Source organism: Anser brachyrhynchus (genome assembly GCF_964034855.1).
Source record: "Anser brachyrhynchus genome assembly, chromosome: 5".
In the NCBI taxonomy this organism is placed as follows: domain Eukaryota; kingdom Metazoa; phylum Chordata; class Aves; order Anseriformes; family Anatidae; genus Anser; species Anser brachyrhynchus.
Window position 1 is genome coordinate 44,925,054 of NC_137699.1, and position 281,642 is coordinate 45,206,695.

Genomic DNA, 281,642 nt, shown 5'->3' on the forward strand with positions numbered 1-281,642 from the left:
GGCTAAATTTGTTGATTAATCGAAAAAAAAAATCCCAAGTCTTTATTTCACTCTTTACTGAATGATTTCCTCAGTTTGAACACTTCCTCACACAGATATTACAAGATTTAACTGTTGACATCTTGTAATCCCGTGGGGAATTTATGTAGAACAGCAATTAGAACTAATTGCTTGTTTGGAAGAACCTGTTGTGGTTTATCTGATTTGCATGTTAAACATATAATCAGTGCAAAGATACCCAAGATACTGTATCAGATCTGGCAGCAAAGAGTAATGTTATTTTTTTTTAAATTACCTCCAAAAACAAAAGGAATTCTGAGCCTTACAGTGCTTGGGATAAGTACACGATGAGTGACCATGGCTGTCACTAGAGGGAGTGTCTGTAACAGTGGAAAAATATACTTGTCAACTTTTGCCATGGTTAACATAATAGGTACTGGGGGGGGTGGAAGGTAAGCACCAGGAAAACGATTGCAATCTGCAGTTTTACAGCTGATTTCTGTATTATTTGTTCATTAGGACTGGAGCATAAGCAATATCCATTGCTTAAAACCACATCATTTTGTTCTACTCAAGGCATACGGGATTTTGAATGTCTGTTCTTAGGATGTATACATAGCTGTGTATGTACAAATGTGGGTGATACTTTTAATATGCTATGATCTTTAAGCATAAAAGAAAGGAACATTTATTAATAATCTACATGGTATGGCAAGTTGCCAGTCAATCTGAGCTGTTAAATGTCACTTTTCAGAAATGAAAACTACTGATCATTGTTCTTTTCTACCTTCTAAAATATTTGAAGTATTGCCTATGCTAAACGAAACTCTTCCATAATTCCTTCAATGCAGGTTATGTTCGTAATCCTATTTTCCTTATTTACTACCCTCTGAATAATCCTCAGTATTTTTACATTTGCCTCGGCAATTAGTGCACAAACCCAGATAAAGTATTCCAAATAACTATAAATTCAAAGTAAAGTGGAATAATTGAATGATATTCCCACTTTTCTGCCAGGCAGGAGGAGTCTTCTTGCATGTAGTTACTTGCACTTTTCTCTTCTGGATTAGAACCTGTTAAGCTACCAAAGTCATTCTAAAATCTGATCTAGACTTCACACACCTCACTAGCCTGGGGTTATAGGTAGCTTTACAACTGTACTTTTTGCTCTGCCATTCACCAGCCTGTTAAGCAAAATGTTGAACAGAAGAGACAGGAGGCGTCATGGGGAAGCTAAAGCATGGCTGCCAAGGTGTGCAGGGCAAGGACCAACAGGTAGGGCCCATACCATCGTGCCAGCCAGGAGCAGGGCAGCTGAGAGCAGCCCCAGCCCCAGGCACTAGGCACCTCCCTGGGGATGAGGGCTGGCAGAGGCCAAGCTGGGACATCAGTCCGCTATCAGGCCAGGCTCATTGAGGCCCGAGGCTAGGATGTTGGGGTCTGGAGACTGGCCTGGTGTGGCATTGCTGGACTGATGTTCCATCCAGCAGAAAGGACCAGAGAGAAGATCAGAGACAATGCGACCTTCTGTATAGGTCCCAAGCACACCCAGGGAAAACAGCCAGCAGCAAGAGCTGCAGGAGTCAGGCCTGGTTCAACCTTTATATAGTTCCTGCCAAGTTCAGGTGTCCAGGCCTAGGCTGGCATGGAGCCCTGGGTCCTGTGCAGAGGGTGTCTGGCAATGGGGTGGGGAGGTTGGCCAGGGGAGAGCCCTGAGAGAATGAAATAAATTCTGGTTGCAGACTCCTAGCTGGCAAGGTCTTTATACATTTCAACCTATGTGAGAAACCGCAATGTAAACAGTGTCATCTTGCTCAGAACATAACTTTTCTGAGAGCTAAGCAAGTGCCCATGGAAACACAATGCAGTTAGCAACAGCCCTTTTTCTCCCCAAACTCTTACAGTGGTCCCGGTTCTGAACATGCAAGCCAGGTCTCAAAGCCCAGGAGGAAACACACCCAGACTTGGAGCTCTCCCAAGGATGAAGTTTTGTCCTGTTTCCTTCAAGGTTATCAGGCCTTGAATTAGAGGAATCCAGTGCTTCTGTCATTCAGGTTCAAGTCCAGAAAACACATTATGGTTCTTACTCCTTTTGAAATCTACTTAGAACATCTACAACTTCAGTGTCAGCTTTGCCATTTCTTTGGTCCGCAGCCTTTAATAGTTGCCATTTTGGATCTGTTAGTAATAGCTAGGAAGATATTTATTCCTTCCATTAACACTTTCTGGACTTCTGTGGCTGCCACAGAGCAGCTGACATAACAAAGTTTCTAATACCAATATCTGTGTACATGTTTTTCTTCCCACTAAATAAAATGTAATTCAAATTACTTTGCCCTCAGTGAAAGAGAATGAAACAATTTAGCCATCTTCTAGTTAAAGAGCCTGAAGCACTATTACTATGGAGTAGCTAATAGAGTACCTTGTTAGTAAAGACAAGTAGCATAAGGATATCTTTAGTACATCAAATGAATGAGTGTGGTTGGGTTTATGAAAACCTACTGAAATGACTCAGATCTTGGGACCACTTATCTGTCCCCCAATAAAACTATTATTCTTCTGCTTAGTTCACAAAAAGTACATAAAAAGTAATGCTGAAATCAGAATATAAGTGAGGAAGAGGAGTTTGCAAGAGTGCACTCAAGAGGTTGCAACAAATCACCCCAGCAGTGCTGTCATTAAAGAGGGGATGCACCTCCCCACTCTCTTCCTGCTAACCAGGTCTTGCTCGCTGTGAAAGGCAAGGACTCTTCTGTTGTGCTCCAAGTAGCATTGGGTCTTCAAGATCAGTTATGAGAGGACAGAGATTAAGCTGGAAGAGGAGTTTAATGCTGGTGCTCAAGTTGACAAGCTGCCTCTGGCAGTGTCAGGCAATGTTATTTGCTGTGTGAAACAGCTATGGCTTTTACCCACTGCCTGGAAATCAAGTGTAAAATAGACTCATGGCAGCTAAGAGCATTGATCCAAGAGAAGACAGATTCCTCTGGTGATCCATTTGTTTTGCTAGATGTACTCCTCTGTGTCAGCCTGTGTCATCCAAACTATTTCTTTGCCCAAGCCAAAACGAATGAGATTTTCATGTCCAATTGCTAATATGGAATACAGTGTCCCCAGGACAAGCTGGCTACTTTGGCAGTAAGAACAAGAAAACCAGCAGAGTTTGATATCCTAGGAACATCCTGTAGGCTGCTGAAGCACTGTCTGAATTTTATAACCCATAGGGCATTAGATGAAACTAAGTGGTTGATTACTGTCTTTGGGTAGAGGGCCCAAGCCAAGCCTAGCTCTACTTCGCTAAACTTTTCTTCTTGTTTGGTCTTTGATGTATCTGCATTTCATTTTTTAAAATTATGGCTATGTGGCTACCGCAGTATAAATCATGGAAACCATGACAGCATGGAAGGGATAAGGAGGCAAGCCCGGAAGATCCTGGCACAGTGCCTCTTTGGAGGGTGGGTGAGAGACAGCAAGCCAGAACACATTTGTAACAATCTCCAGCAACATGATCTGCCTTTCACCATTCTCAGTCTCCCTCTCTCAGCACTGGCCAAAGTGGAGAACTGGTACAGAGCTTCATGTCTGACTTTGTGAAACTGAATCACACCCTCTCCTTGGCTTGTGCCTCACTGGAGTGCCCAGCACACTTGTTCGTCTGCCTTGAAGTTCAGTGAGCTGTGTCTCACCTAATTTTTATCTAGATCAGTACATACACCATGAAGTGGTGGCGGATGCTGGCTTTTGGGGCTGCAGAGTGAGTTATAGACACGAGCAGTCTGCCAGAAGGACATGCCACTAGGGCACAATGCATTTGGGACAGCCAGCATTCCCAAAGGAATCACAGTCAATGCAGTGTAAGTTGCCTAGGGCACTCCAGCTGTGGAGGATGCTTCAGCTTCCCTTACCCTCACTGGGCTGTCCCAAAGAATACCCTTAACTAAAAAGGATAAATATATCTGATGGGATGCCTCACTTAAACACGGTCTAGGTGCTAACAGGTCTGCAGGATTGGGATTTATATTTTGTTTCTTCATGGGCATGGTATTATTTCCTCACCTTAAAAATATATGCTAAGGGTATTAATTATATTTGTGGATGAACTGACTTAAAATACTGGTAAGGAGTTACACTGAAATAACATCTGCCATTTTGTACTCATACCTTTCTGATACTGCTGATCAGGCTGCAGGGGAACTATCTACCCAAAAACATCATTTAATTTTTTACTGTGAGGAGGTTGCCTTTTTCAGTTTCCTCCTCCCTCAAGAGTTACAAACATTTTTGTTGACTTTCTGTTGGCATTTTTCTTGTGTACCTACATATGCACAAAATCTGCATGAAGGAGAAAACACTGGAATTTAGATGAAAAAAAAGTAAAATGAATTGAGGCAAATATTAGAGCTTTCTTTGTTCCTCATTGAATTCAACGATCTCTCTTTTTTTTTTTTTTTTTTTCCCTTGTCTTTCTCTACTTTTAAATACCTCTTTTTAGGAGGAGCATCTCTTGTTTATGAAGAAACCCAGAATTAAATGAACATTACCAGTTTTTTCAGCTTTCACTGTGTCTGTCGGACCCAGGTACAACTCCTGCAGTGTGGGAACCTCTGTATCATGCCCATTGCATACTGGTGTCCTTACCAGTGACCACAGGAGATTGCTGCTGGAAGGGGCAATGGTCCCACCCTGTTTCTCTCAAGGGTAGATATTCCCCCTCTCTCTTTTGGCGTAAGGATGTTATCTTTTCAGATCATTCGGGAGAAGTTATTCTTTCCGCTTTGCTCTCTTTTATCGTGTGGCTTTCAAAACCGCTCGCGGCAATTTCTAACACTGTTTTAAACTTTTGCACTTAGTCCACGGCTACCTGGCAGCTAGCGGGCTCCCACCTGGTGAGAAGCACAGCCCGGCAGAACGGCTGTGCCTGGAGGGGCCCCTCACGGACCACCGGGACCACCCCTCCCGGGCCGCCCGTAGCGGAGCCAGCCCGGCGGTGGGCAGCCCGGCTCTCGGCCCGGCTCCCCCTCGGCAGGTGGCCCCGGGGCCCCGGGGCGGGCCGGGCGCTGGGGATGGGGCGAGGCAGAGGGACGGTGCCCCGAGGGGAGGGCGCGGGCTGCGGCCAGACCTTCCCCGACCCCGCGGAGGGCGGAGGCGGCGCTGCCCAGCCCCGCGGTGCCGCCTTTGCCGGGCGGCGCCCCCCGGCCGGGCAGCGCCGGGCGCCCCGCGGCTCGCCCGTCTCCTGGCGGCCCCTCGGAGGAGCGAGGGGCAGAGCCGGGGAGGGAGCGGGCAGCGAAGATGCTGTGCCTGCCGGTCGCCTTCCAGCTGGTGCTGGTGCTGGTGCTGGTGCTGTGCAGCCAGGGCACGGAGCGGTGCCCGTCAGCCTTCTGCGAGTGTTCCGACTGGGACGACTACAAAATCACCTGCAGGGACATCCACTTCATCCCCAGCCTGCCGGAGCACACTCAGACCCTGTGAGTTCATTGCGGTGGTTTAAGCCTGTCGTATTTGTACTTTGCAAGCAGGAGATGCTCTGAGCTAATGCCCTGGGAGAGGAGAGAGGGAAGTGGCAAGGGGGGAAGTGCTGTAACTTACCTGGGCAGCACAACATACGGGGAACGGCAGCGCACACAATCTGTGTGCGTCTAGCATACCTAGGGAAATTGTCCCTCAAACCGTACAGGGATGTGAAGAGATGCTTGACTTTAAAAGGTCAGGGTAGGATATGGGAAAATTAGTCACTGGACTGCTTGTGAGCAAGCTGAATGGAAGGCTGGATTTTGTATGTCCCGTGCGTGGAGGGGACACACAAAAACAGTTTTACAATATAAAAAGAATAGGAATTGGATGTACCACGTCGCAAATAGTTTTAAAAGCTTCTGTACACTTTCAGCTGCTTTGCCAAAGCCTGACAAAAAGAATCCATGGGAACTGGGAATCCCAACATGCCATCTGGAAGACAAAGTACTTCAGGAAAACAAACGTGCACAGTATGTGATCAGCAAATTTGGGGCTTGCCAAAGTGATAGACATTTCAGAGCCATTCAGGTACCTAAACCATAGCGTTTAGTACCATTACAGGCACTTTAGGCTATGTTGTCTGGATTCTCACTGCCAGTCCAAAAGAGTGCTACATGTCGTTCCTATCTGTCAGCTCCATACAGGTGTATGAGACAGATACTGTGGGGAAACCGAAATGGCACCAGTCAGCTTTAGCTAAGCAGCTGAATCACTCCTTGCCTTTTACTTCGTCTCCTAAGTTACAAAAAGTTTCTAGTCTCCAAGGGGAAGTTCATTTGTAGTAAATTACTTCCTGATGAAATAAACAAACTCAAAATCATTTGACTTAACTGCAAGATAAAAACATTACGGGTTGATAGTTTTATATCTTGATAATGATTCTCAGGACTCTATTTTAAAATAAGAACCATGAAGTTTTTTGAAGTTATTTGAATGGGTTTCTCAAGATGCACTTTAACACTTAAAAGTAAAGGCTTAGCAAACTAACCAGTTACCTGAAAAGACAGAAAACTCATATGTTATTTCCATTACTTATGCATGTCTTTAGGGTTTTTTGGACAGTTAGACTGCAGATATGCAAGTGTTTCAATTGATAAGTATGATCTTAAATTAAACATTTTCTATTTTACTTTAGACTTTTGTATATAATGTTTATTAAGCTTGAAACTGCAGTAAGGTTACCATATGTAGTATATAGTACATTCTTTGAAATCTGCTACGATAAGCTAGAAAATAAAGCAGTTTCAGTTAATAGGAGAACTCCATCTCTGTACAGGCATTTAAAATAGTTAATAGAAATAATGAGATCACATAATGGAATCGGATGGTTTCTATGAAAAATGCTGGTATGATGACCGAGAAGTACCTCTCCATATACGGCTTCACAGGTAAAGCCCTGGGCTGTTGCACTTCTAATGTTTTATTCAACAATTTAAACACTAAGGGACACTAAGATCATAAGCCACTGATTAAAAATAATAATAATAATAATAATAATAATAATAATAATAATAACCTAGTGAATATCTTCTTTCCATGAAAAAGTACTTGATTCTTTTATAATTATTTGGCATTTTAATCATCTGAACCAATTGGAATTATCCTTGCAAACTGAAGAAGTATACTCCCTAACATAGCCATTACAAGACAAGAAAAAAATCAGCTAATGACAATTGTTATTTATAGTATGTACTAGAAAAGGTAGAACATGCACTGTACAGTCTGTTTGATTTGAAAATTAACAGGAAAATTCTCTAACAAAATAAGGAAAAACACATCTCTTTTCACAAAAAAAAAATAATTTTTTCACTTCAGTGTATAGTTTTCTCTCTGAAGAAAGTGTGTACATTCTCTTGTGTACATTCTCTGTGTTATTATCTGAACTACTGAAGTCCAGTGGACTGTGTCAAATACTGTAGTCCCTTCCTCTTAGCAAATGACTTTCTTTCCCTCCATATATTAAATGGAAGTTATAACAGTTATTTTCATCTGTTATCCATTCAGTATTTTCAGACACCTTGGAATGATTTTCACATAAAGGATAAAATACAAACCATTTTTGTGAGGAATTGTAAGATGTATGCTGCTGCTTCTGTCGTGTTTTGCATCCTTCTGCCTTACAACTGACAACAGCTCTGAATTAGAGACAAAAGATTCTAAAATAAAGTTTCTGTTAACTGAAGCCTTCTTTTGAAGTGAAGTGCATATTTGCCCATTATATGTTGAAAATATCTAAAAATTTCCCCAAATTCAGCAGCCTTGTTAAGTCAGGTAAAGTAACTTCGCTTCTTGGTTGTTGTGTGTGAATCTCGAGATTACTGATTTTAAAACTGTCTTATGTGGCTATTCAGTTTTGTAGAATTTGTAAAGCTCAGCAGCGGTGGTGAATCTAGGAACACTTTGCCAGCTTTTGGAGACGATGAGCTCTTTTCAATGCATGGGATCTTGAAACTCCAATTAAAGTTTCATTCCAATTATTCAGTCGGGACTGTTCTCATTTCTCTGCCCTACTTTAAAAGAGCTGTGTGGGCCTTTTTTTTAACAAGCTGTGCTTATAAGAATTTGCGAAAATGTTTAATTCCAAACTCATCTAGTGGAAAAGTGTCACGAACTTCAGCCAGGAATGAGTGTTTGATTTAAAGTGTTTTTAATGTATTTGTCCAAATATAGTTAATGCAGGTGCTTATCCAGAATGGCTAAGTGCATAGATAATTGCTTTTGGTGTTGCCTTTTTTCAGTACAAGATTTCTATTTATTTATTGATTTTCACCTTGTTGAGTAAACTAAGTAGAGAGAAAAAGGTTTTGTGTATTATGGGCAGAGCTTGCCTTGTTGCCTGATGTTAAGGATTACATCCCCATACCATACTATGGTAGGAGAGCAGGTCTAAATGGCGTTGAAATACAATACTAAACAATATGAAATTAGGTGTTGATAATTTTGTGATAGCTATAATATTTTTGTTCCTCTCTGCACAGCTGGCAGCCTGGCCTGGGCTGGCCCCATTTTGCCCCTTCCTGGCCCTCCTTTGCTTCTGCCTCTGCCTGTCCTGCCTCTTCCTTCAGGCAGTGGCAGTACACGCACAGCAATGATGGAACCCCTGTCCCAGCCCCACAGATGGCAGTGCTCTTCACTTTCACCAGCACAGTGCTGGAGCAGAGCAGTGGCTGGTGTTCTAACCTCTTCCCTGTTTGGTGGAACATGCCATGGGAGATCCTGGCCTTTCAAAGCCAGCAGATCTACTAGGACATGGGGGTTAATGACTGCTAAGAATGACTTTAATTTACAGATCACCAAACCACCACTGAACCTTTGTCCAAATATATGCTTGCATCATAATGCTTGGAGTGTTTTTCAAGTAATATCTTGAAAGCAATATCTTTCTTGGCATCATTATGATGAAATTCTCGGATGGTGTCTGAGTATCCCAGCATCATCTCAACAGAGTTCTGAATGCTTTTCATTTTATGAGTCTATTGTTTCTTGCTGCTAGTTTTTTTCTTTGGCAATAAAACAAATAAAGTTTTTCTTGTTTGTTTGTGCTCTAGATCACCTGCATTCACTTACTAAAATAAATTCAGCTCCTCTTCCCAGCCCCAATATTCTCAGTATCCTGGCTGGTGCACGACCATGTTTTCCTGCACTTCAGCCATACTAAATCAGTCCAATGGCCCTCATCTGATGCAATATCTCATCTCCAGGGTTTCTCTTCTCTTAATTTTCCTCAGGTGTCTGGATATAGAAAAGATAAGTGGTACTTTCTTGAATAGTGTCACAACTTTCCATTATTTTTTCCCCATGGGAACTTTCTAAAGTTAGTGTAGTTTTGACCATTGCCCTTCTGTGTACTTATTCAGTTGTCTCTTGAGCCCATTTCAACATCCATAATATCCTTTGGCAATGTGTTCCATAAGGATAACTAAACTTGCAAGAACTTACTTCTTTTTGTTTTGTTGCTGAAAATGTCACATTGTCCTCACTTCAGCGGCTTGCATGCACATCTTCAGGCACACATTATGTCCCTTTAGCTTGCTGACAATATCTCAGCTCCTCCCCATGCCTTCTATAGCAAGTCAACAGTAATGTCCTGTATTTGCTCCCATAAATGTTTCTAAAAGCAGTCTCACCTGCCTCCTAAAACCAGTATGAATGTGACTGGACAAAAGGCAGCATCTCCTGAGGCTAGACCAGATCTGTGTGAGTGCTGAATGATTGTTCCCCACAGAATGGATAAGGGCTGGAGCCCTCCCTGCTTCCCCACCCCCCCTTTTTTAACAAAAGAGATAAATAGGTTTCTATCCTCTACCCAGATGCTATTTTCACATTACCACGATCAAATTTGGTAGAAATTGGACAAAATATAGCTAGGGGAGAGAATGGAGCTGCCAGATAAATAGACACAAAGACAGTACATTCTTTAGGAATATGCTTTGTACATGGGGCATTAAGCTACCATTCTGCATCTGCTCCAGGATATCGGCCATATGCATGATACTGCTCTTTGATAAATGCAAGGTAGCTCACCCTTCAGGGACAAGGAGCCCAGATGTACCTGGTGTTTGTTATGTTGGTAAGGGTGAGCACGTGGACACCAGCATAACAAAGTGTAGTGAGTCAGTTCGTCTGTGTAGTTACTGTCAGCTTCTGATAAAAGAGATATGATAACTGTGTAACGTATTTTACACATTTACGATCTTATGTATAGAACTATTATGCCAAGTGTTCATAAATACATATTGATAAAATGCTTTTTTGAACTGCAGAACAAAATGCGTAGGGACTTAACAGTTTTACCTGTGATAACTGCATCACTGGTACCTGCATTTTTAATAAGCTTAATGAGTAGTTCAGAACAATCTGAGCTCACAGAAGCTGCAAGTAAAATTGAAGAAGATGGTGTCTTTATTTTATATTAAAAACTGATTTAAAATATATTTTTCCCAAGTCTTTGTCTTAGGAACTGTCTGAAACTCAGAGATATTGTGATTTCAGGTAATTCTATCATGATCTTTTTGTACACTTCATTACTTCAGAATTGAGTATGGAGTCTCATAAATGCAGCTTCATAAATAACCTCGCAACTTAAGCACATAATTATTACCTCTATTTTAATGATGAAGTACTGAAATTCTGAAAGAACAGGAAACACAGTGACATGGTGAAATAGCTGACTGGAGGAAGCTATTAGGGCATCCTTCGGAAAACGGAAGTCCAAATAAGGGAATCTGTGGGAAATGAAAGTAATATAATACAAAAAGGGTTTTGAGGAGAAACATGTCAGATCTTAAAAACTCAATATATTTGTTCAAACACAAAAGAGAATGTCTGGAAAAACTTCTATCAAGCTTGAACTATCAGAATAAAGCTTGTTTGAAACAAACTGGGAAAAAAAAAATTAAATTCCCTGAGCCAGATAGTACTAAAGTAAGAATTCCAGAAACATTAAAATACAAAATTGCTGAATTATGTACAGTAGTATGGAGTTTAGTGTTAAAGTCAGCTATGGCACCAGAACAATGGAAGGTCACAAGTGTAGCATAATTCTTTAAAAAGGAACTGTTTAAGTGAAACTGCCTGTGAACAGTCGCATGATAAAATATACTATGATAAAATAGTAGGTGCTTCTTTGTTAATTTCATTTGTTTTCCTTTCTTAGTAAGTTCTAGATACATAGATTTTAATGCCAGGAGGGTTCATGGGATCATCTAGTCTGACATTCTGTATGATAAAAGCATAAAACATCTCAATTGTTACAGTTACTTAGAGGTCTTTCTCTCTCTCTCTCTTTTTTTTGTTGTTGTTAGAAAAATCTTACATTGTTGGTTTTGAAGTAATATTAACAATAGTCACATACAGTTCTTGACAATTTGTTCCAATGGTCAAACATCCTTGCTTCTTTCTGTGTTTGTGGTTATTGCTGTGTGGTACAAAGTGGAAAAGTGTATTTAGGCATTGAATTTATTCACTTTTAATTGCCACTCTGGAGGCACCAATCACTCTGCACTGACTCCAAGAAATTCAGGCTTCTTATTTTGATGCACTGAACTGCACATAAGGACAGTGCCAGAACTACCCTGGAGCAACTAGCTGGGATAAATCCTTTCTCCCAGAAGATGGAATCTGTGCAACTGTATCTTTACACCACTAGATTTTGTGGGATCTTTACCTGTCAGATGAAAGCGTCCTGCATTCTCACAGTTACCGTTGTGATCCAATCACTCCTTTTTGTTTTGATAAATTGGGAAAGTTAAGATCTGGTATCTTACACTCTAAGGCATGTTTTTTCAATAATTTGTTTAACCCTGTGATCCTTTTACATACTGTCTGCCATATTTCTATCTCCTTTTTCAGCTATGAATATTACAATTGAACTACCCATATGTTCTATGAAACATTTTTGGGCATAGAGTGCCAATCAGTCATCAGTTGAGCATATCCCTTAAGTTTTTTTCGTAGTCTTTGTTATTGAGAGTAGTGTCTGCTAAACGTGTACAAAGAATTTGCAGTTCACTGTTCTTACATTTTTTTCTGCTCATCTATTTTTAGTGTATATGGTCTGCATGTGTTCAGTTTACCAAATTTACTGTTTATCCAACCACTGTTTATCAGTGTCTTGTCTTCATAATTTACAATTCACACAAAATTTGTTATCTGCTTGAGTTACATAATTCAACACCAATTCAGCACATCAGAGCATCTGTTTTCCTTTATTCTTGTATCTGACAATAGCTGCTTTTACTGTAGGGATTGCACACAATATCCTCCCCTCATCTTCTTTCTCTTTCAAACTGTTTTACTCTATTCAGCTTCTCAGATGAAAATTTTCACTTACCAACTTAATAAAAACAAGATGGTGCTTAATAAAAACAAGATGGTGCTTAATAAAAACAAGATGGTGCTAGTATTTAAGAATCATTTGTTGACTAGAAACACTAGAGTCTAAATCTGAATATTCCTTAACAATAAAAAATATTTTAAAATCACAATCTAAAAATCTAATAATAAATGTTTACTGAAACTTTCAAATCTTCTTATCTTTGAGATAAGTTTTTCTTCTGACAAAGATAACCATTCCCTTCAACACAAAAACAGAAGATCAGTATAACAACATTGTCACTGAAAGACACTTTCACTAAGAGTTGATCACATGTCCTTTTTTCTGTCTCCTCAAATTTTCAGGTTTCCTGTCCACCTTCCTCTTGTAACTGAATTATTTGAAAAGTAGCCTATGACGTCATTAACCCATGGAAAAAATACTGTTTAAAAATACCTCAAAAGGAAATCCTTTTAAAAACAGAGGAATGGTTGTACTTGGTTGGGCCAAAAGTCCACTGTCCTGCTCCTGGTAGGGTCCATAAGTAGGTGCTAAGAAGAGTTTAAAAAAAGAGAAGTGAATATTATACTTTTCCTCTAATACTCTCTTTATCTCTAACAATAAGGGGATTCATGAGCCAGGTGTTTTTCTTGTCCCTATGCAGAATCATGTATCTTCATGTTATTTCCAGAAGATATTTTGTTCTTAAAAACATTCAGAGATGAAGTCTTTACAGGTTCCCCTCAGCAATCTTCTCCATTACTTCACTGTCTTCCTAATGCTTTTCTTTGGATTCTTTCCAAGTAATCGACAATTCTCCTGACATATGATGTTCCAACATGTATCAGTATCTGTACTGTTTAGGTACTATGAGTAGAATTGATATTGCTAGGTGTAAAATGACACATGTAGGGAGGTCAGGAAGACATATATTTTTCCTGGAAAAATAAAACAAACAAACAAACAAACAACAACAAAAACATTTAACTATTTCTAGCTGCTATGGGATGGAATTAGCAAAAATTCCATTACTTACCTAAATAGATGTTTTTGAGTTATAGGAGTGAAGTTAGTCTTCATCCAAACCAGAAACACTGATTTATTAGGTTACAGCTATGACAGTAAGAACATAAGAATAACCCTGCTGATTGAAACCAAGGACCCATTTCACCAACTATCCTCTACTTGAGAGGGACCACAGATAGACCAGAAAGATACAAACAGGTCAAGCACATGTTAATACTTTCCCAGATTCTGAACTATTTCAACTGAGGGCATTTTCTGAGCCTGTTCATTCACAGAACCATAGAATGGTTTGGATTGGAAGGGATCTTAAAGACTATCTAATTCCAACCCCCCTGCAATGAGCAAGGACAACTCCCTCCAGACCAGGTTGCTCAAAGCCCCATCCAGCCTGGCTGTGAACACTTCCAGGGATGGGGTATCCACAGCTTCTCTGGGGAACCTGTTCCAGTTCCTCACCACCCTCACAGTGAGGAATTTCTTCCTTATATCTAATCTAAATCTACCCTTTTTCAGTTTAAAACCATTACTCCTTGTCCTATCACTACACTCCCTGAAAAAGAGTCCCTCCCAAGCTTTCCTGTAGGCCCCATTCAGGTACTGGAAAGCCACTGTATGGTCTCCCCAGTCTCCTCTAGACTAAACAACCCCAATTCCCTCATCCTGTCCATAGGAGAGGTGCTCCAGCCCTTTGATCATCCTCATTGCCCTCCTCTGGACTCATTCAAATAGGTCCATGTCCCTTTTGTGCTGGGGGCCCACAGCTGAAGGCAGTATTGCAGGTGGGAACACATGAGAGCAGAGTAAAGGGGGAGGATCAGGCCATGCTGCTTTTGATGCAGCCCAGGATATGGTTGGCTTTCTAGGCTGCAAGCACACATTGTCAGCTCATGTTGAGCTTCTCATCAACCAACACCCCCAGGTCCTTCTCCTCACAGCTGCTCTCAATCCATTCTCTGCCCAGCCTGCATCTGTGCTTGGATTGCCCTGACCCAGATGCAGAACTCTGCACTTGGCCTTGTTGAACTTCATGAGGTTCACACAGGCCCACCTCTCAAGCCTGTCAAGCGATGGCATCCCTTACGTCCACCACTACACCGCCTCAACTGCACCGCCATTTTTTGCCTATTCATTGATTCTCAGTAGATCTCTCTTTCAACTGCATGTCCAATTTCACCTGGTGCCCATAATGTCTTTTGACAAGGAATTTCACAGGTCTACTTCCTATTGTATGATGAAAGATTTCTCTTTGGTTTTGTTGTTGTTTTTGTTTGTTTGTTTTTCCTAACTTTCTCAACTTGGTTTTCTTTGGCTTCATACATATGGCATTTTGTTCTTGTTTCTGAAGGTATTCAAAGTGCAGGCAAACCCTGCATTTCTACAGTGGCATAAGTATTTTCTCTATCCCTTTCCCAGTATTTCCTAATATTTGATTTGGTATTTCTGACTGTTCCTAAGCACTGAATCCATGTTTTCGTGGATCTAGCATAATGCCAAAACCTGTTCTGGAGTGAAAATGGTGAGCTCTGAACGTGTCATTTTTTATATATGCAACAGAAGAATTAAATTTCTCCAGTTACATCTACTGGCACCAAGTTTCATTTACCCTTTTATTTTCCGACCACTCAGTCCTATAAAAGCCTTCTGAAATTCCTCACAGTCAGCTCTTAGCATTACTACCATAACTTTCTAGCATGAGTAAACATAGTTACCTTGCTGTTTGCTCCCTTTTCTAGGTCATTTATGAATGTATCAAACAGCATAAGCCTTTATGCAAGATCCTTGTGGAACTTCATTCACTCTTATCCTTTGTTTTCTATTTTAACTAATAAGTTATTTGCAGCATGTTTATCCAAACTGTCACAATCTTGGAAATGAACTAGATTTTTTTTCTCCAAGGGGAGAACTAACTTTTCATTGTATACTAAAGTGTCTCCCTCATGAGGAGATAAATACATAAACTTGTTTTTGATATGTAAAATCCTGACATAAACATTTATGCATGATAAGAGTAACAGTTAAAGCTATTTCTTAAGGAAGATCTAAGTGAAAATAACAAAAATATATATATTTCTTTAGGAATTACTGAATATTCTCTCTTTGATTTGCCTCAAACCCTGAATCTGTTTAGCTGTATAGTATCAGCCTTATCACATAATTGCAATACCATGTTTGCCATCTTTGGCTCTTCATCTAAGATTTTAATTTTGTGGATCAAACCCCTGTAACTGTAGGCATTGTACAAGGACAGGACGTAGATGGTTCCTGGCTTTGAAAATAATGGAGGACTACAGACAGATATAGACAAACATTGGGGTGAGGAGGTATGGCATCTGTAAGACAGTAGAAAGCTGTATATTTACATATATAATATATGCAGATTTCTAGAAAAGTTTTTTTTTCCTTTCCCTAAGGTAAGGCTCTGGCACTACTGTAATTTATAAATGGAAGTCCTATACACTAAGGTAATATGAAGCCAAAATTACTATTTGTGTTTGTTTTCAGCAGAAATTCAAGCAGTTCTGAAGTAACTTCCTGTGTAATTTTATTTCTAAAAGACCTCTGGTGAATCTTAACAGTATCATAACGAAAGTTTCTTTACATTTTCACATGGGCTTTTAATGTTTGTCATATGTATGAAAGAGTGGATTTGAGAGATCTTTCTGAATTTTGAAGTATTTCTGGCTGTTTATAAAGGCCTCTAAGATTTTTAAAGCCTGTTTCCTTTCTATACATATGATCTCAGCACAGAGTGGCTTTCTTTGTCTCACAAAGCCACATGTTACTTCTTTTGTTCATATGGAATTGCAGGAAGTTTCTTTACATTTGAAATTTAAAGAAAATTATTAACTAAAGCATGCTGTTCTATAATCCCTGTTCAACTGGTCAGATTCCAATCAAATTTGCTCCTTATTCCCAAATAAACCTGCAAAGATTTCTTTAAAGCTGGTCTTTGTTGGAAATACAACCCACCGTAGCATTGTCACAGTCTAGGGGGATGGCTTCTGTACTGTAACTACTTTTTAATCCATATGTCTGACTCATAGGGAAATCAAGAAAATGAACATGAAAATGAACATTTAACGAAATGAAAGCTGAAAAAATCTGTAGTATATAAAAGTGGTGAGAACGAAGGGCTAAGTAGGAAAAGAATACTTAATTCTGGTGGAGAAGATGAACATTTTCTTGTGGATCTGTAGTAAAAAACTAATGCTGTGGCACAGAGTTATGATTTTGCACTCCATATAGACACATATGTTCAAAATTATACTGGGAACAAACGTTTTGTTGTGAGCTACACAAATTTCAGAGTTGTCATCAGGATTGTCTCAGCCTTGGTTGCATCTATGGATTCACGTTCAGGTATGATAAAATATTGTAATGGAGATAGCCTTTGAAGACATCCTTGAATGATGTTTTCTTTGTAACTGAATTTACCAATAAAGGAATAAAAACATTTCTTCATAGCTGTGTTAAGCTTTAGGCTTTCATTTTTTAGCCTTTGTTCACTCTCTTTTTGACAGACACTTCCCCTTTTCCCACTTTGCATCTTGCCCTTGTCAAGGAAGGGAGAGGAATTTCGCCATTGCAGAGAAGTTCGGCAAGAAAAATTTATTTTGTATAGTTCTAGTTCGTATTACCGTTCGTGGAAACTCTGTAATTAGATGGCTAAAGACAAAACTGCATTTTTTAACACAGTCTTTTTCACTGTTTTGGTGGGCATTTCCTTTCTGACAAAGGGGTCTGAGTTGAAAGCAGCTTACGTCATTACCTCCTGTGGGACAAGTGTGTGTACTGAGTCTTTGGAGTGTCCTGGAGCAGAGAAATTTAAGAATTATTGTACTGGGGAGCTTTTTGATGTCATTGTGAGGCCACTCTTTATTACCTTTGAAAGCTCATCGTGAACATGGAAGATTCGTGATGGCCGAAAAAGGCAAACATCACACACACCTTCCGTTAAGGCAAAACGGAGGATCTGGGGAAACACAGAGTTGGTGGCTCCTATGGAGTAATTTTTGTATGGAAGCCATTCTGTACTTTGGAACATCCTTTTTCAAGTGCTATATATGCTGCCTTTCCAGTTAGGATCCATACAGTGGCAAAACAATTTTATCTGTTTTGTTCTTTATTTCTGCTGTGGTAATTCCTAACATTCAGATTGCCTTTTTGACCTCTGCGGAGCAGCTGGCAGCAATTACAGGCACTTAGTGGTCCTCTGATTAGAAACAATAGTAGCCAGCAATTACAGCCTGTTCTTGCTCTCTTTCCTCTAGGAAGTGAACCTCTTCTGGCTGCTGTTTTCTGAAATTTCACAATCCCATTTGAACTTTCTTTGTAGCCATTAATAGACTCTTAGCTTGATAATTTAGAAATGCATTCAGAGTGTGCGCTCCATCCTGCACAGGTGGAGCAAGGCAATGGGCCCTTTGAGCAGTGGCCAGCAGAGGGGTCCGTATTGCCAGGTAGAGCCTCTCCAGCTTCAGTTGGCCTCAACAGGTCACCCTGGTCTTTAAAGAACGCTTGGGTGCGAGCTGAGGCTGTGAAGAGCTTTACAGCAGATCATAGTGAGCATATGCCAGTATTTTTATGAAACTGTTATTCTTATTAGTAGTTGTCAGAAATAAATCTAAGAACGAAATATTCTTCCACCTATGGGACTCTGTCTTAGATATCAGGGATAAGAGGTAACACCAGGGGAGAAATCTGCACTATTTCTGTAGTAGAAGATTGAGGTCTTCAATAGTCTTAAAACCATCATTTTTTATTCTTTTTTTTGCCATTACGCTGAAGACATTAGTAAAGAAATCTAGGGATTTTCATTAAATTAACGATTTTCATTAAGTGGCGATAGTAATTGCTGTATATATTGCCACATTAGTTTTTATTTCAAAACAAACTCAGAAGAATTCCTTAAAAATAATCTATGATGCTTTCTGTAGATCCAGGCAGATCACATGCTTCCTTGAAATCAAGAGAGAACTGGTCTGATTTTAGCATGTGTCAACAGCTCATTATCATATAGAGATTTAAATTGCAACAAATTCACTATAGGTGCTTTCACTGGGTTTACTTCAGTTAGGAGCACTGGATTTTGTGGAATCCTGATTATCATTGCTTCTCATTAGCTTGGGTAGGGTACTGGGGCCCTGGCTGGATTACAGAATCTTCAGTAGAATAAAATCTCTTGACAAAAGATGGGCTTTTTGCAGATATGACCACTTTTTATTTCTCAAGTAAAACAAGGTATTTTTTGTACTCTAAAATTTTGGTTACCAATTAAGATGCATATAAGTGTGGCTGATAGGCTGCTATGCTATTTGCAGCTTTACAACTTAATTTGTTAGATTTTTTTTGTGACTCTTTAACGTTTATCCTGTCAACATGAGGATGTGCAAGGGCTGACTCCAGCAGAACACAAAAGCACATGTTTAAAGTTAAGATTTTGAGGAACTGAGATTGTGCTACATACTTCTCATCCCTATTTTGGTAAATCAGCATTTGACAGTAGTCTATCTGTAGTACATGTGAAATTTTTCCATAATAGTTGTTGATGAAGGCAGGTCATTTATATTTCCCTAAACCACTTCCTGACAATGTCCAGTTTTCAAAATATAATCGCCTTTTTTAGACTATTTTGAGGTTCTGTAAACCCTTGTTATGGAAAATAACAAACATCTCTTGATTTTGCAGATATATAAAACATCTGCACAAATCAGATTTGTGAAAAGTTGCTTTCTTAACTGATACCAACAGAAAATATATATACTATTCTTAGCTTTTTACAAAATGCTTCGTAAACAGCTCCTTAACAGTTACAGCATTTGGTAATCTTCAAGCTTTTTCTTTCCTTTTACAGTTATATCAATAAACTCTGTTTCTCAGTTCAGAAGAAGGCTGTTGTGTGTTTCTGAAGTGGAATGGGTTGGAAATTTAAAGTCAAAAGAAAACAACATAATGAAAACTGACTGCAGCAGCAATTCAAGATTCAGTGAACTGTAACACTTATTAAATGACTCTTGAAATACTCTCCTAAGATAGAGTTTTTAAATTGTAGTGAAAAAAAATTCTTTGCTACTGAGATGATCACAAGTAATTATCTTCATAGACACTGAAAAGACAAACATAAGTTTCTACTGCAATATCACCATTGGCTGACCTCATTGTCCATGAGGTCAGTTCCCTTCTTACCGTTCTTACCATAGATTTCTTAAAGCCTGAGTGCAGGAGTAGTCCATGAGACGACACAGTGCAACCATAGGGGTGGAGGGAGTAGATTCAAAGTTCAGGAGACAGTAAAAGGGAAGAAAGAACCATCAGACCTTGTACTCGTCCTAGGGAAAAAAATAATATTCAGGACTTGTATGTAAGGTGGAGTTCTTCAGTAGTCTGTTGTGAATGGAAATGATCAAGCGTAAATAAAAAGTGAGAGACTCTGGGGTAAAATCTAGTGTATGTAATAAACAATACTTTAAACTAGGTGCTACATATTTTGCACAGTTTTCTTCCCAGGGCAGATCTGGGAAATCTAGTGCAGTACAAATGTTGAATTAATCTAATAAATATCAGAATTAATTAAGTGAACAGTTTAATATTTGTAGTTAGTCAAATATTTCTATTTGCATTACAACGTGTATTTTCTAATGGGGCAGTATTTGGTGAATTTTCATGCTTGAGTAGATGAAGGTGCTTGAAAAACAAGTTTTGTTTGGTTTGAGGGTTTCAGACATGCAAAATTTTAAAATACTAAAAACTAATTCTGGGTTGTTTTATCATGCAGACCAATCATTCAAGTTACCTGTAAGAATAATGGGAAGGAGAGAGTGTACATCCCTAAGGTTATCTGATCAATGACTTGTCAATTGGGATGCTAAGGCAAAGGGAAGTGATAAACAAAACATACAGAGATGCAGACCTGACAGGAATGACAAGAACAACAAAATAATGACAAGAAACCAGGCTGGGCAGTCACACTAATTGATGAGCTATCAAGAAACTGCAGGCATCACTTCAAAGAGGGGCCAACCTGGACTTGATAACTGATAAGCATGCAAACCCGGGGGTCCTGCATATTGAGGGTGGGAATTGGTGGAACCATGCAAACAGATCGGGCAATGTGCAAGGGAAGGGGGTTGGGTGGAACAAAGGAGGAAAAGACAAAAAGGGGTGTACGGTTAAGGTGTAAAATGGGGCTGGTCAGTATGTTTGCCTGACCAAGCCTAGTGCCTGATCACTGCAATTTGCCCTATCTACTTAGTAAATCCGCATGATATTATCTATTAAGTTCTATTTGATTTTGCTGAAAAATAACAACTATGTAGAATATGAAGGTCATATTTATATATGGTACAGACATTAACGACAAGTCAGTATGGATAAAATGACAAGAGGGGAAGGAAGACAGCAAATAAAAGGTTTACTTACCATGCTTAGTTTTGCCTCTATCAGGGTGCTGGAAAGCCAAAAGGGGAGAAAGAAGAAAACTCTCACAAGCAATCATTACCTTGTGTCTGTTTTGAAATATTCAACATCTACCACCTGTACATTTCATAGGATTAAGGAAGCCTGTGCTGGGATGAGGGTTCTTTAGCATTGAACTGTGCAAGAGCTCCCCATGCCCAGTGGCTTGCACACATAAGCACAGAGGATTGGCTGTGCAGGATCAGGCCATCTCCATCTCTCCACCTTCTGCCTGCAGCTGTGACCAGTAAAGTACACCCCATGAAGAGTGTATGATACAAACATGCAGTGACACTGTCACAGAGTACTGTCCCAGCCTATAATAATTTGTGGTTCATGCACTTACTGAACCCAAGGTTTTGTATTCTCTACACCCAGATGTATTTTTCTTCCATTAATATGTTCAGTCAGTTTAGAATCTGGTATTTTTTACCATTTCTTCTGGTACTTTGTCATCTCATAAAAGGCTGAATGGAACATGTTTCATTTTTTCTATCACCCAGGTCCCTGGCCAGTGACTTAAGTGCATATTCATATGCTGGGCCTTACGAAGAACAGCTAAGAAGTGAACACCCAAATTCTCCATCTAGTTTTACCATTATATTGTAGAGGAACACGTTTTGACTACCTTAGTTAGATCTACTTGCTAATGTGCACCAGACTCCTCTTGCAGTTTCTCCCATCTATTATTCTGCACTTAAGAGTCTAGGTTCCTCATTTACCACAGTTTTCTGTATTTTTTCTTCTGGTCTGTAAACTCAGGTGATGGACATGGCTATTCATCCTGATCTGTGCTTGGTGTAGGGTACTGGAGAATGAGGGCAAGAAGTCATGGTACATGTTGTTCAAAGGAAGCATGCTCTCCTGTGTCATCTATCACCACCAGGTGATATCTATCACCAACAGGTGGTAGATATGAAGGACTCCCTTCTTCTGCCCTGTATGAACAGTCTCCTGCTTGGGAAACAAACAAACCAAAAAGACAGAAAGTGAGATACTCTTGAGAAGCTTGTGGTTAAGTACCATTGTAAACATCTTCTAAAACGAGCACTGTTTTTTTATAGATGGCTTTAGTGTAAGGCAATAGATATCTTACATATGCCTTTAAGCTATTGAGGGAACTTCAGCGCTGAGGGAGGATTCATCGGATTCATCAGCAATGAGAAGTAAAGCTTTCAAGTGATTCACCAAATAAGGCAGAGAGCATTAGAAATGTTTTCTGCTTAGATTTTCCTGTATTCTATCAGACGTAAGTCTGTAAGTCCTTCACACTCTGCCAGTATTTTGGCTACATAATGCTGTTAGTGCTACTTACCAGATGAAGAGGTGTTGTTAGAGTGATGTATACATTCTCCCCTGTTTTTTTTTTCTCTCTAACACAAGAGATTAATAAAATTGATACAGTCAAACACAAGTAGGCAGAGGCTGCAGCAGTACAAAGTTACACCCAGATTGCCTGTACCTCTCAAATGGAAAATGGCTTGATGTTTTTCCTCTGGTCCTGCTTGCTAGGTGTATCTGATATTCGCTAATCTCAATGTTTGAAAATGACCACCTGTGAGAAACAAAATACATTTCTATCAGCATTTTGAGTTTAACCTCCTTATATGCTAAACACTGACTTCTGTAAGTCATGGGCCAGTTTCTATTCTTGTGCGTGTATGCATTCAAAAGAAAACTGAGATCATCACTTGAGTTTTGCTGTAACTCCTTGGTACTAGTCTTTCTGTAACTGTATTTAGTATTTAGTGAAAAAAATCAGCTGTGCTGAAATTTTGACTTAAATGCACAAATGGAAGTGAAGAACTTCTGGCTTCTGAAATGAAACTATAGCTTTACTTAACGTTAAAGTAGAGGACTCCTAAATGGATAATCAAAAACTATAATCTGAATAGTTAGTAGTGTTTCATATATGAGCAAAGCTTTTCTCCTACTTTTTTTTATTCTTGATTTATTAGTGGAATATTTTTGTGAAATTATTTCTTATATTTATTATTATTATTGCCTTGTTTTAAGCCATCTGTAAATTGCATATTTTAATGGTTCCTATTTAAATATTTTGAAAGGTGCAGCGTAAAAAAAAAAGAAAAAATGAATGTGATACAACCAAATATACTGAGGACAATTAACATTAATTACATTGCAAGTAACACCACTTACTTAGTTGACAGATTCATTGTCTCATGCATACCTAAGGCTGCCTACTCTTATGGGTCTTAAATGATGGGACTAATTAATACTGAAATCAACAAAATATTTATTCTTAGGTAGCTCCTACCTGATGGGAGTATAGGCACCAACAACAGGAAGAATAGAGTTCCTTGGTGCATTATCAGGCAGGACACTAGATTAACTGTCATAGAAGAGCAAAACAGAAATAATAAATCAGTGCTTAGTAGTACTCCGAATGTAGTGCTTTAAAGAGATATGATATTATATACTAGATGTGTGGGTAATGCTCTGTGCATTGGTACTGTAAAGTCATTAAAATGAAGCAAATATGCTTAATTTTGAATAATTCACAGTCCTTGTACCTGTATTTCTATCAGTCAGAAACAGGGTTGTTCCTATGCAGATATAAAATATTCTAAAGTCTATCCATATGGTCTTACATTAAAAAACAAACAAAAAACAACAAACAACATTAATACTAACACTAATTCTTTTGCTTACCAGTTGTTCAGGTAGAAAGAGTCTTTCGGGACATAGATTCTTTCAGGAACATGCAGGGTAAACTTTTGGTGTAAATATCAAAGCAGAAAGAAAATTTTAAAACTTCAACTGACGGTCTGACCTGTGAAACTAGGAAATGCAAACTAATGTCAACCTACAAAATTTAAAATGTTTTATTCAAACATTTTCTTGCCATTTTTAAAACAACTTATTTACTAAAAATGTGGTTTGTATGCTTCTGCATCTTTGCAAATCTGGATGGCAAGTTTATAATGAAAATGACCTCAGACTTTGGGTTCTTCTTTTTGAAAGATTTTATGGAATACAGTCTGAAGATTTTTTCCAGATTTAGTATTTATTGAAGCTTTCAATCTGAAGGAGAACATAAAAGTAGAAATAAATGGAAGTACTCAGGAGCAATTTTTCATTAAATGAGATTGAACATTCTCGTGTGTGTTGTCTTTGCCTTAATATAGAAAGGAAATTAAACGAGCTATTAAATGTGAGCACTTATAGTTACTTTTTTTTCTTTCTCGCATGGAAAAATAATGTATATTTTGCCAGTAAAGTTTTTTCCTTCATTCGGAAAAAACTTACTTTCTTAATGAAGACCCTGTGGATGTCTAGATACTGGACTCACTTGCCAATTTGCAAATTGGAACGTTCAGGTTTAAAAACAATTTCTAATACACGCAAGACAGGAAGAATCACAGACAATTAACATAACGAATTCCCAACTATTTATCACATGCTCACACTGTATGTTAAGGTTGGTACCAGAAACTGGCAGGTTGTCTGTCTGGAAGCCCTGACCTGTCTTCTGTTTTTTTTTTGCTGAGTTTTAAGTTGCTTATAACTAGCTTTGGTGTATCAGTCCGCAGGTTCTTCAGCAAGAACTGGAGCTTTGCAGATGATTGTACAAAAAGGCTAGCCTAAAAGTTTGCCCCTAGCTCCAGGCCTATTGCATTGACTCTATTTCATGGTCTGCATAAACATTGACTCTGAACTCAGTCAGCAATCTGTTTACACAGCAAGTAGTTGAAGAATGGCAGCTAGCATACACCAAATACTTTGTCACTATATGCTATATATGCTATTACTTAGTGTATTGTTTATGTAGTAGGTGTATTACATGAACTTGGATTCTTTTATCTTTGTTGATCTAATACTGTTTCATCTCACAACTAAGTTCTTGTCATGAAATGTGCCATTTTTGATCTTCTGCCTAAGATTTCTCTCTGTCTTTATACTTCATTGTCTTTTTACTTCACTGTCTCTATTTCCTTTATGATTCATTCTGCATCACCTATGGTTTATCGTTATATTTGCAGAATGTTGGTATATCTTTAAACGTTAGCAAATAAATAGGAAGAAATATGTTGCTACCACTTTCAACCTATAAAATAAATTTATGAGCTGTTCAATCAAAATATAGTATTCAAAGCTAATGGTCTTCATTGTGCTGTACTTGAGATATTAGAAGCCTTATCTAGGAAGCTGTAAATGCAGAGCCATTTCAGAGTACAGCAACTTTTATAGCAATTAATTCATATATTATCCAGAATTTCCACGTTTACTGATGGGATATGTAAATTTCAGGTATGTCAATAAAAGATTAACATGAATTCTCTTAGCCCATGATGGGTCTGACTCAGTTCATTCTGTGGCAAAGATGGAGAGGGCTGAATGTTTGGCATAAAAGCAAGAGGTCAAGAGGAGACTTACAATGGTGTTTAAATTCATGCATTCCTGGAACGTGGAATTATAGGTTAAGTGCAACTGCTGGTGGGAGGCAACTATGGTGTCGTGAGCCAGCATTTTGTAGGTGAACAGAAGACCAGAGGGATATGAGACAGGTTAAAAGTGAGCTTGGATAGCTGGAAGTGGCTTAACCTATGTTTTCCCTGACTTCTGGGTTCTAACTAACAGTCTTAGGGAGAAGCTTTAGGTCTCCTTCGTAATGCAGCCCAGGGTACTGTTAGCCCTATTTATGGGAAGAACACACTGCTGGCTCGTGCTCAACTTGGTGTCCATCAGGGTCCCCAGGTGCTTTTCTGCAATGCTGCTTTCCAGCTGGGTGGCCTCGAGTTTGTACTGCAGCCTGGGGTTGTTCCTCCAGGGGCAAGATTTTGTGCTACCCTTGCTGAAATGTATGAGGTTTCTGTCAGCCTATTTCTCCAGCCTGCTAAGATCCCTCCACTCTGTTCTACTTCAAGACTTGTTAAAATCTGTTTGGAACCAGAAATTTCTCAGTCATCATTTTCAGCGTCCTAAAGGGGCTCGAAATACAGGCAGATGTTGGATCACAACAGCAAGATCAGCAGGCTGTAGTTGTTTACAAACATCTTGTTCAGGACTGTGATAATAGGAGGAAGCAGTATTATGAAATAGAGGAGGGAGTGGTATGGGTGTCAAGGTGCTATGGGTGCAGGGGAATAGGCTAGTACACCCATAGACCAACCGATGTTCCTCTGGTTGTGGGCTCGGTGGAAGCTGGGTGCACTGAAGTCAGGAAAAACATCAACCCCTTGTTAAATAAACCTGTCTTTAGATTCTTCCTACTCGTTCATGTAACAACTCTATGGAGTAGGGGATGTATACTTAGGAATAGGCAGAGCCTTCACCTGTGATGGTAGAAGAGTATGTTTTCTTACTTTGTATTTTTACTCAAGATGGAAGTTTTAAAAATCGCTACAGATATTTTTATTTCTTGCATACAAGTTCCAGAAACTTGATAAATCTTAAAATAATATTTTATCTGTGTAAATTAAATATAATTGTTATAATCTTATGCTTCATGTTACAAAACAGAAAACATTAATGCTTGTTCATTTATGTTCTACTGAACTGTTCAAACAGCAGCTATGGGAAACATTTATCATTTGTTCTTGGTTACTCTTCAAACTGTTCATTGACTATGTATTTTGTAAGTGTATTCCCAGATGTACTGGAAAACCAAAAATGCCCTTATCCAGCAATGACATGTTGTAACTTTAAATCTAACAGACATTATATTCTCATTTTCTAAAGCACTTCCTCCTTTTTTTGTTGTTTTTGTTTGTTTTTTGTTTTGAGCAGTCAGTCTGCTAGGAATTCATTCTGTTAAGAACCTGGCTGTTGATAAGTGTCTCCCTTAAATATTGTCTGGTTTTCTGAAACCTCTGAAGATGGGTATGATACATATCTCTATTCTCACCTGAAGTGCAACTTTAACTGGGCTTGTTAAAAAATGGCAATGCACTCTGCCATCCCCACATCAGATGTTTATGGAAGAACAGTGTATTTACTACAAAGCATATAGAGAATTTTATGGAGGTAGCATCCAATTGCTCTAATCGAATTTCGGCTGGTGTAACTGAATTTCCTGCTCGGAAGCAGGGATGGGTCATCTCTGAAGAGCCTAAAATGGTTAAAAGAACACTTATACTCTTAGTATTTCATTTACTTCAATAGACAGATACGTTTGCTAGTCATGCTTTGGGTTTTTGGAAGGTCCATCATTACCACTGAATGCTGAATTCCTGGGTGAGATGATGCAGAAGGTTCTAATTTAGATTGAGAGAGGACACCAAGCAAACCACAATGCATGAAACAGGAATAACATGAAGGTGGAAACACTGAGAAAAGGGAAGATAAAAACAGAAATACTGGAGCAGAGCTGGAGTTGTGTACGACTTTTTAATGTTAAAATGTACTTAACAGGGGATATTAACCCAAATTTTTATTTCTATAGGAGGTTTATGGAGACTCATCTAAGAACAATTCCAAGTGAAGCTTTTTCCAATCTCCCCAACATCTCTAGGATGTAAGTTCTGTTTCTGATATTATTCTATTAGCTCTTCTATTAAAAATCATGTTTCTTCCCCTCCTGTAGTACTCTTGCACATTTGCTACCTCACCACTCACATTTTAGAGCTGCAGGTAATTATCCAGTTTTTTATAACCTGAACTGGCCATAGCAAGGCATGCTAGGCATTAGTGGATGAGAACTTATCTTTATTGAAATAGATGTGATAGATAAGTCTTTTTTTTTTTTTCATTCAAAAAATATGAGAAATGGTTTCATTCACAACAAATTGCATATTCTACTGCTGGTCCAGACTAAACTATTTTTTTTAGCTCCCAGCATGATTTTTAACTCATTCTATTGGAGAATCTATGGCTTTTCTAGAATAGGAATGAATTTTCAAAAAAACATTAGTATTTTTGTGATGCAATAAGGACTTCTGTTGTGTCACTTCCTTTATATGTAAACATGCAGGGATACAATCCATAAGTGGAGGCCAACAGCCTCTACACACTTGCCTCAGATCAGCTTTTGTTACAAGTTGGTACCTGCTTTTGCACAGCCCCGTTCATTGATGTCAGCAGTCTTGAGGCAAAGGTGTCCCAGGTTTATTAATTCTCGCTTGTAATCCTGTGTATGGCCAGTTGATGCACAAACTTCTCTGCCCTCTCCCAGTTCACTCCCTAGAATCATGTAATTTGGAAAGGACCTGAAGATGCCTCTTGTCCAACCACCTGCTCAAAGTTGGGCCAATTATGAGGTCCAACCGTGTTGCTCAGAGCTTTATCCAGCCTGGTGCTCAACATTATTTGTGTCCAATGTTAACTAAATAAACCACCACCGCCAGCAAGAAGCCCACATTTTTCTTATTTCAGCCTTTTATTACTAATGTAGTAATATGAGCCCTTCTTGTTATCCATGACATTCCTTGCAAGTCTCATCTCCAGCTCAGCATTGGCTGAATGGCTGAGATGGATTACTAATTAAGAATTTATGAAAATGGGGAGACCTGGAGGTTTGCCTATTTATGTTTTATAATTTTACCCAACTGTATTGAAGTAATTACTTTCTGAAATCCTTAAAAATAATTGTTCTTGAATATCTGCAGCCTAATTCGCCGTCTCAGTTTTATCAGATAGATGGTGTATTGTTTTGGTTTTGTTGGGGGATATGTTTCTCATATGACTATATGACAGTGCCATATGTAAATGTGATAAACTTTGTTCAAAACATGCTTTTATTAAATGTAAAAGGATGTCATCTCTGCTTTGGCTTTGAATAACACATAATCCATTGCTTAGAGGCCTTTCAGATTACAAAATTCTCAGATTGTAATAGTTAAAAATTTGTAAAAGTATAGGTGTTCATTTAAAGAATTAATTGAACTCTTCTCTAAAGATGCCCAATCAATGACAACCTTTGCCTATAGTGTTTGGTAGTAATATGGTAGCAGATAACCAGCAGATAATTTAGTGAAAAGGAAAGTCACATTTGCAAAGTCCTTATGGCCTTGAATGAGATAATAGGTGCTTTTCACACACCTTGAAATAATCTGTTGACATCCATGTCAGTTTATTTGGTCGGTGATTTCAAGGCTAGCTGGGAAAACTAATGTCAGTATCTTCTTCAGAATTAGTCTTCAGGGATATTAACTGAATATAGAGTTTTACCTTCCCCCTGTCCCACATTTATGTGTAGGAAAATAACTTATCATACAATCATACATACAAATAGCATGCATACAGTTGATATAGCAATAACCTACCTAAAATTATGACCTGACATGGTAGTGTTACATTCTCTCTCCTACCTTTAGATGAAACATGCCTGTTCTCGGTCTTCCTCTTGGTGCCAGGTGCTTCATGGTAGGAAGGAACCGAAAAACAAAGATGCTCCTCCAGAAGGCAGCAGGGCTGGGCTTCTGCTGTGGAATTCTTTCTGAATTACATCATCTTCTGTTGTTAATTTGTAAAAGACTGTGAAGAATAGATAGAGATTTAAATTTAACATCAATGTCCTTCTGGATTTTTCTTATAGCATGACTACTACTACAAATCATGAACTCTCACCTCCTTGTTAAAAATTTTGGGTTAAGGAATTAGTACCTATATTTTAACTACAATTCTTGCGTGTGTTTTTCTTGGCCTCTAATATACCACACACCTCATTTGGCTCTCCCAGCCCATAACTGCCATTAGTAATGAAAATTACCAGATCATTCCTTGCTTTGTAAACTCATCGAGAAAATGTTCTGAAGTTTCAATAAGATGATATAGACCATGTTTACTGTTCCAAATATACTTTGTTTTGCTATATGGTTTCTACCATACAGTTTCCACAAATAAACTTTTTTTTTTCTGAGCTGAATAAAAAATTTAGTTGGCCTCTTTATGAACCTCGTTTAAACAAGAATTTTAAAGCTACTATTCTCTTAAATTGATGTGTCTATGTACTCTTGATAGCCAGAAGTAGAGATTGTTTCCCTTTGCCACAGGAATGAAAAAGAAAACATTTCAGTGAAATGCTCAAGTGCAAAGCTAATTCCTATCAGGAATGCATCAGTGCACTCAGGTACATATGCTTCATTCTGACAATAACAACACTGAAAAGAATGTTTTATAAGGTATTCAGATGCAATAGAAATTTCTCTTTTTTTTTTCATCTTGAAGTTGAAAAATCTTGGTAGAAAGGCTTTGCCTGGTATTTCCATCCCCTTCTGACTTAGGACAGGTGGAACATACTGTACTTTTAAGGTCAAAGATAAAGAACTTTTTTCCTGGGCTCAGAGGGGCTGAAGAGGACATGGATGATACTTGGGGGTTACATTTGTGAGTATCTTATAGACACCTGCTGCATAGCTCCCCAAGCAGTTTTCTCCACAGCTTCTCCAAACAAGGCAGCAGCCCTGCACTGCACAGCTCCCTTTGTCAGTAGCCCCACATAGAGCATAACATTTCTTCTGTGCACTGTGATTCTCCATGCAATTCCTTTTTCTTTCCAAATCTCCAGTGCCTTTTCACACCCCATACGCACTGCTCCCACACTACACAGCACCTCCCCTGCTTCCCAGTGCCAGCCCCTATGCTCCTGAGACACCCCACACATCATTGAGCTGCCCTCCAGCAGCACCAGATGGGAGCTGGAGCAAGTGGCAGGCAGCAACACAGCACAGGACAGGGAGTGCTGAGGCTGGAGAAAAACAAAGGAAGGTGGAGAGACGGAGAAAGAAGAACAGTGAGGGCAGGAAGAGGCCCTCGTGGCTTCTGCCACATGCTTGTTTAAAATCCTGTGCGCTCAGGCTTTTTCTCAATGGTGATTAAAGTTATTTAACTGCAAAGAGACTTTTGCCAAAAGAGAACTTGTGCACATAGTGTTTAGGCTGTGACTGTACTCATGATGGGTGTCAGAGGCATTTTGGAATCCTGCAAGTTAAACACAGCTGGTACAGAGAGACAGTGCTGAATTACCAAATGTCTTCAAACTGGGAATTTCAGCACACTTTCCCTCTCTTTCCTGTGTAACTCCTTCTGGTTCTGATTGCTGGGATTTTTATTTCTTGCATTTAAATGTGTTTTATTATGTGTTCATTAGCCAAGGCACTGGTTAGTTCAGAAGCACTCTGAACACTTGGAAGTAAATATTTACGTACAATTAATACTTTTCAGTTTGATATTTCTTTCTCAGAGGAGATTGTATATTTGTGCATGTTTATCAAGTGTTGATCTAGGTGACACTAAAGCAAATAAAACTACGCATGTCATCACTGATACCGTCATTTAATTAATATACACAATTTTACTTGTTTACAAAGCAGGAGAGCGGAGGTCAACACGCAAAGAAAATAAGCCATTTCCTTCCCACTTTCATCCCACAGCTGTAAGATGTAAAACTGTAACTCAGCCAGCTCCAAGCCAGCCAGTGCAGTAAAAATGTGACACGCAGAGCGCTGGGAAGTCGCAGCTGCAGGCGTGAGGGAGGGGAGGAGGAAACACCACCACCACCACCCCTGCTGCTTTTCTGCCTCCTCTCATATGTGAGAAAAAGGCACTCACCTGCCTGGGGTGAGCTGACCCATTCTGACCATGGGGCACATAAAAAGTGCTCTATAATTCCCAGCCCCAGCTGATTGGCATGAGGTGATGTCTGCTCATTCTCTGGTTTTCATTTCATTTTCTGTCAAGCTGACTTATATACAGCTGTTTGCAACATAGAACAGCTTTTTATCATCATTATTTGTCATTGGTATCACCTATCTTTTGGTATGTTAAAATGTAGGCTCTGCTAAAATGGAATAATTATTTTTTCTGCTAAGACTGGAACTTCAATTTCTTGGGCAGTAGACATTTACTGCTTACAAGAAAACAAAATTAAAGCATCTCACATAAGCATCTAATTCTGCAATAATCATAGAGATACAGGCTGGAAATACATTATTGTATTCCTCTTTTTTTTTCCTTCCTTTTAGAGGATCTGAGTAGCTTTTTAAAAGTAGTATTACCATGGAAAGAGAATCCATTGGTCATGAAATCTCTACTAGTAACTCTTCCGATATCTTTTCAAACATTGCTGACTACATCTCCAAAATAAGCAATAAAAAGTAGATCTCATGTTAGAAACGTTAAAAACAGCTCAGGTAATATGTCTTTAGCTCCAGCATAGGCAGGACAAATTCCCTTGAAACAGTGAGTGGTATTCCCTAACAACCAGCAGATTACTAATAAGCTGCTCACAAAGTATTGCTTCCAATTTTTAAAAGCATTTCAAGTATTTTTGAAATATCCATTGAAAGAAGTTAAATTTCAACTTTCACAAAAGTTCAACAAAAGAATAAAAATCTGATCCATTCTGTCTTGTATTCTGTCAAATCTGTCTTGCATTTAAAAGCCCTCCTGAGTTAAAAGATCATATTTATATTTCTATTTAACGTTGTTGGATTTTTTGCTTTGTTTTTTTTACAAAACACAACACAACCCATTTAGAATAAATGCAAAATTCCAGTTAGATAGTTAAGATCTGACTCCGGGTCTTTGCAGGCCTACTAAAGAGGAGGAAACATATATAATACTCTTATTATATTTTATTCAATGTTGACATTTAAAATTAACTTCTAAGTCTCTTCTGGTCAATTTAATTTAAATTTAATATTTAAAATAATGGCAAAGTTGCTCAGGGGATGCGTAAACATGCAAAATATTAAAAACTGAGTCAGTAACTTCAATTGGAACCAGGATTATTTTTTTAAAATCTTTTAACATTACTTTTGTACACACATGATCATGTGACGTTCAATTTGAGAAAGTCACATTTTTAAAAACTTAAGTAATTTATTTTCTTTTTACTTTCTTTTAGTTAAGTAGCAAATTAAGTAAAGATAGCAGTTAAATATTTTAATATAATAAATATAATGAATATGCAAGGAATTCCAATTATTTTTAAGAATCTATAGATTAGAAATATATGAAATGTGATTAGAAAAGTAAATAAAATACAAGAATACATCATTTAAATGCTATTCCAGTATTGATCAATTTTAAAACATTTTTAAAATAAGAGATTTTTAACTGCATAATCCGAGTAGTAATGCCGACGTTACTCTGAAAATTTGCACTTGTTAGCTGTATTGCAGCTTTATTCACACTTCAAAGCCTTTAACAGAGTAGTTCCAGTATTACCATATTCCTAGTGGTGATGGAGAAACTCTGAAAGACTATTTTCTCACCACATTCAGTAGATCACCAGCAGGATAATTGCTACTCAGTCTAAACTGTTTTGTAAATTAATATTTCTTAAGCTTGTTGTTTTGTTTTGGAGCCACATTACACCTTATACCCTTTATGACATTCACTGCATGGCTAGAGCTTCTTTCTAAATTCATGTTACAGCATATTTTTTTCCTCAGCAATTAGTAAATCATTTGCCCTGATGATAGAGAAATTGTGACAGCTGTTGCAGTGATGGCCCAAGGACCATCTTCATCTTTCCTTTTTTTATTCATGGATGTAGAAAAATATGCCAATTTACCTGAGAACTAGGTCTCCTTAGAAAACACTAAGGTGATCTTGGTTCCTTAGAGAACACCAAGGTGAATACCAAGTGGGAAAACGGAAGAAATATGATTCTAAAATGTGAAATCTGAACATTTAGTGCCTATCACATTGCTGTTTTGTTTTTTAATGGTAGTATAGTATACATCTAGAACAACATCAGCTCAAATCAAAGTCCTGTTAAAAGTTCCTCTGTCAGGCAACATCAGCGCCACCTCCCATGAGGTGGATGAGAAGAGAAAGGAAAAATAAAGGGACTTGTTGGGCACTAGCCATTGCTTGCCAAGGTCAGTGACTTGTTTCTTTTTCTGTTTGCTGGTGTTTAGCTACATCTCCATAGATGAAACCCTTCAGAGTCTGGAGGCCCATTCCTTCAACAGTTTAAGTAAAGTCACTCATATGTAAGTACTGCAATTAATTAAACGTAAATAAATGAATGCAGTGGTTCAAATAAATTTGAAGGTGTGTGGAGTAACATACATGTTGATTTATGAGTTGTCATTCTCTTCTCTGTAGCTAAATATTCCTTTTCTCATTTTCTTTCTCCATATTGTGGAGTCGGTCTGTTTTTTCCCTTGTGCTTTCTTTAGTTCCCTTGCTTTTCCATATCCTCCTAAGTGTAAGAAATTTAGTGAAAAATACGTGGGACTGCACTGCGAGCTCTGGCTTGATGGCAAGTTTATTTAAACTGGCAGCTAAGAATTGATTCTGTCAAGTTACTAAACATAAGTGTAAAACAGTAACATAAGCATAAGAAGTAAGGCCATAGCACAGAGCAAAATGGCACTAGCAAGAGACATGAAGAGTAACAAGTAATCATTCTGGAAGCGCACTAACAATATAACAGGGTATTTGTCTGTTTATTAAATGGAATGGGGAATGTTATGGGTAAAGGTTTCTGACAAGTTTTTATACTTTTTGTTCTTATCAGTCCTCACCAAAAAAAATCTACCATAACTGCAACTAATATCAAGGACAAAGGGAAGAGATACCAACTTAATGTTCTTTAACCTCTTCTTTCCTTATTCTTACTTATTATTTTCAGATTGTGGCAAACAAACCTAACATTAGGATGTTTAAAGTCCTGTATGAAACAAAGTCAGCTGTCTTTGAGAACTTGCAGAGGATGAGTGAGATACCAGAAAAGAAAGGCAAAACCTGGGTCTGTCTTTTAAAAGAAGCTGTGATGAAAGCAGATTAACTTCAATTCCTGAAAAAAATCTGGAACCAGTAATCAAACTAATTGTGTATAAACACAAAGGATACTATAAAATGAAATTACAGCTACATGGATTTAAGGACAAATCAGATCAGGCTATCTAATTTCCTTCTGCAACAGGAAGAAGGTGTCAAAATTACAGTACTATGGCTTTTGGCACTATATCGTATGACTCTACACTATAAAAAGGCTTGCAGAACAAGGCCTAACTGAAATAGTACTGGGGCAGATATAAAAGTAGCAGGATACCTGCACCCAGAGAATTCTTGTCATACAGCATTACCTGTCAAAATGAGAAGTTAATTTACTGAATAGGGCTTCACAGGATCCATCCTGCACCTGGTTCTCTGATCCAAGTGAGGGCAATGCAAAGTGCGTCAGTATCAAAAAGCTCAGATATGCTGCAGTTTGGCACATTTTAGAGATTTTCGTGTGCAGAGACTCCACGGGAGAGCAATGCCAGCCATTAAGGGTCCAGAAAACTTTATCTGAAAGAGTTTCATGTCCAAAACTAAAATATGACAGAGGCAGATACATCTTTTAAGCATATAAAAGGTTGCTGCAAGGGATGAAACTACTATCCGTTTTTCACACTGACAAAGCAAAACTAATAATAAAATTAGATTAAGGGGCAATCTAGGAAAAGCTTTCTTATGGTTGGCATAAATAAATACAATTGTTTTCCTAGGGAATTTGTTTTTGTCACTGGAGGCCTTAAGTCTGTAATCAGAAACTCCATAGGTCTATTTAACCTTCACTCAGAGAAAAAGATTGAACTAGGTGATCTCTCAACACTTCTCTATTTTCTATACTTCTTTTCCTTTTAATTTATACAGTATGAAACAGAAGGGTTAATAAAAATAAAGGAGATAATATAATTACTCTTACTGTAGATAAAGAGCAACTAACGCTGGAAAATGGAAGTGCCTACCCTACAAATCCCTGGCAGATTAAGTTAGGAGTAGAGTCCAGGATCCTGAGACTTAGTTTAGTCCAATAACATGTTCCTTTAATATTCCTGAATTGGTGTCACAGAAAGCTTTGGTGTTATAACAGTACTTATCTTTGGTTTGAATTTAGCCAGTCTCTTCTTCCGTAGATGGTTTTTCCAGGCCCATGTTACTCATATTCTCCCTTCCTGTTTCACAGTTGTTGTGTCTTTAGGATTTCTTGTTTAACAAAAAAGAACATTTAATGAAACACTTACTGGCATCCCATTTTATAAGTAATAAAGTATTTGGCACTACACACCTTGTGGTTCACCTTATGAGAAATTAAAGACAATAAAATACTCTTGGGCCATCTCATTTCATTGAAGAGTTCTTCCATGCAATACCCAGGGTTGTATCATATTTAAATTATATGAATATAAAGTTTTCTTAAGGATGGCTTGAGGAAAAAAGGAACTAGCTGGTTAGACAGCTACTATTATTTCCGTATTAGATTCAAAGTGAATAATGGATTAGAAATGTCTACCTCAGGATGTTAATTCATAACACAAAAAGGATTTCTTCCAAAGGGTAATGCAAGCCTTTGCATGTAAAGGACACTTCCATAAAAATGTGCATCTTGAAATGTGACTACTTTAAAGGAGTGGTAGATGGAGCTATAGTGTTTTCAGTGCCGCCTCTGGCGGATGAAGGCTCCTCTAGAAACCATCCATTGTTTACAGAACGCTTCAGCACAGAGCACCCAGCTGGCTGGCTGTAAGGCACTACATCCACACCCACTCTACGGGCCTTCTCCCCCAGAAGCCAGGTCAGAGCACAACAACAAGGTTTGAAGCCACCACATTATCGCACCCATGTCAGATCCATGGCCTGCACATGCCGTCCGTGATGCTGCAGCCTGTGCAGGAGTCAGTGGAGCTCAAGGGCACCTACACCTTCTGCACCTGTGGTACAGGCTCTGGGGAGGGCATGGCGGGGAGGAGTTTTCCTCATTTGTTATAGAGGGTAATGTAAGACCCCCTATATTTCTCACAAGGCACTACCAAAAAAAGAAAATATACATAGACAAACTATATACATATAATTATGAAAGAACCATAAATACTTCTCAAGACAAGACACCAGAACCAGAAGCTTACTCGCAAAGGCAAAACCCCAACCTCTGCAGCTAGCCCATGAAGAAGGGCTAACTGTACTACTCAAAAGCATTTATACACTTTTAAAATCTGTTTGGAGGTAAAGCATACACATTATTTAATCAGAGAATACACAAACATCTGGCAAATTAGGCAGTTGCATATAAACTGGAAAAGAAAGCCATTTATAAATTTGACTGTTTTTCTGAATTGCTTCCATAAATCCTCTGATTTGTTAACACTTATTGTTGGGTTTGATTTACTTTCCAAATAACAAGATTATTCAGGGATAAATGTATGTTGTGCTATGCATTTGTTTAATGTTCTCCACTTACATAGTTATTTTCAAAGAATTATTGCTAAAATAATACTGGATAAAGAGTAGCACAGGATATATTAAAGGAAGTTGAAGTTACTCTAACAGTTTTGAAAAGAAGTCATTTCAGAGAGGTTAGCTTTCATAGGTTCAGTTATTCATGGACTTTTCATAGAGTACAGTTTTATGTAAATAATCTTTTTACCCTAATTTAAACTTATATACACAGTTTAATTTTTAAAATATTTATTTTTCTACAGAGCTTCTTATGAGAAAAATTAGTGTTTATGGAAAGGAAGAACTAATTGCTCGGCTTGAGTCAAGTGTCATGTGAATAGGCATCCTGTGTTCGTCACCACTTCATGCCAAGCCTGCTAGCGTGCCTCACTTTTGATCTTCAGCACTCCATTTTCCTGGTCCTTGTTCCGTTCTGCTTCTGTGCCTCCATCTTGACATTGTTCCCTCCAGACCTTAGCTGCATGTATGCAGCTAGTCCGTCTTCCCCTATGAGCAATCTCTGAGCATATATCATATTTATATGAACCTAATCTGTTTGAGTGCTGAGTAACTTCTGCAAAATGAGGTACTGATCAACTGCTGTGTTTTAATGAGATGGATCTCATTTCAGTTGTAATTAATTGCAAAATTCCCACTCTTTTAAGATTAAAATCAGGGCCAAGACTTTGTATTAATTTTTCCCCAGTGATGATAAGTTGGTCTAACAATATTTTCTTATTCCTTATTTTTGTCATTACTGTTTCTAAGTATGTCTGCGAGACAAATTTAACACATTTACAAATTCAGGACTGTCTTTCCCATACCGTGACAAAACTGTATTGTAGATACAAATGTGAAAGTGTCAGATTAGCAATGTCTGTGTGTAGATATCTTACTAGTGTGCTGCAGCTTGGTAGCATCAGACTTGAGAGCTTTTCGAGCTAGGTCTTTTTTCTCAAGAAAATATTTTCACGTAAGGAACTCCAGAAAAACTCTCTTTTTCCCCTTCCCTGTGTCTCTGCTCACTCTCCTCATCTCTCCCTCACTTCTCCCCAACTCCTCCCTACTTCAAATGCTCTCTCCTCTTGAACAACCACATGAAAAGCCCTTTGAGCATATGGGAGTAGTGCCAAAGGTTATGGTTCAAGTGGCTTGCCCTTGTATATGCAGCGTCATTTAGAGAACTTGCATGGACTGCTCTCCATCTCTGCACTGGGCAAGCGCTGGGGCAGCTCCCCCAGGCCAACGCTGCACTTCTTGCAGCCAGCTCAGGGAGCCAGGTCATGGGATATCAGGCTGCAGAAAAGAAAGATGATTTTATCGAAGGGTCAGAGGCAACTGGAGAGGAAGGCTGAAGAGGGAAGAACTGGCCCTAATAGGAATCTGAATGAAGGGGACTGCTGTAAACCTGCAGCGAATTTCAGGGCACTGAAACTAGTGCTGTGTAGAAAAATCTTGTTAAAAGCTTATGTCTGGAGGTGGGGAATAGACAGGCTGAGGCAATTTTTTGGAGCTAGCGATGTGAAAGTTTGACAGGTGTGTGCAGGTGGAATGCCATGGATAGCTGCATTTGGGGGGACGGCAGCTAGGCTGCATAGGGAGAGGGAAACATGGAAGTCTATGTACAAGTCAAAGAGGCCAGGGAAGCTATAGACAAAGTAAATCTAAGTGGAGAAGGGTCTAGTTATTACAAGAAAAATAAAACAGATGATTTAAAACATTTCAGAACTGCTGACCTAGATATCCTTATCATTCATACATGTTTCAGCACAGTAGCATTATATTGAGACTGTGCTCTGATTTGCAATATCTGAGCTCTGGTCTTGAACAAACTCTGGGGTACATCAATATTGCAAAGCAAGTTTGAAAGATACGTCTGGTAAATGAATTTTAGAAGCCACATAAATATGTGAATGTTTTTGCTTTTTTAAATCCATGTAAGATGTGAAGTACCTTATTAATCTTTCTGGGATTTATTTTGCAAACTTGCAGCTCATTAAACCAAGTAATTCATCAGACTAATATTCAAGTAATGATTATTAGTTTCAGTTTTAGATTAATTTTGATTTGGAACTAAATACTTGTGTCTGTTCGTGAGCATAAGTATGTTATTTATAGGTATTTGTAAGTATTATCACAGGACCTTAAGTATGCCACTAAGTAATTTTCTTTGCACATCTGTTCCTAACACTTAAAGGTTTTTAAAGTAATTTCTTTAAAAAGCAAAACTTAAGTGCTATTCATGGACAATAAGATTTTGGTTTGATTGTGAACCTAGCACATTTTTAATTACTAGTCTGAGGGCCAGAAGTGAAGTTTAAAACTTTGTCTTTAAATCACACATAAGCCAAGTCTACATGGTTTCACATACTTTTAAGAAGTAAAACAGAAGCTGAATATTTTGTATTGTAACTTTCAGTAATTTTATAAGTGGTCCACAAATAATTCTGTTATCTTAAGGGTAGATAGCATCAGCCTTCTTTCTTATTAGCATTTCTAAGTAATTTTAGTTAGGATTGTGAAGTGAAAGATTTGTTCAGGACACCTTTCACCTCTCTGCATAAATGCTCAGCAAGGATACCTATTAAATATCTTAGTTTTTTTTTTTTTTTTATATATCTTTAAGCACTTTGTTCCCAGAAATACTCAGAATTGTTACATTGCTGCTGGGCACAGAATTTAAGCCCTGTATGCTAAGATTAAATTGTATTTATATTGTGTATCAAAGTTCAATTTCAAAAGTCGCCTAAAGTCAGCTCTCATAGGCACTTATATACCATGGAATTAGCCTACCAGACATTTTTAAGTATATACTTTGGCTGTATCTGCATTTTAGGCAGCTAAAACTACTGCTATTTTTTTCAGAGCTACTTTTAAAAGGAACCTTAAGTTTCTAAATCCGTGTGTTTCAATCTTTTCAATTCACTGATTCAGAAAAGATTACTGATAGAAGTGCAAACCCTGTCTAATGAATCTACTGATACTCAACAATCTTTTCTTAATTTTTGGAACCTTTAGAAGTAATCCTTAAACCATGAGTCTTTTGATTACAATTTGAAAATTGCTATCATATAGCATTTAGGCAACTTTGAATGTGTACTATTCATGATTGATTCACGTAGAATAAATTATGAAATCTATCTTGTGTTATCACTATCCTATTAACTGATGTGATCAGAACTATTTAATATCTTTCATCCTTTCAGAATTACTTCATAGGCTGCAATACTGATGGAGCTACAGATATCCTTTAAATCTGAGATTTTAGAGAAGATTCGTTCCAGTATTGTGATATTAATGATGTTTGAGTATGCAAAACAAGGACAGTTTCATGAATAGAACTAAATTTGAAGATCTTTCTCTTTTTCATGCATATGAAATGAGAGGCCACATATTCAGCCAGTCAAGTTCAAGAAACACATTTGACTGGATTAGAAGCAGAGAAAAATGAATTTTTTCTCCTGATTTTTTTGTAAGCTTAATATTCGCTTGGGTCAAATCACCTTTTCCCTTTTTATACCTCTCTAACCCACTTTCTCATCCATTTTGAGAAGAGACTTCTAGGCAACTGTTTGTCTAAAGTGCCCACAACAGGCCCTTTTCATCCTTTCAGACGATAAGAAACCTCTATAATACAACATGTAGGATGAAATGCAATTATAAAAATACATTATATTTCAAAGTATACTTCTTCCCTAATCCCAGCATCACCAATTCAAGGAAATGGAACAGCAAGGGCATAAACATTTCCCCATTGTTCAGTGTATATATTGATTTCCTCACTAACAGTCTTTAAGCTTTTCTCCTATTACTGTGCCAAATGTCTCATCTGGCAATTTTAAATCTTTTATTCACAGATTAACTAGTATTTCATTTTGCTCTGTTAAACAGCACTTGCCCTCTTTTGGCCTAGTTACTTAATAAAATCTGCTTGAATCTCATTGCATTATTCTGTCCTTCCAATTTTAGTACCATCTGCAGATTTTGAATTCTTACTTTCAATACCCTCCTCCAAACTGCAGAGTACTGTGAATAGCAACAAGCCAAAAACTCGCTGACTCTATGGTACTCCAACGTATTATGCATTTCCAGACTGAGTGTTGATCTGAAAACTCTTTCCCTGGAATACATTTGGTCCATAACAAAGGAATATGCAGCCAAGAAGCTCCTGACTCCAACTTTTCAAATGTAGCCAGTGATGGAAAAAACATGTCAGTTCAAGTTTATGGAGCAAATTCCACTGTTGGGAGTATGATTGCTACATAACTAATAAAATAATTTGAGAGAAGCAAGAAACTGACACTGAAGATTTCTCTTAATAACAGAAACAGTACCGTTCAAAGAAACTAACAGACATGAAGAACATTTGAATACAGTGCTATAGTAGTAGTATTATAGCTGTTAACTACATCAGTTTAACATACAAGTAGAAACTAAACCCTTGTCTCCCTACAATGTAAACACAGTAGAAAATGAAGGCTTGGAAGATGGAGAACTGTTTTCTCAGTAAAGCAGCATACATAGAAGATGAAGTCTTGGTACCTGTCTCCACATACTGATTTATCTATTGTCTTATCTTTTCCTACTTTCATTTCTCAGATAACTTGGTTATAAAGATTTTATTATGTAAGAATGATTCCAGTGGCAGAGGTGTTCTTAAAATCCAGCTTCCTGATACCCTATGTTGTCAGGACTGATCACTGCTTTGGGTTACTTGGCAGTGCTAAGGCATGCTAATTTAAATACTACTGGTTTGCACCATGTCTATGCCCACTTTTTGGACTGACCTAAGACCAGAACATCACCCACAAAACCCACACCATCATGCCACCCATTTTAACTTTCATTTTAACATTGCTGGTTTCTGTCACAATAAAGAAAGAAATGATTAATCATTAATTATCAATATAGTAATGTTCCCCCTTTCTTTACAGTGAAATTCGAAATCTTAGAAACTTGGATTACATAGATCCAGATGCCTTTAAGAACCTCCCACTGTTGAAATATCTGTAAGTACTTAGCATCTGCAAGTAGTTGGCACTTAAGCCTTACAGATAACTTTTTTTTTTTTTAACACAACAGTTTATTTGCATTTCATTTTGGAGCTAGTTGCAATGCTTTTCCATACTTATTTTAATGACAGACCACCAGCTATAATAAGGGGTTGGAACTTTACTTTTGCAAGAAAGGAAAAGGTTCACAAATTCATCAGTAATTTCGCTATTCTTGTGATCCATTAAATGTCTTCAATACACAAATTTTTGCTTGACAAAATTCCACAGCTAGTATTCTGCTAATGATAGTGCTGTCATACTACATTTGTCTAGGGAATAGTGGGAAGAGGGATACAATAGAAATTATACATCTTTTCTATTTGCTGAATATTTATATGTAGTTTTAAAGAATATCCATCAGCTACATGTGACAAGTAAGTCTATACCTGATTTCATATGACTCCTATGGTAGAAAGAAGTCTTGAGGGATTCTCTATATCGTAGTGAAGAGCAGCACAGAGTAACCAAACCACAGAATTATAAAATTATTGCACAGGAAAGAGAAAAAGATAAAGAGAATATCTTCTGTAATTTTTAGTAGTGTTCAGAAGACTCTGGAAAGGGTTGCGTGCGTGTGGTAGGGATAGCAGCAAGGAAGAAAGATTTTCCAGATTTTTGCTATATATCTGAATGCGATTAAGAAAAAGGGGGAACGTAATCAAAACTATTAAATTTCAAAGTAGTTTTAAAATTTGAGAACTATATTTTCTGAACCCTACAGAATTTCAGAAATAAGGGGAATTAACTGTATTCATGTTAGAAGACTGTTTGGAAGACAAGATTTTTTCCTTTTTAGAGGTATTTCAACAGCTCTGAGCCTCAATGAAAGACAGAGGATTTGGGGCCCAGACAATAGTCTGAAGCAGCCTTAATCTCACAAATGAGTGCGAAGTTGTATTTTTTTTTTCACCCTACTCGCTTCACAGACGACTTCCCTCTGCAGACCTACTTATCTTTTATTCTGTGTTGCCATCTTTTAGATTCTGTCATTTACCATAAATTTGGTATTCTGATTTTATTTATTTATTACTTCTTCCATCCTTGTATTTTGGACAGTTGATTATATGTGAATTGATTGACAATAAAGAAATACTGATCCTGCACTGTTGAAGGATTTAAATACACTGTATGTCTTTATTTGGTGATCCACTACATGTAATTCTTTCTCCTCTGCTTCAGTGGTATTTTTAATACTGGACTCAAAGTATTTCCTGACCTCACCAAAATCTACTCATCTGATGTGAACTTTTTACTGTAAGTATCTGTCTTCACCGTTAGAATTCTGCCATCCTCAGATCCCAAGAAAACCTACAGTAAAGGCTTACATTTTAGAGAAAAATACCAAATAAGTCTGTCAAAGTACTTTTCCTCAAGCTGTAGTTCAATGATCATTAGTATCAAATCTGGGAAATGCCAGGTCACCTAGCACTAAAAATTTGACCTGGATGAGACACACACAATTTCTCTTAAGTTACAGAAAGTACATGATATGCAGTTTCTATAGGTCTTTTGCTCTTATTTTGTTTTTACACTGACTGTGCAATATCTGAATTAGCCTGACATCAGAATAGCATGGGATCTGGTCTAACATTCAGCCTGCTAGCACGTAGTCAGCCTGTCAACATCCTTTAACAAATTTGTGCTGGCATGGTGAGCTTGCGGTACACATTTTTGGATACTAGCATCCACTAATGTCCCACATTATTGAATCATAACCTCAGCTGGCTATCTGTCTTCTTTCTTTTGAGCACAGACAGCTCAAGAGCAGGAGAACTGGAAAATCTTTAAGGCAATTGTTTATTGTTACATTTCTAAAAAAGCTCAGAGTTGGCCTGAACCTTAAGGAAGGTTTCACAAGAAAAAAAGTTTTAAGGAAACCTTCACATTTTCATGAAGGTTTATTTTACTCCAAATATGTTGCTTCATACAATTCATGTTTTAATACAGAAAACCCCAAAACAGAAAAGGAGTTTAAAAAAGCAAATTACCGAAGCTTGGAAATAGAGTTTCTAAGTCCATAACTCAGGAGCACCTTGGTTTCATGACAATGAGGTCAGCTCAGGCTGGCACCCGTCTGCATCCATGCGTGCAGCCCTAAGAGTACTTCTGAACATCCTAAATGTCTGTGCTACAGCAAATACCAAAAAGCCTTGGAAAATCTGGGAGGCCACAGCACAGCATGCTGTACCTTAGCTAATTTGCACTGCTTCCTCAGCTTGAGCCCATCACAGGCCTCCTTTAAGAGACTGAGTTCACCACAGGCTGTCTGAATTCACACTGCTCTTACTACACCAGTATAGTCACAGGCAAACACCCGTAAGTCTGGGGGGGGGGAGGGAAGATCTGTGCTGTACGAAACTAGTAGCAACTAACATCAGGCACAGCCACTCTTTATCCTAAGAACCTACTTGCACTGCTGAATTTTAATTATTGTATCTCAGTGCTTTTGGACATACATTACCAGGCCTCGGACTGTGGTTGATTGTTAATAAGCTGCTAACACTAGTAAGAGCCCTGGGGCTCTGCGGGAAGAGCTAGCAGTACCTCTAGCATGACAGCAATCCTACATGTAAATTCATATCCTCAGCTGATGGACTCCATTAGTCCTGACTGTAATATCCTTATTTCATAACTGCAACAAGCACACTTCTCCCTTCCCTAACATCACAGGACTCCTTCAGGGTCCATCACTTTTGCCCTGTGTGTATATGCCTATAGCACACTGAGGGGAATTGACGATGGATATCCATCACAAGCGGATGCAGCAACCTCCAGCATAGCCTCTTGTGTCCATAGACATTGATGTAATGCTGGTAGCACCAACGCACTTCACTAGCTCAGATATTCTGAACTCCTTTCTTTCTCTACTACTTCCAGTCACTTCCCTTCCCCTTACTTTTCATACTTCTGCCCATACTGTGATGGATAGCAAGTCTTCTTTCTGTTACCAAAATATCAGACAGCAGCCTGCCAGTACCAATTCAGCCAAGGCAGAAAAGCCTTTCACCCAGAAACCTCCTGCGAGCAAAGAGCCACATCTTTCCTGGAAACTATTTGGCTTCACTGTGAGAAGACACCCTTAAGAAAGGGTGCCTACCTCCTTTCTATCACTCACCTGGTTTCACAGTAGTCGGATGAGGTACAGGTCTTCTTTTAGAGTCACAGCATAAGCCTATATGAATAGATACCTTGCCTAAATGCTCTTGCCTAACCTTACTTGTACAGTCATATTTCAAGCACAACTCTGTTATCCCACTGAACAAGCAAAACAGGAAGAGTGATAATTAACTACTTTTAAGCAAGACTTCCTAGGTGGAGCCCTCTCTACTTATCTACAGTCCTCAGCTGGAAAGAATTGTCCTATTAGCAAGCTTCACCAATTTACTTGGGTTTGCTCACATAAAGCACTCCTACATCACACTAAAACACCTTAAAAACCATTTACTTTAGCTGAATTAAAGACCTCTTCTTCTGCCCACCTTTCACCCCTCTTCCTTCCTCTTCCCTGATGGCTTGAAGCAAATTGCAGAATGGCTTCTTGGAAAAAGGGAGTGCAAACCTGGCAGAGGTGGTGTATCTCCCACTGTAATCCTTAAAGGTATTTCAGAAACAAAGAGTACTGCTCTTAAAAGAACAGGCGTTCCTTTCCATTTAGAAAGCAAACCCTATTTCTTTCTCTGTGCCCTAACCTGCAATTTGAGCCCAAATTCAGGGTTGCAATCAAGCCAAGGAGGAAGAGCAGCTCAGATGAAGACTTGCAGGCTGGTAAAAGTATCTCAGTCACTACTTAGGTGTTGCAGTCTGTATATGGCAGCAGCATTCAGATGGAAGAGGCTTGACAGCTAGATGGACTAAGTAAGAAGCTATTAAAAATCAGAAGTATTATACTAGAAGGTAACTTGCAGAGACCTGATTGGTGGAATACCTCAGGTGTTGTTTCAATGCTGCTAAGTGGTGTTCCTAGTCAAGTTGGAAAGAGCCCCATGTAGGGCCACCAAGGTGATGAAGGGTCTGAAGCATTTCTCTTATGAGGAAAGGCTGAGAGAACTGGGACTGTTCAGCCCGAAGAGAAGGCTCAGGGTGTATCTTATCAATGTCTATAAGTACCTGAAGGGAGGGTGCAAGAAGACTGATCCAGGCTCTTTCTAGAGGTGCACAGTGCCAGCACAAGAGGCAGCAGGCACAAACTGGAACACAAGAGGTTCCGACTGATCAACAGAAAACATTATTGCTATGCAGGTGGCTAAGTACTGACACAGGTTGCCCTGAGAGGCTGTGGAGTCTCCCTCCTTGGAGCTCTTCAAAAGCCACCTGGACGTGGTCCTGGGCAACCTGTTTTAGGTGTCCCTGCTTGAGCAGGGGAAGGGTTGGACCAGATACCTCCAGAGGTCCCTGCCAACCTCAACCAGTCCATGATTCTGTGAATGGTCGTTGTCCCTGCTGTATTCATGGTCTGCCATTGGCAAGGTAACCCTCAGAACTGGAAATGCTGGCTGTTTTGCTGAAGAGTCTAGACCTGCAGTAAGCAAGATTTTACTTCCCAAGGATCTTCTGAGACTAGAGGTAAACCTTGTGCTACCTCCTGCTCCATAATCTGAAGCTGCTATGTTTGCCTTAGCTGTAGGCCTCTAGGATGGAAATCTGAGTTAGCTAGAGCTCTGAGTGAGATATATTTAATCTGAAGAGCTACTAGGGAGATCCTCAAATATCAAATGGGCTTCAGCTTAAGCATTATTGTATTGTGAATTAAACCCTATCCTTACTATATAGAGAGAAACAAGTAAACAAGTTCTATGAAACAGAAGTAAAAGTTCATGCAACCATTGCGTCTGTGCTTCCAACTGAGTAATTTGGCCTCATGGACACTGACAGAAGTGTCCCAACAGTGCAACTTAGAAGAGCTCAGCCCTCCCAGTGACAGCAGGGTTTAACTGAAGTGTCCTGATTGCAGATGCTTTTAGCCAAGATAGAGATTATTACTTCTTGGAATGACTCTTACACTAAGTGAAAGCAGAACTGGATATCATCACTGTTTAGAAATGCCTATCTTGAAATTGCAGGTGAATGCTTCAATGAAAAATAATCTTTTCACTTCTATCATCAAGAAAAAGAACCAACTCCTGAAGAATAGTAGGTTTCGAAGTGATATATAAGGTATAGCTGGGGAAAAAGCATTTGTTATATCAGTATTCACCTTTGTGGATCTCCTGGTTTCAGCTGGGATAATTTTCTTCCTAGTAGCCAGTATAGTGCTATGTTTTGGATTTAGGATGGAAATAATGTTGATAACACACTGATGTTTTAGTTACTGCTGACCAGTACTTGCATAGCCAAGGACATTTCTGCTTCTCACACTGCCCTGCCAGCGAGGAGGCTGGGGGTGCCCCAGCAGCTGGGAGGGGACACAGCCGATACAGCTAGCCCAGATTGACCAAAGGGAAGTCCCATATCAGATGGCATTGTGCTGAACAGTAATAAGGGGGGAGTTGGCCAGGGCAGGGGGCTGCCATTCCTCAGGGACTGGCTGGGTGTTAACTGGCTGGTAGTCAGCAATTGTGTTGTACATCACTTTCTTTTTTTTTTCTTTTTTTTTTCTTTTTTTTTTCTTTTTTTCTTTCTTTTTTTCTCTTTTTTTCTCTTTTTTTTTTTCTTTTTCTTTTTTCTTTTTCTTATTAAACCATCCTTATCTCAACAATGACATCTTGCATTTTACCTGTTTTGATTCTCTCCCCCATCCCACTGCAGGGGAGTGAGCAAACGGCTGTGTAGTGCTTAGCTGCCTGCCAGGTTAAACCACAACAGTGGCCTATAAGCAACTTAAAAGTAAACACTTGTTTAGAAAAATAAAGCAATCTGAAAAATGCCAAACCAGAATAATTTGTGATGGAAAACAGGTACTGGTGAAAACTACATGGAATGAAGATGGTTGTAGTACAATTCAGTGTTAACATATAATACGCACAGGAAAGGAACAAAATTGTTCTCATCACATGAACTATTGTTAGGACTTCTCGGCTGATGTACATTATAATCTGGCCTTAATAGATCATGTCTCATCCACAAGAATGTCATCTGACAAAAATAAAAATGTGCAGAATATTTCATTTTCCAGACTGTAATATGATTCAGGAAAAAGCAGGAAAGGGACAATCAGACACTTCTGTTTCTGCCAGCTTTTTCCTCCTCTCCATTTTAGTCATAGGTTTTGTTTTTTCTTTGTCTCTTTATCACAACAAAGTTTTGCTCTGAGGATACAATTTTCTGAAGTATTTCTTTTATTAAGGTTATTTCTTTATTAAAGTATTTCTTAAGTATTTCTTAAGAGTGGGAATTAAGTATTTAAGAAATGACAGACGGTGAAACACTCATTTGGACAAGAGTTGAGAAAATTCATTAGGTTACATCACACAGTAAATTTTTATTTCACTTGTGTTAGATGCAGTTCTGTAAAGTGAAATGCCTGTCCTGAACAACGTATTATCTGATGGCTCAGCCGAGCATGGCTAAACAGCAGGATCTCAACTCTAAAGTCATTTGGGTTGACCCAATTGACATTGCAGCATTATTTACTTTGCTAATTCTTTGGCTTTTGGGAAAGTGGATCTGTCTATGCTGTTAACCATGGGAATCACACAGGCTGGCACACCTCACTAGGACTTTAAAACCCATCTACTTCACAAGCTCACTTCCTGACTACTGGAACGCGCTTGATTCTTAATCATCCCACTTGTCACTTCTGGCCGTAGGTGTAACTAAACAATTATTCTACACCTTTATCTATTATCAAGGGAGAGAAGAATTAATAATTAGACTGTTCTGGAGAAGCTCTATTAGGCAGATGTTTGACTATGATGTTTTGTCTCCTTTTCCAGTGAAATTGCAGATAATCCTTTCATGACTTCAGTGCCTGCAAATGCTTTCCATGGGCTCTGTAATGAATCTCTAACCCTGTAAGTCCTTCCAGTTTAAGACACAAGGCAATTATTTTGTCTTGGTCTCTCAAGCATATGGTAATGTTAAAAAAATAACTTGGTTCTGCTCTCTAAGTAGTTACAGAGAACAGTAGTAACAGAGAAGAATCATACGTAGTATCCATAATCTAGTTTGCATAAATCCTCTACCGTGACAGTAATTTGAATCAAGCTGCTTTTCTTTAAACTAGCTTACTAAAGCATTCTTGCTTTTGTATGACAATGGCAAGAAATGGTTATACTGGAGAAAATCAAAGGCAAAAGCTTGTAGTTTTCCTTCTCTAAAGCTACAGCATGGTTAGAATTGTATTTAACTTTTTTGCAACCTAAGTGGCACGTACTATGAGAACTAATGGGTGGCAAGTGCCAGAAGTCCTATTTAAGAGAAAAAATGTTCAGAATTATATTTAAGAATAATAATATAAGAATTATATCTAATTCAGTTATGCAAGTCATACTCAGTGTGAGCCACAAAAAAAGGACTGAGGAGAGGGGAGAGAAAATGACTGTAATGAGTTAGGATCTCAACTAGGGAGGATAGCACTAAAAGGCAAAAGAATGAATTCTAAAGAAATTTGAAATATTCAGGCAGGTCTTATAGTAAAACAGTACAGTATATTGTATGTATTATTTCCTTAATCAGTCCTTGCAGAATTCTGTTTCCTTGTTTTTAGCTTGGGAGTGGGAAAGCTATGCCAAACCATTTTGGTCTAGTTCTGTCTTTGCTGTAAAAAGAAGTAAAAAGATAGCACACCTGCCACACGGTATTCTTAATTCAGCAAGAATGCTGCTGGGCATATGCTTGACCTTGCACTATAATTGCTACTTCTTCAAGATATTAAAATTAACTCATCCATAAATGTACTGTTGCCAAGGAAAATGATACATAAGATGACAGGTATTCAGTTATTGAACCATCCCAAAATACACTAATTTATTTTTTTTTTTGCTTGCAGCAAACTCTACAATAATGGTTTTACCAGCATCCACGGTCATGCTTTTAATGGGACAAATCTAGATGCTATGTAAGTAGCAGATCATTTTCTTCTTTCAGGGAAAAAATAAAACAACAAACAAACCACAATTAATACTGTATTCTTGCTGGAGGCTCTCAAATGCATATCTTATTCTAATTGTTTTTAAGGAGCAAAAAAAAGAATATTAATTTCAGCCAGCAATAAAAATATGGGCATTTTAATGTCTCTTGCAGTGTGCTTTGATTTGAGGTATATATATATTAATAGCTCAGAAATAAAATCACGGCAGGTAATTCCACTGTGAATTTTGTTTAACTTTCTGGCTTGAAGCTATAATAAAATAAATTATGATCAGTAAGATTTCTAAGAGTATTTCAAAGACAATTATGCTGTTTTACCTACAAGGCAGTTTATTTTAATAAGTGTAATACTGATAACGGTAGCAGCCATTTCACAGAAATCTCTTACCTGAAAAAAAAAAAAAAAAAAAAAGGTGCTGGAAGCAATAGAGAAGAAACAGTCATTTGCACTAGAAATAAGGGATGTGCATGTCCAAAACATGAAGCAACCATTCCAGCTTTCCCTTCACCTTATTGTAGTTTCTGGAAAACAACTATCTAGTGATTAAATACCCGTTTTACACCGTTCCCAAAATAACCTTCATCAATCATCAACACATAACACATCTCAAAAGATTTCAGAGGCTCCGTTCAGTTTGGCAGAGCTTACTCAGCTCCTACAGAGGCTTGACTGGAATCTGGTTGGCAATCTATCTCATGAGTTAAAGAGCTTTTTTTATAGCGAGCTCTTAAGTTAACCAGAGAGGCATGAGGATACACAAGTATTGTCAGTACTTCTTTATTTTAAATAGGACTTGAATTGTATAAAAAAATTCTGTAAGACCATTTTTCACATGGTCTGAATCTTTGCAAACCACCTTTTCTTCCTTAACAGCTAGCTGGACTTCTTGAATTTTGATAAGATTCAAGTTAAACTAAAAAAATTGGGATAGGTCTTATTTTACTAACTTTAGTTCAGTTATTGACCTTTCATATGAAAAAGGGAGTTTTTCAAGGTGACATAGCGTTTGTACTAGTGCCTACAAAAATCACAAGATGTAAAATATGGCTAAATGCATCCAGTGTCTTGACCAAATCCCTCTAAGCTGTATATGAAATGCTTAATACCTTTCTAAGTATTAGCCAATATATGAACTGTGCAGCTCTTCCACTTTGACAGTTTGTAGATGATTTTGTAGAATTTTTTCTTTTTGCTTCTCTGGTAGTGTGTAAGGGCTATTGCTTCTGGTCTTATTGGAATTTTCCTTATTATTATCAAGTGAAAATGTAGTTTTATGTGATTCAGTGGCTGAAGCATCTGCTTTATTGAATTGGGTGGAAGTAGAAAAGGAGAAAACACGTATCAGGTTCTGCAGATACTGCTTACTTTTTTTCAGAAAAAGTTTATAGGTAGTATTTTTTCAGTGAATCTTTCCAGAGACTGGTTATGATGTGCTAGTTAAAAGCATTAAAGAAAAAAAAAATATATTAAAGAATTAAAAACAGGCTTACCTTCAGGGTTTTGTCTACCAGCAGGAAAAATGGTTCATTACAACAAACGGTTTTCTCCTAATTAAATCATATGACGTTTACCTAAAGCAAAGCACTACTCCAGATTTACAAGGCAAACTACAGGGCAGAACATCAGTGATGAAGTCTTTATCTGTTTGATAAAATATATTGAAATTTCTAAACTAATTTTCTGAAGTAGTTTGATTACCATATGCCAAGATAAGGTGTAATTCTGTTGAGTGCAAGCTTGGACACTTGTTGTTTCTAACAGCAACATTAAGTTAATGCAAAAGGCAAATATTTCATTTTCTGTATTCTGACATTTCTGATTTGAACTCCTGTTTATCTAACACTGAACTGCAAAGAAAGTACCTGTTCTCCTTTGGGTCTGATGCGAGGCCCTTTGGACTAGATGTAATGAAGAGCGAAAAAGAGTAATAGAAAGAGATTTTAATGGGTTTTGAACGATGACCTCAAGGAAGAAAACAAGCAAAAAAAAAAAGGAAAACATTGGGATTTTTTTTTTTTTTGAGAAATCATTCAAAGATTCCATATACCATCCATAAATTTTAAGAAATTTGGGGTATCTCAGAGGATACCTTCTACAACGTAGCGTGTCTTTCAACCACTCTTGCAGTATTGACTTACATAATTCAAGGAGGTGAAAACAACTAACGCAGATATAGGTGTGGAGTTGTGCATAAATGATTTCCTTCATCATATTAAATAATGGTGCTACCTACTAAATCTTCTCATTCAACAAGGATTTGTGTTTTAGAGCAAGCCACAGTATATCTGTACTTGTTTTATAAAGGCAGGGAAGTAAAGGAACATGAATGAAGAGGTGAATACTTTTACTGAACAGTGTTCATCTGAAAATTGAATCCCTCGTCTAACACAACATTAAGATCCAGTTTGAACTGTGTCACTTCTGCAGACTTTCTCAAAGTGGTGCTCCTGCACCAATGTTTATTTCTGCAAGGAAGGAAAGACATTCCTTAAAAATATAGTTCCAGTGAATGGCAAAATATATTTGAGATGAGCTTTTACAGAGCTAAATTACTGAAACGGAGAGTGTGCAATCTCAAAATCTAATTACAAAAATAAACTCCAAAGGAATATATTTACCTTGGTATACGCTCCCAGGAATCATTTATAATGGTTGGCTGAGCTCAGAGTCAAGATAAGCAATGGTGCGGTAAAAGCACATGATGAATCCTTAATATTGCTAATTTACCAACACACGTCTTTTGTCTGCTCGTCGTTTCTTTAACCTTCATTTCATAAACCAACAATATTTAAACAGACTAACATGTTACATGTCCAGAACCCATTTAATGCTATAATGCTGCTCTGTAAATGCATGGCCAATGTTATTTTGTGGGTTTGGTTGTTTTTTGTTTTCCTCCCTGTTTGTTAAAATCTATGGGCTTACTTTAAAACCAGAAGCTGAAATGAAACTGTAACTTTAGTTGGTTTTAACTAAGTGATCCTTTGGAAGAAAATGTTGAAAAAACTCCCTTCTTCTCTAATCTGTTTATTCTTATTCCATCACTCCTTGTGCTGATAAATTGGTTGTAGGACTGCTGTAAACCTTGTCACTGAAATAATCTAGCTTAAAAAAAAAAACAGTAGAGAAAGCTGTGTTCAGCTATAATATGGGGGATGGCATAAATGACCTTGGACTATGAAAGAAGAGAAATAGAAGTTTTTAAAACACTTTCTGAAAAAAGAAAGGTATGTGGAACTATGTATTACTTGAAATATCTGGTCAGTACTTTTCATTCATATCCTTAACCCCCAGAGGAAAATACATTTTTAGTAAAAATATTTTGTAAAAATATCTTTGGACCTGTTGGCATTTTTCATTTTTTCATCTCAGTTGAGGAGTTTGAATATTCAGTATTTTGGTTTTCTTTTACCATCTCATGTTCTTCCCATTTGCTCTGTATCTCCAAAATGGTATCCCTAAATAGTTCCCAGAACGCTTGCAGTAATTTAACTTTTATACCTGCTCCTTTTGTTTACTTTTAAAGAACTTTTCTCATACATATATATTTCTCCTTTTTGCAGACTCTAACTGTGGTGTATTCTTTGGCTTTTTTGGGCTGACAGAGTTGCTGATTATCAGTACCTGGTGGTTGCTCTTACAAAAGACTTTAGACAGTAACATTTTGAAACAGATCCCAAGAGCCACCCAAGTTGAAATCAAGAACTGTTTTTCCTCAGGTGGACTCTCTAACTTGTTGCTTTATGAAGCATGCATTGATAACGTCTTAATACTCATATCTTTGTCATGCCCTGACATGACATTGTCCTATTTTACACAGCAGTTTAAATGCCCTATTACTGTCTCATGTCCTCCTAAGGTCTCTTGATGCTCCTCTGCATGCTACAGTCACATTGTCCTGATGGGGCGGTGGTAGTGCAGACTTGAAAAAATATATTTCCCACCTACCCCTGGAACCTGAGCCCATCAAGATTCAGTATTAGTCATTGGTTATTAGCTTATCATTAGCTTATTGATCTGATTTAAAAACAAAATGAACAAAACCCCTCCTTTTACTGATAGCACTATGAAACCATCCGCTTATCCTACTCTAGACTTCCTGTGTACTTAGCATCGTGATGTTGATGTTGATGACATCTGATTGCCTTCCACCAATTTTCCAAAACAACTGTTATTCTAATGTCCCCACTGAGGGCAGATACTCCACTTCACCCATGTGATTTGTTAGCCTTTCAACCTTTGTCTATACACATGGGTATCACTATTGTGGTTTTCTTTTCTGCACTGCATTTAAATGACATTCTATACCATTTGGCAATGCGTAAAAGCGGGATTAAAGGAACTCTTGGAAGGAGTTATGCTGGCTGTACATAAACTTTATCAAATAACTATTCACTAGAGTCTTATTTCTTTCCATTTTTAAAGAGGTACCTATCAAAATAAAAGCTTAAACAACTGAATTCAATTAGCATCAGGAAATTGTACATTCTGATGCGCCTGACTCATCTGTGTGGAAACTGGCAGCTAACACTGTAGCCCCTCCTTGGTAACACATGGTTATGACCTTTCCATAAGTCTCCACCTGGATGTTTCTATTTGTAAGTAAGACTTTTATTGCATACGTAAATTATTATATTTGAGGTTTATCACTCACTATGGTGTTCAAATGTTGGGGAAAACCTGGCTGTATAACAATGTCTAATTATTAAAGCAGACAGGTTGTATTAAGCAGGTTTTTCTGCCCTTCAAAACTACAACCTAGATGTTGAAATCTTAAATTAATTCTTAGCTCTTGCTCTGTTTTTTATTTTTGTATTAATTTGCAGACAAAATCATGAGGAAGTTTGCAAACTGAAGCAAAAGTTCAAATCAAAGGTGACTAGGCTGTCATTTACAGAATATAAAAGTCTGAGTTCTGAGAAAGCACAAACGTAAGGTGATACTATAATGCCACATATTTTTAAAGAAGCAAAGCTTATTTCAAACACCAACAGATAAGGATAAAGAATAAGCTATTTTTCTCTCTGAGAAGCAAGGCTTTAGGCATGGGCAATGTCCAATAAGTAACATGCCAGAAATTTTATCCTGGCATGGCTCCCTAAGATTTAGTGTTGTATAACCCAGCTGAAGTGCATTTACTTCTGCTCATTTCTCACTATGGTGATCAATGTAAGCTTGTATACAACAACTGTTATGGAAAATTTGCCAATGACTTCAACTAGGATGGGATTAGAATTCTTTCTTGATTTTTTTTCCAAACCAAACAACAAGTGCTTTGACTTTGTTTTTACAGCCAAACCCCAGTTCACCTATCTGAATTTGAAAGATTCTTCCAGCACAGAGGTAAAATGGTGGTCTTCTGCATTTTCTGAGTTGACTGAAATATCTCCATAGCCACCATCTCAAATGGTGTTTTTGTTACAGATGTTAGAATTAATAAAGGTTTGAGAGGGAATATACCTCTGCCACTAACTGACACAGTGGGCACAGCATCTTCATTGACACCCTCTGAAAGCAGGTGTACAACCTTCCTTTTTTTTTTTTTTGTCTTACTAGCTACATCACAAGCTAGCTTTAAGATGTTTATAATAGTTACAGTACCCAGCATCCTGACATTTACTCTCCCTCTTCACCTTTAGTATTACTGCCTGAATCAGTAATATCAAATTCTTTACCCTTTCGTGTCATTTAATTTCTATAATAGGTCTGGTCTGGGTATCTTATCATTTCTATGCCAACAGCACTCTGAAATTTTACAAAATTTCTCTTTTTAAGATAATCGTAATTATCTTGACAATTCTGAACAATGACATTCTGAACATGACAGGTGACATTCTGAACAATGTCACCTGGCTTCACGTGGGTAAGGCTGTTTCTCGCCTCCTGCTTCTCTCTTTTTCTGTTGAACACCTCATTGGCAATCTTCTCTGCTTTTATCTACCCTTTCAAACATGACCTCCATTAGGCAGTCTGTCTGCAGTCCTTGCAAGGTTTCTGTCCTTTAGCTGGACTTAGGAGGAGCAAGATTTTACCAATCATCTGCTGTCATCTTTTTCTTCATCATTTTTGCATTGCAAGACCTCCACCAGCCCTGTGCCCTTGTTGGCAATACATCAAGGGATTCCGTCACTTGTTTGGCCTGAGTGACCCACTGTTGTCCCACTCATGTCAGTAGGAGTTCCTCTTCCTGCTTATGCTGAACCTGAGCTGCCTGTAATACTGCAAAAGAGGAAACCCCTTCTGAGTATAAACAGGATAGTCACAGGTGCCTAAGACACTATGTTCCTTCAGCGCCTTTATAGCACTGATCATTTTACCATCTTTTCATCAAGGGGAATCGTACATTCCCCTTGGCAATTTTCTGTTCTCTTTAATGGATTGCACTGCACTTCTGCCCTGAAGCTCAGTCCTGCAGCTTTTCACCATCTCCACTGCTGCCTTAGTTCAAGCTTCTCTCAGAGGTCTCGACTTACCATAGTACAGAAACAAAATGCTTGGACTGTAGTGTCTCATTGCTTATGTAGTGCCCCTCGGCCAAGAGAGCTAGATGTTCGTTCATCTTTCTCCAGGGACTACTATATTTGGTAAATGACTGCCATTGTAAGACTTCAATTTCCAACTCAATTAAGTTAACAAGCACAACTAGATTTGATGCCTGCAAGCTATTTATCTTGTAAACATTGTGACAGAACTTGACTGAACTAAGTAAAAACACCATGTAGGTTTTAATCGCTAGTTGAGGGAAAGAATTATCACAGTAAGGTCCTACCTGTATCCCTACGTGTATGTGTGTGGGGTGTGTGTGTATATATGTAAATAGACACACACGCATATTTATGTATATATCACCACCTCATCTTCAGTCTCTCTTCATTGCTCAGCAAATTCCACACATTCCTGCCTACGTTTAGAAGATCTGGCTGCCTGCAGTCCTCCTGGCTAACCAGGGGGGTAATGGGATTGGCATTGAAGTTCCACCTTGTCAAGGAAATTAGCGTGCCCATGGCGTTTTGTGAAGCACTTTTTAGCTGGACAGTTGTTCCAAAACCACATTTTTGTTCTAACTCCGTGTCAAGTAAACCCAACTCACACACAAGCTGGCACCATATGCATAAAAATAATGCTTGTTTTTCCACTTCATCATGTTCTGTATCTGCTCTTTGCAGAATATCATTAAAAAGTGCTCAATGCCACACATCCACTGTGACTCCAGCAGAAAACTAGGATGCTGGTGCTTCTACTGCTCCTGAAGGTTTTTTATGCTTTCTTTTTGTACACCTGCAATTGTGGAATTACAGAAACAAAATATTTCTCCCAGGTCTTTCCACAAAAACTTCATTAACTGTTTTAGGCCATTGGAAACAAAGTCTGAGATAAATATAAAGCAATCTGGAACTTGACTGAATTACCTCCAATAGTAATTCATATATTTTTAAGCTTCTCAAACTACAGTTTCAGACCATGGTAAACAGGAATTCAGCTTAAAAATATATATATATATTTAAAAAATGTTCTAATCCATCATTTTAAAATGTAATCTAAAAACACAATTGAATTAAAAATTTATTGTTCCACTTGGGTTGTATTAATTTTTTGAGTTCTCAGTAGCACTGCATTACCTGCCTTCAATCATGCACCTTCAACTCAACACTGGGACAAGGTGGCCCTTTACGTATTATTTTTGTAAATCTGCTAGGCAAGTAAACTGAAGATCTTTAACCCATGGATAACTATTTCCAAATACCTGTGTTTTGTCTGTTTCTGCAGCTATCTGCACAAGAACAAATACCTGAAAGTTATCAATGAAGATGCATTTCTGGGAGTGCACAGCGGACCAACTCTACTGTGAGTATGAGAAAAGGAAGGAGAGAAAGCTTTAAAAATAATACAATGTCAGTTGTACTTTCTTTCCAACTGTTATCAGCAGTACAGCAGCAAGAGTGGGAATGGCATGTTTACAAAAAGATGATCAGCAGCGAAAGCTGTTCTTTAGGGAACTCATTTATTGTTAGAAATAGTGTTCCTACAGGTTTTTCTTCTGAAAGACTCTGTGCTACAGTCTGTCTCCTGACTATACAACTGGAGTACAATTGTAAAACTAAGGACTGTAGTAGCATGTATGTAAAGGAAATGGAAACAGATTTAAAAAAAGGAATTTTAGACAGAATAGAGTTACTTCTGGTGCTGCCTTTTCTTCTTTCTCACATAACTCGGCTTCCAGTCTTATTTCATAATCCTCCAAAAACTCTCCAGTAAAATTAGAAATGGCAATATGGCGTGACACAAACAACTTTAAGAACTTTAAGAAGAACCATATTGTCTGACTCCGTTCATTTAGTATTTAACATAGCATGTAGAACCAATCACGGGGAGAACTGAGGTGCCAAAACTGAGATTCCCTCCTCCACTGCAAAACCAGATGGTGCTGGCAATGCTCCTTCCATGTAAGAATCAGTTTCACTTTCTGTTCTTCAGAATGGCACCTTTACATCAGCATAATGGTGCGTGGTTTCCATAAGGAATCCTAGTAATTAGCTATAGTAATGAAAAAATACAGATGTTTTTCTCCCAGAATCTTGCTGACTTCAGAAAATCAGGCTGGCTACCAGCTACATGCAGACATTTCAGATATAACCACTTTATGCTAAGGAGAGTTGTGTACCTACTGTGCAAAGTTGCAGCAGACCTTTGATAGCGAGGTCATTATCAAATCTCTGATTCTCTCTGTTCCCTGCATCTAAATGCAGATGCATTGTGAGACCTGTGTGTGGATGGTAGCCTGTCTTCTGCTTCAGTTGTCTAAATCACTTGGCCTTGTTGGATGAAGAGGAAAATCTGGCTGAGGGCCCACCTTTCAGGGCCACATTATTCTTCCACATCACTCTCTACCACAAGGTCCACTGGAGTTGCTAGCAGGGAACAGGGTCTGAGAGAAGCTCTGGTGAGTATCAGGTTTTCCTTTCACCAGCTTGGGGAGAGGGAGAAGCACAGACCATGCACTCCTAATTCTGAAGCAGATACTCGAAATAACTAGACACTGGAGGGGCAGTCCATAACAATCAGAGTCATTCCAACAACAAATCATGCCAAAATACTCCTGTCACACAGGGATTACATTTTGTCTGCTTCACTTTCCGAGTGGCACGTAATGCATCACCAGCTACCCCCTTTCACAGCAGATCAGAAAGAGGAAGCACCAAGCCTACAGTCATGCTCATAAGGGCGCACAGGCCAACTCTTCCTCCCATCCTCTCACTCCTTTCACTCCCCTTCCCTCTGCAAAAAGGTGCTGCAGGACTACATAGGTCAATAGGGGTAACATTATGCCACAACCTTCTCACCTCAAATGTGGCAGCTCTATCTGCTAACTGGTGGGCCATGTCAGCCGGTGCTTCTCTCAAGGGAGCCTGCAAAGGGAGGAATCTAGTCCAACCCTTTTTATTTTAACTTGCAAAGTCCTTGGGATACAGGTAGGTATGAGAATAAGTAAAGGCAGTAACACACTGCACTGTGATTCTCAAAATACTGTCAAAGACAGTACTTTTTTGCTTACTTTTTTTATCCTGTCACTGAATCACCTGAGGGCTAAACTTTGGTTATGCCAAGAGTGGACAAATCCTAAGACAACAACGAGGAGGTTGTGTTTTCCGACTGGTTCCTAAAAGTTACATATTCCGGCCAAAAAGAGTACAATTGAGATCAGGAATTGAGGAGGAAAACTGCCCATTTAGGCAGAGCAAAAGAGGGTACTCTGGAATCAGAAGGCAACAGATCAGGAGGGAACACTGAAAAAGCTCACAAAGCGGCTGTTAAACTTCCTGCTCAGGGAACCTGGGTTGGTAGCTGTCTCCCAGAGAAGGCGATTGCTCCTCTGCCTCCCTGCTGGTTGGACTGCCTTCTACCTTCCAGGAAGGCTCAGGCCACCCACCCCTGAACTGAGGTGGTCATGGTAGTAGAACTAGCAGGGGCTGTGTTGGTGCTGAGTCAGCCACTATTTTCATTACTAGTTGGCTGATGAGGTCTTCTTCTTAATATTGCACATGGCAACAAAAAATCCCTTTCTTGTTTTGTACCTGACCAGAAATACATTTTTCATTTGACGTTACCTAGACACCGTATTTTCATTATGATACTACTTTGTCACATGCAATGTACAGTCTCAAAACAAGTCGCACTCTCATGCTATGTTTGAGGTCTCATACAGCTCACTGCACATCTTCCCTCTGGGACTACAGGTGGCACAAAGGGTTGAAAAGCTCCTCCTAGGAATGGGAAAAGAAAAAAAAGGGAGGTGAGAGCTTGCAGCTGCAGATATTGACTCCTGGAGTTACTGTGGGCATTTAGAGCAGCACTGTCATTGTTATGCCAGAGAGGTGTACAAGTGATGACATGCTGCAAAGGGTCGTGGGTTAATAATATACTGTATGCTGATGTATGTAAGCTACACAAACCTCTTGTGTCAGGGGCTAGAGATCACTTCCCATGATATACCACATACGCAACTGCAGAAAACTGCCTTCTCACCCTCTCTTTTTGAGACAGATTTCTCAAGTGACTTGAAAATTTTCTAATCTTCTGTAATTATTGTGCTAGCCCAGCTGTCACAGATCCTCCATCTCAGGGCATGTTTTACATCTGCAATCTTAACAGCCGGTTATCTATCTCCCATTAGAATGATAGACTATAGCCACAATACTATTTATAATTAAAGAGGGATGTGATACTACAGTGATATTATAGAATCATAGAATGGTTTGTGTTGGAAGGGACCTTAAAGATCATCTAGTTCCAACCCCATGCGCAGGGATACCTCCCACTAGATCAGGTTGCTCAAAGCCCCATCCAGCCTGGTCTTGAACACTTCCAGGGATGAGGCATTCACAGCTTCTCTGGGCAACTTGTTCCAGTGCCTCATCACCCTCTGAGTGAAGAATTTCTTCCTTATATCTAATCTAAACCTACCCTCTTTTACTTTAAAGCTGTTGCTTCTTGTCCTATCACTACACTCCCTGATTACAGAGAGAGGTATTATTCTCAAAGGCAGAAGGTATAAGATAGCATACAACCATCAGTATATCAACAGTGATTAAAAAAAGAGTATTTCGCATCACAATCTTTTGATTTACTAGTACTAAGCTAAAGATCTTATGAAAAGTGCAACAGAGTATTAATTTTTAATTTAATTTTAATGGAATTGTAGTAGCAATTTTAGAGACTTCTATTATCTGTGAATAACCAGGAATTATTCTGCATGTGTTATGCAGGAAGAGTTTGTTATAAAGCAGATATCTTCCAAAACCAATTTACAGCAGAATCCTTCCACCTCCACAGATCTCTTATTTGATATTCAGAAACTACTTAAAGTAGTTTCTTTAAGTAGTTTCTTAAGTAGTTAAAGTTTCTGTAACTCCCACTTATGCGCTTCCTTAAGAAGGCTGAAGTCAAAATGGATGAGAACTGAGTGAAACACTGCGATTTATCATTGTGTCATATTGAGGGCCAGTAACATGTCCCACGGGGGACAGAAATGTGCTTGCAATCAGCACTTTATTACACAACCCCGCTGTACCATCAAGACTAACGTTAGTGAGTTAATTATAGAGAGATGAGAGATTTGTTAACTTGCATAATAGCCTCAGAAGTCTGACCAATATGGCTGTTCCATATGCCACTTGGGTAGTGTAAATGACTTGGCTTACTTTAATAAATAAATTAAGTCATTTTTGGTTCAGGCATCTCGCTGTTGTTAGCTTCGTTAGCTGGCATGGGAATTTGTGGACACTGGATCTTCCTCAAGAAAAAAGTTCCACTTAAATACTCTTTCCTCTTGAAAAATACCTCCATGGAAAATGATTGCCAGAAGATAAATATTCCTTTTCCTGGGGCAATGAAGGGCATTGCCTACAATGGTAGCAGTATTAGAAATAAAAAATGGGAGCATCTGTGGAGCTCAAAAATGAGATTGTCTTTCTGCCTTGCCTCCCTACCAAGCTGTCAGAACTCATCATCTCTGGAGTGTCTTTTATACACTCCTGAAGTGAGAGAATTTGTGGTTGATGGAACGAATATCTGTGCCACAGATCTACTGTTTACTGCTTTTTTTCCTGATCAGGATTTCAACAGCAACAGCAACTTAAAAGATCAAAATAATTACCTTGGATCTACCCTAATAGGGAAATTTTCTTCCATTTTAACTTTAAAGAAAGCCAATGGAAAATCTTTAGCCACAAAGAATTATCTTTGTTTAGATATGTTACATGAGTTTGGGCATGCTCTCAGACCCCCCTAGTTAGGAGGTATATTTAAGTAGATATTAAAATTTAGGTACTTTTTTCACGTATTTGCAGTTTGCAGAAGCAGAGGAAGTGAGGAGTAGGATCACTGAAGACAGAACACATGCCAGTCATTCTGATTACTCTGTCACTGCTGAACATTCAGATGTATACATAGATTGCTGCCTTTGGAAAACTATTTTAGCAGCATAATGACACTATACTGCTCTTCACCTGAAAACAAATTCTTGGCTAGTATTCAGAGATTCAGTGGACCTGATTTACTAAAATACATCAAGAAGAGCTGCTGCCTAGAACACAAAATCAGTAAAATACAACAAAAATATAAACATACAATCAGGCTTATTGTGCAACTGGCTTTCACAAAACATGCAGCCCATATTCAAAACATTACTAACAGTCGCATAGGATACATGTGGGCAATTCATCATCTTTAGAAAGCAGGAGCATTCTTTAAAATATTACTTCCCAGTCTAGGAAACAGTCCTGCCTTTGGAGGTTCCACTCTGTTCCTGCCACTGAGCACAAGCAAGTCTCCAAGGAACGGGAACACCCCACATTCTGCTAATCAAACAGTGCGAATTTGTCGATTCAAAGACTATTTCAGTAAACAGAAATAATATGAGGAGTCTAAGCCCATCTGTTATATATCTTGTGCTTTTTAAACTATTATAGTACTGCAATACTCAGAAATGTATGTGTGATTAGGTAAAAATTCTTAATTGTGCTACTACGTATTCAGTCTCATTTTCTCAACCTTTTAAATTCTTCTTATCATTTGATTTCATACTACAACCACACTTCTGGCTGTGAAAAAGGTTATTGAAAAAAGCTATTACCCATTACATCTAGTTCTGAACTTCATAAAGAAATAGTCCAAAAATAATAATCCAGAAAAAAATATAAGACAAATATTTAGCTGCCCAGATTTAATACTTGTATCATACATACAGTTCATTCAGAAAACATCTCCTAGGTCATAAGCTATGTTTTACTCTCATATTCCTCTGAAGCTCATCCACGTCTCTGCAATGTTCAATCTAACGTGCAAATTTCATGTAAGTTAAGCAACAGCTTACCTTAGAAATGTCGAGACATTACCCAGAAATGTCTTGAGATTTATAAGAAATCATGAGGAAAAAAGAAACTGCTAACAAGCCACGGTTTTAGAAGTGGGTGAGTGCACTTTGGTTACTTCTACACTCCACAGTGCAGAGCTCTGTACTACTGAAGATCGACCACTTTCAGTTACCTGAGCAGCTCTATATCCCAGCTAAATGCTGAAGTCTGGTCCGGATCTGGGCTAGCAGGAAATTTTTCCAGCACTTCAACATAACCCTGAACATTTGGTGTCTCACATAAGGCTGCTTGGTGGTTGCTTTATTATTTATTATTATTAGCCTTTGGTGGCGGTTTGTCAAAGGCCTTGTGGAAGTCCTAAGAGACTCTAAGAGCAATTTTTTCTTACAATGCTCAGAGAGATTTCTTTCTACAGCAGGACTTTACAAAAGCCCTTTACATGCTGACTTCCCTCAGGTATATCACATTAACCCCTATCTTCATTAACTGGACTTTTTGCTAGAATTTCTAGGAAAAAGCCCAGTGCAGACATCAGACTGACAGGCCTGTGCTTCCACTGATCTTCCCAACATTTCAAGAATTGGTGGCTCATTGGCTACCTTCCTATCCTGGGACTACACACAGCTAAGTTGGAGGCAGCACACCTCTTCTGCTAATTTGACCGTTTCCTTCCTGACTCATTATCATTCATTGTCTCAGTTTTCTTGCCCAACCTCTTCTATAGTCACTTAATTTTGTGACATATGCTCTTGCTGAGTCTATCAGACCTCTTGTATATTCTCTTGTGTGTCTTTGAGCCAGCTACAACCTAGCAGTAGTAGCAGGATACTCTGTGTGTTGTACACATTGCTGTGTTTTAATAATGTCTTAGTTATCTATGTAAATACATATTAGTGAGGCTGTCATAACTGCAGTCACTTCCCATTTTTCGGAGCAGCCCAGAATAAGGGCTGATCATACAGTGAAACAGAAGAAAAACATTTAAGAAAATTTGTCTTCTATATTAATACAGATACAGATTCAATTATCTGCCTGATAACTCTGACTTCTTGGATTCACATTGCTCTGAAGATTAATAGTTATTATTAAAAAACTTTCCAATCCCTCTGCTTTCTAGTTTCAAGACAGCTGCTGAGCTGTTTGAAGTTGTTTGAGAATCTGAACGTATAATCTTCAATACTGGATTGGTAAGGTAAAAAAAATCTCGACCAAGCCCACATTTTTCCTCTGGCCAGTTGACACACTCTGCTAACAAAGCGTGGGCTTAGGTAGGGTAACTACAACGTTACCTTCCACAGGAGGACAAATTATCACCAGGCTCCCAAGAGGGTTTTCCATTTGCAACAGCAGTGGTACAGACAGGTGATAAGACCTCTCGGTGGCAGACACAGTACCAGTAGTTTAGGGACTTCCCTAACTGGGGACCCAGGAAACTTCCAGACTTCTGAGCCTTCTTAATCAAGTTTCTCTATCTACTCCTTATTACTTCATAGAGGAAGTATTTGATACTTCTGATCATCCTTGCTGTGGCTTTCTATGCTTTTCTACTTTATTTACACACTGTGAAATACATGTAGTATTTACAGAACTGCATACAGTATTTAAGATGTAGTCACGTTAGATTTACAGTGATTTTTTTCTGTTCTATTTTCTCCTTCATTCCTAAAAATCCTTAGCATTCTATGGCCCTTCAACGTTACTGAAATTCACTGAGATGACATTTACAGTGAGGACTCCAAGATGTTTCCAGAGTGATAGGTAAATTAAACCTCATTGTCATCTACGTACTGTTAAGATTGCTTTTCCTAAGCACACTTTACGTTCATCAGCATTGAATCACATCTATTATTTTACCACTCAGTCACTTAGCATTACAGGATCCTTCTGCTCCTTTTCAGTCAGCTTTAGCTTTCACTACTCTGTATTATTTTGTAGCAGGAACAAACTTCATTGCTTCTACTCATTCTCTTTTCAGACTGTTTATGAATATTTCAGTATTACCAGCACTAACTTAGCTTCTGTGGGCCTCTGCTATGATGACGTGTATATTCTGATACCAGTTCATTTTCTGTTCTTATCCTAGTATGAATACTTCTCACAAGGTACCAAGCTACTCCCGTACTTTTAAATTTTTTATTAATCCATGAGAGAGATTCCTCTTGTCACATCACATCTTAGTTACCTCAACTGCAATTGGTATCTAACTGTCAAGGCTTTTGAGAAAAAAAAAGTTCATTGCACAAAGAGCATCACGTTTCTCCCTATGTTTGTGTGAGAATACCTTCAAAGAACTCCCAAGAGTTTGTGATGTGTCACTTCCCTTCCAAAAAGCATTAGCATTTCCCATCACATGACATTTAACCATGGTACCTTCCTGCAGGTAGCTGCCACCACCGTGAGTACTTGATAGGGGTTGCCAAACAGCCAGCTATGTCTTAGTAAGGTCTAGTCCAAGATCTGCATAAACAAGATGTTTTGCTTCAGAAGGTGGTCTACATAAAATGAGGAAACTAGTGAAGAATAAAAAGGTAAAGGTAACTAAGTTAATAAGGGATTAGAGCATCTGTCATTCATGAAAAAGGTGAGAGAGCTGGGAATGCTTAGCCTGGAGAAGACTCAAGGAAAACTTAGCAATGTCTGTAAATAGTTGGAAGGTGGGGAAGGAGCTGGGAAGATGGATCCAGACTCTCCTCAGTGGTACGCAGTAACAGGAGAAGAGGCAAAAAAGCACAAACTGAAATACAGAAAAGTCCAGTTCAACATAAAAAAAAAAAAATCCTTACTGTGCAGGTAGTCAAATGCTGGAACAAGCTACCCAGAGAGGTTGTAGAGTATCCATTTCTTGAGATACTGAAAACTCAACAGGACCTAGCTCTGAGCAACTGTCTCTAGATGACCCTGCTTTGAAGATGGAGGTCAAACTGGATGATCTCTGGATTCAACAAAAGATAAAATGACAGTAGGCAGCATTCAGACTGTTCTAAGACCCATCTCAAGGGCTTAGCAGAAACATGTACAATCTACCAAAAACGATCTGAGAGAACAAAAAAGAAGTTGATGTTACTGAAATCAACTACTTGTGACATATTTGAATATGTATGATAGCAAAGAAGCTATTAGAAGTAAAAAGCCCTCCTTCAAACAGTGGAAGCAATTTCTAACTTAATTATAAACAAACACTAGCAAAACCAAAGAAAAAAATAAGGCAGAGTAAAACCAAGAGATTGAGAAGTAATTTATTTAAAGAATATAATTAGTAATAATTTTCTTCTAGACACAAGAAACCAGCCAGAGTGGGTAAAAGACAGTGACAAGAACAGCACTCTTGGAAAACAATGCATAGAAAAAAGCTGAACTATTTATTAACGTGGGTGTTTATGATGCAAGAGCTTAGTGTTCCTCCTACACTTTAAACTTTTTTTACTGATTTATTTCTTTACAGAGAGGTTTAGGGACAAAGCAAACAGATGAATGGAAAACACTAGCAGGATCAGCTGGCATGCACCTGGTAGTTCTAAAGGAAATCCAAAAACTGGGCAATGCAACTGCTGAGCTGAAATCAGAAAATAGAAAGCATCAAACATACTAAATTTTCTGATACACCAAGGTAGAGAAACTTAATTAAGGTTATGAAGAACATTGTTTTAGCAATTATAGTGCTATCTCTTGAAGTATCCCAATAGGTTAAAATGAGTCTAAGCCCAAAAGAAAATAGCTTTTCCAGTGGAAGATCCAGTTTCATCGAAGAATTTTTAGAACTTTGTTTTTGTACATGCATTACATGGTTGGCTCTAGAGGTGTAATTTTGAAAGTCCTAATATTTCTTCATCATGTCTATTCTCCGAGACATTAAAAATAACTTTAAAACACAGAGAAAATCATAGAAGGAATTAATTTTGTACTTGAATTTGAATGGCATCAGAACCTAGCAAAGTGATATAATAAATCTTTGAAACATACTGACAGCATGTGTACATTCCTGGAAGGTATAAACAGTATTCCTAATGAAGGAAATGGAAGCGTTCTTGTACATAAAGTTATTTATATGCTAAACTGTTAGTTGAATCTGAGCCTGTGAATTGATTGAATCAGTCCCTGGTGTCAAGTTAGGGTTTATTTAGTTCCTAAGAATATGCTGGAAAATACCCGTGCAGCTTGCTAAATCCCCACCTCCCCTGGATTTGATTTTTGCTGTAGAATTCTATGAAATTCATAAATCACTGTAAGAATCTGAAATTTCAGATCCAGTACTTAATTTTCTGAAGTTTGTCTGTTTCTTCCTTTACCTAGGGATATCTCCAGAACAGAGATTGTTAGTCTTCCAGCCAAAGGACTGGAAAGCCTTAAAGAACTAATGGCCAAAAACACGTGGACTTTAAAGAAATTACCAGCGGTAAAGATTTTTCTTCAACTAATGCGAGCTGATCTGTCCTATCCAAGTCACTGCTGTGCTTTCAAGAACTGGAAAAAAGGCAGTGGGTGAGTTTTTAAAGGAATTAAATGAAGACAATGTTTTAGTACTAATATATAGTTACATATATTGACACTTATATGAACATTTTTCTAGGTATAGAGAACATTCTTTGAAACAGAGGTTACAATTCCAAACTGAGGGAAGAAAGAATTTTTGATATAACACAATGTGTAGGACCTTTTTCTTCCTTTTGCTAAGCCTAGAAGGAAAAAAATAGGGAAAAAGAACAAACAGAATATGCTACAGCAAGGACTAGAAAAATAAGTTTTAGAGGGTTTATAACCTCATGTTTCAGATGTTTTCTAACTGAAAAGCCAAGGATATATGATATTCTGTAGTAATAATTTTAGCAGGATTTCCAGCTTCCCATCAGAAAAGGCGCTGATAGCTTCTGGAGGGAATAAATACATTTATAGATGTCCTGATGCAACACAGCAACTCATCTGCTGCATGGGGGGGGAAGGGGAGCACATAAGAGGGAATGACTTGCTGTGGTTAGCAGCAGCATTCTACTTCAGAATTCAAATTCAGTGTAATTTTCTACAAAATTGAATAAGGTTTAGAGCCATGAACTCTTACTGAGGCCAGCCCTTGATTCAAGAAAACAGCCTCAATCTTCAGTAATGCAGTATTTGCCATTGCAGTGTATAGTATATTAAAAAATATGCTATGATAAGTGCATGAATTATTCAAGAAAAAACTCACCAATAATATTCACAGTTAAAATGGACTGGGAAAATGAGGACAATCAAATAAGACGGGAGAGAGATTCAAAACTTGGACAGGAAGAATGTGCAGAAGGAACCCAGCACAACCTAATAAAAAAACACTAAGGACATGCATGTCTATTAGAGGACATGAACATATCTCAGACTGAATTGTACGCAATCTTAAATTTTAAGCAATTTCAAATTCTAAACAAAAAAAAGATGCTGAATTGCAACTTTTTTCTACTAATAAATATAAATAAAATTTGACTACAAATGCAGGTGCATCACACCATGATGCACTGTATTCCCAACTACTATGGTACTAGTTAGCTGTAAGGAAAGTAGAGGAAATATACAGAACAGAAATGAAAGCTATGAAAATTCTGGTAGAAACTGATCTGTGAGTAAAAATGAAAAGGAAAATAACATTGCGTGTATTATTTAAGAAGTTATAAACAATCTTGGGAACTACTACCAAGAAGGAAGAGGGATTATAGATGGTGGCAGGCCAATTTACTACTGGGGATATCTGACAGCAATAGAGAAAAGAAAGATGTAGACTGAAAAAAACTAGTTATTGTGACAATGAAGTCTCCTGAGATGTTTGACCCCAGAAATGCTCAAGCTTATTTTGTTCACTTTATGTTAACAAAAATATGTCTGATTACACTTTTATAGCTACATTCTTATTCAGTGATTTGTTTTTGAAGGGTTCCCTTTGTTTACCTCAGGCTGTAAATGCCAGTGGTAATTTTCCCCTGTACTCTTTCAGAATTCTGGAGTATCTGATGTGTAACCAGACCAGCAGTCACAGCTTTCGTAAGAGAAGATCAGTCAAAGCTCTCAGAGGTCCACTTCACAAAGATTATACAGAAGAATACACAGACCACACTGATACTACGTATGACAAAAACACTAAGTTCAGGAATTTTCATGAAAATTCCCAATATTACATTTTTTTCGAAGATCATGGGGAAGGAAATGTTGGATTTGGCCAAGAGCTGAAGAACCCTCAAACAGAAGACATGCAGACCTTTGACAGTCATTATGACTATCCTGTCTGTGGAGGCAACGAGGACGTAATATGCACTCCAGAACCTGATGAGTTTAATCCCTGTGAGGACATAATGGGATATCAATTTCTGAGGATTGTGGTATGGTTTGTGAACCTGCTGGCCATCCTAGGTAACATTTTTGTCCTTTTCATCCTTCTGACCAGCCACTACAAATTGACTGTACCACGCTTTCTTATGTGTAACTTGGCCTTTGCTGATTTTTGCATGGGGTTATACCTTCTCCTGATTGCTTCAGTAGATCTCTACACCAGGTCAGAGTACTATAATCACGCTATAGAGTGGCAGACAGGGCCTGGTTGCAACACAGCAGGCTTTTTCACAGTCTTTGCTAGTGAACTTTCTATATACACACTCACTGTGATCACCCTGGAGCGCTGGTATGCCATCACATTTGCCATGCGCCCAGATCGGAAGATTCGCCTCCGGCATGCCTTGGTTATCATGCTGGGAGGTTGGCTCTCGTGCTTTCTTCTGGCCCTTATGCCACTGGTTGGAGTCAGCAGCTACAGCAAAGTCAGCATCTGCTTGCCTATGGACACAGAAACACCAGTGGCTGAAGCCTACATTGTCTTTGTTTTAATATGTAACATCATCGCTTTTGTCATCATTTGTGCCTGCTACATAAAAATCTACATCACTGTGCGAAACCCTCAGTACAAGTCAGGTGACAAAGACACCAAAATTGCCAAACGGATGGCTGTGTTGATTTTCACTGACTTTCTGTGCATGGCTCCCATCTCTTTCCATGCTTTATCTGCCATTATGAACAAACCATTGATAACTGTCACTAATTCAAAGATTTTGCTGGTACTCTTTTACCCACTCAATTCTTGTGCCAACCCATTTCTATATGCTATTTTCACCAAAGCTTTCCGAAGAGATGTGTTTATCCTGCTAAGCAAGTTTGGAATATGTGAGCATCAGGCTCAAGTCTACAGAGGTCAGACAATCTCAGCCAAAAACAGCAGTGGCTCTTACGGGCAGAGAATCAGCCGAGGTGTAGGTCAGATTCTTACAAGCGTTCAAGACCCGGTCAATGATTACCTTCCTGCTATGACAATGCAAAACCAAATTCTTGTGGAGGAATCCAAGCAAACTGAGCTATGACATCTCACAGTATCACAACCACAATCTGGTCAACAGCTGGCTGTGCATACAGAAAGTTGAGTGAGAAGATAACGTTTTCTCCTTATCCTTTTTTCCCTACCCTATCCTTGTGATGTCTCAAATAGCTTCTGAAAGATGAGTCTTTCACTTGAACCTTGTCTCTCATTCTTATCAGTGCAGGTGACAAGATACTGTTCCAATGATGCTGCTGAAAATTCAGTCTACCCAAGTCAAGTTAATGTTGTTCGTATTTTTTTGATGGTTGAAAATGTAAGATTGTACTAAATTTTAATGCAACTCTACATTCTTCACCTAACTTCAGTACTGTTTAATTTGAACATCAAAAAGCTCTTTACTGTGCAGATGACCGAGCGCTGGCACAGGCTGCCCAGACAGGCTGTAGTCTCTCCTCCTTGGAGATCTCCAAAAGCCACCTGGATGTGGTCCAGGGCAACTTGCTCTGGGTGGCCCTGCAGGGGGTTGGACCAGATGACTTCAGAAGTCACTTTCAACCTCAGCCATTCTGTGATTCCATGAATCTGAGCATGTTTATGTTGAACACTAAGTACTGCTCCCTTACCACTGCTGTTCCTACTTACTTCTCTCTTATGCAGCTAGAATGACTTTCCTTCTAGCGCTTGCTATGCTGAGCTGCCTCAAACCTAGACTTAGACAGAGGGTGTGGATCGTGCCTTCAGGTTACTTCATGCCCTTCGGTTACTGAATTGAAGGCCAGCTGCTGGCTCCTCCAACATGTTTTAAGAACATCTCTCCATCTCGTGGGGAGATCTGTATCTGAATGTTGTGACGTCTGCAGTACAGCCACATACACCACGTGGTTATCTTTTGGCTGGCCACTGCATGCCTGCAGCTTAGGTGCATACTCACCACACTGTGCTTAAAGAAATGCAAGCTCAGACACAAGGAACGCTGCGCAGGCTCTTGCTACAGCGAAGCACTAAAGCACCCTTCCGGCACACCAGCTGCAAAATACGGCCAAACCTTAGATCAGGCTTGGCTGTGGTAAGTTCACCCACACGCCACAATTAAATGAGCCGGGGCCTGGCTCTCTGCATCTCCTGCAGAGATCAGGACTTGGGTTAGGACCTGCTCTGCATCAGCTTGTTAACACTTGTGCGGCATGAGTGCCTGGTTCTGACAGCAGGATCAGACCTGTTCTCTGCCAAATGTAGAGACTAGCTCTGTAGGACTGGTACTGAGAGTGCCATTGATTATTTCACCCATCTATTTGGAAGGCCTACCATGAGAACAAAGAATACTGAGTGAGTCTCTGCCTTCAGGTGTATTTTAAAGATTATTTTTGTAGTATCTATACAATTTTAATGGAGTTACAGTCTTTGGGGAATAGTGATTAAACTGAGCAGACAGCAGTCAAACCTTTTATAATGAGTAGGATCCAGACGAACATAATGGTAGAGCCCTTCCAACTACGAGCTACTACAGCCAGTAACTGCAGGATTGTGAATGCCACGTACATACTCATTCAAACACAATTTGATTTCACATTCCTAATTATAAATAAAGGCTGCTTCAGTGAACAGAAAAAAGGGCCTACCATTCACTGACACTGCGACACAGTCTTATAAAAAAATTATTCCATCACTGTTAACTCCATCTTGGAACAGTTGCATTCAGAACGCCCTAGTCCTGTCCAAGAATAGCATACACAGCAAGCTGCTGCAGTTGCAACCCCCTGCCCTCAGATTCTGCTATCCTTCTGATACAGAAATGATCATTAAAGGGAGAAAAGGTTATCCATCCATATTTTCCTGAGTGCCTTTATCACTTCATCAGAAGCAAAGACAATCAAGTTCCATGCACATACTATATATTTATGCTACAAATTCCATATGCACTAGTGTACCACTGGGGGGGGGGGGGGGGGGGGATGGAATCCAAGCTTGAATCATATCCTTTTCAAAAAAGAGAGGAAAGACTAAATCAATTATAATTTTAAAAGTGTTCTTAGAAGTACCACAGATCACTTATTTCAGACATCTTTTCACCTTAAATGAAACCAGAAGATTCACTCCATGGAAACTACTAGGACATTGGAAGGACGTGGAGTTTTGGACCGCCTGCAGTATGATTTTGAGTTAATACAGCTCTTTGCTGTAGATGTGCATTTACACATTATTGAACTTTATCTCCCACCACTGCATATATTTTGTCAATTGGAAAGATTCTGTGATACTGCCGTTATGAACAAAGTTAGATATTTCTGTTTTGTCTTGCATATTCCTTCTTGTGTTTATCTTGATGAAAAATATTTAAGAAGCTATGGGAAATATCCATGTAGTAGACTTCAAATAAATTATTTTTCATATGTTTATTTGTAAATAGCCGTATCCTGTAGATATTCTCTTGCATTTCTGCTCTGGTCAGTCCTTTCAGCCATTTTTGGTTTTGCATACACCCTGATGTATACTTGCTATTTTAAATGTCTCAGCAAGATGTACTATTTCTGGCAGTAAGCACTTTTTTTTTTCCCTTTCTCTAGAATACTTTAGAAATAACACAGAGCATTGGAATAAAATGTTTTGTTTGAAATTTTAAGAGGCCCAGTGAGCTTTTCTGAAGGTTTTTAAATATTTTGCCTCTAAAAGAAGTTAAGACTATTTGTTAAGACTATTTCTTCTGCATTTAATTTAATTGTTCTCCTTGGCTAGCACACAGCCAAAAAAGACTGACACTATTTGACAGAGAGTTTGGTTTTTTCCCCACAACTAACAGGGAAAAGGTTGTCCTAAACAGCCATTTCAGTGCAGCAGAGATGGAAAGAGATACATCAGCATTTTACTGAGATTACTGCTGAGCTCTGGGGTTCCAAAATCATTACTGAATACATTCAAGATGGTCAGAAAAATCACCTAACAGCCATGAGATCATCTTCAAAAGACTAAATCTGGTATCTGACCTTTTTCACACTCCTTTCTAAACTTAATTTGTATGTGACAGCCACAATGACTAACAATTGGATACTTCATGAGAAAACACGCACAGTAAGAAAATTGTGTGGTAGACAGAGACTGCAGCAAGAATTCTCACATAGCTAAACAAAGTATCAGTCAAGTCTTGACATACCCTCCCTGTCCTAAAAAACTCAGTTGACTTCAACATCTGTGCACCATGCCACATCTTGTAATTATGCTTCTCTCATGAAGCTTTACGGCTCAAGGAATCTCTTTCTCAGTTGTAGATGCTAACTGGGACAAGTAGGCTAACAAATGACCATGAATAAATAGTTCTTTCCAGGAGGCCTGTGCTGTTCAGCATGTGCATAAGGGACCTGGAATAAGGAATGAACAGTAAGGAAAGTTTGCAATAATACTAAGGTATTCAGAGAACCAAGAAGAACAGATATGACTATGAACAACTGCAGAAAGACTCCTTAAGACTGAATGACTGGCAAGAGAAATTCAGCGTAGATAAACCGATATGCAGGGCAAAAAAAAAGACAAACACACATCTTAAGCGATTTGCTCTGAGCTGAAAACCAGTTCAGGAACAAGATCTTAGGGTTACAATAGATACGTCCATGAAAGTCTCAGCACATGCTTCCTACACATCAAAAAGGCAAATCAAATGACATTATGAAGAAAAGTGCAGAACATAAAGCAAGCAATTACTGTATCACTGTATAAATCTGCATCTCATCTACACCTTGAATAATGTGCAGCTCTCATCTCTGTAACAGAAAGATGTAAGAGAACAAGATAAGTTTCCAAGTGGGGTCGCAAAGAGAACCAAAGGCTTGGAAAACTTGATAAAGTTGTGAGCAGCCTGGAGTAGCTGAGTTACTGAACTTGTCAAAGCATGCTGTGGGTAGTAGAAGTTTAGGGAGCAATTAAGAATTCATGGAAGATGAATCTGTGGAAAGATAACTTAAAAACACCGAAATTCTGTCTCACGATACTTCCAAACAGCAGTTGCATGGTAGATGGGTGCCCTTGGGAAGTGAATCATACATGCTTGCCTATTCTTTTATGCTTCCCGCACCACACCTCATTAGCAGGTAATGATCAGGATTTTGGCATAGACAGACTCTAATCTGTTCCATATCAGCCATGTGGCTCAAGTGCAAGGGCACAGTCTGGCTGTCCTCACTCAAAACCCTGCACAGAAATGGCAAGAGCCACAGTCTTCAGGACTTTGGCTGGCTCTGGGATTTTGGATAGGAGAACAAAATATAAAAATCCTGTTTCAGGGTGGCAGAAAATGCCAATATTTTTTCTACATAAACTTGTGAGATTGTATTCGCATAATTTATAGTGCCAATACATACACAATGAAAGACTTCCTCGTTCTCAGACACAAAGAAGAAAAAAGCTGTAAAGCTGAGTCGCAGACTTGGTTGTGAGACTTGGAATTTTCTGTGAGCAATTTAAGCTGCCTATAGTTGACCTGTGCCGATCTCCCTTCTCCCCACCCAAGGACAGACACGTTTTCTTGTACGAGTAGACAGATGACACCACCTGCAATGGGTCAGCTACAGTCAAAGTAAAGCACACCCTGCTATGAAATCCTGGAATCTGAAATAAGTAATAAAAGGTAAATTTCAAATCACTACCATAGCTTTTCAGCTTACAAACATAAATGAAATGCACTTCCATTTCCTTTCTTGCCAGATATTAATGCTTACAACATAGCCTGTGGAAAATTTGTATGAAAGAACTCCTTAAAGAGTGAAGCTTGATCTGAGCAGGCCTCCTATACTCATGTGTTAAAATGAGCCAACCCCTCCTTTCCAGGCTGTTCGGCAATAGCAGCGTAATCTGTATTTTTTTTTTCCTAACAGACGCAAGGCATCCTTGGTCTAAAACCGCTCCGTAATCAAATGGTTTCTGGCTTGCAATTAAAATTGGATAGGGTAAGGCACACAATTAGTTGAACACCTAATCGTGCCTTTTTGTTGTGCACTCCCCTCCTCCTTGGAAGGGATTGTGAAAACATGACACTGCACTCTGATGTAGGCTTTGTGGGCTAAGGCACAAGTTGTGAAGGGCCATTATCGTGCCCTGGAACAGAAGGCGGTTAAGAGGTCCTGGTGACGCACACTGAGACGTTCTGACAGCACTGCAGATCTAGAATTCATACTGGGCCAATAACACATCTACATCAAAACTGAAATACTTTTAAGCTGTTTAGTTTCTTCTATCTGACCAAACTTATTTTTGTGTGACTATAGTGACATGAAAGCAAACAAATGGATGCTCTAAAAGGTCCATACATGGACCATTTTATGAACAGAACCCACCAGTTTTAACCTCCTTTCCCCATCCTGTACCCAGCAAGTGCACACACGTTGGCGTGAATTGCTACAGTACTTCAGATTATCTCAGGGTCTCAGATTAGACAGAATACTAATCCCATGGATTTTTTTTTTATTGTTTATAATTGCCAGTCCTTATTTTCCACCCTGAACATCTTGTGTCAGTATTCAAAAAAAAATGGAAAAGTCTCATCAACTGCAGCATAGGACTTGGATCTCTTTTGGGCCATAGTGAATTTACTTCTTTGAAGAGTTCACCTTCTGCTTTAATATGAATCAACCCAAGCTTACCCTATTTTTGGGTAGTAGCACTCCATGTTGTTCTGATTCTATACAATGCCAAGCCTTGTATGTGCCACCTGAAGCCACATCTTTACTGTTGTGCCTCTGTGTGGTTTAGCCGAAGCTTATGGAGCTTTGTTAATGCATTAGGTGAAGAAAAGCACACTCGTTTTGGTTCTCAGACATTCACTATGCAGCTGTGGTGAGGACAAATAGAGAACCCTTTAGTTCTTTTTTTTTTTTTTGAGGAATGACATCTGCTGTGAACATCAACTTCATTCATAATATGTATATAAGAGCTCACTAAACACTCATTACAGTGGGATAGGAATTGTTTGACTGTTCCTTGCATATATATTGTGATACTTTTTTAAAGAACTACTTTGCTGCCTCCCTGTTGCCAACACTGAGACGGTTAACTGGCTAGACTGTGAAACCATGCTGGTTGTCTTACAGCTGAAATGACAGTGGCTTTTCCTTGAAAAGGTAACAGAGGGAAAAAGACAATACTCCCTGTCTTACGTGAAGGCAAAGCTGCAACAAAAAATCCAAGCAGTAACGTGGGTTTTAACAAAAAAACTATCACTCGAATTTCTGAGGCTCTAATTGTTTGTCCTCCCCATGGCTCATTGCTGACTGGCACATATAGGATAGCACTGAAATACCAAGCAGCAAGACGATTGTATTTGTGCTGTACCTACAGTGCTGTTTGTAGGCTGACTGTAGTCAAAGAATTCCCTAAATCATAGGTGGATTACTGCTGCTGCCTAGAGGGAACTGGGGAAACAGCAGAACAATTCTTTGTAGCTAGCTGCAGACTTCCAATTAAACCCAGCAACAAGGTGTATTTTGATAAAAGAGAATTGGAATGGATGGCTGATGCACTGGCAGATGTAATTTCCCAAGAAAAGTCCTGGAAAAAACCAGTTTTTTGTTCCTTACATACACTTCTCTTTCTACCACTAAGTATGTTTGCACTCTCTCAGATTTTGTAAAAAGTCTGGCTACCTTATCCTTATCCTGTGTTCTCTCAGTTTCCTCCTTCCAGAGTCTCTTTATGACTCTTTCCCTTACCACAGCAGAAATCCCGTGCTCTGTATGATGTACTTTACATTTTCCACATACCTATTGTACAGAACTGATTTAAGCTACATGGCAACACACACACAGCCACCTCAGGGAGAAATTATAGGAAGCTGCATACGGGTATGAACAGAACAATTCAGAACAAAAAATTAAAGCCAAAATTTATTCTATATATACACTAAGAGCAATTTGATCTCTTAAAATTAAGCGTTGCTTCACTTCCTCTCTGCTCCCTTCCAAAAACAACCTCTGATAAACGCACAAGTGGCTGCAATGTCTTCTTTAACTGAACAGCTTTTAGCATTAGCATTGCATCATCGCACTTATCAAGCAATTTGTTAACTCTCCATATACACGGGAAATTTTACTAGCTGCTGCTTTAGTGTTTTAAGATTAAAACTATTTGCTGAAATCAGACAAATTCAGGTCACAGAGAACAGTACATTAGAAATCTTATCCCCAGTACAAACCTTTTCATCTTGTTAAAAGCTCTGACAAGGTAAGCCCAGAAGGAAAGAACTTCCATCCTACGAAAATTTTCAGAGAAACAAGCAGCTCAAGACAGAACAAAATCTACAAACAGAAGTTCCGCAGGGTGAATTCTGCCATGTATCATCTTCAGAAATGCTGTACTCCCTAGAACACTATTTCTCAGAAAACATTACCTGCTCAATCAGGGCAGCCCACCTGGAGTTCACCGGTTCCTCCGAGGGGAAAGGTCTGCATGAAGTCCTCAGGCACTGGTCAGGCAGGACACGTGGAGGAGCCCTATCTGAAGGGACCTTGCAGCAGGATCCCTAGGAGAAATGGGAACAAGCCTTTGGAAAAATCAGGAAGCAAGGTGGTTTGGTAGAACAGACTGCCTTCCTCGCTTTGATAGTCCAAACCATTTCCTCCATCATCATCCTACGCCTGCTAGGTAGGAGTTTTCTTTACCTTGGCATTAAATCCTGCCAGCTCCTTCACTGACTCCTGCAGCTTGAAAAGCAGCACCCCGGCTGCTGATTCCAAACACGTCTTCTGTTCGGGTGTCTGGAGGGCTTGTCTGCAGTGCAGTTCTGCTTCATTTGGTACCTCTAGCAAAAGAAAAGCATTTCTAACATGACACAATTGTGTGTCCACACAAGTTTTTGGGTTTAAAGTGTTGTTTTTTTTTTTTTTAATTTTACCATTTATCAATAGCTTTGAATTTGTTATTGAAATACACTTGTCTGAATTAAACACTGTTTTCAACAACTTTTTGTACAAAAATGAACTAGGAATAAAAACTAAAACAAGAAATTGTAAACCAAATACACCCAGCTGTAGTTTTAAAAAAGTAAGCATCACTAAAAGGCACTTTAAAATACCAGCTCACCAGTATCCATCTCCAGAGAGGGGATTTTAACTATGGAAGCTGATGGGTCACTTGGTATCACTTGGAAAGCAAAGTGTATTTTCAGCACTTTGTCTCTCTCCATGCATTACCTTGTTATTTCAGATTATCCTTCAAGTCAACCAAGTACATGCATGTTTATACCATGTAAAAAGATGTAATTGTACAGGCATTTCACATCAAAATAATTGGGAAAGTCTTCACTCTAAGGAATAATTTGTCATAAAAATACTTTTGTGATTTTTAGATGTCCACAATGAAGGTAAAAAATAGTACAGTCAAATGAACTGCAGTTGAACGACAGATGACATCTGAAAGGATTAGAGTGGTGTTGGTGTAATCCCATTAGCGCTGAAAAAGTACTTTGGAAAGAAAAAAAAAAAAAAAAAGACTGACAGATCCTGCTCTGACAATAAGCAGCAAGATTTACAGTCTTCAGCCAGGCTTCTAACAAACGAAAGCCCTACTTCAAAAAACAATGCAAAACCCAGACTCCAAAGGTAACACAGTTATAAAACAAGTAGTAAGAATGATACCTAATTGAGATCAAATGGGGATACATTAAATGCTATGCTAAGACCCCTTATCCTCTCTTACTTCAGCAGTTAAAGAATAAAGCCATAAAGAAATCAATTAGAAAAAAGCTGGTATTTTAAATACATTTGAATTGTCGAATAACCACCCTTAAAATACTTTGCTCATGCACAGCTGGATGAGCACAGTTAACATTCACAATAGTAATGCTTTTATCTTTAAGGGATGAAAACAGCTTGGGTTTTGTTTTTTTAAACTTGAGGCTGCTACTACTTTGTCACTGTTCTGCTTCCCCCCCCTTTTTGGGGTCCTTTTGAAAAATATTACGGCCAAAACTACAGGCTATTTTTCCAAGCTATATTTTGCTTACACAGTATGCAAATTCAGACAGCAGTGGTAGGACTAAATAAATATCATAATTTCTGATACTTATTAAGAATCATCTCCAAATCCTTTAGAAAATAGTAAATAAGACAAATTTTATGGGAAAAGCAGCATGGTTTTTCAGACTACCCAAAACTAAGAAGATGTCACCTGCTTACACTAGGAAGCTATTCTGTCAATCAGTGTCACTGCTGAAACCTTTCTGATCATCCTGCTCTCCTCCAACAACTCTTTATTTGTGGTAGCCTTGCATTTTCATTTACAGGACTAATACTCCAGATCACACACCATGTTGTTCAACCAATCTTGTCTCAAGACACGAGTCTCCAATTATCATAGGGCAATAATTCTTAAATAAATACAGATGTCTGGCATCAAGATTAAAATGTGACTTTTTATGACATTCTGATTATTTTAAATAGAAAGCCTACAAAGCAAGCTCAACAAGTAGGTGACAGAGAAGTTACTCGTGTGAAAAAAATAAATTCAGAATCTTCTGTGTTATTACAGTAATAAACATTCAACATTGTGTATAAAACAAATGCACATGCAAGATAGTAAATGAAGTGGCAAACATTTTTAAATAACATCTTTAATTAAAGTTTTTGCAAAGGCAAAATATTAAACTTAAAATAGGTCTTAGTACATCAAAATACTAAGTTCTCTAATTGTATTCCAAGCATGGCCTTTGAAACATAATATCCTGTATATCACAGAGGAGCAACCTTGATCTGCAATTGTACAGAATGAATTTTACAAACATAATAAATATATTTACCCCCTTACACATAACAGTATATGTACAACAGCAGTTGACAATAGTAGCTCAGAACAGCAAAAAAGGATATTCCCCCACTCCATGTTCTATTGGTACCCTATGCACTCTGGAACATGTCTCATTGGATGACTGTACATATAGCTAACCCAAGGTAGTTCACCCTGTTAAAAAAAAAAAAAAAACTCCTTTTGTTCCACAATGTCAAATCCACCAAATAATAATTAAAAGACACACTGCATGAACTCCCTAAAAAAAAAAGTAGACAACAGGGAAACCAATGGACTGTTTTGTTTTTTTTTTTTTTTACACATTTCCCACCCAATCACAGCAATGGGAAAACAAGACTTTAGATGCCAGACACCAATACAAAACAATGTGCAAGTTTCTTCGTCTTTTATAGTCATTACTCTCCAAGTCTGAGAACAACTCTAATTTCAGTTGGGTGTGTGTGGATGGGGGTGCAGCACACAACAAACCCCACAACGCTGTGTACAGCAGCCCAGTGTCAACCAGTGCGCATTATCCTAAAACCACTCTTCACCTCCTGAACGATGTTTTATTGCAATCGATTAGGAAGCTTTTGCTTTGGGAGGAATTTTGGCTTTTCTCATTTTGTTTTTAAAGGATTTTTTTTTTAAAAAAACAAGTTGAGGAGATTGAATCAAAATGAACCGTAGTTAACAAGGTCTCTAACTGCTTCACTGGAATTAAGGAATTTTCCTCTGCTAATGTTTTACGGTGACATAATTACTCCTAACTGTCAAGTGGTGGAATTATTTCACAGACAACTAAATTTACTTTTAACATTCCTATTCTGCAGCAGGAATAGAAAAACGTTTGTAAAAAACCTGTTCCATGATAAAACATGCTCTTTGCTCTTTTCTAGAAACTGTGCTTCAGAATCAGGTATCGCTCTTGGAAACTAACTCAGACCACAATTATCACTTCAAATTGTGTTTAGGAAATTGAATGATGCTCAAATGCAACTTGTGAGTACACTGAGGGAACGAGGAGTATGAAGCCTCAAAGAAATCTTGTCACTAACCAGCAACTCAGGGGGAATAAAATCACATTTTTATTTAAATAGTCCAATATAAAGTTCCTTAAGTGACTAAATTATCTATCATCTCCTTAACAGAAAACATATTTCCATTTGTTTTCAACTTAGATGTTTTTAAATGATTGCACACACTAGAACCCAACAGAATTAGAGCAAAAAAGTTGCTTTTTTGATTGAAGCACTGCAGGAAATTTACTCTCTCGGGAAACCAAAAAAAAAAAAAAAAAAAAAAAATATCATACTGGCAAAACAGGTATTCTGCTGAAACTGAAAAGGCACAAGACTCCAAATTTTGCCCAGTTGCTCTGCAAGTTTCCATCAGCCATCGTGGTTATAATTATGAAGTTATCTTTCCCCATTTTTTCCGTCATAAAAAGGTGCTCCATTATCTGTGCAAATTTTAACATAAGCCCTCTTGAAATCATTAATTGTTTCCATAATACTGAACTATTTGAAAGAAAAGAATCAGCAACAAAAAACTATTTCAAAGGAAAAAAAATCATTTATGAACTATGAACATGGGAATCCCTTGCCCTCTGAAAGGAATGGTTTCTGTGGAACCTAGTGAAATGGTCTGTTCAGTTACATTGTTAAAACCATGATTAAAATTCAAGTACAATAGTAAAATTAAGCAAACTACATTCTTACAGCAAGCTGCTACAATAAAATAAAATTAAAACATGCTTTTTGACTTATAAAAGGAACACTTGATGTAGCAATAAGAGCACAGTTTGGTATGTTCATGTCTGACTGGCTTTCAGAAAGCTTCACAGGTACTTGTATTTGAAGACAAAACTTATCTGAAAAGCATACCATACAATTACCTTGCAAGAGACTGTGCAAGTTCAGATAGCTTCATACACCCTTTAGAATAGTACAAGCTTAAGTTACCTGTAATGTTCTGCTATCCCTTAAAAATAAATAAAAAGGCTATGCAGCTTCTAGTATGCATATGTGGGTGAAAAAATGACTAAGATGTATGAAAATAAAGTGTTGTCCACGTAATCTGGGTTCCAGTAGCATAAACAGGTATCTATAAAAAAAAAAAGTGATTTTTTTCCTTTTGTTGGTTTGGTTGTGCAGTCTGATGGGAATTCTTCTGAAGCCCATTACTTAAGACTCACTGGCAATAGATATGGAAGAGGCGAGGGAAGGAATTAGTTGGTAAATTATTGACTTCATTGCCGTTGTACATAGAAGTGTCAACAGTGGTAAAAATAAAATAATAAAGTATCTGCTTTGTTCAGAAGAAAGCAAACACCAGTTCGATATACCTTGAAGCCCCGAGCCAAAAATGTACTCTAAATGATGATGACATTACTTAAGAATGAATTAGAAAAAATACCAATTAACTTATCATAAAGCTTATGTATGTAGATAGCTTACTAACAACCACATGGTTCTAGACATGGCCTACAGGCAGTTTTAGTCTTTATCAATGAGAGCACAGGTGTACAAAATCACAGCAAAAAAACACTCCTTGCAATGTATTTGGAGTTTGTTTCTTTGTTTCTTTTACATACTATTGAGACTATGAATGAACATACCTGAAAGCACATAATTCAGAATGAAAATTAGGGCAGTGCTTATATACTGCCAAAATACACTTGTAACTTTGTTAAATAACGTTTAGTAAATTTCATTCTCAAGATTAAAAATAAAGTCGGAACTCATGGGTCAAATGTCTGCTTCTGTAAGTCTTCCCCAATTTATTTAAAATCGTCTTTGCTGTTCTCCATTTCATTGCCTTCCCAAGCACCCACTGAAAGACATTTTTTTGAAATGGTGAGCCACATGAACATTCCCTCCTCAACAGTTTCTGAAGTATAATGCCCATTCCCTCTCTTCATCCAAAATTAACTGAATTTCTGAAAGCAGGGTTTACAAGAATAACTTGTGCATAAAGAAAAGGTGTTCAAGTTCTCAGGAGGAGGGGAACCGGGGGGAGCAACCTTGTTGCTTTTCACACACACCAAAAAAAAAAAAACAACACATACCTTTGGAAAAGAGAAAGTCGCTACACAAGATTTAGTGCATCCAACTGCTCGATTTTCTGTTACCAAGTCAGTCTAAGGATGCTTTAACAAAATTTGTGTTCTCAAAAGCTGTGCAGCTCTCTTTGTGAAATTATATGCCACCTGGAAACTTTAGAGAGATTAACTGCTGCAGGTAACTTATGGCTATACTTTTCAGTAAAGCTGATCTTTGATTAACACAGTTGCAGCCGGGATGTTAGAATTTTTATGTTACTTCCTATATTAAAAATTTAGTCTTTCTTGTGTTCTGTTCAATTATTTGTGGATGTCTGGACTACAGATGTAGTAAGTAGGTAAAGGAATGCATCTATTATGTGATTATCTACACATCTGATTCAAAAGCTCTCCAAAGCACTTTTAAGAAGTCAATGAAAATTGTATTATTCATTTCAGTTCAATGACGCTGAACCACCACCAAACAGCAAGAATATAGTTTAAAAGTTAAGCAGTCTGACTTTGGGACAGGGGGAACCCAGAGCTACAGGTGCTTAGTATTTAAAAAAAATACAGCCCCAAATGAAAGGTATCACTCACATAAAATAATTTTGAAATATAAATGATCATTTTACCATTTTATAATTGCTAGGAACAACAACTCGTTTATGGGGAACTGAACTGAAAACAACAAATAGATATTATAATTAATGAGCATATCAGAATTAAAAATATTTTCCTTATACAAGTTATTTAAAATTTAACACCTTAATTCTTACCCTTCTGTACAAAGCTTGCGCGCAGTTTAAGTAACATTCTGACCATCCTCACTACCAAAAGGAAGTGTTCAAAGCAAAGATTTGTACACACAATAAGCATTTTCAGATTAATAATCTATCAAAGGGAAGAGTTCCTTCAATCAGTGGAAGAAGTATTTTAAAATCTTAAACCAAGGGAAGAAGGGGGGACAAAGCCTTACATGCTAAATACCAGCTGTAGGTACCTGTATGTAGAATTGATAATTAAGGTATTCCTAACACACAAAACCAGCTCCCAGACAATGCTATAGCTGCTACAGTCCATGGCTTGCTCATCTGAAGTAGTGTCTTTGTTGCCACATTTTACCTTTGTTCCAATACTTTTGTTTATGCTTTATTTCTGATGTGCAGATACACATTTTGGTTGGAGTATAAGTCCAAGTCTCAACCTTTCCTGCATTTGATTTTTTTCCTTTTACAGGGAGTTTTTTTTTGTTTTGTTTGTTTTAAAAACTTCACCATTCTGCATCCCCAATGGCTTTGGAAAATACATAATCTCTTCCATTAAGATTCATGATGCCATCTTTGAGATGAAATTTCCATTTGTTTTTACTTCTATGGATCTAAAAATAGGGAAAAAAGTTGAAGTATTACTCTGCATCAGAAATGGGTAGTAATACATAAAGTACATTTTACAGGCAAGAAAAATGAAAATAACAATTAGACACACATTACTAGATTGCTATAAACATCTCGAAAAATCAATTCTGCATTTAACTATGAAAAACAAAGCCTAATGATGCATCTAGCAGCATTTTTAGCTTCCATTTTTTAAACCAGGGAAGACTCTAACAGCAACTGATGAGAAACCATGCAACCACAAAGGCATTGTAAAATCCAAAGCACATTTTCAGATATGGTTGAAAAGGAAAAATGAGAAGTATATATCCACTTCTGCTGCTTTCATATGATTAAATTATTTTTGATTGTTACATGAAACTCTACTTGAAAGTCAGATATTCTTATTTCAACCACCATAACAAAGACTAAAGTTTTAAATGAGTCCTGAAAGAGTCAACCACTAAGTTCATTCTTTGCATCTCTTGTCTAAACTCCATTTTGCTTGCAAAATGGTTTGTTTACTTTATGTACAGACAATTAACATATTCAACTTTCAACTTATAATATTAGAGTTTGACTCTGGGATTTGGAATGTTAAGTATTGGTTAAAAGGCAAGATTATTTACAAGATTTTCAGCCTGAAAACCTCTACAATAGAAAATGCACAAGATGATATAGCTGATAACACATATATGCACTAGTCTTATATTCTATACTTTTTCCTCAATGGTAGGTCATTTTATATGATTTACACTCCAATTCTCATCTCAAAGTGTCAGGTGAGGAAGGTAAGATCTCCAGATGGAGATGATGGAATGAAGCTGAATGTTCAGAAAGATTCTAGCTTCCACTTTAGACTAGTCTTTCCAGTTAAAATATTAGACATTTAAGGTGTGTATAAAAGAAATTCATAAAGAAAATTCAAAAAGAAATTCATAAAGATTATGCTGGCAGATTAGCCCAGCTATCTGCATCAGCCCAAGAAAGACTGAGATAGAAAAAAAAAATGAAGACATTCATTCCATTCCTCATCTACAGCGAGTCCCTATCATGACAGTCTGTGATATAATGGATATTCACATTATAATAAGATATTCCAATTACCATAGAATAATAGAAAGAATAAAACAACAGCTTTATTCCTGTTCGCTTTACAAAAACATCAGTGCAGAATTAACTCTTAATTTCTTCGTGCCTGTTCGCAAACCAGTAGTACCTGACTAAAGGAAACACATGACCCATGCGGTCAAGATCAGAAAACATACAAGGACATGAAATAGTAGTAAGTACTACTGGTACTACTAGAAGCACTACTGCTACCAAGAGTAGCAGATTTCAATTATCTTATGCCTTCTGAGTAAAGGTCAATGTGCAGCACACTGGGGCTGTTTTAGGTACTGTGAAGTTCAGTCCTACTTCATGAAGAAGCTAATTCAGGACCCCACAGAACATAGAACCATCTTCTCGGTCCAAGACAGTGAACTGAGGGCTTCAGTCAGAAAACATTCCCAGAACTGACAACAAAGACGTAAGACAAGCATTTTCCCTGGGCTAATAAGTTGGCAATGAACACCCTACAATGCTGTATATGTAAATTTATGTTCTTATGTTTAATTTAAAACTAAAAGAAACTGACCAAAATTCAGTCTGAAGGTAGAAGAGTTTTTGTATGTTTTTTTTTTTTTTTTTTTTCAAAAGAAAGCATACTGTAAACACAGAGCAGAAGATCACCAGTACGATTAAGCAGCAGGACAACCAGATATTCAAAGAAAGCAAGGATCTTTCAGAAAGCTGAAATGCTGTCCAAAAGAGAAAAGATCATTGTAAACTACACCAGATTAAACAAAAGTGTCCTTAAGCACTCTTAAAAAAAAGTTTAGGAAATTTCACAAAAGGCATATAAAAATCAAGGAAACCCCACTGAAATTTTTCCAAGTTTCATCAAGGACAATAAGTCTCATCGTTTATTATTAATGCTGTAGAACTACAGTACTCAAACAATCACTAGTACTATTATCTGCTCTGTGGTCAATTTAAGCTAAGTTACTGGAATCAGCAAATTAGCTAACTAGAAAAAGACTGTCTTATATGGCATACTTGCACTTCCAAATGGCACTCAACACAAATCTCTTATCAGAAACTTTGGAGTTGCTGTAAGGTAAGCAGGAAGGTCCTCTGATAAATTGGTAAAAGATGAGAAACCAAGAACACTGTTACTACAGTGAAATGAGATTATTCCAAAAGATATTTGTGCTGGCTGAAGTGTGCATAGTTTAAGAATTCACTAATCATCTGGAAAATGACAAAACATCACCGATCATACAAAGAACAGTTACTGAAGAGCTGCAGAATGACGCCACTGTCCTAACTCATTGTGTAACAAAACAATGGTGACATTCAATGTATATTGAAGGCTGTATGGATGAAAAAACAATTGCACAGATAGAAAAAATGATAGGTTTGAGTGGACAGTTACAACTCAGGAATGAGATCCCAGTGTTCCAAAAGACTTTTCTATGAAAACATCAGCTCTGTGTCCAGTGGGGTCAAAAGCACACATGAAATACTACAGGACACTGTTGCTCCACTTCATAAATGGAAGGTTCAACTGTAACTGAATAGCTCTGATCCTCCCTTAGCCTTATCCACCTGTATCTAATAAGTTACAGAAGGATACAGAGGAATAAAATACCTCTGGAGAATGAAAGAAAGAGTAATCAAATGTTTGGACAGCTGTACAAGTAACAGCTATCCAAAGCATAGTTCTGATTTCAGAGACAACTGAGGAGGCATACGATGATCTATGTTACCGTATGAGGTACCAAGGATAGCGGAGTGCTCTGTGAGCATCATCGCTACCTGTTCGCCCTCATTTCACTGTTCAAGATGCACCTGCTGTGTCAGCTGATGCAGGACACAGTATGTTGTACAAGACAGCAACCTTTGTTCAGAACAACTGAGCTGTTGGTTTTATATTTTAGAAAAACAAACTGTACAACGATTGTTTGATAAGTGAAGTGTTTCCAGAGCACTAGAGGCTTCACGGTGGACACTTCCCTACTGAGTTCGAGTTCTTAACTTTGCAGAGGGTGAGTAGTTCTTGTTGCTCAGCTTTAGCAGCTCCCAACAAGCTTTTCTAACTGCTATTCGAGGTCCCTCACTGCCTTCATGAACTGCCTTGAAACTAACAATTCCAGAGTACCATCTGGAGGAGAAAGACAGCTAGGATGTAGATATTGATATTACTTTCCTCAGTCTGATGACAAGCACAAGTAGAATACAGACATAACTGAGTATTTTCTATTAAAGTCATTCTTTGCAATGAAGGGTTTTTTCTTCAACAATCTTTTCTCTGCTTTTAAAAGGATCCTTATTCCTCACAGTGCAAGTAAACTCTCACAGGCAAAGAAAGAAAATCCATATTGAATAATCTTTCTGCATACTACTTCAATAAAGTGCTGAGAGCCTCTGGACAAATTTAAAACAATTCCAGACATAAATGTATCCTCACATATTTCAGGGCAAATATAAAGAAAGAAATTAGTCATTCAAGGGAAGACAGGACAATTCAGCGGAATTTAAAGCAAAATAAGTATAAGCATTCCATGTTGCTTTTTCAAAATAAAAAAAAGCATGGCACAGAAGGAACATCCTCCTCTGAAAACTATTTAGTCACCATGAAGAGACATTTTTAGTGATCAATAAGTAGTTTTCTAACAAGTCTAAACTTAATGACTACTACTTTCATTTGTGGCTACAAACTACAAAACTTGCAAGAGTTCACTTCTCATGAGCCCAGAGGACTAACCTTTTTTTTTTAAAAATCAGTCAGACATGATAAAGAAGAAAAAAGAATTCAACCAAACTTTTCTAAGCTTTCCTCACTACCACCAAGTCTATCAAAAAACACCTTCCAGAGACCCATTTTAAAAACAGTTGTCAGTTCTTACATTAACATTCATGTTGTAATCTTCACATATCTACCTATACTTGACAGTCACACAGATATTTTTGTGTCACTTAAAAGGTATGACTTGATAGGAAGAACAGAGAAATTAGAACTCTCGCATTTATATTTTACCTTATCATACTGGCACACAACAACATTTTCTGTATCGAACAGTTCTTGTCCTTCCTCATCGCTCACATCATCTTCACTGTTAAGAGGCTCCTGGAAGAAACGTGTGAAAAGTTACTGTAAGGTTATTACTGTTACTTCCATTACTCGTATCAGGCTACAGTCTGCCTATGAGCTATGAACCTAAATAAACATCTGACACGTGAAGTATTAGGCTTCCCAGTGGAGGAATCAAGTACATTTCCTTTATCCCCTCCATGATGATTCCTCAGGAGATGTCCTTAACAATTTCAGTGCCCAACTTCAATGTTCAAGCCAGATTCTGGGCACTGTAGCCTTTTAGCACCACAAACATTCTTACTCTTTTATTGCAAGTGTTCTGGTGCTTGTCATTTGCTTTTACAAAAATCTATCACTATGCAGATTTTCATTTTTCTAAAGCCTCTAAGCAGTGGAAATGCAACATTACCCACATCACTCCCTACATGCCACTAGAAATACAAACTCCATGACTTAGTCGTGTTTGTAACAGAAACAGACCTCAACAAAAGCAGAAAGCTTTTAGGGGAGAAAAAAAAGATGTTTTTAAGATGATCTTGCATAGATACATAAAAAATAACTTCTCTAGATGTTCTACTATTTTCATGTTCCTTAAAAATTACTTTCAATTTTTTCCTCTTTCTACCAAAGGTCTCTCCACCTTTCAAATCTTTCTAAGTTGTGCCATTTCCTTTATCCTTTTACTATTTCTATTTACTACTTTACTGTCTTATGAAGATAACCAAATAGCTTCACAAGGATACTTACAAATATCACTACTCAACTGCAAGTCTAATTTCTTCTTTCCAGCACGGCCTTCCCACCTGTGCTTAAGAGGATTGTCTTAAAGCTCATTTCTAAACTGCATACCTCTTCCAGATCCTTCTTGCTCCTCTCCTCAAGCATCTGGCAGTTTGTATTGCCAAAACCGAATTCTGATGCACTAAGTTCTTTTCAGTATGGTGAGAATGGTACAGCTGAAGTTTGTTTCCCCCCCACGTCTCATCTAAACAGCAAATATTTTGAAAGCTTGAAACAACCACTAATAAAAGCAGAACAGCTTTTCTTAAGACTTCCGTGTAATCCTCACCTTCCCACCTGCCCCAAAATATATAAGCTATACTAGGGAAATGCTAATGAGGGAAGAAAAAGGCGTACTAGAAGTCCTAATTTCTTTCAAACTAATGTTATATTTAAGTGACTCAAAAAACTTTTAATGGACTGCTCTACTCATTAACTAGCTCCTGATAAACACAGGGAACAAAAATAACAGGGGCCCTCTGGCATGCTGATAATAAAGCCTTAGCATATAAAAAAAAATAGCACTAGCATTAAAACAATATTAAATAACACTTGATATTTAAGTATGATGACCTTCACTTTTAACACATTCAGAGTGACATCTGTGCTGGTGCTTAGCTGCCTGCTGGCTTAAAGCATGGCAGTCTTCGTGTGTTATTTGAAAGAAAACTATATACCTCAGAGAATATTCCCATAATCTTGAGAATATCACTTCTATCCCTGTACTTCAGTTTATTTCCCATATTGAGGTGGTGGGATGGGTGAGAGAATCAGGAGGGGAAAAAAAAAGTAAAAGCTCATGAGTTGAAATAAAGACAGAAAAGGAGGAGAAATAATAATGATGGTAATAATGAAAAAGGTCATGTGGATTCAACTTGTAACAGAAAAATGTTGTTTGACACCACTGTAAATGTATTACAGAAAAACTGATTTAACTCCTTAATAAAAAAATTAAGTTTTATCTGCATATAATATAAGAGTGATACAGATGGTGAAATGCTACAACTGCTCCTCATACTGGCATTTTAAATTATATCTTAAGATAATTGGAAAGGTTGCAGAGAACTGTGGAAGTGATCTGATAGTTCAAAATGCATTTTAGGGATAGATTTAGGAAGTGCTCCATTTGCTGTCAGAAACTGAAATAAAAGTACTTTTAGCTTATTAGGACTTTTTTTCTGTGTGGCTTTTTGGTGTAACAGAACAAAACCTGGTAAGAACCACTGGCTCAAGTTCAAAACCAAGCAAATTCAAAGTCTAAATTAAGCACAGTGTTAAGAAGGCAGCAAGTTACTAAGAACATTCACTCCTGCTCCTGACTTTATTAATCAAGGATGTGCTTTTAAGAAGGTGTTTTATAATCTGAGTTCTTGGGCTCCTTCTAGTTTAACAGAAAGCAACTAAACAGTGAGTAAGATACAGGCCAGACCACGTTACTTGTCTCCTCAGTGTATTAAAAATATGCTCTCCTTTTGTCATTCTTCCTAACATCTTGCAATTATATGCACTCAGTCCCAAAAGCAGTTGACTACTTCTGTTTGCTTGTGAAGGTTTCATGGCTGATCTTTCCACAGCATCAGAAATACTACTGAAGTTTTCAGAAGGATATTATAATTAACAGTATTTTCTGTTCCCTACACACACCAACTGCATTTCAAGGTGCTCTGCTAACAGTTTCCACAGACTCAATATGGGAAATAAAGAAATTTAAGTACAAGGATAGAAGTGATATTCTCAAGATTATGGGAATATAACATTCCTTGAGGTATATAGTTTTCTTTCAAGTAAGACTAAAAGACTGTTATGGTTTAGCCCAGCAGGCGGCTAAGCACCACAGAGCCATTCGCTCACCACCCTCACGCCCCAGTGGGATGGGGGAGAGAATTGGGAGGGGAAAAAAAAGCTCACAAGTTGAAATAAAGACAGTTTAATCAGACAGAAAAGAAAGAGAAATAATAATGATAATGATAATAACAATAATAGAATATACAAAGCAAGTGATGCACAATGCAATTGCTCACCACCCACTGACTGATGCCCATCCCCGAGCAGCAGTCCCCCCAACTCTGGCCAGCCACTCCATATAATTGTTCAGCATGACACCGTATCATTATGGTATGGGATATCCCTGCAGCCAGTTTGGGTCAGCTGAGCTGGTTCTGTCCCCTCCCAGCTCCTTGCACACCCCCAGCCTCCTCACTGGAAGGGCAGTGTGAGGAGCTGAAGAGTCCTTGGCTTAGAGTAAGCACTGCTCAGCAACAACTAAAACATCAGTGTGTTATCAACATTATTTTCATTCTCAATCCAAAACACAGCACCATGCCAGCTACTAGCTGGAAAATTAACTCTGGCCCAGCTGAAACCAGGACATGGGAATATAATTTTTGAGGTATATAGTTTTCTTTGACATACTGTTGAGAAAAAAAAATAAAAGCTAAATAGATGCATACTTCAATCATCTAAATTAGGGTTAATTTTACCTCTTCAACCTGGCCATCTTCACCTCCATCTTTTTCTTTGTCCTCCTCTTCATCATCATCATAGTCTTCTTCCTCATCTTCTTCTTCTTCAGACGATGTATCTCCTGCTCCATCAACTTGGAGAACAAGCGGTGCTTGTGGTTGTGCCTGTTGCTGTTGTGGTTGCTGCTGACCAGCTGCAGGAATCTGTGCTTGAGCTGGTGTAGGGGCTGCCACTGTTGTAGGTATGACTTGTGTTTTATTTCCTGTAAACAGGATCTGCTGAGGCTGAATAATTACTCCTGTCTGCTGGGAAATCCCTCCAGGGATAGGAGCCAAAACCTGATGAAATACCATTGCAAGTACAGTGACTGATAACACAACAGGCTACCACACTACTTACAAAAAACGATTAAAGCACATCAGTCCAACTTGGACTAATTAGAATAACAAAAGTTACAAATACTCTACCTATATTAGATAATTTAATCTTCAATAGCAGCTTCTCTCACTACTTGGTGTTCACTTTCTGCACTTTGTGTTGCTAAACCAAAGAAAACCTACTGTCTCATTTTCCATTCTAGTAGCTAGCACTACCATAATCACCCCAAGTTCTAAGCACAGTTAAGAAATGTTTAAATTCAAATAAAAAACCATTTTTAAAGCTTCTTCATAAAACACTAAACTCTCTACATATTCTTATTCATGTCTAAACTGCTGAACTCTTGACACAACACTAAATTCAATGCCAACACATTTTGGACGCACAGTTGACCTTGTAGCTGAACAAAAATCGTGGCAAAACATACTGTATTCAGTAATAAAACGTCCGGTTTGGGGTTTTGTGCTTTTTGTGGGGGTATTTTTTTAAAGGTATTTTCTTCTGTATGTTATGTAACACAGAATCATTTTAACTGGTAAACACATTTGTGAAAGGAGGCAGATTAACATTATGCACACAATATAATTGTCATCGGAGCCACATAAAAGCATTTTTAAACTAAGGCCAGTCGAAATTTTGCAAGAATAAAAATGACATTTAAAGCAACATTTCAAAATTATTAAGAACACTCCTAATGAAACTTTCTTTTTTTTTTCCAATATATTATTACTGTCTTCGTACTCCATTTCAATTTGCCATCAAAAATGCAAACTTGATTAATTATTACTATCAGGTTTCTACTTTCAGGAGTATATATTATTTTTTTTCTTTACCTGCTGTATAACAGGTGCTTGTACACCACCAGGTTGCATTTGTGGTATGACCTGCTGCTGTAGAACAACTGGCTGCTGTGGCTGAATGATGTACTGAGCTCCATTTGCAGTCCTAACTACTTGGAGGATCTGGCCTGTAATAAGATAAATAATTATCAAATGAATCAAAGAGCAGAAATACCCATTTAAAACTATTGCAGTTTAGAAACTTGTTTCCTGGAAGAACACTTGCAACAATTAAAGAGCATTTGTGGTCTGTTTTCACCAGTGAAGACACTAGACTATAGCACCTGTGTCAGAAACAAAGAGCTAATAAGGCTGTTTACCGCTTCTGATTATGAAGTATGCAAGCCAAAAATAATTTACGCATGCAATCCAAGACTAAACCTTTAAAGCAGCACAGTATTTCAAATATTAGTTCCTATTTATGAACATACCTTATGTTTTAAAAGATAAATTTTACAGATAGAGACAAGCAAATATATACCAAACCAAGAAGTACAGGTACTTACACCACTGAAGGTTTAGCCACTGCTAATGCTATGTTATTTCCAGGGTCTTGTCAGATGGCCCCCCATTCCCAGACTCCAACTGGAGTCCCTCCAATTACCACACTGTTAGAAATTCTTCCCTGCATAACTTTCCTTACAATATTAACACGCAGCTGCCTTTTGGAAAAGCCTGTCCTTACAGTAATTATTCATTTCTCCTTCCTTTTCCCACAATACCCACTCCATTTCTTTAATTACCCTATAGCTTTATTACACCTGTCCTCACTTCACAAAACACAAAGACTCGCCTTCAGAGATGGCCTCCAACTCTGAAAAGAGGGAGCCAGGACATACTTCAATACACTTTTTACATTTCTATTCAGAAAGACAGGAGGAGGAGGAGGAGAAGTGAAATTAGATAATCCTCAACTTCACACCTTTCCCCTCAAACAATGATTTTTTCCTGTTCTCCCTCCACAGCAAAATGTTTAATCAAACAAAAAAATGTCCTGTTTAATCAAACAGGTAAGTACATCTGGAAGAAGGAAGGAAGTACAGTTCTGCAGGCCATCCTAGTCCATTCTTCAAGAAAACACACTGCAAACAATTTTAACTGAAAAAGAAAATGACCATAACAAAAGTAACAAATATAATACTCCTGTAAAGCACAGGTGTGCTTCCTTAAAAACTGGAAGGACTTAAATTTCTAGAACAGCTACACATTTCAATTTCATTTCAACTACATATCCATTAAACATTCAGATGTTTAAAGCAGGGAGGCTAAGTCACAAGTGATTCTGAGTAGACTAAGTGAATTATTCTGGCAAGAGCACCAAGTGATTCTAGAAAATTGAGCCTTCTCAGATCTTCCTTTACTGTCAACACAGAGTCTACCTAGAATCAAGCTTATGCCATCAGCATAATACATGTACAAGTACATAAAGCATCAGTTAGGCTGTTCATAAAAATCACATTTATATTTTAAGTGTACAGCATGACAGTATTTAAACATGATAAATCTAAAATAAAATTAGCATTGCCAGCAAAATTAGAAATTCCACCGTGTGCTTAGCAGATACCCAAAACTTTAATACACTCCTCATCTGCAGTGACAGATGAAATGATCCTGATCTTTTATAACCAGTCTAGTATCTCTGCTCTGATCATGATTCATAAAATTCAGAAATATGCAAAGGGGAGAGACAGCAATGCCTGTCTTCTTGCTTCATGCACCTGTCTAAAAAGCACAGAAGACGTGCACAGAATCTAACCCAAACCGCTGTTAGGTTCATAAGACTAACCAGTTGGCGAGCAAGAGTCCAGGAGTCTAGAGAAGAGATGACACTAGTGGCTAAGGGTTGATTCCCAGATTTTGATTTTTATAGCAGGGAATAAAATCCATGATTTCTCCCCTCCCAAGCACCCACAAAACCATTGTTTGACCTCAGTGTTACAACAGTTACCTGAATTTGTAAGTATCTGCTGAACAGGAGTAACGCCAGCAGGGAGAGCCAACGTAGCTGCAGTGGCTGCGGCACTCTGAAATACAGGAAAAGCTTTTTAACCACAAGTGTTATTGCCAGTGTTCCACGTCACAACATACTGCCTGAAAATACATACCTTTTTTTATATTGCTATTTACAATGTTTGCACACATACAATCGAAAAGCAGGCATTAATCAACTGTGTATTATACTACATATAAAAAAAATTCCCTTCTTCCTTAATAGGAAGAAGACAAGTAACAATCACTAAACATCACACCTAAACCCACCTGCACAGTGTTTCTTGGTTTGTCTTTATGCTCAGCAGATTTTGTTCTCCTCTGCCCTGTCTGCTGACCTAATACAACACTGCATTGCTAGGGTGGCTATTTTACTTGCACACTTTCAAATCTGAAGGAAAACACGGTACTTAAACAAGGATCACGTTCACCTATCTTGTTTTCACAAGGAGTTTGCAATTTTCTTCATTCTACAAATGATTTGCATTTCAAGTTCCAAATAACATACCTCTTTTGTGAGAATATATGCATACAGTCTACTGACTGTTGACAGAATGACTGATATTTTCTCTCAAGACATGTGGCTAAAAGAGAAAGCCAAGGACTCTCAATGGGTAATGATTCTATCTTACAAGGAAATTGAATTCCAACACACTCACGTGAGTTCCAAACATAAAAATCCGCATTAAGTCCTTTACTCACACAGGGACATAGACTTCTCCGGAGGCTTCTCCATTTCAAGGGTCTAACTTCAATTACCTTTTGAAAAGCCTCCCTTCCCTCATCATAGAGGAACCATGGGAGATTACTGTCTGCTACAGAAAGGATTTAAACTTTGTTACTGGGTAGAGCGTATACCTCTTGTTCCTAAGAAATATGACCTCCCCTTACCAGCTGATCCATATAGTAATTACAATTTCCGAAATAAGAGAACACCAAACAAAACTTGAAAGTGCTTTCCTGCATCCTCATCTCCCACAGGCAGATAAATAAATTCTCATTCGTCTCTGCACTCCAAGATACTCAAGGTCAAATCCAGTCTCTAATACCAACCTAAAAGTCTATTAGAAATACACAATAATTCCAAATAAATTCTGTAAAAGGGTATTTATCGAATAGTACTCTTCTGCCGTATACAATTCATCTGCATTTTGAAAACAGCAGAGTTTTAAAATTCCTGCATACTCATTTTTGCCAAAAGAGATCTAGCTGAATGGAGACAGGAAAAGAAAACACAAAACATTTAACCTTTGTACTATGGAAGTTACAAATTCAATTGAAATAGTTATAAAACATTTTAGAAAAACGTAGATATTATTGTGCTCTCAGCCCCTGGGTAAATCATGCCATTTAAGTAATGAAGTTCACATTCTTTTCTATAAGGTAAGCAGCTAATGGAGAACTGAAGCTTATGCAAGTTGCTGATGCTTTTTGTCTAATCATGAAACCTTGTTTCATGTGCTTTTACCATAGAAGTGGCAAAAAATATAAATATATAATTAGGATAAAAATTCACTATTACTAGCTGTTGTTTTCAAGGACCTGCAAGGGCATTTAAAGCAAGACAAACAAAATTAACCTCTTGAGATAAAAACTGAGAGAAATGGATAAATAACGAGACTGTTTTATATCCTCCTATAAAATTCATGAATCTAAATAATGAGACCAGAAAAGCTGGATCTGAATTGCTAAATAATCTCTAATTTGCTACAAAATTAAATTTTCATAACAGTTAATGTTGTTTCCTGCATCTAGCAATACTTTTGTACCAGTTAACACAGCTGTGTTGGTATATGACAAGCATATCATCATGCATATTTTCACCAAATTTCTAACTTAAATAAAGTTTTGGTTTAACCCACTTAGAGCAGAATATCAAGGTAAGTCCTAGATTAGTTACCAAAACCACGTCCTGGGTTACTTCTCCTACACTATCATTACAGCAGCAGAACTCAAAGATGACAGACAGCTTTACCGATGTGTCCTACTTCTCTGATGACTAATACCAGATTCGTGTTTACTATTTAGTCAAAACAACTTATATAATGACAGCATATATGTGTATAAACTTTGGCTTTTCTTACCATGCCCGATGTATTCATGTGTGGTATCAGCTTGGAATCTGGCACAATAACTTGCTGCTGAGGTGCTAAAACCAGAAAAAAAAAAGATAACATTTCATGAAAATGATGCAGTTGGCCCAAAAAAAACATCCAAGCCAGAATAACTTGACATTACACAAACATCAACTGGGCTTCAGAACAAAAACAGCTACTGAGCAGCCTCTGACCTTAGTAAGTTTTACTGTGAAGGCAATACATAACAGCAGCTCTGAGAGGTGGTATGGCTATTTTGGCTTTACAGATCTTATTTCAATGGCATCAGTCTGATCTGCTCTGATCCTATGTAAAGCAAAATTTAAAATATATTTCTGAAATGAAAGGTATATACGAAATTTTTATAAATTAGCTGATGTTCAGATCCAAGTTCTCCAAAAACATCAACTAACAGTGATTAACTCTTAAAACAGACTGATTGCAAGGACTGCTGCAAGGTGAAGAAGAGTATGTTAACAGGACACAGCAGTTAGCTTGAGTGGTCTAGTTAGCACACCTGTCAACAAACTTGTGCTCTTCACTGGTATTTTTGATGTAGTAAATGAAAAATCATCAAACACCTGTCCCATACAACACAATAGTTTTGGTGTGCTACACAAAATAGACGGCTAAACTATGTGAACAGTCAATTGGTCATCTGTAAGTGCAAGTGTCCAGAATGCTATGGAACAGATCGTGAGTGCCACCATCAGTGACCGCAAACTGGAAAGTGACAGAACAATATGAACTAATCATCAACAAGGTATTTTCCACGCAATCCTGTAAAATCCTGTAACCTTAAGATTATTGAGGTAACTGAGAGTTTCTGGAAAGATTCTGGAGAGGGAAGACCCACAACACTACACCAAGATCAAAGGCCATCTTTCCAACTTTCAGGAAGCCATGACCCTAGAATCACACACAGCACAGCAGGAACGACCATGCTGACTGTCCCAGCCTCTCTCTGGGACTGCACCAAGTTGTGTAAGGAACCACTACATCAATTCACACAATCCTCCCACTGCACCACCTCCACCATGGAACAGGGAAGTCACGTAATTCGTTAAACTGCATGTATCTGTGATCAAAGAGCTTCAATATCCAAATTCATTTAGCCTCCACATTGTAATTTGGTCTTAGGACACAACATAGGGCAACAATTAATCAGTTTTAAACATGTTACTGTAGGCAGGACTGTATTCTACCCTAGGAAACGAACTGGGGAACAGGGACCTCCGTATCAGTAGTGGGCAATGCAATCAGTAGCGTCACAGCTATTCATCTAAGCAGCCACTAGAGGTCTGGGTAAACAGATTCTGTAACCAGAGTTGAGACACCCAGCTCATTTCAAGATGCGTTAGGGGGTCTTAAATCTCAAAACAAATTTTATACCAGCAGTCCAAATTGATTTATTTCCAGCCAAAAACAAAGTAATATTAGAATAAAACAAACAAAAAACAGTAACAAGTTATTTTCACACTAGGTCTTCTCTGTATTGAATAGAAACTTTTTGGGGGGTAGGGTGGAGCAGGGGAGGTCAATTTGTAGTTACCTCTTGCGCCTATGACAACATAGGTCCTGACCCATGAAACCTGATAAAAAGACTGAAGTCCCTGACTAAGACAGATAAATATTTTTAACCAACAATTGCAACAGCACACTGAAAACTCAGCTCATGCAGTTTATGGGTAGCAGATTTGTTTATACGGCAAATTTGCAGTAGAATCCAGTAGTGTTCACCTTATTTATTAAATGAAATTGTAAATGGTGAAAATGTTGTTTCTATTATTAATGGAGAATACATAAGACAATCACTACAAGAAACAATGCTCTTACAGCTAACTCAAATGTACCTTGAACCCCCACTGTACAATCTGCTACAATCACATGAAAAATAGCCATTAAGCTTTTCACTTGAAACCTGTTCTAACATGAAAACATCTACTATATATTCAGAACATTATACAGGTATTTTTCACATCCTAGCATCTACTTATGCTTAACAAACTCTTTAAATGTTTTTAAAAATAATTTGCTCCTAATGACATTACTGGCTTCGGAATAAGCTGCCAACTGCATACACATATTGTCTTGAAATTACGGAGCTGTTAATGGATTTTTGCCACAACCTGAAAGTCATGTATTTTGAAAACATATGTTAAGCAGTAAGAGAAGAATTCAGCTTTTCCAAAATCTTCTGAAGAATATGACTAAAAGAAACGCAAAGATACTTTTCCAACAAGACAGCTCTCTTGACCCATTAAATAGTCAAGCAGAGGCAAAGTCTGACATACAGACAGCTATCCACGGGATAAACATCCTTCTCCTAGAGTTCAAATATGCTACAGAAGGAGTTGGTCTAATTTGAGAGTCTTTCACCAGAGATGTTAAAGAGTAAGTCTGACCTTGCTGAGACGTTGGAATAAGAACCTGTTGTGGCTGAGACTGCTGCTGCACAGTCTGCTGTGGCTGAGGTTGTGTGTGATGATGGTGGTGGTGATGCTGTTGTTGCTGCTGTTGCTGCTGCTGCTGTTGCACCTGCAACAAAAGCTGCTGCTCTTCTGAATGGAAGCCATCTACAGCCTTGGACTGCATCAGCTTGTTCTCCCACAGCTAGTTTGAGAAAGAAAAGAGAAATCTTTCTGTACCATTCTTACTCAGCAAGACTTGTAACAATATAAAGACAGTACTACATAACTGAATTTGTTTTCACTGTTTATCTTGTGCAGTCTATTTAGCCAAAAAGCCCCCAGCAAATACGGATTGAAGAGATAACTTCACATAGGTAATGTTTTAGTAAGAATTAAATAATCCCTTCAGAATCGTCAGTTCAGGCTTTAACATTCATTCTTTCTTTCTTCCATTTGTGGAAGGATCTTAACAACCCTAACAGAAGAATGAATGAAGATAAACTGATATCTTTAAATAGTTTTCAGGTTTGCCACTTCTCTACCTTGTTTCTTTCTTTTCTCTTTCATTACAAAAATCAATTCTTTATTACAGCTTTCCCCAAGCCATTTCTTCCTGGAACTTCTCAATACAAGTTGCATGAAGACTATTACCTGATAACACGCTAACAGAAACTACCAGTGTACCTAAGATAAAGTCTCTGTACATGCACTGGAAGTTTCTACTACGGTATCAAACAGCCTCTTCAACCCTGCAGCTCGGGATTGTCAGTTGAAAGCTCTCAAGAAAAGCCACAACCACCAAAGCAGCAGCTCTTGCAAAAACAGTAACATGAGTATTTTGTAACACACTGTAGTCAAGGAGACTATGGGCACCCAAGACTCCTGATCTCAAATCCTGCCCAGGACTCCCTAAGCCTTCCTTTATTTCTCTTCTCGCCACTTTCTTCATTGAATCTTTTCTGACATGATCTGCAGAACACACCTGTAACACAAATATCAGGTGCTTTTCTTAGAGCGCGCACTCTCTCTTTCCCTCAAGCCAGGTCACAGTTTCATGGAAAAGAATTCTTCAAACGTTTCTTTCTAACCAAAGTTCACACGCCACCCATTTTTTAATACTTTAAAAATACTCATGATGTAGGACATCCAGTTTATTGAAGGAAGCCTTATTCAACAGCTGAAGTAAGTAGGCACCTACTTCCTTTTACTTTACTTCTTCCCTTTTTTTCTGCCTTTTCTTTTCTCTTTTGAAAACTTCCTACTTTTGCTCAGGAAGCTTTTGGAGAACGGCATGGCAGACCCAGTACAGCTCAGGTCAACACCATGCCTTTTTTTGGCCCCTTGTTAACAATTCAAACACACTGTATATGAAGTGAATACTCTGAATCAGAGGTATTTGGAATAGTGTGACATGCACAGTGCGATTTATTGCATACCACTCCCCCAAAACAATGCTTCTGCAAACCACAAACAGTATCTGCAATAATCTGGCAATGGAAATAAGTCAAAAACACCAAGCAGAACAAGCATTTTATTTTTCAGCACGGAAACCTTAGGAATTGTTTTACCTCTAAAATGAACATATTCTCTTTTCCTTTTTAAAGTAGCGATACAGTTTTTCAGGGACTGAAACAGTTACACTGTGAACTCAGATGCCGCTGGTAGTTTACGTCAAGTTTGACATGCCAAATTAGGGCAAGTAAACAAGGTGGGCAGACCTCTTTCTAGAGCAGTATAATGCAAATGATGTGGGGATACAGACATGCACATCGATACACTGCTTTGATAACTAAAAATTAGTATTTTACTGCGTACAACAGAAGACAGATCCAAGAACTATTCCGTGCGTTGGTCTATTTAAAAAACTTTTCAGTTGCAACTTACTGTTTTGAGTTCCATAAGAACTTGTTCATCCACTCCTTCATCCAGAAAAACTTCTCTGACATCATTAATGACATCTTCAATTACAGACCTGTACAATTTAGGCTTAAAAAAAAGCAAGTAGTCAGCATTATTTTTGAAAGAAATTTAGTAGTCTAACATTAAAATAAGATTTTTTCCAAAAAAAATAAACCCTCTTAAAAGTGCACTACAGAATATGCTGCACATTTGAGTGACTAAAATATGCAAGAAAGTATAAATCAGCAAAAACAGCTCAAACAAGGTGAAAAGGGAAGGGACCGTTCACTATCTTGTGTCACAAGAGTCTTCAAGCCATGAGGAGTTTAGCTCAAAACAAGGAAAACAAGATTGTTTTCCATTTAGCAAAATTTGTTGCCTGTTTGCCAGTGTACATGCTAAATGTGTAAAAAAAAATATATATATATATATATATTTGCATGCGTGCAAAATATTTAGGTTAAAGAAAGCCAGGAGTTCAAAAGAATATTAGGTAAATGCACAGAGAAGGAACTCATCAGTGCTTGCTAGCTGAACAGAAATCGATTATGGCTCAGGATGTTGCTGAGCTGAAAAATGTTGAAGCCTCAGAAAACTGGAAGCGTTCATATATGAATGTCCCGTTCTTCCTTAACACATCTATTTACGGAAACTACTGAAGACAGAATATTAGACTAGACAGACTTTTCTTTTCACTCAGTACTTATGTTTTTACACTACACACTTTTCAGGGGGCAAAACTACACATACTCATTTTCTATTACACTGATTTCATGCCTAAATTGTCATTGGCAAAGCAAACTTAATTCACTTTATGTTGCCCAGAGAGGCTGTGAACTCCGCATCCTCAGGGACGCCCAAAAGCTGCCTGGATGCAGTCGTGGGCAAGCTGCTCGAGCAGGGGGTTGGACTAGGTGACTGCCAGAGGTCCCTGCCAACCTCAGCCACTCTGTGAAGTTTAAAACACGGGTACATTTTTAAAAAGAGAATACTTAACCTTACCAATTAATGCATAACATTTAATTCGTAAGACCATAGGCTAATTGTACAATACACTTGCTGTACCTTTTAAGCAGGTACCACTGCTTGGACCTCTCTACATGTGTAAACCTCAATGGCACTTTGGTGGGATATTTAATCCCTGCTATCTAACTGCATGGTAGAACTTGGAGGTCTGAATTAGAGTTAATCAGCCTGTGAACTGCTCAAGGCTGTTCCTTGGCTGAGTACAGGCTGTTCCTAAACTAACCTGACAGCAACTGCAAATTTCTGTTAGCTGACATCTTCCTCCACCTCACTCCCTGATTTCCTGCCAAAAATCCCAAATGATGCCACACATCAGATACGCTGCACACAAGTAAAACAATCATCCTGCACTTGTACGGTGGGTTTCACCCTCCAGGACGGCTGTCCCTGGAAAGTGTAGGAAATCTGCACTGAGCGCACACAGCAAGATAGATCGGCACCGCTGGAACTACACAGATTTACTGCATGCACTTAAAACACATCTTTAATGCACGCACAGTTGCTTAATGCGTCCCAGAAGTGCTGAATCCGTTACAGATATGCTCAAGATTACACTGCACACGTTATGAAACAGAACGGTTACACCTCCGTTATGGAATAAAGGAGGAGGGAACAGCACATGATTTACCAGCCCTGAACAAAGCTGAGTAGCCAATAAGCACAGAACAAATCGAGTACCTTTGCCTTTAAATGTTTAAAAAAAAAAAAACAAAACAATACCACTACCACTCTGGTCAGAAAATCCACCCCCAACATTTTGGGGAATGGCATGCTATCAGCACCCTAGTTTTTTTTCATTTCACATTTCATCAGGTTGCCCCTTTGCAGCTTCAAAACAACACCTGTCTCTGCAAAAACTTTCTGGCCCCAAGTAACAGGGGATGTTTGCCTTACCTGAAAACTACATTTACAGCACCTATGTCCAAAACTCAGTTTCTCCAGAAGAAAAAAAAACAGCAGATTTGCATTTTTTTTCTCTCAAAACAGTACAGTACTGCACGCCTACATCTCTAAGTTGCAAGTACAGCATTATTTGTGCTTATAGAGACGTTTGAAACAGACTTTCAAAAGCTGACTACTCTTGTGCACTAGCATTTTAGTTCTGTGCAGTGAGGAACTTAGAAATACCAAGCATCATTAATAAGATTATTTCTCCACTTAGATTTAATGCACAGCAGATGCAAAAAGACATTGTACTTAATAACATTAAGCCCTATTATTTCTATAATTAAACAAATTGCATAAAGCTTACACAATTCAATTAGAACAGAAATGCCACTTGACCTATTCTGCATATTGTTCCTCACTGTATTAAAAGCATCTGTTTCCTAAAGACAAAACCACACTCTGCAAATAAACACGCTGATCTGTAGGCACGTGAGTTGCTTCACTTCAGTCAATGGAACTTCCTCTACGCCTGAAATCACGACCCAAATTCCTGGAGGCTGCATTTTCTCCTTCAATCATCTATTGGGTCCACTTAACTAATAAAACAGATTTTACACGAACAGGCCCTACTGACTTCCACCAGCAGTTACATCCTCCTGTCAGGCATTCCTGGAAGGTGTGCTTACAAGGCTTTCTTGGAATATAAAGCCCTAGGAAAAAATACTAATATTCAGGTACAGCAAACTGACCTTACAGCTCAACAGTCTGCTTGGGAACATTTTCTTTTTTTTTCTTCCTGCATAATTAGGGGGAAAAGCAAATGTGAAGACCCGGATACTGCCTTCTTGAGCTCAGCACCAGTTTAGCACGAGAGCAGAAAGGCTGGCTAGGAACACAGGTGTTGGCTCTGCCATCGACGTGGTGTCCCCCTGGGGTACCTCCAGCAGCCCAGGTGAGCAGCCGAGACCCCAAGGGCACCACAGGCGTGCAGTGAGCCTGAACAAAAGGGGCTCAGGAACAAGGTGGTTAACAAACCCACAAGCCGTGTGCAGATGCATGCCTTGCTTTGCATGAGCTGTACAGCACACTGGACCTGATGATGGGCCAGAATTTTGGGGCACTGGTCTGATCAGCCAGTACCACAATATGCAATACAGCCACTGTTATATGATTAGCAGAAAAAGGAAAAGAGCGCAGAAAAAGGAGAGGAGCAGAGAAAAAAGTATCCATGCTTTATGATGAGATAGTGTCTGACCCCCTACATTTCCCAATTTTACATACACATTTCCACCATACTCAGACAAATCTTGGCTTGGCTGGCTGAAAACATTTTCTGTATATGCTCGTACTGAACATGCAGTCGAGAGATGCAACTCCTATAAATGGAGCAGCAGTGCCTTTTTCAAAAGCCATCCATTGGGGAATTTTGAAAAATACCACAAAATGCTCTTTTGCTACTTCAACAGAAGTAAATCCAGCAAGTAAAAATCACAAAACAGTCTTAAGCCCTGACCTTCAAAAGGAAGCACGCTGTATTGTTTTAGATATACACTAACTGTTGGCTTCAAGTATTATTTACAGGATGCTCAAGTTGCTTATATAAACCGCCTAAAACTCTGCAGCTGAACGACAATCTTTTTCATGCAATACTCACGCACTCAAAAACCAAACAGAGGAACACAATTACTGAGCGAGCCTACAAAGATGGGACAGCAGGTGAGCTAAGCTCTGCAATAAATTTTCACGTTCAGTCAAAGAAAGCAACGAGAACATAATAGAAACTTAAAAGATCGCTATTAAAATAATCGTGCTTTCATCTGGTTTATATTAAAGTGCCTCCCTCATAAAGAGAGCATTACTGTAAACTTCGAGCCCTTTTAAGCGCAAACATACTCAAATCACTCTTCAATAAACACTATCCCAAACACTTACCATACATGAAAGACAACAATTAAAATTCCTGATTTATTAGATATAACCGCAAACACACAGAAAAGATTTAAAATCTAGTACTTTCCCCTCTGGGAACATAGGGAAATGATTATATTTCACTTTCTCTGTACATCTTGTAAAGAAAACTCTGAGCATGGTGAGACTGCTACCCGCGCATGCACACTCTCCAAATCCGAAGAGCAAGCAGCTGGCTATTTTAAGAAATGCCACATGCCTTTGGGGGCCTACACTTCCTACATTCCACCAGTTCCGAGGGCACAAAACCTGTATCTCTTTGTCATTGTTATCACACCACTCGGGACTCGGCAGCTTGGGTTTCCAAGAGCCAGCACATCACAAAGAAATAGGCGCTGCACGCTTTGTGCGTGTGACTGCAGTTTATTCCCAGTTACTTCTGCAGATCCCCCTGCAATGCTGCCAGCCCCTTTCTCCTGGGGTGGAGACGCAGCTAGAGGCCAGCTACACCACAGCCGGAACAGCGTGCTGCAGAGGTAACTAATTTCAGCCACACTTACATCAAAAGAAGAGCGTAAGAAGAATCAACATATAAAATCTACACTGTAAGTCATTAATAAAACGTGCTTTTTCTTTTAAACATTGTCGCAGACTTTTACAAGTAATTACGTTTGCCAGCTACAAAACTTTACACTGCATACAACTGTTAACATTTTATATCGGCCCTTTACTACGAAGAACAGCTGTCTAGCAATCCAGATTTGATAGGATGCTGATGTGATACTAGTGCACACCAGGCTCCAAATCTGGCTTGCTAAAGCCATCGTCTGGCTGCAGTGCTTCCAAACGTTCCCGCTCCTCTTTGATAACCCGGAGGTAAGCACCGTTACCATTGCTACAGAGCAAGGCCTGATTTTTACCACAGATTGCGAGGTTTTACTACTTTGTTGAAATTTAGCCTAAAGCACGCCTACTGGAGTCAGGCTCATTTCAATTTTTTCTTCTCTAATTCTGAACACCATGTTCACACACAGACACCTTCCAAAAGAGCTCTACAGAAGCAGAGGTGCAGCACTGATAAGCCTTAGAAAATGTCTGAAATAAAGTTATTTACAAGTGCTCTAAAGATTATTCAGTACATGTATTATCCTATTCGGTAATGGCTTGGTAGAAAAAGAGAAGTGAAACCTTGGATTTACTACACGGAGACAGACCCTTTTCATTCAACAGGAAAGTAAAGGCAGCGGTCTTCGAACAGGACAACTAGCAGGTTCAGATCACACGCAGTCGAAACGCATCCTGTCAGCACTGACCTGCGCGTAATGGCTGACTGCTGTCCGAAATTTTCCTGATACAAGACCTGACAGAACGCTACAAAGCAACGCCACTCCTTTTTGCAATTGCACGACCTTACTTCACAGGCAGCCTATAAAATTTTGGATTTGGAAAGGAAATCCTTGATGCTTTGCAAGTGCTTTCATATAATGTTTTGTAGGATATGAAATATTGCCATTAACTCAAATATTAGTGAAAATTCCAAAGTATTTATGAAAATTCCAAAACCTTCGCCCTTTTCAGACTGCAATAAAATCTTCTCAGACTATAGCAAAATCCGCGTGCATCCATCATCTTTAGTTACCAGAAGCACGTAAAACTCATTAGGCAGTATCTGCGGCCCAGGGCCCCCAGACAAAACTTTAATATTAATGGTACTTCTGGTGCGACAGCTGTAGGCAGATGTTGGCAAAGCGCCACGCAGTAAGTACCACATCTCTCCGTGACACACCGCGGAAGAACCATTTCAATTCTACTTTCCCCATCCAGCCGAAAAGCTCGGTGGAAGACCGTGCGGGCAACACGCGACTCTGCGCTAGCTGGATGCTAGTGACCATAAAAAAAAGAAAAAAAAAAATAGGGAAGAATGAAAGAAAGGGGGGAGAGAAAGGTGAATGCTTTTGGAAGGCGGGAGAGGCTGGAGGCGCGGGGAGCGCAGCGCGGAGCCCGGCTGCTGCGCGAGGCGAGGCAGCGGCCCCGGTGCCGGTGCGGGGAGAGCCGGGGCCGGGCGGGCTCGGAGGGACAAAAAGCCCGGCTGGCAGCCGCCGCCGCGGATGCATGCACCTCCCAGCCCGCGCTCGGCGGCTCTCTCCCTATTTAAAGGCTGATGTGGTGTTTAAATGGAGAGGCGGTGACGTGGGGCTGGAAAGCACCTTCCCATCCTAGCAGAGTCTATATTAGAGAGCGGCAATAGCTCTATATAAACAGGGCAGCCACAGGGAGGAGGAACACAAGGAGCAGGCAGGCAGAAAGGCAGGGGGAAGCCATGATGGATCTCAGAGCCACAAACAAGGGGGCCGAGCCTGCAGCCGGGACGCCGGGTTTGTCTCCGCCAGCGTTTCGGGGCGGGGGTCGTGGCCGGGGGGCGGACAGCGGGGGAGAGGAGAGCGGCGCTGGGGGGGCTCGGTGGCCGCGCAGGTTGGTGTGACTGCTTATTGCGAACCTGTGTGAGCGCAAGCACAGCAGCAAGCCACCCACGAAGGTGCAGAAAGCACGAGAAGGGACACGGGGGGGAGAGGAGAGGGGAGGGGAGGAGGGGAAGAGTTTGTCTTTGTAAAATAAATACTGCCTCGCTCGCTGCAGAAAAAGTTCCGGGCTCGCGCCCGGCCGAGCCGCCCCGACCCGCGGGGCTGGGAGAAGTGCTTTTCAACCATCGTCTCCTTCGGATAAAGCAACATAAAATGGCTCCAGCGGGGCGCGGGCCGGGGCCGCCGCCGCACCGACACCGGCCGGGGGCTCCCAGCGGCGGCAGCAGCGCTCCCCCGCCGCTCGCCCCTTCCCCGGGCGGCTCCCTCCGGCGGCGGCGGCGGCGCCCCCGGCCCTTCCCTTCCCTTCCTTCCCCTCCCCGCCGGACCCCGACCTCGCCGCCGCCGCCGCCCCGCGCCCCCCTCGGCTCCCCCCCGGCTCCCCCCGGCCCCGCTCCCGCCGCCCCCGGGCTCCGCTCTCCGCCTGCCCGGCGCCGGGCGCCACAAGTTGGCTGCCCCGGGGGGCTGCCCGGTGCCGCCACCCCTCCTCCTCCTCCTCCCCTCCCCGCCGCCCCCTTCCCGCCGCCGGGCCGGGGGCAGGGGAGGGGGCCGGGGCGGCCCGAGGGCAGGCAGCGCGGGGGTAGGGGCCCCCCTCGCCCCCCGGCCCGGTCCTTACCACGGGGTTTGTGTTAGTCGAGCTCGCCATGTCCCGAGCCCCCCGGGACGCCCCCAACCGCGGTGCGGGGGGGTAGGGGGGGGAAGTCGCCCCTAAAACAATAAACCCGCCCGGCTGCCGTGCCCCCCCCCCGGCCTCTACCCCCCGCCTGCAGAGAGCCCCGCGGGCCTGGCCCGGCCTCGTTCGCCGGCCCCGGGGGCTGCAGCCGCCGCCGCCAGCCGCCCGCTCTGCCCGCCGCGCCCCTTTATATAGCGAGAGCCCCGCCGCTGCGCGAGCCGACAGGGCGAGAGGGGGCCGCGGGCGGGGGGTGGGGGGGGCCGGCCCGGCACCGCGAGAGCTGCGCGCGAGAGCGCCGCCGCGTCACGTGGGCCGCCCGCCCGCCCCGCTGCTGCCGCCGCCGCCGCGCTGAGGCGGAAGTGGCCGCGCGCGCGCGCCCGGGTTTTACCGAGGCGGAAATGGCGGCGCTGCCGCCCTCAGGGGCCCGCGGCCGTGACGTCACGGGTCGCCCTGAGGGGCCCGGCGGCCCCTGGGGGTTGAGGGGCACCAGCCATAGGGATCGGCCCCGTCCTGCAGTGCCCCACCGGCCCTCACTCACGTCCAAATTCGCTTGTTTTCGCTGTTCCTTAAGAGCCCACGGCCACAGCACCTCCCAGCCGTGCAGGGAGTTGCCTGAGCCCTGCCAGTTGGCTTGACTTCCATTTTCCCCTCCTTACCGCCTTCCTTTTCCATTCCCTGTCCCCTCTCTCCATGGCAACACGTGAGATCCATGTAATACAGCAAAAATCTCCTCAACCATGAGCATTGCTCCATCAGAGTTTGCACTTCTGAATCCAGCTTAGACCTCCACCACTAAGTCGCACGTAAAAGCCCTGCTCAAGCATAAATGGAAAGCAGCACTAAATTCTGACTCAGTTCATTACATCGCTTCAGCACAAATACTGCACTACAGGCCAACCCTGTCACGTTACCTTCAACCTGAAGCCCTGCCTATCAACTAGCCCAAGTAGCAAGTTCAGAAACTCCTGTCTCGTACCCTTTGACAGGAGGGGATTTGTGCCCCTCCACTCCTTCAACATCCTCCAGTTCTGTGGTAACAAATACCTCCTCTCCCTTCTGAAGGGCTGACTTTGTATAGGGACTTGACTAATTACAACAGACCACCTGATAAATTCAGTTTATGGTGCATACTGCTGGAGCTCTGGCAGAAAAGTTACATGGGAAAGAGTCCACAAAGTTTTACTATCCTCAGCTGTCAATTCCACATTTTTGCTGGAGATTTCCACTCTCATACCCCAACCAACAGGACTGGTGAGGGGCTGCCATCTCAGCAGCCATAATTCATGATCTGACTTCAGCTATATTGAATGAGCAAGGGGAATGAGGTGTTAGTATTACTTCACTCCTGATGTAGCAATAAGAAGGTAGCAATCTCTCACAGAGTGTTTACAAATTGGGCCTGTAAATTGTCCAACACTCATGGCCTTCCATTTTCTACACTTTAAATAATTGCACAAACAGTCACATAAAACTCAAAGAAATTGGCAAGGGCACTCACAGGCAGAGTTCACAGATAGTTTTAGCTGCTGAAGCAACTGGCACACCACCAGGAATGAATCAGACTGCCATTCACACCCTTCCTCTTTTCAAGATGAAGCACTGCATAGATTCAGTTCCCTTCCCTGGATAGGCCAGAAACCCCACTGATTTCCAGAGTGATTTGCTGTGTAATTCAAAAATCAGCATGCGGACATGAGCAGTAACAGCTCAGTGGGGTATCGCACTCCTTTCTGCAGTTCAGCAGACTGTCCCCCAGGAACATCGGGCCTGCAGGGCATAGCCCCTCACAGTTTCTCAGACATCAGTATCAAGTTACTCTGCGGCACCGGTAACCCCCAAGCTCCTCTAAAGGATGTTGCTTGAAACAAATCAAGCCCCCACGAGAAATGCCCTATTGAGTCAAGTCAATGGTCCATCTAATTCAGTTGCAGCTGACAGAGAGCGAGCAAGTTAGCTGGTTTCTGAAGCCTGCTCACCCTGCACTTCCCCAGCACCTCGGCTGCCCTGCTGTATTGATGTTAATGGATTCGGCTTCAGCATTTTGTTAGGCTGGAATAACATACTTGGGTATATATACGGTATATATACACACTGCAGTAGGAGCGTTAATGGTCTGGATAGTCTCAGTAGGCATGAATTACACACAGCATTACTACTACAGCTAACAGTATTTATCCTTTGTTTGCCAGTCAGTAACGGATCATATTAAGGAAAAAGACGGGATAACGCACAAGCTTAAGATTTCTACCACTGCCAACTGCCGGTGGCTTCACCAGGTATGGCAATAATGCCAGTTTTACTGTTGACATTTTAGCTTTGTACTGTCTAGACTTGAACTGCACAGTGATACATATTGTAGCAGTTTCTACCCAAAGCCAAGCTGGTGATATTTAGGTACACTCCATCCTTCACTGCAAGCAAATAGTTCCAAAGAGGGAGTACTGTAGGGGGAAAAACGCGTTTCCAAAATCAAAAGCTGATCCTTGGTGTGCTGGAGGAGGAAATAAAGTTCATGCTCAATCCTAGGCAAAAGCAACTCTCTCTCTACCAAAACATTTGTGACAAAGACATACAAGTTATATTTTATAGCCAACACCATACATGCAGGTGTACACAGTCTACTTTCAGTGCCCTGGATGATTCTGTCCTGTTGGTACAAGATGAGTCTCTCGCTTCTCATCAGAGGAAGAAATTGATGTACTACTCAAACATTACCTTGCTAAATTAGTACAAATGTCAATGTTCTTAGTTCATCTCCTTTGTGGCCTATCAGAGAGCGACATCGTTTAGAAGAGTTTTTGTTTGTTTGGGTTTTTTTTTGTTTGTTTTTTAAAAAAACACTTGTGAGAAGGAAGCTGGGTAGCAGGGTCTATTATGAGTTTTGGGTTGATTGCAATTCCATTCTAAAGTCCTTCGCAAGTCCTAGTATATTGTTCTTAATATGTATTGCTCATGATGTTTTGCAAAAGGAGAACTGATATATAAGTATTTGCTAATTTGGGAAGTGGGTGTGGGACACACTTGAGTCTAGAAACTGGAAGGTGCTAAGTACCTGTGATTTCCACTGAAAACCACCAGCTCGCAATTCAGCTGAAACTGAGAAGCACAATATCTTGATGCCAAGTCAAAATAGAATAAATTTATCTTTAAAAAAAGAAAAACTACATGAAGAGCTTTTTTTTTTGTTCATCTGAAAATATTAAAAAAATCTGAAGCTACTGTTCTGTCTCCCAAGAGTATGCAATGAATACATTTAATCTCACACACCTGGAGAAACCCAGACCCAATCAGCATCAGAGCACCCTCATTTCTCTGTAAGAACATTTCAGATCATACACGGAAACAAAGAGCACTCACTGTACCAGAGTGTAAATTTATTTATAACGCGAGTTTTTATTGAAGTGTTCCTTCAGACCTGAAAAAATACTAAGTGTTTTAAGCCACAACTCAAAATTTTGGGCACAGGCAGAAATTAATGGTGGATACATCACACAAAAGCTTTTCTGGATACAGCCAGCCCTCTGGAGTTGGAAGAGATGCTGACAAATAACGGAGCTTATGCAATAGTAGTTTCATTCAGTGTTCAGGTATAGTATTCTTTAATCAAACGCTATGTAAAATCTTTTGAGTGACATTTTCCTTCTAACAGCCTGTTCCACACAATCTAAAAGCTGGAAACGAGACATTAAGCTTACTCCCCTTTTACCTTCAGCACTAGATTTACACCCCCCAAAAGCAAGGCAGAAATGGAACGCAGTAGGTCCTGTCAGTCTTATTCTAAGACAGCTCTAATTTTCTTGATAGATTTGCTCTCGTTTCTGAAACGTGAAGCCTGGCACCACACTTCACCAAAGCACACCAACGCCAGTTTTCAGACTCCAACACAAGCACAAAGCAGCTGCCTTTACCACAGCGAGCCAAACCTTGTCATTCTAGAGTAGCAGGGTTTTTCTCCAGTGACCTCTCCAAGGGCAGGGAGTTCACAACTCCAAGTGCTATTTCAGGCAAGGCCTGGCCAGGAGCTTGCTACACATTAAGCTTTTCTGTCAGGATTAAGCTGTTAGAGTGTCAGGCTTGCCCTGTTCACCAAGTGCTTACTCAAGCAAAGTAGGAAGCACACAGAATTTTGCCTTAATACAGTTTGAGACTGTTTACCATTCAAATAGGTATAGTTGTTTGGAAGCAACTTGTATACACCTTGCTCATTAAGGCATGTCTAAACAGGACGCCAGAACCGTGCACTTAGTTATACAGCCAATGCCACACAGCTGCCTACCAACATTAGAAAGCCATCTTCCTCCAAGCAAGACACATCAGTTGCACCCTCACTGAAGCCCATGTTAACAGAGGACCAACTACTGTAGTGACTTTGTTGCTCTAACTCCTTCTGTCCCCACGTACCTGTGGATCTCTTTAGGCCTTTGTAGGTCTTTAAAGACTAGGAAACAATACCATCAAAGTCAGAGGCCAACGCAAAGACTTTCTGCTAAAGTTGCCACTAACCCTCTCTTTTCAACATTACAATTTCCCCTGTAGCAGAATCACAACATCCTCTCTGTTTTAGTACAAACTCCACATCAGATTTTGCAGAACTACTTGTTTTCTAGGACTGCTCTTACCACCTTTACTTTGAGCATTGATTTTCTTTAACCTCCCTCAGCCTACCCCACTCGAAAGTCACACACCTGCCCCACGGCCTTTATAGCAGCTGTTTCTAGTGGCACAATCAGTTACAGCTGGAGGAGGCAACAAGCTCTTTTCTAGGCTGTTGCCCATAGTGTATTTATTTACACTTTAGTAGAGATTTCTGATGGCATAGAGTTGTAATCGGAGATAGTTTCCTTCATATCTCTGGTTGACAAAACTGCACTAAGTTAGTAAAGGCAAAACATAATTGAGACACTGACCCCAAACACTCCTATGACGCCAAAACACTCAGTGAGAATGTGGATTTGGGGCATTCATACCTCCTTCCCATGCCACTCTGCTTATTTCATCCCTGTGTGACTGTGCTCTGCTTTTGCAGCTGTGCCAGTTCCTTGCTGTACTTTTTTTTTTCCTGCGGCTAATTTTTAACCTGGATAGGTTTCCTGATCTGGTTCATAGGGTAACCCTACAAAAGACACGTTAGTGCAACTGCAAGAGCTGACAGGAGTAGACATAAGTGACCAGGAGAGGAAATGCTACAAAACAACATTGTTGCCAAATGCTTTGTCATGTAGAAAAGCCTTCAGGACTCCTTTCATTGAAGAAGAATTGTCCTGTGCTGAAATGCCCACCCCACTTGCTGTAGGCAAGTTGTAATGTTTGTAATAGGAAGACTGCTGGTCCTAGGGCAGAGACCACCTCTTTGTTTTTGCACGTGTATATATGTTCGCCTACTGTTTAGGTTTCTACAGAATGAATGAATCATAATTTGAATGCTGAGCACTGACTCTTAAATAGCTAAAAAAGCCCCTAAAATTCTGAAGGTTACAGCATGTCTGCAGAGGCACAAGCTAAAGGAGTGCCTTCAAGTTACACATTCTGTCTGTACTACCTTGATTAAGTACTTTTTAAGCAGTAAAATTAATCACTCAGTCTGCAACTGTTGTGAATCACAGCTACTCAGCTGTGATGAGGTTCTGACAACAGCCAAAATATTGCTGGCTCTGAGCCACGAAGCCCGGAAACAAAGAACTCAGGTAACAAAAACCCTGCACTTCAAACACCGATTGGATTCTCCCTGCACGCAGCATCCTGCGTTACTGACTCTAAAGCCAAGCGTTACCCAGCATGCTGATAAATGTTTTCACTGATTACTGCCGTATATTCCAGCTCTTGTGTGCAAAGGTCCACAGCAAAATTGAATTCACTTCAGCAAAGTTATTCCTGATTTATGCAGGCGTTGGAGAGTGAAAGATTCATAGCAAAAAATTTGCACTGAGTGATCTATAGAGTCATTTCGCGAGCCTTACATACCTCGGACTCCACGTGGTGACTTATGACCAAGTAATCACCGCAGAGTATGCCAGAATACAAACACGCCGCGTGTAACTACGGCAGGGTGCTGCTCTGCGTCGGTGATAACGCCGTGGTTCATTTGGCAGCGCGTGTGTGCAGCCCGGGCTTGTCACACTGCTGCAGGTGAGAGGCTGCACATGGGCAGCCACTGCTACGCGGTGATGTGCTGTGGTGTCTTCTACCCACTCGTTTGTCCCATGTTCATGTGTTCACGTGTCCATAAACTAAAAATGCATTTATGCAAGGCAAGTTTGCTCTACTTTGGATGCTCACTGCCTCCTAGGTAATATATCTGTTCCTCCGTGCCCAGGTGAGTGGCCTTGCAAACCACACAAAGCTTCTGATTGCTGAGGATCACTCAGAGCTGCTTTAAGGGCAAGCAGGCTACAGCTTTCATGGAAAAACATGGGTGTGCCCTACACTTTACAGCCCATTCAGAGGTGATCGTACATCCCCTCCGGGACCCAGCACCAGGGGCATCAGACAGGCAAGACAAATTTTTGCCTTTTTTTTTTTTTTTCCTAGATGAGTTGTAGGTTTGTTTTTCACAGGACAAGATGGAAATTTGTAGGAAACAAGTTCAGCTCGGTTTTGGCTGTGTTCAGGCTTCCTAGCGAGGAACAGTGAGCATGAAGTCAGTTGTGGCCATCCTGTGGCTTACGAGCAATTAATGTGCAGTTCCCATGCTGGGGCTAATTATCTAAATGGTAAAGCTGTTCTAGTATGAGGACTGATGGGCAGTCAGGGACCCTGGCTTTGAGAGAAAGGAAAACAGCAGGAAGGAGCCAGCCCAACTCATCTTGTAATGGAGCTAGAGGGCCCTAGGCCTATTTATTGCCACTTCCAACCTGTGACCCACTCCCAGAGTTCCTTTCCACTTGAGTCTCCATGGTAAATGGTGTGTGACCTGTGAGTCTTGGGCATATGAAGATTTTGACAGCTGCAAACATGTAAAAAAATGTGAAGCTTCCCTTACAAATCTGAGCTCATATTTTCCCTTAGCTGCTTGTTCCTACTCCCTGCCTTGCTGCTTTAGATGAAAGATTGTTTTTCCATCTTAAGCATTATCCTCCACTACAAATCTTCCTATATTTGCGATTTGACCTACTGTCATCGGCCGTCTCATTTTTCCCAGAGACAGACTCTAGGCAAATTAGCAGCCAGCATGTCTATGTCTCTATTTTCTAACATTTCTCTAACATTTGTAGTGAGGCATTCCATTGCACCCACTATACCTGCAATTTTGCTTGCTGTTTTATGGTATGGGCAGAGCACACAGTGAGCAGAAAACAATGCTTCCAGTGTAGTTTTCAGGCAGCTGTATTTGTGCTGGAAGGACTGAAACCATGCTGTGATCCATGCTGCATCTCAGTATGGCTCACTAAGACGTTCCAGAAGGGATGAGGCACAGATGGTGTGATATCTGGGAAATAATGTGGTATCTGGGAAATAACACCTTGTAGACACATGGGAAGGATGCAGTAGTGGCCTTGCAGCTGCTTCAAGCTTTGCCTGGGGTTTCCATGGGGGCTGGCTCATCTCAGCACCAAGAGGCTGGCCCCCCAAAATGGCCCCGACACAACACACCCATCTTCTTGCCAGGCAGGCGAGTGAACACCCGCATACACTGCAGCCTGGGGAGCCAGGTGACATGGTGCTTGCCATCCCACACATGGTGTGGTGTGCTCCGGCTGATCCAGCGGAGATGCAATTGTGCCCGAGTCTGACTGAATTTGTTCTTCCAAGCGAACTGTCCAGATGCAGATGCAGTATTAATGGTTACAGAGCAAAGGGCCCACAGCGGCTGTACGAGATTCCTGGTCTGTAGGCACCAGGAATGATTTTTCCCAAGAAGTTGTAGCTGTTGCTGCAGCCAGCCCCTGGCAGTCTGCATGGGGCTGGGCTCAGCTCCCATGAATGTTTTTACTGGCTGACAGCCAAGGAGGTGCTGATGGGTATCATTTAACGTGAAGCAGATGAGAGTACGTTCAAAGCCAACGTGATAATTAATATCTCTATCCATATCACCCGGGTAGTTACATAAACGTGTGAGTGGTCAAAGCAAGTCCCTTTCACTGGTGAAACTGGAGATGAAGCTGGAGGATGCGACCAAGAAACAGTGGTGCAGAACTGCAGACTCACTTTCTTTTAGGCCTAACAAAGCAAGAAACGCAGCAGTGGTCTTTAAATGGTGCAGCTCAATCTCTTTCCATTCTCTGCAACAAGTTTCCAGGTCCCTCTTGCCCAGTTTCCAGCTATGGCTTTCAAGAAACAATTCTCATGAGTGTTGCAGTAGGCAATGTGCTGTATTGGTATCAGTGTGAATTGTTAAGGAATGAAGAATACAAGGGCACAGAGCAGAGACATTCAAGGTAAATAACACCACACGTGGTGTAAGTCTGCTAAGGACCTTGAAGGGAGAAGATGTTCTTGTGGATTAAGGAAACAATGGAGGGGCATTAGATTTGTGTTCAGTTGGGGCTCTCTCATTCCAAGGTAGCAATTTAATGCTATCATAGCTTTCTTATCATCTGAGAGGTACGGTCTTTTATTTCAGTCAGTTCTTGTGGGCTTAATTTCTTAATGTTTGGAAAGGACTATGCAATTCTTAAATGGAAGGTGATCGGGAAGGACAAAGAGATATCCTAAAATGTATAGGCCATGAGTTTTTGGAGGGTCATTGCGTCAAAGCAGTTGACTCCAAAGTTATTGTCTAGACTTTCCAGCACAGTGTGAAAACATTACATCACCTCAAATATACCGTCTTAACTCCTAGGTGGAGCTCGTACATTTGGCTAACTTGAATCTGAACATCCAGAATCAATTACAAAATGTAACCAGCATGAATTACCACTGATTTTATCAAACATGTTCAGTTGTACCCACATGAAAGTGAAAAAGAATCTCTCCCTGAGGCAGAAAAATTTTGTTTGGGATATTCCCAACATAAGGGGTCTTTTCTAGCAAAATTAAGGAGAAGGCTTGTATCAGGAGGGTAACTATCATGAACTCTGTGGCTGTACTGAGATTGTTCCTTTTCCAAGTTGAGAGTAAAAACGTAGCCACAAGAGGGAGGCAGGAGAACTCCTATGCTAATATACTAACTCCAGCAGAAAACAAACAAACAAACAAAAGTCAGAGAAACGTTTTCAAAATTTCCGTCTTCGTGCTAAAATTTTTCAATAGCACTCTCTTTGAGAGCAATGACTGTTGGCTGTGACTTCTATAAAAGTATCTTCATAATGCCCAATTTGTCAAATTATCAATGTAAATTGAAAATTGGTGACTAGTACATCTTTTGATGAAACCTAAAAAATAGCTAAGAAATTACTTTATGACAAGCTGAAACCGATTTTTGTGTGGGTGCTGTGAAAGAAAATAGCCCCCATGCTATAAGGCATTTATTTCAAAGGCATATGGTTGTATTATTGCCAGGCTCTAATACAGAAAGACCATTTTACTTCAGGTAGGAGACTTTTTATAACAAATTACTTCTTAGAAACTACAGCAGAAGGATGTATTTAAACACTTGTATTTCCTTTGCACCTCAGTGAACAGTTAAGGTACTGTCCTCAAACGGTGCCATTACTTACCCCAAGTACTTTGAACATGCAGAAGGACTTCCAGGTTCAGCGAGCTCAGCAGAGAAAGATATGTCTGGAGGCAGAGGGCAGGTCTGGATTCTAGTTCCTGCTCCAAGGACTATTTCCATAATTTACTCAACAGCTGTAGAAATTGCAGTCGAGGCTTGACAAACCCAGCCAGCACTCCGAGCGCTCAAAGTCTTCCCTCACTCTTGTTCTGTCTTGAACTGTCTCCACCTCTGGCAGGAGGAGAGCTGCCCGTCCTGTCCCGCCAGGTAGCCTCAGACAAGGAGAAAAGGGGAGCCCAAAGCCCTTTGCTTATCTCCAGCATAGTGCCCTAACCACTGAGCAAGTTTATAATGCATGATATACATTGTCGATACAACAGCAGATGAGACCCCTCAGGAGGGAGAATGCGGGAGAACGCTTGGCTTGAAAATGCAGGTTGGCTTTCGCTATTTAGCTGTGTCAAGGCAGAGGCAGTTTGAGGCATGCACAGGAGCTGAGCTGTAGCTGCACATAGAAATCTTTCCTACAAATTTTTGAGAGCTCCTGGGAATCCTGGTACTTTCAGGCTGAGGCAGCAGCTGCTGGGGGTTTGCTGATGGGATTACTGAGCTTGGCTGCCCAGGCTCGGACCTAGTCCCACTGGTATGCATCAGGGAAGGGTGTCTGTCTTTCTGAAGAGCGCCCGGAAAATAAAAACATCGCACTGCTGGCCCTTCCACCACACAAGGCACCTCTGCCTATGTGTGCCTATACAACATACACATAATTTTGGTGTTAAATAGACAGTAGATAATAGTTATCCTTTCACAGGATTTTTTTTTTTTTTTAGTTGGAGATATTTAAAGTGCCTTACGAGCATAAATTTAAGCTCAGTCTTTTGATAGGATTGATTCTCACTATCCCTGTTTTCCAGAACACTCGCAGGCCCCAGCTTTTAAAGTACATACTGCTAAGGCTGCTGGCGATGGCTGCTGCGGTCTGTGCTTTTAATGCCTGGCCTGACTCTGCGCATGCCTGGGCCGAAAGGCAAGGACTGCTTTGGTGAAAAGAGCCGTCAGCACCACTGAAAAATCTGTCTGTTGGCCTTTTCTCAGCTAAGCACAAAGCAGACTGAGGTACTTATACCCTGTTTTGAAAACCTGGGCCTGGCTGATTTGCAGTGTCTCACAAAGGGCCAAACTCTGCACCAGGCTCACAGTCGGAAAACCGGTGAGAGTTGCTCTTCTCTGAGGCTTCCTCCTCAGTGGGTCAGTAGTCGGTGAAGCAGGCAGCAGTGACCACCAGAGAGCAACAGTCCCTCAGCGCCCGGGCAGCGGGCTGGGCCACCGGCCCCCTCACCCTGCAGACCTGCAGGCCACGGCTGTAGGCAGGCCACGCACCACAACCCCACGGCCTGACGGGCCACAGCTCGCTCACGGTTTCAGCACCCCGTGTATTTCTGGTTCTCTGTCACGGTGCTATTTGACAACTGATTTTGACATTGTGGTTCAGTTCCAAACCCAATTATATTTATTCACAAGCCTCCCTCCCAGTCTTTCTTTCTTTTTTCTTTTTCATTGTGACTGTTTTTTTCCTTTGTTCCCGGTATCGGTGTTTGCAAACTGCGAATCCTCAAGTCACATTTTTTTGGTAGTTCCTGACTCATCACTGGACTTTGTGAGGTATCGCTGCACATGTCTGTCTGTTGAGGTTGTAACTTCAGTATACCCTATTTTGCCACCCGCGCCCCCCTGGTTGCTACTCTCACACCGTCACCTCCTGCCTGCCAGGGACATTTCTTCCTCCTGTGCAAAGGGTGGAGAGAACAGCCTGGGGAGAAAATAAAATAATCCTGCGTACTGATGCAGTTCAAACAAGATTTTGATTCAGCTGGAGGTGGAGACAGAGGAAGCTGCCTCTATTCATCTCTTGGTTGAAAACTGGCTGCAATTTTGCTTTTGTTTCTCTTGACCAGAAGACAGAACTCCCCAACAGTTTTGCCTGCATCTGGGAGCTGACACGCAGTTTTCCCAGTTTATCCCCTTTTCATCTAAGTACTCTCTGTACTAATACAACTGCTGAACGGACTGTGCCCTAACAAGTTTCTCAGCTTCCACACAAAGAAGTAGATCTTTGCTTTTCTGTTCTGCATACGGGAAACCTCTACAAAAGTGGCTCTCCCCTTTGGAAATTACTTTCAGCTGTATTCACACTGTATTCGTCCTCTGTCTTCAGAAACTCCTTAGGCTACTTTGGTTGCTCCTGGTTTATCGGCAGCACCTGGGGCAGTAGCAGCTGAGAGCCAGCAGCAGGCTCCTGGACCAGGGAAGGACCAGCCTGCCCCAACCCCTGCACCCCAGCACGGCTGCAGGCTCTGCTACAGTCAGCCCTCTCCATCAGTCAGGATTCAAAAATACATCATTCATATTCGGTGTTTGAATATGATTCCATATGATTCCATCTACCTTTAAAAAATATATATATATATTTTTTTTTTTGGGGGGGGGGAGGGGTAGTTGCCTTTAGGCTTCTAATTCTGTGACCAAAAGGACAGGTGTGTTTTTTTCGGAGACTTGTAAGCTTTGTGTTTCAGGCACATCTGCTGTGACACAGAACTGTACCCAAGCTGCAGCAGGCTTCTGGATGAGAAACAATGGGCTGCTTCTTTATCTTTTGCTTTACCTCAGCTAACCTTCAGCAGGTTTTGTCCTACTCATAAATTGACAACGTATTTGAGTTAGATGCTAAGGGCAGTCATGGCAACTAAGAGCACTGAAAGAAAGCTCTGGTGCTTTTTCCCTCCAAATTGCCCTATCACACGCCAGTGATGTCTTTTGTTTAGGTACACTTCGCGCTGGTACTCTGAGGTCTCCATCTCTTTTAGGGCCATATTTTGGCTTGTCTTGAAGGACTGAATTACTGCCAAGGAACTTTGAGCTGCATGGTTTCAAACTTTGTCTTTTTTTTTTTTTTTTTTTATAACTCTCCCCCTTTTTATCCATTTTTTATATTATGAAGCTACGACAGTTAATCTAATCCTACCCTCCCAATTTGATACTATCATTTCCAAATGTCACTGAATATCTGAATAATAGTAAACAAACTGCTATTACTAACAGTTCCTGAACTTTCCTATTTAACTTTCTTCTTTCTTCTGGCTGATTTTCTTCTGGTTGATTTACTCTTGAATAATGAGCATGAGGAATCTTTCTTTGTGTGCCTCCAATTCTTATATTGTAAAATGATTGGCTTACTAACCATGAGTTGTACTGAGGCATACATTATGGAGAACATATTGGGCTCAGAGCGATAATCTGAGCAGCCCTTATGACGGGTGTCTGATTTTCTTTGGTCAATGAGACTGCCCAGCTCTTCAGTCCGATTCAGGGAGTGCTTTTGAGAAAGTGAAGTTGAGAGAAGTGGAAAAATGTATGAAATGATATATGGCTTATTCAAATTTGAAAGAACACAAAGGGTCATACCAGAGGTGTTTAGACCTTATCCTTATTATTGCTTTGCAAAAAGATATTCTGATCACAAGAAGACATTGCTCTCCCACTCATGGCTTTAGCAGTGAGAGAGCAGAAATTCAAGATGAGCACTGAGCAGAGGCTCCAATTCTCAATTACTTTGACAGCTACATTCAAAGTGTTGGATTCTCTGCTATATTGCATGGTCTGTGTTACAAGGTTCATGCTCTAGGCCTGCTTCATTTTGTTTGCAGTCTATCTTTCAGTCTGGGTGATCAGATGAAATAATATCTTTTCTGTAAACAATCCTGTTACTTGTAATTTATGTCCTTCCTTATACCATTCAAAACACTTCCTCCTCTGAGTTTAAGAGGAGTTATCAGGCTATACAGCACATACTACATACAACTTTGATTTCAGATTGAAAACGTGGATATGCTGTTTCACCTTAACATTTATTTAAGTTTTCCCATAGTTCAAACAAAACATTACATCCCATTTCAACTCATAAAATAAAAAGAAAAAACAAACAAACAAACAAACCAATTCTACAAAGTCAGCCAGTGTATAGACTTTCTTATTTTACAAAAAAAAAAAAAAGGTAGGAACATGTTACAAAATAATCAAACCGATCAATGTCAATAGTGCAAAGAATGAATTGCAAGTAGAGGGAGAGAGGCAGGGTAGGACGGATGGGTGGATGGATAGATGGGTAGATGGCTGAACAAAGCAAGAAGGCTAGGCACAACAACACCTGTTATCACAGAAAATTCTGTGATCTCAGAATTGTATTATATGTAACTGTTGTATCTGAGACAACGCATGAAGTAGGTTTAACTTCTTGGCAGAAGAGGGTAAGTACTTCTTCTGTAAGTGATCTGTGTTCTGCACAGACCAGTTCTGGAGATGAGTACAGCTACAGAAAGGGCTGCTAAGAGTCACAGACAGGAATTTTTCAACCTCTGGAACAGAGGTCACCTATCAGGGCCTTGATTATTTTGTGCACATTCAAGAGCTGAGGAAATTACTGAGAATTTCATGCAAGCAACAGACAGAATAATTACCTCCAGGCTGAACTTTGTACACCTTTTCTTATTGCTTTCAAGCTCTTATGCATGAAATTGTTCTCAGTCCTGGGAGTCGAATGACCAAGAGGGAGTTTTAGCAGCTACTAAGTCGTTTGGACAGGTAGACCAACAGGTCTTGGATGTCATGCCAGTATGTCAGCCAGCAACCCACCAGAAAAGGTAAACTATTTCTGTGATGTTTCTTATGATACTGCTACAACGAAGAACCTAAAATCTGTCTCCTTCATAGGATGACTAAATTTGAATCTAAATAAAATACTTTAAAGGATAAAAATATCATCAGTCAGTTACAATTATTTCTGTAACTTGTAATATCTCAAATTCACCCATTTTCCTTTGCTAGCAGAGTATCCATAGTTAATAAATGTAAGAAGAGTTCACTAAAATAAGCTCAGCTGCCTGGAGATGATGTTCATCTTTACCCCTTGTGATCAAAGACCATTTCAGTTTATTTTTCTAGGCAAAATTCCCTGCAATACCTCAAGTCTTACCACAGTACAAAGTGAATCAAAATTGTAATGAGATATAGAAGGAAGGTTCAAAGTGGGAATAAGCTTCAGGGAGTAAATGTATGCTTACCTTGAAGGCACATTTCCTGCATGGAGTGTTTGAGTACTACAAAGCTTTCAAATAAACCAAAGACGGCGATTATATCTTTATCAAAAGGAGTGTTAAACTGAAACTATTTAAAGAGATTCTTCCCCAAGATTAAAAAATAAATAAAAATAAATCACCCCCACTACAGGCCTATCTTGTATCTAAACCATCTAAACCAGTTCTGCTACTCTAAAACTGACAAAACTCTCAGTTCCTTTCCTCTCACCTCCAACAGCAGTCTGTCCAAATTACTGCTTTACCCCTGTGCATGAAGAGCATACAGTTCACATACATGAAGTTCGTACAGTGGCAGTATCTAACACCAAAGAATTGGCACTGTTTAATCAAGCAAGAACAGTGGAAGCCTCAACAAGGGCACTTAGGAGCTTAGTGTTCAAATGCTCAACGCTCATAATTGGGCTGGATGGAAAAAAGCTTTGAGTGGTGACACTTGGTAGTATCAATATTAGATTTTCTGAAGATTTTGGTTGTTAGTGCTCTTTTGAAAAAATCCAACTACTTACACTAGTGCTTTGATAGGAAGTAAGATCTTTTGAAACTCTGACTGAGGTATTCATACCTCAAAAATTCATGCTCTTGAAAATTCAGTGGCAGGAACATCACAAAGATATGTTTCAGAGATCAAAAGGAATTAATATAGCTTTTTACTATACAATCCTCCAGTTTTGTCTGCGTAACCCCATTAGGCTTGGAAGAGATGCCTCTGTCATACAACTCACTATGTAAGAGAGATTAGAGTCAGGCCCATACTCTTACCTTCATTCATTAACCTTGAACTGACAAAAGAAAGAATCAGTGATGAAGAAGAGAAATGAAGCAAATCCACAAAACTCCAGTATGGTAATCCTTCAATTGTTGGGTCATGAAATAGTCTATGGTTGGAGCATGATAGAGATTGAATAGTTTGGAATTCAACAGAGATGGAAAAAGATATTCCTCTGATTTTTTTTTCCCCCGTTCATTAAGGAGTACAACATAATTTTGCTTATTTGCTATTAATTATTTGTGTTTTCAGGGTCTGAGGGAAAAAAGGCAAAAGTTCTCATACTCTGCAGATCAGAGTTGGAAATCTCGTAACTGGTTCGTTCACAAAACATCTCACACTTCCTCAGCAACATCTCAGAACACATTCAGTTTTGCCTTGCTGGGTTTCTTGCCAGTCCTTTTCAGAAACTGTACACTACGAGCAGCAGTGAAAAAACAGGAAATACACCCAAAAGTTCTTCGAATGCCTTTGAAATGTAGTGAATTTTGTAGAGAGGAGTTGACATGAAACTCATCACAGATAGTGGTTGCAGAGCTGAGAATCAGTCATGAATTCACCTCTGTGCTGTCAGATATTTCGCAACCTATATACATTATTATTTAATAAATAATTCGTAGCACTTTATCAATAATTTTCATCCATGGATCTCAAAATGCTTCATAAAAGTTAATACCATTTTTCAATTTATAGAAAGACGTTGCAAATACTTAGTAGTAGATGGTGTGCTCAGAGGAGCTCTCTGGGCTTCAGTAAGATTACATGCTTATGAAGAAGCCCTAGAAGGACTGAGACTTTATGTATTTACAGCAGTGTACCTTTGCCAGAGGTTGTGCAGCAACATGGCTGTGTAAATATTTATCAGTAGGTTGATCTAAGCCCGAACTTCAGGTGCATACAAAAACACATTTAGAAATTCCCTATAATATGTTTTAAATTCTCCCACTACCAGTTATAGACTCATATAGTTAATCTCACGTTTTATTTGGGACTTTAGCACTGCAGTGATTTTTACAGGAATCACAGTGAAAGTAGTAAACCAGGGGTGAATATTAATTTTCTTTCGTATGAAAGGTAAAATAAAATAAACCTATAAATTTATTAAAAATGCTTTTTAATTCATTATGATTTTAAATTACTTTGCCAAGGCTTTCCAAATTTATGACTTTAAAGTCAGTAGTAATCTTTCAAAAGATAAATGTTTTAATAAATTATGTTTTTTTTTCTTCACATTTAAAATACCTTGAGACAAAATATTATGCAAGCCATGGAAACAACTACAAAAAATAGGTGTTTCAAACACTCTTTTATCTGAAAATTTTATCTGAAAAAATATATATGAATAAGTGATTTTTTCCTTCTGCATTTTTGTTTAGAAAGAAGGCTTAAAACTTGCTGCTAGTTTCAGGTAGTTGGAGATCTAAACATCTCAATTAAAAAAAAATATATTTTTGGTCTCAGTTAATGGGGATTTTATAAAGATAGCTGCACAAAAATTACTTATATTGTCAGTTAAAGATAGAACATGAAAGCAATATTGTGCTGCAAGCAAGGGCAGACTTCCAAGGAGTACTGGGAAGGCAAACAACATTGTTAAAGTAATAGCACTCTGACATTTTCAATAACCATCCACACTACCCTTTCAAGAAAACATAAAACTAAACAGAAGAAAACAAAACAAAACCAAAAAAAAAACAACAATGTGTTTCCCTTAAATCTTTCTAGGCAGGAATGATCTAATTTTAGCAAAGTCCCTTCTGTATCATCTCTACTATAACACACATTCCCTGTTACTAGCAGCTGTAACCATGTTCAGTCAAGATAACAGAACAGCCCAGACTAACACTTGAAAATTTTAAGAAATTGCAGAAACTTTCTTGTAGCTTGTCCAGACCCCACAAAAATGTGCACAACAACAATGTAGTTCAGAGAACAAGGCAGGAAAGGGTGAATAGAAGAACAGCTACACGATTAGCTGTACTGTCTGTAGTTCGTCCACTTGACATTTACCATGTGTAAAATGCAGTTTGTTGATTCTCCAGAATGATGCTCAGGGTTTTCATTCTGTTGACCACTTCAGAAATGAGATTTTGTATCATTTTTCACTTGATGCTCCCTGTTTGTTTTTTTTTTTTTTTTCTGGCTGTTCGGAAGGAAGTGAATCTGCTGATGACTGAGCCAAGCAGCATACAAGAAAAATAACTCATTCTGTCAATACACCAACAGTATTGGTGATATATACTTAAATAGTTCTAGCAAAAGCCCATGGGTCCACTCCAAACAAAGCACTGGTGAGCTTCTTCTCAAAGTATGGATCATCAAGAAGAAAAACAATACTCTTCAGAGCATTATTTTAAAAGCAATATTCCATACCTTTAAAAGAAAAATACAAAAAACCTGCAAGTCCTTTCTTCCGAGTATGTTAATTTGACCACCCCTCTTGGGACTTGAAAACTGATCTTCCTTCACTGTGTGGCACATTCATTGAGATTTGCAGTATCTTCTCCCTTCAGATCCTCATTCAGGCTTTTTTTCTGCTCTATTTCTACCTGTCAGAGGAAAAAGAGGGAGAACACTGGTAATGAGAAAGAAAAACAAAAGACTGAAAAATCTTCCTTAGTGGTTACTGCTCAGGTGAAGAAACACTTGGTAAACTGAGAGGCCTGTAAAGAGAAATAGGCTGAGGAGGAAAAGCTGGATTTGATTTACTCTAAGGGTTTTAAGTCAAATCCAGACAGTTTTATGATTCAATAGTGTCATGACATCATTGTCCAGAAGAGACAATATCATGAAGAGAATTGGTCTCACGTGATTTTATATTCATCACCATCCCCAGCTGTACTTTGAATCCAAACCCAGAACCAAATCTGCAGAAGATTAGGTGGCTTTCAAAGTGACAGCAGAAGACCAGCCTCAGTTTTAAACCCTGAGAAGATCAATGCAAAGTGTTTGATAAAAGCAAAGAAATTCATTTACAAAATGCACATTTACTTATGTGTTCTAAATTTCAATACCTCCAAAAATTCAGGGATAATACAATATTTAATTCTTAGAAGGGATACTTACTTAGGAAGATCAAATGTCATCTCCAGGGAATTTAAGTGACTACTAAAAATGCAATTGCATTTAACATCAGAAATATTTGCCCTGAGATTTTTTTCAGTATCTCTCATCATTACTCTTAAAAAAAGCATGTAGAATGCCAATTTCTGTGCTGAGTGATCAGCTACCATGCAGATTTGGCATACTGAGATTCTTGGCATGTATATACATCGTGCATTTTCCCATCTGCTCATCTCCTTAGGGCAGGCAGGAAAAAGCAATATTTAAGCACACAAATAATGTGATCCTTTTGTCTGCTGTAGTACTCCCACTTTAGCACTCCCACTGCAGCTACTACAAAGAGCAGCAAAACTCCATGTTCACACTCCTGGCTTATCAGCTGCTCCCCAGGAACTGAATGTCTGTCTGCATGCTCTTTCACAAAGCAACTGTAAGTAAGTTTAGTCCGCCTTAACGGAGGGATAACCCACTGCTTATCTGCCATGAATCAGTAGGCTGCACGTGGGTAGCAACTGCACAGAGCCTGACAGTACCAAATTCCCACCTCATCTGCCCATGGTATTTCATTTGTCTGCCCACACTTTTCAAGACAATGTACGCAAAGTAACCATGGTGATTGTCAAATACTCATTTTTACCTTGTAACTGTAGTGTGCTGAATAGTTGACCCACTTTCTCACATCAGTCTTATCCTCAACAGAGATGGACCGAACCGTGGCTTTGGACGCAGAAGTGGTGGGCATGTCGAATTCCACATCTACGTAGCGGATAAAACTGGAAGGCACTTCCCGGTCAGAGCCAAGCTCTAGGTGACAGAAGAAGCAGTGAGGATGGCCAGAAGCTGGAAAAAGAGAGCAAACAGACATGAAAGTTGTGTTGGTTGGATCAGAAAAGACCACATCTAGGAGGAAGCAACGTCATGGAACAGCAAGAAACTGATGATCTGCCTGGGGGAACGAGTTTGTGGCAAGCGACAGTATCTTACCTGTTTCAATGCCATTGAAACTTCATACTTTGGAGTTTCCAGACCAATTAAACAAAATAAACCACTAAAGTGACTGCCAATCAGTCTAGTTTGCTTTCAGTTGGTGAAAATTCAAGACGTAAATCAAGCAGTGTAGGAAAAGGTATTACCCTTCTTCTGGTTCCCCCAGCACATTGTGGCACATCCTTCTAAAATGCCATGGATTGATAGGAAGTAAAGGTGGATTTGGCAGATATTTCATGTTTATTTTTTGAAATTGTTATCCTCATTTATTGGGAAAGAAAACATACTGGATAAAACTAAATCACTTTCCCAGGTTCAAAAAGCTAATTTGTGCACAGCTTGGAAATAACTGCTTATTCTTTATTCTAACCTACCACAAGATGGCTAATCATTAAAGATGAAAAGGTGAGAAAGTAATCATGTTTAGCTCTGCCATCAGTAACTGATTATTTTTGCTATTATATTTTTCCCTTTGTTTTGCTGACAACAGTGATGTTTAAAAATTAAAATAGAGACTGCTAGTCAAGCTAGGTCAGTTTTATGTCTGACTGCTCTCAACTCCCTAAACTCTTGAGCAAGTCATTTAAGTTCTGTGCCTCAGTTTCTCTACCTGCAGAATGAGGACGAGAGCATTCACAGCCACCTTGGGATTTCTGATTGAAGGCATCCTACTATGTAAGTGTGTGTAAATAAAATATTGTGTAAATAAAGGAGAGGAATCCTTGTCTGCCACTAGTACAGGCTTTAGCACTTCTGACTACTTGCTCCTCAGGAAAGTTCTTCCTCATGCACACAGCTCAGCAAGGTGCACAGGAGAGAGACAAGGCAGGAAGAAGGCAGGCAGAGAACTGGGTGGGGAAAGCCTGAAAGCTCCCCATGGGAAGAGCAGGGAAACATCTCGTATGAAAGACTTGAAAGCCTGGGCTTTGAAAGGAAGTCAGCTCCTCATCCAGAGCTTAGCCCAAAGTCAGCCTCATTGAGCTGAAGCTTGAAAAGCATGATGCAGGATTTTGAGATATTACTCATCCTGACAGGATGTGAGCACTCTGAAAAGGCTTGGGCATCACAACATCCCACCTAACTTTTAAAGTAGGCTTGTGAAAAATAAATTAACCTGGTGTAAATCCTATACCTAGAATGAGCTTGGTATTTCTAAGCAGTCTAGATAGTTTCCTCACAACTGGAAGCATCAGAAACTTCTGTCCGTGCATCAAATCCAACAGCAGTCCAGCAGAGACTGCAGAAATTACCCAACATCACAGCCGCGGTCAAATTATGAATGAGTGGATGCAGTATCAGGCAGATATAAAAACTTGGGTTCTGTAAGCACTAGAACACCATTACCTGCATTTCATCAGGATGAATTATCCTAAGCAGAGCACTGACTCAGTTGCCCTGGTTCTACAGGGGGCTAGGACCTCTCTCTGACAGCACCTCACAGCTTCTTCATAGAGCACATGCTTTTTGTGGATAAAAAGCACAGCCAACCTTCAAGGTGATCCCAGTCAAAGCGGGCTAGCAGCAGCCCCCAGTGCAGCAGCTCTGCCTCTCACTGAGAACATTGTGCCCACCCACACTGCAGGGCTTTTGCTTCTGCCCAGTTCTTGAGCTCGCTTCAACCTCTGTCATGGGACAGAGGGGTGTCACTGCACGTACCTGGGAATCACTGCAGCCTGGCACTGCATAATGAAGTTGACTAAAAATTAGTCACTTCTGGCTCAACCCCCCTGTGTTCAGAATTCACTCATTGGCAACCAACTAATAGTTAGCTTTGCTCTGATGAATTAAGTCAAATATCAAGGAATATCTGAATTTATTTTCAATTCATTTAATAACACAGTTTTTCAATAATTTAATTTCTTCCAGTAGGAGTACCCACTAACAGAAAAGACCATGCACAACACTCAGAAAAATATGGAAGTTATTCATTTAAAACAAATCAGCGTGGTAGACAACCAAGTGAACTGATTAAGAGAGCAAGTTCCACCTATAGCTCAGCTCTAGCAAAAATACTGAGCACATCAGCGTTCATCAGTGTCCTGAGTGTTAGGCACACAATGCACAACTTCTGTATTCCTTCTCTTTGCTCAACAGGCTGATTCGGTGCTCTTTCTCTAACAGACAGAGGCACTTTTCTAATAAAATCAGGAGGAAATCACCAGACTGGTTTTCTCTTGAGCCTCTTGCATCCTTGAACTACTGGCATTTCATTCTGACAATCAAGGATCTCATCATGTAATTCACAGGTACACACACTTGGGTTACTGTGATTGCAGGGAATCTGTTCCAACATCCTCTGCTGTTCCAACATGTTTGCATTACAGAATTTAATTACTCTGCTGCAGAAAGTGTAGCAGGCAGCATGCCTGGGATCCTCAGCCAAGATGGGCCAAAGTTCAAATATCCAGATCCAGACCCAGCTTAGAGGCTACAGCCCTGCCTCGTTCGAAGAGCGTTTTCCCACGATCGGCGGCTGGGTGGATGTTTTCCTAACATTCTGTTGGTGGATTGAAAAAAAATACCAACATGTGGAGCCCAGCCAGCTGCAAGTGAAGCTCTGCAAAGCCTGTAAATAGGCTTTCTTTATCAACTGCTGTGATTATATTAATTGTGAATAAGAGAAGGGCAATCAAGTTTACCAAGCTATTTTGGAAAGGATTTCAGCAATGTGCTTGGTAGAATGCAGTCCATTTGTTTCTTAGGTCAACTCATGGTCAGAGTACACACAGTTCTTCATTTGTCATATGCTTTTCCATTTCTCGTCATAAGCAGACATTTTGGCTACAAAATAATACAGACAGTGCAGATAACAAGTTCCTATAGCGAGAGTGCAAAGGGCCCCATCCCATTAGAAAGCACAAAGAGAAAACATTTGGGTAAGACAGTGAAAGCACTGAAATAATTCTTACCAAGTCAGGTGCTGGGATGCTGCAATGTGAGTGTGAGCATCTGGTGGGACCCGCTCTCCTCCCCAGCAGTGCTGTGGTACCAGCAGTCAGGGTAGGGCACAGCCAGGGCTGGTGGTGTCACTGGCTTCACGTCTACACACGTGCCCCAGGCCGTGCGGACAGCTCGTGTGGCCTCTGGAGGCGGGCTGGAGATGGGGACTGTGGCCGCACGCGGCCTTCCCCCTCAGCTGCCTGCCTCCAGCTCTGGAGTGCCAGGCACCAGAGCAGCTCCTTAGCTCTGGTGCCTCTGACGAGGAACAGGAATAAACCTCCCTAGTTCTCCCTGCTAAATCAATGGTGTCGAGTGGTTCCGTTTACATCCCTCTTTGGTTGCCATCTACTTCAAGTAAGGAAAGCTATGGAACAAGCAGAACTTTGAGAAATGTAAATAGCCCTTGAGAGGCAAGATCGGATTTAAATTACATTTAGCGTGTCCTGTCATCACCCTGGGATTCCCTCCCTCTCACATATCCTGTGTGTCCTGGCCAATACAGCGCTTGCAAGGCCTTTCCGTTCCCTGAAATTACATCTGGCCTGACCGGAGGGGTGAGGACACTCTCTTCCTCTCAGGATGTAAACAAATATTAACAGCCCTGCATTCTGCGCGGTGACACTGATGGATAGATGCTCTGTGGCAGGCCTCCAACAGCAGCGCCAAGTCTGCTTCGTTTCCCCCTGACCCAGGGTATGTATCGGCAAGCCTCACACTGGGAGAGACAACAGCAAGGAAGCGAGAGCCACAGATAAACATCTCCCTCCCGGCTGTGGTGGGTAAGGCAGCATCACCTCGTAGGATGCAACAGAGCCAGGAGTTCTGCCTCTTTTCCTGGTTTGTTCCTGGAGAGTTCTCGGGTTGTGTTAAAGTCTGAGGGCTTCGTTGTCCCAGCTGTAATGTCTATACAGTCAGTATACAGAGAGAAGATGCCACAGAAGTCCCACTTTCACAGCATCTCCTTCCCAGAGCTTATAGAGATGGCGCATTGAGATTTTCCTCACAAGCATGTTATTGCTCCTACACAGCCTGAGGTTAAATTTTCACTGCAATATTTCTCAGGTTCCCAGACTTTCTCTTCTTCTGCCCTGCACTACAGAAAGCACAGACCCCTCACTTCTGTCAGTGATATCCCTCCAAATTTGTAACCTATAGTGCAACCTGGTGTCCTTGGGCTGAAACGTGATCCAAAGGATTAGAAGATTTGGATCAATGTTTTGCTACTATAGATTAAACTCAGGAAAACAAATGTCCTTAGAAAGTGGCAGATCTGGTGCAACACTGAACTTTCTTTCAGGAAACACCAAACACAGAAACCCACCCAGTCACACAGCTACATTACTACAGCATTAATACTAAAAAGTACACTTGGTTAGTAAAAAAGTAGTTTAGATCAGACAAATCAAGAAGTAGAGTTCACTATGCATAAATATAAACCTGAATTATCTAGTTTTATTGCCCAGGATGAACAAATAGTGGGGACAACCAAAGGGAACAGTAGCTTGCTCATACTACTTGAGTGTTTAATTATTAACATGTTACAAGAAATACAAAGACTTGTGGATTTAATGCTGCTATCTTCTCTTCGGGGTTAAGCTGTGCTCACCTGTCTGCACTGATTCCAGACACATAGCCACAACCTGGCATTTGCAAAACGTTTTTTGTAATGGTTACACAATACCTTCTGTCCTCTTATGATTGTTCACTCTAGACACTTTACAGGGATTAGTTGCAGTATATGCGTCAAAATACATAGCACTGGCCCAGCGTGTTTGCAAGGCAATGGCAATGCAACGGATGGAAATGCATGGAAAATGAATCACATGTGCTGGCACTGCAGTAAATTATCTGGTCCTGTCATTCAGTCACATAGCATAGGGTCTTGCCTTTGCATGTTACCTGAATGAGCCCTGCTTTCAACAGCAGTGCTAAGCATATAGAAATGTTTGACACAGAAGTCCCATAGTGTACTCATAAAAGCAGAGACAGAAGGCATATTTTTGCATCTGGAAAATCCCAAATGTTTTTATCATTAGTAATGTTTGTAGGATGTATAAACTACTGCAATTAAGGGTAAGATAAATGCTATATGCAACAAACTGATGTTGTTTGATACACTGCGAAGAATGATTTATACCTCAGCATGTTAACCCAGTACTCCGTCTTCCAAAATACATAACTCCTTTAAGCTTACTCCTGCAGAGATTGTGTGCACCACTCACCTGAGTTTTTGTCAGGCAGTCGGTTTATCCTCCACACAATGGAGTTAAAGGCATGCTCGTATTTGGCGGTTCCCAAAGTAACTCTCATGACCGGCTCAGAACCAGACAGGCTGGTTGATCCAAAACTGGCCCCCTTGTTCACCTTGGCTTTCAAAGATTTCTCCCCCAGGACGCTCTCCCTGCGGAAGTTCTTCACCCACTCATTGGGCACGGGGTAGCGGATCATCACATTTTCGCAAGGGACCTGAGTTAAAGGGTCACGGTTGGAGGAGAACCCAGTGGACATCATCAGCCAGCTCTGCACCTCCACCTCAGCACCGTTGATGCTGGCTGCTGTCCTCAGAGTAAAAGGCAAAGTTTTCTCAGCAAAGACAGTTCGGAATCGCATCAGTTCAAACCGGCAGGCATCCAAGGGGTTGAACAGGATAATACGGGAGTTATTAAAGACATCCTCATCCACACATGAATGGAACCGACAGCTGTATAACTTAATCCACTTAGTGGTAGTAGTAGGCATAATATCCTGCCTTGCAACTATTTCATTCCCTTTGACTAGGATATCGTTAAGGCCCAGTCTGCATTCTGCCAGGCCAGAGAGGAAGCTGAGAACATAGATATGGGTCAGCACACTGTGCTGGAGAATCACACTGTCTCCTTTGGCCAAGATGCCATGAAACTCATCCCTGACATCAACAGTGATTTCTTCCTCTTGATAGTTTAGTCCCACCGTGCTCAGATCTGTTGATGAGGCTGGCAAGTTCATCAGCGTGTCCTGCACAGCACTGATGAAGCTAAGGAAGTCTTCATAGTCTGTAGTCCCAAGCTTGATGATTTGCTCTCTCTCTGCTGTGTGAGCAATGGCTGGTTTAGGCTGATACTTCTTTTTCTCCTTGTAGGTTGTGCGGTCCAACCGCACGCTGTGTATCCTTCCATTCTCATCATAGTTTTGGAGTTTGCGCTCTGAAATCTCATGATTGATTTCCAGTTTGAATTCCCGGAAAGGTTTCTCCAGTCCTTTCTCATAGAAAAGCTGTAGATATCCACTGTCAGTCAGCTTGACGTATATTGGTCCCCAGTGCCTGGATGACATAATATTCTTCTTCTCTGGGATCCTGAGCATCATTGGCCATCCATCCTTTGGCTGAGATGGTGCCAGGTTAAATAAGGTGGCATCCAGATCATAGGGCATCATGGGGTCATCATCAGGCAAGGTAGGGCTGCTCACACGATCTGGATCTCCAATCTGGAGTTGCTTCAGCTGCTCTACAGCATCTGTGTGTGTTATGCTTTTGTTTGCCTCTTGGAAGCTGATGGTATCAGGTTCTTGATGGAGAATAATGAGAGAGTCTCTTTGGCTTTTGCCTGGAGCACTGGAGACAGAAGAGCTTTTGGAACGCCTGTCTCGCTCCTCAAAGAATGAGCTGAACGGATTGATGGGTGAGGGCTGGACATCCCGAAGAGATTCATCCAGGAAGGGATTAGTAGCACTCCAAGGTGGTGTTTCAACAGAAGGCAACTTGGTTAAGGAGGAGAGATCGAGTTTTTGAATTTTGGAGAGGTCACCCAATGTGCTTTTAGGACGTTCCCTTTTCTTAAAGGATGCAGTGAGGTTAAAGTTAACATCTGGAGTCTGTGTTTCTGCAGGTGAAGTGTCTGTTTTCAAGGGAGAAAGATTCTGTGGTGAACCACTGACTTCATTGTCATCAAAAGTCACCCAGCTGGGAAAACGAACTGTGGTTGGGGTAGCAGAATGCCCATTCATGGAGGTGTTGTTCAGCTGCCAGTTGACAGCCTCCATATCTACCTCTTCATCTTCCTGGAGAGATGAGGAATTGTCTTTAAAAAAAGAGGGGAGGGGAGGAAATTTCAGCTAATTATTCTGAAGTTAGATAGTTCTCTCCACTAAAAGAAAAGCACAGTCTGCACAATAGTTTGCATGCTCAAGAAAGGCCTATTCGTACACTGGGTGAGAAAAACAGTCAAAAGACTTGGATAAAATTCTGCAGAATCAGGCAATAATTAATAAAGAAATAGATACAGCCACTTTTAAATGGACAGTTGAAGACAGAAAAGGAAAGCAGGAAGAAATTTAGAAGGAATGACAGCAATGATTGTATCTCAGCTCTCATTCCAACATAATAACCTAAAAAAGAAACAGCCCATGTGTTGTAGTGGTATTTTTAAATTTCCTTCTCTAAACTTTCACTTTTGACTTTCTTCACCTATTTTCTGTCATTTGTCTGTTTTGTTCTCATCCTTGTTCATTTTTTTTTCTTTCTGTCCCCAGTACTCTGCTTTAGAGAAGAATCTAGTGGGAAGAGGGAATGAACACTGAGGAACAGCACTTCTCCACTCCATCCCCACACGCTTGCCTGCATATTTGTTATTATGACAAAAACACATGGGGATATGGTGAAGGCACCATAAAAGATGCCTAGGTGGCATTTTTACCCTAGATGTGTTCAGCAAAGATGCTTTGTGGCTTGCACAGTGGGAAACAGTCTAACAGTCCTTGGATGTCTCTGTAAAAACCCTTGGAGAAGCTGTGATCTAGAAACTTACATTAGGATACAGTTTAGACTTGTATTGTGGAAGCTGTCCTCACCCCCTGTCAGGACATGGCACCCTTTACACTTTTCTCCTTGTCTTGGGCTCTGCCAAGACACCTCCCCAGAAGCCAGCATCATACTGTGCTATTTCAGCCTCAGCTCTTTCTGGAGGAGATAGCTGCAGCAATAATAAGGTGTTTTCCAAAACGACCATCATTTCTCAGAGTTCAGAGTTTAAAGTCTTTTTTTTCCTGTTTTCTTCCCACTGGGCTGATTAATCAAGAGTAGTCCTCAAAATGAGCAGTCTACGGGTTATTATAATTGTGAATTTTATATGAAGAAGAATGAAAACAATTTATTTTTCAAGCCACATAATAACAAAGCAATAACAAGAACAGATAGCTTCTACAGACTATCCATACATTAGAAAGCGTATTGGACAAGAAGTGGCACTATCTCAGTTTCTCAGATTTTCTTCTCAGCTCTGTCCTTTCACTCCTAGCTTTGCACAATGCCTAGCTGTAGTCCCTGCTGCTAGTTGCACCACTGGGTGTAGCACTGGGTCCTTTATTCATTACGTTTTGCCACAAGACTATAAATAGATCTGTGGGTTAAAGAAAAAAAAAAAAAAAAGATTGTCTCCACAACCACACCCTAAAGTGAGCAACAGAAAATACTAAGAAAAAGCCACCAAGACTAGTCTAATGTTGTTCTGATCCTCAGGTCCACACCAATACCTTCTATGATGTCTCATGCCTTTCCAGTGTTTTGGTCATCAAGCATGTAGTTTTCTGAAGCAAAGCAAAAGCAATAGAAGGATGTGATAAGAAAGTCACATTCTTGTTTTTTTATGGTATTTCTGGGAAAACATTAATTTCTTTTGGACTTCAAATAGTCCTGTGTTAACAACATCAGGGTTTCTAAAGAGTATTAAGAAATTCTTATTTTTTTTTTAATTATTCAGAACCTCTTCCCTGCCTGAAGTTATAATTTTCCCCTTTCCTGTATCTTAACTTTTGAATTGCAGAAACCAAGTACAACTCCACAGAAGTATTAACACTTCAGGTAAATTTGAGAGAGGCAGAGGAGCAGACCTTCTTTAGAGTCCATATAAAAGAACACATAAAATTCACCTGAAAACATTTCTTTATAAATCAAAGAAGTTTTATAAAATAATTTTTTTGCTGTTTGTTTTGATTGAGATGCCCAGAAATACCACATTAAATGAAGATGGTTTTGTAAATGTAAGCATTTGCATAATTTTATTTTATAGAAAAATCAATAAACTGTTATTTGAATTGGTATATGGAAGTATCGAATCTGGGAACTGAAATAATCTTTCTTTCTCAAACTAAAATCAAAAGTACACTCTTCTGCTGCCAAAGAGCCATATGGTTGGGTTTACAAATATTTGAAGATTACAGAAGTGGTTCTAGAAAAGACAGTTTTTTAGCTTTGTCTGTAAGAATATGACTAATGGCAGGGACATAAAAATAATAATATCCTAATGCAGCTAAGCATCCGAAGTTCTCTCTTTGGAGGGCTAGATGAAACAGTGTGTATATCCCAAGAGAAATAGTGGAACCACTGCTGCGAAGGCAAATTATCTACCTCACGGTGAAAAATCCTGACATTGCCAGGCATTGGCTTAGACAACGATTTGAGGTTTTTCTCATCTTGACTTTTGATGAGTTCCTGAACACAGATGATAATGTTTAAAGCACAGATGTCCTTCAATCTGGCCACACACCAGTAGTTCTGTGAGAGGGCACTTCAGAAAGCAATTCCTCAGATGACCAGCTAAGCTCATTGTTTTACTGCTCTGCTTTCTTAAGTATTCTTAAAATTCCTTCCTAGAAAATAAATCAAGAAGATGGCTTGCTGACAGAGTGCAAACAGTCTTGCACCCAGAGAGTGGCTCCTAACTAAGAAGGGTTAGATCTGCATTAAAAAAAAAAAAAAAAAAAAGGAAGAAGTGACCAAAACAGAGCTTGTGTTTTTTCCTTCTTGATTGACCGATTTTGCTTTCCTAAGCAAATGACTTTGAAATCTATCTCCCTTTCCAGTGTGCATCTTCTATGTGTCTCTGCTTCATTCTCTCACCTATGGGGTGCCTCCAACGAGCACTGGCTGTGCCTTACTACATACATGCCTGAACATCATTAAGACACTATTAACTAATTTGCAAACTTAAATTTCTGGAGAGCAATAAAATGCCAAGCAGCATCACAAATTTTTTTTTTGTTTGTTTTCCATCCAAAAGCCTCCTAATGTTTAGTTGGCTTTACAAGTGTTCAGTAGCAAAATGTTTAATCATTTTCATTACATAAACTGGAAAACTGTATTACGTTATAATGAATGTCAAACATTTCACTATGATCAATCTCTTGTGACTGACTACAAGGAAAGATGGCTTTGGTTCTCTCTATTGCTTCATCTTTTCGTTTTTTTGAGGCCCACATCACCAGGTGGTATCACCTTACTTATGACTGGGGCAAAGGCATACATGCAGCTGTTAGAGGACATTGATACCTTGCAAACCATTTGTGAGAGAAACATGCTCCAGAAGTAGGAAGATCTGAAGGCACTACAGACGTGTCAAACAAAGGCAGATAAAATTACTACTTTAAGGAATGGATTTGAGCAAACTCCTGGATTTTCAAATCTCAAAGTACTTGTCTATTCTGCCTCTTGACAGAAATTAGCTTGGAGCTTCATGGTGTGCCTATTTCTGTTACCTGAATAAATTAATTTACGTGTAACTGAGATAGCTCTATTTAACACTTCAGTCCGCAGCACAGGCATGCCCTCAGTACGGTCACCGCTTCCAATGGGTATGCTCTTTGTTAATGGAGATGACACCCTCAAACAAGGTAAGCATTTCTAAGTTTTCTGTTGGCATAGCTCAATCTATTCTAGGACTCTTGCTGGGAAATAATGCAAACAAAGGCAGTCGTATACAGCAGACAGCACTTCAGAGTTGGCCTTTAAAGATCAGCCAGGCCAAGAGGATGCCAATTGCAAAAACTGCAATCTCTGTATCCTAAGCAATGATAGAAAAGCAGAAAGTGCAGAGAAACAGAATCTGGGAGATACTACAGTACCCAGCACATTTCTAGGACTTCCAGACACTATTGGGCATGTCACAATTTTAGTCTAGAAGGAAAAGTCCCAGTTCTTCCAATATGCAATCATTAAACTCCTGTCTAATATCTCAAGACAATTAAAAATGGGTAGTTTATGTCCTGAAAAGGTTCACGCAAGTTTTTTCTAAAATCTAAATAAAGCACCTGTCATGCCAAATTTTGTCTGAAATGACTACGCTTACCTCACACAGCGTAAGTGTGCAAATACCACATACGTTATAAACCTATAAATTGGTTCATCAGATATTTCTGTTTTTTCTATGCACTTGTGAAGTGTTTCAAGTTTGGCACACACTATGAACCTAGGCCTGCTTTAGCAAGCTTTCCTGTTTATCACAGCTCTGCAAATGGCAGAGAGTCAAATGTGTTACTGCTGCAGCCATCAGTCTAAATTTCTCTAGCAATGTCACTAAACAAGGCTACGGTACAAAAGCACCATGGAATTTATCTGTAAGAATCTGCAACCCAAAGCACCAAAGGTGTCTTGTCAAAGGGAAGTTACTACCTGTTGATTTGCCCAGAGGATACGATATCCCTGTGAGAATAACAGTTATTACCTCCATATGTTTCCTGTGTAACTATGCTATCAATCAGCACATGGTAACATTCAGGGAGTACTTAGAAATGTTCTCTCCCAGCTTGCAGGACACTGTCCAAGAGATACACAATAGACTTTGGAGGCAGGAGAAGAGGCAATCACCCCTTCACGGGTTAGGACTACGGGGAGGGGTCAGAAAGCCTTGAACCCTTTGAGCACCAACACCCAACAGGCTGGATGGGATGTTTTGTAAATGTTTCTGCAGATTTTGGGTGTCTCTGCAAGATCTGATGTGTGGAAGATGTCTCTGCAAGATCTGATGTGTGGAAGAGATGAGTGCCCTCTACTGCCCTCTACTCCGTGCCCTCTACTGCTGCTGCTGAACACACCACATACAAAATTTCACAGCAATCTGGTTCTTCAGTTTGTTAAACTGTCAATTAAAAGTCATGTTTTTAACTTGATACTTTACAGCATAGCTAAGAAGTGTTTCAAAATGATCACAGACCGAGTAACCAGCAGGTGCAAGATGAAAGACCCAAGTCACAGACCTGCTCTCTATGGTTCCCTTTCTTATTCTTCCTCCTCCCACCCAACAGGCTACTCAGATGATGTTGAATGGATTCATCCATAGATAACTTTTCAGTTCACCATACTCTGTCATATTCTATCACTACATCTGTTTGAACTTGGGTATCTAAATGTAGGCCATGTAAATTGATGGCCTGATTAAACCTAGTGTCATTCTATCCCAAATCTGCAGCAGTTCTAATCTCAAGTACTAAACGGTTTGTTCCCAGCAGTGGGTTAATGACTACTTAAATATGATTCCTCTTGCTCGGTTAACTATTGCAAATTCATCACAAGTCTTAGAAGAAGTTTAATCATTAAAAGAAGTTAAATCATCTGAAGTTACAAAGAAGCTATGTCACAGAGCTTCCAGCTCTATTTAAAATACAATGAATTTCATCTCTGCTCAATTAATTCAGCCCCATGAGTCTCTAATCTTTATAAGAATTGCTATATTTCATTTTAAATGTAAGCCATCACGCAGATACTAAACTGAAGATGAAATACAAGCAGATTATGATTCAGCCTCTCACAGCTGGATTGCACCAGCCCTCATACTGCAAGGAAGCTGCTGAAAAGGACCATCTTCCATGTGCCACCCTACAGGACCCAAGAAGTCAGCATTGCTTTTATGGACTTTGTTGATACTTCGACATTTCCTTATTATTCTATATCTACAGAAACTTACAGATTTATGGGAAGGTAGGAATACTGCACTTCAGGCACTGGTGCTTGCTGTGCTTCATTGCCTTTGAATTATTTGCCTCGTGTCTCCTCCGCTGACACCGGCTCTTGCTACTTAGAGAGGGAAGAGAACATCTTCCCAGCAGCTGAGCCTGACGTAGCTGTTGGGTCTATCTAATATCAGACTACCCATAGAACAGTGGTAGTTGCAGCTGGAAGCTTCACTGCAACCAGCTGTGCGTGACGCTACCTGAGGGCCTTTTTTGTCTCACTTGTTTTCCTTTCCTCTGCTTGTCTTCACTCAATTGAAGAAATTCATTAAGCTTGAAATTCAATCAGCACCCTGTCATTATACCTTGAGTACTGAAAATGTTCAAGGTAACAAAATTAGTTTACAACTTAGAACTTTCTGGCACGATTTAATTTAACAATACTCAATATTTTCATTGTGTTATATTTATCGAGTAGTTAAACTCTGACTTATGAAACAAAGCTCAAACATTTCAGACATGGTACAGAATAACTGGAACAATATTTCAGCAACTCAAAATCTATGTACAGTTAATTCCACTTTTCCTTCTACAGATCTCTCAGGTATGCCACCTGCCCTCAGGTATCACTGGAGCTTTGTAAAAGTTTCTTACAAAGCAGCCTGCAGCCTGTACTACTCAGTAAATTAGATAACCAGAATGGATCTGTGTAGTCTTAAAACAAAACCAAGTATCTCTAACACACCTAGTGCACAAAACTGGTATATTAGATACCTACGGCAGATAGCTATAGTTAGAAAATGTGTTTTCCAAATATACTGTTCAGGTTTTAGTCTGAAAACACTTAGAATTTGTACTAACACTCTTAGAAAGAATTACATGTAGTGTACAATAAACCATAACTTATCGAGAAATCACCAAAACATTGCACCAAAAATAAGATGTGTAGTTGTGAAATAAAATTGCCTGTGTGCCTGAGGCCACAGCAAGCAGAGGAAAGATGAAGTCTCCAAATAATACATTTATCACTTCAACAGTAGATTCCAAATTAGACATAGTTCATGCAGGTCACGGATAAGGTTGTTAGTGTCTTGAGGAAACTGTTAGATCTTCACGTCAGGTAGGAATTACATGATGACTTTTTAAACTTTGGGATTTAGTTTCTAAAATGGTGGGTCACGCCAAAGATTCTGAAAAACTGTAAAACACTTAAGTATTAACTCTGATCCTAAAGATATATTGGTATTTCTTCTCAAACAAGGTACCAGGTCAGTTCCTTCCTACAAAGGAATAAAAAGTAGATATAGATACTCACTATAAGCATTTACATTACCAAGGAAAATTCTTACTAATTTAAATTGTTTATTAGCTTTAACTTTTGGGATTCACTAGAGGAAAAATGTGAAAGTAGAAGACAGAGGTGGCAAAAGGGCCTAACGCTTTGAAGAAATTAAAAAAAAAAGTATATATTATCGTTCATGAACTGAATTCATTTCAAGCGAGCACCCAACTTCTCTGAAAAGTTTTCCTTGCTTTGCATTGTTCTTCCTTCCTTACACAACACAGCACAAACAACTGCAGTTAGAGACCATCTACAAAAGATTTTAAATCTTTATTGCAATCTCAATAAACATTAGCAACATTAAAGCTTCACGTAAACATTATTTATCATTATTACAGCTTTTGCCAACACATTTATATGTTTATTGATTAAGAGTTTAAAATCCTGGCTGAAGTTCATATCCAAGCCTTTTGCCTCCTGGATATATGAGAAGAACACTAGCTATTTCATCAAAGCCTGATGAAACTGTCACTGCCCAGTCCCTATAGGGCCTCTATCAGTCGCTCTCAAGACTGTGGGAAGAAGAAGATAATACTGTAGTGGAAGAATTTTCTGGTATTAGAAAGCTAAACATATTTGAAAGTTCCTTAAATTAAATGTTATCAGGGAGATGAGAGCAATGCAACTAATTTAGCTACAATTTGCCTCATAAAATCACAGATGACTATCGGCTATCTCAAACTAGTTAGCAGCAATAAAGAATTCTAAAAGGGAACAAAACTTTCTAGAGATAGCTAGAAGACGTTACTTACTTTAGGAAAATGAATTATTTATCACTGTGAAGCAGGTTTCTTTGCTTTTTTTTTTTTTTTTCCTTCAGTAAAAAAGGCTACTTTGCAGAGAAAGCGGAGCTCTTCTCTTCCACATGTGAAACAGTGGTAGGGAATGGGCCCAAAAACTCTTCCAGAAAAGAAAGCTGTTTCATTTAAACCCTTCTGAGAGCCACAGATCTGGAAAGCACACGCTTTTCCTGAAGATCAGTTCATGTGCTTCCATTAGCTGGCCAGAAGGTGGTACATTAAGACTAATATAATTAGAGGAAGTCTTTAAGATCTTTACAAGATTTAGACAAGTCAACGTCTGTTCACAGAGTTCACGATATATATGTGGCATAATACCATGGATTTATGACTAGGAATCATTTGAGCCAAGTTATGAACAGATCTTAGATAAGTGGTGGAAAGAACATTTAAAAAATAAATAAATTTGTTTTTCCTTAGAACTTATTTCTATTAAACAAACACAATATACTCATAAAGTAAACACATTAGCAACTAAGCATACATGCATGATTCATGAACTATTACAAAGAAACTTCATTTCCACCCTTGAAGACACAGCACGGATGCGACTTGCATATTTTTACCACTCTGTCATCTAGCTTTGTTCTCAGCAAGGTGTGCTCAGTCCAGAGGTTACCAAGACTATGACTACACCCCAGTCTTAGCCATTATTGCTACCAGTGGAATACTTAGGCTCCCAGTTGGACTAGGCTGAACAAAGCCTAGCCAAATGTATATGAGGGGACAGAGCAGAACTGGGAAATACAAAGCCAAATGTGGTCCAACAGAGGCATCAATCTGAGAATGACAGGTTTTCTGGAGAAGAATGAATTACTTTACGCTTTTTTTTTTTTAATCCAAAAGAAGAAAAAGGAACAAATGAGAACCACGGAAGACACAGGCATGACATTTTTAAAAAGCAGTTCCTTTCAAAGTGTGTTGGCTAAGATAATTGACGACAGTTTGCCTCTAAGCGTACTTTGGACTTTGCTTCTACCCACAGAGGTCTACTTCCCTCTCTGAGTTCAATCTCAGCAGTGCATACACTTCAGTAGTGCAACTGGTACTGAGTGAGAACATGGAGCTTGTGGAGCAATACTCTGAGTGCTAATAAGGAAAAAGAAAGCTACTGGTAGCCCAAGAAGTTTCAGGAAGTTTGTGATATTTGTTAAGCAGAACAAATTGGTAGCCAGTCCTAAAAATGCAAAGACAATCCCACTCGATGTTGCAGGAGCTGATGGCAGCGTGTGTCGAACAAGCTCTCTTTCCAAAGAGCAGTTATGTAAGTCTCTTGTATGCAGACAATAAGGCACACCATTGTGTTGTATTTTTACATGCAATATGTGATGGACTGGTAACAAAATGCAAAGGTCTGCAAACCTCTTACATTCCGTCTTCAGAGCTTGAGATAGTACCATGCAAGATAAGCCTGATATTTGCAGTGGCAGACTGCAAGCAGAAATGTGCCAGCTGATGGATCCTCTCAGAGTTTGGTGTCCCACTACACAACATAACCTCTGACTACAGTGCAACACACTGTCTCATTTATTAAGTTATGGGACCAAAAAACAGTTGCATTATTGTATAAACGTGGGTGTCTGAGTGCTTCTGTTGAATATATACAATAAATGTTTCCATACCCTTAGGAAAATCAGAGGTAGGAGACCATTATGTGCACTAGATGTCTGAAACAGGTTTGCTACTGCCAGTCCATCTGTTCAGAAACTGTCCTGGTAGCATCCACAGATGGTAACACCAGTTGAGGACAACTTAGTAGTCAGTATGAAATAGCTGGCTGACCTCTGGTGTCTAGCTGGGCAGTTCCTGTATCACTGAAGCCAGGTATCTGCCCAGTACAGTGCTGATTCTCTTGCAAAAAAAGGTCAGTACATAGTCAAATAAACCTGTACCAGTGCTCAATTCACTGCTTACAAAAATGAACAGTGATGTCCAAATCTGCACATCATTTTGGAGGAGGCAGGACAATGTAAATCAGGGAGGGAAGGGATATGTTTTGTTTAATGACTGATATAAAATGGTACAAAAGTAAAATTTGTATTTACATACAAAGATTTCAATCTCTTAACTGCAGAGAAAAAAATGAAGGGGCAAAGAGGAGAAAAACCAGACATTTGTATTTTACATCTTCAGAACGCATTATTGCCCAATGCTTTTGGCTCCCCACAACATTTAAAAATAGTAGCACTAACTTCCTGATTCCTGCACCCAAGGCATTTCCCAGGATCGAGTTTTATATTATATCAAGTCAGCAGCTCAGACTCTGTCTGCCAGATTTGTCTACATATCTCTGGTTATCCGGGCAAGAGGTAATCTCATGTTTATACACTGCTGCTACTCTGAGCAATATCAAAATGATTTACAAATTATGCCACTGCTGTTATTATTAAAAAAAAAAAGAAAAAAAGACACGTTTCCCAATTGCTAATGTAAGGCTCTGTGTAAACTTAAACTTCAGCCATGTGTTTTAATAATTTAGTTACCTGATTAACTGCAAAGACAGATTTATTCCATAAACGGGGTTCCATTAAGCAACATAACCTCTGATTGCAAAGCAGCACACTCTGGTCTCATCTATATCCACAGCAACATAGCTGATACATGTAAGTTTGGGAAGTTAACAGTGCTCTACTTCTGCCTGAAGCTTATGCTAGTATTTTTCCCCCTCTAATTTATGCAAACATTTTTTTTTTGTTTGTCTGTTTTAAAGTACAGAGAAGGACATATAACTATGTGCAGGTAGGCAGCTTTGCCAGTCCTTCCTGACTGAAAGCATGCAGGACCTCCAGGCTACAGTGCAGTTTTATGAATTAACATATGAGGTGCTCATTGCAAATGTCATAGCAGCTATAGCAAAGTCATGTGCAGGTTTTTAGTTTGTTTGTTTGTTTTTAATTCCAAGAGGGATTTTTGCCACTTAACAGAAAGGACTGAAGGAGACTAGCTGGAAATAGTGTGAGGAAACAGCCTGATCTGTCTGTAATGCCTGATCCATGTAGATGTCACTGAGGATCTACCAAAGCAACACCTCCGCCCTCAACAAATGGTGATAATTACAGGTGCGTGAGAAGCAGCATGATGCAAAGGATATGATACAGGGATGGGCTGCAAAAGGCCTAGGTGGCAATCTAACTATGTGATTGTCCAAGTGACCTTCAATAAGCAATTTATGCCTTCTGTTCTGCAAGTTTTCTCTCGCTGGCAAAGCAAAAATATTAGTATAATGGAAAGTGTTACTGGCCATTGTCAAGTTTCTTTAATGAATAGATCATAAATCATATTAAAGCTTGTGGGCTTTCTAGGTACCTTGCAGGATAAATTGAATAAGCAAGGGAATTCCTTTAGGGAATAAGATAACTGGAGACAGTAGAAGCTATAGCCCATGGCTGAGCAAAACTGAACTCATGCATGCCATGCCAAAGCATTTCCTTGTGCACTGGCTACTTGTGCACAGATATACCTACTGCGTGCAAGTAGGTGTATCTGGATGTAAGCAAATAGAAAGGTGGAGAAGCTGCAGTAAGTATATGGCTTTGGGACCAAAGGCGGGATGCTTAAGTACAGGACTGTCTGTGAACTGAAAGGAGAAATTTGCTTCCTACTTTTGTTCCTCCCTGAGGCTGAGAAGCAGAGCACTGCCCACAGTACTTACAAGCAAGAAGTATTCCACCAAAAATATGGGAGGTAAGCCAAAATGGACTCTAGTACCAGTCAGCAATACACTCTCCTGAGATACACTCTCAGCATGACAAATGCTATTTGTTTGAAGGGGAGAGAGTATATGGCATGGCTCCCTCTGCCAAGACTGACCTAATATTAACTGGGGAAAAATTGATCACAATTAGAAAGAATACCTTTTATTGGGTCTTGATGGTGATAATTTGGAAATTATCATATGAATTAGTGATTTAAAATTTAGTCATTTTTGAAAGCATCTGCCTTGCAGAATTTTGGAACAGTAGAAATTATGTTCTGGCAGACATGTTATTACACAGCAACAAAATACATAAAATATCCCTATCTTTTTGTTAGAAAAACAAACAAACCAACCAACCAATTTCCTGCCTGATTTTGCTTTGGGTAGACAGCAAGGAGCAGGACAAAGAAAGGCCTAAGACACTAAGATCAAGTGGTCAGGCGGCTGGAGAACATTTATAAAATAGGAAGAGATTTGGGAACTTTTCCAGGATTGTGAGGTGAGCATGTGGCTGCTCCTCACCCTGTGGTGGTAAGGGCACAAGGACTGTTCACATCTGCTCTTTTAAACTGTGTGCCTGAAAGACCTAAATATTTGCTGAGACAGAAATTGGGATGACAAAAGTAGGGCCTATGGAGCTGCTCAGAGATCCCCAACAAGAAAAGCTTTGCATTGAGTGAAAATACTGAGAGAAACCCTCAAGTTTCCAAGCAGTACAGAGACTTGGAAAGCAAATTCTTGCTGTATTAGTTACTGAAATGTGCTTGTTACAGTCAGATAGGTACCACTTTATTTCAGAAATAAACTACAAGTTTGTCCCCAGAATTTTTAATAAGCTTGCTTCTTGCTGAAGCAGTTGCAGGGTTGAGTAGGGCCTCTGCAGAGACAATTTTCACCTCCTGAGACCTTTAAAGATGTGTTTTGGATATATGCTGAGCACGAATGTTTTAGGGAGACAGGCCACAAGAAGAAGAAATATTCCCACTTGTGGTAACCCAACTTTACCCTCCTTTACTGTGTGTGACACTTAAAAGACTCACTCTCATTTTTTGTCCATCCAGAAAATTTATAGTGTTATTACAAGGGCTGCCTTGGAAAGTATTTCTAACAGCATGGTTGTATCAGCAACCACAGTTCACGTCTGCCCTGCCAGGCTGACAACCACACGAAGACAACCTCAGCCAACTCTGGAAACAAATGGAGCTGATCCAGCTCACCCTTCATATATGCATAATGCAAGGATTCCCAAGGATGACAGAAGATACAGGAAACAAGTCAGCACGTTCATCTAAATATATGTTAGTTAACTGCTCCTGGTGTAAGGCAGGACTCAGTTTTAGAGTCCTGTTACCATCCCGTGATACAATCAACACTTCATCTCCAACCTCGAGGCAGCTGCCGACCACTCCAGGAGGCTATTAGGAGGGAATGGCTGGTTTTGAGACGTACTGCTCTGATTGATGAGGCCATTCCCCCCTTTACACACTCACCTGGTCCAGGTCTGGGACTCCCTTAGCACGGCCTTTTCCTTCAGCCCAGGCTCCCACTGTAAAGGCCCAGCTGTTGTGCAGCTACTCACAATTGCAGGAAATTAACAGAATCCAGTACTGGGCTATTATCTTTCTTATGTCATCTGAAGTTTTGTTTTTCCCTTTTGTGTGTGAGAAGCCACCACAGTACATGGGGTATTTAGGGTCACGCCACAGAAGCACCAAACAGCGATGATCCAACAAGCCAGTCCTTCCACCCTCCCTCGGGCCATGCTGGTATGAGTCCAGTGAAGAGAAAGGCTTGGGCCTTTCTGTTAAAGGAGAGAGTCTGACCAAAAGAGACCCAAGCAAGCAGAAGGGAAAGAAGTGGCCCATAATGTTATTGCAGCACTCTGTGGTGAGAAGTGAAAAGGAAACCCACACTTCCTTCCTCTCTGCATGAATTTTAACTTCCCATCTTCCCATCTCTAGCAGGCATCTTCCCTCCAAGCTACAGCTCTGCCCATGGGTAAAACACACGCTAGAAAAGGCCCCAATTCCCTTATGCTAGTCCTGCACAACTTACCAGCTCTGATGATTTCTTGTCTTACAGTTAAGTCTTAGCTTCCCTCCCCCCAGCCCCTCACACACTGTGCAGCCTGTAGCCGAAGCTGTATGTCCTCTTTCTTTCCCAAATGATGCTCCGCATTCTTTTGATGGGGGTGCAGAGGGAGGGGAATTCAGCTCTGGCTTAGCCAAGTCACCTCTTTTTCTTTGCAAGATAGAAACAAAGGGCAGAAAACATTGAAATAATCCTGTGGAGAAGTAAACAGGAGGCCTGAAATGCTCGCCATCTCAGTAAGGTATGAGAAGCGAGCCCCACACCGTATGTGTGTATACACACACACACACAAACACGTATATGAGAGAACAAACTGTCAGCTTTGAAGGTGACAAACAAGGAATACTGAAAATTTGTCCTGGAGCAGTAGTTACTAGGAATCAGGCAGGGTACAGAGGCTGGATGGAACATGGCTCTGACAGCGTCAGGGCAGTTTCTGTACTCAGTATACCACAGGAAGCTCAGTGGAAAGAAACTACTGCATTCTTGAAATATGGAAGAGACCTAGCAGGTCTTCAGGGTATAGGACAAAATGAGGAAAAAAAAAAAAAAAGGAGAACGCGATGGGAAACCTTACTGTCTTTATCAGGCAAAGCGGAAAGTCCCTCCAGTGCTGCATAGCTGATTTGGTGGCCAGTGAGAGACAAGGACTGAGCACAGAAAGTGACGGATGGGAAGGAAAACAAAAGGGGCCCCACAGCTGCTGTGCCCTCTAAACAAAGCACGGCTTTCTGAAGCCATGTGAGATTTTGCAGAAGAGCCCTGAACGAGTTGAGGTCTGCCAGAAGGAAACAACAGTGATTAGAGAGACGAGAAACGCGGGATAATGGGATGATAAGAGGACTTTAACTACTGAGCGTGAAAAGAAAGGTACACAGACTATAAACTGAAAAATAATTAGCAATTTATTCCTATAAAAAAAATCAAATAGGCATTCAAAAAATGAATGCCCAACAGACACTTAACACATAATGAAAGCACCCTGCAGCAGCTCTCTGTTAAGCTGTGGCACTGCCTGGTTGCACCAAAAAGAGCAACACTGCTATGGACAAGAATGACTGCCAGTGAGTGTCATATTTTAATGTTTTAAGAAATAAGTTGAGCACTGCTAAGGAAAAGGGGATTTTTTTTTTCTTCATAAAGATAATGCTGAATTGTTGTTTTTTTTTTTTACATGGAAATGGGGGGGGAGGGAATTTCTTTTTTGCCCACTGGCTTACTTGGATATGGTACGGGTAAGGTGCCAGAAATAGAGGTCAGATGAAAACATACCATCAGCTGCCTTCCACTAGGTTAACAAGTGGAGAAAAAACATCTACTGGGTTTAGGAAGATGACGTAATTTGTAATCTGGGCTGCATCTCCCCAGGGGCTGCAGTTGGCAGGCTCCAGCCACACACCTAGGTCACACTGAGGACAAACGGCGGAAACAAACAGCCTGGTCCCGTGGACAAGGAGATGCACCTTACAGAAAGGTGAAATGGTATTTCTCAAAGGATTTGTTAAGGAATGTGTTTCTGACCACTTGAAACCATGGAGGAGAATTCTGCCCTTGTTGTGGCTTCATGAAAGCGTGTTTCTGCTTGGGACAGGCAAAGAGGTTGTACTGGACGGGAGTGTGTTTACTTGAACCAGAATTTCAGTGCTCTAGAAATGCTGACAGCTTGGAAGATTAAATCCTGTATTTACTAACTCAGCACTATCCTCCCCCCTAAATTTCCCCATCATCTGTGCACCACAACATAAGGGGGCGGCCTTGGAAAACAAGATACGTACCTGGCATGTGGCTAAACCCGTGGCTGACCCCTCTGACCTCGACACGAACAGAACCGTGCCTTAGCATCAACGCAGCCCATCATTTGGGATATGAAAATTGGATCACCCCTAAAGCGGGCTGAAACCCAACTCTTTGACCATAGGATCCGAGCAGCTGTCGGATGGCAGCAGCCTGACCTTGCTGGGGGAAGGACGGTGCCACAGAGCGCTGTGGGCGAGCCAGGCTCCTTGTAAAGAGTTTCATGAGGCATCAGGAAGCAATTACCGAATCCCAGCAAAACCTAATTATGCCCCCTCTCCTCCTTCAGAAACCATCATTTAGGAGAAGCCAGAATTATTTTCCTCCTCTCTCCCTTATAGTTAAAACGTAACTTAAGGATTTTTTTTTTTATTTCCCTTTAAACTTAGTCCTGTTCAGTCCCTTCTTTGTGCCGGGCCTTTTGTCCTCGGGAAGAAGCCGCTTGGCCGGGAGCTCATGGGAAGAGACCGGCGGGCAGACAATAAAGCTGTCTGCAGAGCAGACGTTTGTGAAGGGAGGCGGGATGGATGGATGGCCGGACAGAAGAATTTCCAACCTGTTGCTATAGCAGCGGGGTGAATGCCGAGGCAGCGGCACCCAGGCTGGTGGCAGGGCCACCACGGGGGCTGCTGCAGCCCACAGGCCACGCACAGAGGTTAATGAAGAGTAAGAGATGTTAACCCCTGCTTGGCCTCCACCCGCCAAGCAGAGGAGGCAGGGCTGCCATACCGGGGATCAGGGGTGTCCTCTCTAGATGGGGGAGGCAGCAGACACAGATTTCAGGCGCCAGGTTGGAGCAGGTTAGCTGTGGTGAAAGCCACCGGGGACTATTTGCTTGCAGACAAGCCTCAGCACTTGTTACAGGACTTGAAAAATCCAGATCACGAGCACCAAACAGGTTAATAGTTCCATGCCTGGAACTGGCATCCTTCTGGGTCCCCCAAAAGTAACAACAACGTGAGCGCAGAAATGCACGATGTCCTTCGTTGTTGTCATTTTCCAGGGATCTCTGGCGGATCAGGAATGCCAGCAGTGGTTTTACAGCTTAAACATACGGCAACAACTGAACCTGCGTATTTTATTTTATCTCTTCCTCCTGCACAGCATGCTACAGCGTGAAACATTAGCAAGTCATCAAAGCAAGTGGCAAACAATTCCCGAGCAAAGAATAAATATAAATAGCATCGGCAGTATTATCCTCTGTAAATCCACGTGGAGGAGTGCGGTTACTGGAACTGCATATGGTGTAACTAACTTCTGCCTCTCTGCATCGAGGCTGTGTGCATGGGCAGCCTAGAGCAAGCACATCCGCAGATGCCACACCAAGGACTCCCTGTCCAAACTGAAAACTTCTAATTAATTTTGTGATAGTCAAGGCATTTTTAGATGATATTTGATGGGGAAAACAAAATCAATTATTATCCTCTTATTTCCCTTATTATGTATCACAATGCGAAGATACAGAAACAGAGGGAAAAACCTCCAGCAGAGAAAAAGCAACTCCTTTTTCAGCCAGGAGCAGCCTTATTTTGTTTCAGCTGGAGGAACAAGAACTCTGCCTGCAGCAGCTGCCTACTTCAATAGCTTGTAAACTACGTTCATACAAGTACATTGAAGGCTGGCTGTTCCTTCATAACCTTTTTGGCCTCCAAAGAAGAATGAAAATCTCCTGAGAACAGGAGCTCTCCTGATAGTTTCTGAACTTCAGGTCAGGACAGAAAGTCTCCTGGATCTGCATTCCTGACAGCATTTCAGTGATTCTCCATTGGTCTCAGCTGGAACCTGTACATGCTGAGGCAGCTGCAAAGCAGACAAGCTAAGTGTGACTGAACAGTTTCCAGCTTCTGAAAAGCTCTGGAGTTCAGCTTACATTTGGGAAGGAGAAAGTTCAGGTTGATTCTTTTTGTCTGCATTACTTCATTCATTTCCTAGCAAGGGACCACCTGGAAAGTGGATTGCCATGGATGGCCAGATGCCAAGCAGATTTCACTACTCAGTAACACTCCTTGGATAGTCAGGCACTGTGCGCTTTTTAGGCTGCAGCAGATGAGATGCAAACCAGGACTCCTGTATGCTGTGAGCAGCAATTTCGCTAAGGAGCCACTCTTGCTGCACTGAGCCAACAGGAGCCACTTAGAAATGGAAATCATTTTATAAATATCATTTATTGTTGTCTCTAAATATGTTTTACACAATGGTGTGTTCAAATAGTATGTACTTAGGGACAGTGTGTGCGGATTTCACACAGGTAAGGAGGGTCAGCGGTAAGTAGGGCAGCTTTAAAGGATGGAGGGCACCTTCAGAAGCAGTGATTCTGGAAAAGGTTTGGATGATTGTCACCTGTGGTGCAACCCTAATGGTAAAAGAAATGATGTAATATTAGGATTTAGGAACAGAGAAACATGAAGCAAAACAAAAATCATTTTGCTTTGTGCACGTAGCCTGGCCTGGCTCCTGGTGGAACACAATGACCTAGTCTTTCATCCAGAATTCAGGGATGTAGAAAAGATGAGGAGGACTCAGCAAAGATCTACCAGAACTATAAAGGAAAAAAAATCCTAGTAAACAGCAAAAGACAAAAGCTCATCTATTTAAGCTGCTTCACAGGAGATTCAGGAACAGTCAGTCTGTAAGCACCTACACAGAAAATTGTAAAAGAAAAATCTCTTTGATCTAAAAAGTGATATGTGATAGTTGGAAGGCAACATTGAGAAACTGAGATTAGAAATCATATGCAGATTTTTAACAGCTAAAGAAACTAACTATTGAACTGATTTACCGAAAACTCTGTGAAGTCTCCGCATCACTGGAGTGCTTTAGGCAGGTTCGGAGTTGTTCTAAAGGATTATTCTTGTTCTCACGGGAACTAAATCAGGGATGTGCTATGATTTGCGATATGCAGGAGCTCCAGCTACACGATCACTTTAAAACTTTTTGACCTTTTAATCTGCAGAGTGACTAGTAAATTATAAAACAGCTGTTCTTGTAACTATGCATGAGAAAAATTATAGCAACTGTTATTTAAGGGCATTCCCCTTTCCTGATGAATTTAGAAATAGCTGGATGAATGTCAGTGCTGCTCCCTCACAGAAAAGCATTAATGTAACAAGATTAAGTATGGAGAGCTGATGTCGAGTTGAGCTCTTTGGAACGGGCCTTAAGGAGTGGAAAGTAAATGTTACAAAGAGAACCAGGACAGTATTCAGGAGGCCTAATATAACTGTATCCGTGAGGATGTCCTCACAAAACCTGAGCTCAGAGTGCTCAGACATACAAGCTCTTACACATAATGATACTGCAGTATGAGTACTATTTAAAAATAACATAAGAGGGAAAAAGAATTTGTATCAAATTATCCTTTCCTGTAGATCACAGTATACTTAGCTGAACTTTGCTTTTCGCATTTCAGAACTCAGTTCCAAGTGTATGCTTATTTGTCATTCCAGCTGCTTTTTCCTGCACACACGAGGGCAAAGCATTTCTTGTGTTTTCAACAAATACTGGAACACTGAAGTCCCTGAACAATGCAGCACTTGACTAATCTGAATTGCTCACTCACCCACTGAAATTCTATACAGAGCAGCTCAGAGCTGTTGGTCTCACAGCAAAACCTGCTTCCAAACCTTCACTTTTCTGAACACCTAAGTAGGCACAGACACGGATTTCCTTTACCCCTTCAGCAATATTTGGAGAAAATTAATATAGCTCTTTTTGTATGCTTCAATTTATCTTCTTATGGCACAGAGAACACCTTTTATCAACAAGGAAACAGCCTACTTTTCCTCCGTCTGATCAGAAAATAACCTCCCACAAAAGTTCATGAACCACACCGCCCTCCTCCCCCACATCCTTCTCGATTTTAAAACACAGTGCACTTGGACCAGCACAGCAGGCACTGTGAGCACAGCACAGGAGGACGTTACATGCTGGTTTAGTTGTATACATACAACTTACAATCCCTCTTTTCAATCACTTGTTCCTGGAGGACCAAAAGTCAGCCCTCTGCCTCATCCTACCAGTTTCACAGCACCTAAGTCTTCCTGGAAATAAAACTTTCCCAAGCGAGAGGTATTGTGTCACAGGTTCCCTAGAACTCCACAGGCTGAGATTGTTCCTTCTTCCAGTCTTCTCCGTCTGTCCTTCATCCATCAGCCATCCTCCCACCTACCCACCCACCTACCCAGCCACGTATTGGCCCCTACTGTTACAGTACCTTTCTTCTAAGTGAAGTTTACACACTCCTCTTCCCACTGATGAAAAAAAAAAATCCAGATTGCTCGGATGAATGGATTTTCCTCTCGCTGTGCTTACCCGGGGATCAGATAACTTCAGTTCTGCAGTGCCAGCCCCCGGCTGGCTGGCTGCGCGTGTGCCTGTCCATGGCTGCCTCCTGTGGGAGTTGTGTGGGGAGGTATGCACTCGGCGTGCTTGAGCAGGACCCGTGGCTCTCCGCCTGCCAATCAGCCTGTCCTGCTTGTGTGGGCAGGGCAGATATGAAAAATGTGCAGGTTACTTCCAGATCTGGCACACCCAGAAAGCAGGCGGTGGGAGAGAGACGGTACGGCTGCGATCAACAGGCTGAACGGGTGGGAAACTGCAGGTGAAACTGTGCAAGAAACTGAGCCTTTCCCCCTCTCACAGAAAAACTAACTTTTCTTTCTTTCCTTTTTTTTTTTTTTTTGAAAAACCAAACCCCCAAACATTTCAGCTGATCACCTTGGGAGAGCAATCCCCAGCCTGCTCCCTGTGTCAGCAGCTGAATCACTTTCTCCAATTAACTCTTCAAGTACCAGCTGGTTTTTAGGACTGAAATTTTCTTTTTTGCTCTCAGGTGAACTGGTTTGGATTTATTCCAGATTAGGTAAATACAGAGACAACTTTTAAATGCAAAGTACTTACCATATTTTAAAGACAACCAATTTCAATCTCTAGTTTTGTACCTCTTTGTATTTTCCTATGTCTCTTTCAAAGTAAAGGGCAGAAATTAGGAAAAGGTTTCTGATTATTAAAAATAATATATACATACATTGTATACAGTAGGAATATGAAGGGCATGAAAATCCTGTTTTTTAAGACCATGCACAACAAATTTATGACCGGGAAACAGGATGCATCCATTCGTGATAGCAGGGGATTAGACTTCACGGTCCAGGAAGTTTGTTCCAGTTCTTACCATAGAAGCCACATTAAAGAAGGAAATAGAGCCTATACACCAAGCAGCCTGATTCACCAAAACCAAACATGCCATCTGCCAAATACCCCCCAAATCTTGCCAAACCTTGAGCATAGCCTCTGTTGTCTCTGTCATTGCTCTCCCCTCCCATCCCAAAAAGTTTGGACATAAGACTCAAAATAACAGGGACAAGCTGTCAGTGACCCTGAGGAACGGCCAGCATCCTTCCTCTCCATTGTGACATTTTTAGGGTTACTCAGGTTTTTTTTCATATTCTCTTAATGGTTACTATGGAGAAATAAAATTTATTTGGGATTTTGTCACACTAAGGAAAACAAACAGATTGTCTGAAGGCAAGTTTATCTGGATAATTTGGAAATCATGCCAGAAAGTATCTGGCTTACCAATAAATTACTGATTTGACATCCAACCATTAAAATAAATCAGTACAGAAACCATTTTAAGTACACTGAGTTAACTGAAGAAGGTAAATGGTTTTATAGTTTGAATAGCAGTGCATGGCAGCGTGCAGAATCAACAAGGAAAGAGCAAGCTATTTTTTTATTTTTTTTTTTGGTCTAACGAGGACCATGAATTAAATGATGAAAGGGGGACTAGACGATGGAATGACTATAGTGGGTAGTGTAGGGACAAGTGTTATACACAAGTCTTTCAGGTGGGAGAAATGCTGAAGAGCATGCAGCAAAGCTGGTGAGTGCCAACCTGCAGAAGAGACACGACTGCCTTACTGATGGGGTGCATTTGTTTTGGCTGGTGAGGAGGCAGTCAGTGGTTAAATGCTCCTCCTTGGAAAGAAATACAAATGAAGAGCAGCCACAAAACCTGCCCCCTTGTGCCAGCCTCTCTATCTAGGGCTTTGGGAATTTGAGCCTGAAATTAGGTAATTAATAGCATAGCCGGATCATTTGTTTTCTAACGACCCCAGCCATGAAGCCATCCCTTTTGCAACACTGTCACTGCTCACTTCCCTCCTGAGCCTTGTGTAATAGCTTTAAGTAGCAGATAGGGCTTTCTCTACCTGTGTGAAAAAAGGCACCTTTTGTTTCTGAGGCTGAAAATTCCCTGGCCTGTAGCAAGTTGAGGCTATAGCAGTATGAGATGAAGAAATCAGCCCAAGGACAAACTGCTTAAGCAAAAACTGTAAAAGGTGTAGGGCTTAAACAAACACCCTGGTTGGAAAAGATGAAAACTTGAACCTGCTCTTGTGACTTTCCAAGTGAACAACGATCCTTTCTCATTTTATCCTTCCTCTCCTCAGCCAAGTTAAACCTTTATGTAGATAATTTTGTCTACTGTTCTGTCTGTTGTCTTTCTGTGTGAAACAGCAAAGATGAACAGGGAGATGAAGTCATCTTTTCCTAGACTCTCTCTTTTGTTTCTTGTTCCCAATTAAAGTCCCTAATTAATCTGGCCACCAAGATGGAGCACTGCATGGGATTCTACGATGTTATGGCAATATTGAAGTAAACTTGTTCCTCAGGCAACAGATAATTTTTCTCTCATGTGGTATTAGTCTTTTGACCCTTTTCTGATAAAAAACTTTTAAAATACGCAGTGATTACCTGAAATTAGGAGTAGAATCAGATTTGTGGAAAGAAAATACCGCCTTCCAAAAAACCCGGGCATTAAAAAGCTGTTATCATCTCCAAGCTGAACACACCTTGAAGACTCAGCCTTTTTGAAAAATCAGAGGGATAAATTCACTCAAAATGTTTGTTAGGTTGGTGACTAAGGCTTCCTGTTTGGTTGCAGGAAATCCAGGTTCAACTTTATTCTTGTTTACCCAAGGCAGAAGCTGGAGCTTCACGCCCCTCACCCCAGAGAAGGACCCTCTCCACAACGCTATTGCTAGTTCAGGTCCAGTCTTTCAAAGCTTAACCGTGAACCTTGATGGAGGTGCTGGAAAACCAGTACAACCACAAAACTTTTCCAACAGCCCCAGCAGAACAATTAAAACCAGCTATTGAGTTGACCCCTTCTACGACAACACGATTGCCCTTCTGACAACTAACCAGTGGTGCTTTTCCCCTTAGCGTTGAGGCCTAGTCCGGCAGCCTAATGGATCTCATCACATGAAACCACAGGCTCTCCTGGCTACCCCATGATCACCAGGTCTATTTTTCATCACAGCTCATCAGGCTTTATTCATATTCACCCTTACAAAAGATGAAACCTGGATCAAAGTCTGTTTCAACTCTTGTTTCCTGAGGCATTTAAAGTGTAGATAACAGATAAGGATTTGCTCGTAAGCAGTATCTTGTCACTGCTGGCCCGTGCTCATCCTGCAGCAGTTGAGAGCGAGAACAAACCAAAGCCAGCCTGCACAATTCAGCTGAACACAATCCCATGCCAGCCATGTTTGTCTTGTGTTTATAACTTATTTTGCAACTAATGACTTCTGAACAGGAGCCAGAACCCTTTTCTTGGGAGGAAAAGATGGTAAAATGAAAGCTCAGTGGCCCAGAATGCATTTCTGGAGCACCATCCTGGCAGGATGGACAAGGTGGTTTGGGCCAGGATATATTCAAAGCAGAAAACAAAACAAAACAAAATAAATACGAGGAACAAAGCTTTAAGGAATGAAAGGCATCAAAATACAGTGGGAGGAAAGATTAACTGCAAGCCAGATAATCCTCAGCTATATAACACGAGGCTCAATCCAGGCACTCATTAGAGCTAAATATGGCTTCTCATGACTGAAAATATGAATAGCCAAACCCACTAATATCAGGGAGCTCTATGAGCCATGGTCTCAGATGAGTCTCTGCTTGTTACATGTTTCCACATGTTGAATCAGTGTTTTGCCAGTAAGCATTTAAGGTCTGTGAGAAAAAGACAGTATAGAGAAGTTCACAGGCCTCAGACCGATGCCCAGCTGTTCCAGTTTTTATGCTGGAAACTCTCAGAGATGCCTTCTTCGCTCCCAGCGGTGTCCTAACCATGCCATTCAAATCCACACCAAGGTTTCCATTCTTAGACAGATCCCTTTGAGTGCATCTCCTATCATATGTATCCAAACCATTCTCTAAATCCGAGTTGCAGGCAGGAGCTCTGTCCCCCTCATAGATGAGCTTGGCTCAGAAGAGTTGGAAAACGGTCTTTTCCTCACAAACTGGTGGATGACACCTAAACAGAAAATGGTCTGCCTGGTGCTGTGAAGCCATGCTTTACACCGAAGAGACCTGGATCTGTGTGTGTAAGAGGTATGAAGGGGGACCAGAAAGCAAGGATATTATTCGTAGCACTGTTATGAACTGCTTGATTCAATAACCACTCTGGTGGGTCTGCCTGATGCTTGCCCCTCCCTTCTGACAATAAATGCTACTTAGATTTTGTTTCATGTCATGCAAGAATCTACAAAAAAGGACATGTAGAAATGCACACACACACACACATATATAGAAATGCATCTAGTTATATGCATACACATACGTATGTGCACACACAAAGAGGGAGCACCCTGCCTTACCTGCTGCATGTTTCCTCTGTGTTGTGACTTTAAGGCACAGAAAAGGCAAAGGCCTCAATGCTGCGTAAGCCAGTGCCTGGGGGAAGAAACCTGAAATCTTAGCTCCTGACCATAATAAATGGAAATCATACCACTCCCTCCAATGCAGTAACGCTGAAGGGGAACAGAGACCTAATTTGAAGAAGCAGCAAAACTAGTGCCAAAGTAAATGCATCATCCCCAGGATTTATGATGAAGAAATACAATTTAAATCTCTGGCCTTTCATTCTTCTGGAGCAAAGCAAACTCCAACATGCTCAAGGAATTACATATCTGTAAAGTATCTCCTAAGGCTTTCATGACTCTTGCAAAAAGCTGTTTTATTTGGTGTTGTTTCTAATAGCTTTAACTTCAAGTGGAAGATGACTTTCCATCTAAGACTTGTGTGTAGTCTGCCATGATACACAGAAGTCATACCTGTTGTAAAAAAGGTATCTTGTTTGAAAAAAGAAGTGGTAAAGTGGTGAACATCTGGACAACAGTGCCTGGAAGTGGGGAGCAGACTCAGTCACCTCAAGGACAGACATATTGCACGACCAAGTTTGTTTATACCAATTTAGAGGAAATTTTGGCCTATGACATTTCCGAGCAGGTTGCAGGCACAGGCAGTACAGAGTGACTGTGAGAGCTGGATGTTACTGGCTTTATCCTTACGTACCATGGGACAGGGAGTTGCATGGCTAAAATCACATGGGACTGAATTACTTGAGGGATGCCCCTGGCAAGTCAGTAAGAACAGTAGCTACACCGAGACACTCTGTGACCCCACCTTGCCCAAGCAGACAAGCTGCAGAGCTACTAATTGCGTAAAGAATGTGAGAAGACAAACAAAGGCCTTTCAAATCTGAGGCATTACGGTTGATTTGTCTAGGTCATGGTCTGAGCGGATGGCGGGGCTGAATAAATTCTCCAGTCCAGGAACATGAAGTTTAATGAAGACTTGTTCAGTCAGCCTTATTAGCAAAGAACTGCAGTGCCTAAGAAGGAGGGGCGGCTGTTCTGCTTTCAATAGGACACAAAGGGTGCTAATTTTTAATCTCTGCTACATTTGATGCTCTTTAAAATTCATAGACAAATTATAAAGCATCAGAAGCTGAGAAAATCAACATGCAGCTGATAAAGGCAGCCTTTGCATTCGAACTTCTGTGGGACAAACCATAGAGAAGAACCTTATGTTGGAGGATCTTCATTGTTCCCGTCTTTCCTCTTCACAGGAATTAAAAGTGACTTTATCCTTACAGGGCTAGTAATAAAGAGAATTATCATCTGTCCTGCCATTCATCACAGAGGACAAAGAGACAGCAAGGAACATATCATGTCTGTCTGAGTCCCAGTTCATTGCCTTAATGATTTTAGCAGTTATTCTTCCTCCTTCATCAGAACTGGTATGGCCACCATTTTGTACAGCTGCTAACTTGAAATTTACTTTAAAATAAACTATGCTAGCAGATTCGACATATGGCTTGGAGGTTTTCTTAAATATTTCTGTATTTATATATCATTTTTTTCCTCTCTTTAAACATCTTCCCTTTGGGATCTATGTAGTCAAGTGGAAATTGACTTTGTTAAACACATTGCAAAGCCAGCTCCATTTATAGAAAGAAATACAGAATACTGCATTTTCCAAACATAGCTGTGATATTCTGAGTTGAAGGGTTTTAAAAAAACAAAAAAACACTTAAGGAATATAGAGGCAGCATTAGGTTTTTAAATTTTTGAGGGAAAAACAGTGAAGAATATTTACCTCCAATGATTACTGCACAATTAGTTCCACTTTCAGATTTCTGTGAGTTGCAAAAATTATCATCACTGATGAATTTAAATGACATTATAGGGCACTTCTGTGCAGGATTAGCTACCACTAAAACTGGTATGTATTTTTTCAAGGAGTACCATTACTTCATTACTTTGCATCAGTGCTACTGTGATTACCAAATCAATGAACAGAAGTTTAAATTCTTAAGCACATTATAACGAAATTCTTCCCCATGTAGAGGGGTCTTCTGCCAAGTAAAGGGAGGTGACAGTCCCTTTGCCCACTTTACCTTCACTGACAGAAGGCAAGATGTTCACCTGCTAAGAAGAAGCTGAAGTAACCAGTTCTGGTACGATGGTGTTTGGAGTTCATACAACAGTCTGCTGGAATGTTTGGGAAATGTCTTCAAGGGCTTTACTAAAATCTAGCAAATGAGGAAGGCTGGCACTTCTGGAGGAAAAGAATGACCTCACTTATGATTTTATCTGCACATAATAAGGCAGTTTCCAACTAAAATGATCCCAAAGCACTGCATGGACTATGCTAACTGAAGAATGAAATTTATAGCCTGAAATAAGAGTCCCCTCTGGGAAAGAATACAAGATTGCTCTAGAAGTGTACAAAGACCAGCAAGTGAAAATAGCCTTTTCTCCTTAAAACTGCAAGAACATGTAAGGAAGCAGTATCACTTACAATTATGGTACCCAAATAGAACTATCTTTCACCAGGAGGCCTTTGCTGGCTCTCTTTTTCTCTCCAAAGTACTGGGAGTCAGGAGGCTTAAGAGTTACTTTGAAACCTCTCCATAAAACAGTGGATGGGCTGGAGCATATGGATTAAAGCCATTCCCTACTTAACAGGGTAAAAAATAATTCAAACTCAGAAAAAAGGCATAGGCTACCCATGTGTCCTCATATGTCCTTGCTCCTCATTTCTTCCCTGGAAAAAGAAGCCCAGATGGCCCGAGCTGAGTTTCCAGGCACAAAAGCAGAAGCGTGCCGGGACCCAGTCACACGCTCTCTGACTTGAGATGTCCTTGGCAGCAAGCCCCCAGCAAGCAATGGGTTAACCTCAAGTGCCTTCCCGCACTGAAGGGCAGCTCCTCTGATCTGCTGGTCTCCACTGCCCCGATTTTCCTTTCATCCCGCACACAGGGAGCTACTGGCTCCGGCCAAAGCCCTCTCCCTTTCCGCCTCTCTCTTCACACCTGTTTGCTCCATTCGTTCAGCCGTGTGGTTGCCCAGTGCCCAGAGGCGTGAGACAAGCTGGTTTTGTTCTGTGGGTGCAGCTGGACTGTCAGTCTCCGCAGGGCACAGCTAGCCCTCCGCCGCAGCCCCCCGGCAGGGGTATGGAGGGCAGGGCCGAAGCCTCAGTGCAGCAACCAGGCCGGCCGAGGGACGCGCTGCCCCCGGGTGCAGGGGGCACGGCCCTGAGCGCGTCCACTGCTCTGCAGTTCTCTGTATTCCTGCAACCCTCTTGCCCTCCCGAAACATCCCCTTACCACCAGCACCACTGTCATGTGCCTCATATCTGACTCTGCTCTGTTACAGAGATGCCATCTGGTGTCGATGCCTTAGCTACTGGAGCACCGACCTCTCAGCTAACCCACCTTGAGCTTCATGGGAGCTCAGTTCGTCTGACACTGTCTGCCTCTGGACATGTACATGACTAACCAAGAAATAAAATACTTTTCAAAATGTTTTAACTATGCTGAGACTGACAGGCCGGTCCCTGTAAGTCCAGGACACAAAGCAGCCAAAAGAGCTGAAGCAGGTTTCTGAGGAAAATCAGTGAGTCCTGTAATTTCAAATTGAGCAGAGACGAAACGTGTACCTACAGGGTTTAACAACATCATGGAGAGGCTCTCATAATACTTGTTCAGATCTAAAGAATTTGCAGTGGCACTGATTTAAGCATAGATATGTGACCTTAGCAGAGCTCTGAGTACATACCCGTGTTGCAAATCCATGTCACTGCGTCTTCTCTGCTTTTGTGGCCCTGCCAAATCAAGCAGAAAACTGCTCATGAATGACGCAATCTTTGTTTACTTTAAGGCCAGACATACCCACAAAGCCTGAAGTCTACCATCCGCGAGGGCTGACCTGTGTGTACAGAGATAACAAGTGCACAGCCCTGCTGAAACCTCCGCAGCTAGGCATAGTAGATTGCCTGGTTTCAAATACAGCCTTTAAGGCAGTGCAGGTTGGTTGTTTTACCAAGAAAATGATATTCTACTGCCTGAGATGAAGAAGCACGATGAAGACTGTGGAGTCCAGTTACAGCATTTGCCAGAGAGACACGCCAACATTCAAAAAAGGGGAACAATGTACACGCAACTGCGTCAACAGAGTGAAATGCCTTTTTGTCTCCCCCTCCTTGGTGACTAAGAATTCAAAAGGTTTGCAGAGAATCCTGCAGGTCTCCCAGGATACACCATAGTTCACACTAATAATGTGTTGCTGGAGGCAACCAAGCCTGAACAAACAAATCAATCCGGGGGAGGAGGAGTGATGGGCTCGTGAAAGCAAAGCCTCCAGTAAAGCCCCCCTATTTCTTTTGTGTAAACTTTCCCACCCAGAGCCTAATTCTGCCTGCCTAGTGAAGGGCCTGCCGCCGAGGAGGCGCAGCGAAGCACCCTGGGTGAACCTCATGTCCCACTTTCAGAGCCAACTTACTGTGCTGGAGACCGAGCTCTGCAGTCCCGAAGGGTAGTGAAGCAATGAAGCTGGCATCCCGGCTGGCGTGTCAAATAAGCTAACACCCTCCAGTTGTCTGCTCTGCTGGCAAGACCCTGTGGCCAGAATACTCTCTGGACCCTGTGTGCTGTGCTCTGCTTCCGCTCAGATCCCTCCACGAGACTTGTGCCTACCATGACACATACACATGCGTGCTTAGTGGGAGGCAGGATATAGCAGGCACAACCATACAGAAATCCTTGTGCTCTTTGCACTGAGCAAACATTTCTGTTGGGCTTCTCTGGAGGAGGACCTCGCTGTATGTTTTGCTGAAGAGAATCAAGACCGTTGTTGGTGCTTATGCAAGAACATGAATTTATTTCACTTCATTCAAAACTGACAGTCTTACCACATATTTCTTGTAAGAACATGTACATCCCAGCACTACACTCACCATTATGCAACTGCATTAAAAAAATCCAAAAAAGAGGATCCATATCAAATTGGGGACATATTAAGAAAAAGCATATGCAAAATGGACTAAAGCTTGGCAGCTGCCTGTGCTAGGTACCTATCCTTTATATGGAGACACAGTTGTACAGATAGAGATTATTTTAAATACTGAAAGACCTCAGCAGTTAATGACAGTACAGCATATACCCCTACTTTGCAAAAGACTCAGATCTATCAGATCAGTCTGAAACCAGACTCAGATCTATGCTGCTCCCTCCAGCCATGCCAATGCTGCTGTGGCGGGCCATCCTCTTTATGTATTGAGCCAGAAAACCAGGACTTCTAAAGGTCTACTTTAGCATAATGTGAAACCTGGGAAAGGGGCAAGTCTAAGCTTACACCTTATCTGCATGTCAGATAATACTCAAAACAGCTACTTACTAAACACCTACTTCAACATGTCCGTTTTATATCACGAGTTACCCTTTGCTAGGAACCACTGACCTCCTTGTCCTACACTTTACTTCTCACTTTGGTATGGAGCATTGAAGACACCCAAGTGTTAATTTATCTGCATTTATGCTGCTCAAACATTAAATTAATCCACTGCCCCAAAATCTGCCTTAGGGTGTTTCAGGAAACAGTGTGCTTTGTAATTGCTGTTCCATTACTGTGCTTGTGAAAATGATCAACTAACCCTGGGGCTGGAGCCAAGAGGTGTCTATTACAGGCACCTACCTTCTCAAGTCCTACTTACACAAAGATTTCAACCAGCAAGGAGATTCCTACAGGCAGTTGCACCCACAGAGGTCAGAGTCTCACGGCGAGCACAGTGAGTTACGCCTCTTTCAGGTGCCAGCGTGCTTGTTTGTGTGTGCAGACACAAAGACAGTGAAAAGCAAAACGTAAATGGCAGCCAAAGGTGCTGGACTGCCAGGTGTGGCAGATTTTTGGCTACCCTATGCCAGAGGCAGAGAGTGCTTGCTCTGCCTCCAACAGCTGATTCCTACCCGACAGCCCTCTGCTCCTTGCCCCAGTCCTGCCAAGTGTGTGGGCAGCTTTTCCTGCCAGCAGCAGTTCCCACACCCCTAGCAGCAGGCAGAGCAGAAAGCCTCCCACTCCTGCTCCTCTCCAGGGCAGGCAATGTGGGCCCTGTATCCTCATGCACAGTAAGGCAGAAAGCTGCAAGGAGATGGAAAAATGGTGACCACATCCACAGCTCCCGGTGAGGTCGGAGCCCCCACCTGCGCACAGCCCCTCTATCCCCACACCATCAGCCACCTCTGCCCACGCTGCCCCACTTCTGGCAGCTCTCCCCACGTTCCTCACCCCCGGGACCTTCTCCACTGGCATGGTAAAACTGAACCCATGTCCAGAGCCAGCACTTTGGGTACACCAGCTAAAGTATGAGCCAGTGTAAAATAAATGTTCCTGACCACAGAGCGCAGTTGTGGAGTTGTGGACAGTGGAATTGTGCCACTGCGCTGGTATAAACACTGAAGATGCATTTCTTTCCTTCCTTCCCAAACATGAATTTAGTTATGCATGCACTAATCAGCACATAAACCTGACAGAAAGCGATCCTGCCCTAATCGTTTGATTTTCCAAGCAGGTTTAGTTTCATCTCTGGTCTAACGTCATTTAAGCAACTGAAATGAAGGATATTTTTGTTTGTGTTACCAAGTTGACTTATTTTGTCAGTATCTCCATTATGTTCTCCCCTACAACTAGAACTCTTACTGAAGATGAAAGCTCAATAGAGCCAATACAGGACTGGTCTACCTGGAAAGCTGAGGCTTAATGGGCCCTACCGTCCTCAGAAATAATCTTTGGCAGTAATGTTGTACACTGGATCTAAAGCAAACCACACAGGTGTACATATAAAGAGCAAGGAAGTGAGGCTGTGGTGATAATTAAACATTAACACACCTAGACATTGCCCCAAAGCTAATGAATACTTTGCTACTACTCTTTAATAAGAATGATGATGCAGAATGTAGTGATAAGAGCACAGGAGGCGGGATAGATAATCAGAACGAGGGAGTGGAAGAGGAAATTAACCTTAATGAGGTAAGAAAACATTTTGAAGAGGTTACTGTACTCAGATCGGGAGGTCTGATAAGCCCCATCCCTAAACTTTGCAAGAATTGACATATTACAGCTCCGATCACGAGGATTTTAAAGGAATCACTTCAGATGGGACCGGTACCACAGAAGGGGAGAACAGCACACATGGTAACTATTTGTAGGGGGTAAAAATGACTTTGGAAAACACAAGGCTGGAAATCAGACTGCAACACTATGCAAGACTTTGGAATGAAAGAGTGAAAAGTAGAAGATGAAAAAAGAGATGGAAACTAGTTTTAAAAGAAGTAGTTTGTTCCAGCTTAAGCAAACAGATTTCTTTGACAACTGATTTTCCAGACCAAAGATAGATCCGTAGGCATTAGAAAAAACATATACTGCAGTGCCACCTGGGAAAGAGTCCAAATGGAGACTGATACTAGTATTAAGACAAAAATAAGAACCCATCTAAAAGGAAGATGGCTATTATGTTATAAGAGAAATATTAGGTTAGAGCAGCTACAAGTAGAATTTCTTTAAGACAGACTACTTTTATCTGCATTTTAATTAATGATAATGGTACAGAAAAGAGCACGCTAATGGTATTTGCTGAATGCACACAATTAGGAGGAACTGGTTATATAAAGGAAGTTCTAAATACCATACAGAAAGGAGCAGTTCATCTTGAGGACTGGAGCAACAGAAATGGGATGAAACATAATAAACAATAAAAAGTTCATAATTCGGGCATTTAAGGACAGATACATTTGTAATGATGAAGGAACTCACTAATTAGATATGAAAGAGAGTGATCTAGGATAAAGCATGTCAATCTGAATATAGTAAAAGGTACTTGCCTGATGCACTAGCATAAATTAAAGTAAGATCCTGGGGTGTATCAAGGAGAGAAATCCAGAAGATAGGGAAATATTATCATGACATCAGGCTATGGTGAGACCTTAGTCTGTGCAGTTTTGATTACCACATCCGAGAAAGATTAATTCAAACAGAAGCACCAGAGAGAAACAGGAGAAAGGAGAACCAGAATACTGAAGAGCTTGTCTTGTTCAGTACAGCAAAATAAAAACATTGAGGGATAGGATTACACTGTATAAATACATTAAAGGGACTTACATTGGAGAGGGCAAAATGCTATTTAAAAGGCAATATTGGCATGGGAACAAGTGGATAGGAAGTGGTCATGAATACATTTACAGTTGGTGTCCTGGGAAATAGCTTCCATTCCTGTGATCTTAAGTGAATCATGTTTAAAGCTCTCTGAAAACATCTACCTGTGAAAATACACCCCATTCAGTGAATTGGTGAGTAAAGTCTGCACTTAAATGGCATAACTTCTGCAAAGTCTGTAAGGGGAATGAGGGCACTGAACTACAGGATGTATGCTGAAAGGATCTCTACTATCCTTTTACCTACTAATCTAAATAGCTAGATTTGGAGAGGAGCATATTGAGCTGCAGCTATTTGAAAATTATGCCATGCCAGTATATTGGACTGCCATACATGTCCCAAAATCCAGATTCACAATTCTCAGTCTTAGTAACCAAAATCAGAATGAACAAAGTAGCCTGAAATCTCCTCTTATTGTTGGGTAACAAGCACAGTCATAATGCAAATATCAATTTATATCTGTTCTAAGATTAGGCAAGAGGACTTCAGTCTCATCTGCCAACACTAAGGACAATCAATCCCAAATTGCTTCTAATAACAAATGAGCAAGCTCGTTCTACACCATTTATGTCATATCTGTGCTCCAACACATTTGGTTTGATCAAGGGTAGACCAGCTAGAAAGCAGACATGTTCAAGCAGAGGCACACACCAACAATCTCCTTACAGTGCTCTCATCCAACTGTGGTCACTTCTGGCTTGAATGATCAAAAAGTGTCATTTTTTTTCCCTAACATTGGGTCCAAATAAAAGAATAAAGGAGGCAAGAGTTCTGATAAAAGTGAACATCAAAAATAATTAAGAAAAGTTTCTAAGTGGGCACAAAAGAATAAATTGTCAACATAGAAGCTAGAGGTTTTGTTTAAATAATTCCTACATTTTTCCTGTTTTTAACAAACCTGCTTCCCATTTTATTCCACACTGAGAAGGTGACTCTGTAACTGATCCTCTAAAGGCGTTCGTCAGCACTTCTCCAATTCCTGTGCTGTCCAGTGATCCCTTGAACCTTTGTTTTAGATAATATCACAGTAAGGGAGAAACAAGCAAATCTATACATTTGGGCATAATGAAATCACTCATTCTTACTTGCTGTATGCTTCAGCCAGACTTTTCACCTGCTGTTTTACATTGCCACTTCTGTTCAGCCCCTTCTTATTCAGGCAGGAAATTCCACACAGAACTGGGACAGCACATCTCTAATTAAGAGCACATGAAACAATTTACAGCTCCTGTTAATTACTACTACTGCTGAAGCCTTGCTTATTTTTCTGCTGCTTTGAATTTACAGTGTAAAAGGTGCGTTCCCTGGTAGGTAACTTCTCTGCACTGTGAACCCAGCTACCTACCGCTTGACAACGGCAGAAGCAGTGCAGCCAGCTCCATGGGGCGCCAGGCACGTCACTGTGCAGCACGAAGAAGGTTGCCAAGAGAAGCTGTGGATGCCCCGTCCCTGGAGGTGTTCAAGGCTAGGCTGGATAGAGCCTTGGCCAACCTGATCTAGTGGGTGGCATCCCTGCCTATGGCAGGGGCTTGGAACAAGGTAATCTTTAAGGTCCCTTCCAACCCCATCCATTCTGTGGTTCTATGACTGCTGTATTGCTACAGTACTGTTTTTGGCTTCTGTCAGTGGTACAGCAGCACGCTGCCAGGAACTGAACACAAAAGGTGAGATAATGCTGTTGAAGATTGCCACTGATGTGTTCCACTTCCATACTGTACCAAAAAGCTTGGTGCTGGGAGATGCCTCCGTGCTCTTCACTCCCAGTGGCTTTAAGTTCAGAAGTAATTTAGATTGCACAAAACAAGCCTAGGTTTTCTTCTTTCAGCACAGATGGCCACTGCATGCAAGTATTCCATCTCCAATTATGCTTCAAACTGAAATGTCCTGCCCAGCTGCAAAATCTCTGAACTCCTCCAGCTTATCACACAGGCATGTGGCTTTCTGCACAGCACTAGAAAGCAACTGGAGCCAATGTAAACAGAGGGGCTGAAGAATTGCAGCACTGCAAACACAAACACAGGGCTTCGCACTACCTAGTTCGCCTCACTGGCATGAGATAAACTACAAAGCAGCTACCCACATCTATTCTCTCGGGATATTGCCCACATAAAGGGAGATCAGCAGCTCAGTCCCATGACTGGGGCTGGAATTCTGTCCGCTTCCCTTTCACTTGCTCCAGCTATGTAAAAACATCAGTGAATACGTGTGGAAATCGTGACATTCATGTAGAACAACGTGTAGGTTCAGCACTAAGTGCTTTTTTTAACAAAGTATAACTGGTACAAATTCACAGTAACCGTGGTTTGCACTTCAGAATAGCCATGAGGAAAAAAATGACTCCCAGCACCTCAACTTGGAGATGCTCCATTGGCTGTTTGCAGAACAAGGCCAACAGCACAGGTGGAGTCAGAACTGACTCTACCCTGGCAAACAGGCAAGAAAACAGTTAAACAGAAAAATGACCATATCTGTATGTTATATATATATATGTTTTAAAACATATTTATGTATATATGTTTTTAACTGAAATGTTCCTACACAACAATGAAAATCAGACCCAGTTCTTTCAAACCATCACTTTCTCCTCTTTTACTCTGCCTCTTCCCTCTCCTAGACCTGATGTTTTCAGGGATGCAAAGGAAGCCAGACTAATTCACAGGAGAAAGCAGGATAAGACAGCCTAGTAGGAATGAGTAGGAACAGACATTTTTGACTTTTCTTCTAACTCCTTTATTCGTATGAGAGCAATGTTATATCCTCTCCTCCTGAAACTCATCAGCATTCCTGAAGAACAAGCAAGAATCTGACAGTCCCACAGCAGCTTACACCATTCTTCTTCGGAAGGCAGGGAAACAGAGAAGATAACTAATCAGAGTTATTTTTTAGAGGACAGATGAAGCAGATACTGAACCTTTTGAGGTTAGTGGACTACTTTTAGCCTCAGCTGAGGTCACAAGGGCTGGCAGAGCTGAGCTCACCGACATCTCGATTCTGCTTTAAGTATTATCACTAGGGCAATCCTTTTTGAAACTTAAAAAGTTGCATATTCAAAACACTTGGAGTTTTGAAGGGCTGGAGATGGCTGAATAGGGGCAAGCTTTGCTGCTGTTAATATTAATCAGAAAAATGTTACGGAGATACTTGCTCAGAATATGCAGTATCTCAGACTGTGGTTATGGGTTGGGTGCAGAAAAGACTGGGTGAGGTTCTTTGGCCTGAGATATGCAGAATATTATAGTTCTCCCTGCTGATCTTAGAAGATGACTGCAGACCAAGCCTGTTTCATAATTCTCTCAACATAATAGATAGAAATATACTTTGGCTTGTTGCAGTACTGATTCTTTCCTCATTCTAACATTTCCCTCTCTCACCTGACAGATTTCCTGTGCCTCTCCTTCCTGCCGTAAGGAAGGACAAAGACAGTGACTCCAACAATACCTTTGCAGAGGACACTGGGATATTTGGGTTCCTTAAAGCATTCGTGAAGTGTTAAAGAAGAACTTATTTCCAGTACGCAGATCTGATTTGGGATCAGAACTTCTCCACTGCTTGAATTATCTAGACTTAGCTTTCCTGTTCTACCTCACACGTGTTAAAGAAGTTAGAAATATCTTAAGAAAAATATTGGATTAAAACTGGTTTATAAAATTCCTGAATTGCTAGCTGCTGGCTAGTATTGGATGTGAGGAAGAAAAAAAAAACTTGCTTCTGGCACTGAACAAGTGCAAGAACAGATTCTGGATGCTATTTCCTCATCGTATTCCTGAGTCCCCTCCTCCCTGAAGGCAGGGTTCGATGCTCCTCTGTGCAGTCTCTCCAGCTGACTTTGGCAGGCTCTCCCACCTAGAATTTGTCCTGTGTCTGGGACTTGGAACCAAAACAAGTTGGTTAATATTTACACAGCATCGCTGAAGTGCAGTTCTGGGCAGAAGGCGGTAACTGTCAGCATATGCTATTTCCCCTCTGGTCTGGTTATTAATGTTCAGTACCTCCAGAGCTTGTAACAATGCTTGTAGCCAGTTTCTTGCATTCAATGCCAACACACTGCGCAGCTGTATAATCTATTCAAAGCTGCTTGTTTGAAACCTACAGAATACCATTCTTGCAGTCATAATACCAGGACTCAGTATCTAGCAGGCTAAAGTCAAAGAAACAGTATTTGTATGAAAACTACTGCATATAAGGCGAGGAGGAAGGTTTGAAAAGTTCAAACTTCAGCTAGTACTTGCCCTCCATCACCTTCAAGAACTAGCTGAAGCTAAGCTTGCCAGAGCTGTCATCTCCAAGTTTTAAAAAGAAAGCAGCAGAATCCCCTTAAAACACACAGTTTACTTTTAAAATAACAAAACTCTCAAAGTTAATTCCTTGTGTTATTTGTTAACTTTCTAAATGTTGAGCCATTCGGGGTCACACATGCAACCTTCTATCTCCAAACATGCAGATGTTAGAAAATAATAACGGAGTGATTCCCTCACAATCCCCAATAGTCCTGGAGTTTTAGGAGAACGCCAAACAGGACAACTGCTCAGCAAGCTGAACTGTCAACATCAAACCTGGCGTAGCTGCAGCTCTCCTTAGATACCAATCAGAGCATAAACAACAACAGAACTGGCAGTAAAACTCCTAAAATATACAGCAAACATCTACACAAGGGTGTGTGTGTATGTCTGTATATACGTGTAAACATATATCGTATATATGATAATTCTATGCCTGTATCATACAAAATCAGAGTAATATATGCCATATATAATATATATAATGCATATGATTATATATGAACTTCATGATTATATGTAATATAGACTTTATTATTCTATTAAATATTACATGTGCTAATGTATAATACATCTTATCTATTTTAGTTACATACAGATCCTACATATATTAATTTTTAATAAGTCAATATTTATTTTTAATTTATATAAATAAAATTATTTTAGAGATGAACAGTGAAGTGCGGAAATCCAAGCCAAGCTATGTAAGGGACACACTGTTCTAATGTGAAACATTTAGCTGTGAGGTAGTTGTGTGCAACTTCTGAACAGATCTCAGGGCTTCCAAATCTCAAATCATAAGGAAAACCTCTCCCTTGCTCCCCTTATGTGTAGATATTTGGTCTTTCTTTAAAAAAAATGGAGGCAGGCATCCATTTCAGAATGAATAAATACTTCAATTGTATCAGTAACAGAGATGTCCTATGTTATTTATCTTGCAGAGTAGAGCACAAATGCCAAAAGTGCTTCTCTCCATGCTCCTTGATCCAAGCTGAGCAACACAGCAATGCATGGGAGGAAGCTCTGAAGCTACAGGCCACTGCACCAAATACAGCTTCACAAACACTGTGAAACCCTAGCAGTTCACAATCCCTGGCTTGTAAAGTTCTTGTTGTTATAACGGTATAAAGATGCCCGTGTTATATGGACAGTCTGATCCACATTTATTGGCTAGCTGCTGCAGGCTGGAACAGTCCCTCATATAACAAAGGTATCGTAAAAGGCTTCTTGGTGCTGGAGTTCAAACCAGCACTGGCAATAAAGCACAACATCTTCTAACTGCTCTCTGAAGAGCGAATCTTTGCTTTCAGGTCTGCTCATGCTGTATTTACCTTCACTGCTGTAAACCTCACTGTCTTTACAGGATATCACTGAGCTTATCCTGACTCCATCAGTCAGGAGGCTTTCTGTGGTCCCTCCCGTAGTGAGGGTAAACTCCCAGACTGGGATTGCTGAGGTCTCTACCATCATTCTAGGATATCTTCCGAGGTCGTATCTTACATAAACACATGCGCTAGATAAAGCTCAAGCCCATGGAATGGTTTTGCTCCTACATCTTGTGTAAATTGAGAGAAAGTTGATTGCCAGCTAGTCTTACCTGCTTATAGCCTAACAGCCCTGGACACTACAATTCTCACCACTGGGACTCAGCTCTGTGTATGCCTGCATTCAGACCTACCTCAGGCTTTCATCTGTTCCCTCGCAAAATGCTGTGCCCTGAACTTTGACATACAGTAGATGCTTAAGCATTTTGCATGCAGCATAAATTCAAGACCGGTGGTGATATGACAGTGGATCCAAGATTATCTTCTATGGTGTTTGGGCAATAAAAATTCACCATTGCTAACATAACTTTTCTCTGAGCACTGACCAGATTTTTTCAAGCTTTTCTCATCTATACATTTTTCTTACTTGAAAAAATATTGAACCTGATCTACTTGCATTGTCCTGATCATCACTAAATAGATTAAAATTTGATTTCTTGTTTTTGTTGATTTTTTTTTTTAGAGCAGCAAAGCACATCTGTTACACACATTGTTACATTCACCACCTAAAGCAAAACACATTATTAAATGTCTTACTTGTCTGAGCTATTATGGCACCAGCAAATCAATTTCCATTGAACTGGGTAGCCACTGACTGTCCTCAGACTCATCTGGATAGCTTCCAATATACTGCAGGTGCTCCAGGAATTGCCTGCTCCTGGAGCTACTTGTTTCTTTCCTTTTTGTGTTCTGACATGGCAAGCCCAAGAGGAGCTCTTTTTGTGCTCTGTGAAAGTCTGCTTTATCATGCAGGAGTTCTCATCATCCCAGCTCTGCATGACTTTGATGGCACCACTCTGCTATATTTCTCCTGCTTCAGAGGTTCTAGAATACAGCTGAGGTGCAAAGAGCTGCAATGCCACACAGCACATTTCTCTGCAGTCAGGGCATCATCTGGCATGAACAGATCACTGTAAGGTCAGCCAATATCCTTAATGGATCAAATTCTGCTGCTGAACCACCACCTGTCATCTCCTACGCTGTCTTTTTATTATTCTACAATAACAGTGCATCCAGCAGCCTAGATCTGTGTTTTGGCACTCACTGAAACTGCGGGAAGTGTGGAGACCTGGGCCTGCCTCAGCTGAACACTTTGGTGAATTAAAAACATTTCTGCACAGAAGATCAGGAAGGGCACCGGACTTCTCCCAAAGTATACTGAAAGCGAGCTCCTCATATACCAAGAGCTTAAGCTGATGTGGTATGCAAAAGAAATACTGCAGCATTTCACTGAGCTAAGTCCACCAACATGTACACAGTTGTGTTTGGCTCTTACTTTGGCAACCTGCACATATCATGGGTGTGCAAAATCCAAGTGAGATTACTTGGGGATTGGACCTTAAAAAAAAGCATTAGTTTGCCTAATCCTTGAGTTTGTTCTGCTTTGGATGCATTTCCTGTAGTTCGATTCTGAGCACCGTGTCTGAGTAACGTCAAAAAGATTGAGACAGAAACTTGAAGCTCCCCTCTTACCAGCTGAATCTGCTGCAGATGTTCCACCACTAGTCAAGTCCTCAGTATTAACTGACTGCAGATCTGTGTAGGATGGAGCGATGCTGGGGCTGCTGGTATCCTCTGAGTTGGTTGTCCAGCTGCTCTCCGATGCATGGGCATGCCTCTCAGACGAATTGGAGGAGGGGGAGGTCCAGCTGGGTGCTTTTGATGGAGACACTGGATGCAGGAAACAAACAAGCACCAGTGAGAGACTTACAAGGCTATCTATCCTCCAGAAGCAGATGATCACTGTTCCAGAGATACACTATACCTTGTACTGAGACTCTCTTAAGTATTAATTCCAACACCCACAGCAACACAGTTATTTTATAACAAACACACAACAACTTAACGAGTGCGTGGCACTGTTAGCCTCCACTGGATGGGAGCAGCACTACTCATCTGTCTGCCTTACATCCCGTACTGCTGGCAGCTATTAGTTTTCCTGTTGTTCAAGTATCGTAGAAGCAGTACCTTTTCAGAGCAGTTAGATTTCATGCTTCTGCCACTGCTGACAAGATCTGAGTATCTGTGTTGTGTGACACAGTGGAGTTCTTATAGTACCATAGATTTTATAAAGTAGTTTTATTATATTTCATTAAGCATTCTGTACCTGTGATGCCCATTCAAATGTAGCAGTCATCTTAAGGAAGCTACATATGGGAGTAGAGTATAAAAATAAAATGACCTATTGATGTGAATTAGAAATGGCTTGTGTGTCTGAATATGCAGAATGAAGTGCCCCAATCTGAATAAACTGAATAAAATTTCTGCTTAGTTTAGGCCAAAAATCCCATTCTGCTTTCTTGCCAGAGTCTACATGTCAAGCAGTAAGTCCTGCCTAACCATCATCCAGAGCTGATAAAACAATCTTATACGTGCACTGCTATGAATTTATCTTGTATACTCTACCCACCATATCATTCACATTAACATTTGAGTTAACAAATGGGTGACTCTAGTAAAGAGGAAAAAAAAGATGCAGTAAAAATCTTCCTGAACTAAAGAATTTCTAATTTCTGATTTAACCTTGGCATAATAACTGTTTGCTAAATTAGTAAATCTAAGTTTATCTTTTAAACCAACAAATATCTCAATGCACCTCAAATCTGCATTTATAGAACATCCTGAGATACAGAGGTTCCTGTCTCAGCATGTAACACACAACCAACCTTTATCAGGCTGACAAATACTTTGGAAGAAAATGGCAAATTAACGTTGAAGAGGATTTCTCTCTCTCTCTCTCCATCAGAACAGTGTGATGGGACACCACCTCGTTATGGAAAAACATACCTTTCTGTGTGCGTAGAGGTACTATGCAAACAGTGCTCCCTGCCTTGCCAGCTAAGAAGTGCAAATTTACTTTATATAGCTGTGCTGTTACCCTCAGGTAAGCAAGCACTAATCTATTTATATTTGTACAGCTGTGAGCCTATGTACTGAGCTGCTTCTGAGTAGTCATCCTGAAGGATGAGGAGCTGAAAGTAGATCTATCTCCTTATCACATCACACATACTGACAACTATGTTATAGTAACACAACCTAAAAAGCCCCACTTCTCCATTCAGTAATTCTGCACTGTGTCATGCTTGATGCCTGTCAAGAAGTGATGACAAGTACCTGATTATAGTCGGCCAGCCCCTCGGGCCTTTTGTTAAACATTGTGTGAGGTATCTGAAAAGCAAACCTTAAAACTTTACCTGAAGTTGCTTTGACAGACAATGCTCAATTGGACACAGAAGACAAGCTTAAATGCTGATCTCCATATGTGAACCAGTAACAAGACACACTTTTTCTAGGTGTGTTTGATAAAAAAAGATCTTAGCTGTAAATTTGCAGTGGTGCCTTTTTTTTGTTGTTGTTAAAGTCAGTCAGCAATATGAAAAAACGGCTAATTTAGACACCCACAGGATTTAATAATTCATGTACTTATATAATAATAGTAATTATTTTTTGTTTGTTGCTTTCCAAACCCAAATTTTGTCTAAGGAGTGACACTGATTGGAACATCATTGCAGAATACTTCTAGGGCAAATTAATTTCACTGCAGGTAAGTTGTGCCACTTTGGAAGAATATATTTTTTCTAAATAAAGTGACTTTTATTTTGGAAAACAGTAACCATAGAGAGCTTTTCCTGTAACAAGCATTCCTTAGAATCTTACTACAGTCAGCTTCCACCTACCACTGTTAGGTTCCTGAATTTGAAACTATAAAATTTTCGCCTATACTGAGTCAAACAACTATCAATCTCAAAAAGCAAGACAAGCTGAAACAAACATCTGCACGTTTAGGCCTGTCTTCAGATGCTCCTGCTGCTCTCCAGCCTCCCGGAAGTGCTGAAACAGAAATCCTAAATGATGTAGGTTTTTTTCCAAGAAATTTGGAATTCAGCCTCCAATGTCAGTGGATGCAGAGGCAAAGCCTTCCAGTTGCAGCAGTTCTCAGAAATCTGTTTGTGTTAAAAGACCAGGGACAGAACTGTTCCGAAAATGCAAATCCCATAGCATGCAAAGAATGGTGAAAAATCAACTCCTTGTTTCCCAAAGTGTTTCCTTCTGTGCTTTCCAATGTTTCCTTCTATTTGCATTTTTATTTTTCTGCATCCATTTGTTCTTAATACATTGGCTTGGATTTTAATTAGCAGATTTACTTTCAAGCATTCGTTCCTTTTAGGTGTTTTGAGGACATATTCCTTGATCCCTGCACTGTATTCCCATAAACCTTGTTAACATAAACATTGTTTTTTTCCTATCACACAGGACCTCAGATTTTCTTGATTTTAAGACAGCATCAAAGTTGTCTGGTTTTCAGTTGCTGACCTCATGTTGCACGTACTTTCCATTTTCAGACAGAACAGCACAAAATGGTTAAACTGAGATTTGCCTCACTGTGGGACAGCCTCTCCAGGGACACAGTATGAGACCAAGTTACTTGAGCCATTTAAAACTAGACAAAGCTCTCGGGAAGAAGGAGTGGGGGTGGAACAGATGATGTAATAGATCTTGCCTCGCTCTAATTTTGGTGCTTTGCTGAATACCTCATTGAATGCAAGGGTGCAGCTAACACCGATAGAATATGAGATTGCTAGCTGAAAGACCATTGTATAACAAATGCAAATGTTATGTCACTGGCTGGCTGTGATCATTTACTGATTATGTAACATTTGTGATAGGAACATTTGGGTGATTTCTAAACATCCCAGTTTTCATTTTTGCACTATCAGTTTGACGAGGCTGACTAGCCAGATAATAACTATGAGAAAAATCAGGTTTCTTATTTTTCCAGCAAAAGGGAAATGTAGAAGAGGGCACCACAATGCATCATTTCTGTGACCTCACTCAAGAGCTACTGCTTCCCAGGAGAAAGCCACATGACTATGCAGCTGTCAGTCGCCTATGCATAAACGTGAAAGGCAGAAGTATTTTGAAAGTAAGAGATTTTGCTTTTCAAATGTTTCAGGCATTTATTCTGTCTGAAGCTGGTAGAATGAAGGGTTTACAGGAATGTCCTAAACAAAGGCAATTTCTACTCTAAGGCTCACAATGTATGTTTTTCATTGCTACACCTCAGCCTTTACGCTCTTTTCAACTTCTGAATTCTTTTCAGCTCTGTTTCTTGCTATCAGTCCCCCTGGTTTCTGCTCCCTCAATAATGTTTTCACTTTTACCAGAAAAAAAGTCCAGCATTAGATTTGCTTTTCTTTTAAACATATTTCTTACAGGATAACCACCACGTGGTAGCTGCCTTTTTAAAATAATTTTTCCAGATGGTGTTCACTTTTGGACAGATTCTCTTTCTGAGGAACCTGTGCAGAAGTATAGTGACACTAAGGTTAGAAGAAGATAGCATCTGTCTCTCCTAGAACCTGTCCTCTCTGCTCTTAAGGTGCTCTGGAAACATCCTTTTGTGAGCCTTTTTCAAAACGTGCTTCCAGGCAGCCTGGCCATCAGTCAGGGTAATTGTCTAGTCAGCTGTGCAGATGCTTCACTGTGGAGGGACAGACAGACCATTTCCTAAGTGCTGGAGCCCTGACAGGAACACGGCTGGGGATGCTGAGACTTCAGAACATCGCTCTTCACAGCTGCCTACACAGGAAACAGATTTCAAACATCTCCATCCTTCTCACACCAATCTGTCTGTTGATAGTCGGTGTTCCTACTTTTCCCCTCCAACTGGCTATTCACTATTGTTCTCATGTGGGCTGTTTGCTACTGGAAATGAACAATTGCTGTCACTGCAGGCTTTCCACAGACCGTGTCAGCGTATCACGGTTGTAACAGAAAGATTCTGGCTTTGCTGCTGCCCACAGAAAAAGATGTGACTGCAAATTAACCGAGAACAAGTCTGAAGTTTATCCTACTTCTGGCTGTCAAAACCCCCTCAGAGCAGACAGCCAGCAAAGAGCTGTCATCTCTCCTGCTCTGTGACCTCCCCTTTGGTGGCTGTCAGCTGTGCTGGTCTGGCCATTTAAATGATGGGGTCTTGAATAGGAGTGGGACTACCTCATAAATATGGATTTTATACTCAGGTTATGCACATCACCTCATTTTAGAAAAAATCTCCCTAGGCTTCCTATATAGTAAATAGAGAAAAGCAGCCTCCCACACAGGGATTACAGGGAGTAACAAAGCAAGGCTCACAATATGCCCGCCCCGGGAACCATCCTCCTCCATTAATCTCAGTCTGATGCTGAAAGTTAGAGTGCAAATATCCCTCCAGTGGCATGGATCACTTAGGCCAAGCCCTCACAGGGCAAAAATGGGTGCCTTCTTTAAAAACAGCCATGTTTTTGAACAGTCTTCTCTGATCACCTCTTTTGGATATCCAAGAGCTCTGCCTATGACCTGTATCCTGTGACCAAAAATACAAACCAAGAGGCACTGCTCCTGCTAAGCACAGACCTTGAAACTCAGCCACATCCCTTTAAGAACAGGAAATCAAGTAATACACCATTACATTAGTTTTATGGTTTTTTTTTTGTTTTGTTTTTTCCAGCTACCTTTCTTTAATCTGATCAAATATTTTTTGTTGTTGTTTGGTAAGAAGGTGCACTTAAGATTTTCCAGTCAACAAGGACATCAAATTAGGAAGGAAATGTGGTGTAAGAGCAACCAACAGCTACATTTGAAAAAGTACGTGGCTGTATGTATCTGTGTGAATAAGAGAAAGGAGGAGGGTCTGTATTGTTTTCACCTAACTGTGAAATTAGCTAATAGAGAGGTAAAGCACCTTAGTTTTACAAATTTACAGTCGTGAGTGCTATTCTTTCTCTCCTTTTCGCCAGGATCAGTAAGTATTTACAACTAAGAGCAATTAACAAACAAACATAAAGGTAAGTAGGACTTATGAAGAGCTTAAGAGAAAAATCTTTGCCTGAAGATTCCCCCACCTGTCCTGCACAAAAGTCTAACCACTGTCTCAAGTGGACTAACCTGTAGGACCCACAAAAAGAGCTGATGGAAAACAAAAAACTTAAAGCCCAATTCAAAGTTGCTAATCCAAGTTTTCTGACAGAAGCACTATTGACGTTGCAGGGAATATTTGATGGACTCAGTGAGCAGAATAAAACTGTAACTTTTAAAACCACTTTAATAACTAGAAGTAACCAAGTGGTATTGTTAAGAGAGTATCTCAATTTAGGCACGAAAAAGTAAACTAAATGTTTTCTTTGGGCAATTACTCAGCAGTCTCCTATAAGAAGGGACAGAAGCATGTTCGTACAGAAATGCTAGAAGCTTATATAGCTGTATGAGTTAATGCAAGCTGAGGAGGTAAGCCAGAAGCTTTGCATGCATGTTTGAAGCACGTCAGAAAGAACTTTTACATTGGAACAAAAACATATGCAGTCCTGGAGATAGGCTCAACTTCCATTGTCTTTGTAAATCTCAAGGTGCTCGAGCATCAGAAGACAGCAAAAAGTGCTGATGGAACTGGCACACCAGCAAGCAAGCTTCTGGCAAAAGCAGTGTGGGGATTTTGAGCAGATAACAACATCAAACATAGAGAGGAATCAATATTCTTTCAGTTCCAGATTACATGGGCAAACACATCTCAAACTTTTCAGATGGCTGTTCACACCTCTACATAACAAACATCACTACTACAAGTACCACTGCATTGCTTCCCCAAGAATGCATGTCAGCACTCTCCAAGGTCAAGATATAGGCTGAATGAATCACGGAAGCTTTTCATTTTTTTTCCTTGAAGAAAAGACATTGTGTTTATGTTGCTAGTTCAATCCAGAACTATGTCATAATCCCTTTTTGAAACTCTGACAACATTAGTTGTGTTAAAATACAGTACACAGTAATCAAAATTCAACCTCTGAGAAATCAAAGAGCAAGGTAAAAATCTGGTAGGCTCTCACTGTATTTTGTTAAATTACTGGAATGGACCTTTTCATGCATGTGCCTCACCTGCTTGTGGAAGGGTGGTTGGAGCACTGGTCCATGGTGCATCTTCAAACTGAACCCAAGCTCTGATAGATGATGACAGATCAGCTCTGGGACACACATGGTTCCCAAGCACGGTAGAATCCTCCTTGGGCTTGTCACCTGCATCATCTGTCTCTGTGTGGGAGAGGTCCTGAAATTCTCCATCCACATTATGGCTCTCTTCTGAGGAAGTGTCTGAAGAAGAAAAACATTTTTCCAGAGGCTCCTCAGTGCTACCTAAAATGGAGAAAAAATAGAAATATTAGTAGGAATGACCATTACTTCATTGTTTTTTATTGAGATCTCTAAAATTTGACTTTGAATGTACATTCAAAATTTTCCTTCACCTAATACAGTTTTCAACCTAACACTGGGCATAGATTTGCACTTAATTGTAATGGGTGAGATTTCCTTCATGGTCGTATTTCTAAGGACAGACCCAAACCCTATAATAGATCTGTGCTAAGAGCTGGGAAAGTGCTTTACATTTTTGGCCCCAATTCTCATATTACATCAGGGTAACAAGACATAATTCAACCCTTACTCATATCACTTCCACTTAGAAAACAAGTTATATGATCCTAAATGGTACGATAACGCGCTATGCTATGTATATGATAGTATAATTCAAACAAAAAGTCTGAAACAATTCAAAGAAAATCAGAAGTACCTTACCTCGTGGCTTAACCGGGAGGAGCAACTCATCTGCGAAGGACACCCACTCAGACTGGTTGGAGGCAATGACGCTAGTCAGAGACGTCATATTCACAGCAGGCTACTCATCTTCACTTGGTGATTATAAGGAGGAAGCAGATTGGGAGAGAGGCACAGTGAAGATAAGCCAACAGAGGGAAACTCTTCCTTTGTGCGTGCTTTTTTTTTTCAAATGCTGTTAAGAAAGGATTAAATAATGCTTTTTAGAAAAGTAAATGGGAGAAACCGGTGCCACTATTTTAATAATACAGAATATTAAGACACTTTATCTATCACAGGCACAGTACTGTCAAAATGCTGCCACCCTTAAGAGAGGAATGTCACCTGTGACTAGATGAAGGCTACAGTTGAACAACTCCTTGATTAAAGCTTCCAAGGGTCTTCAAATATCCTCATGTTAAACCAGTCAGTCATCAAAAACAACAAGTCCTTACTCAGGGATCTATGTCTCTCAGAAACCCTGTAAGAGAGGTTATCAGGGAATTCCCCCCAGTCCAATGAATTTTGGTTATGATGCAACATAGCTTCAGTTCCAATGTGTTGTCATGTCCTTGTTCAGTTTGCCACTTATATCTGATCCTTCTCAAGAGCTAGCAATAAGCTGCATGCCTCATTATCAATAAAATTTAAGTATCCAGTTCTGGAACTGGGATGGATTGCCCATGACTCTCATCACAGTCTGGGCATAAAAAGATGCCCTTTCAGATAGCTGCACTTTCAACTGTGCCACTTGACTGGAATGTCAGATTTTAAGTTTAAAAAACAACGTCTTAAATCTTGCCTGGAGTTAAGCACAATTTTGCGGTAGCCCAGCAAACACTTCTACAGAAAGAGCAACTTTATTCAATGGGATGTACCCCACACAGATCTGTGAGTCTGCTAGAGTGGATGGGACACTGCCAAGGACTCTGCTTGTCAGCTAATAGCTGGGAAGGTCAGGCCCAGAGAGAGAAATTCTCCTTTTACAAGCACCCGTGACTGCCTCAGATTTGCAGAACACTTCAAAACTCTCAGAGGACTATTGCCTCCGTCTAGGAAAGAGTGGGAATTCTGTCCCTAATCACCTCAAGTACTGAAGCTACTGTTGCCATGGTATTTAAGTACTTGAAAATATTAAAACTCAAACTTGGTTATTTTAATGCACTTTACGAGGCATCTCTGTCTCTCACCCAAATAGCATATATATTTTGTGGTGAAATTTCATGTTGGTGTACAAGAACAGATATTTTACTGAGGCTTCTCTTTACCCTAAACATTGTTTAGGTCCAAAGGACAGAACAATATTTAAATACTTTTACTCTTGAAGCATTTTCTGCAGGAAGTAGATCATTCCATAGCTCCAGCATGATTATTCTATTCAGGGCCACAAAGTTATTGGACTGGTAAAGGCCGATCAGCAAATAAGAGCTGCTTTAAAGAGCTAAACTTCAGAAGTCTGAAAGTCACACAACAGCCTGACACCTAATAGAGAGAATTCATGGGTCCATATTCATTTTCTGAAGCATTCTGGTTTATGCCCACTGTCTCTTGTCCTGGCACTGGGCACCACTGAAAAGAGCCTGGCTCCATCTTCATTGCACCCTCCCTTCAGTTATGTATAGACATTGATAAGATCCCTCCTTCTCTTCTCTAGGCTGAACAGTCCCAACTCAGCCTCTCCTCACAGGTGAGGTGCCCCAGACCTCTGATCATCTTGGCGGCCCTCTACTGAACTGTTCCCAGTATGTCCATGTCTGTCTTGTGCTGGGGCCCAGAACTGGACACAGCACTCCACGTGTGGCCTCACCAGTGCTAAGTAAAGCAGAAGGACCACCTCTCTTGACGTACTTGCAATACTGTGCCTAACGCAAGCCAAGAACACTGTTAGCTTTTTCAGCAGCAATGGCACATTGCTGACTCACGTTCAGCTTGGTGTCCCCCAGAGCTCCTAGGGCCTTTTCTGCAGAGCTGCTCCCCAACTAGGTGGCCCCCAGCATATACTGCGGCCTGGGGTTGTTCCTCCCCAGGTTCATTCATGTAGTATGCAGGCCTTTCCCTGCCTCAGACTGAATTGACTTCGGGTGCTCTTAATAAAAAAACACAAAACTAAGCATAGAGGTGAGCTAAGAGAAAAAGAATAAACTGACATTTAGAGTCCCAGGGACTCCAGGTGATGGAAGGAGAGGCTGACCTTGCTATCTTGCTCTCCTCATGAGATCAATTAAGTCATCTTTTCCTAAACAACTGAGTACTGGCCTCTCCTTTCTCCTGGAAAAAACCTGACGGAAGCATGAAATGACAGGAAATGAAAAAAGAAAACAGTTTATTTTGCTTTTAATGCACATAGACGCCAGTAGAGCTTTTTTTTTTTTTTTAAATGTCAAGGGAAAAAAGTCATGAAAGAAGGCAAGAAAATGAACTGTTTCAGCTGTGCAGGTATGTGGGAGAATTATACCATTATTTTAGCATAGATTTGCCTTTTTTTTTTTTAACCCTACTTGGGACAAGCATACTTTCTAAATCCACTCAATACCAGACAGCAAAACTTCAGTCTAGAATAGCTGGCTGGAGTTGGATTTGTTCTGTTTGGTTTTACTCCTAGGTTTTTACCAGGCACCCTCTCATTTCAGCACCACAGAAACCCTCACGTCACAGCATGAGAAATGACTGCCCCTAGCCCCAATTCCAGATCAAGCTGTTGGATGCAGTTCTGGGTCTCCACACGAATGCAGCATATACTGCAGACACGCACCTTACAATAGATAGTAAGAACGAAAAACATCAGGCTACCATGAAGCGCAGCATTAAGTGCATACTCAGATTATACAATTTCCCCACTGATAGAATTTTGTACAGAATTCCCAGTTTGGTGCATGAAGGAGAAGGTTGCAGATGACACCAAGCTGGGGGGAAGTGCTGACCTGCTGGAAGGTAGGAAGGCCCTGCAGAGGGACCTGGACAGGTTGGATCGATGGGCAGAGGCCAATGGGGTGAGGTTCAACATGGCTAAGTGCCAGGTCCTGCACTTTAGCCACAACTCCATGCAGCGCTACAGGCTTGGGGCAGAGTGGCTGGAAAGCTGTGCAGAGGAAAAGGATCTGGGGGTGTTGGTCGATGCTCACCTGAACATGAGCCAGCAGTGTGCCCAGGTGGCCAAGAAGGCCAATGGCATCCTGGCTTGTGTCAGGAATAGTGTAGCCAGCAGGAACAGGGAGGTGATCGTCCCCCTGTACTCTGCTCTGGTGAGGCCGCACCTCAAGTACTGTGTTCAGCTTTGGGCCCCTCCCTACAAGAAGGACATCGAAGCCCTGGAACTTGTCCAGAGAAGGGCTATGAGCTGCTGAAGGGCCTGGAACACAAGTCCTTTGAGGAGCAGCTGAGGGACCTGTGGTTGTTTAGTCTGGAGAAGAGGAAGGCTCAGGGGAGACCTTATTGCTCTCTACAACTATCTGAAAGAAAGGTGTGGGGAGCTGGGGGTCGGCCTCTTCTCACAGATAACTAGTGATAGGACTAGAGGGAATGGCCTCAGGTTGCGCCAGGCGAGGTTTAGGTTAGAAATTAGGAGACATTTCTTCTCAGAAAGAGCAGTCAGGCATTGGAACGGATTGCCCAAGGAGGCGTTGGAGTCACCGTCCCTGGGGGTGTTTCAGGAAAGGTTGGACGTGGTGCTTAGGGACCTGGTTTTGTGGGTAATATTGGTAGCAGGGGGACAGTTGGACTGGATGATCTTGGAGGTCTTTTCCGACTTTAATGATTCTATGATTGTGTTGACTTAGCAGGGTTATCACAGCTTTTAGACAAGCAGTCTGGAAGCAAGGAAACATGGTCTGAGAAGATTATTGTGTCAAAGATTTTCAGAGCAGAGGCACTCTGTGGATGAGTGTTAGGATGAAAAAAATATACAACATAGAGCATTTTGCACTCTCTCAGCTTTCAGAAGAAAGCTCTAATCCCACCACCTGACCTAAATACTTGTAACAGAATTATGAATAACATGAAGCTAATTCCCATACAGATTACAAGTAATATACATAATTTCACCTCAAATTATTTTTACTTCTCTTCGCTTTCCAAAATCATCCTCAGGAAAATGCCCCAAGCCAACCCATTATGAAATGAGGAGCTTTAGCCAGCATGCTACCAATGCCACTACACATTCAGTTGCAGCCAGTTCTGCAATTTGCAGAACTACTACAGAGGTACATTTTCTTTAGGGGATCCATTTGACAATACGGACAAATCTGCATCTTTTTCTTAGCAAAACAATCAGCACCCACTACTTAAACAATGCTGAGAACACTCTATAAGATAATTTTAAAATTTTTCTCCCTATCCTTTAGACTGCCCAAACATCTATAGTTATTCCTAGAGCTATGGATTTTGGAGCCTAGATTGGGAACAGAAGGGTCCTTCTTTACTTTAAGGGAGCTACAGTTAAAGCAAAAGTTTATGCTGTGCAGCTCAAACAAAAGGAGGTAGAAACACATTTCTTGGATCAAAGTATTCCGAGGCCAGCAATACACCTCTGTACGTAAATGGAATTCACGTCGGTTTAGATTTTGTTACTTCTGGATTTGCAGTATGTGGATTAAGCTTTTGGTGCAGAATTGGAAAAAAAAAAAAAAAAGAACTAATTTATCAGCTTTTTGTCAAAAGTTTGTGATTCAAAAATTTGTGAAGGTGTTTGACTACTACATAGTAAATATGACACAAAGCTAGATGTTATATGCGCTGATCCCAATGATCCTTACCATCAATTTCAGTGCAGCGCTTTGACCACAAGATCTCAAAATTCTAACAGGCTTAAATCTCTGCTTCAAGTTTCTGTTTTTTGCTTAACAGTTTCACACTGGGGTATACAATTCTGGGTGACAAATGGGTGACACTTATTTCCAGTTCTCCAAATATCACAGAGCTGGAATAAAACTTATTGGCTGTGTAATCCTCCTGATGTTTTTATTGATGACTTTACATAATCCCTTTCTAATACTGATGAATGTTCATTTTAAAATGATAGACTGCTTTGATAACTAGAAACTTCTCATTTCTGATCTCTGTAAATTCAGTTTCTAGCCATTTCTTCTCGTGACACATTTACTTGTCTCTCCTTTTGTATACCTTTGCTCTAGCAACAGATAAAAGGAAATATCCTTCTCCATTTCTTTGCTAAGCCAACAATATAATATCTGAGCAAGTTATGTAATTATCTTCTTAATTATCAGGAGTCTCATACCCAGCACCTTGTACACTGAGCCTTCACTTTAATTGGAACTTTTACCACTATGTGAATACAAACACTAACAGTAGTAGCAGTTCATGGCACCACTGAGACACTTTAGAATTAGCTACAATTACACGGTATATTTACAGAAACACTATCAGGATAAATTAACTACTCACACAGTGAGACAGCAAACTCAGACATTGATTCTCAGTACATTTCAACTGCATTCAACAGAAACAGCTTAGCACATTTAATCATTTTAAGCACTAAGGATCATTTCTTCAACTGCTTCAAGTTACATACGTATGATGCATACTGCAGCAGGCTTTATCACCACTACCCAGAGCTCACTAGAGTACAGTTAGATGGGAAAACAGAAACAAACAAACGAAATAGAATAAAAACCTGAGATGATTAAACTCAGGTTTTGCTTTTCAAATGTAGTATCTACAGCAAGTTTCATCTAAATTTATAAAGACTAAGTATATTGTCTTACATGGCAGCAGCACTAAAAAAATCTTGTGATCCATACATGATACAATTTTTCTTGCTTATACATTCCCGTACAATCCCAAGGACCTAAACAATAACTGGTTACTGTAGTTTGCATTCAGTTATTGTAGGAGACCATGGAAGGGAAAAAAAATAAACAAGTTATGTTACAGGTAGCAGAAAAAGAAAATAAGCCACAGGGACAGCAAAGAAGAAATGACTATGACTTTGGCTGTAACAATCAAGTTTCATAAACTGCATCAAAGTCTCAAGGAAAAATACGTAATTTTATCTTGACCACGTCTGTTTGGCAAACCTCTACAGACAAAACAACTGTAATAGCATGAACTGCAGAATGATTGCTGCCTTGGGCATATTTCCAAATGAGTGAGAGCTCATGTTTTTTCCTCTCAACTTGGCGTGCAACAAGCAGCGACCATCAGCACATCATGACCTGAATAATAAACAAACTCCAAATTGGAAATCTGTTCTCAAGCCTCAAAAGAAAGTTCTAAGCACATCAGGGTGCCACAACAAAAACAAAAGCCAGTGATAAATGACAAGAAAAAAGATACCTGAAAGAAATGTAATGAAATAAAGGAACCGAATTTGAATTTTATTATTACTGAAAAATCATTACACCAACTTCTGTCTAAATGCCTGAGAAAAGATTACCTTATGAATAACCTAGATAATGACAAGAATAAGTCATGATTATTCTACATATTTCCTGATACTGACAGTCATATTTTTTCCACGTATAAAGCTCCCCCAGATCATAAATTGCCCTAAGAAAATTTCTGGCACCTTTTAAAACTTGACCCAGTTTTACTTACTCTGGTTCATATGTGACATTACCCAAGTTCCACGATTTCAGATTTAGCTTTAGAAGTTCAGTCATTATCTGTGCATATGAGACTCATTATATGAAAGTTCTCAATAGATAGGAAGAATTAGGGCTCAAAGGGAGCCAAAACAACTCACTTGTGAAACTCCTCCAGCCTCTCTGGAAGCAGCGATGGCTTTGCCCACTACAGATTACTCCTAAGGGAACAGTAATGCGAGCCCTGATAGCACTCCGTGCTCAGAGCTTGGCCAAACCCACTTTAGGCCATTACAAGGTAGGTCACTGCCACTGTCCCATGGATTGATGATACAGATGGCAATTTTAGACTGAGATGGAGCGAGGCAGAGTGTGGTACTGAAGGTAACCAAAGCCATCTGGCACAACGGATGACAGAAGAGTGGTGAGGGTCTCTCTCAGCACAGGACCTAGTGCAGCCACACTAACAGCTATACCCAATTACTCCAAAGTGATCTGCCTACATCCAGACTGCAAGTCAGTTACAGAAGCAGTGTCAAAGCTGAGGTGACCTGAAATATCCTTATTTTCCCTTGACCACAAAAACCCAACCACACATACAACCGTGCCCCACAAACATACTGCTCACCTTTGCTGGAAGCTCACATTCAGTGACAGTAAGAAAAGAGAGCCTGTAGGTGACGTGCCGGTAAGAAAGCCATAAGCATCTCCCTCAGGAATACTTGTGCCAAGTCTAATATCTGAAAGGTCAACAGCTGCTGTTTTCTCTAGATCACAATTTATCTGTTGCAGAAGCTCCTCTGTTTTTCAGAGGGAACCTCTAAGTTTCTCTCCTGCTACCAACACCAGGATATTTAGGCTGTTGAGAAAGCAATGGTCTCTCTTTTTCTCTGACATATACTCATTTTACCTTGTGAAAGGTTAATTTATTCTGCTTTGGGACGGCAAATTTGCAGTAGTCACAACTATTGCTCAACATAACACAGCAGGTTGAGGGAGGGGATTGTCCCCCTCTGCTCTGCCCCTGTGAGACCCCACTCGGAGTACTGCGTCCAGGTCTGGGGCCCCCAGTAGAAGAAGGATGTGGGGCTGTTGAAGCAGGCCCAGAGGAGGGCCGTGAAGACAATCAGAGGGCTGGAGCACCTCTCCTGTGAAGAAAGGATGAGAGAGCTGGGGCTGTTCAGCCTTGGGAAGAGAAGGCTTCATTACAGCCTTTCAATACTTAAAGGGAGCTTATAAAAAACATGAAGAGCAGTTACTTTTTGCTTGGACAGATAATGATAGGACAAGGGGGGATGGTTTTTAACTAAAAGAGGGGGGATTTAGATTAGAGGTTAGGAGGAAATTCTTCACGCAGAGGGTGCTGAGGCACTGGCACAGGCTGCCCAGAGAAGCTGTGGATGCCCCATCCCTGGAGGTGCTCAAGGCCAGGTTGGATGAGGCCCTGGGCAACTTGACCCAGTGGGTAGTGTCTCTGCCTACGGCAGGGGGTTGGAACTTGATCTTTAACGTCCCTTCCAACTGGAGTTGTTCTATGGTTCTACGATAATGCTATTCTAAGAGACATTCTAATCTGTAATATGGGAGGAAAATGGCTTTAAAAACTGGTTTCTTCTTTCAAACCCGATAAAGTGATTCATACAAGGAGCATATTTATCAAAAGAAAGCTCCTACTGAGCACCCTTGTTTGCACATCTGATAGACACCATCATATGTCTACATCATGTAGCCAAGCAATGCAGATATATTCCATTTACTAAATCCTCCAAAAGCTATTGTACTTTATTTGCTGCTGTAATGATTATCAAGGTGTGTTTTTTCTTTATTATTTCTCTCTCTTTTTTTAAAGTTATCTAAGTCAAATTAAAAGCAGTGTTGTACAATTAATCACCCCTGAACCAACTACGTCGTCGCAGCCTGCTATCACTGAAGACAGCTGTCATGAGGTGAGCACAGATCACAAAGCCCTGCCTGTACATATCCTTCTTCTAAACTGGGACTAATAACAAAAGAAACAGGGAAGTAAGTGATCATAAGTTTACTGAAATACAGCACTGGACGATAAACATTGTTCTAGTAAACTCCCATCCTGGCTTGCACGAAATGTCAGCCTGTTCAGCCAGATGCTAACATCTTAGCATTGCCTACAGACCTTGCAACAAATTACTGCTGTACCAGTGTTCACTGTGTATCGCCTCCGTCAGTGAAAGGAGAGCCCGTGTAATTCTTCCAGCACCTCAGGACTGGTTCCAGTCGAATTGCAACTAAGGTCATGCTGTGGTTTATGCTAGAAATTAGGTGAAAAAAATCTTTTTTAAAAATGGTGAGTATGATTAGTTGCCATCAATCGGTATTAGTTATACTTATTTTGGACTAAGGGAGCATGAAAAAAAAAAAGTCAAGCCCTCAAACACTAGTCACATTCAAGACAAGGCAGAAACCGGATTGTGTAGGCAGAGATGCTTCACTGGAGGCTGAACGCCAACATAGAGGATGGGTATTCATCTAGCTGAGCTGTCAGTATGTACAGAACAGGAGAACAGATTCTGAGTGAGCGAAAAAAACAGAATCCAACTGTGAAGCAGCAGAAAAACAAGGACCATTGAGGAAGCGATGCAGCCCTGAAAGACAGCAAAGAAGTTTGCCTGTGCTAAATGCTGGCTGGAAAAGGGGACTAGGAATGCTGAGCCAGAAAGCCGTGTTCTGTTCAAGTTTTCTCTGTATTTCCATATAATTAACTATATCAGCAAAATAATTCTATGTAACTATACATCTATATAACATCTTTGATAACTTCAAAGCAGTAGCAACAATACCTCTCAAAGGAATCAAGTTTAAAAAGGGATCTTCACTGTAAGGGAGATACCATTTGAGGCCTACGTAAAAAAGCAATCTTAAAATGTGAGGCTGTCTTCCAGTTTGAGGAATTCCCTCTTAATCATTTAAAGCCAGACAAAATACAATAATCTGGAAGAGGTATCACAGGAAACAAGCTTGCCCTGGCAGAAAATTCTTTAGATGATCCAACTGGTCCTTCCTCGTTTCCAATGTCTGGAGAGCCAGCTGAGATTATGCAATTTAGTATGACGCCAGGACACTGCAGTCCTTCAGGGCAACCCACAAATACCATGTTTGTTGTCACTCTCTATTTTAGACACCCTAAATATAGGCCCATTAGACTTGATGGTGCTGATCATTTAGCATGACTACCCCATTTCAAGAGAAAGAAAAGCATCTCTGGAAGAAAAACACGCATGAGCAAAGGGACCCAGCATTTTATATGCCATTAGAAAAAACTATATACAAAGTATAAACAAAGATCTTGACAAGTCATATTCATGCATGGTACAAAATAGTATGCTTGCATTACTACTGTCTAATACATTTGTGTGCAATTGTATTTGTTTAATAATGGTCAAAACATGAAATAAGAGTGTGTGGTGTATTTACCGTGTAGAACAGAGCGTATGAGAAAGCACATTGGTGTCAATAAAAATAAAACTTGTTTCAGTGGAGAAAAAAAGAACCTGTTTTGGAATATCTCTGTCAGCAGGCCCATACACAGACAGCAGGGTCAATAAGATAGCAATAGAGGTACTACTCATTCCCCAGCACTACTTACTCATCTCCTGGAAGTTCACAGGGAATAGAACACCAAAGGTTTCTTCTCCTCAGGTGCAGAAGGGCAGAGCCTTTTGCTGCATATGAAGTTCAGAATTCCCTGCTTTCAACTACCAATTCTTTGGCATCGTCCGCTTCAGTGAGCAGCAGCTGCTCATCACCCTTATGGTGCAGTTGCAAGGCATTCAGGATGGTGACACATGGGCAGTATTATGCACTGAAATTCACGTAAGCCAGCTCCCAAAGGAATGGCTGATACTAGCCCCTGGTCTCACAGGGCTTGCAATGGCTCCGACAGTCACTGTGCCAGAACACCTGTGGGCCAGCAGTCAGCAGATCATAAAACAGAGTGATCAAGGACGAAAAAAGGGAATAGACAATGGCTACTCACTCATCAGCTAGGGCACTATCGCTCAAGAAAACTGTCAAGAAATGGAATAGCAGGGAGCACTGCATTACAGGCACGCTGACAGAGCTGCGCAGACACGTGGGGGAGAAGGTGGGCTGTGGAGCGAGCTGTTTGCCGGGGGTGCTTCTGCAGTGAGTGACTGCTGCTTCTGTGCCTGGCTATTGCCAGTGGTATACAAGCACTGCAGGTCCACGTACTCATGTGCATGATGCACAAAATATAAAATTACACAAATAATTATTCAGAGGTACAGGAAAAAATCTCCAGTTTTCAGAGAAATGGGAATGTCATTTGATCTTTCAAAATTCCACTTTTTGAGGATACAGAATACTTCAGTTGCCTATACCAAATCAATTTATCATTAAATCGTGTGAAGATGAACTGTATTAGGCGACCAGGCACTCTGTATATCTAACAAAGTATGTTTATCTATATTTTCAAATTATGCATGAGGAAACAAAAACATTTACATGGAAGTTGTGTAGTAGGACAAGTGGAGTCATGAACATATTCAGCTCTCAGCTGGACTCGGCTAATAGAGTATTTTGCCTCCCAAACTTTTAGACAAGAATTTCATTCATGTTACCTTTCTGGGTACTGTTAGACAACACGTATCCCCAAAGGTAATGATCCTTAAATAAAGGCACCAGGTCTGATTTACACACAATATGTTTTCTGATATCTCTGTGCTTAAGTAGAGCAACACAGTTAAAAAAGTAAATATAAAAAAATCCGACACCCCCTCCCTCCCAAACCCCCCGAAGTTTAAGGCAGGCTTACTGTTGTCTTGAAGACTGAATTCTGGTCACAAATACAAAGCAGAAAGAACTTCGTGAAGACTTCACTCACTTCACTGAGAAATCACTGCAATGCACCACGGACATGGAGATGGCTGCTGGACACTCAGGTCATACACGCAAGGCCTCTACTAGAATAGGTTTAGAATCTGAATATTGCCCTTTACGACATTCCTATCAGGTAGTGTTAACAGAAGTGATGTATGTTTGACTGCGTGGCTGCTGAGCCTGCTCTTGAAATGGAAGTAATACAGTCAGGTTACCCCACCTCCGCACCCAGCCCAACACAGCCTTAAGCAAACACGGCCATTCTGCTCCCCAGCCCATGACAAGTCTCAGCTGCACAGCATGACGATATCTGGAAGTGATATAATACACCTACCAGTCCAAGGTGATGTTAATGCAGCATTACAGCTCTTTCCAGCTCTTGGGAACCTGACTTCAGTAACTTTTTGGCAAAGACCCTCTACCCAGTGTACCAGTTTTGAAAACGGGATGCAGACAAGTAGATTTAAAAATATTTGAGATATTTACCTCCCTCTTTCACAGAGGCACAGATCCACAAAGGGACCGGGGCTCTCAGCTGCTGTTACCAGGCCTGGCAGTGACTCCCTGTAGCAGAGCTGTAAACCTGATTCCAGCTCCATTTACACAGAAAGACAAAAGCATGTTGTGAACTAGTGGAATTCAGCAGAATTAGAAGAATTTATTTTTCTTCAAGACAAAAAAAAAAAATCATGAAAAGAAGGGATTAAAACTTGAAAGTTAGCACCCATTTCAGTGTCACAGGAAAGTTTAATCCAGCTGTTTGGAGCTGCAGCTCCCAAAAGACCGTGGCCACCCTCAATTTGTCTTAGCTCCAAGCATTTTCCTATCAACAGCCTGGATTGAATACAGGGAGTATTTGCAATCTTTTCTGGAAAAAAAGAAAAATAAAAAAGAAGTGAACACTGATATGCTGGTGTCAAACTCTGAGCACCCATGTAGTGTGATAAACCAATACAGCTGCCTCCTTTTGGAAATTTGGCCAATCACATTGTGGAAGTCACAGAGACGAGTTACTTATGAGGAGGGGAAAAGCCTGAATCTGCCCAGCCTATTCTACCACAGTCTATCTCCTTCAGTGACATTTGAGATTCTGGCAGTGCATACCAAAAAAACATGTACCCAGATACCTTCTGAGCTCTTATTCCTCATAATTCCTCCAGAACTATGAATACCTTATAATTTGGAATGATATGCAGGAACACACACCTGATGTTTGCCCCACGTATAATTTTTACATATGGGATACAATTTTAGCCAGGCAAGTATTTAAACTTCAGTGAACTGGAAATAATACGGCAAGGATGAGAAAAGCTGGAGCATTTCTGGTGGTAAGTTTCTGTCTTCAAGGAGCAGCTAGTAATTAAACAGCAACTAATCATTAAACTTCATAGGCCAAATTCTTCTCTACAGCTGCTCCACTGAAACCACTTTATTAGAAAAATAAACTGGCCCTGTGCTATGGAGCTTGACCAGCTCAAGTTTCAGTTATGCAGCTAGTAATACTTATTCTCTTCCAAAATGCTTAGTAGGGCTATTTCCATGCGCCTCAATCATCCGCATGACCACAAAACCACCACGCAGTCCTGCAAAATGGTACCTTCTGTTCACGAGAGGCCTCTGCTTTAGACAGCAAAAAAAGAAAATTACTATATCGCATACTCACCCCCATTTTCAAGAGTAAATTAAAGATAAGTCTTTCATTTCGTCTCTCAGCTGGCAAACCCAAGAGCCCACAGCTTCTATAAATATTCACATCTACAAATGCCAGCTAGAACTTGGCCTAAAAGAGCATAATGAAACAAGAAACAACTCCAAAACCAGATCCTATTACTCCAGCACACCAGGCAGGTCTGCAGCCCGTGGACCAGAGGAGCTCTGCTTTGAATCTCTGCTCCAGCATCCGCTGGCTGCTCTTTGAATACGACAACCGTTTTGGACGACTACAGCACCCTCATAGGATCTCAAAGCGTACCAGTCAATTCTATCCTCAGTTTCAAGCCAAAGGGATTGTGCTGAGACATTTAGTTTGGTTACCTTAACAAACGGAGATGAATCACATTTCATTCAACTCCGGACACCCAGAGTTAGACATCTAAGAGTCATCTGATGCTCTGTTTATAGTTAACACAAGGAAGATGACACCCCCAGAGTACCCTTCGTCTGATCTATTTTAGAACAAGATGAATCCCCCTCCAGAAAGCCTAAGGCTACTAACTTAGGCTTGCATGTCTTTTGCACGCCTACATTAGGGCACCTGAAGCTCAGCCAAAAATAACGTTGTACCAATACACAACTTCAGCATGTTTTTCAACATTTTAGGAAATACTTAGTGTCAGAAAAGCACGTAAGAAGGATTTGGGGACAGGTGAGGACAAAAGCTCTTTAATTTATAGCTCCCTTTCAACAGCTGTATAGAACTGATTTTAAGAAACCTACACATCTCAGTAACCTACTTTCTATAAAAGTATATTCTATTAATAAAGCACTATTTGTTTGTATTGCTTTCCAAGGGACACACACGTTAATTTCATCTCTTACTTTTTTAAAACCATTATGCTTTGATGTTTTTCCCTCATATTTTTGTGTAAATATACATCAAGGATTATGTTAAATAAATAAAAAAGTGCAAACAAGCTGTTCAAGATGATATATCCAAAGCTTACATTAACCTTATCAATAGGAGCAGAGCTGTTGGGTGAAATACTTAGCATTAAGGGACAGCTTTCACATTACTTCTTAGAGGCTTTTACTTCAAATTATCTCCAGTCTGATCCTGTGGATTGAATTTGCATTAGCACTTGGAGTACATTAAATGAGCGCCTGGAGTAATACATCTTCTGGCTTCGTTTCAGCCAAAGCAAAATCAGTTGATGTACTCAGATGCAAAGTGAAGTGCAGTTAAGCGTGGATTATCGGGACATTCATTTCGAAAGCGTGCTCCTGTTGTAACCAATGCATTAATGTAGATGCATCCGTAGTTTTTCAGAAAGGGATGGCACTTTCTCTTTTTTTTTCCTGTCCAATCTCAGTCTATGAAATTTTACACCCTGAAGTTTTGAAAGTGATAGGATCTTCCACTCAGCTCACTTTATTTGTGCATTTAGAAGATGAACAGTGAAAACTGATAGCATAAGTAAATAGGGATTTGTAAACCCCACCTGGGTGTCTATAGATAAGATTGCTCCCTTCAGACGAAATTCTGCCCCTGGTTGAGATTCTGGCAAAACTTTCACCATCTAAGAGGAGCAAAGTCTAAATCCCCCTCTTGACAAACATCCAGATGTATGAGCTGTAACACTTGTAGCTGTGTTTCCTAGGATTCAAATTCACCAGGTCACAGTTACAGCCATACTGCTGAAGACAACATGTGCTTGTACCCACTGCATACAAAGACATACATTCCTTTCTTGAGGTTAAATGGCTGTAAAGTTATTACATCCATTAGCAGAACTCGCTATCCTTTAAGATACTATCCAGCATGGTTATGCAACCAAGAAAACATATTAAGAAATCAGAGGACAAAATACATCTGGTTTTGCCATTGAGTACCTTATGGATTTCTTTGTTTAAAATAATACAACTAGCATTTCAGAAAAAATTCCCTGAGAAGTTCCTTCTAAAGGCTCTCCTTTCCTAGCTGACAGCAGAGCAATCCTAAGCAGTTGGCTCAGACATACCCAGCTCTTCAACTTGGCAAGATTGGGTTAGAAGATTGCTGCCACCACGTGAATCTTTATAGGTGTGGATACCTTCTTTGATGATGATGCTTTCTTCTTCTCTTTTTATTTAAGCTTTTCCATTTTCAAAGAGAAAGCTAACATTGTTGAAAAGCTTCAGAGTGATGCTGAAGGCTTTACTTTCACAGCCTGCCTTTAGGCATAGGGCTTTTCAACAGTTTAAAATTCATTTACTCTGTTCGTCGTCTTCTGGCGGAGACCGTGATGCCTGCTTTGCACAAAGCCCCAGCGCAATACACGGGTTAAAGGCTGCAAGAGGAAGCAGGAGCAGAGCTCCAGAGCCAGGGAATCTATGAGCTGTGGTCCTTTAGCGAATGCCACCTCGGCAACCCCTTGCTGACTGGAAAAGTCATCGCTTCTGCAAGAGGGGCAACAGAAGCCTGGTAGAGCAGAACAGCTTGCGAGATTTCTAACATACATCGATACTATTTCTCAGCCTCGTTTGCTGATGCCAGACTTGAGATAGCTGAAAATTAAGGACTCTAAACACGATGTGTTTAGCCCACTCACAATATGGTTTTAACCCACACACAGTCTGGGTTTCTCAACCAGGGAACCGTACCAGCTGCTACTTCTTAACAGGGTAGCTGGCAAGGTAGCACAAACAAGGGCTCCAGAGTGAAAACTGGGCACTACTGAGATGCAGCTGTCACTTTTGCACATCACATCCCTTGGACTTTTACCTAAACCAGCCGCACAACAGAACAGTAATTATGCCACCGATACAACTAGGGATCCAAGGAACTCACACGAAGGAGAAATCTGCAGTTAAAGACCAAGATGTGCTGGCAAGTTCCTAATGATAACTAAGGGTGTGAACCATAAGAGGCTGCAGCTAGTGTGAACTGAGACACGGTGCAACGTGGGAGAGAAAAGAAATTTGCCATTTCTCTTCTCGGAAAGTTTAAAGGTCATGTTCTTGATGGCTTTCATATTTTAGAACTAACTTAAAAGCTGCAAGCATAAGAAGAGCAGCGATCATTACATTTGCCAGCTGCGTTCCTATATGTAGGCAAAATGATGCATTAGCTCTTTGATTTGCTTTGTACTGGAGATCTCCTGAGGAGTTATCACGAAATAACTAACGTTTTACAGAAAACCACAAAGATTGCTAGCTGACAAAGTCATGATTATCACAGATCAAATGTAATTCATAACAAATACCACTTTAGGTTATAATCAAGCCTGAAACTTTTGGAGAAGAGATAAGCTAGCTATTTGGAAGCTAAGTGTTTAAGAAAATAATGTGCATTGCATAATCCCACATAATAGAACCCACTGCAGAAGGGGGTAACTGGTCTTATTGGTGGTAACACAAACCTGATCCACTAACAAATTTGTTTAACTGGAAAATATTAAGGCAAAGTCCAGAGCTCATGTGCATATTACACAAGGTAAATTTCACTCAGCTAGGCAGAGAAAGAAAAAAAAAGAAACCAGAGTCACACACAACAGTTGGTGCATGTAAGCGTTTTGCAAGCATCCCATGGTTTGCAATTTACTTGCCCAAACTAGTAAGTTTACAAAACACAATTTTGCAGAAGACAAGAATGATTCACGGATGATTCACGGGTACAGAAATGCTGATGTTCGCCAAATTTTTCCTTGAAAAAACTAAAAATGCCCTCAAACCAGTACCGTGAACTTATTCTAAGGATAACTGCCATCAGAAAGCCCAAGCAAGCCCTGGAAGAAGCGAGCTGTGAAGCATCACCTGACCTCGTCAAGCTGCCCGGCGTTATTTCTTCATTTGCTTCTCTTTGTAAAGCTACGGTCACACACGCAAAAAGATCGTACCGCGGGACAAAAGCTGAGCCTGATGACAGCAAAGCAGTCAACGAAATTATTAACAGAAACCAAGGGAGCGCAGCGGGGGCACCGAGCAGAAGGGGCATTTCGCTCAGGGAAGCGAGGAGCGCAGGGGCTGTATTTCAGCACGAAACGGCACCGCGCGGAAACCTGCTGCCCGTGCCTCCCCGCCCTGCCGTTCACACAGGGTACCGGAGGCAGCCCGCAGGAGAGGAGCGGCAGCGCTGCTTTCCATCGCAGCACCCCGCCATGAGGACGCCGGTCGGAGGGCAGCCCGGCTGAGCACGGCGGCACCCCGCCGCTGCCCCGGAGGGCCGGGGGCTGCCCGCCCGCCCCCCGCAGCCCCGGGGCAGGGGCTGACAGCCGGGAGCCCGGCGCTCGCCCCCCGGTGAGGGCGGAGCGGGCCCGCGCCCCCCCCCCCTCCCCCGGCCTCCCCCTACCTGCGCGGGGCCGCTCTCCGGGGACACGCCGCCGCCGTGAGGCCGGGCTGGGCTCCGCCGGGCTCCGCTCGGCTCGGCCGGCGCAAGCGGCGGCGGCGGCGGCCCCCGGCCCGCCCCGGGCCCGGCGTCGGCAGCGCGGGGCCGCCGCCATTGGGCGCTCCCCGGCGGCGCGGGGAGGGGGCGGCGGCGCCGCATTGGGCGGTGAGGGCCCGGCCCGCCCCCGGGGCGGCGGGAGGGCGCTGAGGGGCCCGGCCGCGGAGGATCGGGCGGCGTCAGGGGACGGGACGGCGGCGGGGCTCGGCTCCTTGTCCCCAGCCACCGGCAGCGAAGGCTCCCGCCCGAGGGCAGCCTCCCCCTAACGCCCCTGTGAACGTAAATAATACAGAGGGAACAGCACTTTGGGAATATATAATAAAAATATAAAAGCGGTCTGTTTCGGGGCGTTCAACAGGAATGCTTGAATATGTCAGCACTTGTTTACAACCGGCCCTAGCCACGATTTTTTATACCAATTTCTACAGAGTAATAGGTGCCTCAAGGCTTATAGCATTAGATGGGTAGATTTCACAGCTCAGCTGTCATCCCCAGCTCCTGCATTTGTCAGGATTAATAAAATTGCAATGCCTATGAAACAGATTTTTTTTTTTTTTTTAAGTGTTGAGGTGTAGTACTACAGGCCTAATGATACAAATCTAAAGTATTCACTTTATTTCTGTCTTTAAAGATTCCAGATTCCAATGTGCATATGCAAAAGGCTGTATGGAGGCTTTCATTTTTAATCCTACTTCAACTTCAAGACTGTTAAAGAAAAGCAAGTTAAGGAAAAGGACCGCGGTACCACCCACCCCCCAGCGGGGATGCAGCTGAACCCAGCCCTTAGCAGGTTTAGGCAATTACTTCTGGGAGCTGAGGAGGTAGCATCAGAGAGCTTCCTAGAAAACTGAAGCATGCAAGCTGATAAATGTTAATAACCTTAACAGCTGCATGATGGCAGTGTTTAACAGCAGTAATTAACATCAGAGAGCGACTGAAAACACAAATCACACAAGTTTTACAACAGATCACCTAGGGAGGAAGGCAGTGAAGCACTCCTGTAGAACACTGGGAAATGCTCAGATGACAAGAGCAACAGGCTCACGCCATTAGGGTGACCACAGCATGCTTGGCTGTTGAGCGTATCTGGTTTGCCCTATCTTGCATTTGTCTTGAAAGGGCTTTCAGCAAGGCCTGAAGGTGTGCGTTACACCCCACCACCCAAAGCAAGGGCCACGCCATGGGGCAGGTGCGGGACACGATCTGGCTAGCGGGCTGACGGGAGTGCCAGCTTGAGCTGGGCAGGGGAAAACACACAGCTTGGACACTTTCGAACCGTGGCTGCAGACCCTGCACAGTCCTACCCAGCAGCATGAAGTGTTTGTTTCCCAAAGATAATCAAGAAAGGTGGATAGGAAAAGAAAGGTGGACTTCGGATAGCAGCTGTAGTCATTTACACATGTAAATATAGTGACTGACTACTTTACAGCAAGGACAGAGGATGGCTGTGCCCAGGTACAGCTGCTGTCTTTGTCTCTCCTCATAAGTCATTTATGAAACAGAAGTACTATGGATTAGCAGCTCCCCTCTACATTTCTCATCTTTAGTAAACCCAAGAGCTAGAACAATGTCACTGACCTCTGCTCCACTGATGTGGGAGAGATCCCGACTAGTAACAGAGTCCAAGTCCAAGTCCAAGTCTGCCAGTACCGTCCAGGTTTGGTCAAGCCTTGAACCCCACTTCTTCCCTCCAGCAACATAGATACTGAGCAAGTAAAGACTAGAATCACCCCTAATCCCGTTTGTTTTAAATATACACATCACCTGACTTTTTGTTCTTTCAACTTGGCAGACAATTTTAAATTTAAATATTAATATTTCATTATGAAGAGGATACTTAATAATCCATTACGCTTTGGAAAACTCTTAACTACCCTATTTTATTCCAATTCAATCCAATGCAAAACAATGATTCCCAAGCAAATTTCAATGCAGATTTAATTGAATTACATCAGTTCATAAAGTGAGATATATTTCATTGTACTGAATGAAGTGAGGAAATGCCAGTGCGATCTCTGGAGAGCGATGCAACCCTTAGTGACACCCCCACAGAGGCCCAATTCAGCAGTGTACTGAAGCACATCCAGATTATTTTTTTTTTAACCCATGTGGACCTGTTTCCATGACTAAGTAAATTCATGCTCCACATACCTGTTACTACTGTGTCACAAAGAGTCCAACTTCACAGGCATATTCATGTATGCGCCTCAGCCCGTAGGTTGATATTGACTCCATACACAGAGCAGCAAGATAAAATATACGGGTATGCCAAAAAATTGCTTGTTTAGCCTCCTTACCTTACACACACATGGATGCACAAGAAGTCTTGGCTTCAGCTGACAAAGGCAAGCTTGAAAGATCTGAGAGATGAACACGGCCTGGATATTTGTGTTGCCCCAGTTTTGGCAAGATTAGTTTAAAGCTGATAGACTATCACCTTCATTTCCCATGCATAGACTGGGCATTTTCCACATGGAAAGAAATTGCTCAGGTGTCCAGGCACCCTTGTTTTGCCATATAACAGCAAACCAAAGTGATCAGTAGCCACAGAGAACACTCTGTGACATGAGCAAATGAAAAGCTTGTAGGACAGTAGTACTACAAGTACTGCGTTCATTGTAGGATTCTGCAAGCGTTAAGTGCTTATAATAAAAGTGACAAGCACAGGAGGAGTTACAGACTTCGCAAACATGTACATTTATGTAATTTGAAAACTTCCTTCCCTGTAGCTGCAGGAAAATCTTTATGATTTCGCATCTAGAAATCCTGAGGAGACAATATAAATTTATGTTTTATTGTGCTTAAATAAGGAATAGTATTTTTAAATGACAGTCTACCTTTTGTCCTAGTACCTTTCACAGAGAGCTCTTAAAGAACTAATGAGATCCTAAATTTGAAATGTTACAAAGAAAGCTTATTTTTAGCTTGCAAAGTGATTTATTTTCCCCCAACTGCTCATTTTCAGTATTTACCACAGAACTTTTTCAGTTTTGAGCCAAAGGAGGAGTAAATATGAGAGCACTATTTTATGATGCTGAATATACAGAAACATTTAAAAATAATTCCTATCAACCTATGCTTTGGAGCTGAACTAAGAACAACAAATGTAGTGAAGAGCAAAATTCTGGGGGCTTGTAAAGTCAACGTAATATTTAGGCCCCCATCAAAGAAGAAAGAAATTTAACACATACAAGACCTTTTTTTTTTTTTAGTATCTTTGTGGAGCTCTTCACTGAACATGCAAGGTATGCCAACCAGAGTAAGTGAACATCGTTAATACACCATCACATTCACTAAAACGGGTAGCTGAGACATACATTAATCAAGAACCATTTATTTCTTCTTTTTTGAGGAGTTCCTACCTACTTGCACCTTTTACCTTCCACTGAATAAAAGATTAGATTCTTAGTAGAAAATCCATACAGATGTTTATTTAGCAAAGGGGCAGAAAAAGCCAACACTGTGTGTAGTGAGATCACCACATTTACCTCACTGGGTTTGAATTCTTACTATAGTCACCTCCCTTCTGTGCAATGTTTCCCAGAGTTCAACAATCAAGTCAGACTCAAAATTATTTGTTTAAGATATGAAATCCTTTAATTACCCAATTGCAGATAAGCATTTAGCCTTATATTCCATTATAAAATTTATACTATTTTTTTGTGTAACAACTATTCCTAATGGACTGTCCAGAGCAATAATCAAGTTGATGAGAACCAGAGAGTAAATTAAATACTACATGAAAAAATTTAACCCAAGTCCTCTTGATCTCACAGCATCAGTAATGAAGGTAATCAACTGCTGGAAAACTCAACAAGCATATAGATTTACAGGCCTTCAGTTTTGAATTTGAAGGTGGATCCTTTTTATAATTCAAATGCATTAGCTGTAGGCTGGCACATGCCAGATATTTCTTTGGTAGTTTTAACACCGGCTATAATGATGTTAAATTATATGAAATGCATTTTTTCATATATCCATTTTTAATAGCATTCATGTGAAAAATACTAATGCAAGTGAGCTTTTCCATTAAAATTGTCAATAGGTCTGGAGAAATATAAAAAAAATTATTTAAAAACACTTAAATGCCATTAATTAATGCATTTGCAATATATAGTAAACTCCAGAACCTATCAAGCTTTAAAGTAAGATTGGTGAGAAACAAGTATTTCTGTAAAGTACACATTTGAAGTTATTTGTATAGCTCAAATATTTTACCAGATGGCCTCATTAACCAAAAAAATGATTGTTAAAAAAAGATCTCCACCTGCTGCCAAACATTTTCACTTGCTTTAGTGAGAAAGAATATGCACTCTATGAAAATCTAGAGTTAACTTTGCAAAAATAGCCACTGCCCTGGAAGCTATGCCCAACTAGTCCACGTTGTATCTGCAAGTAGTATCCCAAGAGGTGTTGCAGTGCAAGAGAGACTAGTACAAAGAGTTATGAAAAACTTGATGTACAGTAAGCTATGCAATCAATTTAAGGTTTTCTTTTTTGCGATTGAATTTACAAATGGACCAGTTTCTTCTGTCTTTTAGTCTTTCTGAATTTTTCTGAAGTTAGGAAAAATATTACAAATAAAATATATTTTCTTGGCATAGTACGTAATATGCAAATATATACTGCTCAGAACATTTAGCAACATGCTACCTTTCACATTAGTGTTCATTGTAACGGTACTTACATTAAAAAGTAGACAATGAAAACAAGTTCTAACTGACAGCAACAAAAAGGAGAGTGAACATTAGAGAAAGTATTTATTGGAAGGGAGGAAAAAAGTATACAAGCTAACTTAAAGTGCAAAAAATCAAGCCTAACAAATGTTTTATTTACATTATTAATTTTGATTAGAGGAACATTAATCACACCATTTTTAAATTTTAAATAAAGATTTGTATAGGGAATAACAAAGTTAGAGGACAGTATAGTTACAGATTATTTCTCCTCTACTGCTAAGGCTGTTGTGTGCAGTTTTAACACAGAAAAGGAGAAAAGAGCTGAAAAATACTTGAACAATATCAGACAAATGCCTGATCTATCAGGAAAATCAGCTCTTGAAATTATGGTCTCATTTTCAGATAGGCAGCGAAAGGCATCTGAGTATTTGGATTTTTAGCAGAGTTGTTAGCAGTCTAGCTATACTCCAACCACAAAATCAGGCACAACAGGTGAAGGAGAAAAGGGCTATAGTGGGAGAAGCAGCTTTCATGTGTTTTTGCATGAAAGACCAAGGAGGAAGAAAACAGAGCAAGCTGAGTTAGGGAAGAGCAGTAACAGACAATTATATTGGCTGATCTCCGAATGAGAAACAAAAAGATCCCTGTTTGATAGGGATAGGAGAACAGATCATAGATTATGCTTCACAGACATAAGAAGCAAAAAAAAGGTTTGACTGGTTTATAGATCTGTCCAGTCAAACCCTGGACAATAGTTTTGAAGAGCTTCTGTGTTTCTTTTTTTTCCTCCTTTTAAAATAGGTGCTATTTAATTAAGACAAAGAAAACAGACTATTTTCTTTGCAGGTATTTCCCCATCCCTCTTCAAGCACAACATGGTAACACATTCTTCTGACTTAATCATGTAGGAGAGTGAGATCTGAGGGGCATACGCTTAGATGTAAATAGTCCAGATGGAGCACTTGGTACTAGCAGGCTGACAGATAGACATATTACACAAACTTTACCAGCCCAGGAAATTTAAGTGTTCAGCAGAAGCTACAGTGACCTTTAAATTTTGACTTTTACTTATTAAAAATCAGTAGCTCAGTATGCTCAATTCTCATATTTGTAGAGCAAGTTCCTGAAGCTCCTGCAACCAAATACTTAGCTTCGTTCTCTCAATATATATACATAAACACACAAAAATCCTCCCACAACTTGACAATATCTGAAGGTGTGGAAATTACTTCTTTCCTAATCTGTGATATGCCTGAAACATTTTTCCAAGAGGTTCAAGTCATTATTTAATATCTGATGCCCCCCTGTGGCTGCAAACAAGCACCCCAGGCTTAAACATTCCTGCAGCAAAGGCAATTAAATAGAAACAATTAAAAAAAAAAACAATGTTAGTATGAACCTTGTACAGAAACAGAGACATACAATAGAGGAAAACCTGACTATCTAATTATACACTACAGTTTAGGCCTGTGATTAGAAAGAATGAGTATCAACAAAAATGGAAAAAAATGGGACAGGAAATACAGAAAGTATTAGACAGCAGAATTGAGGAAATTTAAATATTTTGTAACAAAAATAAATTGAATTTTTTCCAAGTCATTCTCAAAAATCTGGAATTGCAATTAGTGTTATGTGGAAAGCTCAGGAAGTTCAGCTGCACAGAAATCCAAGTGTGAACAACCAATTTCTTAGGTGAACTGCCTGAAATATCATCGCACTCAGAAAAGCTTACCAGAATAAGCAGCACTGATACCTTCAAGGTTAAAAGCATTCCCTCAGGTTTACTACAGAATCCAGCTACTGTGCTGCAGAACTTAAATCACATTTACCTCTTGCTACCTGAACTACAACTAGAGCAGTGCTCCATCTCCACTTATTTTTCTTTCCTGTAAATGAAAGAGAAGACTAGACGCTAAACTATTCACTACCTGGATAGGTGGCATTCCATCACAGCTGAGCTTTTGGAAGACATCACTTACAGTCTTCTGACTTTGTGTTAGAGGACTAGTCCTTGAGTTTTCCCACCACAGAAAGCAAGTCCATGTTGCCTACAAGCTTATCAGTCTGCAAACCAAACCCATTCCACAGCTCCCATGAGAAGTGCTTTTCAGGTAGTCAAGTAAAATAAGCTGTCTACCTCTGTCCCCACTTCACCTGAGCACATCAGCAACCATGTCTTAAAGCCACAGGTGATCCTGGAAGCCTACATCCCTAAACTTGAGCTACAAGAAGCTCAAGCAGGTTTTAGCACCAACAGTTCTATTTCCTAGCTACCTGCAACCAGTACTGTCAGCAGCTTTAACTCACTACAACCTGCTCTCCCCTGCCTCCTCCACCCCGAGCTGTATTCACATACTGGTCTCTGTCACCTCTCAGATGATATGCGAAGCCTCCAAATACTTCAGATAACTATGTAACATGGGTCGATGACTGGGAGTTTTGACTATTGATTCCTTTCACAGTAATGGTCTTGTTGCTCCATCACTCTTTGTACTTTCCTTCTCCCTGATTTTCTTCCAAATCAACAAGCACATCAGAAGGCAAGCCAGAAGAACCTATTTTGCAGGAGGACAGTCTCAACAGGTGTTGAAAGGCTCCTCAACAGATGGAGCCTGAAGGGACAAGTACATGCAAAGAGGGCTGAAAAGGAAGCGAACCTGTCAGGCTCCCTTCTCCAGTATCTGCTTCTAGTCACTGTGTTATCCACGTAGTAGTATGGAAAATGCAGTAGCAATCCGAAAGTTATTAGCTGATCTTGAGTCACACAGCAGTTCTGTCTGCTACAGACAGTGCAGATGTTGTATACACTAGAAAAAAGTGTCACACAGAGGGCAAATCTCTAGCATAGATGAAAATACAATGCATAATTTTCCATCCCCCTTTCTATGCCTCTCCTAAATTAATTATATATGTGTATGTATATATTTTTAAGAGGAATAAAAAGTGAAAGAAATGTGAGCATCCTTATAGGAAGGGAGGCATTTAGTAGTGGCAAACATCCATACATATGATTAACAATTGACATCCTCTGTTACCATAACCACTGTGAACACTGAGGGTAACCACACAGGTGGCAGCTTTATTTCACAAGATTAAAGATACAGTACAAAATGAATCTGTACATCTTTCTATTAACAGAATTTGTTTACACAATTATATTACATTTGACCAGCCTTTATACTGATTTTAAATACAAAATAAATTTACAAAAGTCCTACAAGACCCTTTAAAGAACTGCAGCTGATAAAAACAAAGGGACTATTTTTTTGGGGGGGGGGGGGAACCCTATTTGCCATATGCACTTGCAGTAGTTCTTAAACCAAACTAAGTTATCTTAGTTTAATATTCTCTGAAACAAAAATAGAGTTTCAATATATTGTTGCCTATCTAAAAAGGAAACAACTTCCAAAGGTGACTGTAAACCCCTGTAATATAATCCTTGTAGGTCAAAGCTAGTATATAACAGGTGGAAACAAGATAATGCATAGTCTTAGAAGTCCTTTCACAACCCATAATTTAATGTTCTTCTCAAAGAACATTTCTTTTCCCCCACTTTAAAGTTCAATAAGAGAAGATGACCAAAGTCATGGAAGATGACTAAAATGTGAATGAAGTTGTGTTTCATAAAGTCTCATCGTGATATTTATATCAAAGGCCTTAACTGTCATTACACTGTCCTATGATGGACATATAAAGCCAGGAAAACTATTTCAATAGGCTAAGCTCTGGGGCAAGCGTCAAAGGAAAGAACTAAAACTTTGTTTTCTCAACATTTCAATGTTACTTTCAAACTGCAGGAACAGCTGATGTGTTTGATTAACAATGTGAGATGCAGAACAATGTTCTCCCCCCATACCTTTCCACTGTATTCTTGTACATAGAACTCCCGCTGACACCTGTTACTGCTCTGCAGATCCATCCTCCCCTGCAGGGAGAAGAGAGCAGGTGTCTGGGAAGGTCAAATAGGCAGGCTCTGGCCTACGTTACTACTGACAAAGAACACAGTTTTTCCATTTAAAGAACAATCACATACCTAGAAAGGCTTCTCTTAAAATCAAGTTTCTCTTCTAAAATAATTCTGCGTATAAGCTATAAGACAACCTGTGTGCTACCAAAAGGGAAGAGCACTTCACTGCAATCAACTGAGCAACCCAGTTCCTTTAGGAAAAAAAAGTTTGATAAACCAACAAGAAACATTGCTAGTAAGAGTTCAACACACTTCCCTCAGAATGCAAGTTTCAGAACAGAATAGCAAGGGATTGCCACAGAAACTGAACTGATGTTTAACAACCAATTTAGAAAGTATATTAATTTCTTTAATCCCTGAGTTAACTTATTACTCATGGTAAGTACCTTTTACTACCACTTCACTCATACAAATGTCATCTGAAAAAAGTTAGTGATAGCAATTTGATGGAAGTGGGGAAAAAAGCAGAAAGACTTCCTTATTGCTTCTGCAAAAAGCAGTTCTTAAAATGAAATAACTTACTGATCTTCAGCCATGTTTTTCTGTTGATTTCTTAGATGTAAAAATGCATCAGTTCAGTGAAAAGTGAGCTGTAAGACTCGCATGGCAGTAATGATGAGAGATTCCCATGCAAACAGAACTTTTAGAACTTAGTTCTCGTTGATTAAACAACAAAAACAATTTTAATAAAGCAGTAACAAAATTGTTAAACATCCTAAGAGACCAATGAACTAGTGGTAGTTACTGAAACATTTTCCATATAATCTTTAATTTATTCATGCTGAGCTAAAAAGAGCTATTAAGTGACAGAGGAAAAAATACTCCAGAGGAAGTGCTCAGAAGTCACAGATCTTAGAAATGCAGCTGGGGAGTTGCTATACATTTTAGACACTACATTAAGATTCAATACTGTTGCATCTGATGATGATGATCAAGATTGAAACAAGACATTCCTCTATCACTTGCTGCAACCCTCAAACTTAAATGGGAGATTTGTCTCCATGTAACCAGCAAAGGCATTTTGAAGCATTGAAAAGCTCTACCTATATTTTAATACTAAGTCATCATGACACTTCAGTTTACAGAAGAGCGGATTTCTTATCCTCTCCCCCAAGCTACAGATATATTAATGCAATGGTCGCCTTACAAATGCATTAAATATAAAAACAGATCAAGTCTCAACTCTACAGCGTATGAATAGGTTGCTGCCAATCCACTGGAGGAAAAAAGTGTATGAAAGGAAGCTCTTAACCATTTAAATGCAGCAGATTTTGACAAAAAGGTACAACCTCATTATTCATATTTCATTCTGCTTTAAGACAGCATATTCAGAGGGTTTAATGCTAGTACAGAAACAAATATTTAACTGCCTTTGCCAAATAAGAACAGAAACATCTGTATTTGTTACACCTAAGCTATTCCCTCACTGCTTCCCACCCTCAACCCCTGAAATTATAGTCCAATGAAAAATTGTCACTAACTCAAAACTCTCCTTGCAGTCTAAAAACATCATTCCACAGGTCTTAATCTTTATACTCACTAGAAAGTCTTTGCACTGACCTGGTGGGATCAAGAGGCCATAAAACATTAGTTGTCTTTATCTTTGGATTTTCTTGTTACAAGGGATCCTCAGATGGCACAGCCATTCAGAAGTGTTGTTCTGACTTTCTCGTGTATGCCAGGTACAAGAGAGGCAGGCCATAGCCAGAGCACTGCTGTGATCTAACATATGATTTTTATCAGTCAACCAAACTTTGGAGTAGCATCGCTGGCATAAGTCCATACCCTTCTGCAGAGAGTATGCATCTCTGGGGCCCCTTCTCTGCAGATACATTAAACAGATGCACAGGTAAGATACCACATACATTTCAGCTGCAAGACCACCTTCTTGCAGTGCAGAGAACATGCAGGATCGTTGAAAATTAAACACAAGACTCCCACTACTAAAAAATGAGTAGGCTAACTCACTGACCTTTCTGGCTCTGTCATTCCTTCAGTGTCCACTAATACTTGTGCTTTCTGCAATCTAGACTCAGTCTCTCTGCAAGAGCAAGGTTAAATTATTTAGGAACATTACCAACTTGTCCTTATGTCACTAAGGACTGCAAATTAAAGTCTCCAAAAAAATTTTAGAAGGATGCAAGATCTGGGCACTGCAATAATAGCTTTCAACTAATTATCTTCACAGACCCAATCCGTCCCAGCCTGCCTCCTGGGCTACAGACAGACTCCTGACAACTGCCTACTTGAAGGGTAATGGAGGAAGATACTCAAAACAAAAAAGCACAAATGCAGAGTGACATGTTTGCTAGTGTAGTTTTACAGTTTATAAATAATCCACATTAAACCATCCAGGACAGCATAAAAGACTGAAGTGTAAGAAATGAAATAAAGATTGTAGAAATACTTGGGATGCAGATCAGAATGTAAGTTCATACAGCTCTAGATTTTTTAGACTTTGAATAAAGTTCAGCTTCTTGGACTGAAATTGACCATAAAATCATTACTATTATTTTTGTTTTTATAGGGCAGCTGCTATCAGGCAGGCAAAAACCTTCCAATGCTAACCTTCTCTCTCTACAAGATGAAAAGGACTTTGAATAAAGAGGAACTAGATACAGCAGGCAACATTTTTGTAGTAGCACACTTCTGTGTTTCCATGAAAAAGCCATAGTGTTATTCCATTGGCACTGAAATAACATTCAAATCAGTTTCAAAATAATTTTCTTATCCCTGAAAAAAGGCATCATTCTAAGCAGCTTTCAGACTTTTTCCTTTATAAACTTCTTTGTGCCTCTTTTGTGGGAGGGACCGTTGATCCGAAGTCCTAAATCACAATGAAAATTGTTCCTTGTGGAAAAATCCAGTTCTTTCACTGAGGCTCTTGTTGCTATTGAGGTGGTTGATGCTCTGGTGGTGGTTCTTGTTGAGGCACAGCTGGCCGCAGTCCTGCTGGTCTGGGAATTGCCTGATGTTGCCTTTGTCTGTAAGCTATAATTGTTCCCAGAAGCAAGGTGATGATGGTCATAAGGTAAAGGTCCCACTCCGGTCCCAGCAGCTGGTCCATATCAATATGTGAGAATACCTCCCTTATCTAAGGAAAAGAAGCCCACAATCATCACATCAAAGTAATATCAGTAATCTGCATAGTAGCTTCTGTGAGCACTGCATGAATATTGGCTCAATCAATTTAGAATGTTTTGATTGTCCACTGCCAACAATTTTAGACTTAAATTCTGTCAAACCTAGCTGGATTGCCTGAACTAAATGGCAATAACTTTCCTACTATTTGAATTTATCAAGTAATCCAAAAGGCAGTTAGACAGTAGAACACAAATATTTAAGACATTATATGCAGAAAAGTCACCAAAATTCCATGTAAAGGATTTTTCAGTGCCATCATTAAGCACATATCTTAGATAGTTCAGCTATTGTGCAGAGCAACTTTTCCAACAGGAAAAAGGATTCACACAGGATTCAAACAGGACTTAAGTGTTATTGATGCAGCTGAATATAAAATTCCTTAAGAATAAAGGCTACAAAAAATTATTTTTTCTTAAGCAGTTATTACAATAATTTGCTCAACTTTGATGGCAGATGCTCATGGATAGGAGCTGTCAAACAGGTTTGAGAAATTGTCTTCAAGGGAAGAGTAACACTGAAGAGCACTGGCTGAGCACATTTTAGTTTCTCATAATTATGTAAACAAGAAGAATCATGGCTTCAGTAACTTTAATAAACAACACCAAAAAAATTATCAAGTTTTCAGATGGCTCACATGAGATTTCTGCTCAAATAAGAGCTCTATTTATAAAAAAAGACTGAGTTGCAAACACATTTTTTCCTCCCTTTAATTCTACAGTACTTACATTAATTTCTCGAACATACTGCACAGAATAAATCACTCCAAGCTTGCAAAGTGCTAGGAAGACTGGAACCTGAGCATCTGGGCTTGCTTCAGCTGCCATGTCATAAAATCGTTTTGCAAGATGAATATCCTACAGTTAAGAAAATACAGAACTCAGTTCTGAAAAACTCAAAGTTGCCATAAGATCTAGAGGTTTTTCTAGAAAAAACTTACTGTCATTTGAAAATAAGTATTTATTGGAAAAAACATTCAGTAAAACCCTTCCCCTTTTTGTCCCCAAGGGATGTTCATCTTTGAAGAGGCAAGTAACGGGAATAAAGGGAAGCTTACATCTGAGGATGAAGCTAGCATAACTGATGTTGAAATTGAACCTAATAAAGAGATTAGTATCAATATATTCAACCCATGCAACGTAAACTAAAGCTTATATTTAGATCATATACAGATATACAGAGTGTACTCTGGATCTGCAATGCCACACCAAGTATGAAAAGACTAAGAAAACTGAAGTCAGGTAGGAGAGCATAGTGACAATTCCTCCTAGTTATACCGCAGTATGCCTGCAGCTTCCAACCATTTCCGCACGTATTCCCAAATTAGATTCTACTTTTTATCCTAAACTGACCTAACTCACATTAATGATGGCAGTGCGCCAAAAAGCATGAGCACCAACAGCCACTTGGGGGATGCCTAAATTAGTGCTCTCTGCTGGGGAAATTGGAACAAGAAGGTGACTGTATCAAGAACAGAGGATACATGTAGCTATGTAGTTCAACTTTCCTTGAATTTTTTGGCTCTGCTTCAGATACATACTGTGCAAAATTAGGATATTTGGATACAAATTGCTTATGTTCATTCACACTGATGGGAAGAATAGGCCTGTATAATGCTTACTTCTGGAAGCATGCAAGGTTGGAAATTCGAGAGAAGTCTCCATGCCATATATTAATTTCATCCTGATTGTGGAATACCTTAATCATTTTCTGCTCATTGATACATCGAAGCTTAGTTTTATGACATACATGGAAACAACGGTGTGAAAATCAGTATGTGTATGAGCTGTATTAGATCACATTTTAGTATTTTAGTTCCATAGAACAACGCTTGAGTACTCCTTGAGCCTGAAAGTCTGCCTGTTCTGTAACTGTTTAAAAGAATTTCCTTATCTCCTTTGTAATATGCTAATATCAGTGTAGAAGCAGATCCTAGTCACGGCTTATTTTCACTTCTAATTCGCAAGCAATTTGTTCTGTTTATATATTCCTCACTCACTTGATACATGAGTGAAAACTGCAGGAGTCCAAGCTTTAATACACATAAACCACTGAAATATCATCCCAAATCTTACAGAGCACCATGAGAAAGTAATTTAAGAAAATTATTCTTATTTTTAGCAGCATACAATTTTCATTCTGACGTTGGACAACATTAAATCTACAAAAAGTGAGTAACAGTGTATGTGTTTGAAATTTGTGAAGGGGCTTAACATTTGGCTTTGTAATAGTACGAAAACTATCTACATATAGGAAGTGCAACACGGAGTCCTATATGTAAGAGACTATTTATTCAGTAAGTAAATAGTGAATAAGGCAAAAGCTGTTTCGAAGAAATACCATATTTACTCAGGATTCTCCCAAAAGAACAGTGACCTGAATTGAAGTCATGCAGGCCACACTCTTGGGCTGTTCTCCCTGACTTTGGGCTGCTTGCAATCTTAGTGACATGGATGTAGGTAGAGAGAAAGAAGTATACAACTCTTTCTTCAACAGTTAGAAGTCCACAGTTTGTTAGATAATGTTCACGCTAAAAATCTATATAAGACCCATCCACAGGCCCCCAGTGAAGGAACAAACTCGAGCAGTACACATTATCTGCTACATCAAGAAACATGCCTCAAGCTGCCAGTTATATAGCTATTGGAGAAAGTACTGAGAAGTGGCTATGTAGTAGTACCTACAGCTTAACTCACCTGCTTGATGCCCAGTCCCTTCTCATGCATGTAGCCCAGATTAAACATGGCTTGGGCGCTGTGCTGTTGTTCCGATGCTAGTCGATAGTGAATAAATGCGGTTTCATAATCAACATCGGTACCAAACCCATAAAAATGGTAATCTCCAAGTTTAATTCTTGCAACTGTATATCCTATAAACAGAGAAAATAGCTAGGCAAAGAATTCCTCTAGGCAAAGAAAGCCTCTTAGTTTCATATGAAGATGCACTATAGGCTCTTGTTATTAATTTCTACAGTTTGCACAAAGTTTCTATTTATCCCTCCCTCACAAATTTTTATTTATCTATTTTTTAAAGAAATACTTGACTTTACATAATCCAAATCCAACTCTTATTTTCAGAAAAGTACTTCTCCCAGTAATCCTACCAACATTTCTATTACAATTTAGTGGTATCAGTTGAAAAGCTATATACTGACATTCATAGTCACTTATAAGGAAAAACTTATTTGTTTTATGATCATTAAGGGCTACAGATTTGTTTTTAAAAGAGACAAAAACTTGAAAATTGAAGTTTCTGTTCATCATTTGTTAATTGATTTTTAACTATACTATCCCCTCAATTTCTAATTTTCCAGTAAAAGCCAACACTTTGTCTGAAAATCTTTAGGCCTACAATCTCATACTCCAATTGCATGATACCCTCTTAAGTAAAAAGAGAGAAAAGTCAAAGAATTTGCACTGAGATGCATAACCTTTAAGTTTGGTTTTGCTTATTTTACAATACGATCACAAGCATCAGTTTGAACTCTGCCTGGTTGGATAACAAGGCTACATTTTTGATCACTGAGCTTTGCTTGCTTTGAATAGCAAATTGCATTTCTTACTGATGACAAGTACCAAAATTTTCAATGGTAACTTGTATCTATTGTTCAAAGTGGATTTTTTTCTTTTAGGAAAGTCAGTAAATATCTGTTCCTCATAATACTGCTCTATAATAACATATAAAATAACAAGAGAAACACAAGAGAAACAAACTATATTTGTATTTCATTCTTTTTACTCTTCAGGATCTCAGAATGGCTCGTGACTGCAAGCATATTGCAGTAATACAGCTACCAGTGGAAGAAGAACAGCAACTAGGCTCATGTAACTAATGCTGAACAGAAACAGATAAGCTTTTCCCTCCTTCCCCATTTTATAAAAAACAGAATCAGACATCAGTAGCTCTTCTAAAAATAAGCTAATTGGAACTGTGTGGTACAGACTTACCTTGAGAAGCCGCTCTATTCCAGTGAAGCAAAGCTCGAGGATACGTTTCATTTTCTCCAACTATGCTAGCTTCTTCTAGAAAAGAAATTAATAGTTAAGTGGGAACTCTGTATGCACTCGCAAGACACCCCCCTACTTATAATAAGCATGCTAAAATGAATTAAAAATTGAAATATGTGCTATTGCCCAAACAAGATTCAGCCTGAAATTAGTAAGAAAAACTTTAATTTCAAATTAACAGAACCAATCAACTCTCTTCATCACTGCTTCAAGTGTAGAACAAGTTCAAAAGCAGAAAAAAGTTGAGCATTTAGAAAAGCCATTACAAGATAAAGAACAAAGGAAACTGAACCTTGTATGCATAGCAAAGTCCAAAGGTAAAAACTAATGCTACTGCTATGTTATAGATTTAAAAACAAGATGTTAAGGCTGTGTTTAGGAAGTTTGGAGAACAGACTTTACATCACTGTACCAATTTCTAAAACATTCCCTTACAACCCCATTTTTAAATCCCAGAAGTCAGATTTTAAATGTATTCTAACTTTTAGGCCAGGAAACTATAGAGGTGAGAAAAAGACTGCCGATTTTCCAGTGTAAAGAGCAGGAAAGGGGATAGAAGTCTCATTGAAGTGCAAACTGACCAAGAGCTACTGGAACATCTTCAAGCACTCTGAACTCTAAAAAAACATTTCAGTACAAATTTGAGTTCTTACTCTGATCAAGTATGAAAGCAGCATTGCTTTGTGCAACTTCATAGCCTTGTTCTGCCAAAAGAAGATACTGAACAACAGCAGAATTTGAGTCACCATCTTTATAGCTGTTGTAGGCAGTCATAAGTCTTTCAGACCAGCGTCCCCGTTCGCAAACGTTCTTAAACAACTGCAGAGGAAAAGAAGGCGGGTTGTCAGGAACTTCAGAAATTGAGATTTTTTTTCTGGCAGGAGGTAAAAAAAAAGGAGGTAAGCCTTGACATAAGCCTTTTTTTGTAGGAGGTAAGCCTTAACATTTGAACACCTGTTCCAAGGATTTGCATTTCACAGAAAAAGCTCAGTAGACAAACACATTACTTAAGACAAGCTTACTTTAATCAGTTACTAAGCGAACACACCAAGATTCAGGTGCTTACTCAAAATTATATTTAATGAGCTTTCTAACAGCTTTCTATTTCTCAGCTTAAATGTAATACTTGAAATCACGTCTAAACAAAGAATTCAGTACTAATAAAAATATTTATGTTTGCTTTGTACTACATCCTTCCGATTTTTTTCAAAGCTAAGGAAACTATTACCAACTCGCCATACCAGAACAAGGAAAATTAAAGATTTTTCTCATGAGATACAAAGGTTGTCATAGAATATATCACTTTTCCTTATGATAGCCCTGGCTCTGCAGCCACCAGTGGATTTTAGCTAAGACAGATTTCCTATGTAAGCTGACATGGTCATATCCAATCATTTGCAAGTTAACATTATTTTATTTTTATTAATGGATGACCTTACCTCAACAGCAGTATGACAGGATCGCATCACTCCAGTGCCAGTAGCGTGCATCTGAGCCAGATTATAAAAAGCCAGAATATGGCCACCCTGGGAGGCCAAATTAAAATACTTCAAAGCTTGTTTATAGTCTCTCTTGACTCCAATACCATCTAAAAAAAGATTAAGTCAATGCTATTCATTTCTCCTAACAAGCAAGGCTGTATGAAATATAGTACACATTTACTCTCAAAAAAAGTTTTACAAGAAAGGTGTTGTCAAAGTGTTAGAAAAAAGCAGATAGAATAAAATATAAATGCAGTGCAGTAACAGCTCCACATGCATTATGTCCGTACTTCTAATGCCACCTAGCGAACAGTTACTGAAAAGGCAGTTTATACTTGGCAAATCATCATTTTGATTGCCACTTACTGTAATACATGGAACCTAGTTGAAGTTGTCCATCAACCCATCCCTGTTCTGCAGCCTTCTGGAAATACTTCAGTGCTAGCTCATAGTTCTGCAGGAAGATTGGGTCCAGTCATTAGAGCCTTACAATACAGCACAATTTAAGTAAAGAAAGAACATATCTATGTGCAAAATGAAATATCGATAGACCTATATCATCATAATGAATAAAAGACATGCTAGACATACTGAGAAATTGAACAGGTTGCTCAGAGACTGTGGAGTCTGCCTCCTTGGAGATACTCAAAAGCTGCCTAGACATCCACATCCCAGGCAACCTGCTCTGGGTGCACCTGTTTGAGTGGGGGTTGGACCAGGTGACTTCAGAGGTCCCTGCCAACCACAACCATTCTGTAATCACTACTGGCTATCTGAAAGCTAGCACCCACATACAGAATTACAACAAATACAACAAATAGTTTTAATCAGCAGAACTGATGCCTTGCTCTGTTTTTAAAGCAATTAACTCCTTTCCTCAACTTTTGCTAATTCAACTGTTTGAGTATCTGTTTATATAGCTAATTATAAAACATCTGATAAAAACCCTTCACATTGGAAAAGCAACATAGCAAATGAACTAATTAAAAGTTTGAAAGTGTTTCTCCACTTTCACAAGGGAGACAAAATTGGGGCACTTAAGACCTGCTTTCTTCCACAGGAAAAATTAAAGCTAAGTATAAAACTTCAGCTAAAGATTCACTTTGCTCTGTTTTTCTAATAGCTTCAGCAATATTTTCAAACTTGTTAGAAGAAACTCAGCAAGTGTTTAATAGCTGTTAACTCCAGAGTGATTTATTTATATTACAAATTTCTTCATGAAGTTTACAGTGCAAAATAATTCTTCATAATTAAGTCTTCTACAGTATTTCCCTCCAGAGAAAAAGCTTGTAGACAACAGGAAGTTGCACAATCAGCTAGAATTAGAAAGATGACCATCAAAAGCTTACCACTGGAACACCTCTTCCATACAAGTAAGCCATTCCTAATCCACTCTGTCCAACTGGATTACCCTGAAACAGGAAAATACTTCTGAAAAGGAAGTCAAAGCCTACAGTTATATATTCCAAATTTGGTACCTTATCAGCAACAATACAAATAGTGCTGCAGAGAGGAGCAAAAATGCAAAGCCAATCTATTAAGCAATAGTTATTTAAGGAGAAAATAGCATCTTTGGTATTTTTTATTCAGTAACCACACAGGCGATTACTATGAGGAAAAAAACTTTCAATGCTCGTTATGATAGCCTGTGTACTTCCAAAGTGTTGCATGGGATGTAGAACACTTACCCACAGAAAGCTGGGGCATTAATAACTTATTCATCTTTAGTTTTTCCAAGTTTGCAGTGTTCTAGATGCTACAGAAACTCCCAAAACAACTGATTTAAGAATCTGTCTTAAGTTAAGGCAGGCTGGTGGCTGCCCTGTGGGCTGTATTATTGACTAGCACCCCTGTAGAAGTATGTACCATTGTATTCCTTCAGTATCAGGAGAGGCAATGTGGCACATCAGAAACCTTCAGTGAATGTATTAAGTGAGCTAGTGAAGAGATCCATGACCGGAGCTGGAGGCACCCTACAGCACCTTTGACAGGCAGGATTTAGTTACAGGCTAATCTGGGACAAAAGCGCAAGTATGCACATGGGAGTGCATAAAGAAACATTTGTAGTACTGCTGAGCTTATCAAATTTTATAGTGCATTTGCTGTATTTCTAGCTAACAGATAATCATACCATATCAGCAGCTTTCTTGAAATACTGAAGAGCTGTTTCATTGCTCTGAGGTACAACATCACTTCCTTCTGAGTACATCTGAAGGAAAAAGGCATTATTGATGAACACCTGAGTAAGTCAATTCATTGTAGACATAATGAAGCATTGGAGCATTAGACAATTCTAGCTATTATTTTACAAAATAAATAAATTGCACCAAAACAGAAGACATGTCTATGCTGTAAACTTCAGATTCAGAGGGTTTAGCTTCCAATGGCAAATTAACTGCCCAGAAAACTGAAAAAATTTGAGTGGTAATACCCTTCACTTGAGTTGTACCAGTGTTGAGTCAAGAACACAAATCAGGCAAAAAATCCTATGAGATCATTGGAAGCCAAACTGTATTAGCATTTAAAATACTACTTGCCATCAAAGAAAAAATTGTTGCAAGACCCTTATCCTAGCAGTCCAGAAAGCAGGAAACCACAAATTTTCACGTCAGGTGCCTTCACCAGCATACTACCTTCTTTTTTCATGCTCCAAGCACATGAATTTTACATCCTCTACTGCAGTGACAGCCTCAAAGAGATAAGCTAGCACTGCTACATGTTGTAGCCTAACCTTAGCATGTACTAAAGTGGAGTAATAAAGATTTGACTCTTAACAGGGTGAAGGTAGCTGACAACCCTTTCTGATCTCTCTACTAGAGATCAGAAAATAGGAAATACCTATTATTTTTTTCTACCGAAACACAATTTGCTTACTTTTGAGAAAGCACACATCTTACCTTTCCCAGAAAGGCCATAGCATGTGAGTTACCAGCATTAGCTGCTTGATTGAAGTACTCAAATGCTCGCTGTAGAGAGGAAAATGTATTTTAGCAATCTTGACATATGATTTGAGTACCTTTTCTTGCAAATACAGCACGAATAGATGGCTTGTCAAGTTATCAAGTTGGGGACAAGAAAACACTCAATCCCAACTAATTCAATATACATAATGCAGCTCCCCACTTACATATAGTCTGAATATTGAGCAGCAATTCCTCTCAGTGTATTCCAAAAGGCAGAGGAGAAAAAATTAAAAACAACAAAACAACAACTGCTACTACACACAAGCTACACAAGTGAATCTTACTTCCTTATTGTAACTCCAGATTCGGTTTGGAAGACAGGATATCTGGAAGTTCCTGTTCCAGTTTTACACAGACCTTGCATGTACTCATTCTGACCACTTAATGTTATCTCTGAACCCATACAGAACAGACATTTTAAGGTATTTTAAAAGTGATGGCTGTTAAGTCGTTCCTGGTTGGCAGTAATCCTCAGGCCAGCACATCCTCAGATCTCCATTTTTTCAATACATATTTAAAGAGGTTAATTATTTTAACTTCTGTAAGTAGTAGCTAGGTTAGCTTACATCAGCTGAAGTTTTATTTTCTAAGCAGATTTAATGTGTTTAGTATTTAAGGTAACACTTTTGGCTACACTATTTTTACAAGTCACATGAGCAGGAATATCATCACTAACGTGTGTGCAGTCCATTATGAAGATCCTACTACGTGTGCAAAAGCTCAGCCAGTTTCAAATACCACTTAATGAAAAGCAGGTCTTTGTTTTTTAATTCCTCATTTCTAAAAGCATTAGTCTTTAACTATGTAAGAAAATCAGCTCCATGTACTAATCACAAAGATTAATTTTTGATGTATGGATTACGTTAAATACCTTATGGCATATCTTAAATGCTTCTGCTTCATTGTGGTCTTTGCTACATTCTTCTCCCCCCCTCCCTCCCCATGCATCAGATATACAGAAAGGCTACCTGATGATTTTGCTCTACTCCTCTTCCTCCATGCAAGTGCAATTGTCCAAGACCAACCTAAAAATAAAGTTTACAATAAGTCTGAAGTCATAGATCTGCTTCATTAACTACAGTACAGTCCTGTTTTTTTCCCATATTACTCTCAGATGAAGTGGAAATTTATCTGAGATAAAAAAAGTTGTGATTGTCCTAGATGCAAAACAAAAGATTATTCATTTAACTTCTACCTAATTCTCAAGCCACATCTGACCAAGTTAAATCATGACAATTTGCCTGTTATTAGCATCCTCTCCTCCTTCTGCGTTAAGAGTTCTAGCTTGCAGCATGCAGAAGTCATGCAAAGAAAAAGAAATGTAGGTCCCCTGGCAGTGCCAGTTCTTTTGATAAAGGCATCCTCCACAACATCTCAAACTCTTAACCAGTCTGGTTTCTATCTAGTGAACACCAACATCTTTTCTAAGATACAGAAGTGGTAATATTTTGGATTTATTTTCCACAAAGAATTACATTTTTTTCTCCAAGTTGTACCTTAAACATGCTAAAATAGAAGACTTTTCTCATAAAAACTAATTTGGAAATGTAAATCAACCCAAGTGCTAAGTAACTGAAAGCTAAAGCTCCAGTATCTTTCTATATTTCGTAAAGCTATTCCTGTAATTACCCAAACCTCTGCAAACCATCAAATAACTTTAGTTGTACCTGTGCTTGTACATCTCCTTTCTCTGCTAAAAACTGGTAATATTGAATCAAGTCTTCTTCCAGCATTCCACTTGCCATTCCTGGATTTTCTACTTCATCTGCTAAGCGAATTCGCTGAACCACTGTGCCACCAGTCAATGAAATGTCACTAGCAACTGGAAAACAGATCAGTAAAATTTTCAGGCAGCTTTGTTCAATACAAATATTACACCACAACTTTAAAAAAACAAACAAAAACAAAGAAAACACTAATCTCTACAGAGCTTCAAACTCTTATTCAGAAATAATAAATTACCTTAGCATTCATTAAGAATTAAGTGCATTTCTATAGAGATTAAAAGGCATACAATTCAGACCCAAACAATTAACTTAGTAGCAGGAATACTTTATTTTTGCACTTCTAATGTTGACACAAGGAGACTTTCTAGGCATTTCCATATCATTCAAAAATATTAGAATAGTAAAAAGTTTTACCATGATTAGCTACAAGTCTGTAGTGAGTGAGAGCAGATTCACAGCTTTGAAGGACTCCTATCCCAGCCCAGTACCGGTAACCCTAGAAAGAAAATATGAAAAGTATGGGACTTATTTGACAACGCACTACTTGCCAGGTTACAAAAAATTTCACATTACTTGAGCAAGTTTTGATAGGACAACAGACAAAATGAAGGCCATTCTACCTGCATTAAAATCAGCTGACTGATACCATTAAAGGTTAAAGTGCATCCAATAAACCTCAGATATTGCTCAGAGAAAAACAGGCTGAAACTTATGAAAACTTAAAGAACGCCTTTCTACTCATACACATTGCATCATCTTAAATACCACACTGACTAAACCAGCATCTTCTGTAAATCTTTTGCAGTTTTAAGCTACAAAAATTAAAGGCTCTCAGCCTACAAAAATTAAAGCAGTTGACACGTCTGCTTTAAGTCAAAAAGGATATAAACGCAGTCAATTTAAATCCATGGTGGTATACAGCTTAAAATGAGCAGACTTTTCCTTAAATTAAGGAGGAACAATGTGAAATATACTATTGCCCACTTAATAGATGCATGATGATCTAATTTTTAAATTAAAAATTTTAAGAGTTTAAAAAGGGGAAAGAATAATGACTTTACACATACAGGAAGTTAACTGGGAAATCTTACTTACCAAGATCATATGGGCTATCAGATTTCCTCCTAAAGCTCCAAAAGTGTAATAGACCAGGGCCTTAATAAACAAACAAAAATCACTGGTTACTTAACATCTGCCTCTGAAGATAACAAGAACCTTCAGTGTGCACTCATTTTACCTTAGCTTGACTAGAATTGACTCCTAGACCAGATGCATACAGAAATCCAAGAGCCTAGAAATAAAAATAAAGTTAGTCAGCATATCCTTTGAAAATTCCAGGATTGGCTATTCCTGGCATACATAAGAATAAAGAAATACAACAATTCAAAGCTGCAGAGAACACACCAAGCTCTACCTTCACTTCGGTGTTTTCTTTATCTAGGCCCTTCCCTTCCTATTTTTGAATACAGAGTTACTAAGTTACTAGCTGCCTAAGACACTACTATAAACATCTCACCACAATTCAGTTTAGTGTACCAAACACAAGGAAGGAACTGCTACTTCCCTACATGCCTGCTGTAGATCCAGAGATACTGAACAGTAAAAACGCACCAGTTTAAAGACACCTTAACTAAAGATGAGTTATGTAGGCACCTTGTCTCTTATACACCAGTGCAAAGAAACACTAACCATGAACTTCTAGAGAAGAGTTTTGTTATTTGATTCACTGTCTGAAAGATCCTATGAATTTAATATTTTTGCATCTGTTCTGCCATGAATTAGCTGCATTTTATGACTATAAGAGTAAGCAGTTAGAGTAACAAGAGCTGCTTGGCTAAAGTTTTTTCAGAAGTTATTTTTATTCTTAAAATTTACATAAGTACTGCTCTATCTCTAACACCTGTTACAGCTGTGTGACTCAGAGAAACTAGTGGCACAGAAGATAATGCATATGAAGGTGTTCATATTGCATGATGCACTACGACTATCCTAGGCAGTTCTGAAAGCACAGAAAAAACATCTCCTGCAGACTGTATTGAATTCTAGACTGATGAAACTCAAGGTTTTATTAAGATCAAGTCTAGAAAAAAACACTTTCTACTGTAAATTGTTGCTCCAACATCAAATATGTAACAGCAAGAGACTTGAAAGTGTAAGAACTGAGAGAAATTAGGTAACTCCTAAAGAAGCTGACACTTCCAAAACAAATTCAAAGAGTAAATAAACATATGTAGATACTGATGTAAATTGACAATAGCCGTATTTTACAACATTACCTATGAACAAGTCCATATGAACAACTCCCTAACATTCAAAGGCACATGGACAATGGGAGATCTGTTCCACTAAACGGCTTCCAAGAGTCTTAGGAGTTTATTACTTCCTAGATTATAAACATCTTCCCCCACCTGCCATAAAACTGCAGATGAAAAGCTACAGTATCTGAAATCCCACACAAACCACAAATAAAAACTGACAGTTTCAGAGCAGATTTGTAGGCTAGATTCACCTGTAACTACTTAGTTTGATTTAAATCTCAAGTCTAGTCAGTCATATAACAGATAAAAAACTAAGCAGAGACCACCATAACACTATGTTACTGGTAGTTTAATACCATTTTTTAAAACTAAGAGAGAACCTGTTTCCATTTGTTTACCTTGTACTTCCATAAATATTTACTTAGTAACCATACAAACACAAGCTGTTCCTTTACACAGCTTTTGTCATTTGTTCCTTCACCCTCTGTAATGCTACCAGCATTTGGGGAACAATCTTTCAACCAAAGGAACTGATGAAATTTAAAGAGGTAAAGCCAATGAGTAGTCAGGATTGAGAAATACTTAGGCAAGCACTAGTAATAAAAAAAATATTTCCTGAATAGAACTCCAAATTTGATGTAAAACATTTGGTTTTCAAACTTAAAAAGCAGCACCCTTTTATCTTTTTTAACTAGGGAACAGGTACTGTTCATTGTTCTTATCTGATCTAGATGGAAGAACAATCTATATAACCAATTTAAAACAAGTACAATCTATAAAACAATTTATAAATCTAAGAAACTTCTGTAGAATTTAAGGACATACATACCATTTGTCCTTTGGGAGAACCTTCTTCTGTTAGTTTTTCAAATAATTCTTTTGATGACTGTATGTTCTGCTTCAGATAATCCCCGAACAACAAAGCATAAGAGACTTTCTCCATTGCCTTCGTATGATTCATGTCAGCTGCTTTCAGGAGATACTGATATGCTCTAAAGGAAAAGAATCTGAGTCACCTTGAAGCAAACCAACAGGTTCCATTCATAAACCTAAAAAGATTTGGGGTGTTTTTTTTTTTTTAAAGTCTGTTTTCTACAAATGCATCTACAGTCATTTGTTCCAGCTGTGAACTGTCTATACCATGGAACAGCTCACAATTTAGGTAATAGACAAACCGGATTTTAACATTCACTCTATTCCACATGCAAAGCAATATGCATTTCCTCCCCTGCAAGAGGCTTTAAAAGTTAAGGTCAAATCATCACATTTTTGTAGCAACAATTTTAAATCCTGTACTAGATATCTAGTAGGACTACTACTCTAACAGCTTCACAGAACACTGCAGATTAAAAGAAGCCTGAAAAAAACTATGAAGTCTCTTTTAGTGCAAAGTCACTCAGATGGAAATACTAAACATTTGGTCCAAGACAACTGCATATGTAATTAGTTTTGTGATGGAACCATCATATTAACCATGAGAAAGTTCTCTGGAAACTTGTTTCTATTTCAACCTCAGAACTTAGAAAAGTAATTTCACAGCTATTTCAAACACTGTGACCTCGAACACAATATATAACATGCTTCAGTTTGATTCGTTACAGACCTTTGATAATATGCCAATATTTTTCTTTACTTCTCTTGCTTTCTATTCTGAGACTTGTTTTTTCTTCATCTTCCCTTTCTTTAGGTACAAGCTGAGGGACACTTGGTTCCTCACATGATTTGATCTTCTAAGAAAATGCAATGTGTTCAAGAGAACTAAGACTGTTTCAAAAATTCCTATACTTTTATATAAACATTACCCTTTTCTCTCACACAATGCTAGTTATTAGATTGTTAATTATTTACTGAGAATAGGTTTAAAACTAATTTTTCTGCTGAGACCATCAGAAAGCAAGAACAAAAACAGAGCAGGATAAGAAATGCTTATCTTTCCTGTTCATTCATCTTTGAAGCAGAATGAGAAAAAGACCATAAGAAACATATGGAAAGGGGCATGTCAATTGCCTCATATCACATTCTCAGTTTCTTTCCTGGCAGTTTCCACATTTAGATTGTAGCTAGAAAACTGCAGCACCACCTTGCATTAAACTCACTGTTTTAAAAGACACCCACTCTTCAGAAATGCATATAAATTTTTGTGTAGTTACAGGAAAGCAAACAAGTATTCTTTCTAAATGCCCTCAATCACTATTAATTTTCAGTAGCATCACTGCCTAACATGATGCTGAGTTCCATAAAGTGGGTAAGTGCCAGGAAATTTCATTTAGGTTAGTTCTTAGTTAAGTCAGACTGATCAGCTATGTAGTCATGTTCTCTTTGGGGGAACGGAGAGCATGGACTTACTCTTTCTTCTGAGCCTTTTTGCTGCTTTCATTAAGGATTTTCATTCCAGTCTGATAGACATCCTCAGCTTCTTGCATTTGCCTTCTCTTATTAGACTGCTCTTCAGCTTTTAAAAACAAAAAACAATAACCTCAAACATTAAGATCTCCAATTATACATCTTCAATCAAGACTATTCACTCAAAAATTCCTATTTGTTCTAAGTGTAAATACAGCCAAAATGGTGTTTCTGAATACCAACAAGCAACCCCACGTGATTAAAAAAAGCTATGTAAAGGAGGCGTTGAGTATCTTGGGAGATGGTTTCTTCCCATGTGATCTCTCTCTCATAGGAGTTTGTTGTTAAAGTATTTCTTTCATTGCTCCCAAGCAAGATGTGCAAAGAAAGGTCCTCCTTCAGGACGTTTGCTAGAAAAGTGTCGCCAGTGTACAACACATCAGCAAGTATAATGGGGAACACTGTCAAACCCCTATAGTTCTACAACCTCTGAAATCAAGTTTTACAGGTGCCTCCACTGCAAGATTTCACAAAAGTTTTGTAAGTTCCATTTGCATTACAATATTTTACAATATTTCCCATCACGAGAACTTTGCCTTTATAATTTCTTATACAAGGTGGCCATTAATACATGACCAGGACTTCTAGACCTCATAATAGGGGACATAAGGAGGTATGAGAATGCTGAGTTAAGAAAGCATTCATTGGACAAGAACAAAGACATCAGGTTACTTACTTTCACAGAAGCCCCACTTTTGATCCTTCTTGTAATCATAGGTTGTTGCGCACCAAAGCCTGCCATCTTCCCTCCCATCTGCAGTGCACTCTGCATACTCCTTCTCCATAAACAAAAAGGGGAAGCGACAAGGTTCACCATCCGCAGTGCCTCCAATAGCTGTCAAAACTGAAAATAGATACCCAGGAGTAAGACTGCTTCCCTTTATTCTATAAAGTCATCACTATAAATAGTAAAGGACTCCTGTGTCGGTATTAACTTCTGTGAAGTTAAAAACTGCATTTCATCAAGTTTTCAGTAAAGTTTCTAATTTACCAAAGCCTGAAAAAGCAGTCACTTTCCTAAAGAGCACTTCAAAAATATTACTGTTCCATTTCTTAATTGAAAGTAAGAGTAAGTATGCAATTTCTTCTATTCCTTATTTCTAAGCAAAGAAAATATTTTTAGAGTGTAGAATGCAGATCAGTTATATATATATTTTGCCTACCATAATAAACAGCCCTTTTACTTTCACTTCTCTGTACTCCCTTCCTCATGCAAAAGACTACCCACCGAGTGCATTCCAGTACATTTATTCATTTTAGCCATAGCGCAAGACGTAGACATTCAACAGAACTATTCACTGGGCTACTGAAAATACTTGAGTATCAGCAAGGAGTACATTTAGAAAATACAACTGTAAGAAAAGACTACGAAATCACTATGAGACCACTCACTCTTTACAGTTGCACATACTTGCATTGAAATCTTTATTTCATTTCACTAGTTTAAGTTGCATTCAAGAGTACTTTCAGCACTCTGATTTCTCAAGCACTAGACAAAGGTTAGTGATTCCAGTATTGCAGTATTTTAAGTCAACCTTCTATAATGACTAAGAATTATCTTCAGTTTTTGAAAATGAAATTATTTCTATTAGCCTTTTATAAAGTTCTTTGTTTCGCTATGCTAAATCCAGAAGTTAGCTTCAGCTTCACCTGAAGACATCTGCAGAAACCTGCAATTGAGAATGCCAATTCCTGTTCTTTCAAATTAAGTTTCTAGTTCTTGTGGCTGTCAACAGAGCTAATTTTTTTTCTAGAGACTATGCCATTTTCATAAGGCCTAGAGACCATACCATTTTTTAAATGAAAAAATCTCCAGAATTAGATAGCTTGCTCAAATTGCTCTTCAGAATTCGATTCCTTGGCAGATACCCTCACCCAAGTTTATTACCTCTTGACACACAGAACAGTTATTTTCAGAAACTGGAAACAAATAACATGTCTATACATAATTAGCCTTGAATAACTTTAGACATCTGTTAGCCATTGGGTAATGCCCAAACTCATGCTAAAAGTACATGCAACTACAACAGATGGGACCTCTTATCGCTATGAGCAAACTCCAGCTCCAGGATGTTAATACAACTTGGAATTTGAAACTTTACTTGTATAGAAAGTATAACACTACCTCCTGCAGTGAAAGCAATTGGACATGAACTATTTAGACAATGCTGTACGTAGGAGTTAGCTGTGCACTAAAAGTTGGGAAATTATTCCAACCCAGTCCTCCCTTTTGCCTTTTTAAATTCTAAATTCAAGCATAACGCAGTTTTCCCCCCACATAGCCACAAACATTAACTCCTAAAGCAACACAACAGTGCTATTACAGGATAAAATGCTAACCACAGTTTATCATATACTTAAGGAATGATAAATACATATAATTTACATGAAGGATAATTTTTTGTCAAATTGTGCACACAAATAGGGATTTATTCAGACAGAGCAAAACAGGCGTACACATGGTGTTTTATCATGTTGTCCTTAATTATTTATATTTCATACTTTACACTGAAAGAAACCCAATATAGATTTATAAAAAATTACAAAAAAGTACTATCACTGAAAGATTCCTCCAAACAAGAAGACAAATGTGGCAGGAATTGCCAGCTCTGTGCAAACTAGTGACAGTTTTCAACAAAAACTCTAACAATCCAGTTCCGTACTAACAAAAACATGGAAAATAAGAGCATGATTTTTTTTTTTTTTTAAACTACACACAGAAGAACTCTTCACTGATTAGAAGAGAAAAGGACCCTGAAGAGGAAGTAAACTTCTTTAAAAGGAAAGCCTTAATAGTACTAATTCTAACTTTCTGAAGATGAAATTCTTCCCTGCTCAATAACCTCCAAAATACATGTGGAAACTTGAAAAATATTTTTCATGCAATCACCATGCACATGAGCAAAAGATGTAATGTATCTGAGGTAGACTCCTATCCTACTCAGTTAAAAAGCCTGACAATGAAGTTTCCCTTTAGCAGTTTTTTCCCCCCCCCTCACAGAATACAGGCATTTTTCCTTCAGAATTGCATTACAGATAAAAACAGTAATCCTTCCACCCGCACCACTAACTTACTTCATAACAGGTTCAAAAGAACTGAACAGTACAAGCTCACAGTTCAATTTAAAGTCACCTGCGCACAGTATTTTGACAAGCATAGTTAAAAACCTTAGTTACAAGCAATACTCAGGAGCAAGCCATCTGGTCACAGCTTTCTCATGTACGAAAAAATTCTTAAAGTTTACTTTTAAAATAGACTGCACTGTGTAAATACGGTGCTTAGCTCACTGCTTTGTGGCAGAAAACTATTTAGTGGACTTCATATACTTTTTCCCTGTACAATACCACATCTCTCAACAGCAGTATTTAATCCTATTAGTGACTTTTTACTAACTGTATACTAGTTCTGCATCAATAAGAAACGCTTATTAGAAAATACTGAAAAACAGAACGTAACAGAGACCCTATTCATTATTCCTGTTTTCTTTTGATATTCAAGACATGAGTTAAGAAGATAGGCAGCTTAGTATTACCATGTAACTGTACTTTTTAGTTGAAGATTTACTTTTTATGAACAGGTAAAAAAAATATTTGCTGCAAAGGCTAGAGTACTCAACTGTACCATCTAATTATCATCCACTACTAATTACAAGTCCAAAATAATCATATTAAATTCATATTACTGTAAGTAAAAAAAGATATACTAGGCTTTCCTGGTGAATTTAGACACAAGAACACAAGGTTCTACCTGTATTTGAAAACCTACTGAAGTTTACACGCAATTCAGGTGTTGCCCTATTGCTAAGAAATTTGTCATCGTATCACAATTTGTTCCCTCTGTCAACCCATTCTCCAGGCACACAGCCAGTAGGCTAAAACACTGACGCAATTTATCATTCTACAGTTACTATATACACACAGAGTCTAGTATGTGTACCTGAGTCATATATGAAGAAATCCGTACTTTATCCATTTGATAGTTAAAGCTTTCCAGGAAGATGAAAACAATAAGAGTTATGAAAAACCTTGAAAATGAATGTAAAAATGAACACTAAGACTTCAAACAGTATTTTTGAAAGCGTCATGTTACTTCCTGATAAAAAAGGCACCAATTACCATTCATTTCCGGAAAAATTCAGATGCTTGGTTTTTTAATATGTTCAAAATGACTATTTGTGTTTATCTACATCCCACAGTTACTCAGATGTCTTTCTTGCCACTTGTTCAAAAGCTTGTGAGCAGTTACCTGGACTCTGTATTTCTGCTTCTTCCAAATCCTTATTTAATAGGTTGGACATTTCTAGAGATTTCAACTCTTCCAGTGAATTGTCTTTTTCTTCCTCTTGACTGTGAAAGTTCTCTTCATCCTCAGATTGAGAGTCTGACTTCCCTGATTCAAGGAAGATCTGACCTGCTACCACTCGAGTTCCTGTGGAATGGTCCTTTACCTGGTCCTCTGCAGCTAAAGTCTGAAAGAGAGCAGCCATGTATTTTAGATTAGAAATGGAACAGCAGCAGTTGGAAAAAAATACTTTTTAAAGATATGACATTTAAAGAGTAGTACCAGAAGTAAATTGAGCTACTGCCACCAGCTCTCACTGATTCCCTTCTAGTTCTGTGAAAAATACACTTCAAAAGATACAGCACAACATTAATTCTTCTGTTACACAGAAGTTAATGAAAACAGTGAAAGCTACAGAGCATTTTAAAACAAGAATCAAATCGTAGTTCTGGAATTTCAGACCCTTGTTCTCACTCCGCGAGAAAAAGACAGAATGACTAGAAATGTATTTCCTTACCTTTGGCTCCAGGGATTCATCTTGATTTCCCTCTTCATCTACAAAAAGATGTTACAAGTCATTAAAAACCTTTCCCATAATTTTTTTTAAAAAAGGTATTACATTTTACTATTTTTCTGAAATATACAATTTTGTACAATATCCAAAACATTATTTTTTAAACCCAAAGTAATCCTCTAGATTAACCATGCAGTCTGAATTGTTCCAGTTCAGGTAAACTGCTTGAAAAAGAACATAGCAAGTGAAAACGACCTGTGGAACCTAAGGATTTGAGTTACCAAATCAGCTTTAGTATAAACAACTTCATTAGTGACCAGTCACATTAGCACCACCTCACTTAAAATGAAACATTACTCTTCACAGAAGAATACCAATTCATTTTGCCTGGCCAGCATACTCAAACCTTTGGTAGAGGTTTCTCTTAAGAAGAGAAGCTGTGAGACATCACTTTAGCTCTAAGGTACCATTCAAGCGATGCAAGCCTTGTTTAACTGTTACCTTTCTCACCTGAAAGGGCTATCTAACTGGTTAGAAAGACTGGGAAGAGAGAAATAGTAAATAAGAAAGGCAGAAAACTACTAAAAAGCAGAAGGAATGGAGGTAAAAGGGAGGGAAAAGATCATCAGAAAAGCTTACGTATGACAGTTTTACCACCGTTTTGCAGTTGTCTCTGAATTTTAGTTCTTGTAATTTTAAAGGGCTACCCACTGCACTTCAGAGAACTTTATTTGCACTATCATCTTGATGGAAAGCCTCTAAAACTATCACAGCTGAAGCATGACTGATCCAGTCATCAGGATCTGACACCACCTCATTTAGGTAAACAAGAAACACATCAAAGAAAATGCTATAGGCCTCCCTCTCTCCTGTACACAACTCACTGAAGCAAAAAGCTTAAAACCTAAACAAGCAGCTAAGCAGAAGTGCCACTAACCCCTACTACATTTAGGAATTCCTCCCCCTGCCCTGAGATTTTGGGTTGTATAATACCTTATATAATACCCTACAGAAGTGGCCAGACGCTGATGGGCTGGAGATCTGCAGAAGTAGAAAGATTACCTGAACTGACAGCAACTACGGACTTGTACATGAGGTACACCAGTTAGCATGTTATAGCTCGCTATCAAAGAATCCCCACACAAATACTGAACATCAGCAAAACTCTACAAGTTTACAGAACTCTGCTGACTCCATGTAGGCATTTGGCAGCAAGCAAAGAAAAAACTTGCATACTTTTCATCCTCATGCAAGTGACGTGTTTTACCAGAAATCAGTCATCTCTGACATGACAAGCCATGAATCACCAGTTTCATGTTTTGAAGATTGTTATCATAACGTTGCGGCTGCAGGTATTTGCAATGAAAAGGCAAATCTTGGAAGCCAGATTTTGGAGACTCGTCAAATCATTTCTATTCTGTTTTTGAGGTTTAATCTTTGGTTAGAACAGGTAAGTGAAAACACGAGCATCAACTTTAAGCTGTGGGAACATAACTTAAAATGTTAAAGACTGATAAGCGAAGCTGCAAAAGTGATGCAAGAAGTAACTCAAACAGATCATAGTCTACCGAGTTTACTGAAGAGGATGCAGAGCTCAATGAGTTTGACTCCCCGCAGACACAGGATTCAAAAGGGTTTAGAACAGCCTGTGTGGGTAGGCAGCTGTACTCTACAAGTCCAAAAAAGAAAGTGTGAAGAGCTCTTCAGAGAAGGTAGTGGAGACAGCACAGAGTATTCAAGATGAAACAGACCCTGCAAGCAGCAACCAGGCAACCAGCCTAAGAACAAGCACCGAGTTGGAAAAAATACCAAAACAAAAAAAACAGGCTTAGCTACATTTTAAACAGAGACCACCATGCTTCCCAGCTTGAGGACTCTAACAGAGAAGAATGACTTTAAGTCTGAAGTCCTACTGCTGAATATTAGTACTTGAGACTACCACATAACAGTTGGTCTTTGAATACATTAAGAAGTATGTACGTATCTGGGCTATTTGCTGGTCCTCCCTGTTTGAAAGATGTTTGACAGATAGAAGTTTAACATGTTTCCCATGAATTACATTCTACTATTCTAAACAAATTTGATGTAAAGCCAAATGCCGTCAATGCAATTTCAGGGTCTAGAGTCTGTCAAGAGAGTCACACATGCTTCTGCAGTGGCGAAAAAAAAGAGAGGGTTAAACTACCTAGTAGACTGTATACTACTATTAATAGGTACAAAATACTTACATGGTGCTTGTTTCTGTAGTAACAAACATGTTATTTTTAACAGTTATACCAGCTAGGGAATTTGGTTTTGTCTGGTCAAAAATAAAATCAAAATCAACCTCCATGCCTGACACAGCACTGGACCGTTCTGATTTTTGGTAAAAGCTTTAGTAATTGATTTCCATTTCTGGAAGGTTGATTTCACCACAAAAGAGACATAATGACAAATATAAAAAGGGTATGTTATCTATGTACATATACCAAAGAACACTTTTATTGTGACTTCATATTCAAGGCAAAAGGATTACCAAACTGAAAGGCAAGAGACAGCTGATCCAGACCAACACAAGCTAGAGCTCACTACATCTGCTCTTCTTCCTTGAAAGCAAGTCCCCTGTTTCAGTTGTATTGCATCACCTAAATTCCCTCTGAAGGAGCCAGCGCTGTTATTGAGAAGTTGCACTTTAACAATTCGTTCCAAAATAGAACTAAAGCAACAAGCTGAGTTTAACTGTTCTTGGCTCCTAGACTTCCTCCTAAGTAAAAGAGAGAAGGTTGCAGTTATGACAGATAACGTGACTAGAGATCACTTACAGCAGTGTTTCTCCACAGGACTGCTGACTAATACACACACGCTACCCATAGAGGTTTGTCTACTTCTAAGAAACAGTGGAGAAAACTTCTGAAAGTGTTCATGAAAGACCTGGGGAAGGTCACAGTTTGACCTAAGAACAGCTTATTAGTCAAGGCTCAACTACTGAAGAAAGCCACAGATGTTGTGTTTGCACACCTGCTTCACAGATTACAGCTGATAGTTTAATTTGTTTTTCCACAAGCAAATCCAAAAGCAAAGGTAACAGACAGTTTTATAGAATTAGGCAACCTTGGTAACAGACCCAATTAAAAAAAACCTTCTAGGAGGAAAACTGGAAATCAATCTCACCATTTGCTAAACAAATTAGAAAGACACTAAGATGTATTAAAAGGGAAGGGTAGGCAAAAATACTTGTGCCTGAAACAGGCAGCTGATGAGATCACACAGAGCTTCGCTTACAAACAGTGCTGAACTGGAGGCACTGCTGGGTGCTCTCAGGCTCTGCTAGGATTTTAGGGCACTCCGTACAGCTAAACGCTTGCTTCAGGTATCCACCACTTCATGTATAATTAAAATCAGCTTTAACAAAATTATTTTTCTTCTATTAGAACTAGTGTTCAAGCAGCCTATTTAAATACAGCAGAAGTACTCCATCAGCTTATGCAAGATAAAAAGATCCCAACATTTTGCGAGAATTGCCATTTTCAAGAGTAGTAAGGAGAGAGGGGCAGGAGTAGCAGTGCAGTGGGATTCAGAGAATGTCATTAGGTTGAAAGAGGCCAGCAGCTCCCACGTTTTGGTGCAGTAGAAGAACCGACCAACTGTCAGTCTGTGAAGCTAAAGAGCTGCTACTCCTACCAGACAACTAATACTACTGCTTTTAACACTGGACTGGTTCCTCATCTTTGGGAAATAACTAGAAATTCAGTTGCCCAAGCAGTGGGCAATCTCCCAAAGATCTGACAAATGTCCTAAGCGATCGCTGCCAGTCAGTTCCCTTCCAGTTTTTGCCAGGCTTTTCCAGTTTCCAACACTATCACAAGGCAACCAGCTAGGGGAGTACGTGTACCACAGGGGGTGTGCAGAACAAGCCTTTTTCGTACCACTAATAAAACAAAAATATAGTGTTTATGTCATCTTTACCTCATACTTTTTCATTTCTATTTCATACACATGAGGTGCATATAATCAGCACACTGTAAATATGTATATTTATTTGTAAGTTAATGGATGTTTAAAAAGTTTTTTTTTTTTTTTTTACTGATAGGAATGCATGATCAAAAGAAGTTTGGCAGCCACTATCCTAGAGATTTTCTGTGGCACTGTTACTTTTCAACATTCTTTTTGTGCCAGTGTCTAGTTAGACTCTGATACAGAACGCAAGCCCTGTTTATCCTACTTTTGCAGGAACAAGGGAAATCTTAAGATACAATTACCTAAGACTGCTCCTTATCAATTTTTCAACTGTTAAATTCAGAAAAAGAGATGGACACCAGAGCCAGTTTAGCGCAGATGCTGTTCCTATAACATGAACCTCCAAAACGTGACGTAAATTAAGCAAAATCCTTACGTGGCATCTGTTTAGCAAGACTAGTTTCAAATTATCCCTGGCAGCAAGTAAATCATACCCAGCTACAATCTTTGCAGCGTCCTCATTTTAGGGCAATTACAAGATTAAGATATAGGTCAACCCCCATCCTGAATACAAATCTTTTTTCAGTCTCCTTGCAATTGCTGGCTAGCTGTTTACAAAACTTACTCTGCAGCAGTCCCTCTGTAGGAACTGAGACTCCCAAGAAGGCAACAAGTTGAAGAAATGTTTTCCAGCTACGTAAGAAAAATCAAAAGGGTCAGGAAAGCCACTGAGCTCTGACTTTTACCAGTACGGACGGAAGTATCTATTATATGCTTGTACTCAGTTGTCCTACCAGCTAATACCAGTATGAAAAAGCTCTGCCTAGCACTGACACGAGCCAAGGAATGTGCAGGGCAGCCTGAGCAAGAACCACTTCCTCTCCTCAGGCAGAATGAAGGAACTTCTGCCTCCTCAGGCCTGTGAGCAAGGCAGAATACCAAGAATCAAATAACACCTGCAATCAGAAACAAATAAGAGAAGGCTTTTTTTTTTTCCCCTAACATTCTTAATAAATGATCAACAGAAGCAGAAGGCCATCGCTGCAGTGATAAGCAGCAGATTGCCACCTCTCACTGGAACAGGAACAGCTACCATTTTTAGCTCCTTTTGCCAGTGCCCCCCAGACTCCTTCACATTCTCTCCCAGGACCCAACTTTCAATTTCTTCATTATTTGTATAAATATTGTATCTTTAAACAAATAGCACATGTTTTTTAGGCCTGAGTTTACTTGTGTTCACCTTGAGTTTTCAAGAAATTGATTTAAACAGACAATGACTACAGAGATGGAATTTAAATCTACAGCTGAGTGGCTGACGAAAAAAAGTCTGTATTAAGACTGCCTTTTGAGTTAAAAAATAATAGTTGAACCATTTTTCTTTAACCTTTTTAAAATCTCTCCCTTCAATATATTTATATTCCAGATAACCATTTCCAGACACTGGCAATGACCAACTGCTCAAAGACCCAGTGAACACAGCTGCTAGGCGTGCATCAGATGCTACCAGACAAGGTGTTACTGCTACTGCAGGAAACCCAAACACCTATAAAGCAAGCCTTTTTTCTGCTTTAAGAACAAAGACAAATTAGGAGCAAGAAAGGCCTTCCTGTTATAATCTAATACTCTCCTCTAACCATTTCTGGGTATTAATGAACGATTTTACCTCAGCAACGATTTAAACCTGGCAAGAGCACCCCATCTGCCAGGCATTATCCCATGGGCTGCCCTGGGCCTATTAATTGTATTAGTTCAACTGACTCTAAACATACTTTTATTTTCCAAGGCTGATGTGGGCTGTAAGAACCTCACACTCACAAACACAGCTACGTGATAGTGGCAAAGCAGTCAAGTCAGAAGACCCACATCCTATAAGCTACCACAGCCACAGCTGTACAGTTAACAGCCCGTGTTTTTGACACGTAGCTTCCATGTACGTAACAGATGGTTCATTTCACTTGAAGAGTCTCCTCTCATCTCAGCTTTTGCCTTTAGAGATGCTATCAGGGAGAACACATCATTCAGACAGTCTCGGTGCCTCCCCTCTCTGGCTTCACAAACCTTGTACGTGTCTTTTCCACATTCTGGGAAGTGCTCTGCTAGCTTACAGCATTACATACTAAGCTCATATAACTACGCTTGATAGCCCATATGAACTGCAGTAACACAGCTTAAAAACTTAACTTCCTACTGCACTCACGAAAACAAACCCCAGACCACTGAACTTCCCTCTAGAGAAGAGGTTCGGTTACTTCTTGGCTTCTCACTGAGAGCCCAAAAGCACACCCTGAGCAGCCCCGGACAAGGCTACACGTTAAAGGGGTTCTCACAGGACCTACAGTCGCTCTGTGCAGCTAAATGCCCCGTGTGCGCCTCCCCCCCCGGGGAGAGAGACCCGGGCAGGAAACGGTGACAACACTCCAGAAGCACCGGGCAGCAGGAGGGAGGCCCTGCAGGGCCTGGCACCACCCGCCCCGGCGCTGCCAACCGCTCGGCCACGAAGCGCACACCGGGGAGGGGGGAAAAGCCACGTAGGAGGGCGGATTTCGGCTCCCCGCGGCTGCTGCAGGCAGCGCCGGGCCCCCGGGGCAGGCCGCACCCCCCTCACCCCCCCCCAGCACGTCCCCCTGCGGCAGGCCCGGGGGCGAGGCCGCGGCCCGGCGGGGCGCAGCGACAGGGAACGGGAGGGACCGGGAGGGACGGAAGGGAGGGGAGGAGGAGCCCGGCACTCACCGGCTGCCGCCAGCGCGGCGGCCCCGAGCGCGGCGGCACCCAGCAGCAGCAGCAGGCGCAGCCGCCCCATCCCGCCGCCGCCGCCTCCTCCCGGCCGCCGCCGGAGCCGGAGCCCGAGCCCGGCCCCCTGGCCCCGCCCCCCCGTCCGGCTCCACCAATCCGCTCCCCGCGCTGACGGGAGGCGAGCGGCGGCTGGCGGCGGTGCTGCACGCAGCTCGCCCGGGGAGCGGCTCGTGCTACATGGCCCGCGTTTATTGGCCGGGGGGAAGGGCGTTGAGCGGCTGTCATGCTCGCCCACCAACCAATGGGTTCGCGAAGAGGATTGCGCGTGCGCCCATCACGTGAGAGGGTCTTCCCAAATAAGGGCTTCGATTGGCTCCCGCGCCCGTTCCTACAAGGCCCATGATGAATTGCGAAGGGCGTCCCCCCGCCGTCCGTCACAACGAGGCCGCAGGAGGCAGGGACTACATTACCCAGAGTGCCCCGCGCCGAGCTGTGCACGGGCCGGGGGAGGGGGCTGGTTGCGGGCCATATATAAAGGGCGGGGCGAGGCCACCTGTGGCTTCTGAGGGTGGCGGTTGGGGTGGGGGTAACCGTTAGCGGCGGCAGCGGGGAGAGGGGGGAAGAAGCTGCTTGTGGTGGAAAGGAGGCGTTCGGGGCAGCCTGCGGCTGCCCTCTGAGGGGGCTCTTCCTTTGGGCTGTTGTGTGGGTGCTTGTTTTTAATAAAATAAAAATTTTTATCTTTAATTTTGTCCTTCGGCGTGTGTGTGTGTCCTCTGTCAGTAGGTTCCCGTATCAGCCTTTATTCTCTGAGGGGAAACAGGTGTGTGCCTTCAGTTTGTATTTAAACGTGCTGGGGTCAACTTTCAGACAACAGAACTCCAGCCAACTGAGTGCTTCCCTGCTCAGCTGTGTGGGAAGTGACAGTCAATTAAGTGTATGCTAAATGAGCACAGCCGAACCATGTGGAGATTGGCAAGGCTATCATTAATTGAAATTTATCAAAAAAGTCAGCTCTGGGAAGGATCTGAGAGCTGTGGAATGCAGTGCTTAAGTTCTTGTAGGCATGGTGTTTTCCTGTAGGCCAATTAAAAGCCAACAGCAAAATAAGAGGGACCGGTGTCTGGCTGCAACAGGCTGAGACAGTTACCATGTCACAGGACTGTGCCATAATGCTGTGCTGAATTATACAGTGTACTTGTCGCAGCCTGCCCAAAGCACTGAGCCCTGTCACCCTCCTGGCACCATGGCTGTACTGTCTGCAGGGTGGGAGCAGCGAGCAGTGGTGGTGGCGGTGTGGGGCAGACTTGCAGGGCCCCCAGGACCCTAAGTACCTCCAGGGGCCACAGGCAACCCCACAGCCATCGGGCAGTGCAAGCCCTGACCCGGGCACCAGGCAGCCTTCGGCAGTTGCTCCTCACAGGCCTTGTTCAAGACCAAAGCCGTGTGCGCAGGGCCAAGTGGCACGGAGGAATGAGAGAAAAAAGTCAAATGGCTTTTATTTTTTTTCCGAACTCATCAATCACATTCAAAATAAATAAATAAATCAGATAATATTGTAGACTGGGTTAGTTCCAATTAATTTAGTATATGCTGTAGTGTAATAGCACGATAAATTTATTGCCGGTTTTCCATTTACGTGTGCATCAGCCATAAAATTTCCATTACCTTTCTTAATCAGTTTTGCGTTTTTTTCTTCTGTGAAGCTTTGAATGGATGCTTATGCATTTTTGCTATATAACTCCTATTTATTCTATGCTAAAATACGATGCTCTCTTACGTATCTTGGAAAAATCTTTTGGTTTAGATGGGGAAGTAAGTTACTGCATCAAGTGACCACATGAATAAGGGCTCAAATTTCCTCCTTTGCTTGGTATGCTTGGTTTTAGTTTCTCAAGGTGTTATTTAATCTAAATGTTCAACAGATTTTTGAATTCTACCTATTTAAATACTACTTAGTACTTGTATAGTATGATATGGTATTATTTATTTCCCAGAGGTAAAAATGAAAGTTCTTATGTGAATTAAGGTTTGAGTTATTTAGTGATACGCCTAATAACTTTCTGAGTATTTCTAATACTCCGTTGATTGTCTTCTATTTCTATAGTTTGATCACACAACTTTCTGCTTTTGAAGCAACTGTGACTTTTACATGATTTATGAAAACTTCCTAGTGTTGTTATATTTTTTTTAAATGTAAAACTGTGGAAGTGGGAGAGAGATGAAGCTTGGTACACCTGAAGATTAATTTCCTAAGAATCATCCTTGCAGAATATTCTCACATCATTTGTCAGGCTTGCTTTAAAAAAGTCAAATGTAAGAAGCTTCAGGGACCTCTGAAAGACAAATTATCTCCCAAAATGTACAGACTTACTGATGGATTTTTCTGACAAAAAGGAAATTTCTTTCCTGTTTAAGTTTTGTGCAGACTCATTTGGAAGATCCTTTTTTTGCTTTTCTTTGTGTTAGTATGTCCTTCTCAAGTTTCTGGCCATTTCTTTCTGAGGAAACAATCGCAAGGAGAATAATCTTCCCCAATCTCCAGTGTTTGTGGCTGTCAGAGTGTTATGATTGTAGCAAGGGAGGTAGAAGGAATCTGCAAAGTAAGGGACAAAATGCAAACATTAATTAAACATCCTTAGGGGGCAATGGCAAAAATGATCAATCCCCTTACTTGTGATAACCAACTGCCCAATTACAGGGAGAAAGGGGAGGAAAAGCAGTGATGGAGAGAGGAAGGAGTATTCTGCCATCTTGCTCTATCCATCTTTACGGCATGCTCTCAGTTGAACTGCCTAACCCGTTTTCAGCCTCTGATTTACCACTACCCCTTGCATCCTGTGAGAAACTGATGGCAACTAAAGAACTCTCAGGATAGAACTGAGCAGGCTTTACGTCCTGATCTGACGCTCACACCTTGAATCTCATACATCCCCATTTATGCGCATCTATTTGTCCAGCTTTATGTGCACACAGCTTTACAACACTAGAATAGACTAACACACTGAGAATATATGAATATACCAAGGACTGTACTGTGCAAGTTCAATGAGGTCAACATCCTATTCCTAGGAATGGCTTACAGAAAATGTTTAAGGAATAAAGTACTAGGAGCAGAGCTGCTTTTGGTCCTTTCCAGCTTTCCAGAATCAGAGAACTGGGGACAATTAATGGAGAAGACCAGATGCACGTCATCCACAGACCTGTTCTTTACAAGCTTCTTCACGCTTTGTCACATGAACTTATGGAAACAATTTCTGTTCTCATTCATTCCATGCGGTGTGAAAAAGGAACCTCCTCCTCGAATTTTAAACCTCTTCATCCTTTCCGTGTGTGCCTGCTGTGTTAGAAATGGTGAGTAATCATTCTCTATACCTCTTCTACATGCTACTTGTGATGTTATCTTTACATATTTGTTTTTTCAATTGCCTCTTTCCTAAGACAAAAACTTCCAGTCCATTTAGAGTCTTCATGCTGAATTGTTCCATCTTTCTGAACATCCTCAATTCCTTTGTACATTCTGTAAAGTCCTATTACACCCTTTTTGAGATATGGTGAACAGAACTCTGCAAAGAGCCTCTTTTGTCCCTTAGCCTTCTCTTTCTCTTGCATTAGATTTTTTGGTTTAAAAAAAGAAATATGCAAAATTGTCTCTCTAGCCTGAGCAGCATGCAGTGAGAATGAAGTCACTTAACCCTGTATTAGATTATATGAATTCATGAATGTCAAATTCAGTATAAATTCAAGCACAGCACACTCACAATGTGGGGTGCAGTGCTTTAAATTTCATGCACAACCCTCTCACTTTGCAGCTTACACCTGCGACTACAGGTAAACCATAAATAGGGGCAGCTAAACCGTTAGAGAAAACAGTTTTCTAACAAAACCAAATATTTTAAATAAAAAAGTCCCCCAAAAGTTCCCCAGGACAGCAGTCGCGCTTTCCTTCAAGTCTCAGATGTTTATCACAGAAATGCCTGTTAAATGGCCTCTAGTAAACAGAACAGTGATCTTCACAGCCCAAATGAAGATTAAGAAAAGCACAATGTTCTGCCAGTGCTGATTTTATTCCCATGCTCCCTACCATATGGTTTTATCACCAGCATGATGTCTGAATACTGTAAACAGGCCAGCTTGTTAGTGCAGCAGGGGCCTGACATGAGAGAGAAAGACAATGAAACTCGTAACAGAAGAAATTCAGTGTGAATCAAAGTGACAATATCATTTGGTGGCAAGGCAAGAATGGTGCAGGCTTTGCTGGAAGCAGTGAAATAGGGCTGTGCAGCTAGCCAGCAGACAAAGATTTTGATCATGTCTTTTTCAAAGTGGACATTCTGCCCGATAAGCATGAGTCTAGTCATACCACCTCACTCTTGACAGTTACACAATCCACAGTATAACAACAGCCTGATCCTGCAGTGGGGATGTTCTCCTCAAAACGCGTCCTAATATCCCTTGGCAATACCTGGGCTGGTACTCCATTTCTGGGCATCACAGCCCAACTCATGCACCTCAGTTCTAATCTCCTGTTTTTACACCCTAAGTTAGTTCTCTGCTGATGCACTCCATATAATCTTGGGTGGGCTGATTTCTATCCTAAAATATTGATTTCTTACTCTATCAAGTCTTAGTTTATTTTAGATGCAGATAAATTATTTCTACATATGTTTCTAAATATTACATATTACAGCTGATTGGTTTTTAACCATTTCCTGTTCCCAAATAACTTCAGAAAAAACAATGCCTCCCCCAGCCATGTTCATTACTTACAAGTGTGTGTTGAATCATTTTTTCTGAATAAATTACACACTGCATGAGTGTTAGGATTGTTTATTTATGATTGATAGTTTAAATCCTGTGATTCTTTTATGTTCTTCCAGCTGAATGACTCAAATTTTCTAACCAAAGAATTATGAACAGTAAACAACCATACTTACAAGCTAACATTGCAAAAGCCCCAGAAATGACAGCATTGCCACAATGCTTCTGTAAACACAGACTAGATATTCAAGAATTCACACAGGCCGAAGGGACAGTCAGTATAGCCAAACAACATTCTCAAAGATGCATTTTTTCTCTTCTTCATCTGACTTTGTTTTCCCCAGAATTACAGCTCTGTGGATGTTTCCACGATTAATGTCCAACACTACTCCCATAATGAATATCCTGTGTACATCTTTTCCTGCTCACCTCTTCATTGACCAGAGTTCTTGCTTTGGTCCTGAGCCTGCAGTCAACACAGAAAGTTTCAAGAATGGGACTCCCAAGCTGGGAAGGAAAACATCGAGTTCGGATCCCTCTTACCCCTGGAATCCATCCCCATCCTGCACTAGTTACGTTCTCTTTTACTTCAAAGCCTGTCAGTTCCTTTGAGCTTTTCTTATTTTAAAGTAATTCAGGTTACATTAGAGACTGCCATTAATACAACAGATAATGCTATGTCCGTAAGTGCAAGAAAATCCAACATATATAACATTTTTAGGCTGCAGACAGTTTTAGGAAGATGTTGGACATGTCACTGCAACAAGTTAATTTCTTTTAAACTGCTCCTTTCCTTCAATATCTGCACCACAACTCACAAGACGCCTCTCAAAATCGTGTCAAAGACATTGTACTATACCTAAATTCAAACATCTATGCAGAGGTACAGAAGAGAAGCAGAGTACCTCATGTTATTTCCAGTTACAGATCCTTAACTGTGAGACTGTGTTTCTTCTAAATGAAACTATTTTTCTTATTTTGCCCATTTTCCTTAAGTATAGGGGCTAGAAAAGAATTCTACTGATTTTTACACAGTATTTCTTCAATAATTAAAATGTTTTAAAGAGTGTGAATGTTATGTTTTCATCAAATCTGTATGTAGTTTGGCCTGATGTCACTACACTTTTTCTCTAGAGTAGGCTGGTGTTCATATGCTGTAACACACTGCAAGATTATTTGTTTGCTCTTCCTTGTCATCTAAACACAGGACCTTGAGCATATAGCCAAGCAGATAACATTATTTTTAGTGCAAGCACAACAGCTGCCCTTGCTGGAAGGTTTTCATGCTAGACACAGAGCTGAGGTTCTTGGCACAATTCAGAGACTTAAGAAATCTATAAAGGTAACTCCCGCCCCTGGGATTATAACATTACAACTCCGGTAAGCACGTAATACTCAGGTTTCATTAAATCCTGCAGGAAATCTCACTGAAGATAACTGGAGCTCTTCCCCTGCAAAAATAAGCAGTAAAGAAAAGCAAGTGATAGCAGTAACTCAATAGCAGAGTTTAAACCAGAAACAACACAAAAAGGAGTATGATTCCAGGAACTTAAATGAACAGCATCATTTTTCTTGTATGCCATCGTCGGTACAAGGAATGTAAGAGCATCTGGTCCATTAAGTTATCTGGTTAAGGACTATTCAGTGTAATAGAAATAACAAGCAACAAGAAAAGTGGTAAAGCAAATACGCACAAACATTAGCGAATAGGTAATAAGTGAGGCAATAACAACGAGGAGAACTCAGCAGTCACTGATGGGCTGTTAAAAGAAGCTACTCAGGTGTAATCTTGACAGAGGCACCACAAAATCAAGATTATCATGTGATTAGATATTTGAAGTGGGCTGGCTGTGGGAATGTGTGAAAATATGGAATACTAGGAAGAACTTGTAAGGTTTTGTAAAAGTTATGGGATGTTTAGGGGAAGGGACAAAGGTACGGAAAGGGAGGGATAAGGGTGGGCAGCAGGAGAACATACCCAGCACACTTTTTAACTGAGCCATGACCAGCACAGTCTGTTCCATTGTCTTACAAACTATTGAGTTTCTTTGTGACCTCAGCAAGTTCACAAACACCACCAAGTTAGGTGGGAGTGTCGGTCTGCTGGAGGGTAGGAAGACTCTGCAGAGGGACCTGGTTAGGCCGGATCAAAGGGCCGAGACCAGTTGCATGACATGCAACAGAGCTCAGTGCCAGGTACTACTGTGCTTGGGTCGTAACAACCCCGTGCTGCGGTGTAGGCCTGGGGAAGAATGGCTGGAAGGCTGCCCAGCGGGGAAGGACCTGGGGGTGCTGGTCAGCAGCCGGCTGAACATGAGCCAGCCGTGTGCCCAGGTGGCCAAGAAGGCTTGCGGCATCCTGGCCTGCATCAGAAATGGTGTAGCCAGCAAGGCTAGGGAAGGGATTGTCCTCGTGTATGTGGCACTGGTGAGACTGCACCTCAAGGATTGCATTTGGGTTTGGGCCCCTCACTACAAACAGGATATTGAGCTCAAGTGTGTTCAGAGAAGAGCAATGAAGCTGCTGAAGGGGCTGGAAAACAGGACTTAGGAAGAGCAACTGAGGGAACTGTGGTGGTTTCCCCCAGCTGGGCAGCTCAACTCCACCACTCCGCAAAGGAAGGGCTTTGGGGAGAAAGTATGATGGGGGAAAAAAAGGCTTATGGGTTGAGATTAAGATAATTTAATTAAAGGAAAAAGAGGAGGAAAAAAAAAAAAAGCAAAGGCCTCACAGAAGCAAAAAGAGAGAGAGAACAATTATTCTCTACTTCCCATATGCAAAAGATATTTGGCCATGTCTTGAGGGGCCTCAATAAACAGTGGTTGTTTGAGAGGACAGCCATTTTTTATTGAGAATGCCCCTTCCCAACCTTTTATTGCTGTGTGTGACACCATATGGCAGGGAATATCCCTTTGGTTGGTTGAAATCAGGAGCTCTGACCACGTTCCCTCCCCAGCTCTTGCCCCTTCCCCAGCCTCCTGGCTTTGGGGATCTGGGGGAAGGCTTGGGGAGGATCTTGATGCTGTGCCAGCACTGCTCAGCAGCAGACAAAATGCTGGTGCGATACCAGGGCTGCTCTTGCTACACATGTGGAGCAAAGCACTGTATGGGCTGCTGTGGGGAATGTTAACTCCATCCCAGCCAGACCCAGTACAATATTTGTGTTTGGACAGAGCTTCAGGAATTGTCCGTATGGAAGCTGGGATCAGCATTATAACCACATCCTGGACAATAAAAGATGAAAGAATGTTAGCTTTACTTTTTATTTTTGAATAAATCAGGGTGCTAACCCATGCTGTGGGCTGTGCCACAGGTGCAAAGCCTTCATTTGAGATTGCAGTAGATGTTTTTGTAACATATGGATCCCAAGCACAACCAAAGCTGGGTGTGTATGCTTTTGTTTCTCCATTCACTGGAGTGTAGACACACTTATGATTTTTTGCAGATCCTGTATGAAGTGCTCAGATTGGCTTTTGGTGAGACAAGCTACAATAAATATACAACCACAGCTTAAAAGTAATGATACTTTAAAACATAATTGTGGTGTCATTGCTACTTGCTTTTTGGTCGTGTGGAATGATTCATAATGTTTTCAAGACTTGCTTTACAGCTGCTGTGGTTAGAAACTTCAGGAAAAAATTAATCAGGATGCTACTGTCATCAAAGGCCTCCAGCAGCTGGAGATTTATGATATGCAATTAATGTCTTCAGATTCCGATATTTAAGAAAGAGCTGGAACTGGACTCTGAACTTCTGGTGAAAAAGGGGCAGGAAAGTTTGAGCCAAATTATTGGGATCATGTGTCAGATATTATTTATATTTTTTTGCTAGGCAATTTAGGCAATTTTTTTTTTTTTTGGCAATAAAAGATGCCAGCTTACTAATACTGAGGAATAATGATGTCCTTCCAATACTTATAAAAGATATATAGGATCTTAAGTGGTGAAGCATATTGAATTGGAGGAAATGAAATTAATCTTCCTCTGTCATCAGTAACAGTTCTTGCAACTGCTGATTGCCTGATTAAGCCTAGGAGGAGCTCCTACCCTCACGATTCCCCCAGCATTCTGCAGGATTTTTTTCTTATTCTAATGTAACGCGTTCCTCCTACATCTTGGTATTAAAAGCAGTCTTGTTAGGCACAGAGGAGGTCATTCTAGAAAGTGCTCATTAAGGCTAAGTGCCCTGTCTGCCACCCCACACAATCTGGACAATTTACAAATACCTTTCACACCTCAGGGAAGAAATCCAGTATCTCTGGGAGGGAGTAGGGAAAGGTTGGTTGTTTTGTGTTCATTTAATCGGCTTCTGTTGGTGTGTGAATAAGGTAAGCAATACACAAACTCCTTTGCTTACTGAAGAATCAGTGTGTCGCCTTACCAAGCACATGAGTGGAAAACATTACTGTGCCATGTGGCTGGTCCCTCCCAGAGGGACAGAGTCTCTGCACTGATCTCATTACTGCTGGCCAAGACAGACCGTGCCAGGGAACCCAGCTCATCTTGTGTATTCAGCATGTTCTGAGGGGATCAGTTACCACCTAACTATACGTAGTCTCTCCGACAACAAATTAAAGCCAACTGGCAGCTGCCTGACTGTATCATTATAATACTCTGTTCAACTTTGTAAGCATGGCCTGCAGTGAGGTCATTCTCATGTGGCTACACAGCTTTTGGCTTGTAAGTGGCTGATGTTTCAAGTGTTGCAAGTACCAGTATTAGTTGCTGTGCCTGTAAGAGACAGTAGGGAAATAAGTTGGAATTAATCTGGCACTGCAGTTTTTTTTCCCCTCTGTGTGATTGTTAGTGTTAAATGTTTGGTGTGTCAGGCTTTTCTGGCTAGATGAGGGCAATTGTGTTGGTGATTTATTTACTTCAGTCATGATCTTGGTTTTTGTCTGTGAAGCTGCTGAGTAACCCACAGCACATAAACAGGAACAGGCTGCCCAGAGAAGCTGTGGATGCCCCATCCCTGGAGGTGGTCAAGACCAGGCTGGATGAAGCCCTGGGCAACCTGATCTAGTGGGTGGCATCCCTGCCCATGGCAGGGGGGGTTGGAACTGGGTGGTCTTTAAGGTCCCTTCCAACCCAAGCCATTCGATAATTCTATGATAAAGCAGTTTTGATGGAACTCAATGTTCATGTTACAAACTTTAATATGCTCAGCTATAAACTGAATACGTTAGAGATCCTGCTATCCAGGATCCTGCATTGTTGTGCAGGAGGAGCATTACAGTTAAGGTTTAAGAGGCATTTTCACTTGAGCACAAAGCTGTCTTTACTGTTGCTTCTGCCATATGTCGCTGTAAGATTAGTAATTGGGCATTTTTCCTCAGCAGTGCATGTTCTATACATTGAAGTAAAATCTTAGCAAATTAGAGGAACTTACTTGGGTTGTAAATTAGATTTGTACTGAGTTACAAGGGGTCAGCTCTAAGTTCTTGATTAAATTTCTTAGCATAAAAAATCCAATTCCAGATACCTCAAAGCTTCTAAAGGCTACGGAAGTGGGACACCGCAGATACAAAGCAAAGGAAAACGTTGCGTTATTTTCATGTCTGGCATAAATTCTTTGCCACCCACTGGAGCTCGGCCAGCCTGGCTGCTCAGGCAGGATGAGTTGTCATTTGCCCGTCCAGAGCAGCTGAAAGCCCTTCTCGCTCACTAGATGGTGCTGCGGCATTAGCTTTGAACTGCCTGCAGTCTCTGCAGAGCAGGTAATGCAGCCTAGGGGAGGATGGATGTTTTGGAAATGGCTTTACAAGCAGTGGAATCGGGGAATTGCTGGAGAGAGAGGAAAGGTTCTGCAGTTCACCACAAATTCTGAAAATCTGGTGGTTTTGGAGGGGTGGGCTTTCCTTGTCTGTTGTATTATCAAGTGATAAGTATAAAAATTAACTCTGATTTTTAGTGTCTGTCTTCAGTAGTGTTCAAGGTGTCTTAAAGACTGCTGGGTTCTGTAAGCTTCAGCAAGGGGTACTGCTGCTTATGTCTTTGTACTAAAGGGCAAAACTTTTCTGGTTCAGCATCCACTTTTTGACAAGTCTTATCTTAATCTCTCAGGACTTCAGCTGCCCAACTGTGAAACAGCATCAGTAATGCTTCCCTTCCTTACTGACCCAGAACTTGCAAGTGGAGCAGGATTCAGATGCTTTAATTATAAAGCTCTTTAGGTAATCACCACAATGCAAGGAAATGCAAGGGCAAAATTAACTGCTTCAGTACAGTAAATAACATGTAGCATTGTGCACAATCTTCCACACCAAGTTGTGAAGAAATACCTCTTTTCTTCATAATGGAGGCGAGTATGATTTGGACTTGGACATGTCAATCTCTAAGCATGATTGAAGTGTCTTTATCTCACTCCTGGGACAGGGTACTATTTGTATCAGATACAAACATCTGAGTTTTGTGCTTTTGTGAGTCTGTGTTTTTTCTTTACTGTGAGTTTTTTAAATCCAGTGAGACTGACCTTCTCTAGGAACTTTGCTTTTGTTTTTGGATTCTGAGCAACTTTTGTCTTGAAACAATTTTATTTTGAAAAAAAAAATACTCTTTTCTGGCTTGGGACTGAAAATCAGATGAATGTGTGATTCTTCTTTGTTCTTTTTTTAATCACATTCCAGACTAGCTGTTGCTAAGACTTACTGTCTAATTTAAAACTGGTCAGGATTGCTGGGGATGTAGCTGAAGCTTGATGTTACAAATTCATCCAATTTCAGTTTTGTAATGATTGGGGTTCTTTGTGTCAAGTTTTCTCTTTGTGTTTGGCTGCTTATTGGCTGCTAAAGTGAGTCAGCATGTTGCAAGGGCAGGAATGGACCAGCATCTAACCTGCACTGTACCTGCTAACACTGTACTTGGCCTAGTTCTTCTACCTGCTGGCAACGGCAAAATAGTAGCACACATATAGGGTATCATAGACCTAGTTCTCCTACCTGCTTTATGTTATATGGCAAAATTATCTGTTTGTTCTGTTCATTTCTTAGGGATATATATATGTATATATATAAACAATAGATATATAAAACAGATTAACAGAAGTGGTGGTTAGAATAAGGGTACCTGGCCACACTTGTTCCTATGATATCCATGATCTAGTCATACAGACCACAATTTCAAAAAGTGGGCTCCTTTGATTGTTAGCCGAAGGATATGTTCCTTAAAAAAAAAAAAAAAAAAGAAGAGGAAAAAAGAAAAGTAAAAATTGTCTTTACATTCGAAGATCAAAGATCTGCGGTAGTTTCAGCTATCAATGTGAGTATAATTGTATGACTATAGGACACCTAATTTGAAAATGTCAGTGATGTCAATGTCTCTATATGTAAGGAATGTATTCATGTATTGGAACATGAATTAGGTTACGATTAGTATATTTGAGAGTCTTGTAATCTTGAATAATTTTATGGAAATATAATTATTATTTATAAAACCTCTCATGTCTTAAAAATTTCTTTATGTCTTTAGAAAAGTGAGTGTTGCTGTCAATTTTCCCCCCTGATGCTGATGTTTGTATTTTGGCCAAGAAAAAAGAAACAAACAAAAAAATACGACCTTGCAAAATAGAATGTTTGTGAATGACAAATAACCTTCCCATTAGGGTGCTAAAAATCTTAGAAGTTTGGAATGAAAATAGTGAGTCAGATTTACCAGGGTGGAAGGTATCAAGCACTGTAACAGTTAGCACGGTGACAAAGAAGGAATGTGTGCCTTGGAGGTTTAGTAATAGGATATAGCACCTTCTAATTAGAGGTCACTGGTTTGAATCCAGCTCAGGATAATTTAATCATTTAGCATCATTTGGTTTAGAGGCCTATGTGAAATGAGTCTCAGGTCAGTATTACTGTATTTTTAATTATCTGCAACAGTATTTTTGCTGTTTTCCTTAACTACATGTATATTTTCAGCAATAATTTTATTAACTTCTCTAAACAGAAAATAAAATGTTAAAATGAAAAATCTTTGTAGCTGATGGCAAGGGAGAGAAGGACTGAACTTGCATGTGATAGTCCTCTCATTCAGACAGCTGGTGTCAGTAATATTGGATTAATGCAGAGAGTTTTATCATGCAAGAACTTAATTATTTTGATATTCTGAAGCAAACTTTAACTCTATCCTAAGCCATGTGAAGAGTCTTCTGGAAACACATGGCATAGTACGTATAAACAAAGTTGGTGTTCTGAGTGGTTTGCTGGGTCAGATTTTATGCAAAGAGGTCCATTATTAGGAAAAAACTTTATTAGATCAGAAACAAGTACAGATTATGGTGCTCTTCTTTACTTTCTCTTCTGGTTTGGGGATCCATGGTGTCTGGTGACTGATAACCTAATTCTGAGATAGACATCTGGGACAGTTTGGGAATGATAGTGTTTTTTTAATCTATCACTTGATGTAACTTTGTCATCTCTGTTCTCCAAGGTCAAATTACAGCAAATCTTTTTATTTCAGCATCTAGCATTTGAACAATGTTTAGAACTTGATTTCTACTTTGTATCTCTAACTTTATTATCTTACAGAAAAGGAAGTACGGCATTATGAAGCAGTCTGATTTGTACAGAATACCAAGTTTTATTAAGGATCACTGTATCTTAAGCTGTTCTTTACTATATGCACATTTGTATTGTCCCAGAAAATCATAGTCTTGATGTAAAAGGGATATATTTTCACTGGGACTCATTCTAGAGGAAGTGTGTGTGTGGAATCCCAAATCCTAGTGCATTTGTTTTCTTGCATGTTTTTTTGAACCTGGTCAGAACTGTGGCTTGCATGTTACTCGTTTTGAATATATAAATCTAGCACTGATGGCTTCTGTATGTGCTGTGGTCTGTTCTGCATCTGAATTTAGGGATGCTTACTGGAATCATGATTCAGTGTTACTTAATTCACAGATTCAGGTAGCTCTGATGTAGAAATACCTCTAAACTGGATGTGGTTTTGTTCTAAACTCTAGTCCAAATGAGAACTTTAGAAGCTTTCCATCACTATTTTTAGGTCAGCTTTGTTTGTTGTTTTGATTCATTCCCTATTGGCAGTTATTCCATTAGATCATACCAGAAGACATATGTAGATATGTGTGTGTTGTGTACTACTTGTGTTTTATATTAGATTCTTCTAGTTAACATGAACTGAAAGTTAGGGAGGGCACATTAACTGTCAACGTTTTGACAAGAATGAATGCTTTGTGAGAGGATTAGAAAATATAGTTGCACAAATACATTGTAGGTGCATGAAAAATGTAGAAAGAGAGTGAATCTGAGACAGTGGTCCCCTCCTCCCTGCCAAAATAGGCAGTCACCCCACTTTCCCACAGAAAAGGATGCAGAAAGGGATCTTTTTTCCATTGTCAGATGAGAAAATTACAAGCACAAAAATGTGAGATGGAGCAATTTTCAAGTCTTTGAGTCTTTTTTCTTTTTTATTCTGCAGAATTGCAACATTCGTCTTATTAAAAAGAATGTCCAAAGCCCTTTGTATCACCTATGCACTGCCTCTTCTTTTACCTTAGTCTGACAGAAAAGTGCCTTGAGCTGTAACAGCAGTGGTATGAACTTACCTGAATACATGAAGGCCAAAGTACGTCTAATATAGTGCTCCAAGCTAGCTGGCTCCGGTAGGGTGGTTATTCTAGTGCAGCAGCACAGAGCCTGAAGTAGGTAAGTTTCTGCTGTTTCCTGACGGATGAGGCCAGTCTTTGCTGAGCTCCATGCCTGTCTGATAGTTTACCACAGTATCAAAGTTAAAGCCAACTGGAGTTATTTTGTGAGAAATGCCAGGCTCTATCGGATCTGCACATTTGGAACATGTGTGTCTTAGTAAACTTATTTTCAGTTTCTCTGTTTTCTGTTGTTTTGCATGAATCTTCTCTCCCTACTTAATAAGTGTGCCTTGGGCAACAACCAATTTGGTTTCAGAAATTTTGCAGTCTGTTTCTGGAAAAGGCAATTGTGTTGATGCAGCGTAAGTCTTTGAGGTCGCAGAGAAAATTGCCAAGTTCTTTCATGGCCCATTGGCTTCAGTAAGGATCAGTGAGCCTGACCTCATAGGACTGCAAGAAAAAAAAAATCAATCTAAATATTTCTCTGTTTCTTCTTGATCAGTTTCCTAGAGTCCTGGGACATAACCCCCAATAGCTTTATTTTATTTTATTTTATTTTATTTTATTTTATTTTATTTTATTTTATTTTATTTTATTTTATTTTATTTTATTTTATTTTATTTTATTTTATTTTATTTTATTTTATTTTATTTTATTTTATTTATTTTATTTTATTTATTTATTTTTAAAGCATAACATAAATCCTTCTAAGCTGCAGCTTGGTATGAATGGAATGGGATGTTCATACGAACTACAGTGAATATGCATCACATTACCTGCATCATGCCTGGTGTTTTTGGAGCTGAATGAGAAGTCTTGAAATCAAATTACATTTAGAAAATCAGCTACATGATTCTTTCACACTTGCACCTGACTTCTAAAAAGATAAATCTTATTTAGAGAAGAGATGTTTTATATATATCTGGGTTAAGCTTTTGAGATGCTATCTCAGAAAATGAGAAATTGAATTTCAACGGGTAGAGGAAAGGGACAAAGCAGATAGGACAAAAAGGATCAATTCTACGTGTTTTATTCATCACTGTCCACTAAATTCTTCTACCACTGCCTACTTTTCTCCTGTGCTTTAAAGGAAAGTTGGAGAAATAAGTGAAACAAACAAACAAACAACAACAAAAAACCATGACTAACTTCACAGTAAAATCCTGTGGTGGCAAGTTCACATCACTTGTGAAGTATACAGAAAGAACAGATCTTTTTGTGGTAAGGTTTGTGTAGAAATAACCCCAGACCTGTATATCTCAAGACAGTACTTGCAAAAGTTTGTAGTTCTGCTAAAAGGTTAGCTTCTGTAGCTAAGCAGTAGCAGCACCAGCATCTGACTTGTCTGATCAGTCTGTGTTATCACTGCGACCTCTGAATACTTAAGCCAGCGCTTGAACTGATGCCGGTTAGAGGGAGATAGTTGTCTGGATAATTGCAAATAGCAAACATCTGTAAAAGTGGTGTGATCTTTGTGGACAGTTTGAATATTGGAAGAGCTATATACGGGGACTAAATTGTTTATTGTGAATTGCTCTCCCATCTCCTCTAGGGAGTGATTTCATTTATCAGCGTTCAGTGCCCTCTCAGATAAAACGGGCTGGCTCTGTGCTGTTGCCTCAATTCCATTCACATGCTATCAAGTTTAACACCAGCATACATCTTCCTCTCCTTGGAAAATATGAGGATGGGCAGTACTTCATTATTACATTCTTTCTCTTTCCTCCTCTTAGTTTAAGTAAAGCTACCCACACAGCACAGAGATCGTGCTTTTTTGTACTATAATTGAAAGTATCAGTTGCAGCCTTTCTTCTAAAGAATTATATCAAGAAAATTATTTTCTAGCCTTTTCTTCAGTAATACCGGTCACCACAGGAACTTATTTTGTTTATTTATTTATTTACATAAGGAAATTTCACAGGCTACTGATAAGAGTGGGAATGTTTAAAATCACATTTAATTTCTGAAAATAAGTGTCACATTGCTATATTCTCCTGAAGCAATCACTCTGCACTGTCACACCACGTTACATGGTTTTGCAAAGATGAACAGATCAGAAGGCAAGGGCTGTTCAAAGATTAATCTCATAGATCCAATAGACCCATAAAGTGCTCATGGGCTGGAAGGGAGTAAGGATTATGTGGACAGCAATGGCTAGGTATACACTTTCACTTCTGAATTTGAACAGATGATTACAAATATATAAAACCTGCATCATCTAAGTAATCTGCTCTCAGTCTAGTTATCAGCAAATGTTTGAGAGGTTTGGGCAGATGGGGTTCATACTTGGTTGAAAGAGGTCAGAGTGTCTATTATTTGTAGTAATCTTGTGTAAGTATTGACTTGAATGGAGAACATACAGCATGATTTATTCTAGTGGGGCTTTGGCATAAATGTAAGGGAGAATGTGCTCCTGTATGCTTTGCTGAATCAGGGCCAATAGAAAACGTTGCTAATGATTGAAAAGTCATCAAAGACAAAAATAGTTCTGTTAATTTGAATCTTTTCATATATACTTATTACACTCATGTGTTATATCTAAATGGTAACACAGTAGTGAAAGTCTGAGAAATCAGGTGCTTAACTTCTCACAGGGGGATCAGGAAAATTCATTATACTTACTGTGGAGTGTCTGGAGAATATAATTCTCCAGACTTTCCTTTGATCTGATCAAAATTTGATCTGTGGAGTGCTGAATCCCAAGTGGATGGTAAAATGTGTTAGACTGTGGTATAGTCTCCCAAAGGGGGAGGAGGAGGGAGAAGCTTTGTCCAGCGGGATGCTTACAACTGTGCTGTGAAACTGCTGAAGAATTAAGTTCTTAAATCATGGATTCTTCTGTAACGCAGACACAAGGAAGTAATCCTGAACCTGGCACCAAAGGTTCCCAGAAGAGCAGGGGGAGAAGCCCAGACTTTCTTCAATTGAAAATATATTGTTTTTATTGGCATAATTCAAAAAGGCTTCAATTTCTTCTTTCTTCTTTTGTGGGGAAGGAAAGAAGGGAGTGGGCTCTCCACACCAAAGACCAGGCTTTGTTGGTCCAATTGAATTTCCTTCTTAGGGTGTTTGACCACGCTGAGATGGAAACAGTGAATGAAATCTCTTGTGTGAGATGTTTGCGTAGTTATCAGAGATGCTACCTGGGAGAAGCCTGTTATCTTCAAACCACTAGCTCGGGAATGTGAATGCTCTACTACTGGTTGGGGAAAAAAATCTTTGAAGTGAAATATTTGTCTCCAAATGGGATGCATTTCAAGAGCAGTTCTTTTCAGTTCTTTTAGGTTCTCTCCAGTGTCTTACTCTGTAAAGTACTTTCATGAGGGATCAAAAGGTTTGCTAGGCTTTCCCTTCTAACTTGTAGTCGAGAATGCAAACGTTTTAGGGTGATACAGATATTGAGCTCAAGATCAGAGTTAAAATTGATCATGATAATTGGGGTAAATGACCAGACTCAATACAAAAAATACAATAAACATAGAAATTAAGCCCTTTTTCATGTGTTCCTTTGCCTTTGAGCTTACTGACTAGCTCTGACTTTCCAGGTCTGTCATGTGGCTTCGTATAGAGCATTGATGTTGTGCCACAGCATTTTCTTAGCCCATCCAGCCGGTATTCCACTCTCTAGTCTGTTCTCTACTAAGCAAAAAGGAATAATTTCTATTCTGTTTTCCATTTTGATGGATGTGACAAACATGGGGAGCCCTGTAGGGAAGGAGTTGTCAAATGTACAAATACAAAGTGGGAATTAACCGGTCAGAAGATAGATCAGATAAAGGAGTTGGGAAAAATGGCAAAAATATTTAGTCCAGGACTAAATATTGCTCACCATTTAAATAAATTTGTTAATCTTTATAATACAGAGATCCCAGAGTAATTTGCAGGGGATTTCTAGATAGCTCACAAGGTTATTATCCACCATTAGTGCTTACTCTACTTGCTCTCATTTTTTATTTTTATTTTTTTTGTAGGATGTGCAGGCTTTCCTCTTTACCTGTTGGCATGGGAGGCCTGTGCAAATGTAGTCATCGCAGTGTATTCATCTCAGGGTGCTTGGAGTAATGCCATCCAGGGAAGAGCACCTGTCTTCAAAGACTGTATTTCTTGTCTCTGATTCCTTAGTCCAAAAAAAATGAAGCAGCATGACTGCTTTAGGAAGGGTTATGCCTTCATGTGGCACCTAGTAGTCAGTCTGCCTCCCTGATGTCTATCTGCGAGGTGCAGACATAATTCAGGAGAATAACAAAGACCCTTAATTTCCTGTCCCTGGATGGGAAAAGCTGCACAAGTTGCATAGAGTTGCTTGCTGGGATTTCAGTTAAGGTGAATAACTCTTTAACTTGAACTTCTCTTTATCAACCAGATACAAAGAATTGTCTGATAAAATACAATTAACTAGCCCCCAGAAAAAAAATAAAAAAAGAAAAAAAGACTTTTTATGACAGAATATATTGAAGACATCTGCGAAGCGGGACACTGCCAGCCCCCGGGCCATATGCTTCATGTCCCTGGCATATGCACAACTAAGCACAACAGCACTGAGCATATTGGGAGAGGTATGGATGCCTCTCCACCATCTCCTCCCACTCCTCAGAGGAACAGAGCAGAAAAAAACTTCTTTTGCTTTAAGCAGAAGAAATTCACCAACCCTTAGGCAAGAATGTAGTCAAGAGAGAATCAGGACAGCTCTGTGTCTGTCCAGCTCTGGCTAACATCAGTGTCCTTTTTAATGAGCTGCAACTCGGAATATGCCTTTCATTTCATTTAGTGTTAGAAAGGGTTAGGGTGGCACAATTTGCCATCTCTTAACTCCATGTATGCCATTTCAAAACTGGAGAGTATATCAGAGAGGTTGTTATCTAAGATGTACTATTTTCTGCTTCTCTTAAATGAGGCTTTGGCCGTGTTTCTCATAGGCATCAGTTCTATTTTTACATTTTAAAACAAATGATGAACTTCTAGGTCTATGTATTTGCCTCTATCTTATCAAAAATAAGAAAATTCTCAACATTTGGAGAGTGAGTCAAGTGAAAAATATGGGAGAAGCAGTTCTCTAAGTTTGCTTGCAGTTCATTAGATTTTTTTCAAGGAAGTGCGATTTCTTCCATGCACATGGTTGCTTAGACAGTCTTACTGTATCTTTTTCCTGTGCTTTCAGGATAAAGCTGACATGAGCAAATTTCTGTGTCTAACTTAATTTAGACTGTGTTGCTGCATTAAAGCAAGCCACAGGGAAGAAGGTGAATGGCAAAAGCTATTAGGATTAACAGTAAGGTGGCATTTTAAGTTGTTAGAAATACCTCCTCCTCCGAGCTGATTTTAAATTGGGTCAACAGATTTATCCATTGCTGAACTGAGACTAAAATTATAAATAGTGATACAGAACAGATAGAAATGTTCAGCAGCTGCTTCTGCTCTTTTTTAACCCTCCTATGGTATTATGGATAGTATAAATTTATTCACTGTGGTAGAAGTATAATATGGAGAGCATCAGATAAGAGCAACTATTTTATCACCTGTTCTGGAATCAATGTTTTATTTTTTTTTTTTATTTTTTATTTTAAATAAAATGTGAGTTCTCCAAGCCACTAACTCAATATTAAAGAGTTTTGGAGAATGGGAAAGCTCTGTGACAGTGTAGCATTGCCGTCAGTCCCACTATTTAAAAGTATTGTAAGGAACTATACAAAACCCAGGAGAATAGCTCCTCTCACATAAGTCTTGGCAACAGAGCAGAACAGTTTGGATGCCATCAATGAAAGGTTAGAGACAAAGAGCGTATTATTGTCAGTCAAGTTGGTTTTATGGAAATGCGTCCTGTCAAACAAAACTGTCATCACTTGACAAGATCACATCTCTGGCTGATAAAGACGGCAGAATAAATATAGTGTACTTGAATTTCTCAAAGGCATTTGTCTTAGCACTCTAACATCTTGATTGGGGGAAAAAAAAATCATAAAACTTGAAACTAAGAGGTTATGTACTAGATGGCTTAAAATCTGTCGTCTTGGCAGTTCTAAAAAAGATTGTTGGGAAGAAAGCAGGGAGTCTTTCTGACAAGATCTCAGGAACCTATTTGCTTCTATATTCAGCATTTTAACGGTGTTCTGAAACGTAAATAATTTAGTGGCAAATAATACAATTAGCGCACTACTTATTACTGAAGAAGCTAGACTACTGCTGCATTATTACAGAATAATTCGAATTTACTAAATTTCATGATTGAAAATTTTATACAGACAAGTACAGCATAGTACACATAGGATTAGAACATGCTGGCTATACCTAATCAAACTTTCCAAGAAACGCCTGGAAAGGAATAACTTAGCGAAGGATTTAAAGTAGATAACCATCTTAATATCAGTCTTTATTAAAGTGATGTGCCAAAAGTATCTGATAGGAACAACGGAACTTTGAAAGGGGAGATAGCAGGTAAACAATAGCAGCAGAAGAAATTAGTCTCTCTTCTGTATACAGCACTAGTAAGATTTCTGCAATCCTATGACCAGCTCTGGAATTTCTACTGCAAGAAAGACATGGTAATATTGGAGAAGGTCCAGAGAAGGACACAGAAATGATCTTTAGCTGGAAATGAGCATAAATACACTGATGTATTCCACCTTTCTTGAAGGAAAGTCTGCAAGTTGACTTAGGATAGCTTAATTTGGAATAAAAGATGCCTTAGTAGGGGGGAATTATCTGTCTTCTAATAATACAATGAAATAGGCCAGTTTAATCTAAAAAAGATGCAATGTTTAAGTGAGAAGATACTTTCAGATAGTTAACTAGTGAATGTGGTGGACTCGCCATCACTTAGAAGTTTTTAATATTTTATCTTGCTAAAGAGCATGCTTTACCATTACTAGAAAGTTGTACTAAAACTGAAAGAAATCGAGCTGAATGGATCTTGCAAGTTGGAAAACCTGTGAAGACCTGGGGAAGCATGCTGGTTTAGTTGAGTAGGTCAAGGCTTTGTCTGGTGGCAACCTTCTAAATAGTTCCGAGGAAGAGGATTAGGGAAAATGAAAAGCTGCATTTTGGAGAAAGGAAGATGAAACTGAAGCAGCAAGGAGGGAGGAAGAGAATTGGTGAGATGGAAAAAAATCTAACTGGCTGGAGAAAAGGATAAGAAGAAAAGATGCTAGAGAATGACCTCTCCAAGTTTGCCCCAGTTTTAGCATGTACATATTTCATGCCTGTTAGTTACGCTTTGCTTACTGCTATACGTAGGACTTTTCAAAATGGAGAAGAATAAAATGCTTCATGTGGGAGCAAGACTTCACTTAAGTTGCCACATGTGATACATTGGTCATTTCAGTAACTTGCCTTTGGTGCACATGGGACAAAGGAGAGCCTTGTTTGCCAAAGATAAGAACCCAGGGCTCACTGCTTTAACCCTCTTTATTCCTGCACTAGTGAGCATATCTTCCGGAGACTCATGAATTTCCGGACACTGCTTTTATGGTGGGACTCTCTGCATCTGAGAGCTAGCCTCATGCAAAAATCTTCAGCTGCAATTGTAGCAGTAGCTGTTTGTATTTCTTCTCATTTTTTATTTCTACTATTGCAATGAGAAGTATGTAATATGTAAAAGATTTAGCAGAAATTTTGGAGTCCAGGGCAGCCCCATGGACAGCTCACATAGCTCCTTTTCTAAGATTCTCTTTAAACCACAGTTCTGGTTGGCCATGGTTTAAAACAAACAAACAAAAAGCCCCAAACCACAAGCAAAAACCAAACAACAACAACAACAAAAAACAAAACTACCCATCCATTTTGTTTCTTGGGAATCTCATCAGCTAATTAACACTATGCCTAATTAGCAGAGCAAATTGCACCAATGGCTACAAGAAGACTTGATGGAGGTGTGTTTGCATGGCATGCCTAGCACATGCCTTTTTGTGTACAAAATTTTTAAAAGATGTGAGAGTTGTTCTGTATCAATGGTGGGGTGGGTGGATAGGTTGCAAGTGCGCACTCCTTCAAGAAAGGTTTGTCAGTTTGTATATTTCATTTATCCTTGAGTAGCTAGAACTTGTTAGAAAAAGAAACTTGAAAGACGGATCAAAATTGCATTCATATGCATGAAAGGCTTTTGAAGCAGAGTTTTTTTTTTTTTCCTAAGTTAAACCATAAAGGTTCTAACAGAGAAAGAGGAAAGCACTTTTCTTCCACGGAACTCTCCTTGTCTACTAAGATTGTTTGTGCTTTTGTAACCAGCTGCAAGCTGATGCCTGCTGTTCTGGAATGAATTGAAGTGTGCTAGGCTTTTCTTCTAATTTGAATACCTTCATGTTTTAGCAAAGGCATGTGTGGCAGGCAAAACAGTACGTCTCAGGGAAATGACCAAAGGAGGTGATAGCTGCTGTGTTTCAATTCTTCACCTAATAGGTGAATGGCAAAGCCATAACCATCCTCTGGAAAAAAAAAAGAAAAAAAAAGAAAAAAAAAGTCATCTGCTGATGAAAGCATCCACATAGGGCCTTTATCTGAGAGATGTCCAGGCATAAGGTTTTATTGCAACACAGGAACTGTTGCAAACAGTTTCCAAGTGCAGTTAGTTCTTGGCTTGCTTTATGTCCACATGCAAGGTCACAAAATCCCAGGAAACTTGCTTGGAAGGGACCTTTGAGGGTAATTGCATCCAGCCTCCCACTGGGATTAGGACTGTTGCTACTGCTAGACCAGGCCAGCTGCGATTTTGTCTAAATGTAGCTCAAATTCCACCGTTTTGGTGGATTACCTCCTTGATGCTGCACTATCCTAGCAAAGCAGCTGTTCCTAATGCTCACTGTACTTCTCAAGCTGCAAGTTGTTCCTTGCTAAGTTGCTGAACTTAAAATGTGTTCCTTGCTGTCTTTTCAGCAGCAGGAGAGCAAAAATCTCCTTCCACTGCCTCTCCAAGCACTGCCTTCTCAGATGGCTATTTATGAGCATTAATGGGCTGTTAAGTCTCCGTGGTCCATTCGTTTTGCAGGCAAGTCTTCTGGGAATGACAACAACGTGGCCAATTTTCAGTGTTAAACAATTATATAATATCTATAGGCATCAATTTGACAGGAGATTACTATTAAGAGAAATGGCTGTAATATTCTTGCCATAATCGAGCCATTGTGCCTCCACTGTTAATTTAGCTCATTTCGTGTTAGACATTCACTGAACTGGCTAAGATAACTTCAGACACTTGATCACTGCAGTGTTATTAAATAGTTGCATACTAATGCGCTCAGATGACTTGTAAGCCTCATGTGATCAGAGGCTGGCTGAGCCATCGGAGCAGGTTAAAAGGAAAAGACAGTTCTCTCTTGCCTGCTGTAGCTAGTTTTTATTAAAATAAACGAAGCATTTTTTTAATTTGTGGTGCGGCGGTACTAGGTTGTCAGCTCTGGGATTGATGTTCCTTGCTTCTGGCCACAGTGGAAATCGAGTCCAAGTATATGTTCTTCCCAAGGAGTCTGTGTATGTGTGTTTGTTTTGGGATGGGGTGTGGGGTGGGGTGGGATATAGGATGGTGGTAGTAGGGGAGAGGGTGACAGGAGTTGCAAAGGGAGTACTTATGGAGTATTTCTAAGCCTAGATGTTAAAGACTCACATTTCTGCTCTGGGAAGAACATAATGCTAATTAAAAAGTAACACAGGATTTTTAAAATTCTTTTTTCTTCTGTTTACTTCCAGTTTCATTTTGCATTCGCTTTTTACCAAAAAAGAAAAACACCTTACTTCCTGAGCATAAGCACTTGAGCTCTGCTCTTTTTTGTGTCAGTCCACACTTAGCATGAATGTGATGCAGAACAGTTCTAGCAGCCATCCTCCTCCTGATAAATCCATTTCCAGTGCAAATAGTGCCTGTACACTTTGCATACCTTCTAAGCAGCTGCTATTCCCATACAGTACGCCAGCATATTCCTTTTAGTCGCTGATTGACGGCCTCCCCAGGTTGCTTTAATGTGGCTGGTAAGCAGAGGCGGGTATGAAGTACCTTCTTTTTCTATTTGACAAGCAAGAAATCTTGACCATTTCAGGTCGTTAAATATTCCATGGCACTTCTCCACGGAGGGAGTTGTTTTTTCAGCCCAGGTGTTCTCCAAATGTCTTGCCAGACTTCTCTTGTGATTTCAAATTAATATAGCATTTTTTTGACATACTAAAGTGTAATTTAATACAGCTCAACTGCAAAATGCAGTGTCTCAGAGATGGCTGAATTTCAATATTAAGTGAGCCTCTCACTGGTGCTTATATAACTTACAAAGCATGCTTAGATCTCTAGGGAAAGAGAATCATTAAAAACAGGGACTTTTGCTATTATTGCTATTCCTAAAAGTAATAATTACCTCTTTCTTTCTGGGAATTTTGTATGGCTTTTTGCCTGTGGGAGCTGTCCCTGTCTTGAGGTTTTTCCAGTGGCCTTTAAACTTTAATCTGGAGCCTTAGTAAACCTTTTAGGTACAGGCTGAGACAGATTTTGTTACTAAAGTAAGCCCTCCGCTGATGGAGCTGTGTGTTCGGTTCTTGGCAGAGCTGCGGAAGCACTTGGCTTGGTTCACTCGCTGTTCATCTTTTTCATGTAGTCTTGTGGGAGATGTTGATAATTCTCAACTGCAGATTAAAGGAAAGAGGAGCACAGCGGATTTCAAAAATACTGCAGAAATTATTCTATTTGGTTAAAAAACCCTTTGGTTTGAGATGGTTTTTAAACACGGTGCAGTTCCTTTTAGGAGGGGGATTAAAAGATAATGTAGTCAGGCTTTCGGTGAGGTCGGTGAGATACATGTCTGCACACAGTTTAAAATGCATCTTATAAGAAATCACTTGACTGTTAGCATTTGGTTTGTACAGGGAGGCTGTCAAAATGAAGGAAATGCTATACCAGCGACTGTAGCACCAGCTTATCTTCTGTTGTTTTGTTGCACTTATGCGTTAGTCTTTAATTACTTTTTGAATGTACTGGGTGCCTGTCGGCAACCGGAAACGAAGCAGGCAGCAAACTAGTTTTGCTTCGTTATGTGATGGGCTGAAATTAGCAAAGCTCTCCTGATGTCAGTGGATTTATGTGAACTTACATCTGCCAAGGACTTGCATGCTTTCAGGTCAGTGTGTCCTGGGCCCAATGCATTTCTGCCTCACAAATATTTCTTAAATCATTGCAACTTGTGCCAAATTCTGGGCATCTAAATATGAACGTTTATCTCAGAGTAGATTCCGCCTGTTCCCTAGAAGCTGGGCTCTCTCAGGAGGCAGCAAGAGCAATGTCATTTGAGGTGTAGCTGAAAACTGTCTCGCTAATTCTGGTATGCCTGTCTCTGGACAGCGTGAGGTGATTAACCTTCTAATTTAGGCACCTAAAACCAGATGACGTGAAATCTGTATCGTAGCATATGTCCTTCGCTTTTGTGGCTGTTCTCTGAAGTGGAGCACATGCTGCCAGCATGGTTGATTTTGGCATCTCTCAAAACACCCTGCAGTATCTGAATCTGCCTTGGATGTTAATGCTCCCACGTGCTGCAGCCTGCTGCTGATGCGCTGTGAGGACGCAAACATGCTCCTGCCAAGCAGAGCTAATCGAGCAGTGTCCCTGTAGGACGTCAGAGTGGCACATCACATCGTCACAATGGCACATCACATCGTCACTGACTGTGGTCCTCTGGCACAATCCTAGGCAGGACCTTGTGGTGAGGTGCTACAATGTCACCATCAGATGCTCCTGCAGCCATCTCGTAAGAACTGAACTGTGCAGCAATTAGTAACAAGGAAGTTTGACACCAACCGATGAGGTTTTTATATTGTGAGGCTCACTCACCACCTTCCACCATATTGCTGAAGCTGCGGTTAATCATCTTGTGTGCCTCGTGCAACTAGGCCATGATCCCAAATGAAGCTTATGTATAACAAAGAGTAAGAAGGGAATAACAGTACCCATGATTTATGTCTTCCTTTCATTTGAAGCCCTGTAATTTCTGTAGAGAAACATTTAATACTCTTAAAATAGTTTTGGATCTGGGAGACAGCAGAAGAATAAAATCCAACTGCAGCAACCTCCCTGAAAATTAATTTTGTTTCATTTTAGGAGCAGTGTTGGTGCCCAGGTGGGTGGAGGAGGAACCTGGCATGTAGAAACGTGCTAGATTCATGACAGGGGACAGGTTATAATGGAAAGTCCAAAAGGCTGCACGCTGTATCAAGTAATGGGAAGAAAAGTGCTTTCTGCCTCTGTATGCATTATTAAGAATAATAACCATCTGGTGGGTGGAGAACTGGAAAAAACTTTACTTAGTGACTCTCTGCCTTTAGTACTTCATAACAAATCTTAAGGCTGAAATATTTGAAGTTAAATGAGTAGCATAAAATAGCTGGAAATTGTTTCAGCCTGGTGGTAAGTGCCCAGTTAATTTCACAGTGGAATTACGGATGGTTTGTCAGTGCTTTTTATCACTAGCATACATTCTTGTACTAAAAAATGAGGACTTTATCTTGCATTACCTGGCTGAAGGATTTCGGAGTATGAAATCTGTCTGAAGGGCAAGGGTGGGATGCCCTGCTCCAAGAATAACGGACATCAGGGACTGCAGGTAGCATAGGGGCAGAGGGCACTTAAGACCAGAGAAACTTAAGGTTCATCTGTCCTGTTCATTGTGCTGCAGGGAAAGGAGCAGCTTTCACTGCAGGACTGCATTGGTAAGTAAATGAATTATACTCAGCTGGAAATTCTTGGAAGAATAGCAGATGTTTCCAGTATTTGCCCATGCTTTAGATCCATATCTGGATTTTGGATTGTCTTCTCCATAACCACCAAGTTTAAGGTTACTTGGATTTAAACTGTTAAGTAGAGGAGCTTATTGAGGAATTCAGGAGCAGGTTGATTTTGGTATAAGTCTGGATATTAATATTAGGTCTGGATCTCAGTTCACATCTGACATCTTTTCCCAGGCCAGTTTGTTTCTTAGGCTGTGAAGGTCTCAAGCAATGGACTGCCACTGCGGATTTTAGAGGACAGAATGCGTAGGTGGTGCTTGTTGCATTGTCACTGCTTCTTTCCCACTGAGTATTGGCATCCTCCCTTCCCAAATCTCCTATGCACTTGCTGTTAGATGCAAAACTCTTCCTCCCTCCCTTCTGGTGAGCACTTAAACTTCTACCACGTTCCACAGAGTGGGACTGGAGGGTAAAGTTATCCATTCATTAATCACACAGTTGATGTGACATATTCGACTTAAGTAAATTAATTCATGTGTCTGTCTCCTTCTAGACTGAAGTACAGCTTCATCATATTTTTGTCTTTTCTGGCCCAGTGATGCTGCTTCTTCCATTTTATCTTTTTCTGCCTTGACAATTTTTTTTCCCGCTGTTGATGAGACGTTTGGCTTTGATAAGTTACCTTTTCTACTGTCCTAAATGTAGACATTTTAGCAGTTTCTAATCGAAGTCACAGGCAAACTTCAAGAGATGCTAACAGTTGCAGCATCATCCATATCTCCTCATCACTGCTTTGTCCCTGCACCTACCTCTTACTCAGACAATTCTTCCTGGCTTTCTTTTCTTATGCATTGTTATACAGCTCAAGCAGGTAGCCTATGTGGTGTTCCTGCAGAGGGAATTGCAAATTTCTGAAATTTTTCCATTTCCCTCACCTACTGTAATGTGAGTTTTTGCCTGTCAGCCACCTCTCCTATTAAACGAAAAGGTGCTATTCTAGGGGAGTTTGGGGATTTCAGCTGCTGCAGAATCACATATAGAGCTGGGGTCTCTGAAGTTCCTTGGACCAAACTCACAATGGGATTTTAAATTCGTATAATACATGGGACAGGTAATGATTGGGACATGTCCTGATTATGCATGTCTCTGGCCAGTTTAGAAGTGTGTTAGCTATGTTGGCTGGGCCCTGCTGTTAGAAGTGCTTGATGGTCTGTCAAAGGAAGAGTGTTATGCACAACTTGTTGGATAGATATTCTTGGTTTTCGGTACATTTTCCTCTGTGTGATCTTAAGTACTTAGCCAGAGCAGGTTGTCACTTTGTCCTCTAACTACCAAAGGAGATGCACACCCTCTGTTGTGTCACCTACTAGTTTTCCAGAATCATAGAAGAACGGCTCAGGAGAAGACCTTGCAGTAATATAATGTGTTCCCATACTCAAATGGGGTCAAGGAGGAGGAGTAGGTCCTTTTCTTCTCAAAGACTACGATCAGGGCTCTGCCTATAGCATACTCAGAAAACCACATATGTGTGGTTATCGCCACGGGTATAGCTCCAGAGACACTTGGATCATCTCAACCTCAGAGTGTCCCAGAGAGGAGGGGCATCATGATTTACAGTGCCAGCTCCGTATGTGTAAACTGAATTATTCCCTTGCTATTATTTAAATAAAAAGGCATTTTGAAAGCATTGACCTCTGAAACTCTACTGTGCCTTTGTTGGATGTATTTACAATGGCTGAACCTTGACCTTCCAACACAGACCGTAAGAGACAGAGTGTTTTAGCCAGCCAGTTAGCATCTGCTGCAGAGAACGGCAGCACACAGCAGCATTTCTCCCAGTGCCTGCCTTCACACACAGTCTGCAGCCAGCTGCCAAAACATGAACAAGTTCCTTGGTGCCCGAGTTAATGGAAGCATACTCAGTAACATGCAAAGCAAATTTGGACTCATAGAACATAGGTGATACCATTTGATGGTGACACACTGGTTTAACAGACAGATCAATCTCATTTCCATGCCATTTATCTAAAGCCCTTGCCTGAAATTCATTGACCGGAGGCAATCAGGGGAATAAACCTTATGTTAAAAATCTCTCAAAACCTCAAAACTTCCCTGTTACCTTGGAGTTTGAATATTGAAATGACAGGATATCTTTGTCTACCCAGGAATATCCTTTCTGCTGCCCCTTCAGAGCCAGCTGTGCAGTGTTTCTGAGCTGTCTTGGGGCAGGACATTGCCCAGGGTGCTGCTGGCCAAGAATTCAGCATTGTTGGCTCTTGTGGCCCCGGTGCTACTGTTAAGGAGGAGCATTCCAGTCTGGACCCTGCTACCTTTGGGCTTCACCCTTTTTACAAGTTCTAAATTGGACTGGAATTGCCCTTTTCAGGTTAATTAAAACTACTGGCACAAGACTAGGCACCAATTTATTTTGTTTAGCCACTGGCCAAGGTTTTGTCCTTCAGCTAAGTGCGCATGACAAGAACTAGATTAACCCGACAAAGGCAAGGAGGGATACATCTGTAGTTACATGTTCCTCCTGAGCCCTGTGCACTTCTGACCAATTTTTAGGTTCATTCACAACTGGTGTTTTACTTGCTGAAGTTAACCTCCTCCTTTCTCTGGAAAATGTTTCTATGCATATAGGTCTTCAGATAATTCAGATTAATATATCACTGTCTAGTCGTGGCTTAATTTGCAGTCTGGTGACAAGCTTTTGGGGCACGTGGCATACTGCTGGCTGGTTCTGAGTCTCCTGGTGTTTGTTTATTGGGTAGAAATGCTATTCAGTTACACAGATATCTCCACGTTACTTCTGAATTTGCTCCTAAAATATGACTATTGGAATTGGGAATTTAGAACTCTCTTCCTTTTGCTCATTTTAGTCTCTGTTCAAATATCTTCATGACCATCTTTATCCTTCTTCCTCTGCATGTTCCCCACTTGATGGCAGTACAACAACATGTATGGAAATAGGGAGTGCAGAAAAGCTTAGTTCTGAGGGTTGCACCTCAGCAGTGGTGAAAATATGTCCTTTATGGTAACTGCTTACTTAAGCTACTATGTACCTTGTTTAAGCTGGCTACATCTGTGTAAGTTCTACCTACAAGTCCCCATCTGTGAGATTTAGGTAATATATATGTGCTATTTAGCTCAGCCTTCCAGAAACTAACCTTTTAATTGCTTGTCTGTGTTTGTAGACATAGGCATTACCTTTATACAACAAGCAAGACTCTTTAACTAATAAGATGTCCCCATGTCCCCTAATTTGTGAAAGCAATGCATCTAAACCAGCAGTTAAATTTCAGAAAAAGCTGGAAACTAATCCCTAAGAGCAAAATTGGAGAAAATGCAGAGACTAAAGCCATATCAATGACCACAGCAGATCACTTCTGCTTCTGTTTGGGAAAACTCAGTGGCACATATCCAGCTGTCAACTCAGTCTAGGGGGATCTGACGCACCTTGAAAACAATCTTGTTCTGTTTCTTCAGCTGCTTTGATCTTTTGTGCTTAATTGATACTGACAATTTCTGGAGTACATATCTGAGAGGGCAGTGACCTCTTCTTCCCATTTGTCTTAGTTTAAAACTGTCCCTATGTGGGATATAAGTAATAAAGCTATTTACATACTGCTTTCTGTTCCAGCGGATCACTAGGCAATTTTCAACTTCATACACTTGGCATTAATAAAAATAAAGCTACTTCTGGCATGGATGTTAGGGCTGCATTGGCTGAAGTTATAAACGCAAATCTGGACTCTATGAAAAGTGCCGGGGATCTTTTATGGATTAAGAAAGAAGACGAAGCCTCTCATCTGAGGCTTTTTTACAGAAATGGTTCTTGCTGTAGAACATGTTGTATAGAACTGCCTACAGCTGCCTTAGAAGGGTGAAAGGTTGAGGCAGCTCTGTGAGTATTTGACACTGAGTCCAGGAATCTAATTTTGTCAAGCCTGATGATGAGACTCTTAAATCATCCCCTCTGGCCTTTTAATTAAAGCAATCGGGCACAAGGCTGGCAGCAGAACCACTGATGGAGAGCATTTCCAGCTGAGACTGAAAATTTAAGAGAAAAAGATGGTGTAGAGCATGGGAGAAACAACTCTATCTTTCTTGTGATCTTGTGATGGTAAGGAGGTAGGTTGGGTGAGAAGTGACGTTAGGGTGAGGATTCTCAAGAAATGGAAATGTTATTCTAAGAATAATCTGCAAGAGTGAAAGGTTGTCCTGCGTTCACTTTTTTCCTTCACTTTGCCTAGCTTTTCCCACTTTCCCGTCCTTCATTCTTAGATAGGCCTCCCTTCAAATCAGGATCTGATGAAGTTGGTGAAGCTGTAAACAAACAAAAAAACCAAACAAACAGAGTTGCTTACAGGACAGTACAAAGGAGAAGATTCAGCTGTTTGAAGGGAGAAGGTGTGATGACACTCGCTAATGGAGTGTCTCCTGAGGATTTGTAAGGTATAAGGTATGTATTCAGGTGGGTAAGCAGGTGGGTTTTGAAAAGCTCCAGCTTTAAAAATGTCAGGGACAAGAGCTATTCAGTGGATAGCTCTTATTTCTTGTGAAAAGCTGGATCTAAATCCAAACGTCGCAGCTGATACCATTTCTGCTTCACAGAACTGAATTGGAAGATGCAAGTTGAAACTAAAGTAGATTACAAAGGTTTGTTTATAGTTTCTGTTATTATGTAAAACTTGATGGAATTTACTTTGGTTTTAGGCTGAGTCAAACTCAAAGCCATTGCTAGCAGCTTCAGGAATTTAAAATGAGGATGCAGATTCTCTTTAATAAATGAAATGAATACCGAGATCAAAAGATGACAAAGATGCCAGTTTTTGACTTGTCTCCTTGTTTCCAGACTTTTAAGGTAATCTCTGTGATGTTTTCTGCCTTACTACTAGGACTAGAAATCTGTCTTTAGAAATATGAAAATTGGGATGTCCATCTTTCCATTTGAATCCATAAATTGCAGTTTTAAAAATATCATATAAAAAGGAAATTCATAAAGGAAAGTAGGCAATCCAAGGTATGCAAGATATATTGGAAATTATCAACAAAGCAAAAGAGAAAAAGTTGTGGGGAAAACATTAGGCTCTTCCTAGACTTGTATACACTGGAAAGGCTGACCTCAGCCCAACTGCATCCTTGAACATTTCAAGCTAAGTAGGGACATTGACACTATGGATTTATTCTGGGGGACCTGTGCTGGTTTCTGCTGTGCAGACTCTGGCCCAGAGCAGGTATACCAGTGTTTGAATTTCTTGTGTTGTTTCATGTGGTGTTTAATTTCAGTAGAATGAAGAAACTGTCAAAGCAGAAATAATGAATAAATGTGCTCTTTATGATTATTTTTCTTCTGACTGTGGTGAGATTAATAATGTACTTGCTTGTGGCTCATGCATCATTTTTGGTTAAAAAGAAATGCAATATCACGCACTGCAATTCTCTTTTCTTTTTGCTCTTACCTTTGTTCTTTAATGGGGACCATTTTAAATGTGTTCATTTTGTGAGGAGCAATTATCTTAAGATCACACAGGAGACAGAATTCTGTATGGATCTTTTTGAAGGTGTCACAGGTGACAGAGTAAACAACAAAGCATGCTGGATCTGGATATGTGTTGTTTTTATGTTTTTTTTTTTTTTTTCCCACCGAGAAGCAGTGACACTAGAGCTTTTTCCCTGCTTGACTCTCTCACTTGCTTTGCTGCCCAGTCCCAATATGAAGAACAAGGCTGACTGGGTACATCACGCAGAAAGTGCTCTCCAGAAGAGCAAGCAGCTTGAAGTTTTGGCATATAGTAATGCAAGTTTGTATAATTATGAAAATGTCTGCCTGATTTATAGACAAAGTGGTTGAAAAAAAGATTTTCCTGATCTCTGGGAGATACTCTTCAACCTACCTCATTGAGGCTTGCAAGTCTTTTTGCAAACCTGGTGAGTCTGAAACATTAACACCCTCTTTCTGGTATCTTGTTCCTTTTATTTATTTTTATTATTATTGTTTTAACTATATTTAACTCCCTCCTTAATCTCTTTAATATTTGCATTTCTTCCTCCAGGATGATAACCCTTTTAACAAAAGAAGTACAAAACGAAACAAAAGTAGATTCTGCTATTGAGTCTTATGTCCATTTAGCTGTGGTTATCTCAATCACTAAGAAGGAACAGATTTCTGGATTAATCAGGCTTAACTTTACTACCACTGTTAAGGTTATTCCTGGAAGCAAACTTTAAAATTTTTGAACCCCAAAGTAAGGTACTAATTTTAATGAATTCAGCAACTTTGTTAATGGGTGACTATTTTATTAGTTCTAGTTGGAGTACACTCCAGTACCTTTCAAAGGTCACTGATGAATTATTGGCAGACCTAAGAATAAAACCCAGTTCTCATGGCTTCATTCTTGGGTTTAATATCTCTGTCCTTTTCTGTATATATGCAATCTCCTGCCTGCTCAAAATATTACTGACCTCTACAGAAATAGAATTGGGGTTGTACGGGAACACTATTTCTTATAGCTTCATTCTATACATTGAACAAATTCTTTTGTTATAAGTATTCTGCTTTGATAGTAGGATTTGTGAAACTCATTTTCTCCTCAAATCTCAAGCAAGTATCAGTTAGTTCCTGTGAATGCTGTTAGTTTCAGGATTAAAAAGTCTCAAATATCAGGTCTGTGATCCTCTTGATGAATGTGATCAGAATCATGAGTTTGAATAAAAAACTTAAGAAGTTAGTAAATTCTATGTGATTCAGGGGTTTAAAACATATTATACAGCATCCAGCAAGCACAACAGATAATTGCTTGCAAGGAACTATCTGAAGTGGATCTGCCAGAGACTATAATTTATAACTGGTATTTCCCAGCCAGCTGTGAATAGAGCCTTAGGTAAAATATGTCTTGGCTCTTAGGTCTGGAGCCTGGTTGCTCCACAAAGCTGATCAGGATTTGGTAATGTCAGAATTTGGGATTAGGGAAAAAGGCAGCTGATCTGGTGAAAGTCCATTGGATGTAGAACATCAGACAAATTGTCCACCTCAGGCAATATACCGAATTCTTAAACTGTGGAATGAATAGTGTAAGATGCCAGGATAATGAGAGGTTTATACAGGTGTTTTCCCACTTGCCAGGTTAGTTTTAATTGCCATACGTAGAAGCCAATTTGTGTTAAAGGGAAAAAAGCAGCACGAGCCAAATTCAGAGGTGACATAAATAGCGTGTAATTTACACACGGCTACAGCAGTGTACGTGCTCTGCAGACTTATGTGAGCCACATGCTGTGGGGCACCGCAGGCAGGCTGCAGGCAGTGGGCTGTACTGATACCTGTTGCAGCCCTGCCCTGCCTTGCTTGGAGTTTAACATCATCCAGGCCATGGTGGTGCAACCGGGTGGTACGTTTTCACTGGCAATTGGACTTCAGCTCTGAATTCACTTCATTCCTCCTCCTTTCAACTCAGGTTTCTGCCACCTGTATAGTGCGGTCCAAGAGTTGGAGAAATAATATTTGAGAGCAATTGATCATCCATATTATTTAATAACCACCTAAACGCATCCTGCATGGAAACATGCAGCAAGTCAAATACAGGCTGCCTGGTATCAAAGCTGTGATGATGAATTTCCATCTTAAACTCTGGCTACTGCTGAAAAGGCATCATAAAAGTTGCAGGTTTTTATTCAACAGGCAGTGAGATTAATTATACCCCAGTGTCCAGTTTTGTACCATCACTTAAAAATGTTGAAAATTGTAGTAGCTCATCATCAGAACAGAATGCTTCAAACGTACTTTTGCTAGATTTCGATCTTTATTTTTGTTAATTTAAATCTTGGCCTGAGGTGTAAGAGAAATTAGAACTAGGTCTCAACAGCAGCTGTCTAAAAATACTAGGATACCATCTCTTTCTTGCAATAAAACAATGAGGTAATAGTTTGGTGATTCCCCTGTTAGTGCTGTAGACCTAATACATCCATGGGACAGTGAGACAGCTGTTTTGTCATGTATACTGTAAGCTGAACTCAGCTGACCATTTGGTATTTCCTTTATTACTAATAAGAAGAGACAAGAACAGCAGCTTGAGTGGTCAGAGACAGCAGAAGTAGTTATCTGACTTAACGTCAGCACACTTGAATTGGGGTCGATGAGTGTTTGGAAGCCCCGAAGCATGTTGACCGCTGCTTTGCTGGCAGGGGCCAGTCTGAGCGCTGGCCTTGAGTATTGTAGGTGCTGGCAGCTGAGAGTTTTGAGGATGAGTGGAGGGAGGTTTCACTGATGATAGATTTCCTAAATGAATTAATGACAGCTCATTATTTCCTCCATAGAGGAGAGAAGAAAGTGTGTGTGTATGTGGTCTAGAACTTAAAGCTGTGAATCGTTCTGTAATTACCACTGGTATCTATTCACGATCTCTTTGCTTTCTCCTTCCTCACCCAAAGCTGTCTAAGCAGGAAATTCCCTGTTAAGCAGGAGCTTGCTCCTTGCTCCGGATGATTCTGGGTGAAAATTGGTGACTAGGAATCCACTGTAAAAGTCATCTCTCCTTTGTCTTCCCTCTGCATCTGTTTTAAATCATTGGCTATGGGACTCTCGCAGTATCAGTTAACATCTGGTTATAAGCAGTGCCAAGGAAGATTAGTGAGAATGTTGCTGGGGAGAAATGAAATGAAGAGTTCACTGTGTATCAGCAAGAGTAGTGGTATCACAGCCAGCTTTTGGGAGAGCTACTGAGCTTTGATTGAGGGTGGACAGGAGGAGGAGGATGAAACTTAAGGATGAGGAGAACGCTTCCCACAAGCTCTAAGCATGCTTTTGTGCCAGAGAGAAGATGAGAATGCCAAGAAGCTTGAATATGTGCTGGCAGCTTGTGCCAAAGATTAGAAAACCTATCAAAAGGAAAATTATACCACTTCTTGAAAAACAAAAAGGAAATTTTATCTTCCTTCCTGTACTACTTATTGAATAGGTTGGAAAGGAGAAGGAAGCTGTTTCACTGTATTAACAAAGCAAAAAAGAAAAGCATCTGAATTCTCACATCATTTGAAAATCTTTATTTAGTTTCAGCTGGAAAACACTTATTTTTGCTTCTAAAGATAAAATACTTTAAATGAAATAGAAAATAGTGAATGTGTCTTCATATGATGTTCCTCATTTCAGAAAAGAGGTTTAAAATGTTTAGTCAATGCTTTTGTTTAAGTTTAATCGAAAAGGCAATAATACTTGTTAAATATACTCTTCAATAAGAAAGCAAAGGGATAGATCATTGCCTGCAGAGAAGGAAATCTGACCAACACATTTGTGCTTCTCTGAAGTCTTACTTGGCTCATCCATCAATTTCTGGCGAGCAAAAGTGCCCTCACGGAACAGCTGAGGTTGGCAGGGACCTTGGGATGTATCTGGTCCAACCACCTGCTCAAGCTGGTCCACCCAGAGCAGGTTGCCCAGGACCACGTCCAGGTGGCTTTTGCAGATCTCCAAGGAGGAGACTCCACAGCCTCTCTGGGCAGCCTGTGCCAGTGCTCTGTCACCTGCACAGCAAAGAAGTGCTGCCTGGTGTTCAGATGGAGCCTCCTGCATTCCAGTCTGTGCCCACTGCCTCATTTCCTGGCACTGGGCACCACTGAAAAAAAGTGTAAAGTGTGAAAAGAGTGTAAAGACTCTGTTCTCTTTACTCTGTGCCTTCAGGTATTTGCACACATTCAGATTCCCACCCCCAGGCCATCTCTGCTCCTCTCCAGGCTGAACAGCAGTCCGAGCACTCGGCCTCTTCTCACAGGAGAGGTGCTCCTGTTCCTTAATCGTCTTCATGGCCTTTTGCTGGGCTCTCTCCAGTATGTCCTTGTCACCTGTACTTGGCGGGGACCAGAGCTGGACACAGCACTCCAGGTGTGGCCTCACCAGCGCTGAATAGAGGCAGGCTCACCTCCCCCTACTTGCTGGCAACATGCCTCCTGTTGCAGGCCAGGATACCCCGAGGTTTCTTTGCTTTAAGGGCTGGCTCATGGTCGATGTGGTGCTTCCCAGAGCGCCCAGGTCCTTTTCTGCAGAGCTGCTTCCCAGGTGGGTGGCCCCTAGCACGTACTGGGGCCTGGGGTTGTTGCAGGTGCAGGACTTTGCACTTCTCCTTGTTGAAGTTCGAGGTTTCTGTCAGCCCATCCTTGATCAACCCATCGGCCTGTCAGCCTCTGTTCCATCTCAGCTGGTGCTATGGCTGTTTGCACAGCCAGCATCTGAGCTAGGCACTGGGTTCAAATCTCTTTGCAAGATCTTGTTACTAAACTTACCAGTTTCCCTCCAGCCTATACTAAAATAATACCAGTAATTATAAAATATACTAAAATAAACCAGTAATAACTCCTGTCTACAGTGGGAGACGTTTGTGATCGAGACTGTTATTAAATAGCAGAGAATAAAGGGTTTTGTTTTTTTGGGGGAGGCTGAGGTGGGAATAGGATTGGGAATACTGGGAATGGTCAATACCAAAGGTATTTCTTAACTCCTGGAGCAACAAACAAGTCCAATAATATCCTTATTATGCAGAAAAGCACTTAGAAGTCAGTCTCTTGACTTTGCATTTAATTTCAAGGACTTGCTGTCTGGATTCCAGTGAGCACCTGAGCAGGCATCACTGATAGACCTTTGTGTGTCCCTGGTGTGGAAGTGGTGCCAGAACTGCTGTCTGTGGGGCCAGTGGCAGCAGCACATTGGTGCAGCTTTTACTGCACTCAGAACTGTTCATCCAGCTTTTTTATTTTATTTTATTTTATTTTATTTTATTTTATTTTATTTTATTTTATTTTATTTTATTTTATTTTATTTTATTTTATTTTATTTTATTTTATTTTAATTTTATTTGCATTTTGGCAATAATTTTGGTAACAGCTTCTGTCTTCATTCCTTTGAGCCTGACTCTAGTCACAGGAATGAGTTTTCTCACATCTGCAGTGGAGGAAAGAATGCAATCAAAACTGGTGCATTTTAATCTGAATATATTCATATGGTACAAGCAATACTGCACTTACCTAATAGACAGCAAATGAAATAGGGTTAAAGGAATCAAATCTTGTCTTAAAAGAGGCAGATGATGGGAAGAAGATGCACTTTGTAACTTTTTATCATAACAGCAACTCTGGAGTTCTTTCAGTAGTCTGAGTAGAAATAAAGCTTTTCTTCTCTTTATGCAGAACTCTCTGAACTTGCAGAGTAATGCCCACTCCGTCCTGAATGATTACTTTGGATCTAGGGATTCATCCTTGCTCTCCGTGTTGGTGTGTGCATCACAGGCTTATGAATGTCTTGAGAGATGAAAAAGCACAAAGCTTTAGCAAAAAAACCAAAGATGGCTGGGTCCTGCATTAAATAAACATCTTGCAGCATTTGCAGTGCTAGGATAAAAGGCTTGTTTTAGTGCTCACGGAAGTGGTCAGATGTGAGTTGACTAACATGTTTGTATTGCTAAATATCTACAGAATGAAAAAATACATATAGTACAGTTTTTCTTTAATTAGAGCTTTCAAAGAGAAAGGAAATATTTTATTTTAACCTTTAGACTAACAAGTACTGCTTAAAGGAAACAGGCATACTTTTCTGAAAAGGGATACTTTTCTCTTTTGATTACCAGCTGTTTCTAAGAAGCAGATCCATTAAGTACTGGATGGCTTTGTCTGAATTTTATAATGCTTTTCTGTTACCAGAGGTGTCTTTTTCTAGGTGTTAAGTCAGCTTCATTACTAGGTTTTTGAAGGCCTTGTAACCTTGAGGTAAAGCCATTCTATGCCTAACAAGTAGAGCTGTCTTGTCTCGAAAAATGACTACAGAGGAAGCAAAAAAACACACTTAGAAAGTGCTGCAGCCCGTTTCCCTACCCGTTGCCTCTCCCCTCTCCTGGGTCTACAAGGACTGCAGATAGTCCTGGTTATAATTCAGAGTCATTTATCATAAAGTGTGGGGCTCCCTCGACTAGCTTTATGAAAAGTATTAATTACTGCTTGATGCTTGCACTTTCCTGGGATGAAGTCCACCCACAGCAGGCTTTTTTCCCTCTGATAATTTCCTTTGTGTGTTTGCATCATGTTCCTCTGTCTCTGTCAGTACAATTTGAAAGAACCTAGTAAAATTAACGTTTGCTGGGAATTATTTTCTTCATTGGTAGTATTGGTGCCTTGTGGAGACCAGCAGCTCAGCTTTTATCCTTAGATTGGTGTTTCTCACTTGCCAGGAGCACAACCAGGTATTCTGGTGTTGCATTGGAGGGTTCGACTTCCCCACTTTGCCTTGAGGGGATTCTTGCTTTACTTGTGCTTTTGCAAAGTTACAAGGAAGGATTAAAGCAAATGAAGTTAATCCTGTGTGAAAAATAAGATTGAAACATCTCTGTCTGAAGTTTCTGTGCTAAAACTGCCACCATCAAATGTGTTATGGAATCTGTGCGTAAGAGGTATAGCTCTGGCTGCTGCTTTCAGCTTGGAGGCAAGTTACCTATTTATAATTAGCTTTATTAGTTCATTGATGTGACTTCTGTATCTTTTAAATTGGGACCTTATGCTTCCAACAATACCCAGAAAACTAAGAACACATCAGAGATTGTGCAAAATCATATTTTTTTTTGTAGGAGACCCATTGTAATAGTTGAATCTTATTTCCTTGGTTTGGACTGAATGGATGGAGGCAGCAACTGCATTTGCAGTGAAGCATGTGGGAAGGTGTAGGTGTTCCTCAGGCTGTTGGACTCTTTAAGCCCAATACCAGTAAACACTAAGCTGGCATTAAGCAGAAATCTAAACAAAAGTTTCCTGAGAGCTATAAACTACTCAGGCCACTTCCCTATCAGATTCCCTCTCTTTGGTTATAGTCCTTAGTTCCCATGTGGTTGTTTCAGCACCTACTCTGCTTTGTGATTTTCCTCAAAACCTCATCCTGACTTTCCCTCGTCCTGACATTCCCTGTGTCCTGTCTGGCTTGCAGGCTGGTCTCTGCATTTTTTCTTTTGGACTGATCTGTGCATATTTGCTGGAATCCTGGCTTGGACTGAATGTTTGTGTTTTTCCAGTGTTGGATTGGTGCCTTCCCCTCGTCTATTTCCCGCCCTTGGCTCTGTGGTCCTGTGACCCAGACAGCTTGGTTTTGCCAAGTGCTTGCAATAGCCCTCAGACTTTCTAGTAACAAATGGCTGTACCAGACTCCAAAACTTGCTAAGGGTTGTCTGGTCTTTAAATCTATTGTAGCTTAGTTTTGGCTGTACGTACAAGAGTATTTAAACTTTTGGGCTTACAGCTTGTTCTGGAATCAGATCACTACTGTCTAAGCTGTCCCAGCTCTAGTGGCAGAATTTTCCAGTAGTAAGGTCTGTTGCCTCTCCTGTTGTTCTGAGCTTGTTTTGAGTATGTTATTACCTAATTCACTGATTTATTTTGCTTTTGTGCATTTGTGTGGTTCTTTCCCAAAAGATATCATACCATGTTGTATTGTATCATACTTTGAGCAACCTGGTGCAGTGGGAGGTGTCCCTGCCCATGGCAGGGGGGTTGGAACCAGGTCATCTTTAAGGTCCCTTCCAACCTGAACCATTCTATGATTCTGTGATACCTTATCTACATAAGTTGTTGTGGCATGAATAACCCAGAGAACCACTAGGAAAAGCAAAAATATAACTTATTAACAAATGTAGGTTATAAACATGTAAAAGTAACTTAGAGTGGATGCAAGACCAGGGAAAAGTCACCATAAACATTGTTGTCCTGCTAGTTGACAACTCACTGTACTGAAAAGATGAGATTATTAAAACATTAAACTAACAATAAAATATTGTTCTTGGATTTTCATAAATTATGTCCTTTTTATTGACCATAAAGAGATTTTGTAAGTAACAGCTCTCACTGGTCTGTTGGAGTCTTATTCTTATATACCTGGAATCCAACGCAGTGCAAACGCTCTAGGTAGAATATAAACATCCCTGCGCAGAGCCAGTACTGAGTAAATGGGCAGTTGCTTGGAGCAGCAGTGTGGGTGGTGGTAAAAGTATGGTGGTAAGCAAGGAAGGAAACACTCTTCTAGTGGTGACCGAGTCTGTGTTTGGTCTTCATCAGCTCAGGGATGGTAACTAAGCAGCCAGAGGCACTGTCCTCTGTAAGTGGCCCTAAGTTATGAGAATGAATATGTACTTGTGAAATAGGTGACCACAGCTGTGCTGCCTGCACCATCACTGCTGGGAAGAGACCAGGCAAACACTGGGAGCTGGCTTCAGCAGCATGAGTGGTGACAGGATGATAGGGAGGGCCGGAAGATTGCCCATGCCCCCTGAGTGCTGCTCCTTCCTGCGTGGCAGCTCTGCATTTTCCGGGCGTCACAAAGCAGGTGCCTTCAGGGCTATCAGAAACACACTGGGGGCAGAAGCTGATGGCATCCTGTGAGGGGTGGGGAACTTGCCATTTGTCTTTGGGAGAGAAGCGGTGATTTTGCTCTGTGGCATCTCTATTGCTGTGCATATAGAATATTGAGTAGAGACCTTGAAGCAGAATATAGCTGACATTATCCTATCCAGCATATTTCCATGGGGAATAAAGACAACCCCTTTAGAAAATAAAAGATATAAATAACTTAGTTTTCTTGGATTCTGTCTCAGTTTTCAGACAGAGTTGGAACACGATCGAAACATCTGAAAGGCTGTTACTGCCCACTTCAGTGGCCTGAGCAATGTTGCATGTGAGAACAAGAATACAGAGCCCCTAGAGAAAAACTGTTGCTGGAATCCCAAACTAGAGATTAGAGGATTCTCTAAATAAAACATTTTAAGAGTTCAGAGCTCGTATGTTGAATCTTTTGACTTGTATCAAGTCTCTCTCTTAAACAAAAACAAATATTTTGCTGAAAGGGATGGATTGGTCTCCTTCACCTCCTGCTTTGACTAGCTACACACTGTTGCTGTATGCTGCTTTGCAGCTAATGTGTTCTTTAAATAAGTGGCTCCACTTAAATGCACAGTGATGGAGATTTGTGTTGTGGAAGAAGATTGTAAGATTCATGAAAATGTACTTGAGAAACTTTAACAGAATGCTGAGGTTTACTGCAAGTATAGTTATTTCAGCTTAGTAGGTTCAGGGCCAAAACTGCCTTTGTTGGTCTTTTCAGTGCTGTTCTACTTAGCACATGGCTGCAAGAAGGCTTCGTTAAAGGGAGGAAATCATAGCACAGTCCTTGAGCTAGCATGCCAAGATGTTTCATCTGCATGTATGCTCTCTTAAAGTCACATAAAGGAACTAGAGTTATATTTAGTTGTATCATATTTCTGATGAGATATTTTTAGCAAGTCTTTTTCATTGCCCGCATCACAAAACAGCTGGGAGCCTAAGATGCTGTTCAATGTCTTTTCATTAAGGCTTCTTCCATCTGCCAGATCATGGAGCTAATAACTGTGACCAAAGCAAATCTGCCCTCAGGCAAGGAATAATGCTGGACACGCAGCCATTCATTCTCACTTGTCTCCTTGTGAGAAAGTTGAAACTTAACTAACTTACAGCTAGAAAAGGATAAATTTATTGAGGCTGTGAAATGGTAATCAGTTGACTCTTGGCCGTGCCTAGTGGCTGGGGCTGGGGCCAGATCCTAGGCGCAGCTCTGCACCATGTCACCCTGGCTAAATTACAAGATGAATACAGAGAGGCTAAAGACTGCTGTGGTTGTTGCAATGCAATTCTGGGTAAGGAAGCCACAAGAACTCAACCACAGCACTCAGTGGCATAAAACCAGACATGTATTTACTAAGCAGGTGGGTAGCAGGAGGAAAGCATTTTTGTTCAAGCAGTTTCTGTTCAAGCATGCACATGTGCTTGCTCCTTCCCTCTGTACAGAGTACATACCAGTCAAAATCTCTGTTTCATCACATTGGCATCATGGCCTTAGGGGAGTGGGATGCTATTTCCAGCTGTTTGACATATCAGAGTCCTCACTGGGTCTCAGCTGAAGGACTGGGACTGGCAGGCATCTCAGCTACCCCGAGCAGGCTTATCTGATGTTAGAGAGATGCTGGAGGAAGGTCAGGAGAGATGAACACAGACAATTAGGAATTTGGAGAACTACGGGAGAAAAACGTAGAAAGCTATACTGAAGATTCTCTGTGAAGGAGGGAGTGAGGTACTTAAGATGAAGGAGGGAGTGAGATACTCAAGATCCATTTTTTTGTGCAGTTGAAACAGAGGTGTTTCCTGGATGCTGGAACTTGTAGCCTTCTATCTTGAATTTCACACCTTTGCTTTAGAAGATTGGGGTGACTGTATTTGAATTCTGAGGACCTGAGAGGCTGAAGAGCACAATATGTCTTCATGATTGCATATGAACAACACAAACTAGAGAAGCAACAGAGCAGAATACTTAGAGGAACAGGCACATCACAAGTGTTTGCAAAGAATTAAAGAACTGCTGCACAGTCCTTAAATTCACAAGAGCTGAATGTCCAGGAAGGTTCATGATACAGCAGTGTTAGGAGCCTAAGGCAAGTGGATGTGAAACAAGAACTGGTTCTGCTGCTAACTTGGCGTGGTCCTAAGCAATTTGATTCTCTGCTCACACCTCAGTTTTCCACATTCGTTCATTTCACATGTGCTTCATTGATACTGCAAGGGCCTAAACCTTTTACTTTGACAGTATTTTGTGGCTCACAGAATATTATTGGGACTTTCACGAAATTATTGAGACTATCTCTCTCTATATTTTTTTTCATTCACAATTTTGGCAGAGAGGTAACAACCAAAAGAATAATTTTGCTTTTTCATCTGGAGATTCAGTCCATACTGTTTTACTTCTCAGACTTAATGTCTTAGCATGCTTCAGTTCAAAATATTGTCATCAAGACAGCAGTAATTAGCG

General features: G+C 40.1%; 4 protein-coding genes and 2 long non-coding RNA genes across 21 annotated transcripts; 2 read left to right on the forward strand and 4 right to left on the reverse strand.

Moving 5' to 3' along the window:
- The first annotated feature begins 5,126 nt into the window (after positions 1-5,126).
- Positions 5,127-80,782, forward strand: TSHR (thyroid stimulating hormone receptor). 13 transcript variants are annotated; one of them, XM_080593687.1, is made up of 11 exons: positions 5,340-5,462; positions 23,071-23,139; positions 27,210-27,281; positions 33,634-33,708; positions 41,860-41,934; positions 43,159-43,233; positions 48,852-48,929; positions 49,907-49,975; positions 57,776-57,853; positions 67,672-67,860; positions 69,338-80,782. In XM_080593687.1, the coding sequence occupies exons 3-11, from the start codon at positions 27,217-27,219 to the stop codon at positions 70,746-70,748; spliced, it is 2,115 nt and encodes a 704-aa protein (XP_080449813.1). In that variant the 5' UTR covers positions 5,340-5,462; positions 23,071-23,139; positions 27,210-27,216; the 3' UTR covers positions 70,749-80,782. The 13 variants fall into 13 exon arrangements, with proteins under 13 accessions (XP_080449807.1, XP_080449811.1, XP_080449804.1 ...); XM_080593684.1 differs by lacking the exon at positions 23,071-23,139 and adding an exon at positions 6,785-6,896 and having other exon boundaries at positions 5,443-5,462; XM_080593676.1 differs by lacking the exon at positions 23,071-23,139 and having other exon boundaries at positions 5,133-5,462.
- LOC308195739 lies at positions 10,603-33,627 on the reverse strand. Its single transcript, XR_013951792.1, has 8 exons — positions 29,074-33,627; positions 27,812-27,946; positions 23,477-23,605; positions 23,082-23,156; positions 20,768-22,358; positions 19,544-19,677; positions 13,359-19,454; positions 10,603-13,260 (listed from the first exon to the last, which is right to left on the reverse strand). It is a non-coding gene; the product is annotated as an uncharacterized lncRNA (long non-coding RNA).
- Positions 80,279-115,295, reverse strand: GTF2A1 (general transcription factor IIA subunit 1). 3 transcript variants are annotated; one of them, XM_080593691.1, is made up of 9 exons: positions 114,918-115,295; positions 101,868-101,969; positions 99,978-100,185; positions 97,561-97,625; positions 95,436-95,511; positions 93,482-93,615; positions 92,288-92,608; positions 88,971-89,060; positions 80,279-84,891 (listed from the first exon to the last, which is right to left on the reverse strand). In XM_080593691.1, exons 2-9 carry the CDS (start codon positions 101,880-101,882, stop codon positions 84,784-84,786), a joined length of 1,017 nt encoding a protein of 338 aa, XP_080449817.1. In that variant the 5' UTR covers positions 101,883-101,969; positions 114,918-115,295; the 3' UTR covers positions 80,279-84,783. The 3 variants fall into 3 exon arrangements, with proteins under 3 accessions (XP_080449817.1, XP_080449816.1, XP_080449815.1); XM_080593690.1 differs by lacking the exon at positions 114,918-115,295 and adding an exon at positions 113,358-113,606; XM_080593689.1 differs by lacking the exon at positions 114,918-115,295 and adding an exon at positions 108,900-109,269.
- LOC308195741 lies at positions 101,976-128,369 on the forward strand. Its single transcript, XR_013951794.1, has 3 exons — positions 101,976-108,079; positions 111,146-111,232; positions 128,233-128,369. It is a non-coding gene; the product is annotated as an uncharacterized lncRNA (long non-coding RNA).
- Positions 122,438-199,730, reverse strand: STON2 (stonin 2). Of its 2 annotated transcripts, XM_080593669.1 has the most exons (7): positions 199,565-199,730; positions 182,147-182,360; positions 181,454-181,708; positions 175,016-175,213; positions 133,683-135,518; positions 128,171-128,373; positions 122,438-127,019 (listed from the first exon to the last, which is right to left on the reverse strand). In XM_080593669.1, exons 2-7 carry the CDS (start codon positions 182,232-182,234, stop codon positions 126,936-126,938), a joined length of 2,664 nt encoding a protein of 887 aa, XP_080449795.1. In that variant the 5' UTR covers positions 182,235-182,360; positions 199,565-199,730; the 3' UTR covers positions 122,438-126,935. The 2 variants fall into 2 exon arrangements, with proteins under 2 accessions (XP_080449795.1, XP_080449796.1); XM_080593670.1 differs by lacking the exons at positions 175,016-175,213; positions 181,454-181,708; positions 182,147-182,360; positions 199,565-199,730 and adding exons at positions 163,294-163,339; positions 164,017-167,100.
- Positions 199,731-207,609: 7,879 nt separating this feature from the next.
- On the reverse strand, positions 207,610-237,901 carry SEL1L (SEL1L adaptor subunit of SYVN1 ubiquitin ligase). Its single transcript, XM_080593671.1, has 21 exons — positions 237,746-237,901; positions 231,083-231,120; positions 230,530-230,752; positions 226,960-227,127; positions 226,227-226,332; positions 224,710-224,872; positions 222,860-222,913; positions 222,718-222,777; positions 222,037-222,118; positions 221,563-221,717; positions 220,864-220,920; positions 219,830-219,898; positions 219,064-219,141; positions 218,282-218,344; positions 217,299-217,386; positions 216,891-217,039; positions 216,105-216,270; positions 215,392-215,466; positions 214,141-214,313; positions 212,173-212,301; positions 207,610-211,397 (listed from the first exon to the last, which is right to left on the reverse strand). Exons 1-21 carry the CDS (start codon positions 237,813-237,815, stop codon positions 211,194-211,196), a joined length of 2,370 nt encoding a protein of 789 aa, XP_080449797.1. The 5' UTR covers positions 237,816-237,901; the 3' UTR covers positions 207,610-211,193.
- Between the last annotated feature and the right edge of the window lie 43,741 nt (positions 237,902-281,642).

Excerpts from the sequence above, each read along its gene's own strand:
- TSHR (XM_080593676.1), top strand. The coding sequence starts at position 5,287 with ATGCTGTGCCTGCCGGTCGCCTTCCAGCTGGTGCTGGTGCTGGTGCTG. Across the intron at positions 41,935-43,158 it reads CTCCCACTGTTGAAATATCT|TGGTATTTTTAATACTGGAC; the intron begins GTAAGTACTTAG and ends CCTCTGCTTCAG. Across the intron at positions 67,861-69,337 it reads AACTGGAAAAAAGGCAGTGG|AATTCTGGAGTATCTGATGT; the intron begins GTGAGTTTTTAA and ends GTACTCTTTCAG.
- GTF2A1 (XM_080593689.1), bottom strand. The coding sequence starts at position 108,929 with ATGGCGAGCTCGACTAACACAAACCCCGTG. Across the intron at positions 101,970-108,899 it reads CGACTAACACAAACCCCGTG|CCTAAATTGTACAGGTCTGT; the intron begins GTAAGGACCGGG and ends CTTTTTTTTAAG. Across the intron at positions 100,186-101,867 it reads TTCTTATGGAACTCAAAACA|CTGTGGGAGAACAAGCTGAT; the intron begins GTAAGTTGCAAC and ends TTCTCAAACTAG.
- SEL1L (XM_080593671.1), bottom strand. The coding sequence starts at position 237,815 with ATGGGGCGGCTGCGCCTGCTGCTGCTGCTGGGTGCCGCCGCGCTCGGG. Across the intron at positions 219,142-219,829 it reads CTATGGCCTTTCTGGGAAAG|ATGTACTCAGAAGGAAGTGA; the intron begins GTAAGATGTGTG and ends TTTTTCCTTCAG. Across the intron at positions 214,314-215,391 it reads GAATAGAGCGGCTTCTCAAG|GATATACAGTTGCAAGAATT; the intron begins GTAAGTCTGTAC and ends CTCTGTTTATAG.
- STON2 (XM_080593669.1), bottom strand. The coding sequence starts at position 182,234 with ATGACGTCTCTGACTAGCGTCATTGCCTCCAACCAGTCTGAGTGGGTG. Across the intron at positions 175,214-181,453 it reads AACCACCCTTCCACAAGCAG|TGTCTCCATCAAAAGCACCC; the intron begins GTGAGGCACATG and ends TCCTGCATCCAG. Across the intron at positions 135,519-175,015 it reads ATCTGCAGCAGATTCAGCTG|ACAATTCCTCATCTCTCCAG; the intron begins GTAAGAGGGGAG and ends CTTTTTTTAAAG.